Source organism: Centroberyx gerrardi, chromosome 10, assembly GCF_048128805.1.
Source record: "Centroberyx gerrardi isolate f3 chromosome 10, fCenGer3.hap1.cur.20231027, whole genome shotgun sequence".
Lineage (NCBI taxonomy): Eukaryota > Metazoa > Chordata > Actinopteri > Beryciformes > Berycidae > Centroberyx > Centroberyx gerrardi.
Genome location: NC_136006.1, coordinates 15632096 through 15915010, shown reverse-complemented (window position 1 = coordinate 15915010; position 282915 = coordinate 15632096). Strand labels below are relative to the sequence as shown.

General features: G+C 40.8%; 15 protein-coding genes across 32 annotated transcripts; 8 read left to right on the top strand and 7 right to left on the bottom strand.

Annotated features, from left to right (window-relative positions):
- The first annotated feature begins 21776 nt into the window (after positions 1 to 21776).
- Positions 21777 to 30647, top strand: chn1 (chimerin 1). 7 transcript variants are annotated; one of them, XM_071917937.1, is made up of 7 exons: positions 21777 to 21948; positions 23713 to 23799; positions 27120 to 27293; positions 28502 to 28579; positions 29352 to 29489; positions 30127 to 30232; positions 30321 to 30647. In XM_071917937.1, the coding sequence occupies exons 1-7, from the start codon at positions 21840 to 21842 to the stop codon at positions 30490 to 30492; spliced, it is 864 nt and encodes a 287-aa protein (XP_071774038.1). In that variant the 5' UTR covers positions 21777 to 21839; the 3' UTR covers positions 30493 to 30647. The 7 variants fall into 7 exon arrangements, with proteins under 7 accessions (XP_071774038.1, XP_071774036.1, XP_071774042.1 ...); XM_071917935.1 differs by having other exon boundaries at positions 21777 to 22091; positions 23715 to 23799; XM_071917941.1 differs by lacking the exon at positions 29352 to 29489.
- A 3638-nt stretch (positions 30648 to 34285) lies between these two features.
- Positions 34286 to 40869, top strand: LOC139926250 (acetylcholine receptor subunit alpha-like). The gene is made up of 9 exons (XM_071917893.1): positions 34286 to 34328; positions 35381 to 35523; positions 35611 to 35655; positions 36948 to 37057; positions 37482 to 37677; positions 38213 to 38450; positions 39929 to 40152; positions 40406 to 40645; positions 40741 to 40869. Exons 1-9 carry the CDS (start codon positions 34286 to 34288, stop codon positions 40867 to 40869), a joined length of 1368 nt encoding a protein of 455 aa, XP_071773994.1.
- A 1879-nt stretch (positions 40870 to 42748) lies between these two features.
- gpr155a (G protein-coupled receptor 155a) lies at positions 42749 to 51688 on the top strand. Its single transcript, XM_071917915.2, has 16 exons — positions 42749 to 42928; positions 43203 to 43695; positions 43975 to 44374; positions 44783 to 44951; positions 45056 to 45211; positions 45938 to 46021; positions 46165 to 46285; positions 46412 to 46496; positions 47116 to 47206; positions 47340 to 47547; positions 49251 to 49340; positions 49573 to 49703; positions 50148 to 50243; positions 50326 to 50390; positions 50490 to 50627; positions 50922 to 51688. The coding sequence occupies exons 2-16, from the start codon at positions 43269 to 43271 to the stop codon at positions 51115 to 51117; spliced, it is 2457 nt and encodes an 818-aa protein (XP_071774016.1). The 5' UTR covers positions 42749 to 42928; positions 43203 to 43268; the 3' UTR covers positions 51118 to 51688.
- A 401-nt stretch (positions 51689 to 52089) lies between these two features.
- Positions 52090 to 54987, bottom strand: scrn3 (secernin 3). The gene is made up of 8 exons (XM_071917944.2): positions 54882 to 54987; positions 54529 to 54693; positions 54215 to 54396; positions 53636 to 53835; positions 53184 to 53396; positions 52932 to 53094; positions 52654 to 52834; positions 52090 to 52502 (listed from the first exon to the last, which is right to left on the bottom strand). The coding sequence occupies exons 2-8, from the start codon at positions 54682 to 54684 to the stop codon at positions 52341 to 52343; spliced, it is 1257 nt and encodes a 418-aa protein (XP_071774045.1). The 5' UTR covers positions 54685 to 54693; positions 54882 to 54987; the 3' UTR covers positions 52090 to 52340.
- Positions 54988 to 55779: 792 nt separating this feature from the next.
- Positions 55780 to 62172, top strand: cirsr (corepressor of RBPJ and splicing regulator). Its single transcript, XM_071917919.2, has 10 exons — positions 55780 to 55928; positions 56895 to 56989; positions 57653 to 57726; positions 57881 to 57894; positions 58019 to 58071; positions 58180 to 58228; positions 58650 to 58770; positions 59619 to 59725; positions 60094 to 60179; positions 60938 to 62172. Exons 1-10 carry the CDS (start codon positions 55857 to 55859, stop codon positions 61653 to 61655), a joined length of 1389 nt encoding a protein of 462 aa, XP_071774020.2. The 5' UTR covers positions 55780 to 55856; the 3' UTR covers positions 61656 to 62172.
- A 2284-nt stretch (positions 62173 to 64456) lies between these two features.
- On the bottom strand, positions 64457 to 66379 carry sp9 (sp9 transcription factor). The gene is made up of 2 exons (XM_071917916.1): positions 66359 to 66379; positions 64457 to 65755 (listed from the first exon to the last, which is right to left on the bottom strand). Exons 1-2 carry the CDS (start codon positions 66377 to 66379, stop codon positions 64457 to 64459), a joined length of 1320 nt encoding a protein of 439 aa, XP_071774017.1.
- Positions 66380 to 76260: 9881 nt separating this feature from the next.
- LOC139926267 (obg-like ATPase 1) lies at positions 76261 to 108595 on the top strand. The gene is made up of 8 exons (XM_071917917.2): positions 76261 to 76344; positions 86707 to 86882; positions 91035 to 91115; positions 91467 to 91564; positions 101372 to 101512; positions 102103 to 102199; positions 105882 to 106004; positions 108141 to 108595. Exons 1-8 carry the CDS (start codon positions 76338 to 76340, stop codon positions 108240 to 108242), a joined length of 825 nt encoding a protein of 274 aa, XP_071774018.2. The 5' UTR covers positions 76261 to 76337; the 3' UTR covers positions 108243 to 108595.
- Positions 108596 to 113698: 5103 nt separating this feature from the next.
- On the top strand, positions 113699 to 124544 carry sp3a (sp3a transcription factor). Of its 3 annotated transcripts, none has more exons than XM_071917895.2 (7): positions 113699 to 113836; positions 114237 to 114334; positions 114530 to 114616; positions 116941 to 118183; positions 120291 to 120477; positions 120612 to 120808; positions 121937 to 124544. In XM_071917895.2, the coding sequence occupies exons 1-7, from the start codon at positions 113830 to 113832 to the stop codon at positions 122227 to 122229; spliced, it is 2112 nt and encodes a 703-aa protein (XP_071773996.2). In that variant the 5' UTR covers positions 113699 to 113829; the 3' UTR covers positions 122230 to 124544. The 3 variants fall into 3 exon arrangements, with proteins under 3 accessions (XP_071773996.2, XP_071773995.2, XP_071773998.2); XM_071917894.2 differs by having other exon boundaries at positions 114521 to 114616; XM_071917897.2 differs by lacking the exon at positions 114530 to 114616.
- A 31052-nt stretch (positions 124545 to 155596) lies between these two features.
- On the bottom strand, positions 155597 to 158682 carry cdca7a (cell division cycle associated 7a). Its single transcript, XM_071917948.2, has 10 exons — positions 158608 to 158682; positions 157951 to 158088; positions 157734 to 157856; positions 157433 to 157630; positions 157236 to 157313; positions 156933 to 157124; positions 156690 to 156824; positions 156433 to 156582; positions 156195 to 156331; positions 155597 to 156106 (listed from the first exon to the last, which is right to left on the bottom strand). Exons 1-10 carry the CDS (start codon positions 158626 to 158628, stop codon positions 156073 to 156075), a joined length of 1206 nt encoding a protein of 401 aa, XP_071774049.1. The 5' UTR covers positions 158629 to 158682; the 3' UTR covers positions 155597 to 156072.
- Positions 158683 to 159106: 424 nt separating this feature from the next.
- Positions 159107 to 185065, bottom strand: map3k20a (mitogen-activated protein kinase kinase kinase 20a). 3 transcript variants are annotated; one of them, XM_078286098.1, is made up of 20 exons: positions 184966 to 185065; positions 182814 to 183067; positions 181983 to 182070; positions 174773 to 174874; positions 174104 to 174169; positions 173974 to 174002; positions 172724 to 172861; positions 171255 to 171341; positions 170860 to 170934; positions 170651 to 170757; positions 168500 to 168635; positions 164006 to 164050; positions 163858 to 163888; positions 163602 to 163741; positions 163373 to 163435; positions 163194 to 163283; positions 161031 to 161147; positions 160749 to 160823; positions 160411 to 160561; positions 159107 to 160176 (listed from the first exon to the last, which is right to left on the bottom strand). In XM_078286098.1, the coding sequence occupies exons 2-20, from the start codon at positions 182970 to 182972 to the stop codon at positions 159449 to 159451; spliced, it is 2427 nt and encodes an 808-aa protein (XP_078142224.1). In that variant the 5' UTR covers positions 182973 to 183067; positions 184966 to 185065; the 3' UTR covers positions 159107 to 159448. The 3 variants fall into 3 exon arrangements, with proteins under 3 accessions (XP_078142224.1, XP_071774004.1, XP_071774005.1); XM_071917903.2 differs by having other exon boundaries at positions 184893 to 185018; XM_071917904.2 differs by lacking the exons at positions 159107 to 160176; positions 160411 to 160561; positions 160749 to 160823; ... (4 more) ...; positions 163858 to 163888; positions 164006 to 164050 and adding an exon at positions 165340 to 167414 and having other exon boundaries at positions 184893 to 185018.
- Positions 185066 to 186060: 995 nt separating this feature from the next.
- Positions 186061 to 220297, bottom strand: rapgef4a (Rap guanine nucleotide exchange factor 4a). 3 transcript variants are annotated; one of them, XM_071917926.2, is made up of 31 exons: positions 220230 to 220297; positions 216814 to 216956; positions 216575 to 216663; positions 215731 to 215877; positions 204191 to 204263; positions 199869 to 199933; positions 198555 to 198605; positions 198331 to 198437; positions 197633 to 197754; positions 197351 to 197534; positions 197153 to 197237; positions 196589 to 196649; positions 196192 to 196268; positions 195930 to 196076; positions 194857 to 194972; positions 193621 to 193706; positions 193142 to 193220; positions 192854 to 193004; positions 192135 to 192223; positions 191853 to 191883; positions 191668 to 191746; positions 190811 to 190957; positions 189818 to 189915; positions 189046 to 189171; positions 188253 to 188431; positions 187920 to 188010; positions 187778 to 187828; positions 187500 to 187587; positions 187169 to 187233; positions 187004 to 187058; positions 186061 to 186835 (listed from the first exon to the last, which is right to left on the bottom strand). In XM_071917926.2, exons 1-31 carry the CDS (start codon positions 220295 to 220297, stop codon positions 186708 to 186710), a joined length of 3078 nt encoding a protein of 1025 aa, XP_071774027.2. In that variant the 3' UTR covers positions 186061 to 186707. The 3 variants fall into 3 exon arrangements, with proteins under 3 accessions (XP_071774027.2, XP_071774024.2, XP_078142172.1); XM_071917923.2 differs by lacking the exon at positions 198555 to 198605; XM_078286046.1 differs by lacking the exons at positions 215731 to 215877; positions 216575 to 216663; positions 216814 to 216956; positions 220230 to 220297 and adding an exon at positions 214290 to 214343.
- Positions 220298 to 226740: 6443 nt separating this feature from the next.
- ppp1r9ala (protein phosphatase 1 regulatory subunit 9A-like A) lies at positions 226741 to 251060 on the top strand. 3 transcript variants are annotated; one of them, XM_078286002.1, is made up of 19 exons: positions 226741 to 226877; positions 227373 to 229503; positions 238347 to 238479; positions 238910 to 239030; positions 239402 to 239506; positions 239969 to 240104; positions 240803 to 240961; positions 241083 to 241136; positions 241504 to 241733; positions 241910 to 242006; positions 242104 to 242236; positions 242449 to 242600; positions 243758 to 244079; positions 244166 to 244223; positions 244307 to 244378; positions 244978 to 245179; positions 247267 to 247383; positions 248663 to 248851; positions 249729 to 251060. In XM_078286002.1, exons 2-19 carry the CDS (start codon positions 227542 to 227544, stop codon positions 249885 to 249887), a joined length of 4401 nt encoding a protein of 1466 aa, XP_078142128.1. In that variant the 5' UTR covers positions 226741 to 226877; positions 227373 to 227541; the 3' UTR covers positions 249888 to 251060. The 3 variants fall into 3 exon arrangements, with proteins under 3 accessions (XP_078142128.1, XP_071774052.2, XP_071774053.2); XM_071917951.2 differs by having other exon boundaries at positions 243755 to 244079; XM_071917952.2 differs by lacking the exon at positions 247267 to 247383 and having other exon boundaries at positions 243755 to 244079.
- Positions 251061 to 251454: 394 nt separating this feature from the next.
- On the bottom strand, positions 251455 to 259140 carry pdk1 (pyruvate dehydrogenase kinase, isozyme 1). Its single transcript, XM_071917954.2, has 11 exons — positions 258700 to 259140; positions 258215 to 258356; positions 258049 to 258120; positions 257746 to 257930; positions 256386 to 256481; positions 256154 to 256231; positions 255946 to 256022; positions 255655 to 255753; positions 255305 to 255415; positions 253675 to 253788; positions 251455 to 253566 (listed from the first exon to the last, which is right to left on the bottom strand). Exons 1-11 carry the CDS (start codon positions 258806 to 258808, stop codon positions 253426 to 253428), a joined length of 1224 nt encoding a protein of 407 aa, XP_071774055.1. The 5' UTR covers positions 258809 to 259140; the 3' UTR covers positions 251455 to 253425.
- Positions 259141 to 259513: 373 nt separating this feature from the next.
- nup62l (nucleoporin 62 like) lies at positions 259514 to 262036 on the top strand. Of its 3 annotated transcripts, none has more exons than XM_071917931.2 (3): positions 259514 to 259969; positions 260015 to 261403; positions 261503 to 262036. In XM_071917931.2, the coding sequence occupies exons 1-3, from the start codon at positions 259808 to 259810 to the stop codon at positions 261659 to 261661; spliced, it is 1710 nt and encodes a 569-aa protein (XP_071774032.1). In that variant the 5' UTR covers positions 259514 to 259807; the 3' UTR covers positions 261662 to 262036. The 3 variants fall into 3 exon arrangements, with proteins under 3 accessions (XP_071774032.1, XP_071774031.1, XP_071774029.1); XM_071917930.2 differs by having other exon boundaries at positions 260000 to 261403; XM_071917928.2 differs by having other exon boundaries at positions 259514 to 261403.
- A 476-nt stretch (positions 262037 to 262512) lies between these two features.
- Positions 262513 to 279925, bottom strand: itga6a (integrin, alpha 6a). Of its 2 annotated transcripts, XM_071917921.2 has the most exons (26): positions 279677 to 279925; positions 272516 to 272640; positions 272275 to 272354; positions 271575 to 271836; positions 271070 to 271201; positions 270617 to 270830; positions 270191 to 270384; positions 270009 to 270103; positions 269754 to 269881; positions 269582 to 269671; positions 269437 to 269498; positions 269183 to 269352; positions 268485 to 268628; positions 268233 to 268348; positions 267191 to 267353; positions 266974 to 267060; positions 266799 to 266878; positions 266542 to 266619; positions 266336 to 266438; positions 266040 to 266216; positions 265816 to 265914; positions 265599 to 265715; positions 265362 to 265460; positions 265108 to 265233; positions 264053 to 264187; positions 263351 to 263489 (listed from the first exon to the last, which is right to left on the bottom strand). In XM_071917921.2, the coding sequence occupies exons 1-25, from the start codon at positions 279853 to 279855 to the stop codon at positions 264080 to 264082; spliced, it is 3228 nt and encodes a 1075-aa protein (XP_071774022.1). In that variant the 5' UTR covers positions 279856 to 279925; the 3' UTR covers positions 263351 to 263489; positions 264053 to 264079. The 2 variants fall into 2 exon arrangements, with proteins under 2 accessions (XP_071774021.1, XP_071774022.1); XM_071917920.2 differs by lacking the exon at positions 264053 to 264187 and having other exon boundaries at positions 262513 to 263489.
- Between the last annotated feature and the right edge of the window lie 2990 nt (positions 279926 to 282915).

Sequence of the window (282915 nt, the reverse complement as noted above, 5' to 3'; positions counted from 1 at the left end):
TACTGTTATGACCCAAAAATGTCACACTTGTGTGCATTTATGCTGATTGTCTCAGATGTAGTTGTATTCGTAGTTAATTTGTATGTCTTCATTGTTGCCAATGGTTGGCTTTTACAGCCATGTTCTGTCGGTCGTAGCAACTGCTCTTCAATTGACTTGTGGGAGTGAATCGCTGTTTATTGCACCCAAGTGTCGCCCTCTACGGTTTTCAGAACTCCTCACAAACATGTTGGGATACCTATTAGTGTCCCAACAGAGCAGTCCTTTTGTGCAAATTATTCTCCAGTGGTCATCCTATGGTTCCTCATTCAAACTGAATGAGTTAAATGAGAGGAGAGCTGCTTTCAAATTCCCTTTGACAGTAGGTGTACGAAACCCACAAAAGTGAAATCCTCAATTGCTGAGGTTAAATTGTCGATAAGACAATTAGAGACCTGATGAGAGTATAGTAACAGGGTGGAAGCTTCATAATCTCCAACATATGATTTCCATTTTTGTTTTATAGTTTTAGTAACTCTTTGAAAATATGTGGGTCAATCTTAATAAAACATGTTATCAACACAGTTAATTCAACCTTGGATTTTAGTTTGATTATTATCAAGCAAAATATATAAATATATATATATGTATATAACAGTATTTGAAAAGACATTTCTGCAAGAATAAAAAAAAAATTTCCCAAAAAATTAATTTCCATGTTCCAGGACTCTAAACTAATCTGATAATTTTCTAGATATAAGGTCTGAGATGTACTATATACTGTATGTATGTAATTGTATGACAGATTTTTATTGTAACATTTATTGTGATGTATTCTCTGGAACTAGTTTACAGTACACAGTGGGCCTGCTAAATAATAATAAAAAAATAAAAATAAAAAAAACTTTTGAACTCTTCAGAATGTTTCTTAATAATTATTTCGGTAGTGAGAATATACTGCTCCAAACTCTGTCTATAACAAAGTCAGTGCAGTTACAAGTTGGAAAACTGTTTGAGCCATAAGGTAGAAGATAAGCTATTACATCAGGTTGGCATTTTGTGCTTATATTTGCACATCCAGTAATGCTAATGTTCTGTGGTCCCCACGTTTGTAGAAAATAATGTTTTATATGTGATCTCAACTAATTTTGTTGACAATACTCATGACTCACAACTGGACATTTCTCTGATCAAATCACCAGCACCAGCGCTGAATGTCCAGCAGGAGGCGCCACATCCATACCTAAGCCTGAAATGGAAGTGGCCGCTTTATTCCTTGTACTCATGGTAACATTATTCAAAATATTGTTATGGGGAATCACAATGCCATACCACTTCAGGTCTATTTATGAAGAGGAAAACGTTTTTAAATTGAAGATTAATTCTGCAACATCATAGAGTATTTAAATCTTTACTAGCTCAACCTGTGTAATTTCAACCTGAGAGTAAAACAACTGGAAGCCGTGAGTGTGGTGGTATCATAATGTATCGTAGAAAATAATATTCTTTCTGCAGTTCAGATATGTGTTGTTTCTTAACCGTTGCGGAAACTGAATTTTCCCCACAAACTGCACACTGGCGCTCTCTCACAGAGCCTATCTAGGGCAGCCTTGATTAGCTGCTGATCACAGAGGGTAGAATTGTAAATGTTAATATGTAGGTCACACATCACTTGTGAATAAGAACTCTTTCCACCCTTATGCTACTTATTTATAAAGCTGGAACTGAATGCTACAGTATCTCCCTGCATCTTTGAAGTTATAATAAATCAAAGGAAAAAAACAAAACAAAAAGGAGTGAAGCATCACTCTGACTTATTCCACTCTCCTTCACCACCTCCTGCAGACTATTAATTTTGATCGTTTGATTAATTAAACTCCCAGAGGTAATGGCTGTGCATTATTCATTATTCATCCCATAATGATTTTAATCTTAATTTGATGAGGTTTCTGTTAATGTTCACAGAGAAGCAGACATCTATGCCCAGGTTTTATTTGTATAGCTGTCTGGCTAGTGGTGAGTGCTGTGGCAGAAAGAAGAGCCACCCTTGGAGACAGCAGTGTCCTCTGTGGTAAACAAGGAGAGGTTGGGGGGAAAAGCAAGAAATATATAAAGCAAACAGCCACCTTCTTCTCAAAAAGTCGTTATAAAAGGATTTCAAGAGCATATAAGTCCAGGATACTGACAAGGGGGAACTGACATGCATAAGAATATAATATTCTGTGCTAGGGTTACTGTAATCGTTGGAAAGAAAGATTTTTTACAAATCACCACACAACATTAGATCCACACATTCTGTTTCTGAGACGAAAACCATAGCAGTGAACTTGCATCGCTTGCCAATTCCAGCACCAAGCAGCAGAATGCATATTTCAAAAAATGAAGAACTGCACATGGATGTCGAACCATCACATACGGCAAAGCCTAATTGGGAAAGAATGGTAACAGAAATAAAGACGGCCAATATATTAGTGGGGTGTCTTCCTTTCTTTGCCCTCTCCATAAATGAGTGGGATAATAGTGTAGGGCTGATCTGCTGACAGGGAGGCTGCTCCTGCTGTTCCCATAATTCGACAGGTATTACGCCTTGGCCCTTAGCAGTCTGCCTCAGCAGATTGGCACTTAATTAGGCAAGGATTAAGGCCAAACAGCCTCGTTTACGTGAATTGTATCATAAATACAAACTGGCTACCCTCTTGCTGGAGGGGGCATCAGGAGTAAATTTAAAAAATGTCTGGGTTGCTAAAAAAAAAAAGATGCTCCAGGCCTTAAGCTTGAGGTTTTTATACAATGAAGGCTTATTCCCCCTGGAGAGGTGTGCTGTTTTTGAGCACAGGCTTTAACCCCTTAAATCCAGAGAGACAGAGATGAAACAGCTTGATTTACATTTAATTCAGATTATGTAAATATGCCGGTTGTGTCCCAAACCAAACGTACGACACAATACACCCTGCCTGCAGCACCCAGCAATGATAGCTTCTATTGTTATTCAAATTTGAGGGAATAAAGTACTTCTTTCATACGTGGTCCATGCTTTAATGGAACTCCTGATGAGATATACGTTCTGTCCATGTTACACATAGTGATAACCTCTTATTATTTCCAGTTGGCGACCAGCACATACTATCATACGGGTCTGTTTGCTTTTACTCTTGATTGGAGGGTGACTGGGCATGGCATCTGGCTCTGTCACCAGGGATGTGCATCTATTTAATAGCATTAGCTAGGGTGTATCAGCTCAGCCATCGCCAAGCACACCAGTGGAGGCAAATCCCCAGTGGGCATGTGCACGTGCATGGACTGAGCACAACCCTGCCAATCCCTCCCCTGGGCACCGTCTCTCCCCGATGTGCCTGGAGACACCGGGATGTCTCCTCTGTTAGGCTCTGCTAGCATTAGCATGCATGAGGTTCTGTTCACAGCAGTAGGCCTGCTACTGTATGTATGAATTGTAATCTATATTTTGTTTATTCTGTTAATTTGTTTATGTTCCATTGTGTTATTATTTAATCTTTGTTTGCCCACTCTTTATGCTGACGATACATGGCTGTACTTGTTGGTAAATCCTAACAACACCAGTAGCCTTGACGCTCTTAAAGATCGTCAAGCAGACATTTATTGTCGGATGTCTCAAAATGTTCTGCAACTTAACAATGACAAATCTGCTGTTATTTTTGGCCCTTCAAATGCATCTTCTATAATTAAAGAACATTTTGGAAGCCTAGCAACTAACATCAAACCAGCTGCTAGAAATCTGGGTGTCATATTTGATTCTGCTCTGAATTTTGAGCAGCAAATCCTGAACAGTTGTTCAGTCTTGCTTCTATCAATTAAGAAACATCTCTAAACTCACTATCACTATTGACCTGGAGAAAGTCACACATGCCTTCATCTCATCAACATTGATTACTGTAATTCCCTGTTCTTGGCCTCAAGCGGAAAGACGGGCTTTTAACTAGAACTAAGAAGAGATTGTATTAGTCCCACCTCACACTGGCTTCTAGTTAATTTTTAGATTAATATTAAAGTTTTACTAAAATTACTTTCAAAGCAATAAATGGCCTGGCTCCAGCTTATATTTCAGAGCTTTTATTTCCTCATGTGCAGAAGCATAGTCTTAGATCAGCAGATAAAACTCTTTTGACTGTTCCAAAGGCCAGATTAAAGGATAAGGCTGGTGTTTTTTAATATACTGCTTACCGTCAACAAATCCTATGAAAATAACAAAATCAACAATGCGTTTGCTCTACTCCCGTTACTTTCTGACTTCCCACGTACCATTTTTAGCCGTCAACCCAGAAGTCATTGGCTCCAATTGTAAGCTAAAAACCTTGAAATACAGCTCACAAAGACATAGTTTCAATTTTAAAAATCGCTAACTGTTACCACGAAAATCAGGCTGTTGTAGTTATTACCAAATCAAATGGGAACAAATTCTTCATTACGCCGGGGACTATTTCGGTGCTACGGAACTACTTTCCTGAGATCGCAAAGTGTTTACAGCTGGCTTATTAAGTTGTTTGAGGAAAAACTCGGCTGGCCCGGTGCATCGTGATGATGAAATATGCTGCCCAGAGCAATGGCATGGCTCTTTGACGTGTTTTTAATCGTTTTTTTAATACAATGGAGTTCTATGGCTGCTGGGACATGGCTTCATTGGGCACCGGCTACATGGACGAGATTTGCTGGCAAAACAAAATCATTGCTGATTTTGTTATTTTCATAGGATTTGTTGACGGTAAGCAATGCATTAAAAAACACCGGCCTTATCCTTTAAAGACTAAAGGTGATTGAGCCTTTGCAGTCAGGGCACCTAAACTTAAAAATATGTTCATCTAACTCTGTATCCTCTTTTAACTCACCTTTATCGACTTGCATTCAATTAATATCTTGTTTTATGTTATGATTGTTTTATTGTTTTGTTTCCATTCAAATAGGGTGGATGTCATTTGTGCATGCGTTTGTTTTACTGCTTCTTGTAACTTTCCCTATGTATGTCTTATATGTGTGTAGCTGTTCCTGGAAGGGGGATCCCTGTCTGTGAGGCCCTTCCCAAGGTTTCTTCCTTTTTTTTTGTGGTGTCTCATGGGAGCTTTCCTTGTTCTCATTGAGGGTCTAGGTTGGAGGGGGGGGCATCGTTTTTCATATATTGTGTTAAACCGTGGGAGTGTGAAGCCCTTGGAGACTGTAACTGTGATTAAGGGCTATACAAATAAACTTGACTTAAAACCAGTCACTATAGACAGTTGTTCAGGAGTGCTGCCTCCAAATTTAGAATGAAGACCAGAGACAGAAGCTGCTGTCTTCTCTGCTGGCTTTTTACTTTCTTTGTTCATGCTTTGGAAGATAGGTGGATGTTTTAGGGGCCAAACTCTCTTTGATGTTTGTTTCTATTTCATTATGCATGAACAACCAACAGATATTGAATAATCTTCTGATCTCAGCATGAAGACTATTTATTTTTAAATGATTTCAGAATTTGCAGTTAAGGTGCCTGTCTCCTAAGTGAAGTGTTGATTGACCTTGCTTTAACATGCTTACACGGGGGAATCTTCACTAAATGCTGATCAGTGCAAAGCCATATTGATTTTCAGACACTTCAGCAGGGATCTAAGCATTGATTCTATTTAGAGTGGTGTCAATTAGAATCAATATTAAGCAAAAATAATTACCACATTTTTATGCGTTGGGTCTGAAGTTTTTTATTGCATCATTTTATGATCATTTTTATGAAATGCTCTTCATTTCGTATTCCACATATAAAATGAGGCTTTGACTGTGCTCTGCGAGAAGCCATAAAACATCATCAATGTGCTCTTGACATTGACTTGCATTACTGTGTCGACCCTCATGTCTCCCCCCCACCCCCCGAACCTCCACCCCCCCCTTTGTTCCCTGTGCTCTGACCATTGTTACTGATTGCTCCTATATCATTGTAGGCACAGTTGTGTTGATTTATTGGCTCTGCAGCAATCTTGATTCCCCTCATTAGCTTCTTCATTACCCCGTCGATCATTTCATGGTGTGCCATATTGTACATCGAGTTTTATTGAGCCGGCTCTTGGAACATTTTTGAGGCCAGTTACGATCATGATAGATTCCTTATTTTCTCTCATTTGATCTACAGTTTTTATTCACTTTGTTGTCAAAGATAAGCATTTCAAATACCAGTAGTTTTCTATTTTACAGTATAGGCCATTCTGTTATATTTAATGAGAGGGCTGAATGCAAACAATTTTGAATAATCTGAATCTTCTGAATATGAGGCTGTTTTAATAAAGGTTTTACTCTCCCATCCATTTCACCATGAATTGTAAAGCAAATCCCGCTCAATATTCATTCAGCTAATCGTTTACAGTTGGCCGTAGTATGGATGGGGGAAGGGTTTTTACTTCTAATGTGATGCAATGTGCAAAGTAAGCAGCTTTCAAAACATCCGCTAATGACCCAGTGCCTGCTCTCTATTCATTTGTTCACTCATTATCAGTAACAACACACTGTGCTCCAAATTCAAGGTTAAATGCAAGGTCGCACATCCTTTGATAGCATCAGGCCTCTAAAGTGGACAAACAAACTGTTGTCTTCTCTGTTTAGCCTGTTTCAGTGTTTGGATTTATTGTAAATATTTGCACTACCCCACTGACCCCATTTCTGAGTGATGCTTGGCTCCACTGCCTCAAAATTTATGTGGCAATTGAGTGGCTGGTGCTCAGACAGACCGTCATTTGACCTGAAGGTCTCAGGTTCAACTCACTGTCATGCTTGAAGTGTCCAGCTATGTTTAAGTGACCTTGGAGGAATGCATATACACAGGAGAGTTTCATGTCTGTGACTCAAAGAAATGTGCAAACCAATTTATAGTGTCACTCTGTCTGATATAGTGATCTGATGATTTCAATTCCTGAAAATGTGATTATTCCAAAAGGTGTGGCATATCAAATCAATCATAACACTCTGTGCTGTTTTATTTTCCGACTGAAAAAATATTTTGAGAAGTTAATAAATATTTTTTTTCTTTAAATTAATAGCCATAATGAGTCATATGAGTGGGCCACTATGTGACAGTATCTACAATCTCACTTCACACTCTATTATTGTGCTACTGTTTTATAATATTCATCGTGAGCCAAGGGAAATGGGCAAGTTCATTTTGTCACAACAGCTGTATCTTTCAATTTCTACACCACTAACTCAAGTCAGTCACCCTTTAATGGGATTTCCATAAATCTACTAAATGGATTTAAAGACAGCATTGCCCTGATGTGGATTTCAGAAATCCTGATGTGGATTTTGAAAATTTGTTCAAGATGCACACAATTTGACAGAATTTGTTCCATCTCAGTGAGCTCCTGGTCCCACACTCATTTTCTCTAACAATTAAGTAGGGGTTGATCTTGGTGAAGTTAATGGGATTACAGAAAAGGCTGCTAACCCAGGATTTAACTATCAAATGTTTAAGAGCAACACTGAGTTAATGAGGGCTCCTCTCATCACACATGAAGGAGAGCGTGACTTCTATGTTTTATCTGATGACACCAGGGACTGTGAGGTCACTGGTTTTATTGCCTGTATTAAAGTCTGTCTTATGCTTCTCATGCTCATAAACTGTATTATCGAGGTCAAATGGGGATCCATTAAGTCTGTCTGACAGGCCTACATCGAGGACACAGAAACTCCTCAGCTCTGCTGTACCAGTTGTTGACATGGCTGTGAATCCCCAGACTGAGCTGTGCAAGAGGTCGTCATGACCTCAGGAGACGCATTGTTCCATAGCTTGGCTGCACTGCTACATCTGTCCCAATTCTAAAAACAAGTGCAATGACATATAGACCTAATTAATTATCTATTTATTTGAATGTGAACTCAGCTCTCTGGCTCCCTAGTTGATCAACTGCCTTCATGTCTTTCATGGAGAATACAGTAATGTTAGGCTACCTTGCTTAAAAAGTAAATACATCAGGAGATGCTGCTTCTTCAGTCACCTGTTTGGTGACTGTAGCCGTGGCCAGGAGGTGATGTCGTCAGACGTTCATCGGGTTATCCCACCTTGTGATGTCATCAAAACTAATTTGCATGTGAAGAGGATTATAGGAGATTGCAATAACAGCTAAAATGTGAAGATTTAAAGTTGAAGTAATTACATACTGCTCAATAAATGACTGTAACCGCACCATGGTTACGTTTTATAGCACCCATTCAAAACTGTGGTGACTGCACCTGGGAAATAACATGTATGAAATCAGAACAGCCTTTTGCTATCAATTCAAGACTAATATATTCCTAGACATCCAGAATTGCAGAAAGATGCCCCAGTTGTGGTTGTGCCACTACTGGCCTTGTCTTTGTTTTGATTGATTGGATTTTAAGGCATCTGGAGCTATTGATACAAGGACTGAAAGTATGCAACATCTACAAAAGGGTTACATTTGGTTCAGTGCTGTCAATGGTTTGTTTTTCCTTGTATTGTTTGTAAATATTGGAGCAAAATTAACCTGTGTCTTCAGATAGGATGAGTGCTGCAGTGAAGCTCTAGCCTTCATAAATCTGTGCATACTTACTGTATATTCCTATAATTGATACAACCTAATGCCAAAGATGTTTGGATTGGGTCTTTGATAAGGGGATTGGGGATTTTGGTAATCATGCAGCCCAGCATTTAAGTGAACCAGTCCCCACTTGCTTGAAGTGTTTGGGTTGCACAGCCTTGTTAGATTCATGCGCTAATTCTGATCAGTTTACAAATAATATTTTGCAAGCAAACTAAACTTTAAGAAGCCACTCTAACTTCAAGAAGCCACTCTAAAAAATTGTGTGCAATAAATAATACGCTAAAATTACATTTAACCTTTTCAGAGCCTAACAGACAAGTTTAGTATGATGGCAACCTGACTGTTGGATGTGAAGCCCTAGGCTGTTTCCACCTCTGATAACCTGTGAATTGAGAGGGCCTTTTGTTTTAAATGATGCCAAAGAGATGGCATCTCTTCACACCATCATAAAGAAACCTACAGTTTAAACCTTTCAGTGATTCAGATGACGCCATTCAGGGAGTGCATGGACAATTGGTTTCTGGGGAAAACATCCAGAAACCATAGCACTAGCAAAGCAAATCAGTCAGTTTATAGGACACAGCATAAGTCATCTTATTTGTCTCTTATTTCCTCCTCCCTCCCTTCCACGTGTTCTTTATTCTTTCCCTTTTTTTCATTAAAAAGTCACGTGTTGAATTGGATATGTGATTTGTGGCTGTGTGATACAGTATCCAGTCTGGAGGTGTTTCTAAAAAGACATTCATTGTATCTAAAAACACAAGAGAATCCCTGGCACGTAGCCCAAATTTAGACAAGAGATTATAATCATATACTTTAAGGAGAAGATCACCATTATTTGCATACAGAAAAACATTGAATCAGAGGTTTTCCTTTTTAGGTGGCACTTAAATTCCATGATTGGTCAGGTTTCAAGACATGTTCTTGTCCCATCTTGTCCTGAAATAATGACCAGTAGTTTTGAACACTACAATATCTTTTCCCTCACAACAGACAGTGGTGAAGATTACAGTGTTGTGTTGATTGTTGCCACTGATTAGCAGACATGCAGCTGCCTGCTTTCATGCCAGCGAATGAATTAATCAAGACAACAAAGACAAGCTAATCACTGTTTTAACATTCCCCCATTAAATGAAGTGATGGCTAATTACTGTTTGTGCTTTGAGACCATTTTTCAGGCTTTCAGGAATTTTTAAATTGCTTTGATGTCATATATCGTTTGATTGATTTCTCTAAGAGAGAACCACAAACTAATCTTAAAATCCATTTTTTTCTTTTAAGATTGTATGTTTGTGCACAGAGATGTAGGGGGAAATATTTAAAGGATAACACTGGTGTTTTTTAATGCATTTCTTACCGTCTACAATTCCTGTGAAAAGAACAAAATCAACAATGCGTTTGCTCTACTCCCATTACTTTCCGACTTCCACGTTCCCTTTTTAGCCTTCAAACCGGAAGTCATTGGCTCCATTTGTGAGCTAAAAACCTTTAAATACAGCTCACAAAGACATAGTTTTTAATTTTAAAAAATGGCTAACTGTTACCATGGAAAGTCAGGCTATTGTAGTTACGACGGGGACTATTTTCGGTGCTACGGAAATACTTTGCTGAGATGGAAAACGTGTTTACAGTCGGCTTATTAAGTTGAGGAAAAAATCGGCCGGCCCGGTGCATTGCAATGATGAAATATGCTGCCAGAGCATGGCTCTTTGACGTGTTTTTAATCGTTTTTTTAATACAATGGAGTTCTATGGCTACTGGGACATGGCTTTATTGGGCACCGGCTACATGATGAGACTTGTTAGCAAAACAAATTCATTGCTGATTTTGTTATTTTCATAGGATTTGTTGACGGTAAGAAATGCATTAAAAAACACCAGCGTTATCCTTTAAGAGTTTTCTCATACCATCTATTTCATCTATGTATGTATAAATGTGTATGTGTATAATTTATATGGATGGTAGGTCAGACATGGTTATCATTTTTTCACTGATAATATAAACATGCAAATTCTTCCATGAATACTTTTTCTGTTACATTTGGCTTATCAACTCATTATGGGTAAAATGTCACATATGGCAAAGAGTTTTACATGGTTAAACAATAAACATTAGTTTAGTTGCTATTGGAAATGTAAGTATTTTGAATATATATATTTAATAGTTAGTAGTAACTGTTTTTGCTATCATTCTTTTCTTTCTTTGTCAATGAATCGTCTAATAAATAGTCTTCATTTAAACTCCCACTAGTAACCATTCCAATCTCATTCATCATCGGGGACTATGGATTGTCCACAGGGAAAGATGAAGCTCTCAGCATTTGGTACATCTAAGCCATGACCCATATTGATCGGTCCAGACCCATGGTGATATTGTCACTCTTTTATTACATTTATGTCTCTGTGCAAACAAACCTAATGCCTCTCTATAGTGGGTAAAATCTAAAATTGCAATTCTCCACTATTCCCTGGTCAGAGAAGCAATAATGGAGAATTAGGGTGACTTTATCCACACTCATTCCATCCACCTTGCAAGGTGGGCAAAAAACTGTCAGCCAGCCCTTTATGTCTGGCTAGTCAATGAAGCGTACAGTGTGGTCACAGCACTGCCACAGCACTCCTTACCATTACATTACATGGTGCGGCATGGCCTGCACAGTACATGCAGCAGTGGAGAGGGACCGCTTTTTATGCCCAAGAAAGAAAGCAGATACTGTATATTTGGTATTTGGTTAGCATAGCAAGTTTAATCTACTGCATTCATGTATTTCTCATTTGATCCACTAGTAATCCACTCAAAGCTTGACTTCATTACTGGTTGGTTGGTAAATCATCTGAATGCAATCAATGGCAGTCGGTGTCCATTCTGCTCATCAGGAGTGGCTTGGCTGAACAATATCATAAAGAGGAGGCCCAAATCAAAATGAAAAATGGTTTCCTCATGATTGGTTCCAAGTTGGTAGCTTACCATTAGGGCTAAGGTAGCCATTTGTATGTGAGCTCACATAATCCATAAAGGTACAAAATTATGCTCTAGTTTCCTGTTTGGTTGCACATCACATTCACACAAAGAAATGTCATCAATTATGGTCTCTCTCTTCACCTGTGAAGTGGAAGTGCGCTACAGGAAATGAAAGAGGATGGAAAACAGTGATTTCTTAGCTAGTACAGAAGTGCCATTGAAGGATTTAGCCTAAATCAAAGTTGTTTTTGGGGTATTATGTAAAAATGGCAGAGTATTCATTGTTCCACTTGAAAGAGTTATATAATACTGATGTTATACAATGTGTTGGGGGCATTTTCCTGTTTTATTTGGCAGAAAGTTAAATTATAACAGATCTTTATTTGTTTGTGTTTGAGCAGTTACATTTATCCACAGTGAAGTGTTTTAGAATAGCTAGTCCATACGAGTTATGTATTAACACCACTGAATAATGCTTTGAGGCAAATCACAAGATTCCCAGACCAAGTATGAAAGCAAGTTGTTTACTCGTCAATGGACACAAAGGCTAAATGAGCACTGACTCTAAAAGAGACAGGCTACTGCAGGAAAATGCAACCCTCTGAAAATGGACTACCAGCCAGAGGCGAGAGATGCAGCAGATCCCACAATGAGAGAGATTGTCCTTGCTCAACAGCGCAGGAAGAGATTACGTAGAAACTGACAATTACAAATTGCTTTGAAAGATATGCAGAGAAGGGTTGGATCAGGACAATACTTACAGCTGAATTACTTCTACAGCAAACTTTCCTCTCTTCCCCAGTGTGTGTTATGTAGTCTCACAGCGCAGAGAACTCATAAACAAGGTTGGATAATAGTGGTTGGGAGGAGGGAGTTCAACCTCAGCAGTTAAAAACAAAGAGCAACTCTGTTTGAAAAACCAGGCAGATTAAATTCAATAGCCCATTGCTTGTGTAATGTATTATTCAGAATATTCTGTAAAGTGTGGATCCTTTGGGGGTTTCATATGGAGCAAAATAGTCAGAAAGCAAGCATAATCATATCATCCCAATTTATTTTAAATTCTTGCGTTTCTGTTTTTCGATTTGTCCTTCTAGATTTACTGGTATTTTTCTCATTTCTCTTTCTGTCTGAGAAATGCATTTCTGTCTTTGATATGCTAACAAGCAGGCAACATGGGGAGAACATCAGCCATAGACATTGGTTGACCAGATGTCCACCAGCCGCTCTGTTATTTCTAAATCTGAATGATTTGATATTCATGGCCTGCTGATTGGAGCACTGCCTCAAGCCAAATAACCCAAACAGCTGTCTCGGATTGGACAGATATATATACATACATATGCATTCCTAACTGCAGTAAGACCAGACACTATGGCAGCAACAGAAGATCCACTTGTGTGTTATTTATACAGTAATGAATGTCAATCATTTCTGCCGTTGCCGGCTGCCACATTATACTGCAGTAAAAGGCGATGTACATTTTGTCAACAAAAATGGGGGGTTTGTTACCACCATAAGCAATATGTTTTTTAAAGCATGATCTTTGACTTGATTTTTGTAAAAAGTTGAACTTGACTAAACTTAGATCCAATAAACCAACAGGTTATTTCTTAGATGTACAATATAATTGTTCCCTTTTGGAAAATTAAATAAATTCAGTGCACCAATGTGCTGGAATCAAGCTCAGCAACTAAAGGGGTCTTTATGGGAAAATCCACTTGCAGGTTTTGTTGGGATTTGTTTTGAAGTCCTTTAGTTTAATGATTTTCATTACTTTTCCAGTGATTGTAGATCACTAGGCACTGGCAATTGACAACGAGGCAAGTATCACACATAGAGGCTAAAATCTGCAGCTGATTTTGGGTAAGGATCTACTGATTTTTGTTATCTATATCAGACCTATGCTATGTGTAAACATAACACACACTGCTTTCTGCATTTCAGGATTCTCTGTAAAACAATTTTGATCTAAGTTTTTGCCCTAATGAAATAATGAGCTCAGCATTTCTAGTAAATTGCACATATAAATCACTTTTTGAAATACCAATCTAGCTACCATTGAGAAACGTTTTCCATCTGTTTTGAGACATTTGTTCGTTTTTGTTTTATGACAACTGATAAATCCAAATATAACTGGGTCTTAAAGGTGTAGGGGCCACTGATTTTTGTATTATGAGCTTGGAAAATGATATCAGATTTTGAGTGGATCCTGGAAACATGATGTTTTAATACCATAGCTTCCTAAAACAATCATTTCATGTAGGACTGTTGGAGTGATAATTTCCATTAAATTAGTCTAATATGAAATGAGATTTAGGATGCACTTGGATCGGTCAATGTTGGTTTTAGAAGGCACAATGAAAACTTGTTTTGGTTTATTTGTTTGGAATACTGGATTGCTATATAGGCAGAGCTATATAGCTATATCATTTTTAGCCAGTAAAAGTAATTTTGTAAACTATTCCACTTTTTTTCTATGTTGTGGTGTTGAAATCACATTATCCTCTAATTTTCACAACAAAGTGTTAGTTAGTGTTCCCTTTATGGCTAATTATGATATATTGGTATTCTTCACTCCTGCAGCACAGCATACTAGTGTTCTAGTACTACTAGTTTTCTAGTGAAAACTAAACCAGCCGAGTCTGACAGTAATGATGAACTCACAGTTCCTCAGAAAATGAGAAAGGGAATCACAGAATTTGCAATGAGCAGCAAAATAAACCTCAGCATCAGGCTTTTCTAAAAATATCGTAGCATGGCAGAAATTGAAAATAGTCATGAAACGGTTACAGCTACAGCCCGCAACATGAACCAATTCTTAATCTTAACCAGATCAGTTAGACTAGTTGAAGGGGAATACCACACAAATTATGGATTCACATGTTGTTCCTCTAATGCCATCAAACTGTAAAATCTGGATTTGCTCCTTTAACCTCAAATCAGGGGCAGCATGGTGGTTCAGTGGTTGGCACTGTTGTCTCACAGCAAGACGGACCTGGGTTTGACCTCTGGCCCTGTATGTGTGGAGTTTGCATCTATTACCTGTGTTCACGTGGGTTTACTCCCATATTCTAATGACATGCAAGTCAGGTGGATTGTAGATGCTAAAGTGTGAGTGTCTAGCCCAGCAATGGACTGGTGACATTTCCAGTGTGTTTCCCTGCTTTCCACCCAAAGTATGCTGGGATAGACTCCAGTCCCCTACGACCCTGAAGAGGATTAAGCGCCTACAGAAAACGAATGAACAATTAATGGGAGATTGTCTTTATGGGTTAATTGAGTTTTTAGACCATCATGTGTGATATGTCAGATCAGATTTTGGCTAAATTTAGCGGAATGATAGATCTCACCACTGCACTCAAGTGGTTTCAAAATTACACTGATTGGCCCAAAAAGGGTGCTACAATTACACTTCAAAACAAGGTGCATACAGTGTTTATAACAGATCAAGGTTTCTGAGAAACACTGCTTTCTGAAGGCTGTAGTGTAAATAATGTAAACTCAACTGTCCTAGGTCAAAACTATACAAATATACAATACAAATATATGGTATGGCTAAGAATATTTTCAGTAATATTACGGCCGCAGGCTACCACTTTTTTGCCAGTATTCGAGAACCTTGCACCATTACAGCCCTTGCAATATTACAGTTAGGTCTCTTAATGACTTTTATTCCCTCCTCCCCAGCATTATCTGGCATGCTTTACAAACGTGAGGCAAATTTTCTTTTGTTCCAAAGCACTCAAGTGAAACTGTTGCTCAGAATGCAATATCTGTTCAGTGTAGCCTCCTATAATGCACACTGATCAAATTATTCATACATCAGCACCTCTAAAACGTCTATTAACATTGCCTCCTCACGGGACTAGTCAGCGTATTTCAGCAAGTAAGATAACCACCAGTGTATAAAGGACGTACACCAGCTCAGAAACATCAGCTCTGTTCTCATGGGAACCTGGCACTCTAAACAGATGCTGTTACTGTACACCCAGTGAAACATGATAAAATACAATATGGTCAATACTCCACAGGTTTGTATCCTCTTCAGCAAGAGCAGACAGAGAGCATCTTGCACTGATCAGGGCCACTGCTAGAGAGTCAAGGCTCATATTTAATTTCTTTACATTCTTCAATAAATATGGACTATGTTGAAATCTTTTCACAGAGGTCTAGTGACTTCTGTGTTCATCCCACAATGATGCAAGTAAAGTGAAACAAAGGTTCTAAAGTCTGCAATATTTTTATAATATTATCCTGAACATTGGATATTTTTAATGGTCCTAAAATTATAGTTAAAATTGCTTTTGGGACTTCTTTCAGCTTGGGGTCCATTCGTAATTGCACACCCAACTAAGGACAACACTGCTGATCAGGGACGGCATTCAAAGTGTCTAAATGTTCCTTTGTGCTTCAAATGTAATTTGTCTTTCGTTCAAGTCTTATGATGTATGTGTGATGAGAATAAATAAGACCTCTGACCTAATGTCAGCTGTTGATGAGGCCATGGTTGATTGAATCTGGATAGGGAAAAATGTGATCATCTATCAGTTATGAAACCTCTCTGTGCTGGAGGGAGCTTCAGGGACTTCTAGCCTTAGTGTCTCTTGGGATGCGGGGGAGTCTCATAAGGTACAGTTACATAAGAGTCCTTTGAAATAAATGATGGACAGAGCGGCCATCGCCAGCATCAGTGTTATTACAAGAACAGCATGCAATGTTCTGTGCTGAGCTATTCGACACTGTGTGCTCACACAGAGAGCTTTTATGGAACCATAGCACACTTTCATAGGCTTAGTTGCAAATAGCTTAGTTGATATACTAAGAGGCAGAAAACACATAAACCTGTTATGTTGTTTTGCAAAGATATTTCTTGGGGTATTCTTGCCTTTATTTGACAGTAGAGAGAGACAAGGGGGCTGACATGCGAAAACAATCCCAGGCCAGAATCGAACCCATGACGTTGCGGGTACATTTCCTCCAGCTTAATTCTGAAAAAACTGAAACTCTTGTTATTGGCCATGACAGTACAGTATAACATCTGAGCTTCAGCAGTGTATTGGCCCTTTGTCCCCTAATGTGAAATCTAGTTGTAAAATCTTGGGTGTTATTTTTGACTCATTTATGAATTTTGATCAGCATGTTAAGATGTTGACTAGATCTTGTTTCTACCAGCTAAATTGAGGCCTGTTGTCTCTCAGCCGCAACTTGAAATGATTATTCATGCATTTGTTTCATCTCGCCTTGATTATCGTAATGCCCTTTTTTACATGCCTTAACAAGTCTTCTCTTGACTGACTTCAATCAATCCAGAATGCTGCTGCTAGACTTCTTCGGAGGGCTCATATTACAGCCATATTGGCCTCCCTTCACTGGTTACCTATTAAATTAAGGATCGATTTCAAAATCACATACAAGGCGTTACACACTCAGGTTCCAGTCTATATTAGTAAACTTTTGTCCCCACACCTACCTGGTAGGTCTCTATGGTCCTCGGACGAGAGTTTTAAGCAGCGTCTCAAGACCCATTTTTACAGACAAGCCTTTAGTAATGTGTGTTGTTAATTGTTTTGTCATTGTATTTTTTTGTTTTAACTTGTGAAGCACTTTGTGACTCTTGTCTTGAAAGGTGCTATACAAATAAAGTTTTACTTACTTACATGGTATGTGCCTTGGCCAACTGAGCCACCAGATTGCCCTAAAACCTGTTATGTTAACATGTAAAATACTTTGTTGCTGGAAAAGAAAGTGATCCCCAACTATTGATTTACTACAGATTTTGCCTCTCACTGCCACACTGTTAAATACATGGTTAGCTCAAAGATTGACTTAATGTTTCGGGGAAAAACTAAATCATCCCATCCTATCCCATGATTATCACCCTATTGCCACTATGCTTAATGCATAATGAGTCATTCATCATGGTCTAAAACATTGTTATTCAGAGGTTTGTTGGGGGGGAAATGGCCCTTTACAGAACCATACCCAGATAAAGAACCACTCAAGCCTTTTAATGGTTCTTCACAACCATTTGTCAGCTACATAATACTTTGTGGCTCTCTATAGAACGAAGTGATTCCTCAGAAGATGGCATTCTGGTAACCAAATTGTTCTTTAAGACACCATTAATGACAGTATTTGCGCTAGATTTATTTGTTTTGTTGTGGGGCCTGCATTTGTTCCCAATATCAGTATAAAACTGGCTCATATTTAGGCCTTCTTGGACCGTATTGGCCCTACGTTTGTGTGTTTTAGGTAAGCAGTATGTCCATATGATGAATGTAATTGTCTTATTTTTTCTAACAATAGTAACAAATTTCCAACAGCTAAGCAAATATAGAGGATACACATCTTCATGGCACTGGAATGGTTTCATACAGATCCAGTGATTGCTCCTCTAGACCCTCTATCGTGGTCCTGTGTTCATTATGAATGTGAAGCATGGTGGCAGTAGGGTGAATGCTGTGGGCTGCTTTGCTTACCCATCACCAGAGCACTGAGTCAATCATTGAGCCATTGTTATGCTCTATATTGTACCTCTTACATTTTCAGGAGGGGTAGTAGCGTACTATTGTTACTCTAATCTGTTAGGATTTGCTGAATGAGCAAATATTCTTGATTCGAAATGGATAAAAACAGCCAGGGGGGTACAGTTTTTGTCACTGTATTGCATTTATGTTGATTTTTGTTTTTGTTTTTGCAAGAATAAAACCACAAAGTGGAATAAATCCATATACTGGTTTAAGATGCAGCTGAGGCCACACCAATCACACCAAATATTGTGCCTATGCATTATAAACGAGTGTGTCCTGCATTGTGACCTTGCTGTTTGGATAGCAAAGCGTGATAGCAGCGTACCATACATCACTGTCAAAGCACAGATTGTTGCAGCCACATCCAGGTAATCTATTTGTCCTGGTAAAATATGGTGCAATTTTTCCGGCTTTCTTGCAAGGCTAGCAAAAAAGCAGCGCTCTTAGCTGCATTTGTATGCTTATGTGGTATTTCATGGCAATGGTGGCTTAACCATATATGGGCTGTAGGCTTACTGTACCTGTGATTCAAGTTGAGCTCATCCCTCCTTCCTAATCAAATGATGAATGATCAACTATATATTATTTGTTTTATTTCAAACAATTATTTTATTTGATTTATTTTGTGTATACTGAATGACTACCCAATGTAAAACTAAGGCCACTCCAGTCACAGTGTTGTTAAGACCTACCATGCATGACAAGATGCAAACTTCTTGTGGTTATTTCACACATTACAACACTATGTAACTGAATTCAGTGTCGTTGGCAATGGGCAGCATCCTAGTTCTGAGATCAATGTTCTGTATTCTCTGACTTCATTATAACGCCCTAGCTCTCGCTCTTTTCATCGCGCCATGGTTATGTATCCCATCTTATGTAACATTATGTAACATTCTGATCTGTGGTTTTGCTCAAGGATGAGGTTAGTGGATCAGTGCACTTTCAGCTTCATATACGGCTTTTAGTTGTTCTCTCACACTGGCGGAGAAATCACTAGAACTCCATCTCCTTTTTTATTGAGAACGCATCGAAACTCTCAGGAAGTGCCCCCATACATTAACCTGTTAAAACATCTGGCTTGCTGTTTTGACAATAATTAGTGAATGCTATATTTTGGATTATGATTATCACAAATAGTACTTGCTGACCTAAAAAAAAAAAGGGTTTTCTGTTAGAGATTGAGACAGAGATTCTAGCACTCAGAGTTTACAATCAGATCATGAGAGTGCCGCTGTCCACTTAATGGGTCTTTACGTTGATGCTAGGTCAGAAATGCATTAAAAGAACATTTCCTTATGTAACAACCTCTCTACCCCGCAGACAAAGTCAGCATTTCTACAACAGCTTAATGGCTTAACCTCTTTCTGAGGGTGGAGAATGGAACACAACAGAAACATTAAGTATCAAGTGAGAATTGAAAATGTTTTGATGTTTTTTCTGCATCAAGATTAAAGCTAAGCTTGAAAGTGTTATAATTGTTTATTATCTAGATTTAATTCTTATTCAAACCCCAAAAGAGGCAGGTTCCAAACATTCAATTAGCTCAGATGTCCAGGCTGGTCACAGATGGACATTTTAAGACAGAGAAGTAAAAGGTACTATATTAGCAGCCCTGCACACATCCTTTCTCAAGAGTCCCATCTTTGGACATGTTTGAGAAACAAGCAAATCAATCAGTGTCAATTAGAGCTGCGTTCAAAGTAAGCCACATCCTGGGAGTCAGATACTCTTTCTGCACTTAACAGCGGGCAATGCAATTACGCTGTAAAGCCCTCTAAAGTGCTCAGGGTGGAGGGGATGAACTGGTGCATATAAAAGGACCTTACTGCCTTTTATCTACTACTCACAGGTACCCTTCTGAGCAGAGACTTTCACTGAGCATGGGAGAGGAGAGTTGCATTGGAAGCCCCCTGTTTCACGTCTTTCATGTTGAGCTCAAGTCTCTGTCAGTTACAGACACACCACAGTTTGGGATGCCGTTCTACGTACGTACATTGATCTTCAAAGCCATTTTTTGTTCCCCTCTACTGTTCATACTCTCATTTTGCTACCTCTCTGCTGGGGGGGAGGGGGGGGGGAGGGGGTAGTAACTGTCAATAAGACAACAGTCCTCATTGATTTCTGTAGGAGAGTCTACAGTCTGTACAGTCACTCCTCCTCCACTGTTCCACCAACTATCCTCCCTAAAAGATGAGAAGATAGCAGCTGAGTCTGAATTAGGCTCTGAGATGTGGGAGTATAATCACATTTGACTTGCAGTGCGAATTACAGAAGCAGGTTGCGGATCCTTTCTCCCACAGTGCTATCACAATGCTATATTTGATACTTAATTTGCATACTCAACGCTTGCGTCAGTACAGGCCTTAAGGAAAGGAACATTCAAACAAAGACTCTAAGAGCAAAGAATAAAGAGGTTTCCATCTTGCCATCTTCCACATTATGTCTATCTGGTACAGATATATAATGTGTAATTCTTCATCATATAATCTATCATGAAAATGAGTGACTTGAAATGAATTACTTGGTAACGATAAATATTGATTTATAATACAAATTATTTCTTTATCTCTTTGATATTTTATAAAATATAAATTGTATTTCATGATTTATTAAGGATAATGTTTAATAAACACATTGTTTATTGGTAGAATTAGGTCAGCTTTGTACCTCAGAGCATTAGCACTGGCATTGGCACATTTTAATCTGTTTATGCATTTCAAAGCACAGATTTTTATAAGGTGCTTTTAACTGTAGTTAATGAGAACATCTAAGCTGTTTCATCACTGTGTGGTTGGGTCGCTTAAATACAATGTACTCTTGTATGTAGTAGAAAATGCATATAAACAGAACACTATTATTTTTCATGAGTCCAATTTCTGATTTATTTTTTTGTTTTTGTTTTTAGAACTGAAAACTGCAGTTGCACTATCTTTTTTTTTCATTTGTATGAAAGCTAGAGCCACTTTGTTAAAGCATATGTTAATAGCAATGATCTCATCTTTTATGTGTGGTGCTTTTGGGACAGGTCTTTGTAGTTCCTTGCATAACCAGTTTCTGTGGCAACATGATTTTGAAAATAGCCCCTCTCTCCAACGGCCCACTGCTGTCGCGGGTTCTGCAGACAGCAGCCCACTCTTGATGCATGACTCATTCATTGCTCATTAACAACCCACTCTCATTTCGTCCTACCAAGGCTCCCCTGCTTGGATATCTGATTGAGGTGGTTGTGTGGGGGCGGGGTAGTGGCAACTATAAAGCGTGTGTAGCAGTGCTGTGATTGGCCAGTGTGATCCATTTAATCCGCTGTGACTACTACAGAGGCCGCCTCCGTACTCCTCCCCCTCACTCTGCCAGTCCTGGCAGCATCCATACAGTGTGCTGTCTCTGTTCCAGAGAGAATATCAGCTCTGCACAGGGAGGAGAGGATTAGCGCAACCACTCAGCTCATCTGCATACACATTCCCAGGAAACCACATGAGCACCCAGGGCTGTACCTCTTTTGTATCATAAGACTTGACACTCCTATCACAGAGGCACCATTTAATCTACTGTCACTGCTGTGAGAGGATTTAACAGGGGACACAATTTTCTTCTTTTGGTCTCTTTTTGATGGTTTTCGGACTCTTATCATAGTTTTTATTTGCTTTTTGTTGTCTTAGATGTTTTCATTTGATTGGAACAATGCAAGTAATACTGCTTGATCTTGACTTGCTCTGAGCATCAAGGAGTTTTCCTTTCACAGCGGGGACCTACATTTTTGGACTGTTCCACAGGGTTTGTTTCCTCTTCTGGTGTGGTAGACTACAGCACCAGAATGCCATCTAGGGAGTCCTACGAGGTTCACAAGGGAGAGAAGTCCCTGGTGCAAAAGGCCAAGCGGGAGGCCAACCAGGAGGATATTCTGGCGGCAGCACTGGGAATGAGGATGGGGCCACAGAAACCTCCAGCCACTATCTGGCAGCCACTCAAACTATTTGCCTATTCACAGCTCACCTCACTGGTCCGCAGAGCCACACTGAAGGAGAGCGACCGAGCACCCAAGTACGAGAAAGTCCACAACTTCAAGGTGAGACTCGAGTCAACTTAAAAAGATAACATTCTGTCAGCCATAGTCAGCTGTTGCATGTCCAAAATGTTGCCTTAATTTCATCATGCTGTGACCAGAAGACTGCTTTTCCGGTGGTGATGGGAGGGGGGAGTGTTACTGAGTGGGAGAGAGGATGAAAAACAGAGCTGTTTTGGTCTGTCCAGTGAGCTTTTATCAAAAGAAAATCTGTTGGGTGGTCTGTGGACCACTGCTGTTGGTTTGAGCACCAGATGGGGAGATTAGGCCGATGGAAGGGGGGAAAAGTGGAGGAGTGTATCCCCATTTGGCTCTTGTCAGCAGACTTAGCCCCGGTCTCCTATTTTGGTTAGTTAATGGGATGGAGAGCAGGGAGAGAAACATTCCCTTAAAGGCTTTCAAACTGCTGATGCTCACCAGTCTCTTCCTGCTTCCCTGTTCTGCCATATTGCTGAATGTAGCATTTCAACATTTTAAGAGTATGTTACGCATTTAGCTCCTGTGTTTAAAGCTTCCTCAACCAACACAAGGTAAAATTTGTGCGAATTCAGTCAATAGCCGCATCGATGAAATCTGTTTATTTCTCTCTTTCCTGTAAACCCACTCGCATTCAGTCAAAATGGGTGTTGTAACAGCTTCTTCTGCTAATGTTTTTTTCTATTATTATTATTATTATTATTATTGTTATTATTATTATGGAATCTGATGAATTGTGGACTGATCTCATATTCCACATTGGGAGCCATAATGGTTTCTTTTGTATCTAATTCTCATTCCAGCACAATCTCCAGGCTACTCTAAAATAAACAACTCCTAGAATGTGTATTCACCACTAGCATGCAGACATTTTTTCAGAAAATAATATATTCTCAGTCATTGCACAATCGATTGGATATGCGTTACAAGTATAATCCTGAGACAACCATAAAAAGACACCAAAATAAAACAAATGATATCACTCTGGATAATTGGGACCACCAATAATGATGGGTGACTGTCCAAGAACTCATAACATAACATGCTATTTGGTGGACCATCAGTGCATACATTTTTACATAATCACTTGCACTTCACTTGCATACCAAAAATATTGTGTCTAGGCCCCAGCCTTACTCACACCATTTAAAGAGATTGCTTACTGTAGTCACTATTGACATGATGCAGGAAAACAAGGAGAGATGTGGCTCACTCGCGTTCCCAGATGACTAGTGTGGGCCTTCCTGATTGGTTGGGCTGTTGTTACCTGGTGGAGAGTGGGGCTCCCTTTCCTACGTGAGCAAGGCGGCCTCCTTCTGTTTCCATAGTAAATTTCCATGACAACTTGCACCCTCATATGGTTTGGTGTCAAATCCTACTGTACCATTACTGCCTAAGCCTCCCCTGCTCTGAGTTAACGCTGCCCCCGGCCTAATCATTATCAGTTTGAGTGGCTGTTTAAACAGCAATCCTCCTCAACACAGAGGTAATCCCCCTAGTCAGCCTCATTAAAGATGGCAGCATCTAGGAGTCTCCTGGCTGATCTAAAGAAGGTGGGATGTGTCCATGGAGTAAATGTCTTCAACTCCCCTCTGTTTTTTCCTTTCACTTCATCATTATTATCTGTCACTATCTCTCGTCCCACTCTAGGTCCACACCTTTCGGGGACCTCACTGGTGTGAACACTGTGCCAGCTTCATGTGGGGACTGATGGCTCAGGGTGTCAAATGCGCAGGTACATTTTGTTCTCAAACATTAATTAGCTAGATTAAAACAGTCCTGTATGAAACCGTATGAAATCACTGGGTCACTTGACAACATCCTGTTCTTTGTTTACATAGTGATGGAGTTCAAAGGGATCATGTCTGTATATGGGTTATCCGGTTTTTAGTGCAACTAGAGCTGTAATATTGAGAATTAATCTAAAATCCCACCAGTGGTTTGGACACTGGATTAGGGGTTGTATAACTGTGAAATGAGGACTCTGTTTCTGTGAGATTTGCTATGATGTAATAGATACTTTACACTAGCCTTAGTTTTGACCAGATTGTTTTTCATTGGATTAGTGAATAGGAGATCCAGTGAAAACAAGTTTTCACTGGAGTTTACTGCGCTCTCAGTGCGGGTGAACTGATATAATTCAAAATGAGGATTTTTCTCACAAATAATGACTTTTTTTTTAGCTAGTGGTTAGGATATGAATGCTTCCCATCCTGTCATGCTGTCATTATTACCATAGGGTAGGCTATTCTAGAGTAGTATTTCTGTGCTCCCACTTCCGTGATTTTAGGTGGGGGTTGACCTAAACATCAGCTCCATTATAACTGAGTAGGTTGACTACCAAGCCACAGTAGCTATCATACCATGCAATTGACATTTAAACTAAAGTGTGGGGTATGGGGCTCAATTCTTTGTCTCTCTCTGTGTTTGTGTTTAGGTATTTAGCCCACAGCAGTTGCCATATTTTAAAACACTTTCACCTATTTTCCTTAATAAGATCCACTCCTGCAGTTTAACAGTCCTTTGTCTTTATTCCTATTTATTAGCAATTTAAGGAAAATACCATCATGAAAATTCCTTTACCTACTCTTTTATTTGATTGATTTAATAACTACAACTGTATTATTGAACTGAAAATCGGTTCTTTATATTTTTTGCCTCTTCACATGTCAATTACTCTCCATTCCACTTCACTGTAGATGTTGCTAGATTTGGTTTCCCATCCCCAAATAGTCCAATAATGTGGTCCGATGTGTGTATTTGATGTTTTATTGATGAAACAAAGTGTGCCATACATATCTCTGGGAGCTCTGGCTTAAATATTGATGTTTTGGGTTAGAAAGCAGACAACAATCTGAAGAAAGGCACATATGTTTGGAGTCTATCTTTGTAGACTTTTGTTTTGCCATTCCTTCAGACTCAGCCATGGCTACCAGAATCTAGGGCAGTGAAGTCTCATATGATGCTCAAATTTGCATTCCAAAAAAAATGTTCTCCCGCCCCCTTTTCTTTTTGTATGTGTGAACTGTTTTTGGCCGAGTGCCAGAAAGCCAGCCTCTGCCGGTGCTTGTTGTGCCACATTTCCTCATCAGAGTACGCCCCCCAGCCTCATCCCATCATGCCCATGAAGGAAAACAAAGCTGGCATGTCTCTTTAATGAGGAGCAGGGCTCGGAGCGTGGGGAAGGAGCTCTGTTTCCACACACATTAAAATTCAGCAGCTTCAACCAGAGCTGGGTCACACAGCTCAACCTCTATTCAACTTCAATGCTTGGTGGAAAAACAAAACCATCCAAAATAGCAATAGGACCGACGCTTTTTGTTTTTGCCGATGTTCCAAAGAGGGAGAGGTTTGGATTGGTAGACAACGGGCAGTGCATGTCCTAAGCACCGTAGAGGTTAGACGTGGTGATAATGTGCTGATTAGCCACTAGCAACCAGCCACCCTTAAACCATTTCTCATCAGCGTGTCAGAACCTTTTAGCCAAAACCGAGCTGAGCCGATCCTCGGCGCAGCCTCCTTGCCATAGCAACAGAGACCTAGCTGACAGTGCAGGAAAGCAGCATCCTCTGTCTCCAGGCTCCTGGTGTCCCTGGGGCCATGCTCTGCCTCTCCCTCACCCGCCCCACCTGGGACCCAAGGCCATCAGTTTGCACACATGGACAACAGTAGCACAGCAGACTTGTGTCTGATGACAGCCCCTCCTCTATTATACTGCCTGTCTCATATCCTTAAGAGAATCATCTCTTAAGGTAATTACATTTCTGCACCAATGCATATAAATGCAGGCTGCATAAATTTCTCTTGGGACCCATATTAATCAAAATATGGTCTATGGCCCTCCAGAAGCATACAGTCTATGCTTTTGGAAGTTGTAGCTTAGAAATGGTTGAAAATTAAAAAGTAACAATTCTTGCTGGGGATCAAAATGTCATATTTCAAGTTTTTAGAATCAAAAGCATAAAACATTTAGTAAAAAAAAATCCCATTTAGAATTTGGAGAAGGCTCAAAAGAAGTAAGAGCTTGAAGAGCTGCCCCATTTTAGTCTTGGAAACTAGGTCTAGTGTAGCCCGCAGCGCCTGAATTGCTGCCTCCACAGCCATTGTGTGTGAGCCTGGATTTGGAAAAGAATGGAGCATGCAGCAGCGCTGACTGTCCCTCCTCCAGGCCACAGTGTTTTCAGTGTGCCTCTAATTCCCTCTAAGAGCCTCTGTTACAAAGCAGGGCTGGAGTCTTTTTCTGCATCTGCTCTCTGCGGGCTGCTCTGCTCCCTACAAGGTGAAACCTGCCCTGTAACAGCTGTGCCTCAGGCCCCATCCACTTTGACTGAAGACAAAAAGCATTGTGGGATACTTATATTGACATCATGACTAATATGCTATTTGAACACCCAGTGAGGTGCATCCCAAGCCACAAAATATCATATAGTGAAATTAACACATCAATAAGGGAATTTCATCACATAGTTATATAATATTTATCAAATGCTATTTGCCCATCATTTGAATTATCAAGACCTTTATTGCACGGATTGGAAAAAGCTAATCTACACACTAGATGCACACTAGAACCAATCCTAGGTTAATGTCCTGTCTTGTAGCTCGTTCTTGTTTTATTCAGCTATTTTTGATTAATAAATGGCCCTCTAGAGGTGACTGTTTGTGTGTCTGCTCCAGTGCTCAAGGTGACTCCAATACCACGCCTGGCAGAGTGATGTCATCAGCTTTTTGAGAGGAGCTCTCCAGCGGTCCAGTGACTTTCTGAGGGCAAATATTGATCAAGGAGATTTAGACTTTAGCAAGCCAAAACACAAATTAAACCAGCCAACCAAAGGAAAATTCAAACGGCAGTTGAATGTTAATAGCCCTCAGTTCAGAGCTAAAATTATTTACCTACAAGAAATCATTTTGTTGACCTTTCATTATCTCTAGATTATTTTGGTTGACAGATTTCACAGCACATAATAACACTATACCACCTATCCATGACGACTTTTAATTTTATGATATGCTTCTCATCCTGTCTCTGAACTTGCTCTACCTCTCTCTCTCCAGACTGTGGTTTGAATGTCCACAAACAATGCTCCACTATGGTGCCCAGCGACTGCAAGCCAGACCTGAAACACGTCCGTAAAGTCTACAGCTGTGACCTCACAACGCTGGTGAAAGCACACAACACAGCGCGACCCATGGTGGTGGACATGTGCATACGAGAGATTGAGTCAAGAGGTTGGTGTAGGACGGGAGGGGGTGGGGCTACGGGTTTTAATAGCTTATTATACTGGAGGAGTGTTTCCTTCCGTCTAAATGGTCCCATATTATTCAGTATTCATGACTTTGTTTTCTAATATACAATGGCTCAGCATAAGAGCAATGTTCTTCATGGTGCAAATATAAATGCAGTTTAGTTAAAAGGGTATTTATTGAATGAATTTCAGGCAGAACAGCACTGGACTGTGATTGGCCAACAACACCAGCTCCTCTAATTCAAATGAGGCAAATCTGAGTGCAGGCTTTCCAGGTCAAATGCTACAAACACAGCCTGGGTGAACAGATTTTAGTGATTGTTTAGCAAGGAGAGCCAATCAAGAACAAGTCCAGTCGAGATGCGTTGACTGAAGTTAGTCTGAAACTACCTCTAAAAAAGGACAGATTTTTTAAAATGCAATAACTTTAAATTTAACCACTCAAACAAAAATACATTTTGACAATGTCTTAATGAAATATCTTTGATCATGTATATACACACAGGAAAATTTAAATTCTTATAATACAGCCTTTTTAAAAATGCCATTTGAAATGAAGTGTAGGGCCTATTTAGCGTATTTATCATGCTTGTGGTAATAAAGCTGTCCTTTCACTGTCAAAAAGAAAAACTTAATCAGCAATAACAAATACAGTTTTTTTTCATCAAACACCACAGTATGCTAATCTATACACCTACTTTGGTTGAGATAGTGGAAGTCTGATTATATTAATGACTGAGTTATTGGTCTTTTGTGGTAATATGACTGAGAGGACTGATGAGAGTATTGGTAATTGTACATGTGTAATGAGGAATAGATTACTCTGTTTCCTGCTGCCTCAGTTGATTGCAATTCAGTTAAATCATTCAACTATGTAGGAAACTCATCGCTCCCTCATTGTCTGCCCTCTAATATATGTCTGCAACTAAGTTTGATTTATGTCTTTATTATTTTGCCCAGTGATGCAGAAAACTATTTGCATCTGCCCATGTTATTCCCTTGCGTGGTATTGTGGGCATTTTATCCTTAATTTCTTATGCATATTTAAGAGTGTTTAATGGCATTTCCTATATTACCCAAGGCAACATATGGAGGTGAATTTTTCTACATTATTTGGCCACTCATACGTTCATGTGACACCCCTGATGATGTTTGAAATGCCATATTTGTCATGTTTGTTTCTGCCTCAAGGTCTGAAGTCTGAAGGGCTCTACAGAATATCTGGATTCAGCGATTCGGTCGAAGACGTCAAGATGGCATTTGACAGAGGTAGGCCTATGTCTTCTTTTGGCTCTATTGACGACTGTGGCGTCTCGTAGACAGTACGGTTATCGTCTTATAGATTTCCGTCAGCACTCACCATGACGGGCGACTTTACATGCTTACATCGTGATGTTTACGTAAGGCACACAGAACATTTCAGATTAAGCAGAAAGTGACACATTTGCGAGGGATTAGTGTCCATCTGGGAGAGCAGACCCCATCCTGACACGGCACACACACGCAGGCTTTTACATTGTGGACAGGGGTGACCTCAGGGCATCGGGAATCATGGATCTACTCCAGCTACTCTCCCTGCCTCAAACATAGCTAAAACGGCACTGCAGAAAACTCTTCCACTGTGTTGAGATTCAGTGGTAGACTTAGTGAGAATGAGCCTGTCTTGGCCCAGTGCAGTATGAATTTTAACTGCAGGAAAAACCCTGGAGCTATGGGCTAAAGCCGTGTGTGGGAGATCACCCATGACAGAGTGTCATTCCAGCTCACAGCACTGTGATGTTCAGTCCGCCAGCACAAGTAGGCCATAGCCTGCTCTGGATACCATGCATAACTGAGGGAAAGTCAGAATAAAACAGGCCAGGCGAGTGATAGCAGCCACTTTGCAAAATACAGAGCAAGGCTAGATTTTTCCCCCCGAGGTAACACAATCTCTTTATTCCTCAATTCACACTGTGATGTGAAACTGCTGATGTGGACCATTTTTTCTGTGTAAAGCTCAAATTTTTTGTTCTCTCCTTCATTCCATCACGTATCCTCACAGATGGCGAGAAGACAGACATCTCAGTGAATGCCTATGAAGACATCAATATCATCACGGGTGCACTGAAACTGTACCTCAGGGACTTGCCTGTTCCTGTTATCTCATACGATGCTTACCCCATGTTCATCGAGGCTGCAAGTAAGTCCGAAGTAGACAGTCTGACTTTGCTATTAGAATACATTTATTTCCATTTTTTGGAATTTGTTATATCTGAAGATGGCAAGTAGTGACCGTTGGCCAAGCTAAGTGCTCTTTACTTCATCTGATCCCTAAATATGAGTCACATTAGGAAAACTTAACTGCATTTTAGCACTGAGCAGCACCATAGGAAAAAGGCTTTTCTCAAGTACATTTTGATGGTAATTACTGAGGCAGGGGAAAGTGTTTGTTATTCACTTCCCTCACCAAGATTTCAGCTGGAGCAGAAATTTGAATCTGTGACCTTACAGTCACAAGCCTGCTTCTCTAAATTGTAGGCTAATGACTTTCAAAGCTCAGTGCTGGCCTTAAGTCCTGAATAAATATTCAGCTCCAATTCTCCAGCTAATTTGCAAAAAACAACCATACAGTCAAGGAGACAGTCACAGAGTTCATTTGCATTAACATAACTCAAGCATACACTCAGATTTCCTCCAAGAGAATAACGACTTTTACTACATAATGGCGAATAGTTTCATTGATTCCTGATGATTTCTTCTGAGGTCAGAGAGAGTGTTTTGCAGTTTCTCCTGACAAAGCGGCTACTCTAATAGCAATGCTCCTTCCCGTTTCCCAGAGCTCGCAGACCCAGAGAAGAAACTTGAAGCCTTTCGCGAGACTCTAGCACTGCTACCCCAATCACACAGTGAAACTCTGAAGTACCTCATGGCCCACTTAAAAAGGTGAGAGATCCAATCGAAACCAGCAAGACCTAAAACTCATTTGTTTCCAGGATAAGCATAATGTTTCTAACTTCTATATATTTTTCAGGGTGACACTGAATGAGAAAGACAACCTGATGAACGCAGAGAACCTTGCCATTGTTTTTGGGCCGACCCTCATGCGTGCCCCAAACCTGGACGCCATAACAGCACTGAATGACATCCGCTACCAGAGACAAGTAGTGGAGGCGCTCATTAAAAACGAAGATGTGCTCTTCTGAAAACAGATCAGGAGGATGTACAGCATTTTTATAGAACAGCTATCTAATCATTCTTTGGTGTAAAGACTTGAATGACTCTTTGTATTACATTATTTAATACATTTTTTCTATGCCCTATGTATGGACCAGTGCTGAACCTAACATCTTTCCTCCCCTGTACTGGGCGTGGATGATGTACCTTACACTTGTATGTATGTCTCCCCATTTTTGTCGGGGGATTTTCAGAAACTGACAGACCAGCATGCATGGTGCGGGGTCTTTGTTTTCTATCGCTTTGTAGTCGTAACCCAGCATGTGTTAAAGATCGTGGAGCGTTGTGACTTTGCTTTTGTCTGTCCTGTAGTAGTTATAGTCCAGATTCCTAGCTGCCTACTGTGCAGTTATTTCTGTGAAACATTGTATAGCTGGATATGAAATAAGCTGCTGGTTTTTGGGGGTAATTTTTATGATCCTGTATTTTTTTACCTCCTCGACTCTTTTTATGTAACCTACAGTTCTTAGTTAAATGACCTTTTAAGACTTTCCTGTCCGAATCTGAAAAAGAGAACTCAGTTTGTGCTTTGGTCCTTTTGCCTTTTTGGTCCAATTTTGATTGTGTTTAAAAACAGCATTATTTGTGCAGTTAATGTTTTTTACTGTAATGTTTTTGTACATAATTTGTGCATGAACACTTTAATTTATTAAACCTTGCTCTGAGAAATGCACTGCTGTATGAGTCATCTGAACTGCCATAATTAAAATCAACTACATTAAATTTGTGTTCAATTAAGCTTTTGCGTGTCAGTATTTTTTACGGTGAATTTCAGTTGAAGAAAATGGTTAATAGTGGCAAACAGCAGTCATGGACATACATGCTCTGCTGCCTCTGGCCTCGGATTGTGTTTCCCCTACACTTCACTTCCCTCTCTATCTTACTTTCCATTACTTTCAATGAAGAATAAAAAAAATACTCAAGTAAAATGGACTGCCCATTCTCCTTTTTTAAAACAAAAAAAAAGGACATGCATGCCATGTTTGTTTGTTTGCACCTGCAAACAAACATGGATGCATATTGAGAGTGACAGGCCGTGCCTAGATGGCACACGTGATTGTACATAAACCCCTCTAACAACACATCAGTCACACTGATTCACTGTGAGATTAAAACAAAATCCACAATACCTAAGGCACCACCCCTCCGTGCATTAAGGAGATTTTTAATTGCTGGATATATATGCAAACAATGTCACTTGGAATTTATGCATTTTAGGTTTAATTACCCACAAGCAATGTCTTTCCATGCAATTTCCAGGAACTAGGCATGCCCTAGCGCACTTATTAGTGGCTCATTATATGATCAAACTGTTACTCCCTGTTTTGGCTGAGAGAACAAAGGCTGTTTATATATAGGTAGTTTGGATGGTACTGCATATATATAATAACAATATAATATAGAGTAAATATAATAAGGACACCTCTCCTTATTTGATGTAAAATCCTATTATGTAATTTTTCTCAGTTGTGACTGTGGACATATGAGCTTTTAGGTTGGATTATTATTGAAAGCTATAAAATTTGTTTTTGGCACCTCATGTTGTCAAAAGCTTCATGTTCAGCCATTGTTGCTCTCTGCTTTTGTTGCACTTTCCTTTTGGCTTTTGGCCCTGCATTAAAATTCAAAAGCAGTCATCGCTTGACATTTAATCACTTGGTCTTTGTGACCACATCACATTGAATTAATGTAAGCAGAACCTGTCTTTGGTGATTGTGTAGCAAAATTGGAATTTCGTCTAGCCATTTAGCTTTCCCCAACCATAATCAACCATTTCAGATATATAATACCTTCATCTATTAGGCACTGGCTGTGAAAGGAAGTAGACCACACCAAGACGGCTATCTACCGCTCAGTCAGCTGCTGCAATAATGCCATGACAGAAGTCTCCTCATGCACATCAAATAATGTTTGCCGAATGTATTGTGTGGTGGATGTGGCTTTTTCACAGTAATGAGTCTAAATTTGAAAGTGTCTGTGATCCATGAGATAGCTGACCTTTGTCTGTTGATTGGATGGTACTGATTTCCTCTTGCAGAAGGCTGACCTAAATTTCTAAATGTTAAAATGTAATGAAATATTCAGATCACCATGTGAAGTGGAAATGTTGTTCATTCTATAGCTCTGCCTATTGTGTGCCATGGTTTGATGATATTAGTTCTTTTCATATTTCACACAGAAGATGAACCAGTGTGATGGTAAAAATGTGGGAATCTTGTCAACTTTACCATAAATACTACTGTAGGATTTTGTGAAATATTATTTAATTTTAGTATTTTATGGTTTAATCACTGCTTCTGTCCTTACCTTTTACTTACAGGGTAACATTACATTAACTGTGATTTTATCTGTTGTACTACTAAAACCCAACAAAATTCTTAACCACACATCACACTATACAAATGAAGAGACTAAAACTAAAATACAGGAGACTAAAACGAAAAAATAGGATTTTCTCTTCCAAGGAATATTAACAGTACTGCCCAATGATAGATGTTGCTATTTTTGAGATAGCATTTTTGAGAACATTATGTAAAATATATCACACAACAGGCACAATAATCTGTTCCATGAAAACCCTAATCCTCATAATCTTCATAGAAGCATAAAGATCCAGCATCACCATTTTAATCACATATACCACAGAGCTAAAAATACAGGTCATACATAGAATGGAAAGTGTTGTAATCAACATTGGACAGAGCACCAGAAGTGTCCATCTGGGACTGGTTTGACTGAGCAGATTCAATGATGTCCTGTGTTACGTGACAGAGTTGGAGGAAGGCAAAGCGGTGCTTACATGGTGTAAATTCAGAAGGCCTGAGTGACTGGAGAGGGAGGGGTTGGGTGGAGCGGCTTCGGAGGGGGTTGAGACAAATCTCTCTTAATTCAGACATTGCCAAAATGGTCATTTGTCCCTAAGTGAGATGAATGAGGCTAGTGGTTGAGTGACTGGCTGATTGAACGGATTGGGGATGTGAGGAAATTGAGTTGCCTGACCCATCACAGGCTCGACAGGGTAGGGATGGTGCAGAGTAAAGAGGGGGTACAGGGGTGTAACGCCTGGCCTTCTGGAAACACAAGGCTGTTTGAAAATCTTGAAAATCCAGGGTATATCACAGATTATTTGTTTAGGCTGTGCAACTGGACATGAGAAGTGTTGTGACAATAATTTCTAAATAAAATAAAAAAAAGTTTCCTTATTAGCTTTCCGAATTCTCTTCAATCTTAAAAGGGGCACAGCGATAGAACTGCAGAACTAAATAATAAAGATAAATAAATTCTAAATACTCATTCTCAATTGAGCTAAATTAAGTATGCCTTCACATGTTTTCTAGCATTAATTGTTTATCATTGATACAACATCAGTGACAATAATGATCATCTACTCAACAAATGCAACTCCTTTAAAAGCAGCCGGTAGTGCCGTCACTGCAGTCACGTTGTCACTGTCCGTAGTGTGTGTGGCCTATTTCACGATGGGATATTTCAGTGCTAGATTACTCTGGCATGTTGATCTTATAACACATGACAAAGAATGTGGCCCTCTCAAATGACAAGCATTGGCAGTCACTCATACGCTGCCAGATAATAACAATGCTGCTGCCACTGGAGAGCTTGGAAGCTATAAGTCATTTGTCAGTAGTGTAAGAATATTTTAAGTGGGTTGAACGGCTTTAATTCACAAGCGGCCAACAGGCAACGTCTTGAAGTTGGATCTCGATTTTGGATGCCTGGTTTTACGAGATAATATTGGCAAGAATGGATCCTTCATTTTTCATTTTCCATCTTATAATTCTCGCAGGTAAGGAATGATGTAAACTGAAGCGGGTGTGTGTGTGCTGGTTAACTGTATAGAAATAAATGTCCTTTTTACTTAACTAAGTTGTACCATTTCCAGCATATTCATCTTAATTTAGAGTAAACTAACAGTTATTAAACCTTTTTCTCATTAATTATGTACAATGTAACTGCTGTAAGGTCATAGTAAGCTGATCCAATTCAAACAACAAAAATCATAATGAGTAATTTTTCATGTCTAGGAAACTGGCTCTTTGATTGACAAGGGCATGTGTACTGTTTTGTTTTTGTTTTTCAACCTCTGGTTGTCTGTGACCACAGACGTTTGTTGTTGTTTTTTTCTTCATGAAATCACCTGCATAATTATGTATGGGCAATTCCTGAGTATACTGAGTTGAATGTCTCGAGAATCATTCAACCATTCAGAAAACATGTTGCTGTAAAATGACCTTCGTTTCAAGGTCAGGCGGAAAATGAAAGGGGATACAGCTCTGGCTTGTGACAAATATGTAGCGGAAATAGCATAAGCAGAGATGAAACTCTATCTCTAATAATGACCCTTACACATCTCTCACCTCTAGCATCTGACACTGTAGATCCTTTCACTCGAATTGTTACTTTACTGGTTTTCCACAAGTTTTAAATGAAAACAAAGTTGAAGACTATCTGGACATATTAGAGATTTTATGTGTCATTGGAGAAGTCTATTTTCAACTCATTAAATCTACTGCTATCAGGTATCAGATGCTCTTAAAGCAATATTCTACTTTGGCACGACACTGTTATTTTCCAATCCACTCACCTCAGCATGTCCATGAACAGTCAGCAGCCAACATGATCTAATCTTGGCACTGGTGAGGATAAAAAGAAATAGAAAACTCAGTTGCTGCTCTCTTTAATTAATATATTGTATGTGTTAAATTTAGGCCATCATTTTCAGACTATAGATGCTAAACTGAATGCAAATGAGGGACACCACTTCCCAAAGAGACAAAAGTCACATGTACATTCATCGCCACCAATATTGGTAACTCATTTGTGTCCTGTTTGTTTTAGGTGCTGCCTGGGCCTCCACTGATGAAACACGCCTGGTTAAAACCCTCTTCACTGGCTACAACAAGGTTGTCCGTCCTGTCAATCACTTCAAGGACCCAGTGGTGGTTACTGTTGGCCTTCAGCTCATCCAGCTCATCAGTGTGGTGAGGTGTCATGTCACCCTATATCACATCATGTGTATTAAGGTTCACTGTCAACAAGAATCTTAACAAATTTGTCTCAATCCACAGGATGAGGTCAACCAGATTGTCAGCAGCAACGTGCGATTGAAACAGGTTTGCTCTAACAGATTCTATCATTTTTTAATATTGTCATGAAAGAGAGACCCTGGCTACACTGTAGTATTGTAGAAAGCCCTAGCAAACACAGTTGGAATTAGTATTTTATATATTATATTTATATTATCATAGCTGATGGCAATGAGATGCACTCCCTCTGGTGTAGCTTCTCTGGAAGTGTGTTGGGTTGCACTGTGCTGACCTGAGATGCTGCCGCTCCTCTAGGCTGAACTCTATAAGACTCAAATTAAATATGTTCTAAACAGTGTGTTGGTTGATATCAATGATAATCTGGATTTATTTTTTATTAAAAAAAAACAAAACACTACGTTCATAGCCTAAATGAAGCATAAATAAAAGTTTATGACATATGGTGAGATAGACAGACTTCTCACCATGGTTGAAGGAACAAGTTGACTATTTCTGGGGAAAAAAAGATTACCTTCCAAAAAAGTCATGAGAAACCTCCTCTTCTCCTCTCTTTCCATCCATTTCTGGTGTTTTCTGGTCAATATTCCACCAGCAACAGTGTTTTCCAAGTCAGACAGAGACATAACGTTAATGTTTAGCCTTTCAAATTCAGCATATGGTAGTTAGCTAGCTAGCTAGACGTAGCAGACGTAAGCCAGGGTAGCTAGCTAGCTACTGCTCGAAGTAAAAAATTTACATCATTGAAGACAGAAAAAAGTGGAAATTTTGAATACTTTTCTTAAGTAAGTAAGTTACTTGTTGACAATTACTTACTAATTTATTCACGCACGCCAAATGGGAAGTGCCACTCTCCTTTCAGAGTGCAGTGCCGTGCAGAGTTGTCTGTCAAGTCTGTGCGCGTTTGTTCATCACGTTACCGACGTCGACAATAGATGAAACTGGGAAATTTGATACACTTACTGAGATTTATACAGGATGCTGTATTCTCTAGGAAATTTTAGTTTTATTCGATAACGTGTCATGGGACCCCCCAAGTTAAGATTTTTCTTTGTTATCGGGTGTCCCTTGTCTCTTATGGGGGTCCCGGCCCCTCCAGCACCCCCTCAAATCAAACCCTAGTGTCCTGTGCCATCTCCTCAAGAGGCCTACCTAACTGACTCACACGCTTGTACTGGATTCTGTGATCTTGTTCTAGCTGATACTCAAAAGTATCATACAAATTCCATTATTATTTTGTCCATATTTGCTAAATATAAACTATAAATAATTAAAAGTAATTATATCTATTTCAAGTATGTGTTGTGGAACCACTGTCCATTGAGCTGAGTGTCCCTTCTCTTCTCTGTTTGTATTTCCAGCAATGGAAAGATGTGAACTTGCAGTGGAACCCGGAGGATTACGGTGGAATCAAAAAGATCAGAGTTCCATCCACTGACATTTGGCGGCCTGATCTGGTTCTCTACAACAAGTAAGTTATCAGGCTATATTGAATCCATATATCTTTTTCTAAAATCCTTTTTTTATTATGATCCATTTCACCTTACCTAATGCATCCAACCACCAGGCAGACTGAAAAATCCTATCAGTGATGTTTTGGATCACACTTTCCTTTTCTCCTCTGTGCAGAGTGTGAAAGCTCAGATTTCATCAGGCTAAATCTGGCCTCTATATCGCAGGTTCCCCCCCACACCATATGCTGTGTCTGACACACTGCTGTTTTTCCCTGACAACCAGCTCTGCTGCCACAACAACCTGTGCCAGTCTGTGCTCTGGTTGGTTGGACTGTGAGACAGCAGCGATGGCAGGGCCGTGCCCAGCCCCGGGCACTGATGTCCCCCTGTGTTAACATTATCTCCCATGTTGATGCTGCCGGTGTTTATCTGTGCCCACAGTGCTGACGGTGACTTTGCTATCGTTCATGAGACCAAAGTGCTGCTGGAACACACTGGCATGATCACATGGAACCCACCTGCCATCTTCAAGAGCTACTGTGAAATTATCGTGCTGCACTTCCCCTTCGACCTCCAGAACTGCAGTATGAAGCTGGGCACCTGGACTTACGATGGCAACTTGGTCGTCGTCAATCCAGTAATACCAATCAGACATTTTCTTTAACCGAACCCCTCAGGCATTGACTGTTCATACAAATAGACCAAATCCACATTTCTGATTGCATAAATGGCTAGGGATGGGACAATTCAATATATCGCAATAGGCTACAAAAATGTGACAATGCGTATCGTGAGGCAGAAAAATGAATCGCGATATTAGCTACAGTGTATTCTGCTGTAGCCTAGTAATCGCAAATGAGACGGCTAAGCTCTCCATCCACATTATATTATTTGCACTTTGTAATGACATTTTTACATTGTTGTTTACCTTATAGCAAGCCAGTGCCATTGCTAGAAAGATTAGTGGCTGAGAAATAAACATAATTCTGCAGAGTGATTGAACGTTTATTTATTACATCATAACATTGTTGTATCAAATCGTGAACCCCTCATCATGTATCAAATCGTATCGTGAGATAAGCAGATCATCCCATCCCTATCCAAACAAACAGTGCATCCCCTTTTGGCCCGTGTTACACCTCTAACACCTCCGTCATGCTCCTCTTCACCAGGACAGTGACCGCCCTGACCTGAGTAACTTCATGGAGAGTGGAGAGTGGGTGATGAAGGATTACCGCGGCTGGAAGCACTGGGTGTACTACGCCTGCTGCCCGGACACACCCTACCTGGACGTCACCTACCACTTCCTCATGCTGCGCCTGCCCCTCTACTTCATCGTCAATGTTATCATCCCCTGCATGCTCTTCTCCTTCCTGACTGGCCTGGTCTTCTATCTTCCTACAGACTCTGGTATGTCAGCACTTGTTTCACTTTTCAGGGATATGTGAGTAAGTAAGTTATCAATCGGTATCATAGTAAAAAATAATGCAGCATTAGCTTGGGCTAGAGGTGAAGAGGCTGGGTAGAAACTAGAGAGTTGTTGGTTTCAATCCCTGGTATAAATGAGAGGGTGTATGAGGAGTGTGACTAGTATTACATTGATGCCCACAATCACTGCCGAAGTGTCCTTGAGCAAGGCACTGCACCCTCAAACTAGTCCAGGGGTGATGTACTGTGACGCTCTAACCTGAGAAGCACATAGGACACTGTGTACGAGAAGGGATTTACAGAAAGAAAATGATGTTGTGCAAATTGTCCAATGAAATTCCTTTCTATAGTTGCTACATTGATACTTAATTCACCGTTTTCATGTGAATCATCTGTATCAGCCGACACCTCTGTTGGCCAAGGGCTCGTCCTCAATTCTGACTGTCAGTCTGAGGTGTTCCTACATCGGCCGGGACAGAAACTACTGTGCTTCTGTGCACATCTGGCCATGTTCCCAGTGTGTAGGTCTGCCTCATTACCCAGGGTCCCTCTGTGCTGTCATAGTCTGGAAGCAGGCCTTTGCTTTAATGTATAATACATCACTTGATCCCTGTTTCTGATATGGCTGCTGACACGATGCTGTGGAGGAGAGGCTGGTGCCAAAGCATGTTCTCTCCGGATTAATTGGTTTCACCGAACAACAAAAACAACATGCTTTGCGTTCTATTTGTGAGAAACGGTATCAGAACATGTTTCCTTGTTGTATTGTATGGTTTTGGAAAAATGTTACCTCTCATTCCTTTAAAATGGTTTGTTTGGATTAGTGAATAGTGCAATTATTGCTCTAATACTCAATCACATGGACTCAGTTGTGTGTCATCAACACTAGATGTGGACTCCTGATTGCATGGCTTAGAGAGGGCTCAAATATTGGACCAGGCTCACAGAAACAGCTCTCCCTTGTGGCTGCAAGAAGATTGCATATTGAGGGTATCATGAGCTGACAGCTCCAGCCTGGTTCCACAAAGACTTTAGCATACACTCCTAAATAGATGTTTTTAAATACCATGTTTTGTCATTAAAAAATGACAAAACATGGGTTAAAGGTGTATTGATGTGAAGACATGATTTGTTCTCTTTAAACACATCTGTATGTGTTCAATGAAAAACAGCACATCCTGTGTTATTTAAGCACATCTTTTCAGAGTGTGGAGCAAAGGTTTGAGTCTAAATGTTTCTGTGATTGATCATAAATCTTGTTTATAGCAATTGCAAATTATATGACATTCTGGTGATTTTTAGACTATTTAAATGTGTGTAATCAGTATGAACTGATAAAGCCACCGTGATTTAATTGATTCATTTGACATTAACTGATCCTGACCATTAACAATTTCCACACACTTTCTGACCCATACGGTATGGAGACAACAGCAAAGATGTTTTGTTGTGCCCCCCAGGTGAAAAGATGACTCTCAGCATCTCTGTCTTGCTGTCTCTGACTGTGTTCCTGCTGGTCATTGTGGAGCTGATCCCCTCCACCTCCAGCGCTGTACCGCTCATTGGGAAGTACATGCTCTTCACCATGGTCTTCGTCATTGCCTCCATCATCATTACTGTCATTGTCATCAACACCCACCACCGCTCCCCAAGCACTCACACCATGCCTGACTGGGTCCGCAAGGTGGGCAGGCGAGCAGAAAGGAAGAAAATGAAGAGTTTTATCATTGTAATTGTAGAGTTGACTGGCTAGAATTGAGTCAATCTGTCCCAGAGATTGGCAACCCTTTGGAGAACATGGTGTAATCCTTATCAATTCTTTGCACTATATTGCCATCTAGTGGTAGTAGGCTGAATGTTTTTTTTATTCTAATTCCTCAACTTCTGCTGTGTCTACTCTTTTTGACATTGTGCATTTCTGTTCTCATTCATGGCAGATTTTTATTGAAACCATTCCCAACATCATGTTCTTCTCAACAATGAAGCGCCCGAGCAAGGAGAAGCAGGATAAAAGTATCTACGGTGCTGAGTTTGACATCTCAGACATTTCTGGCAACCCCACGCCTGCTGCCATCCCCTACCAGTCACCCATCACCAAGAATCCTGACGTGCGCAGTGCCATTGAGGGCGTCAAGTACATCGCCGAAACCATGAAATCAGATGAGGAATCCAACAATGTAAGGTTTCTCATAACAAAGATGGGAAGTGAGAATGTGGTTCTTCGTTGTGTCATGTCTCTGCGAGTGACATATTGTCCCTCCTCTTTTTGCAGGCTGCTGAGGAGTGGAAGTTTGTGGCCATGGTGCTGGATCACATTCTGCTGTGTGTGTTCATGGCAGTGTGTCTCATTGGCACATTAGGCGTGTTTGCAGGCCGTCTCATTGAGCTAAGCATGCTCTAGAGGTCTGCATAATGCTAGGTTAGGGTTATGGGTTAGGGTCATCTTTTCATGGTGTGACTTCTCAAATCACCAGTTTGTTGCTCAGTATGAAGCATTTTACCTTTGTAGTGTTCGCTGCTGTATGCTTTCCTGCAGCAGTAGAGGTTCCTTTTTTGGTTGATTTTGGATATTTGAAGAAAAGCACTATTTCCTCATGTACTTTTACAGTGTGTTGTGTATCTTCTACTCTGCATATTTTCTGACAGAACAAAATGTTATGTTTTCTAAAAATAATTTTTGTGCTGGTTTGTGCTTGAAAGGTTGAAATATTAAATTGATTGGAAAGACAGTAAACATTTTATAATATGATACAGTTATACTTGACATGTTTATAGAGAACCATTGAATAAAAGTTTGGCTATGCCAGTTTTCAGGGGGAATGACATTAGCACTGCAGTCTTGCTCAATGTATGTTGCTGGATCCCTTATTTTTCTCTTTTTTCTCTTTTACAATGTTGGGAAACTCACCAGTTATGGAGGACATTGTTAAATATTATTTCTAAAGAAGGGCTAACAAATGGCAGTCTTAGTGCAACCCCTAAACAGCCTCTATGAACGGCTGTAGGTGACTATTGCTTATGACAAGCGCAATAATGTGTGAAAAATACCTCTTTAAGCAAATACACACTCCAAAAGGCCACAAATTAAAAACATAAATTTGAATATAGGCATTTGTAATCACATTTCCTGCAATTCTATTCAATATTCTTTGACTATAGTGCTCTTGAACACACACTTTTAACTGAGGCCCTGTACAGGAACACATATCCAGAGTATCTCCAGTTCATCTACCTGGTAGCACCTGTGTCCCTGATGAATCAGGGAAACCAGCAGCAGAGCAAGCTAATGATCATGGGACTCGTAGTTTGACAGGTCCTGAAGAACCCTATAGTGTTCATGGTCGTCATCGGCATCATCGCCCACTTCTTCCTGGACCAGAGGATTCCAGCTGAATTTGTGGACGGCCTGGCCAACGCTTTTGGGGGAGCAGCTCTGTTCTATTTGGGTCTGTCCATGGTGGGCCAGCTGGGGAAATTAACCAGATCCACAGTCGTGACACTGATATTGCTTATTACAGCAAAACTGTGAGTGGAAAAGCCTCCTCCGCGCTTGATATTAATTTAATAAAAGTGGTGATTTTCTTTATTATGTTTTGTGATATGATCTCATGTATCTATAATGAGATGTTCCGTGGGAGTGTAGCAGAAGTCAGCAGATCAGCTTGGCCTTGGGGAGTAGACTGCTACCAACATGCTATTTTGTTTGAAGGTTTGGATGACTCAGACCTTTCTTAGGCCACAAGCATTTTACAAAACGGGTGACATGTCAAGAAGCCTCATGGGTGTCATATAATAATAGTTACTGTAAGTAATTATTTAATTCAAGCCTACGAGCACTAGAGTAGGTTAAAACCAACCAACCAACATTTTGTCTGCAGTGTAGAATCTTCTGTTTTATCTCAGGCTTGGTTCAGTACTTTTGTTGGCATCTAGGAGCTATTTGGTGAGCTATTTCTCTTTTAGTTAAATCTGTGTTTAAAGTGAAACTGATTGGTTTCATGCTGAGTAGTTTAGCTGAAATTAGTTTAGGTGAAACTATTCCACTCCTGGATAGTTAAGTTAAACTAATTGTGTGTTGATGAGGCCTCCTCTACTCTTCTCTCCTCAACGCCACACCGTGCGCCTGCGCATTGGAAGAAAATCAAAGCTCCGCCCTCGCCCCGTTCTCAAAATCTGATTGGTCAGATCAGGGATTATGAAAATTGTTGGGTGAGCATGATTGGAGCAAGGAGGATTGGAGCCGTCTTGTGTAATGAACCGGACACAAAACAAATACAGTAAGCAAGCAAGTGGATATCTTTTTAACCGTGGACTCGCATCACGTGGAAATTTCTTAATGTAACAAGCTTCATGTTTCATTCTCGACGAAAAACTGGGTTATGTTTCACGAGTTTATAGATAGCCTAGCTAGTCCTAATGGAGTTTGACAGGAACATCAGAAGCCACAAGCACAACCAGAGGTGACTGGAATAACCTGTTATTATGTCATTGAAGTTACATGAAAATAATTTACCAAGCTCTAAAACCGCGTAACGTTAATTTCAATCGTGGTAGTGAACTGCATCTATTGCTCATTTGATTTACACGATAATTTAGGCTAACAGCAGCCGTTGTTTTGATTAGTTCTATAAGGGCGTCCAGTATGTTAACTAGCATGCTAAGTAGCTACCTTTGCACCCGCCTTTTTAAACGTTACAAAAACTGACTCACCCTGTGACTCTTGATATCTGGCAGTGACTAGCAGACGACCATGACATTATCAAACCAGGCATGAAGGCAGAGACTTGAAGACTCGGCGCAATGGAGGCAGCTGACAGAAGCAGCAGCTTGCCATATGGGGAAGAAGACCCGGACTCCCCCGCTGGTTCCTCGACCATGTCCATCGACAAGCTCTTCCCAGCTCTCTTGGAGAGTTTTGGGATAATACTGTGTGGATACATCGCAGGGAGGGCAAACATCATCACGTCCACCCAAGCCAAAGGATTAGGGAATTTTGTGTCTAAATTTGCCCTTCCAGCGCTGCTGTTCAAGAACATGGTGCTGCTGGACTTTGGTAATGTCATCTGGCCGTTTCTGTGGAGCATCCTCATCGCCAAAGTGTCTGTGTTTCTCATTGTCTGCGTCCTTACATTAATAGTTGCCAGTCCTGACAGTCGCTTTAGTAAAGCCGGGCTCTTCTCAATATTTGCCACTCAAAGCAATGATTTTGCTTTGGGATATCCTATTGGTGAGTAAAATGTCTGCCACCCAAAAGTATGTCATTCACTACTACAACTGTAATCAAGCTGTGTTTCAGTGTGATTGTCTGTTATCAGTTTGTTTTCCATCATAAACCTCACCCTTAGTAAGCAAAACTGAATATCAATATTGACAAACCAGATTTTCTAGTGTTAGATTTTTATTGCTTCAGCATGTTTTGGCAGCTGATGCAAGTCAGGTATGTCAAGTTGGCTTTGTAGTGTTCTGCTGTCATTCCTGCATCTATTTCTCTCGGTCTTTCCCACAGCTGAGGCCCTGTACAGGAACACATATCCAGAGTATCTCCAATACATCTACCTGGTAGCACCTGTGTCCCTGATGCTTCTGAATCCCATTGGCTTTGCCTTCTGTGAGATCCAGAAGTGGAAAAATCAGGGAGACCAGCAGCAGAGTAAGCTAATGATCGTGGGACTCGTAGTTTTACAGGTCCTGAAGAACCCTATAGTGTTTATGGTCGTCATCGGCATCGTCGCCCACTTCCTCCTGGACCAGAGGATACCAGCCTTCATGGCTGAATTTGTGGACGGCCTGGCCAACTCTTTTGGGGGAGCAGCTCTGTTCTACTTGGGTCTGTCCATGGTGGGCCAGCTGGGGAAATTAACCAGATCCACAGTCGTGACACTGATATTGCTTATTACAGCAAAACTGTGAGTGGAAAAGCCTCTGCTGCACTTGATATTCATTTTATAAAAGCAGTGATTTTCTTTATCATGTTATGTCATGTCAAGTGATCTAATGTATTGATAATGCGATGTTCCATGGGAGTGTAGCAGAAGTCAGCAGATCAGCTTGGCCTTGGGGAGTAGACTGGTACTAACATGTTGTTGGGTTTGGATGACTCAGACCTTTCTTAGACCACAAGCATTTTACAAACTGGGTGACATGTCAAGAAGCCTCATGGGTGTGTCAGATAATAATAGTTACTGTATGTAATTATTTAATTCAAGCCTACTAGCACTGTATTTCACAGAGTAGGTTAACTAACCATTCAAATAATGGCCACAACATCAATCTTGTCATTGGAATTTCACACATTTTCTGCCTTTCCACTTTAGGCTGCTGATGCCCCTGATTTGTAAGGACATGGTGGATCTGTTGGACAACAGCAACACCAGCTCTCTGAACCACTCAAGCCTCTCCAACTATGCCTTTCTATATGGAGTCTTCCCCACTGCACCAAGTGTGGCTATTTATGCTGCCCATTATAACGCAGAGCTAGAAGTTGTGAGTTACCTTCTATCTGACATTCAGATACAGTATGCAGATCACATACCTTTGTTTTTTGGGCAATATACTGTATGTAATTATTGTGCTTTACTTCCCAACAGGTTACCTCTGGGATGGTAATAAGCACGTTTCTCTCAGCTCCGATCATGTATGTTTCTGCCTGGTTACTTACAATCCCTTGGATGGATCGTGACCTTTTGATGAATTCACTGCAAAATGTTAGCTTTAACGTCAGCATCGTGAGCTTAGTTGCCCTGGTGAGTGATAACCATCCACTTCAGTGTGAAATACGGACTATCATTAGCTTCTCTTTCATAACTGGCTTTGTCTGAGCTATTCCTTTTGTTTAATTTGTTTAATACTAGTATGCTGAATGTACAGGGCACAATTTACTAATGATATTGCACAACTCCTGTTCATCTAATATTATTAATGTTGTAGTATTTGGGACAAGTACAGGGGAATTTAACTGTGTAGAGACCACACTGAGACATTTTAAATCAACTGAATTGCATTTGGAAGCAACAATATAGAGATATGGCTAAGTGTCAGAAGCCAAAAAACCAGTAGCAGTGTGACATATTTATAGATGCTATGCTACATCAGATGCGTTCTGATCTTATCAGGAGGATGTGGGTGAACAGATGCCTCAGACTTACTTCTTCTTTCATTCTCACTTTCATCCCATCTTTTAAGGAACCAGATACACATTTAGGGAGAAAAAAAAAAGATCTATGCGGTGATGAAACACATGTTTTCATTTAAGTGTGTTTGTTCTGGGGTTTTTTCCTTCATTGTTCTTAAACATATTGTATGTCATTCTCCTAAATAATTTGATCGCTCTTTGCTTTGAAGGGGTATTACCAACCAACAAAGCATTTTATTTAATATTAGTTGCACATAACAACTGTGCTAAGCTCTGATTCATCGCTCTTTGTGATCATTTGTAATGGAGAAGAGAAACCTCTGTGTTTGTGTGGCAGGTATGGACAATAGCGGTCATGTTTTTAAGTAAGAAATTCAAGAGACTACCTCACATGTTTACCATCAACCTTTTCTTGGCACAGGTGAGCACACTTACACCACAGACTCTTCAAATTCATTACATCATGCATTAATCAATTAAACTGTGAAGTACTAGAACTAATCTAACTGCTATGTCCATTTTCACATTGGCCACCGCCTTTTACTGTCATTTTAATGCCTCCAGTCCCTAACTTGTATTGGAATGATCGTGTGGAACTTCGTGGTGCGAACTGACAGCTTCATCGGGCAGGTTCTGACATTCACACTAGTATATACCTCACTCTACAGCACTTATGTGTGGCCAGGTATGCTTTCTTATGCACATAACCCTCTACACACCAACCTCACATGGAATATATTACATTATCCTTAGCTCTAAGAGGTGAAGTAGAGCAATTGCTAACTTTATAATACATATTTTGTTGTTTTAGGTTTAATCGCACTCTCTCTTGTGCTGATGAGAAGGAATGAGGACCTGAAAGTTTCACGAGGCATCTTAGTGATTGCAGGCTGGGGGTGAGTCAGAAATGAGACTAAGCTGGTTTGCCTGGTCCATGAATGGAGTGTGCCTTGAAGAGAGGATCCACCCTAAAGCAGCATTTCTGTTATTACAGATATTTTGGACAGGTTAGTCTAGATTTCTGAATCTGAACAAGTGTCTCCCAGCGTCAAATCACGAGATCAAAGTATGTCATGGAGCCGCTTCATTATCTGTGAATGAGTGATCAGTTCACTTGTATACTGCGACAATACAGAAGGTGATTTTACACAGATATAGAAACATTTTCTTCATAAGCGCTAGCACTGCAATGAAGTAAACCTTACTTGGATATAAAGCAGTCAAACATTTTAAAAGTCCACACATTTAATTTCCAATTCGTCATCATTGAGCAGCTTCAGATTTTACGTCTTAATGACATTAGAGCCATGGTTCTCTGGTTTATGGCTTTGGAGTTATTCATCTTTGCAAATATTGATTGAGCTGCTGAAGATAATATGAAGAGCATTCATTCTGAGTTTTGTTTTGACTGTTAATTCTAAATATTTCCATATTACATTTATTTTCAGATGCTTTTTCAATGGATAGGTCAGCACTTCTGTTGTAAATGGTCTTACTTATTCTCTTTATCAACAGGGTTCCAGCCTTAGTAACTGCAGTATTGCTCATTTCTGGGGAAAAAATGCCTGACATGATTGACTCAGCTTTCTTTTACGGCAGGCTGCAGGTAACGACATAAGCAGAACTCATTTTTCTGTCCTCTGCTGATATTAATCTGGTGTGTTTTTAGTAGCCGTTAAGGAACTGTTATTGAACAAACTAAATTACCTAAAAATCTATATATGTGTGTTCTTTGTCAGATCATCTGCACCACAGTTGTACTTGCCCTCAGCATACTGCTGGGAGGAGGCTCTCTCGTGTGTCTCAGTAGAGGGAGCTGGGACCAAAATTACCAAGTCCTGGAGAGAGACTCCTCATTTGGCACTGCAGAGGATCTGAGGCCTGAAGGTGAACCAGAAAGCCAGACTCTGTTTGAGCCAGCCACCACATCCAGAAGCATCAACAGAGGTACTTGCTGTTCTCTTATTGAGAACTACTCTAAATTAATCACTCAACATTTGTTTGAAGCTGTCATTTTCATTTTCAGTTTATGCTTTTATTATAGCGCAAACACTCCCTGCAATGTTATGGGCCACTTCATCAGAGGCTAGGATAGACAGATCTTAAATGGCTTGCTTCAAACAAGTCCAAAGTTAGAGATGAAAGGGGAAGTGCATTCAATAAACCAATATCTAGACACCACAAATTATCAACAAGATGTCTACAATAAACTACTACATAGACAAAATGACAGCCATATGTATACTGTATATAAAATTCAAGTTTCAATTACAAGAGTAGAAGTAGGCCTGTACAGTTACAAATACAAAGTACACTGGAGATTCAAAAGTATGAACACCTTGTGATACGTCATTATCTGGAGGAAACATGATAAGTTTAGTTCCTTGTTTACACAAGATAACAAACATGTTGTTCCTGTGGGCTACTAAGTAACAAATAGGTCACCTTGTTTTGACTTGTAATTGTAGCGCCCCTATTATCTGAACAGCAACACACGGACGTAAAAATCATATTTTTCATCATATTTGATTATAGCCTGAGATAGCAGTTCAGAGAATTCCGACATGAAGTTCTTATTTGGTTTGGGAGGGGGATGAATCAGCATACATAAAATGGGTTGCATCCTGTTAAAAGACAAAAAGCGAGATATACGAGAAACCAGGCGGGTTGGTCTCATTTAGTGGGAGAAGTTCACAGTCATCATACGATGACTGTGAACCACGATCAAGTCACTGATAATGTGAGATTCATTACTCAAAGACGTAACCAATATCCAGGGCAGTAGGGTGCCACTCTGGCGGTGCGCAGACTGGTGGCGGTTGGAACTGCAATTTATGTGCAATATGTGCATTATCATATATGTGCATTTGCTCTCTGTCACACTTTTTTTTTGGATAGTCCAATGTAGGGCTGAACAATTAATTGAAATTTTATCGAAATCGCAATATGGCCTACTGCAATTTTCAAATCGCAGGAGGCGCAATATTTGTTAAAGGCGAAATGTGTGTCAAAATACCATTTTAAATTCAATATTGTCGTGCTGCAGAGATGTCCTGGCCTACACATCATATTCTACAGACTTAAGAAAACATCTTTGTTTGGTACAGATCCCCGCAAAAAGCACACCATAACCATTTTAATATGTTTTTCAATGAAAATGAGAATAATGATGTAAAAATTATCATACCCTCTAATATCGCAAATCATATCACAATTGCCATATTAGTCAAAATAATCACAATTAGATATTTTTTCAAAATTGTTCAGCCCTAGTCCAATGTTGATCTTCTTCCTACTTCCTATGACTATAATGTGTCAATAAAAAGTCTACTGAGTTTTAAGTGATACTCATAATTGTGTGAAAAATAGTCTATAGATATTCAGTGTGTAGGCTACGGTTAATGTTCGGGTTGAGATTAATGTTAGACATAGGGTCAGGTTAAGGTCAGGGTTACATAGTCTGTGGAGATGCATCAAATAGGCAAGTGACACTTTGTTGAACATCTACTTTTTGTCACCTGATAGTTGAGTATCAACATTGGACAATCCACATAAAGTGCTACCTTGCTCTGGGTACCTTGCTTGATATTTGCTCAGAATGTAGTAATATATTGTGAGAGTATGACTTTGTGTCACTTTCACTTTATCAGAGTGCCTCATATGTGACTGTGTGCCACCCCAGCCCATGCCTGATATGATTATCAGCACAAATATGAGCAACGGACTAACCATGCCCACAGGTATTGTACTGATAAGCAACTGACTCACATTTTTGTTCAACACACAGTGACAGATATCTTTTGAATGATGCTGTAAACTGTTATATACCTTACATATTTTACAGTTGACCCTAATGAAAGAAATCATAACAGCACAGAATAACCATAACCATGACCTCCAAACTTGTCTCCTTGCTGTTGCAACCCACATAAGCTGCGGTGTATTTAATCTGTGTTGTGCTGCCCCCCGCAGCTCAGTGTGGGAATAGGTGTGAGTCACCAGACTGCATACTGGTGCAAGTGGAGCAGCTCCAGCAGGTTGCAGACAGACAACTGGCCCGTCATGTGCTCTTATGTCTGCTTCTGACTGTCAGCTTGATTGCTGTGAGTAAACCACCAGCATTCATTTCTTCATGTTAAATTAGCCAAAGTCCCTTTATCAATATGTGCAATGTATCGAAACAAATACTGGGGGTAGAGTGTTACTAAGAAACACATCAAAATATTCTGATTACTTTTTGTGTAACTTAAGTCATCATCGGTTTTTCTATTCAAATAATAGAGGAACAGACCAAATAGTAAATGCAAATAATTCTTGATCTTTGGTTTCCTTGAAAGTTACAGTAAATACTAGAATGTTTAGACAATAACCAGAAAGAATTTGAAAGGCAATTCAATATACTTTTCTGTGACTGACACTAAATTAAATGTCCTGATGCCATAAACTCCACTCACCTGGTTCTACAAGTTGGCACTATCAGCAGTATTTGCTAATACTACCCAGGTCAAATATGAAATCCCTGTTTGTTTCTGTTACCATTTCACTAGAATTTGTCCAGCTGCCTGTGGTTGCTCTTTAACCGAGTTCCCGGAAGACTTTACTTAGAGCTGCAGTTCTTCTGTGCTGTGGCCAACTATGGACAGGTAGGTGTTCTCAAAAGTAACAAGACTTGTAGTTATTTTCACTCAGTATTGCTGTGATGACAGTTGCGTTTTCTGTCTCCAGGGATTCCTTTCTTTTGGTCTATTTGGACTGGACAAGCATTTGATTATACTGCCGTTTAAAAAGAGGTAAAGAACATTTTTGTCATGAAACATTGCCACACTCTAAAGCATATTCAAAGCTTTGAGATATATTGTTTTTAAATATATTTTGTGAACGTTGTTTAGGATATACAGCCTGTGGTATGGAAAGGAGCAGGAAGAGCAGCCACAGACCGATTTACCTGAGGATATCAGGATGACTTGCACCCAGTTCACCAAATACCACAAAGACCAGTGTTTTCAGGACATTGTCCAAAAGAGAAGGTGAGAGCTCAGGCTGACTAGTAAACACCAGCCTCTGTATGGTCAGAGGTTGATGAGAAAATGTCTTTCCTGAATTTGTGGCTATGTGCTAGGAAACAGGCCCTGTTACTCTTATCCACATAAAATTCTTAGAAATACTATCCAAATACTATTTCTCAGGTTTGGTGCATGTGTTCGGCTGAGTGTGTCTCTCTTGCCTCTGTTTGTACAATGTCTTCCTCCCTCCCACTTTTCGTGGCCAGCCATGGAGAGAAGTTAACAGGCCCTTGGGTGAATACTTCCTTTGCCTCGCAGGTGTGGGGAGAGGACCACGGTGGACTCGTTCCTGGGCTGTGAACTGGTGGAGTGGATCCAGCAGGTGGGCTTGGCTCAGGACCGCAGCGAGGCGGTGCTCTACGGGACGCGGCTAGAGCAGGGCGGCGTGCTCCAGCACATCAAGCAGGAATATGGTTTCGAGGACAGTCGCTTGTATTACCGCTTCACCGCATAAGGCCCAAGGGTCAAAGATCAAGGTATAACTTAATTTATCCCAAAGTGGGTAATTAGCTTTGCAATACATAAGGCATACTACATAAAGAGAAATGCCTACAGATGTCAGATACATCATCTGAGGTCAGGAAGCAGGAAGCGACCAGCTATAAACAAGACTGACCTTTAAGGCACTTTAGCAGCATGAGGTCGTCATTCTCTCTGGATAACAACCTAGCAGGCAGCACTAATCCTAAGGGGTGACTCAGAGTTTGCTGCTTTTTAAAGGTGTTTTGCATATATTGTTATGCAGTAAAAACATGCACTAAGCACATGTTTTCTTTTATGCTGTGTCATTGTTTTTGTTATTGCTTTTCCTAATGACAAAACAAGCAAATTGCCAGTGTGAAAATTTAAATAAATCATCATTGATAAATGATGATGATATTGTGGTAGCATGGCCTCAAAAACCTCTCGAATGCCTGAAAAATGAGTCAGTCAGAACTCAGGGAATGTAAATGTGTCCGTTGGCCTGAATGTGATCTCAATTATTTTATATTGCCTTTCATTCAAAAATAAAGCATTTCATAACAGTATCTTCCTCAACGGAAGTTTTCTGGACTGAATTTGGAAGGTTTTAGCTAATCTGCTGTAATTAATTTTGCCTCTCAGGTTACTTGGGAATATAACTAGGGAACTAAGAATCATCAAGATTTTTTGTGGCTTTTTGCATTTGTGTTAAAGTACACACACCTTGTTCAATAATGATTGTCTTTCATTGAAATTACTATAACAGAATATCTAATGCACATTTTATGTCAAGGGCTGCATATTTATGATCTTGTTTGTTTTTTAAAATAAATTTTATCACTGAACACTTGTATCATGTAATCATGTGTGTCAGATTTTTGGTGATGTTCTTTCCCATTTATATTGACCAGGATTCTATTCATAAATGAGTAGTCAAACAGTAATTTCAATATTCACTCTATATTATACAACATAGTACCCATTACTACAATTTTACCATCCGAGTAGCTGAGGCTTCTCATTCTTTTTCATACAATTATGATAAACGTTCAGCTGTATTTTGATATCTTGATTTATACAAGCATGTCCCCGTACTTAACTAAAAGGTAAACTACAATCCAGTCAAAATATTTTCACTTTGGGAGACATAAAGGGGCTTATACTGCTACTGTCACACTGACTATTTTGTGCCACAGACAGGTTATAGGCCCCTTCTCAGCTTTTTCCATACACACTCATCTCCTCCTGGACCGAGTCTGAGAACAGATTCTCCAACAACACAGAGTCCTGAACACCATCTGAAAGGAGATTCTCCATCTCAGCCATCTTCTCTTTTTCTAGCAGCCTCATATTTTGCTTAATCTTCTTTCCTCTCTCCTAAAGAAAAAAAAAAAAAGCAATTTTGTAAAAATCTAATTGACAGAGAAAATCCTCAGCAGACAGTGACCACACTAAGCCAAATGATTTGCATCTAATGAGTCTGCTCCTCATCTTCAGGTAATTTGCAGGTATGTGTTAGTTTTTAAACCTTGGTGGTTTCAATGATGGCAGCCACCACTTCATGTTTGACAAACAGTGGGTGTTTACGATCGGGCTTGCTCTGGAAGCGGGGTTTCTTCTTCACAGGGTCGTCAAGACCATAGCTGGGAGAGCAGGTCTGCTTCAGCTGTTTAATGTCATTCACAAAGACGAAAGGTTTGAAAACAGACCTGTCGCACAAAAGAATCATTCAGTAAATCTGTTTAAAGGCAGTCAAATTGAATTGAGAGGATGTATTGCAGGATAATGCAAGATCAAGCGCTGCACCTGTCAGGGTCAGGAGTTGCAGTGAAGTAGTGAACGCCTGGCAGAGCAGGATCCGTGGGTATCACAGACACCATACTGCCTGTTGTCATGAACATTCCCTCCATGTTGATGCCGCTGTCCTTATCCCTCAGGATGTCCATCATTGTCTCAGCAGTGATCGCACCTTCAGTAAATGAAACAGACACATGCATAAGTAGTTGCTGGTTGAAGCCATGTAACCATTTTCGATCGCAGTTTTCTATGTTGACTGACCGTTGCTTTTTTCCAACAAGTTCTTTCCCTCACAGTACCGGCTGCCAGATGCCTCTATTCTGGCTGTGGTCAGGAAGGAGTAGACTTCAGCGAAGTTGAACTGGGCCTTTCCATCCCACCAGCCTTGGCTCTGTGCATATTCCCTCATCCCTGGATGTTCCTTGTCTATCTTGGTTGTTATGCCATACTGATTTGAGATGTTGCGATATCCATCTAGAGCAAGGTTAAAACATGATCAGCTATAAAAATAAAACATACTTCTACAATACATGCTATGCTGTTACAGAAATGAAACCTAAGCAGGGTTGTCTGTTGGTTAGAGAATGTCATATTTAGCCTTAACTGATTTGGCTGGAAAGGGTAAGCAATGACATGCTTTATGACCTTAGTCCCTCATGCTCTATATAATATGGAAAACCAGCGTCCATCCTTAATATTGCATTTCCGATTACCTTCCACTCTCTCTGCTGCCCAGTACTTCCCTGACGTTTCCAGCAGCCATGCCTCCTTTCTGTCTGAGATAAGGAAGCTGTTGTGGTAAGTGAAGCCACACTCATCCTCCATGCAAGATCCTCCCTGGCCATATTTCTCCAGCAGCTCAGTAATAACATCCACTGCTTTCTCAGCCGTATCGGCTCTCTCAAGTGCAAGTCTGTAAATTGTAGAGGCACAGATTCATGTTTTGCCTTGTCCATGAGCATTCCTCACTTTGAATTGTTGAATTACACCACAACCAGGCTGTTGTGTAATTCAACAGCCTGGTTGTAGAAGTAATTTACAACTTTATGTTTTATTTTACTTAACTTTTGTTTAACCAGAAAAGTAAATTCAGAAGATGTTTTATTTAAAAATGACATTTGATTGCCCTTTCTACCTGAAGATGAGAATATAACGTTACTATTGCAATTACAGTTTTATTAAACAATATTAATAGCAACTTAATATCATTTCAAACAACAATGTGATGTATTTTAGCAAAAGTAACAGGCTTGGTATGACAAATTATTTCTGTATCTTTTGTGGGGAGTTACCTGACCAGATCCATGCCAAGCAGAGCCTCCTCCTCATCAGCACTCTCTCTGCCCCATACTGCTTCATTTCCAATACACACTTGGTGCTCATTGGCGCCCATTTCTGCCCCCCACAGCCAAGCTGGTCTGCTCAATACAACGGCGTAAGTGTGGGCAGCCTGCTCAATCTCTATGTATGTACACTTTTCACAAGAGCAAGAAAGACAGAGGGGCAACACTGTTAATGGATATGGAATAGCATGATCAGCAAAGAACAATCACAATCTGGGGAAATTAAGGTAGGAAGGTAATAACAGGCAGTCTAGTTCACCTACCTCGACCTTCTCCCCTGCCTCACAGTCTCTGGCAGGGAAATACACCACCTCCTGGACTTCATCACAAGGCCTATCAGAGTTTTTCCCAAATATGATGCGTTGCCCCTCAGTGGAGGGGGGCAGAGCCACGAAGGTGTCACAGGAAGATGGGTACATTGTGAACAGCTGTATGGACAAATCAAATAGCATTGTTTCATGTCTGATCACATATACAGAGTGTGATTATCTCTCCATAAACAGCAACAGAATTACATTTTAAATATAACTCGCTGATTTTAGTTAAGATTTCACACCATTTCACCACCAGACATCCACTGCAAATAATGCTTATCAATAGAGCAAGTTATACTTACCGATGCTTTCCAGTCTTACCGGGCACTCTTAACTTTCTGTTCTCATTTCTACATGATTTCTTGGAAAGGTCACAGTTCGCACGGTCTGCCTGACTGGCCCGGAAACAGTACTGTCACGACGGAGCTGAAGATAGTTTCGTATTCGTTAGTTAAGGAAAAAGTTGAGGGTACATTAAAGGGAATTTCAAAGCACGACTATCACGCCAATTCGCACAATTTTCATTGTTATTATTATTATTTTTTTTAGATTAACATATTTAATCGTCATTCAAGACTATTCTCGCACTATGTCCCATGTTACTTCTATCTTTTAATAGGCCTAAATTGCTTCCAAATGTTTTCAAGCCAGCTTTGATAACTGATGACAAGAAGCTCATATGATTTGAACCCTAATAGATTCCAGCCTGAGCCACAAGGAGTCTATGACTTTTCTCATATAGGCAATGTAATTTTCGGGATACCTTTGCACTGAAATAATGCTTTTTCTATTAGATTCTGGTTTTCTGTTTTCTATTGTGTAGGAGTATTTTGATATATTTGATCTGTTTGTAATGTATGGCCTATTCATGTCCATTATGGGAATTGTAAGATCAAATTTGGAGTCTCTGATGCAGGTATGGCCATTTAATATACAATCTCACTGACTGATTGATTTACATGCAGAAAACATTTCTCAGCGTAACTGAATAATGTTATTGGTCTATAATTTTTTTTCTGAATAAAGATATATCAATCTATATATGTATAGTGAAATGTGCCATTTGACATATTACTTATGCAAAACAACAGTTTCACCTGAAAAACAACTGTTTCCCCTGATGTTTTTCCTTAAAGCTACAATGCAATAAGGAACCATCTTCATCCTGACGGAGCTTGTTGTTTACGTCGTTGCGGCGGAAGCTAAAGCTAGCGATTCTGTGCCAGCTAACGTTACGCTTTCCATTCAACTAACATTAGTCTATAAGTTGTTCAGTCATGGGGAAGTCATTTGCTAATTTTATGTGTAAGAAAGATTTCCACCCTGCGTCGAAGTCAAATATCAAAAAGGTGAGTGCTACTGGGTAACGCTACAGAACATTAACGTTTGGTTAGCCTGCTAACTAGCTAAGCTAATGTTGTCATTGCATAGCAACTAACGCTAGCTAGCTAGCTTACTAGCTTACCTTGCGTGTTTCATAGTTGATTAACGGGAAGAAAAAAAAGTCAAAGTAAACACTTTGCTTAACGACAAAACCATCTGTTAAACATCTTAATTGCCAAGTTTTAAACGATAGCAATAGTAACTACCTTGGTGATCTGAGCTAACCGTCTAACTTCTAACTTTCTTTACGCTAAGAATTGCATTTTCTGCCTCAATTCATTGATTGAACTTTTCTTAACGTTAACATCGGTCCACCTCTGTAATTAGTTTTGCTGTAATTAGAAATATAATTTACCCGTAAAAATCTAAAATAATTCAATAAGTATGTTGGATTGTTTTGTTTACTAATGTGTTTAGATACAGTAAGTGGGTATGTCAGTAATGGCATGTAGTACTGTACTTTTTATACACGGGTATAAAAAGTACAGTGTGTCTCAGGCAAGTAAGCAGGCCCAAAAAAGCAGTAGTTACAAAGGCATGAGTTGATGGGGAGATTGTATCCTGTAATCCAGTGGTTCTCAACGAGGGGTCCGGGGATCACCAGGGGTCCTTGAGGGGGTTCCAGGGGGTCCCCAGCAAATTGATGAATTGTTAAACTTAAGCATTATTTAATTTAACACAAAGTTAACACAATTAGAGAGGTAGAAGAATGACTATTTTGATCATAGTTTCACTGTTATCTCTCAACCTACACTACAGATAGTCTTGGAATTCTGGACAAAATCATATCTAACAATAAAAATATTCTCAGATTTGGGTCCGAGAGACAAAATCTCATCAAGTTAGGGGTCTGTGGCTCTAATGTGTAAATTAGGGGGTCCTTGATATGAAAAAGGTTCAGAATCACTGCTGTAATCCTCTTTATTTTACAGGTATGGATAGCAGAACAGAAGTTGACTTTCGAGAAGAAGAAGCAGGAGGACCTTATGCAGGCATACCTGAAAGAGCAGGAAACTTACAACAACAGGTTAGATAAATATTGCACAGCTCTGCTGCAGGAACAAACCTTGTTTCTCCAAAAATTCTGCTTCTGAATATCTGCTTCATTTTTAAAGTGATGGTCATAAATTATACATACTGAATAATTTTTGTGGGCACTTGGATAATGAAACTTACTCAGCAAATGGAGGTCTTCATTTAAGTCAAGTCAAATTGTATTTGTATAGCACATTTCATACAAAAGCAACACAATGTTCTTCACAAGGCCAAGAGCAATACATGTATAGTAAAATAAAATAATAACATACACATCATCATACATTCATACATACATACACATGTACACAGAGGACATAGATGTAAAGTGCATATAAATTCAGGTAAAACAGGAGCAGATATTTGCTCTAAAAAAAAACAACATTGGTGTGTTAAGTCAAAAGACCTAGTTAAAAACAGCAGTAAAAAAAATGTTTTAAGTCTACTTTTAAAAGAACTAAGTGTTGGGGCACCTCTGTCACCTGGCACTTAGCGTTAACTTTAGTGATACGGCTGTTTGTATCTGTAGTCCCTCACAATGAAGGAGGTCTATGGCCCTTTTCTGAAGACCTCCTCCTACTTTATTTTGTTTGGCTAAGCTTTTATGTTTCATTTTGTACTGACATTTAACTTATCATTGTTTGTATTACTCTAGATTGTTGATGGGGGATGATCGTGTTAAAAATGGTCTCAATTTCATGTATGAAGCTCCACCTGGAGCATCCAAAGGTAAATCATAACAGTCACTTGAGCTGAACATTTCTGACTGTTGCTAAATTAATATTAGTTCCCGTTTTAAACTTCTGATTGTTTAGAAAATCATGCATAACCTCATATTAATTGTTCATTTTTCCCATTTCATAATTGTCCGTCTGCCCTGAAGAGGAAACAAAAGAGGTAAAGCAGAGTCAATTACGAACCAACACAACTGCATGATAAGTACATGTTCTGAACCAGTTTTAAATTGTTACCAGAAAGGTTTACATATTAGAATTCATAACTAAAATGTGTCTCTTTTCAGGAGGGGGAGTCAGATTACAAATTTGAGTGGCAGAAGGTGGCTCCTCGAGAGAAGTAAATAATTGATTTTTACACACACATTTTCACCATTAAAATCTTGGCAGTATGTAGACCAGTGCTATGTCAGAGTTGGCAATATTTCTTCTCAATTTTCTCATATAGGTATGCAAAGGATGACATGAATATTAGAGACCAGCCATTTGGGATCCAGGTGTGGTGATCTTTCAAGGATTTTTCATTTTGTTAAACCCTAGATAAAGTTACAATATGCGTTTTCCAATTTGATGTTTCAGTGTCATAATCAGTTGCAAATCATTTACCATTTGAATTGGAAAAGTATATGTATTATACATTTGAACCATATATACTCTACATTAGGAATTTTCAGAAATTAAAAAAAGGAGCTTCTCTTATGAATTAAAGTTTTTTGATTAATGAGATAAATTCCCTCGAGCTCCACTTCAGTTTGATGGGAATCATGTTTTTGCTTTGTTTTGAGGTGTTGACATGGCCATCATATTTTATTAAATGATCATATAGAATGCGATTTCATCTCAAACATCAAACATGCCTCTGTGAAATTCAGACTGGTAGAACAGAGATATTAATGTCTATTGTCCTTTAATTCCCAGGTCCGCAACGTGAAATGTATCAAATGTCACAAATGGGGCCATGTGAACACAGACAGAGAGTGTCCTCTCTATGGGCTTTCTGGTATCAACGCCAGCTCTGTGGCCACAGAGGAAGCAGCAGGTAGAGTATATCATAAGTGTCATAAACAATGTCATCAGCGAAGACATTTTCCGCTGCATTTTTTTTCTTGTACATGGTAATTTGAACAAACAATGCATTTTTACTCATAACATTGTGTAATATTTACGATATAAACCATTACCTATTCTATATTGATGCTATTGAATTAAATTGTCAAGTAGGCATTGGTGCAGACATTATAGGCTTTAGTAGAGGGTCATACTAACATTTGCATTATCTACATTAAGTATTTCAAGTATAATCAATACAATAATATTTTCACCTTTTAATATTTGGTTCCAGAGAAATGCAGATTTATTTTAAACATGTGTCAGTGTTAATTTTGCACTGGAAAAACTGTAAAATAATTTTGTCTGGTATAAAAAAAGAGAAAAAGAATATCTCCTAGGCTGTTGGATATTTGTGGCCAGTGGCATAGCCTTTGTCTGTCACAGACGTTGCAGCAGGTACAGCGACTGTATCTCCCCTCTCATGTTTCAGCTGGAGCTCCCAGTCTTGAGCTGATTCTGACTCCTGCAATCAGGGAGTTGAGTAGTAAAGTAACATGTTTACTCTGGGAGAGTCCAGTGCATGGTGTTGATGGCGGAGTGCTGTAATGGTGCCCCTCCTGTGCCGAGAGAAAAAATGCAATTATTGTGTATTCTGATTCTCCTAACTGCTGCTTTGGCAGAGAATGATATTGTATGATTTGCTCAGCCGGAAGTGGAGTGAGTTGATTTGATGTCCCATTCTGTTAACAAAGCCGCCCCTGAAATTCCCACTGTGGAGGTAGTGGTTGGCATGGGCTGACATCAATGGGACTCTGAGGCTGTGATTTGTGCTAACAGGTCCGTCGATGCACCCCTCGGAGTTAATGGCGGAGATGCGAAACAGTGGGTTTGCCCTGAAAAAATGTGTCCTTGGTAGGAATGCTACTGTTTGTGATCCATCGCAGGTAATCGTCTGTCTCACACTCCCATCTTCACACACATGGGCCGATATACCGACACACACACACACACTCCCCTTGAAAGAGAAAGACGAACAATATCCTTGGTATGTCCCTTGCCTAAATATGATTGCTGCAAAGTGGCCATTTATTGGGGTAAAACACTGAGCTATTCCAGTCTAAGCAACTTTAGGTAAGTGATAAGATTTGATGAAACAGGTTTTTATCACTGTTGAAAGGTATTGTGCTGATATAGTGCTATATAGATTTGCTCCCATGCAACAAATTGTATGCATTTGAGGGGTTTAGCGATGTTATACATCTGTCTTTTTAATTTCAATGTTGTCTGTTGATTTGCTGTGATACTTTTATAGGATTATGTGTCCAGTGATGAAGAGGAGGATCCCGAGGTGGAGTTTCTGAAGTCGCTGACGACCAAGCAGAAACAGAAGCTCCTCAGGTAGAAGTGCAACATAATTCACAAAATCTATTATTTAATGTATTAAAGTTTAAAGGACTAGCCCCACATTGAAATTATGGTGGCAATATTACCTCCTTATTGGATTTTTAAAAAAATGTTTATTTCCATGGTTTGAATACTTTTTTCACTCTCAAATTGATAGAGTAATCTTAAGATAAGGACCGACATTAAGTGGTAGCTAAATATGAATTTTAATTGTATTTTGATAATAGTTTTACATTTGCATTATTTGCAAAGGCTGCAACTAAATGGATGTGTGGATTCTGGAATCTGAAAGAGAGAAAGCATATTTTGATAGAAATGTGCATATTGTCACTGTAAGGTAAAACCTTATATCCCCCAACTGTCAACTTGTCTGGAACTAAAGAAAAACAGCCTTGTTTTCAGATTGACCACCATGCATTTTTGAGTTTATCCAGTGTTTTTTGGAAAGGGTTTCATAAGACCAAAGGGTTGTAGAATTTTCTCAACCTATAGAAGACCACATCACCAAAATTAGAGTTATGACATCTTCACACCATAACAGCAATACAAGAAAATTGTATTCAGGCGTGGAAGAACACTGAATAATACATATAAGTCTTCATTAGAATATTACATTACTCTCCATTAATATGGTGCTGTGTTTTCCATTGACATTTAGCTTAAACCTGGGTGTTACACACAGAACACATCAATCAGCTGTCTTTTTGGGGAGTGTAAATTCTATAGGAAATGTTTGTGTTTTTATTTTACAGGAAACTTGATCGCCTGGAAAAGAAGAAGGAGAAGAAGAAGAGCAAAAAACAGAAAAAGAAAAGCAAAAGAAAGCACAAGAAGAAGCATTGCAGTAGTGACAGCTCGAGTGACTCCTCCGATAGCAGCAGCGATAGCGACTCCGACTCGAGCAGCCATGGCAAGTCAAAGAGCCAGAAGAGAAAGAAGAAGAACAAGAAAAAAGAGTCCTGTCGGGATAACAGCACCGGGGGCGAGAGCCGAGTCAAGAGTCAGAAAAAGGGCTCTTCTCACAGGAGCAGGTCGCGGAGCCCTCACACTGCACACAAGCGGCCTAAAGAGGAGGCCGGAGATGACAGACAAACAAGGACAGAGAGGGGAAGGAGCGGGAGTCGAAAGCGCAGCCCGGAGAATAAGATCAAGCTGGAGGGAGGTCAAGAGAGAAAGAGACACAGCAGCAGGGACAGGCAGAGACCCAGCGGCTCCAGGTCCGGTCCCGACAGAAGCCGGAGCCGCGAGAGAGGCAGGGAGGACCGAGGTAAAGACAGGCATCACAGCAGAGGTGGGGAGAGGGACAGAGGGAGCACAGACGGAAGGAAGGACAGAGCTGCAGATGGGAGGAGCAGGAGCAGGGAGAGGAGGAAAGAAAGGGAGTGCAGACAAAGGAGCAGGAGTAGGAGCGCAGGCAGGAGTAGGGAGAGGAGAGAGAGGAGCAGAGACAGAGTAGAGAGGAAGCACTGACTTTCCCTATGACTGATTCATTTTATTTTAGTATTTTTTTTACCCCATGACTTTCTTTTTCCACATCCGTTCTTGGACAAAAATGTGTAATGTTTTGAATGTTCTTTGGGTTGACTTTTAAGGGATATTTTAACTAGGCAATCAAAAAAGAGAGAGCGCCTCATTATTGTGTGCGGGTCTTATTTTCTACCAGTAGAGGGAAGCAGTCTACAGAAAATAACTTGAGACAGACCACCACACACTCATGTTGCCCTGTATGGATATGTATAAATTAATTGATTACTAGTATAAGTAATTTGCACCTAAGGCCCTTTGATGGGTGTAAGCGTTAGTTTTCATGATCAGCTGGCCGCTAGCGAATTTACATTGTTTTTGTTGCTGCAGTATTTATCCCATGTTTTCATTGTTGTACAATTTACAGATCTCGAGATTGTATGACTAGGCGATAATGCCAGACAGTCGTGTATTCCTGGAGAAAGATGACTTTATTTGCTGATTAAATTTTTAACCCTCAGAACTTGCTGCTTTTATTTGCGGTGGATGATCAACATCATGGACCTGATGAAAATAATCACTCGAAATGTGGATGTTTCTTGATTGATTACCGGGAGTGTGCATGCTGATAAATTTTAATTTATTTGAATTTAGCTCATGCATAGGATTCCTTATATGAACAAACCACAGTTTTACCCACAATCATTTTTTTCCACGTGTTAATTTATCAGGCCGCAATCCTCGACTGGGTGTCATGACATGATGGCAGGAGAACCGCGTGAACCTTTAAGGAATGAAACGCGTCCTGCTCCAGGCCTGCGAGCGGCAAACTCCTCTTTGATCTCCGCTTATTGTGGCCTGGAAACAAATATGATTTCTGTCCAAATACCCAGCGAGTGGGCATGGCAGAGAAAAGACACAACAGCAATCACTGACCGCGTCTCCTGCAGCAAACTGCTCATCCCACGATGCATTTCAGGCTTCACTGTCTTGTTGACATATTTTAATTTGATTGGCAAAGCCCGTTAAAAAACTAAATAATAGTCTAATTTTATTCTTTTATTTTAAGCCACCTGAAATGGAATCTAAAATAGCCCTAATTATTTCCCTCGTATTATCACATTCACATTAATTGGCTGCCCTAAAATAAAACTAATGATTTGACACCATTCAGTCTTTGAAATCGAGACTGGAGAAAAAAAAAACGTATCTTATTACAATTTAAATTTTCTCTCAGTATAAACTGTTGTATGTTGATTGCTAAAATTTAACATTTTTATATTTTTCTGTTGCTGTTAGTTTGTATTTTTATATATTGATGAAATTCAAATTGTCATTCTAATTTGATAGTTTTCACTATGTGACAGTTTCCTTGAAGCCGGCTGCACAAAAGGAAATGAAAATAATTTCCCTCTATTGCCTTCTGGTCAATTTAACTTCCTCTTCAAAAAGAGGGTGTCTGGATGAGATGCTTTTCCCTGACGTATTCCCAGGCCCGGACTCACGCTGTAATTATTCCCCGGGTTTTTCTTTGAGAGTCGGACGCTGCACTGGGTAAGCACAAAGAAGTCAGAGAGCATCCTTGAACCCTTTCAATACGGGGCCACTGATATTCAAATAACATGCAGGCACCATTTGACTGCGCTGAGCAAAGAGCATTTCAAATTCAACATTTGCATGTGGCTCTTTGCCCCTTCTTTTTCAAAAGTTTAAAAAACTGTTCCCATAACATCTAGTGGTTTCTGGCAAAGAGAAAGATGCCTTATCCTTATTCTTGGGCCACCGTTTGGTATGCAAATTAAAGCAGTTAATTTGGACAATTAGAATAAATATTCAGGGACCTTTGTCATCAAACCCCCTTGGAAACCCCCAGATAAAGTGAAATTGAACAAAAGATGTCTCGGAGATTAATTAGATATTTGATAAGACACGAATCCCTAATCGCAAATACAAGACACATGGGGCTGTGATGTGCTCCAAGTCATAATTAATACCATTTAACAAGATTTTCATTTGGGCATGAAATGTCTTTTCCGGGGCATTAACCATTGATTTATTCCATAGAGGAAATAGTCAAAGTCAAGGTACGATTACGTGATAGACTTTAAGAAATATACTCTTTCTGAATAACATTCAGTTTTTAGTAAAATAAATTTGTAAGTAAGCTAGAATTTTTTTTATTTGATTTAAGGCCTGAAGAAAAATAATGTGGCAACATAAGATAAAAATCTACATCACACAATTACAGCCTCGGGTTATTTTTTTTAAAGATGTTTTTAATTACGATAAAATGAAAGGCTTATACGTGTGACTTTATACAGGTAAACATTTATATATATATTTTTTAGCAAAGAAATAAAATGGTTAACCAATGTTTAAAAAGCTGTGTACATACATATCCACAAAGTGCGTCGAAAGTAAACTCCCTGATTTTCAGGATACCAAACACGAATAAAACAATCATAACATTTACATGAAAATAACACATAGTTAGCCGTCATATACAAGATGTAACTCACATTGTCCAACCAAGTTCAACAGGTTTCGCGCACCCTTATAGCAAACATCCATTTCATTCTCAAGTTGTCTTAAAAATGTCCATAGGCCTATATCATTCTGTATTTTCTTTAGACGGTTTTGCGAATCAATTAGCCTATTCGTTACGCGTGTGAAGAATAACTTTTTTTTTAAGCTTTGCAATCGCCTCCTGAAATATTTTCTCCCATTATTGTCTTTCAGATTAGACCCGTTTTCATTGCTGTGCAGTTTTGAATCTGGTGTGATGTTGGCTGATCTTACAGGAGCTATTAGGGCTCGTCATGAGGAGATGGATCCTTAACAGTGATTCTGGGGTTTACCCCTTCTAAAATAAGTTCTGGGGACTCGGACCTCGGGGTCTCCAGGTTACTGGTGTCGGTGTCACTGTCGCTTCCCTTTTTGCCTCCTCCACCGGCCGTGTGCGTTTTGATGTGCTTGCTCAAATGGTCACTCCTCATAAAGCGCTTGTTGCACACCGGGCAAGCAAACCTTTTCTCGCCGGTGTGGGTGCGCAGGTGTCTCTGGAGTTCATCGGATCTCGTGAATCTTTTGCCACAGAATAGCCAGTTGCAGACAAAAGGCCGCTCGCCGGTGTGCCATCTCAAATGAGCTTTGAGGTGAGATGTTTTGCCATACACTTTACCGCAACCGGGAATATGGCAACTGTGCAGTCCTTTCCTCCGGAGGCTGGCCCCCGCGGGTCCCAGCCGCTCAGCCTCCTGGCAGTTCGGACAGTCACATGTTGCTCTGCCGGAGTACCTCCTGGATGACCTCGAAGAGCTACTTATTCCTGAACTGGCCCCTGAAATCATGGCGTTGGCGGCGGACGCGTCTGTGTACGTGGGGATGACCGTTTTGAAGCCCTCCTGTGTTAGCAGGTGCTGACTGGTCGACAGCAGATGAGACGCGGACGGGCTGATTCCAGTGGAGCTGAACGCCGAGTGGGTCAGCGTGGAGAAGTCCGGGTTGTAGCCGCTGAGCTGGGAGTGGATGGCTTGGGGCGTCCCGGAGTGCAGGGAGGTCTGGAGGGTGCTGGCTGGGTTCTGGACATCGAGCCAGGAGCCGGGGTTAGTGTGGACGTCCCACCATGAGGACGCCCCGTTGGCAACATCGCCAGAGATGGTTGAGTGGAAACCGGACTTGTACCACGACTCATACGGGTGTGCCATCCCCACCCTCGGGTACAGAGTGTCTGCTGATGTGTGGACTTTGGAGATAAACGCTGACTGTCCAGGCTCTTGAGATGTGACGCTCGCGGAGTTGGAAAACAGACCGCTGTACTCTGTGGAAAACGCAGACGAGGTCGGGGAGGTGGAGGCTAAGCAAAAGGCGCTGTTGCCTGTGCCACTAGTCGATGTTAGTCCTGTCGATGCGCGGCTTGTTGCCACCGTGAACCCGGGGAGACTGGATCCCAAGTTACAACTGGAGGAGGACCTTTTCCACGGATGAAATCCACCTTTGGAGAAAGCGCTCGAATCAGGTAAAGTGGTGAGAGGACTGGTGTTACCAATTTTGTTGCAAGTTGCAGCCAGCATAGCTAGAGGGGTAGTTCCAAAACGTGGCTCTTCCTGAAAAAGACAAAAAGTTTGACTTAAAATCACGCATTATACAACAACAGCTACAGCTGAAAAGTTCTCTGCTCTGGCTAACCGGAGGATTGGCGACTCGACAAACCAGGATTTCAACTAATACATTATTACTCAACTCAAATTATTAGGTTAGAAGTGTAATTTGAAATTAGAAATATGTTGTTTTGGGAGAGAGAGGAGTGACAATTATAATTCTTAACTGCTCGATTGCTTTGTTTGAAGTGTTTGTTTTAACACGCACATAGCAATCAAATATAAAAAATATAAGGAAGAGTAACTAATAAAGACTTTAACAAATGTTATTTACCGACTTGCTGAAAATATTAACTGAATCAAACATCATCGACAATGGATATACAGAATGCTGACTCGAAAGTTTGACCATGTTTAAGATGCCGCCAAGCTTTTCCAACAGTGAAAAGCTTGTTTTTAGGTTTAAACAGCTACAGAAGCAAGTTAAGGAACAATAAACACCAACAGTAAAGCTCAAAAGCACGCACGTCTATAAAAGTAGCTGATACTTTTTCGTGGCAGAGTAACTTTACGCACAACTTTTACGCACGAATACAAAATCACACTCACCCCAAGTATAGACGTAGCCATATCCAGGGTCTGTGCTATGATGAGATTGTTCGCGATTTCAATGCTGTACGTTTCCAATTTGAATCAGATACACAGCGCTTTACTCAGGTCACACGGTTTCTCTCTTGGCTCGCAGCTCCCAACACTACCTAGTTGTAGAGAGCGTGTTCTTTGAAGTACAGCTGGCGAGGACGCGCAGCCAATCTAATAGCTGCATTCATAGCCGGAGATGAAGTCAGCCAATGAGAGGCCCGACCGCAGACAGAAACACCAAAAACCCTCCCGTCAATCATCTGTTGTGCAGCCTCTGCTCTGACTGTCATACAAGATACGATTTGGTATTTTTTTAAATGCATACAGATATTTTTATGTATTCTCACACGAAGGTTCAATGTCTCCTTTCATTGCAGAATTGAGTTCACACACCAGTTCTCCAAGAGGTAAGCGTTTCACTCATTTCAAGACGTGTTTTTGGGACTGTGGTGACACACTCCTGTGTATAGTTCTAGGTTTCTCTTCTGATTTTTAATATTCAGATCATGCGCAACACGTCATTGAGAAATTGTATTTAAGCACAGTGTATCCTCGGTAATGTGACAGACAATATTGTTGCGGTATGACTTTCTCAAAGCTGTGTACCATCGCCTGTTGAAGTGTTTGTTGTTTGTTAGTCATGGCAAAGCTCACGGGGCACGGCTTTTGTAGACAAACGGAAACAATTAATGTTACAAGTTGCCGAAGTACATGTGTCCGTGTAAACTTCAAGGAAAACATTGATGATTTAAGTTTACAAAGTAGCCATAGGCCTAACAGCACTGACATCACATCTTTAACTGCCGGGAGAGAATGTATGCGCTTCATTCACGACGTCCGAATAAAAGGACTCATCACTGAATAAATGAAGACAAATAGATAGGCCTATGGCTCGAAACAGATGAACTATGTTTACTTTCAGCTAAATTTATGCGCGAGCGTGTGTGTGTGCGCGCGTGCGTGTGTTCGCGTTCGCGCGCGACCGTGTCGTACGCGCTCCCTCCCTGCTTACTTGTTGGGGGGGTGAAGGTGAGAGGTTAATTAAAAATGACAGCTTGCTTTATCAGTGCGTGCAGTAGATTTGTTTTAAAAGACAAGAATTTAATAGGCGAAAAAAAGTTTCAGAATCCAGTAAATGCCCGATGCAAGGCCGCCAGTCATCTCCATTAAATTGATTTAATAGGAGGCAGGATGCCTGTCTTGTAGCTGTGAAGTGAAAATTTACGCCAAGCTAATCGCACATTTATGTGAATTGTGGAAAATTAAGAGTATACCGTGTTTCACCCATTTTCCTAAACTTATGAGACTATATTTTCTTAAGATCGCAATACAATAAGCCAACATGCTCCATAGCTTGTTAAAACACTCAGGGATAATGGCATAATGTAAAATTGACCTGCTCTGATGTGAATCATCATCCCTTTAAAAGTTAAAGCAATTTTCCAGAGAAAGGCTTCACCGAAAGATGTGCATTACAGTATTCAAAACGGGCAAATAATGCACCATTATGAAGCATGAATGCTGCCAGTCAACACAGGCGCAATTTGTTCAAATACTCTTTTTGCTTTAAATCCCCACCTTAGGAGGGGTGAATAAAAAACAATTTCATCAAATACTGAGCGCTGCCAAGAAAATTGAATCATTTTTGCAATCATGGCAATTTGGCGGAGTGCTATTACCGGTATTAAATGTCTATTCTACATAAACAAAGTTGATTGTCGCCAAAGAAGTGAAAATAATTTGATCGTTAATGAAAATGAATGCAACATGTAAGGGCATTTTTGACAATATACTTGCACATTTTAAAACGCACAATAGCCGTAGCCTTTAATTGTGTACAATCCATCTTTAAATAAATAAGCATGATTTCACGGGTTTTGCTCTACATTAATAAATGGTAGTCTTATAATATTATAGCCTGCTGCCCGTGTGTTTCAATTTTAATATTCATCTGTAAGTGATTATTTTTATATTGTTCAGTTAATAAGGATCAGTGGGACAGACCGTTTAGATGGAAATCATGACGATTGCAAGCCCTAACAAAGAACCCTTTGAAGGAATCACAGGATCTTTACATTTAAATAAACATGTATCGTTTTTATATGCATTGCCTGTAATTTATTTTGGAATTCAATTTATTAGGAATATTAACTTGGAATTATAAAACAATAGTGATTTCTCTTAGACTGCTTACTTGGGACTAAAGGGATATGATCTTGCCTTGTCATTCAAGTGAGAATTTTGAGTTGAATCTCTAATTCTGGACTCCATTCGTGAGCACTTTTCTGTGGCAATTAGGAGCCTATTACAAGCCATTAGATTGATCAATGTACCTTAAACAATGGGAATGATTTATTTGGTAGAACAAAACGCTCTGCATCTATTGTGATGAGTCTAAGTGATGGTACATCCATCAAGGCGTTAAGCAACAAAAGATAAATGATTAATTCAGACCTATTCATTTAAATTCTTGCTACAAAGGGTCCCCTACTTGCTTCAAATCCAGATGATTAGAGCCTCATTTTCTGCATGTTAAACTAGACAGGGTGCTGGACTGGGGAATGGTTTGTGCTTGTGTCCTGTGTACTTTAATTTGTATTTCTGCTGAGGGAAGTTTATTTGAAGACATTTAACTAATTGTTGTAATTTCCTTCTGCTCATGGGATGTGGCTACACCTGTTCCTCTCAAAGGGGGTTGGAGGAAACTATTAGTGCAAGGTTGTCATACTTTCATTTTATGGAGCTGTAGCGTGTACATTGTTGTGTGAGAAGTAAGCCACATTGTATCATACCAGAGCGGAGGATACTCAGTAAATGGAGAAAAGTGGGCAGAAACATGTTAAGTTCTTGTCAAGATGCTTTATCTGAGGAGACATTTTTGATCCTGTAATGTTCTTGGAGCTCATTTTTGTGCTAAATGTATTGTAATACCTCGTGAAATACAAAGCTTATGTCTTCATTCAATTTTTTTTCTTTTGTTATTTTTTTTCTGGGCATAAAATGGCAACGTCCGCATGTCATCTACTGTTTCCCATGAATTTGCTTTGGTCCTTGCTTCTCAGTAGGGAACCTACCTGCAATAGCTCCAACTTGCAGGTTGATAGATCATTGTTTATTCAATTGTAGGTAAAGATAGACAGACACAAGGGAATTGAAATGACAAACATTCATATGCGGTGTGAAATAAAATCTGCTCTACATGGGGGATTATTACTGTGGGAAATCCACAGGCTACAAAGCAAGGGCACATGGTAAAATTCATATGACCTGTCAGCATAGAGATGCAACTCTTTCACGGATAAGCTGAGCGCAGATGCATTTTAGTTAGACGACTGTCAAGAAAGAAGATTCAAATGTTAATGGTAAGCGGGCAGTTGTTGACAACACAATCAAGACTCTGATAAAGATTAACTACATTTTCAATACCAACTTTCTGTGTAAGATTGTGCTTGCAGCAGCTCATCAACCTGCATCAATACTATCAACACACTTTTGCTAAATTTAGAAGTACAGGTCAGCTTGCCAGCTAACAGTGTCAACTTTCGTTTCCAGAAACTGCACGTTCTATTTTGAGAGAGGGGAGTGAGCCAGTTCAAGTGCAGTCGACTGGATACATTTGAGGACTTAGCTTAGACCCTTTTCTCTCAATGTAGGATTTTTTTTGCACCGTAGTGGTGAGCTGCTTTGGTAGTCAGTATAAAACTAAGTGTGAGAAATGGCTCCAAAGAAGGTGTGTTTTGTGAGGAATACCTCCATTCACAGATGAGCATGTTGTAGGTTACGTAATGGCAAGTGCTCTTACTCACTACAGACATTACCACATTGTCTTTATTAGGGAAAGGAAGGTGATGGACCAAAGCCACCACCGCTGATTGGAAGGTTTGGCACCTCACTGAAAATAGGAATTGTCGGCCTGCCCAATGTAGGGTAAGTAAAAAGGTTTTGATTTACAAAGATAGTGTGTGCTTCTCGCCATGTACTCCATGCACCAACATGTGCTCTATACGCCACTGCACTATATCTGCCTTCCATGATAGCAAATGAGTTAAGGCCAGATTTAGACTGAGTAGAGCAGTAGATTGCATGACCTAAAAATATTCATTTTATATAAACATTGTGAATCTAGACATGCAGGTGACTATACAGACTCCATTTGGGATTTGACAGGAGGAGTTATGCAAGTTTACAGAAAAGCAGCTTTCACACCTTGTGCACATCACACTTTCGCTATATAGGAACCAGCAAAATGACATGCCGCATAAGATACATGATTTAAGATGCACACGGGAGCTAGAAACACACAGATCCTGCTCCTTGAATGTGTTTTCTTTAAGAAATACTGAAGTGTGCCCACAGATAGTGGAGCGGTTAAGTCTCTGGAACCATGTGCACCCCCATTAGCCTAGGATCAGCTACCTGCTTTCCCAAAATAAAGAATACAAATACTAAAGGTGGTTGGACTGCCCACTCTCCATTAAAAAACATTTGCTTCAAACATTACTGCTTTATTTCAGAAGATATAGCATGTAAGGATTGGTGATTGCTTGATCTGTTAGGTAATAAAAGGTCCAGTCTAGAAAGCACATTACCTAGAGTAAAATCTTAAAGCCCTCCAGCTACTCACAGCTCCAGCACCATGTGCTGTGGCTCTCTACTGTAATTTTCACTGTGTGTGTATGGTGTATGAGAGCTGTGAGCTTATGTGAACTGCAATATGAACTCTGGAGAAAGTGGAGGGTAAATCTTTGACTTCAAAAAATTATCAGTTTTGAGTTGAGTTTACTAAAGTTGTTTAAGTTCTGGTTACTTTTATTACACGTGATATGCACATGTGCATGCACATACTTCAAAATGTGTGTGTGTGTGTGTTTGTGCACGCGCACACATGTACATATCTGCTTGTGTGTGTGTGTGTGTGTATGGGCACTCATGACTGGAAATTTAATGTTAGCATGTTATGTAATGTTTGAATGATTGCTCTCATTTATTTTAATAAATGCCACAAAATTGACTATAAACTTTGAGGCCCTTTTTTCTCCAAAACATAGTTTGGTAACAGTCCAGACATAAAGGGGTGTATCCTGTTCAATATTTGGAGTACAAAGATAATATTCATATCACCAGAAAGCTTAAATTCTCCAACAAACTCAAAATGTGTCCAGGGATCAATGTGACTGAAGATGAAAAAGCAGGTCACATATAGACTAAAGGATGCCTGCTAATTCCTATAGTGTTCTGATATTTATGATAGTCTGGATTTATGAATGTGTATATTATTCGTGATATCTCTCAATGAAAGGTGAGCTGATGTCAGACTGCAGACAGTGTCTCAATTGACTCTTAATTAATGCTTAATTGCTTTATTAATACATTTTCTCCTATATGACAGCATTATGCCCTCCAACTCATTTAGTGAAAGGATGACTTGTTTAATTCTGTGGAACATCTTATAGACGTGTGTGTGTGTGTGTGTGTGTGTGTGTGTGTGTGTCACTGTGATTCATTCACAATCTGATTAACACCTAAAAAAAAGATAAAGAAGCAAAAACCTCTCTACAATGCCCAGTGATTGTAGAAAGGAACATAAAATGCATCAAAAGACATATTTCCCACAACCCCTCTTGTACATTCAATAAATCATATTAGGTTGACATTTTGACATATTAGGTTGAATTTTTACTGTGACAGCACATTTTACGCAAACATTTTAGTTTACTTGGAAATGGTGTAGTGTGGTGTGGTGGTGGTGGTGGTGGGGTGTCGCATTTTCATTCAAGTCAAAAGATTCACATCTCCCTCCTATTTTATTTTTTACAGCAACAACAATGGGGTTTCAAGCAGAGGTTGAGATGAGCAAGACATGTTTTTGTGTGCTTTGCAACTGTGACATAACTTTTTGGGCAGACATACAGTATATACTGTGTATATATACAAGAATTCAAAAACAGCAGACTTAGCTAAAGGAACCCTCTCTAAAATCCAGTAAGCTTTTGGTATGTATTGTATGTTTTTTTCAATTACAGGAATACAGGAAGGCCTACAGTAGTGAGAGGTCGTCTACCGTTCAGCTGACAGCTCATCTTTGGCGGCTCCCTAAAAAAGATTCTTTAGTCATTTTCGTAACAAAACTGTTGTTTTCAAGCTGCCTGGAAAAGTTCAAATGGAAAGAGATCAGAAAACTGTGCACGTAATGATCTTCTGAGAGACAGACAAGGCCCATGATGTCTAGACCTTATCCAGGTACTGTATTGTAATCAATGAAATTGAAGTCACAGGTATTGATGGAGTCAAGACAGGAGCAAGACAATTTCACTTACACTTGAGACAGGTTGAGGGCAAAACTCTCCAATACTCTTGTAAAACTTGATTCAGACCGCTTATTTAAACACTTGTGCATTGAGAATGGGAAAAGCTACAGTACATATAAGTTTCCTGGAAAAGTTTGTTGTTGTTCACATGTAGCGTGTGTGTCGGTAGTTTTGCCAGATTTTGGGCTGACGGTATGAAGATCCAATCCTCCAGTGTCCAGTGTTTTCATTTCTTAGCCCACTGCAACCACAGTTTCTTGTTCTTGGTGAAAGAAGTGCAACTGTGTAAGGTTGTGGGCTGCCGTACCACATCTGTGTCAAAATACAACATGTCAACCTCTAGCTTCTTTCATGAATGAGCTACTTTCAAATACTAACTTAGCCTGCTGTTGGCTGGTTGTGATTGACCATTCTTAATACACATGGGAAACCTTAGAGCGTGACTCAGCCGCTTTGCAGCTGTTCATACAGTCAAACCAGCACGTTTGGTATCTACTGCCATTCCCCCATTCAAAGGCATGTAAAGGTTTTGTTTTGTCCATTCATTCATTGATTGGCACATACACACAATCTATGGCTCAATTGTCTCGAGGCTTAAAAGTCTCCTCCAATTCACCTACATGAATTTAATGGGCGAAATCAATAAGGGAACATGATGTTCGCCTAGTTTCATCTGGTCAATCTATTTCATGAAAAGCATTTAAAAAGTTGGTGTTTCTCATGTTTTGTGCACTCGGTGTGTATATCTATAGCAGCTTTTAGAAGCATATGTTAAAAAAAACGAAATAGATCTTCAAATCTTGTGAATCTCCATTAACTTCAGGGCCCCAAAAGGCCTATTTTGAATAAGCTGATGTGGCCATATTATGTTTGATTCTTAAATAATTGTGATGTTTAGAGTATACCATAGAAATATGGTGTGGTGATAGCTAAGAATGACAGAAAATGTAGTGAAGCAAAAATGGGAGAGGAAAAGGAAGAGGGCCTTAACTTTAAATTAAACAGGCAGTCCACCTTAAAACAAAACTCTTCTGTTATTATATTCTACCCAGCTACTGTTTTTTTCAGCTGTTCATGTATACAAAGCGAGTAGATGTGAGTTCTGACTGGGAAACAATTTAACAATGTCTTCATAAAACTGAAATAGCCTGCTATAGCATAAAGGTAACCAAAATGATTAGGATTAAAAAGTAAAGAAAGAATCTCAGGTCTTGAGTTAAGCTACCAGGCTATCAAGCTAGCTAGTTAGCCTGCTAGCTAGCCATAATTTCCCCCAGGCTGTTAAACTAAATATCAATTCTGACAAGGTCACTTCGTGCATGAGAAACGTAGTCGTGTGTGAGATACTGTGATTGTGCATGTTTGCTGAATATGGTCACTAACATATAATGTGTTGGTAAACTGTTTAACAGGTTGCATGTTGGTGAGTATCAGATATGCAAAACACATGTTGAAGAGAAACCCATCCTAAAACACTTAAAAAAACAGCCATTGGTGACCGTGCATTCTGGACCAATTTTGTTTGGTGGTGTATTTTTCTTATTCTTGCGGATAAATGGCCAAACGCAGATGACGGGGTGTCATGTCTAGATATTTCCAGCGCAGCTACAATGGAGTTTAGTAGCCTAGCAGAAAAATGTTCAACTATCTAAAACATCAATGGTGGCTATAGCATATTTTTAAATATGATTTATTTCGGTTTTTTTATGGGTACATGTGTGCCACCCGGTAAGAAAGGCTCACAGCAGTGGAGAAACACTGGTCCAGCACAACCAGGATTGTCACATTCAGCTTGCCATGCAGCTTCTTGCCGCAATCTTGTCTTCCTCAAACTCTTAAAAACACATCCAGAGATTTATTCACCCAGCCCAGCGTACAGTGGTTTGCATAGTATTACCAATTAGTTAGCAACAGATTACTCTCTAATTTGAATTTTACAAGTTATTTACTTAATAATTACATAATAATTATTACTGTCCTTATTTAAGCACTGTGTAGTCCTATGTAGATAATGTCTAAACGTTGTATACCACCTGTTGGTGATTGTAGTGTTAATGCAGATTGTTTTCCTTTCTTCCTGAAGGTGACTCAAGAAAAGCCTTCAAGTATCTTAGAGAAACAATCCTGCTTTATATAAGGAATTAATACATGCACCTTAGCAATCTTGAGCAATTTCACACCTATAGGTCCTGCCAAACAATCATTTCAACGGAGAGCACCGGGTGAGGGGATAAAGATGGAAAGTCCTGGATTATAGTTAACTGCCATGCCATTATTGCACTTAGATTCATTCTGTTGTCTGTAGATCTTGAAGTACCCTTGAGCTGCTTGTGCCATAGAAAAGAAATCTCTCTGTGAGCACAACATGGGGCTGCATTTGGCTGATCCTGTTCAACAGCTAAGATCTATCAGAAATGTAATTTGCCCCTCGATTCCAAGTACAATTGATCTATTATGGGATTATCTGACCTTGTAATTGGGCTTAGTATTTTACAGTCCGTGTATTTTTGGATTCAAGAGCTCAAATTTTCAATATATTCGAATGACCTTTTCCTTCTTGTACAGAAAAAGGAAAAAACAAACCACGTCTTGCATAATTTACTAAGGTTTTTAATTAATCAGCATCATACTCTCCATCCATCGGGACACAGCAGCACTTTCAGATGGATTGACCTCACTGCTGTTTTCATTTTCAGGAAGTCAACCTTTTTCAACGTGCTGACAAAGAGTCAAGCTGCAGCTGAAAATTTCCCCTTCTGCACCATTGACCCAAATGAAAGCAGAGTGCCCATTCCCGATGAACGCTATGATTTCCTCTGCCAATTCCACAAACCTGCCAGGTATGGGGTCTCACCATTCACATATTATTCACACTTCAGATTTGTAGTCTCTGAAGGCCGTGCACCGACTGCACACTATAGGCATGTGAAAGGATTCAACAATGTTGTTGACATGTAGTTGCCACTTCTTCATATGATGTTTGATTGCTGCTCTCCGCCAACATTTTTGGTAAAGAAAAAGCTGTAGCATTGGAACGCTCAATACCTGGTTATCATACATCTTTATGGAAGCAGTTAAAGCAGGTTCAATTCAGATTTTCTCTGCTATGCTGGTAAATCACTAGTGAGATATCCCTCTTGGATTGACAAGTATAAAGAATGGCACAGAACATTTCACTATATGAAATGGACCCATAAGGACTCAGCTCAAACTTTTCAAAGAGCAAGATAAAACACACTAGCACTCAATTCTGTGCCCCTTATATATATATGTATATACTGTATATAGTGTAAGGTTATATGTATATATATAGTGTATGGTTATATATACCCTTACAGCTTATATAAGGTTATATAACCTTACAGTGAAATGTATTAAACATACCTTATATTAAACATATATTCCAGAGAGTTATTGTTTCCCTTTCTGTTGATAAATAAATAGAATCAACATAATACATCTTTGAACTGATAATGTTTGGCTGACCTGTTGTCTCTTCCTACTTCCTGGTTTGCAGCAAAGTCCCAGCATTCCTTAATGTTGTGGACATTGCTGGCCTCGTGAAAGGCGCTCATGCCGGCCAAGGCTTGGGAAATGCCTTCCTGTCCCATATCAGCGCATGTGACGGCATCTTCCACATGACACGTGAGTCACTCCTACAGGTTCGGGATTGCTTTCCCTCATGGGAATATCAAACCGTCAACAAAAAAACTTTTATTTGCAGTTTTATCTAATATTCTGTATTCTACCGAAAGCAATTGCGTCGTCAACAGTCGGTCTTACTCAATAACCCCTGCGCCAGCTTTTTTAAAGCAGAGGCCTTAGTTGTGCTATGGTTTTACTAGCAGGGCTTCTTGTGTGGTGGGGTGCCAAGATCAACATAACAGTCAGGAATAATGAAGGCAGACCAAACCTCACATTCCTAATGGGAGGCTCCCTGTATTGGAATCACAGAAGTAGGGACTGAAAGGGTCTGCGCCTGGTTTGGGCTTCACACAATCAGTGGCATATTCTGAGGTTTGGAAATATAACTAGACTGTTGAGAAGCGACACCACATATTATTGTAATTTGATTCCAAGTGTCACATTTGATTAAGTTTGGGTACAATGGAGGTAAGTAGGTTATTAATAAACATATTCTAAGAAAGGATCTCTCCTTTTCTGGCAGATTTTAAGTTTTTGTTGATAATCAATTTAGAAAAGATAAATTCTGTGTCATGCCCAGTGCATTTATAAGATATCTATAAAACAGATACTGCTTTTTCTGAGTGTTTATCTTGTAGAAAGACTGCCTTTTGTTACTCTGTGAATATACAGATGTGATTAGCTCAGCAAATTATTCCCAGCAAAATACCTCTCACTCAGTAAGGCAGCCTTCAAATTACTTGTAGTTCTCTCTCTGCCTCAAGTTCTTTTGTGCCTCTGACATCGTCTTTGTCTTACACAATTAAAGTGTTACACGCTAGAATAATTTAAATTGCAGCTACTGAAATGGAGGCAGAGGCTCTTTTAAAAATAGCAGAATTTGTTTACTGATTGTGTGCTGTTATTGACTTTCCCATTGTGTGAAAAGAGCTCTGATTAGTGAGTCGTTTGCGGCAGGCAAAGAGCGGCCAAATAGAAAGGGTTAAAATACAGACCATTTTCCCATATTGTTCCCAAGTTGTCTCTGCTAGGGATTGCTTTGGTGGACAGTATAAGTGTATTATTTCTGTTCCAATGCAATTTTCCAATAGCCTTTCAAACAGACTGCTAGTGACACTGCATGGTGACTCTGTGTAGTTTGTGAGGAGGACCACCCACTGTAAGTCAGACCTAGCAATGATTTACAGAGGAGACAAGACATGTCAGGTGAGATACATTGGTTTGTTGGCAGCTTTAAGGAGTGACAATTTTGTCAATCATTTTTTTTTATTTGCTAAAATGAAAGTTTATGTGCCAATGACAGTCACCATCATAGGGAAGTATTTAGTGTCTACACAGTATGGACTTGCCCAGATTTTTATACCAGGACATTTTTGCCTCAAGATATTATGTGCATACTTAAGAACACCCACTTCTTTTTTATATGGACCAAATGTATACGCCAGATCCTCACCCAAAACCAACTCTTTTGTTTTCTGCTCGTACAAAAAAGACAAACATCCACATCCATCGGAAACAAGATGATCGAAAGCTTCTTCTGCGAGTTTACAACTATCTGTTTTGACATTCCATTGTTTTCCCTCTCGAGGAGCCCTTGGAGACCATGTGGTATGTTTCACAAGTTAACCATTAAACATAGCTGGTTTTGTTTTGTAATTATAGAAATGTTTTATCTGGTGTCAGGCAAACTGCAATGTTCAAGGCACTACTTTTATATTGCTTGATTATATGGTTGTGGAGGATCACACTTTTTCGTGTCTGGAGTGGTATGTTTGTGTCTGGGAATTAGCAGAAGGGTTTGAAAACGTACTACAGAGGGATGTCTAATGTTAGAGAGCTCAATGCAGTTGTGTGATTGTTAGTGTTTGGGCCTTTGACAAACTGAGCAGATAAGCGGTTGACCTAATCCTGATGAAATGGAGTGTGGAAGGCTTGTGAAACCTTAGAGATCCCCAAATTTCTGCCCTAAACATGAGTAATTCACAATTGACCTGAAACCTTTTCTTTAAGTAATGCAGAGCTAAACACCCCATGTTGTTTGATTCCCTATATTGGGTTACAGCCCTTTGTTTAGAAGCAGTGAAATCTGAGAAAAAATAAACATTTGCAAACTTGTACGCAGGCATGCAGGTGGAATATGTTCCCACATAGTGTCTAATATTAATATTTCTTTCCTGCAGTGTGTATTGATGCCAGGCAGTGGTCTAACTGGATTTTCCTCTTGATGTCTGGACTTTCATGTCAAGCAGACTTAGTCGCTAAATTCCCCCAGTAGTGTGCATGTTATGAATATTTTTCAACCCCTAATGGCTTTGAAAAGCCTGTGTAAACAGTGGATTTGCTTTCAACAAAACCTTCCAAAAACTATTAAGGCGCATTATGGCATCCTGAAAGCTGATTCTATTGAATGCCTGGTGTTGCCTGATCTCATAAGGGAATGGTTTGCAGGCTAAGCGTTCCCAGTGCTTCTGCAGTGACTGGAACACGGTTGGATCCTCACGGTCTGAGACAAGACACAGACATGTTCTACTTCATCTACTCTTCTGTTCCCCGCTAGCAGCCCTGCCAGCTCACCTGGCCTTATTCCCAGACGTTTGGTTTCCAGCAATTAGATGTATGAATGCTCACAGAGTGTCCCCCATCACCGTAGGAAACCTCTAGTTCATTTCTAGTGAAGACTTATTTACGGTTGCAGGACACTCGGTAAGAATCCAGCCTTAAGATACTGTGGTATAGCACATTTAATCTTAAGGGACTGGCTGTGGCTGTGGTCAGCCAACTGGAAAGTAGCTGTTATTCTTGGCGTACACTCTTCTCTCACTCTGATTTTCATGCCTTCAGCACCTGCATTCCTGGCCATGTGTTAAGTAAGACTCTTCTCACACCTCTTCCAATGCCTGGAGATGGAAATAAGAATATATTCCTATGTTCAGAAATTATGGTAATATAGTCTGTGGTAGCTTTTAAGAAAATATTGTTGCAGTGGAGATGTTACATTGCTATATCCTGTATGTGCATCATTTGTCTTATGTTGAGCATTGAGTGCCATCATGGGACAGCAATAGTAGGTGTTGGTGTTAGCATTCAGTAGCCTACCAAGTATCTGCCTCTAGTGCCTTCTTTCGACTCTAATATAGTATGTATGATTGCTATCTGGTCAGCACTACTACTAATGGCTAACTCCAAGACAAGATTTTCAGTTAAAAATGGCAATTTGAAAGTATTTGCTGAATAAATTGACAGACTGTTGTACAGCTATATCACACATGACATAAATATTACATGAACACCATATGAAAGCTGAATCAGTATTCATGAATGCAAAGTAATTAGTTGTAAAGTAAAGTAGTTGTTATGAAGCTCTTGCTCAGATGTCATGAATACGTTATAACCCAGAATTAATTCATCCATTCATAAAGTGTTAGCCCCCTGTGTAAACGTGTTAAGTGAGAAAGAGAATTTTTTTTAAATCTGAATTTTTGCTTATGGATTTTCTCCTGGCAATGGTTTGTTTGTTTCAAGGCAATATCTGTATAAGAGAACGCCTCACTGTCTTTTAGGAAAAACTCACTGAATGTAAACATGGACGTAACAGACATTTTCAACAGTATTATCTCAAAAGTTTCCCATTTACATTCAGTGGTTTTAAGCTCTGCAGCATCCTGCAGTCTGTCCTTTTTTCTTCTGATTTGCTAATGTTTTTATGTTCTGCTGAGGTGTTTCCATGGGCCTGTTTACCCACTCCTAGCTATTGAATAGTGACGTACAAATCTTCGACAAGTCACTCTTTTTGAACGACTCTTTAAAGTGATTGATTTGAGTGATCAATCAACATTTCAATCAACAACAACGTTAGACAAGAAGCATGTGCCTCTCTAGGACTTGGTCTTATTCATTCACCTCTCAAACATTCAATACCTGAAGAACGCCAGTATGCTGGGTGACTTCCACGTGAATCATCACTATCTAAACAAATGAGGCAGTGAGTAAATAAGTTGGCTATCAAGTTGCTGAATCAGGAAGCACATTGCATTGTATTTGGTCATTGTATCATTCCGCTCATACTTAATCGCTTGCATGGAACAAATCACACTGATCGCTTAGCTAGGGGCATTGAGAACAGGCCGGATTGAATGTTCAGACAAAGACAATTTATGGCCTACCTGCCTTGCCACTGACGCCAATAATGGCTGCTCTCCAGGAATTCGTCCTTGTCGCTCACTAACTCACAAATCCTCAAACTTGTCGAACATTCAAAGTACTTCAACCTGCCCAGTGACTTCCACTTGTGTGACTGTCTAAACAAATCAGGCGATGAGTGAATAAGTTAGCAGTTCAGTTGCTGAATCAATTGGCATGTTGGTGTATTCCTTCAAACTACATACTGAAAATGGAAATTTTATTTTGCTGAAAATCCTTTAGAGATAGATTAGTTACAAGACGCTCATTGTTCGAAAAACAGAGAAACACGTTTGAGTTGAATCTAACAAACGGATGAAGCCTAGTAAATATAGAGCTGTGTCAAAAATTTAAAAAAATAGCTACCAAAAATGGAGAAAATATTTTGACATGTGTAAAGCACACATTTCTCATTCCTTTCACACATTTGTCTCCTTATCACTGTGTGAAACGGGATCTATGCCCAATCAATAACCAAAAACGACAGAAACTAATAGCAGAAGTTAGACTGGGGGCGCATCTCACCAATGATGACAGCACTCATACTCTAAACATTTAGTAGCTAAAACCAATGTCTTCACAAAACATTTTGTCATATGATAACAAAATAACATACATTACAATAACACAACAATATACACAACAATAACAACATACATTACATACCTAAAATTTGGGACTACTCCCACAAATTTTATATTTGCTGTCAAGTGATATTTAGATATATATTGTCCCTGTTGTGAAATTTTGCATGTTTTTACAGGAAATTACAGCACAATATGGATTTTATTGTTGATTTGAATAGTTAAATTACTGTGAAATTCAACATAGTATATTACATTTATTAGTTAGTAGTCATATAATTACCACTTGGCATTTCACTAGATTCAACACTTGTGTTTATTGATGCTGCTTGATTTCTCCAACTCCATTCAGACTTGAAATAAGAGACCTTAAAATAATTTCTGCCCAACTGAACCACTCAGACTTATATTTGAACAAGCAAAGACAGATAAGGAACATATTATTAGGTCAGAAACCTAAGACATGCAGCCAGTATACTGTATTTGTGGGCTTCTACATTTATATTAGCTGTTGTTTTAACCAGTGATGCACTTTTCTTGAGATGCAGCACAAATCCGGATCATTTAGCTTTGCTGGTGGGAGGCTGAATCCTCCCCTTGTATGTTTGTGGGCTGTGTCGAGGTGCTGTCACAGCGTTTAAATGAGCATTTTGATTCAGCCAGAATGAAGAGTTTTTGTCAGCCTCCACTCATCGTGGGTGATTAGAGTAAAATGTCTACCCATCTTGACTGGAGATCGCCACAGCTCCAGATAACATGCCCGGTGATTGAAGGTCGAAATATTTTGAATTCTAATGGGGCTGCAAGATGAATTGCTTGAAATAGACTGTAGAATCTTTCTGCTTCCTCCTCATGCCCCCCTTCCCTGTCCGCTGTGAAAAGAACCATTGGGAATGGCAAGGCCCGATGATCATAGAATTATTGGATGGTGATTCTAAACCCCTCAAAGAGGAGTTGCTATGGAGATCTCGTTCCAAACTGTGAAATGATTCACCTTTGAAAGGCTGGAGGGCCTGAAAGCTGAACACATCATTGTTCAGGTGGCGGTTGGTTAGGAAATTGCTGGTGCCTGTGCAATCAGCAGCACTATAGTAGTTAAGGATCTAAAAAGGTTTGTTCTCTGAATGATGTGGGACAACAGTGGTGTGCATATGACGGTTCCTTTCAATCAAGGCACTCTCATAGTCCCCGGTTTGACAAAATAAATGAAACGACTGAGGTTAAGCTAATGATAACGGAATGAACACCGTTGTTTTCTATCAGAGTTAGAGAAAACTGGAGCCTCCCCAGTACATTCACTTTTCAACTGCATATAGATCAGGCTAGTCTGAATTACTTTCTCCTGCATGATGTTGGCTCCATAGTTTTTCAGTCATTGATATCAAAATATTGCTGAAAGATGCACATTTAATACTCAGTTTGGTATGAGGCATTGCAGTTGACAGTAGATTACACAGGAATTGGAGACACCTTGTGAGGTGCTGATATTCATACCATGGAGCGCTGTCATTTCACTATAATCTATTTTGAAAGATGGGATCATGCAGAAAACATGAGTGTATCCCTGAAGGACACAAACCCATCATTTTCACGTGTCAAACTGCTTTTTAGCAGCCAATGTATTTGCCATAATTGAAATACGGAGAGAAACAAGGCTGAATGTGCTACAAACTCTGTTACGGGAGGCAGCCTACTGCAAATTGCTGTCAAATTCACGTATCCTAAAATGAATGTCAAGAAGATATTTCCTGAATAAACATAAATACTCTTGTCTGCATTGCCAGTGTTTTTATGCCGGGAAGACGTCCATAATGTGCTTTTCCTGACAGACTCATAAAATAGCTTTTACTGCTCTGAATACCAGGAGAATTGCGGTACTAAGTTTGCATGAACATTTTAAAAGCAGCGAGAGGAATGCAAGTCCTTTAGATGTGCTCTTACCCATCTTGCATGTGAAAACATGCACAGGAAGTTAGCAGCCAATGAATACTGTAATTTAACTGAATTATGTTGACCACATATCCTCCCAGGTAGCAACATCTGAGGAAGCAGCTTGATCAGTATTGATCTCGACTTGACTCGGATGACTCCCTTGTCTGTGTGCCTGACAGGAAAGTAATGATATAAGCCAGCTCGAGCCAGCTCATTGTTTTCAAGTGTTAAACTTGTACAAACTGAATATATATAGCCAGTGAAAAAAGTTCTTAGTATGTTTTGTTAAACTCGTATCTGTGTTGCAGTGTAATTATGAGCATTGGGAGGGATTTTGAAAAAAAAATTAAAAAAACATTAACAAGGTCAAAATATATTTCATTTCAAATTAAATAGTTTCTGTCAAAATGTTTTTCATTTATAAGTGGTCGATTCAGTGAGTTATATTTTCAGAGGAGAAGGGGAAACAGAGCCTGCTGGCTGGTGCAGACTGTTGAGACAGAGCTTAGCCTGACCTCTGCTCAGGCCATTGAAAACCACTCAGCCCTTAAAGATTAAGCCTTTTGTTCTGTCAATAAAGGCACACCTGTTAATGGTCTCTTCAAAACATACAGTATTTGAAATGAAGTAGTAAAATTTTAATTGTGAGATAGACTTGACTCCTGAAACTAGGCCTTTCCAGCCTCTTTTCTCTTTTTTTACTGTCTTGCATGTGGCTTTGTGTGGCGCCGCAGCCTCATAAGAGCTGTCTTCACAGAGCCATGCCCAGACCCAGTCGTTAAAGGACTAATTGTGGAGATTTCCCCCTCAGATTTTTCTTCTCTTTTTCTCCTCATGCATTTGTACCCCAGCTCTAAAGCTTGAATAGGGCTGTGGTGAAGTAGATGTGAATGTTAAATTAGGCGAAATTAATTAAAGCAAATTACTTTGGAATATATAGTAGTCAGAGGAGAGTGTCAGTAGATGACTAAATGGCTGGAGATCAGCTGCTCCAGCTCTTGGAAAGGTTCTTTGATGTTTTGATGTATCAGCTTTTTATTAGGGATGTAGAACAAGGGTTATAGACTGTTGATTACTAACTTGCAGTAAAAAATATGCTGCAAAATGACGTGCTTCCTTTGTGTCTCCTTTAGCTTTGTTTTATACATTTTAGAAAAGGGATCTCTAATAAGTTGAACTGACCTCAGCTCTATTACATTCATTGCTAATACTTTTAATAATGTTTTATCTTAATATTAATCTTGGTTTATTTAACCACGTGAACCTGTTATAAACCTCTTCAGTACTAATTAATATGTACTAAATTGCACAGAAGAACTCACAAATAGTTTCCATTTCAAACACAGTGCAAAACTGTACATCATAACCATTTATAATGTATGTATATTCTTGCAGCTAACAGGATGATTTACATTGCATTATATTTTCTGAGTTCATGCAGACACAATAGCAAATTTTCATTCCAATCAGTGTTGAACAGGGAGCTGGTAAATTGGAGCAGCAAAACAATAATTCCACTGATTAGCCCCTTTCTGTGTGGCGTAAGTGAACTGTTTATACTGTGGAGTACCTCTGGAAGAGGAGAGGAACCAAAACAGCCTGATTAGGCAAAGAGTAATTGGATAAGTTCATTTCACCATGAGGACAACTCACAGGATGACAGCTTGCACAAAAGTCTACAGCTTCTGTTGACTTGCATGAGTAATGGGCCAGTAGTGTAAAGTTTGATTTTGGGTGTCTGTCAATTTGTTGCTGATGTTTAGCTCCGATATTTAGATGTGAATTGATGATTGATGCAAGATTATGCAAGTCCTGTAGTTCCATTTCATTCAACTGCATTTACTTTGGAAACGCGGGTGCTTATCCCTTCTTAACCCAGTACAACATCCATGTAGAAGGTTAAATATGATGTTGTGTGCATGTGGGAGATCATTAGTGATTTAAACTGGTTCTTAGTTTCCAATTTAGTATCCCTGACAATTTAGAAATACTGGAAGTGCTTCTCCCAGAGGCAGAACTGTTTCTTATTAGGGAAGTATCTGGCAATGAATACTGTATAGGCAACCAGGATGCTGATCTGATTAGTGGAGCGATGGCTTTGCTGCTCAGACTATACAAAATCCTTCAAAATTCTCCTCAGACATAATGGCAACTCTGTATAGGATGCAGATCTGCAAAGACTTCCATGAATCTCAGGTGTGCTGTTACGCATCATGACAACTGCACACAGCCATGAATCATCAATATTTTTAACATGAATCACCGTTGGAACTTGTTGAGAGACGGTGTGACAGCTCCGTGATAAGTAGCATGGATCGGTGCAGTGACGTTATTTTCTCACAGGGCCTCAACTGTCAACAGTCCTTTCCACAGCGGTGTCAACACTTGAACATGGATTGTTGATAACATTTAGTGGCTCCAACATCCAGATGCCAAACATAGCGTTCATCAACACAGCAATACTTAAAGCCGAGTTGTCATTCACCTGACATCCACTTCCTTTTTGTGAAATGCATGAAGCTTCACACGTCGCTGTTGTGGGCCGTTTGATTCGATTGTTTTAATTCTTTAACGTAAAAATAAAGCATAAAGTATGAGAGGAGTAAGGTGTGCTATATTCCAAATCTAAACTATAAAGTGTTGTTATACAGTGAATTTAGTGTTTTAATCCCCCCTTTGCCAGAATATTGTTAATATCAAACGTGCAAACAAATCTTATGGGTTGTAAATGGGCTGAAGGACATATTGGAATAACATTCTGGAGAGTGGTCCACTGCAATTGCCACTGGTAATGTTAAAGGCTGTCACTCTTATGTGACAGATGCACGCCCCCGCCCCCCCTCCCTAACCCCGAGCCCTGCTGGAGAATCAGAAGGAGGCCAAGAGCCGCTGCTGGCTAAATGGTCTGCTTTAGTGCCTCATTATCTAATCACCAGCACAGCCATTGCAACGAAGCAATTGATTAGGAGAAGATTGTCCTTATTCTCTTATATTTCCATTTTTTTGTTACATCACACTCATAGTGTTTTTATTTCTCGTGTTTGTAACTTTAGTGTTGATGAGCGGCTAATAGTTTTAAGACAGAGTTGGGGAAATATGTGACCAAAACCTCCCCGCTCCAAGGAGATTTACACTCTGGCATGGACAGACAAAGCTGTTTTGTTGCACTGAATAATGGAGTAAAAATGCCTTGAGCCATGCAAAAATTGACAAGGAAGTGCGCTTTTCCATTTAAAGAAATGAATATCCACATTGGTTGGAGGAATTTACTATGACACTGTAAGCTTGTTTCTTGTTTCTTACACTTGCACGTTGAATAGAAAGATAAAATATATTCATGAATATGTTTATTGCATTTGTTATGACTTTCCTGTGACTCCCGCTGTGCTTTTTGGAAGTGGATGTGTTTATTTTTCCAATATTCTCTGTAAAAAGTAATTATTGTTGGCTACCTCTAATCACTGTTCTACATTTGATCTCAAAAAGTCAATGTCATTGATTCTTTTGTGGTGTGTGTGTGTATGTGTGTGTATGTGCGTGCGTGCGTGCATGCACCGTATGTGTATGTGCAAGGGTGTGTTCTTGTTGCTGAAACAATAATACCTAGGACATTGTTGTCTTGATGCTGTGGGTGTTTTTGCTGTGTTTGTGCGTGCTGTTGCTGCAGGTGCCTTTGAGGATGAGGATATCATCCATGTGGAGGGGACAGTGGACCCAGTGAGGGATATGGAGATCATCCACGAGGAGCTGAGGCTGAAGGATGAGGAGATGATCGGACCTATTATTGACAAGCTGGAGAAGACGGCCATTAGAGGCGGTGACAAGAAACTCAAACCTGAATACGTGAGTCAATGTCCCAGCATGCCCGTTGCTCCCCCTCACAGCAAGGCACAAATAATAACCCTCCCACACACATGGCCAAGGAGAAAAAAAGTATGTATTTTTTTTTATCTCCCTCCAATAGGTCTCGCCCCCTCCCCCTGCCCCATTTTTTTCTTTTCTGAGATTGAAAGTGATCAGGGGTCAGAGGTTTTCTGCTGTAGAAATCATTAATAGAGAGTTACTTATTCAGCTGCTAACCCTGGGTCACAGCACTGGGCTAATGAAAGTGTTTCCACACGGCTCTTTTCATCTAAAGTAATACTCAAATCACAGTACAGCTCTTGCTCATGCTTATACACCTACAGCAGCTCGGGAAATTGTGCAAGGCCATACAATAGGTGACACACAAGCCTATATCTCGCTATGAATACAGTAAATGTTTGGAATATTCTTTGACAGAGCGTTCATGGGTTATATTCAGTGAGGCACAGGGCAAAATACATGGCAAGATCAGAAAAAAAATCCACAACCTGTATATCAGATCAAAACATATGTGGATGCAAAACACATTCACATGGTCATATTGTTAAGGTAATGAGGCTGAGCAGGCAATGTTGGTGATGATTTGGTTGTAACTGTGTCCCGTTGCCGTTCCATCACCGGAGCAGGGTGGGATATAGCAGGCAGTGATGATGTGACACGCAATATCAGTGTTCAGGGCAGAGAGAGGGTGACCCCAATGCAGAATGGGCCAGCAAGCGAGGTAATCTGGCCTTTCACTCGGAGCGGCATGCCCAATTTCAGGCCCCGACACACCAAGGCTCTGACCACTCATTACGCTAACGAGAGGGGCCATTTCACCTGCTGCAGAGGCCCTGTGCCTGGCTGGTTCCCTTTGGAGTAACACCCCCCCCCACCCCCCTCCACCCACCCAACACCACCACCCCACCCCGCCCCCCACACACACACCCCAGCAGCCCCACAGACAGGAGCCATTCAGGCCAGGCAGGTGGCCGCTTACGCACATAATTGCTAACAATTTTAGGCAATGAATAAAAATGATCTACATTACTTGTCAAAGGTTGCGCACACGTCGGCAAGTGAAATCTATAGAAGACCTCTTTAGTTGGCGAAGAATGGTGCTTATCAAAGGCTGCACCAAGCTTCAGATGGGAGGGATTGTGTGATTGTCTCACAGGCTGAGTCTGCCGTGTGACATGTGGAGCTGCGCGTACTCCTGAGTACACATGTTTATGTCGACATTTGTATGCAGAATGCGTATGCCACTATAAATTTACAATTTAAAAAAAGATAGGTACTTGTACTTTCTCTTATAGTGCCACAACATACCATGAAATAACAAGGTAAATACCATGTAACTATTTACATGGTAATTACACATCCTGAGATTTAGCACTTACTGAGCAATTTGCAAGAACTTTGAATTAAGTTCTAATTTCCGTAGCTGCACCTCATTTTCCCACAGCTCCCCAGTGTCTGAAATTTCATGAAGAAGAAGTGCTTTTATCCGCTCTGTGGTAAATTTAAAGAATTATTTTAATGGTTTTTGGAGGAGAGGGCAGCCTGTTTGACAAATCAGTTATCATCCAGTTAGCTGATTATTATCACATGATAGTAAATCTAATATGATGCAATATGATGTGCCATTCAGACGTATAGGGCTGGTTTCATGGACACAGCTTACATAAAGCCGTGTTTAGGCCTAAATCTGTAAATACTATATTTAGGCAGCTTTCATAACAGTCAAGGTACAACCAGACAGAGGTGTGGAACGTTTCCTAAAAATCCTGAATTTGACTTGAACGTACATGTTTTTTGTGTTGCTTCAGTGGAAATAGGTTGTGATAAAACCAAACAATCACAGACAGTATTAAAAGACATATTGAAAATGAAAGTCTTAAAAGACAAAACAGCTCAAATGAGTGTGCACCAAAACTGGAAAATTTGGATTTTGAGAGTGCCTTATGAAAATATATACACATATCTGGCTCATTGTAATTGAGAATCCTGGATTAATTTGCATTTGCACTTTTTGCTTCTGTTGGTGCTAAGTGGTTATCACTGCCACAGTCTGTTCTCCTACACTGTCATCAACCAACATAAAACTGAACTCAAGCCTTCTGCCTTCTTGGAGGTTGAGGTTTAGCCCTTCTCAAGTCCTGGAGTGGATCTAATTATTTTCTGGGAAAACAAATTATTCAAGTCCAGACTAGTTTAAATCAAGGATTTTAGTTCATCCAGAGTAAGAGACTTTAAGTCTAGAGCAGGAGTGTCCAAAATGAAATGTGGGTGGTGAAATATGAGCCAAAAAATGCAATTGGACATTCATTATTGAGAAATGGAATTTTTTTTTAGACTTTAGTCAGACATTGGGTTTGTTAATATGCCTTGTAATAAGCTAGCTATCTCAAAATCACTCCTCAAATGTTATATTGCACCAAAAAATTCTTATCACTTTCTTGAACCTTGAAATGTAAATTTTTTTGGGCCTCTGGATGGATGAGACAGTAGACTTTCAAAGTGGTTTATAGCAGACAAATGCAAACAGCGTAGGAAAGTCACCATGCATTGCTATTACTGTGCAAGATATAGAAAAAATAATCCCATAGCAAATAATTGTGGGTGAGAATTCCAATATTGCTCCTATGCATTCCCAGTTCAACATAATGCACTCCCAGAAATACAATTTTGCATATGTGTGGTTTGCAACCTGCTAATAATAGTGTTAAAGCACAAGAAGCCAGGTTGTCTGGATGCAGATCCACATGGATCCTATCCATCCAGAACAAAGCAGGCCAGTGCAAATTAGTCTTACGCTTAATTCATGTACATGCAACCAGCCCAGAGCGTATTACAGTATGCATTGTTATAAAGACTTGAATCCATTTTGCGAGTGCTGTATGTACAAGAACAATGTTTCATTGCTTTTGTCCGTTTGAATCCCCAAATTCCCTTTCCTTACAAAACAATAATAAGAAGCCGGCCCACCAGCAGCGTTTCATGGTGGCAGGCGTATGTGTTTGACCCCTGTGGGACCTACTATATGCCTTTTATTAACACCTGCCTGTTAGAGGAGCGCTGCACGGAGGCTGCGAGCTGATGAGGGAAACCTGGAGCGGGTTCAGCCTGTGTCACTGGCCGTTTGCTGTTTCCATTTCACAGATGATTAATCTCTCTGTGAAGACTTGGGCCGGCGCGGGCGGAGTGTGTGCCGCTCTTCCTGCGCTCTCTCCCGCTGGCTGCACTCTGGCTGCCTGACTAAAAGGCCTTTAGAATTCCTGTGGAGAGAGATGTGCAGAGAGTGAATGCAGCTGGCTGGGGGTCAGTGTGTGGAGCTTTTTCTGCCATTGTGTAATTGAGGCTCTGGCAGGCTTTTTTCCTCAGTTCTTTCAAAAGGGAGTATGATTGTGAAGTGCTGCAAGGGTTTGGGGAGGAAAAAGGAGGTAGGGGGAGTGTTGCAGGGGGTGGGGGAGTTTTTATATGAAGGGGGAGGTTAAGTTGACAGGAACAAAAAGAATGTGTTCCGCTAATTTCTGTGGGGCTGGATCAACAATAATAGGCTCAATTTCTTTATTACAAATTTTATAACTGCCTCCCTCCCATTTTCCCACCCTTTTCCGCTTCCAGATCCTGTCAAGACCCAATCTTGCCTGTGGTCTCAACCCACAAGTACCTCAATAATGAATGTGGCATACATAGCTGGAAATGCTCAATATTTTCTCCAGAAGAAACAGTGAATAATTAGTACTGTACCTCACCAGTGCATATTCAATATGACTACATGCTGCAGAGTGCCTGAGGAAGAACTAATAATTTACACATAACTAACCAACTTGCAATTAGTTCCCTGCTCTTTCCAATTTCATCCTCACCCTATCCTTTTCATCAAACAGTCCCTATGGAATATCAATGTACATAACTGTGACTCCCCAGAAGGCATTTTGTCATGATTTAAAGGAGGGAAGGGGGTCTTGTGCGTTCCATCCCTGTCAAAGCCAGGCCACTCCTGTTTGAATACGAGCACAGCCATTGTTCATTTTGGCATCAGGATGCCATGCATTTAGGAAATAATTACCCCATACCCTGCTGGGTTTATATTCTTTTTCATCTCCTTTAATGGCTTCTTGTTCATTCTCTTTTAATCCCAAACAGGACGTAATGTGCAAAATGAAGAGCTGGGTAGTGGATGAAAAGAAACATGTCCGCTACTATCACGATTGGAACGACAAGGAGGTAAGTCTTTGATGTTACACTCAAATTTATTAACGTGATTTATCTTGGTAATCATTTCATCTGGCCTGAAAGTCCAACTGCTATGTTTTTTGTGCAGAGGGTCTTCTATGCAAATCACAAGTTAATATGCGCGCATGTCTTTTTCTTCTGGTATTTTGACATTACTTTTTCTACAAACTAATGACATCTGTCCGTGCTGATCTTGATCTAGAGGCTTTATAGATGCTCCCCACAGTGCCTAGACCAGACCCTAATTTGATTTGGCTTCACTTATCTCTCCCTGCATGGTCTTCAAAGGCTACTTTGGAAAGTTTGGATTCTTAATACTTGCCTTCTCTTTGTTTGTCACAGATCGAAGTGTTGAACAAATACTTGTTTTTGACATCCAAACCAATGATTTACCTCGTTAACCTCTCTGAGAAGGACTACATCAGGAAAAAGAACAAATGGTAAGTGCTTAGAAGTAGGGTGGGAGCAGACACATTGCACTCTCTATTAATCATCACCAAAGAGCCTGCCTTCTGCTTATGTATTCAGTCACATCGATTTCTACTAACTTTTATAGAACATTTTCTTAATACTTTTTGTGTGTGTGTGTTGCGGTGTGAGAAGTGTGTGTGAGAATTACCCACACTGGTCTACTGACTCTCGTCTCCTGCTGGCAAAAACGGTTATATGTTTGTGAGAGGATCTGCCTGGAGGTGGCACTAAGTATGCTCTAACACAACATCCAGCTCTGCAAACCCCAGCCAGCCCCCAGACTCTGCACTTCATTAAGCACTTACTAGCATATGGTCTCCATTTTCCATCAAAAAATTTCTCATTTCCATACGATATCAAAGAGGGTGAAGGCTTTAAATGACAAAAAATAAACATACATAGATTCAAAGCCAAAAAAGTAATTAATATCATCTGGAGAAGGCCAATAAATCATAAGGATAACACTCTTTAAATATTGTGATGTCTAAAATTGTTTTGCTCCAAATATTTGGTTTTGTCTGAGGAGCCCACTGTCTTCAGATGTTGTTGCTCAATACAGAGAATATTAGTAGCATGCTTTATGAGCTTCACTTTACAGACATGAAATTCCCATAGATCACAGTGGCATTTGGGTCTTTATTTATCTTACACTGAGGAATGGAAATGGGCTTGTATCTACTGTGCCGTTTAATGTACAGGGATGTGTATTTACTTTTCAGGCGCACCCTTATTCATAATCACCAAACTGCTTTAGAAAGACTTTGCATGCACTAATATAAACTTCTCTTCCAGACCTGTGATCTTCTGTTCTGTCAAACATACTTTTTATAGTAATGTTATGATCCGGCCACAGTGAGAGCAGATCTAGAAGATCAGTGTGAGACATCCATTATATCTGAAAGGGATACTTATCCACACTACAGCCGTTTTGTCAATAACAACATCTTGTGGATTGTTATCACACTTTTCCAATTGCCCTCTAGGCTTTTGGTGTCAAACAGTTCTTACAGCATTTGTTTTTCAGTGCTTTACTTGGCAGCATTGTATTAAAAAGGGAAGTTGTTTACCTATGACTGTTTGTTAAAATGTTCTTGACACGAAAGTATGACTGTCAGACAGAGGGAGGAGGAACATTGCAAAAGAACACATAAATCAAGTGATTCATGACATGTGGAACATCAGTCATCGGCAGGAAGAGGGTTTTTCATGTTGCGTGTGTTTTTTTTTACTGTGTGAAATGCAATAAATCTTAGAGTGTTTTAAACAGGCAAACGGTAGTGCTCAGATGTCCTGAGGGCTCCGCACTGAACAATGCCAACATCAAAGTGTTGATGTTTGACAAGTGATGAGTCACTTCCCTTGTCCAGAGAGGAGCTCACACCTGTATGGAGATGATTACAGGTAGATCTGGCTGCCCCTAATTGTACAATAAATGCTGCTCTCAGCCCTAATGGCAGCTAGTCTGCAGCAGAGACGCCAGACTGCCATTTGGCTGTCGCCATGCTCCCGTGTTTTTCCACCAGCACAGTTGAGATGATGATACGGTTAAGGACTATTCAAAGCAAACAGCAAGACAAATTGCAATCTCAGCTTTAATGTGTGGAGGGAAGAAGGAGAATCCTAGAATGAGGCAAATAAGCCAATTTCATCTGTGTCGCTCAGGACACCCACTCAGGCCATTTTGCAGGCTCACCTCACTGCATTTTTTGAAGTACAGTTATATCTTTGCAATGTTTTGTTCATTGCATTTTGTCTTTCAGGCTCAGAGTTGATGCTATTAATTTTGTCGCAATCGCATCCCACCATACATTATTTTTTAGGTTGAAAAACATGCAGGTTCCATACATTTATGCAACCTGAAAGAAAAGTGATAGTAATTATTAAGGACACTCAACTGTGTGTTGTGGAAAGATTATCGCTGAACACCATCATATATTACACTAGCCTTATCAGATGTAGGAGATAGCAGTAGTCTTATCGGACTTATTGAGGTTCCAAAAAAAGATCCATTGTTAGCCCAGATCATCCTGTTTGGAGTACGGGAACCACATACCACGCTGCCCTTGTTTAGACAAGAATACACAGTATTAGCTTTAGCAAGCCATCATTAATGGAGGGATCAGAGGAGGAGCAGGGCCTCCTTTCATCCCCAGGTTCTCTGCTGGAGACAGTACATCATTTACTGTTGAGAGGAGCACATGGCTCCAATCCTATACAGTACAGTGCATGTGTATGTGTATGAGAATGCGTACATGTGCATGTTTGAAGTCTGTTTCAGAGGCGACTCCATGCTCATTTGGATGCTGGCGTAATTGCGGTGTGGAGATCAAAGGCGCGCTGGCCGAGTGATGTTCCAGAGGAGACTTTACCACACGGCCCTCTCCTCTGTGCAGAGGGGGCCGCCTGCTGCTCACCGCTCCCCTCTCCCCTCTAGCCATGCGCTGCCCCCTGCACATCCCCGCTCGTAAAAAATGATTAAGGCCGCATTTGTCATGTGTTTATGACTGAGAGGCATTGCGTGATAGGGAATGGCATCTACAAGAGTCTATCAAGAGGCTTTCTCCTCTTCCCTCGGCGTCAGTAGGCTGCCTGGAAGACTTTTGTCTGTGCCACATAGTTTGTGTGTTAGAGAGGGTCATTACGGCACTGTTGATGATGTGGTGGCTGCAGTCTGCCTAGTGTTAGCGTGTTTTCACTTGTCAAAGGAGGAATGGATGATTTTACAAGCTCGTGGTCTCGCCATCTTTATCAACCTTTAATACTTTTATTAGGTTTGATATCAGATATTTCATCCTGGTCCTCATCAGACAACTAAGAGCAGTCACATTTTGTAAAGGCAAAAGACACAATTGAGAATACTCTTGATTTGCTGTCATGTTTTTTTTTTTTTCTTTTTCTTTTGATAATGTCCATTAAAGTAATTGGTGCCTCTTAAGTAGGTGTGTTGACCTTTAACGAAACCGGTAAGCGTGACCTGTCTGAGTGCCTCTGCCGTGTGGGTTCTCCTAGTGAGTGTAAGAACGGCGGGGTACCGTAGCTCTTTTATTAACTCTGTGTGTGTGTGTGTGTGTGTGTGTCTGTCTGTCTGTCTGTATGTAAGCATGTATATGTAGAGGCGTGTGCATGCATGCCGCTCTGTCTCTACCAACCTACCTAGAATGTTAACTTATTTATTACTTTCTCTCTGTAAAAGTTACTTGCCTCTCAACATGTATTACATTAGGTACTTGTGTCTTGCCTTGTGCTTTAGGCTGGAAAACACAGCAAGATTTCCTGAAACAATTAAGTACCACAGTTGCTCTTCCAGCCAACCTTTTTAATGATCATTTTCTCTGGCACTAAAGCATACAATGTTCATCCACAATTAATCCCCCCAAATTTGTATGGGATGGCGTAATTTGGGAAAATCTCATGCCATGGTTATTCTTGTCCACCTTTTCAGAGAAGTGTGATCTTGAAAAGACTGCCGGTAATAGTTCTGAACAGCAAGGCAGTGCAACTTAGTGGTTCAGGAGAGCGTCCTGTAACTGAAAAGTCACAGGTTCAATCCCAGCAACAGCCGCGTGTCCCGTTGAAGTGTCCTTGAGCAAGACACTGAACCCCTACCTGCTCACTTATGTAATGTAATGTAAATATAATGTAACAACTAGTTTTAAGTTCAAATAAATCTTCCAACCTTGGTTAAAGAATGAGGAAAGGGACAGCAGATTCTGTTTGCTGAGTTTCATACTCTAGTTGGCCTGTAGGAGGAGCTTTGACAATTAGGAGTCGAAGCATGTCAGTTTTGGACCCGCACTCTGAGAGCCTTTGCCCATTTTCCCAAAACTTTTTCAGAACAGAAGATAGCCTGTGTAATTATCCACATGTTGAATAGATTCTTCATTTGCTTAACTACAGTGTTGACTTGTATTTTACTTTGTCCATTTTTGCTTTTGAAGAAGTGCAATAATAAGTCATGCGTTTTCTTTTTGTTCGATCATTTTGATGAACAGTTAGACAGCCATTTCTGAGTATCCCTCGAGATTTGGAGACAGAAGAAAAACTGGGGGGAAAGGCTATTATGATTCACAGAGAACCGTTTCATGAAAGCGGTTGCTGCAGCCCACTTCGGCTACTCCAAACCATAATTCCCATAAACACAACTGAAACTTTATTGAGTGCAAAACCACTGGCTCCATCCAAGTTTTTTAGGAACTACTGTCTAGGGAGTCACAGTTCGCTTTTCAAAGCCATGTGGGAGATATATGATCACTTGCTCCTTTTATTTTGTGTGCAGTCGTCCACTCTCTCCTTGTGTAGTGTGGGATCCTGAAAAACACTTTCCCATGGTAAGAAATGTACCCTGCTGCCCACAGTCAGTCCTAATGGAAGCCTTTAGCTAGCTTTTCAATGAGAGAAAACAACGGGAGAGGCTTTATAGTAAAACTGAACCAGATGGCGCTAATAAAGTCCTGTTGGTTCAGTTAGCCTGGTTATTGACTGTCCCTTAGTCCAGGTAATGAAAGGACACTGTTGACATGTCACACATCACTCTGCTGTGGCGATGTTGGATTTGTAGCGTACTCAACATGGTGATGCTGCCTTTGTTGTGTTCTGGTGGCAAAGAGAGAGTGCTGTTGTTAGCCCTAATAAGCTAGATCCTAACTGGGGAGTGTCACAGATTCTTTTATATCAAAAGCAGCCTCTTGTTTGATCTATTATGACCCTGCAAGAAATCAGTTTGCTTCCCAAAATGCTTTTCATGGTGTAGTACAGATCACAACTTCTTACTCGCTTATCAGGCCCAGCCCAAGGACACTAATGTTGAATGAGTATCCTATAGGGGGCTGTGTCTGGTTTGGCCAATTAGAGAGCCTTGGAAAAAAATCATTTAAATCAAGGTTAATAATTCATACATCTCTGTAGGAACACAATATGCCTGCCTTGCACTGAGGCAGCTTCATACAGGAGCAAAGGAGGCCCTGGGATTTTTTCTCCTGTAAAGTCTCCAGTTTGGCATTGCAGGCATAAAAAGAAATCTCTGCGAGTTTCAAGTCTGGCTAATGATACATTTTGATAGCTTTGGCTTTGTTGAGCTGTGCTGTTTATTATCTTTGTGATAAGGTTGTAACCGAATACACATGTCACAGCAAGCGGCCTGCAGCCTTGCCAGCTCTAATGAGATAAATAAATGAATTTAGTGTTGCCACATACAGCTCCTGAACGCTTATTATCAGGGCGATTGTTGAATTGTTATGAATGGGGAAAAAGGACGCAGGATTGGAAGGGGGCATGATTGGCTGATGTTACATATGTCCTTGATTACCTTCCTTCTGCTTTTATTCTAATAAGTGACATTCTTTGTACTCCCTAGGACAGCTAGACAGTCTGACACACGATGAGAATAAATATTGCATGTGGTAGACATTAAGCTGTCATCCTGGAAAAAAGGAGAGATGGAGAAATCCGTGCGGCATTCTGCTGCACTACACTTTGCCTGCTCTTGTCACAATTGTCACATCTTGATGACTCCCCCACTCTACCCCAACCCCCTTCTTTTCTCTCTCCCAGTCAACTGCAGTGAATGACAGCATGGATACCCCATATAGAGAATTATTTTGGGTGATGTACTATATACTCCTGAGGGTTACTGTTTGAATTTCTGATGTTTGTCTTTTTTTCCCCTCCTCACGAAGAGCCTTAAACAGGGCCACAGCTATGATAATGCATTCTCGACTATCATCATAAGGACGGAACTGAGAGTGAGTGTTTGTTAGGGTTACGTCTGTCGCGTAAATATTTAAAGTCAAGGATTTGTCTTTGAAAATTTAATGGATGTAGTTATCAAAGAAAAGAAAGAAAGTTGTTCAAAAAAGCCTGTTACTAGCACGCCCTTGAGGTTTGTTTGAGACAGGATGTGAGATGATGCTCTTAATTAAAGCTGCTCCCATTGTGCCTGCACTGTGTTCTGTTTCCTCCAGCCCCTGATTGCTTTGAAGAGTGAAAGAAGTTGACAGTATTGGCAATGGTGTGTGTGTGTGTGTGTGTGTTTGTGTGTGTGTCATATCTGCCTCCTTCTCAGAGACTGATGTGTGTAATGCCTCTCCATCCGGCCATGGCCACAGGGAGCAGAGAGCGTCTGCACTCATGTCTCTCAGGAGCTCACCACTGGGAGGATGAAAAGCGTCCCACAGAGCCCCCGACTTCCCAGCCTCAAAAGCCACCATGAGCTCATACCTCTCATTTCTGTCTCCCTTCATAGGGGAAGGGAAGAGGAGGGGGTTAGGATGCTGTGTGCCACAGTGCCTTCTGCAGCCGGGGACTAGCAAAACAGAAGGGACCCTTGGGTTTATTACTTGATGAGTTGGTGCCTAGCATGCAAGCCGGCAGCTGCCAAGAAATGTGAAATGGCTCAATAGCACAAGGCTGATGTAACCAGGTTCAGGTGCTGAGCCAGTCTGTCTGGCTGTCTGTCCAGCCGCGGGTGGGTCAGTGATGAAGTTGCAGAAGAGGGTGAGGCAGGTAGTGGATTACTCCTCAGGTCTGTCAGCATTCAATTGCATCTGAAAGGAGGCACTCAGAGTAGAGGTGATGGCCCACCTTTTACAGGCTTACCTGGCTAAGCGCTGATAATAAAGCCAGCCTGTATGAATGCATGTCAGACACAGGCCCAGGTCATTGTCTCAGGTAGCTGCACCTGTACTTTAGCAGCTCCCATTGTTTTCCCCTCCTGAGTCGTTTAAGCAGATCAAAGCTCTGACAAAGCCCAGGGAAGCCCCAGGCATGCGGAAACACAGGAATTATTCCCCCTTCAGGATTCCCACACAAAAAGACAAATAGACTGGCCCCAGAGGGAGGCCCCCTGTGGGACGTCTCCATTCAGACCCAGCCTGTTGTGAGCTCCTTTTGTTTTTGTTTTTTTGTTTTGTCATTATTTCACTACATATTGTGCTTTTAATCGCACGTATAGTAAGTGCTGCGGGCATCAAATCTAAAGCTTACAACAAATAGCATGTGAAAGCTGTTTTTCTTGTTGTAAAATGACCAGATAAAGGAGCGATTTTCACGGTGCTGGTTTAACATTCAACTTATCTTACAATACCAATTAACCTAAACTGAAAAAATAACTGCATATTGTGATTTAGATTTGTCAAGCTGATGGTGAAAGCACATATAAGAAAAAGCTACTTATACTTGCTTTTGAAATATTTTTTCTCCTTGAATTGAGAGCAGCAGGAAAAGCAGCACAAACATGGCTTGTTCCTCAGTCTTGTTTGAGCCTTTTAAGCTGGTGAATGATTAGCAGAAATAATGTCCCTGTCACCCTTAATCACATTAAAACGTGGTTAACATTTAATTTTTCCCACTTGATATGCAAAAATTTCCACTAGATTTGCAGCAAAGGCCATTGGAATTCCATTATAAAAAGAATAAAAATTTCAGGCATCATTTGTTCAGAGAAGGATATCAAGACCAGAAAGTGCTGAATCTTTCTATTAACGGAGCAGTGAGAGATGACACTCAATGCTGGGACATAATGGGAGACTGACAAGACACACACACACACACACACACACACGCACGCACGCACGCACACACACACACACACACACACACACACACACACACACACAATCTCTCTTGTTGGATTTTTTGTAACTCCTACTTGTAAAACCTTATGCTAGAGAACACCTACACCCACATTTTATTTTTTCTTAGAATTACACAAATCTGTGCATAATAATTCCAAGCAATCTTAAAAGATGTGAATGATCACCAAATGAGAGATATATCCAATTAAACCTCCCTTGAGGAATAAAAAAGCAAGCCTATTTCTTATTTCATAGAATGAGATGGGACAGAAGCTGTACACCAGACTTAACTCAAGCTCTAAACCCCAAGAGGTGTGAAGCCTTGATGTATAGATTCTTATCAACACTTTGGTCTTCACTGAAATACCGAGTAACATGAATCCTTTTTAGGTTATTATTTAGAATTTCATGCATGACTGAGAAACCCTTTTGCTATCTTTTGATAAGAACAAAGGCATGTTGTTGTACATTAACATTTTGCCCAATTTATACATCCACATAAAATTTCCTACAAATAATTGGAAAGGACATAAATACAAATTGCAAAGTGGCATGACTAGACAGTGGTGAAGTTGACAGAATTGGTTTTGGAAGTCATGTTGACGGAGCATCAAAGCTCTTAATTGACAATGCTTTGTTTCTGGAGTTGAGGGAAGGGGGTGTTTCATGTTCCTGTGGCAAGGTGTTTGTCTGCTCCTATGTCACTCAGTGCAAGGACCCAGAGACCCCCATGCTCATTTGCAGCTCACGTTCCCCATCTCGGCTTCACATTATTAAAATCATCCCTCAGCCTTCTACCAAGAGCCTCTTTGTTACTTGGCTGGCTTGGCTCGGCTCTGTCAAGTCTTCACCAATTACAGTCTCAGGTACAATGGTCTATTCACAGGATCACAGCCCTTGACTGGTGTGGGGAGAGTGATTTGTGAATCATTATTCAGCCGCCTGTAGAGAACGCGATACCTGAGGAATGCAAATAACGTGCCACCAAATAGACAGCTGTGCTCCTAAAAGTGACAAACTACAGCTGTTATTATCTCAGATTGGATTTTTTCCCCTCTTGGAGAGCCAGCCATCTCCTATGTTTTCAAGTTTTCAGTTTTGACTAAATGTGATTTTTTTTTTTTGTCCTTTATGAGACATGGTGACCACCTTATTGCGGTGGCTGTCAAAACTCAACTACATACATAGTGCCAACAGAAAGGGAAATATTAGGTTATGGTTCTTAATAGATGTGTGTCTGAGCAGACAGACACACTGGCGTATGAGGCATTTAAAATTTAGCCCGTAGTGTTATTCATGCTTGTTGGGAAACGCATCCAATAAAAGCAAAACTGTGGTTTCCCGGGACAGCCGTTGCCTGTCAGATGTTGTGTATTGATAATCATTTGGTAGGAGCGGTGATACGGTACTGTAGGTGATAAAGCAGTGACATTGTTATTGGAATAGATGTGGTATTGAGGTGTTGCGGCCCCTCCCAGTCTTTGATTTCTTATAGGCTTTAAACAGGAAACTAGGATTACAGATAATGACAGGGACCCTTAGAATCAATCCAGCCTAGGAGCTCTGTCAGGCCCGCCGTGTGAAAATGGATTTGTGTGATGCTGTTCTTTGAGACCTGTACAATCCCAGCCTGAAAGCATGTGGGGCTAATCTCATAATTGCCCTAACCCCCTTATATTGTTCTGACTGAGAGTTACCATTAAATGTGAGGATATCTTTGTCCTGCAATGTCAGGTGCCCTGCTGAATTGGAAGGCAAAAAACCTCTCAAACAGTTAGGGGAACGACAAAGACATTTATAAGTGGGAAAACTACACTTAGTGGGTAGTTTTGCTTCCACTTTCCCCTGGCCTTACGGTAATTGTTTGGTTGGACACTAACTGGTTGAATGAATTCTATTTGTCCATTATAATAAAAAATGGGTTAAAAAAAAAATGGCACATTCCTTTTAAAATCTTTATGAATCTGTATTATATCATAGGAGCACATGCCGGTTCATTATAAATTCTTAGTTGGAAAGTTTCACGGAAAGAAAGTGAAACTCTCTCTGACAGAAATGCTACCTTGGGAGCGCAATCTCCCGCAACGGTACAGTAAACATTCATGCGTTGAGCCGCTCTCATGAATATGCATGCACCAGCAGATAACAAATACTTTACATGTCAGTCAAGCCCTCCAACTAGTTGTGTGGCTGCTGTTTTACCAGGTTGGTGAAAATCAAGGAGTGGGTGGACAGTCATGACCCGGGGGCCTTGGTCATCCCCTTCAGCGGAGGCCTGGAGAGCCAGCTACAGGACATGAGTGAAGAGGAGAGGCAGAAGTACTGCACAGAGCACAAGACGCAGAGGTTAATTAGCATTCAGTCTCCCCACACTTTATTATCAACTGTGTCCTCCATGCACTCCTTTAATTGCATGTGCTGATAGAATAATAAATGGCAGAGTAATTACCATTATAAAGCAAAGGATCCCTCTCTTTACCGAACAACTCAGTCAAAGGGTTTTCCTCTAAATTAAGTTTTTAACTGTCATCTGTCATCTGTAGGTATAATTATAACTTGGGCATTTTGGGTTTATTGTTCTCATGTGAAAACCTCTATGGAGAGAAAGAAATTGTGACAGCAGATTTTTTTTTTTCTCTCTGGGCACAGAACGAGGCGTTGGGTTGAATTCTTAAAAATGCTAAATGAGTCTACAAGCTTTCCAATTAATCAAAGAAACCATTGGAGAGTTGAATGTCCTATGTGAAACGAAGTGACCCATCTTATTCATTTAATGAGTTTGTATTTGAATGAATGGGGCCTTGCCACCGAAGTGAACTTTGACTAGGAATCAGTGCCAATAAAGAATCCTTAACTAGTCCTTGTGTTTGCTTCAGTTTAGGTCTCTCCATTCAAACTGAATTTTCTCTCCCCCTCTCTTTGCGTAATTCCACCAGTGTCCTGACCAAGATCATCAAGACAGGCTACTCAGCCCTGCAGCTTGAGTACTTCTTCACTGCTGGACCAGATGAGGTCCGTGCATGGACCGTTCGGGTAAGAGCCAGCTGCCAGTTGTGCGCACCAATGAGTGTGAGGGTGCGCACCCGACATACACACACACACACACACACACACACACACACAGTGTTCCACGTTCCACCCTGCTGGCACCCTCACTGATATCGCACACTTTCAACTTTGTCATGGTTGTGCTTTAGCTAGTCATTACAGGCCAAGGATAACTTCAATTACTGGTGAGCTGCTGAACAGTGAAAGTGGGGGCTACATTGATTGAGGAGGGCAACAATTGATTTTGCCCATTACGTCCATGAGAATGTTTCCATCCTGTGCAGATCTGCCTGCCCTCCTCCTGCCGCTAGAGATAAGGGGCCGGTGCATTGTGCCTGCCTAATCTGTGTGACGGGGGTTGTCTGTGCCGAAATTGATGTCGCTTTTCATTCGACTGTTTGTGGGCCTTGCTGGGGGCTCCTCCTCCCTGTGTGTCTCAGTTTACTGAGCCCGGCCCGCCAAGAGCTTTGTGCAACGGGATCGCAGGATTTACATCAATACAGATGTTGGCTTGGCATGCTGCTATTGTGTAAAAGTTTTTTTTCCCCCTTTTTTTCTTTTTTGAGCAAATGAAAGGATTGAGTGCAGTTATGATAAGGTATTTGACTTGTCAAGAGCTACATGCACTTCAAGTAGGGAGTTAAAAAATCTGGAAAAGTCATGTGAAAGTTTTTGAAAACTTAAAGCAGATTTGGGTTGTACCATGTAATAATTATTCATATCCATTATTCAGTCCCCCAGGAATTTATGATTTTTCCATCACCTGATTTTTTTTGAACAGTTCTGCAGATATTGCAAGGCATTACAATTTTGATACACCGTCAAACTTTTACAGTATAGAATGCTTTAAGTCCTTTTAAAATAACAGGGACTACAATTTTCACAAATCATTGCAATTTTACCGCAGTAGCGTCTAGTCAAAGCACTTTACAAAGCAGATCATTGCAGTTTTGTGCCTTGAATCACAACTCTCATCAATCTTCACATTCTTATGGCAAATAAACAGAAAACCCTGCAAATTGGATAAGCTGCTACAAGATCTGTTTTTATGATCACAGTAATGACAGAAAACCTCATGGAGGGCGTCACTATCACTGTCACTGTGGATATTTTTACTATTTAAAAGTTTTAATCCTCTCTAAATGTGTCACTACTAATGGACTCACAATTATTCTAAATGAAACATGACAAATTATTTATGTATTGTCTGCAGCAGCAATATATGCTATGATATGTCCTTGACAGGAAACTGAATTACTAACTAAACTAAATTACTCACAGTAAAGTTGGTTGCATGTCTGATTTTTTTTTTTTCTACAAAGATTTTGTTACATTCTTTACGCTGAAATTGCCAAAATGCATGAGATGTCAGCTTCCCTATAGTAATTTAGTATAGAGTGGAATAAATGGCCTTAGGAGTGAGTCTGAGTCTAGTCTCTGACCTTTTGTACAAGACAAAAAACTGTTTACCACCCAGTTGATATTTCACCACCCAACCTAACGTTATACTGAGCCACTTCCTTACTTATTTTCCTATGGAGATCGAGGGAAATCGTTGTTTGAAGTGCTGAAGTGACCCTGGATAACCTCAGGTGTGGTGGTGGGAGGGTATTGGCTGGTACATTAGCTCAGGGTCTGAACTATAGATCCATACATGGATTCCTCACTAAAAGAAAGCATTATTGGAAAAGGTTTATACTATAAATCCCATTGAGATGTGGCAAGCTGCATTTAAGGCCCAGCTACCTGAAAGAAAGATATCAACAGTCTGGCATTATGTTGACAGTCACAAACTTCACATAGTTATTGTGAGTAAGGCATATGTAAACAAAATGCTGCCTAAACATGCAGACTGAATAGCTCATACTGTGTATTTTGTTCTAATATTCACGGTTTGTTCAGAAATTCAGATTTCATGAGAAAGGAAATGAAGGAATATCATATGACTGCCCTGATACTTTTGCCACAGGGGGTATTATAATTTTTTTAACCACTGTAATTAACATGAACATCAAAGCTCTAAGTGAGGAACAGCCACCTTGAAATAGACTCACCTAAATATTGATTATTTTATATTAATATAAAATGTATTGCTGTAGAATCACCCACAGATGACCCGTGCCTACACAAGTTTGTATACAGGAACTTTGGGGGAAATATTTTACGGCCTCTCAGTTTAACAGACTGTACTTAGGCCAGAGGAGGAGGTGAGATCACTATTTGTTTTTACAGGAAACATTACTTTTTATTCAGGTGACATCATCGTGTTCGGGTGCACACTCGTCCCAGCATGAGTGATGTCCTCACTATTTGCAAAGTCCTGGAACACTTCAAAGGCATCCTCAAAAACACGGTTGTCCTCCTTGACATAACTGATTACAGCTAGCCTTGATTGTGTGTGAGGGGCATTTAGTCAGGTAAGCATCAGTGAGTAACTATATTAAGCCAATACATCTTGCATTGTAAAAACTACACTCAGTAATGTCGTGTTCCTAAGTCCTTTAGCATGCTTTATTAGGCAGCCTCGAGGTGACCATTATCTATCAGCCTGCTCTGCATAGCTCTTAACTAGGACAATGTGGATCTCTTGTAATGCGCCATATGAAAAAAATCCCTCCCCTAATCTATTTTTCTCCAGATAGACAAACCTTGATGCTGATTAATGGTAGTTAAACTCACAAGCACTCCGTCAATGAGATTGCATAGGGATGGTAATGTATTGGAGTCATTAAATACGCATCATTCTTTTGGCATGAAATATGTTGACCCCAACCTGATTATATACATAATTAAAACTGCTCAACAGTTCCTGAGCACAGTGCTGCAGAGCAGAGAGAGAGGGAGCAGGTCGACAGGCAGGAGTCATAATGATACAGAGCAGCCACGTCACTTATTTGGGTCATTTGTCATTTCCACCCAGCATTATTTCAATGCATATAAATTGCACATTTTATCAGTCACCAGTTGTGACTTCGGCTGCTAAAGGGGATTCGGTGTACAAAGAATTTATGAAACTTAAAATGTTATTTTGTCCTCTTTGAATTGGCATCTGAAATGATTTTATATTTTTCATGGTCAATCCATGGTGTCTAGGGGCGTATTTAAATGTATGTTTGGAAGATAAAATCACAACTGTCTGTTCCAAGCCAATTTTAAAAAATCTAAAACAGCTTCAGATTCTCCGGCACATAATGCACTCTACAGCACCGAGTGTACTACAATAAAATATTATCAAACGCATGTATTAGAATTACCAAACTTTGGTATTTCAACATAGTAAGGCACGATGCAGTGAGGTCAATACAGTGCTGGCCGTTCACTGCAACACCGGGTCTTGCTGTTATGACCAGAGAGCAGAGCAGCAACCCACAATGAGGCAAGATTGCTTGGACAGAAATCAATACCACCGCGGAATGGGAATCAGAAGGCATTGATAGCAGCGCCGGGTCCTTATCGGTCTCCAGGCTGCCCTGGCAGGGCACAGCCGAGTGGAGAGCTATCCAGAAATCAGGACTGAGGCAAGAATACCCCCGACCGAACACACCCCCTAGTGATGCTCACGCCGCTATCCCCCTATCAAACACCATGTCATTCGCGTGCTGTAATCCATCTTCTCCAAAACAATTCATTTGCCTTATGTGTCCTCTCTTTTCCTTCCTCGTGACAGAAAGGAACTAAGGCTCCGCAGGCTGCGGGGAAGATCCATACGGACTTTGAGAAGGGCTTCATTATGGCGGAAGTAATGAAATTCCAGGATTTTAAAGAGGAAGGCAGTGAGAACGCTGTCAAGGTGAGCAGTCAGGGTGCCAGTGGAGATGAGGGGAAGTCTCCTGTGATCAGTGGAGCTGACAGTCACCACACAGCTCCTACTGCAAACTGCTCTTCACCTTTACTCAGGGGAAGAAATTACTGCACACACTCCAGCACCACTCCTGACAAGCCAACTGATTCTGGCTCTAAACACTGCCATTCTGCTCCAGCTGTGCATATCTTTATCACAATGTGTCTTAACTGGCTCATGGTAGGTCTTGCTCATAGCTCAGCCCAGTCTCTCAGAGGCAGTGCTTCTTCACCTCACCAGGCGTTTATCAGATCTATAGAGTGCGCTGTTAGCTTAGAGCTCTCTGTTGCCAAATCCCCAAGCCACCGTAGGCATGTGACAGTGATATAAAGAGGCAAGTTAAATAAAGTGTGAAATTCCTCAAATAAGGACTGTTTCATGGATGAACGGCACAGAAATGTGACTTGCATATCTTCTTTTTATAACTGCCAGTGTTTGTTTTGACCTTTTTACTGGGCTGTGGGCTTTTACATGCGCACGCCCCTGTCAGATATAATAACAGATTTCATGGTGAATTTGTGAAGACAATAACTGAGCACTAAATACAGTAGGTAATATTGCAAAATGCTTAAAATGTTTTGGTGTTTTTTTTCCCACTACAAGTGGTAATGTTTCAGGTTTGGCATCAATTCAGTTTCAAATCAGCAAATTGTTATTTAGTAATTGAAGGATGGAGAGCTAATAATCAGTTATGTGAATGCACTCTAGGATGCTTTTCATGTCAGAGGTGCTTATTTTTTGTTTTTCAGGTTTTTTTTTGTTTTTTTTGATAATTCAATTTCAGGTTCTGAATGGACAAAACTGAAAATTTCATCCTTAATCAATTGAATTAAATGGGAAGTGACTGTAACCTTGCTATGGGTGTCATCTGTGATCAGCAGTGGCAGAGCCAGAGACGCTGTTGTACAAACATCCTATTATCATCCCCATCACCTCCCTCTGCCCACTTACAGCCTCAGCTAATCCGCTGATGGTGACACACAGGGATCTACAATATGTTACTGAAAGGACCGGTGTGGAATGGACGTATTATGAAAACATTTAAACCATTTTACTATTCAAGCTTTTTTTAAAATATATTTAATATTTAATTCATCGGCAGTGTATTGTCCCCGCCCTTCATAAGCTGCAAGCAGAGTGTGAAATGTGTCGGTCTCTGGGGGTTTTCACCATTGTTATCCGAGGTTGAGATCTGAGTGTCAGGTCCTTACTGCATGCTCTCTTACTAATCCCTTTTTTGGGCCTCATAAGAACATGGAGCGTTTCTGACTGTGGCATTAAGGTCCATGCTATTTAATGCCAGTTGTGGGAATAGGCTGCCTGAATAGGGCCAGTGTATGGGGATATCACATTATTAGTAATCATATCTGCTTAAGCCAAGCTTGCTGCTCCAGATGGCTGCTTTCAAGTGCAAATGAACCAGTTAGACGTGTCTGGTTTAATACATACTCAGGAATCACAAATAGCCATTGATTTTTTTTTTCTGTCTCCCTCTCCAACCAGTGTTTCTGGTGGTATTGAGCTTGGATTAAATGGTCTCCTGAGCCTTTAAAGGGACATTGATTCTTCTAATTAATTGTGTGCTGTGCAGAACCAGAATGCATAAACCTGTCCGTATTAGCACTTCAAGTCAATTATTTTGAGTTTGCCGGGAAGGAGAACAAACACTTATTGTATACAAAAGAAATGTTAGAACTTATTTTGCTTCCTTGGGAAGTGTGATGATGCTGTAATCAAAGAGTTATTAACATTTTGTACTTGTGCATGTAAAACTGAAATGGGCAGAGGAGAGGATTATTCACTCAATGGGAATTTAGACACCCCTCGAACAAAACATGGGTGCAAGTGTGTGTGTGTGTGTGTGTGTGAGAGAGAGAGAGATAGAGAGAGAGAGATAATGTGTGTATCATGTTTGCAATGGGACTCAAGTTGTTTACAGTAGATGATGCATACCCATCCTGCTATTCTTTTTTTTATTATTATTTTATACATTCAATTATATATGGAAATGTGTATATGTCATTTTCCATATACATATTTTGTTTATTAACCTTCAGTAATTTTATGTTATTTGCTATCTTACAGGCTGCAGGGAAATACAGACAACAGGGAAGAAACTACACTGTTGAGGACGGAGACGTCATCTTTTTCAAATTTAACACACCAAACGCACCGAAGAAAAAGTGACTCAAGAATAATCTGCGGGCTAACATAACGAACTGTACTGTTAAGAAATTGATTTTTTTTTTTTTTTTTTGTTTAATTCAGATTGCTGCCTGCCAGGCCACTGAAGCCTCTGATACCCACTGCCACCTTCTCACTGTTTGTTTTCTGTCCTGTAGCATCGAATCCCCCCTCTTTGCCAAAGCACAGGTTCACTAAACCCTGACAGCTTTGCTATTTAAGATCAGGATCGGCCCCCCACTCCAAATTGTAGCAGCATTTGAAGAAGCGTATTACTCTCCAGATACTTCATTAATCTCCATCACTGGTGCCAGCACTGACACAGCTGACAGCGGGGACAATGCCACCTGCTCCTCTCCCCCTTCTACAGATAATGCATGTTTTACAGTAGCCCAGATGTCTACACTCAATAAAACATTTGACAAAACCAGTCCGTGTGTGTTTTGGGATGTCTGTATTGAGTGGGGCGCTGCATGGGGACGGTGATAGCGGTCCTGCCGGCCACTGATTAGAGAATTAAAAGACACAACTGACATTGGCTGTAGCAGAGAGGGGACGCCTATAATTGAATCTGTAGAGTGATGCGTTTTTTAGAAGGGTAAATTTGAGACCGATTGTTTCAGGAAAAAGAAATGGTCAGTCGAAATTATTATTTGCAGTGTGTTTGAATTAGCCTTTCATCTCCAGTTTTGCTTTCATTTATGATTGATGAATATATGCATTGTTCTGTGTCCCTACCTAGCTGCAATCACCAAATGTAGACAGAAATGACATCTTTGTTATGTTTACAGCCTTCTTACTCCCATCCCTGAACAATGGGGGCAAACACCACCTACACAAAAAAAGAAATATTCATTTGAACCATATTTTCAGAAAAGTCTTCATTTCATGATATTCTGTATAGTAAGAAAATAGAAGTTGACACAATCTGCGAGCACAAGCAGAAAACGAGTCCTGTGGTCTGAAGTAGTGTTTTTCTCGCCCCTATACTTTGTGTGTAAGTGTTTGCGAAGCGTTTATGCTGATGGAATTGTATGGCTGTGGCTGCGGTGCTCCAAAGTTAGATTGTATTCTCCATGGGAGTCAGAACACAGAGCTGTAGATCAGCAGTCCTTAGCTGAATATCTTGTATCTATTAATACTGCAGAGAACAAAATGGCCTTTTGACGGGAACAAAAAGATTGAATAAAAATGGTCATTTTACAGGGATAGTATTGCATATACAAGTTTTAGAAAGGATGTGTTTATGGAGCGAAGCCTGTGCTAGCACTACAAAGCATAGTGTTTGTCAAGGAAATAAGGTGGATTATAGTCTTCAAGGTTTGAGATCCAAAGCAAAATGTAGGATAGTGTTTATTGTGGTTTGATGGACAGATGATGACACCTGCATCAAACAACATTAAGCTTCCCTTGCTTAGTAGCTTTAACATTAACCTTTGATTTCAATCACTCACACATATTTCATGCAGTAGGCCCAGGAACACTTCACAGAAAAGCACATGCTTCCAACATTTACAGTTATCATATACTGTATTCCATACAACAACTGGGTGTTTTCGGTTGGCTGTTTTCTAAGTGAAACCATACAAATCCTCTTGAGAGCACAATAGGGGCTTGAGACAAAAGTGTTTTTGCATTCTTCTGGGGGTGGTGGTGGTGTTGGCCAACCTAGAAACCCCACATAGAAGATTATTCATCCGCTGCAGTTTTGAGGCCCAGGGATTGACAAGTTGTTCCCAGTGGTCTGGGTCGGAGTATTTTGTTTTTCATAAAGCGACAATAAATCTTTTCAGGAACAGTAATAAAGCTATTTAGAATCATGCAGATGTTCCATAGGAACAAAACACCACAAAAGCCTGTCTGTTACTCTGTTCTTTAATTGTGACTTTAGTAGGCTGTTTCAGGGTTTGATACCAACAACCTTGCTATCATAGGAGGGACCAGAATCAATCAATTATGTACTCATTTGATGTTGGATCTCTTCATCTGTCCTGATGTTGTGGAACATATTTTCCACAGGCAGATATGAACAAGGCCTAATGTTTAGAACAGTCATGTTATAGAAGTGTTAAAACACATCATCAGGTGAAGTACAGTAGGTGGATTTTAAAAACAGGCTAGCTTCTTCTAAAAAAAAAGAACTGGCTCAGACTCCAGAAATCAGAGAGATTCTCTGTTGGTACAAATGTTCTGTCAGCACCATCAATCAAGCGGTGCCATTCTGCCCCGAGGCAAACCACAGTGGCACCAGACCAAGAAGGGCACAGAATGGAAAGCCTGCCTTAAAAAGTACACACATAAAAGACTACGGCCTGCTATTGTAAATCACATACACACCAAAGAACTTTGAGAATTAAAAAAAGAATTTATGAGTTATGACAAATAAACATATAAATAACTATGGTATTTTTCAGAGCAGTAACTGCGCGCAAGGGATTTGAGTTGGGAAATTCCATGGCTATTATAAATGTATTGTATCATATCATTATGGAGAAATTATCCCTATTTTGGATTACAATAAAACTGTTACCAGTCCGTGTTATAATTATTGCCATTGTGTGAATACTCTGTCCGACACTTGCAGATACCTTAAACTTTAACAGACCTGAAATCAAAGTAGAACAATAATTTGACTGGAATAACAATTGATTTCTGTTTATCGATGAGGGTTTATGCAACAGCTTTCCACTGATTCATGTTGTACAGTCATGATATAACTTGGGTTTTGATTTATTGCTCTCTCCCTCAGGGTGAACAAACACTGCCAGTGCAATGTTGAGTGAAAAGAATGCCATCAATGGCTGAGAGGAGTGTCTCAGAGAGGAGTGTTTAACTCATAACCAGAGGTTGACAAATTTAGTGCCTCATTTGCATCTACTGTTGTTATTATAGTAAAGGTCTGAAACACAAGATTACTTCACATACCTGGTTCACAACAGGTTAGTTTCTTTTACTGCTGCAACATAATACAGCAAAAATATGATCTAAGCATTGAAATATGGACAATAATGTATCCACATGTGTTAAACTTTGACTAAAAAACACTATAAAAGCCCGCCGTGTGACTGGCTTTGACCTCAACCCCTACACTCATGTACGACTGTTGACTCTGAGTGCATCAGAGAAAAACTGTGTGATTGTTCCTGTGTCTGCACTGGTGCTTCTTCAAAGTTGTCAGTAACACACATTTGGTATTCCATCCACACTTCTCCCTGCTGCACCAGTTTCAATTTTCTCTCTGAGGTCCCATTTACAGTGTCCCACAAGGTGCCTCCAGCAGGGCAGTTTCTCTCCATGGGGTCACTCTCTCTTGGACTGGCCTTCATGAAAACAACTGTCAATATGTTAATACACACACACACTCGGCGCCATTGTGGACACTCGCTCCTCTAATCCTTCGTATTTTGTCTTCTTCACCGTGCCACAACAACGCCATGCACCCTTCACCCTGGAGATACCGAGAAGAAGCGTTTGCATTGAATAATAATGCTTTGATTACTATTCCTCATCAGCTCATATTGTGCACCTTTGAAAAAAAATAAACACAAACACATTACATTGTCCACATCATGCTACACTGTGACATCTCCTGCTTCTCCACTAAAATAAAATTAAAAGCTAGAGGGTTGTTAGATATACGTGCACATGCAGTGAAAGTGTCATCTATTTACAGCCATATCTATTGTACTGTATCCTCATAGATGCATTGAAACTCCCACTGGGTAATTGCTCTAGAGACTTCACAGATTCCTCTCACCAGGTGAATACAAGGTCTGTCAATACAATCTCATTTCCTCTGCCTACAGCTGCAGACGGAGACAAACTAACACTCAAAGGTCTGAAGACAAATGCTCCGGCAATTATATGTCTTGTGTAGGCCACCGTGTCCTCCAGGATGTTGGCTTTGGTGTTGCTATTAGGATATTTGACTTTTCCCTTTAACTTGGAGGTCTTTGTTGAAATTGCTGATAAGTTTCCAATGGCTACTGGAGTAAGACAGACATAGCTGCGAGGTTTTTCTAAAGCTGTTTCCATTGGCCTGTGTTTACCTGACACTTGGATTGACAGCAGAGTGATTGGAAATATCCACCATTCACTGCCGTGAGCTCCTGAGTGCAAGGAAAGTGCTTTTGTAGTCTGGCTGTAATGGGCCAAGTTTGAATTGAAGGTTGAGAGAAATAGCCTCACTCCGGTCGCGCACTGTGAGGAACTGACACACCACAAATAATACTCAGAAGTGGGGCCCTGATAGCATCACAGGCACAGAGTGGGCACAATGGCATGCAGGCTCTCATTTCAATGCAGTTTCACAATGCTATAATGCGCACGATCAGATGGGGAGGGAGGGAGAAATCCAGGCAAATACAAACTCAATTTTTGTGTTGATCATTGATTCAAAACGATCGACACAAAAGATATCTTAAGACTGAATTGCTGATCATTTTATTACGTCTTGAGTAAGAAAATGCCACTATTACTTTGCATAAACACGAGAGCACACCTGCCAGGATGGATGGCAGAATTATCAGACTTATCAGTCAAGGCAGAAGTGTCAGAGTTTGGTTGGTGGCAGTGCCATAAGAAAAGCAAATCTGTATTGTAAATAGACTATATGTTTCTATTAAATTAAACTTAATTTACAAAAATCATACAACAAAAACAAAGCTGAAATAACTCATCTGCTTGGAATATACATTTGTTTTTGTGTTTTGGGGTGCCACAGAAGGCAATATCGCAATACCTCCCAATGAACTGAAAGCAATGGAGACCAGATGAGGTACTTTATGACAGCTGTAGACAGGGTAAAATCATCAAGGAAACTCTCCAGCATTGTGGCCGAGTGTTTTTTTGTTTTTTTTACAGACATCTGGAAATTGCTATGTTTGGTGTGGTAGTCGTTTAAATGCTTGGGATGCATAAGGTAATGGGTTCAAGTTCCATGCTTGCTGGGTGCCATGGTGCTGTCAGAGGTGGGCTGGCTTGGCAAAAGACTTATTGTGATAGCTGAGCGTGACATGCTCTCCCATTTAGTGGGGCGGTGAGGATAACAACCATTGTCATGGCCCACTAACTGTCCTACATGAGCGTTACTGCACACAATCTCAGGGACCTTTAAGGCAAGCAGTCTTTTCAGTGAACAGTATGGTTGTGTTATTGTTAACTGACACTTGAAGTCAGATAAGCTTGTCTAAAAAAAATCTAAGGGCATTAAAATATAAAGCTACATTTTGTACAAGCTGACTGCATCCTCATCACCAACACTCTGTAAGGCCAAAACTGAAAAGGTATAAACAGGAAATGAATTCGACAGAAGATGACTGACATCTCGACTGACAAATAATAACACAGGATATAAAACTGTTAACCAATCACCTTTGGGAAGAACGGCGGGATTTCCTGTACGTGACGCAAAAATTCTCAGTCAACATTGGAGGCCCCACCCTTTGTGTTTCCTACCGCCCGTCAATCAAAATAGAAAAAATCTTGACAGTTATCACCTATTCCTGCGCTCCTACAATCAGTATAATTTGCTGATCATGTCTGGTGGTGTGTGACTATCCAGATTCTCCGATTTAGAGCAAGTCACGCAATGACTGGTATGTAATATTCATCTCATTCTCAAACCACGGAAGCTAATAAGCTAGCGCAGGCATCCTTTGGCTAAGTTAGCTCGCTAGCATGCTAGCATTCATGCCTCATCTTAGAGCTAATGATCGCTAGCTTAGTTAGCAGTAGCAGCTAACATTAGCAGCTAACATTACGCTTGTTAGCTTAGCTAAGTAGCTTGTTGCGAATACATCAACTACCAGCTAGCTTAGAGTGGCAAAGTGTCGTTATAGCAGTCTGTTTTCAGTAGGGACGCCAGTGTAATTTGTAGCGATGGTTACGGTCCTAGTACGTTAATATCAAGATGTAATCCTGTAAAATTTTGTGAGTATCGGATTTGTTTAGCTAACGTTAGCCCTGCCTTTCCCCACTGTTGTGCTTTTTATATAGCCCCAGAACAGCCAGTGAAACAAGAGGAAATGGCTGCCTTGGACGTGGACAGCAGTCAAAGCGACTTTCTGCACCAAGACAATGGGAGAGGAGATCAGGTAACTTTTCGTTCTCGAGCTAACGGCTCTAGCTATACATCGTTGCTGCGTTTTTAGTAATTGAGTGGTGCTTAGTGAAGTTCACACGTTTCAAACTTTGCTAGCTAGCGATAAGTCAAACTTCCTATGTGGCCCGGACTAACGGCCACCCACTTTCTTCCTTTTAAACCCGCCCATTGTGGGTAGGACACTCAGCCGTCACCGCTCGACCTGCTAGCAACTACCTGCAGTAAGGTTGGGTCACCATCGTCAGAGTTGGACAGAGGTGCTGCCGCTGATGTGGTAAGTCAGCACCTCTGCTAGATTCGACCGAGTTATAGCAGAATTGAAACCTTCCATCAAAATTCCTTAAACAACCAAACAAATGGTGGCAGAAGCGTAGCTTGTACTTGCTTACATTGCATTATGCCGCGTTCAAGTCATATCTGATTAAGTTGTGAGATGACGTCTCCTTGCTACAACTTTGAAGCATTCATGTGTTTAACTCATTGGAACGCCCACATCCAAAAGAATGTGTATTTATTAATTTACAATTAACCATAAACTAACTGCATCAGACATTACTCACTTTTCTAAAATTGAATTGATTGTGTTACTGTGATTAGTATCTTGTACTGCCGACATCTGTGGATTCTCAGCAGTGTTTGCAGCTTGTGTTAACACACTTCTACAAATCCCATATGTCCTAGTTGGAATTACCACTAGGAGGCTGACATGTTTTTTTTCCCTGTCATCAAGTCGTATTTACAGTAAATCCAACATGACATGAACGCAGCATAAGCTAGGAGACGTTTTATTTATTTAGGCTTCAGTTATGTTTCCTTTATATAGCACTAGCAGGAAACCCATTACTAAATAGTTGCCACATCAGTAGTTCTCAACTGGCAGACTCGTTTAAGGACACAATAAGGAAATGTAGGCCGACATTGTAGTTTGAATACTTCTTTTGTTACATTTGGCCATTAAATCGCTGAGTGCTTACTTGTCAGATTGTTTGTCCTCCACCACATGCATAAGTGTTTTGGTTGTTGGCCGGTTTTTGTCGCTGATTCAGAGTGGGCAGGTCAGGAGCCTGCTGCCAGTAGGGCCCTTTTTAAAACAAGCACAAGCTCCGCCTGGCTGGGATGTCACCACCCGGCTGGGAGCCCTTAAACAAGTGCACCCAACCTTATTTGGTCTGTATCGCCCCCAGCACAGATGTGCACACACTGACGCCAATAACCTTATTTGTCCTTATTTCAGGTTGTCATGTAATTAAATATTGGAGAAGCATAGACGCTTCAAATATTAATTTTCACAAAAATGTAACCATAATAAAATGTATAGTACTTTAGCAATATATCTATACTGTTAACATTTTATAAACCATCTCACAACCCCCAAAATATCCGGATCCTCTAGTGGTCCCTACCCCCAGATTGAAAGGCACTGGAGTACACACAACAGTTTTGATACATTTATTATATTTGGCAGCCCGCCCAGGCAAATTAACAACTGTCCAGTTACATTTTTGTTTTAAATGTATTTCAGGTGCTGCAATGAATTAAGCTAGCATACTTGATGTTTCACGTCAATGTTGTATATAAAAAACAAAGATGCTGTCAGGCACTGAAAGCATGTTGGTGAACTACAACGGCCGTAATTTATTGCTCCTGTGACGCAGCGCATTGGTCAAACAGTTTTGCTGAGTCTGTGCCAACGCGACCTAATTAGATTGGCAAAGTTTGAAACGTAGCCTAATGATGGACCTGATGCTGCATGTTAAGGATGTAACCTATTTATAACCAGCTGTATGTTGTATTTGCTCTACCAAAATAGCGCTAATCAGATAGGAGTAAAATAGTAGTAAGTAGTAGTAAGTTAGTCTAGCCTCATTAGCTTATAGTTAATGGAGTAAAAGACTTGAGTTCCTGAACAAAGATAAGATATTGAGATTGCTAAATAAAATGTCAATAAAAATACAGCCAAAATATAGCCTACTTAGATATATACACACACAACTGAAAAAACATCAACGCCGTCATTATTTGAATAGATTGAAAAGCGGAATAAGGCTCATTTCGCACGCACCCCCTCCAACCCCCCACACCCGACAAATCAGCCAATCAAGCTTACACCAAGTTCAAGTAAAAATAGAGATAAATGCAAGAAGCATAGGGGTGTTTGAGTAAATTGATGAATTTTTAATTGAAGCAACTTTTATTTTCAGTGGTGACGTGATCTCCTGACAACTAGTCGTCTAAAAATGTCATTGTTCCCATACCCAAAACATTATAGTATTACATTGTAGGCTATATTCCTTAAGCATGTATGCATTTTTTTGGAAAGTAGTCACATTAACCAAAAACAAAAAGATATTTTTTTCTTTTTCTTATATTATTGTGTGAACCAGCACCAAACACTTTGATGTTTTTATTTTCCTTCAAAATTGTGGGCTGTGTACTATTTCTAGAATATTGTTTTTCTCTGATATAAAAGGCAGGTTATTACTAGATTTCTGTGAATAATTTCTTCGCATTTTTTATTCTTAATTTTTCTTTGCTAATTCACCAAGAGGAGGTGTGTAGTCATTGCGATTTTCAAATGTCAATCATTGTCTTCCTCAGACATCTATACAACTAACTGGGACTGATAAATGGGAGGTGTTAACCCCCACAACAGCAGTAAAGGATGAATGTGGAATGATACAGATCCAGAGTCAAGGGATATTAACGTCAAACGGACAGTATGTTGTTCCTCTCCAGAACTTTCAAAGTCAACCAATCTTTGTGACGTCGGGAACGGACGCCTCCTCTGCCAATTCAGTGCCTAACATTCAGTACCAAGTGATTCCTCAGATTCAGACAGCTGATGGACACCTGAGCTTTTCCACGTCTGCTGTGGATGGAGCTAGTCTGAGTCACGATGCCACAGGGCAGATTCAGATCTTGCCCGATGGTAGCCAGAGTCTAAGTGTGACATCAACTGCAGACATCCTTAATAACAACCAGAACCTCATATCACAGACTGGTCATGTCCAGCAGATCCAGGGAGTTTCTATTGGCAGCTCCACTTTCAACAACCAGGGTCAGGTTGTCACTAATGTGCCTGTGGGTTTGCCCGGGAACATTACTTTTGTTCCTATTAACAGCGTGGACTTGGACTCCCTTGGCCTGTCTGGTGCTCAGACTATAGCAACAGGAGTCACTGCTGATGGCCAGCTAATTATGGCCAGTCAGCACGTGGATGGCTCGGAGAGTCTGGATAAGACAGGTGATCACCTCTCACACACGCTATCGGTAAATGACTCGCATGCAAACCCAGAGATATATGTGCCAACGTCTTCCTCTCAGCTACCCGATACAGCAAATGCATCAGGTCTGCTGACGCAAGACACTTCATTGTCATCGATGGCTATAGAGCAAGGAGACTCGAGTTCTGGTCTTCAGGAAGGCTTCATCCAGCAGAATCAGGTCCAGAACATCCAGGCATCCTCCGCTCAGCCCATCATCCAGCTGCAGCAGGTGCCTGTCCAGACCAGCAACGGTCAGGTAGTGCAGTCATTGGCAGCAGGCGGGCAGGGCTTGCAGAATGTGCAGCTGATAAACCCAGGGACCTTCATCATCCAAGCCCAGACAGTGACGCCGTCGGGCCAGATCCAGTGGCAGACCTTCCAGGTGCAGGGTGTGCAGAACCTGCAGAACCTCCAGCTGCCCACCACGCCGCCCCAACAGATAACCCTGGCTCCGGTTCAGACCCTGTCGCTGGGCTCCAGTCCAGTCAACATCAGCACAGGGCAGATCCCCAACCTGCAGACGGTGACCATCAACTCAGTGGGCCAGCACGAGGGGGACATGGACAGTCCTGGAGGTACAGCATCTCTCTTCATTATCAAAAGATATGTAGGAGACAGGATGCAAATTGTCAGTTTTTAAGAAGTTACCACCAGTTGCAATTTGTGGGCGCATGTTGCCATTGTTGTAAGCAGCCAACCAATCATCTTGTGTAACTTGAATTATGTCCCTCTTGGCAGATTTACAAGCTTCAGACTGCATATTTATCTATTTATCTTGGTGTTTGCCCATAGCACTAGATTTTTAATACTTCATTTATTACTTCCTTTCAATTCTTGACAATTTAGAGCAGTTCTCAAACACAGATGACATCCAGCATAGGTTTTCAGTCAACCTGTGCAGGGTTTACCATTCACTTTGACCAGTTGCCTTTCTGAACTTCACCTGGCCCACAGGAAAAATAAAATGCATCCCTCCCTTCCTACACACTGGTGCAAACTCCTCATTCTGCAAACAAGCACACACAACATGCTCTCTCCGTGCATTGCCTGTGGTGTTACCAGCAGTTAACTTGAAACGTAGTAGCCTATATCATCAATAAAAATACATCACATAAACTTGAAGAGTTCCACTTATACTTAAAAATAAGCTTTTTGCAACTTTCTTAAATGGTTGTAACTGAAAATACAGGTCTGTTTTAATTAAGTGTTAACATTACCAACATAAACCAGCCTCAAAATACATTTAAAACTCACGTTTAGGTGTCACATGCTGTCATTCAATAATGCTTTGAGTTAATCAATTTGAGAGTGGAAATAAATGCTCCAGTAAATCAAAATATATACGGTGCCAGCAGTGGAGAAATAGTGTTTTAACCAAGGGTGCCATACTGCAGTTGCAAAGTGCAAGGTGTGTTGGTATCAGTGAGCACTCATAATTGAGTACTGGCACTTTGGACAACAAAAAAATGAAATCAGTGCAGCTCTGTCGCAAACCTACCGTGAATACAAAACCATAATTAGATTCAGGATTGAATTGGCATGAAGTGAGCTGAGAAGATGCCCAGAGAGAGGCTGTGTGCACGTGTGTGAGTGTTTGCTGTTGCTGTTCCACTCATAGCTCAGATTGCCTACACAAAGCAAAATTATAAACTGGGTCTGCAGTTATTTGAATCCTACATGCACTTAAAATCTTAAAATCTCTAAAGAAAATAATGTCCATAATGGATACTAAATTTCCTATAGTTTCAGCCTATAACCTGTATGACTATATCTTAAAAACCACATCTGTAAGATCATAAACTTCTCATCATTTACGTTATGAAAAGAATTAGGGCTACACTAGAGATGCACTGATCAGGTTTTATGGAGCCGATTACGATTTGCCGATTTTCTGCTAACGATGGCACATCTTGTAAAAGTGCACAGCAAGCATAAATAATAGCCTAAAATACAAATATAGCACTATGTTTTCCACATTGGTCTTATGGCTGCATGACATAGCTGGCTTATCCATGTGTAAATAAATCATAGGTTTTATCCCAACATGGTAATTACATGTTCATGTGTGCTTGATGACTCACCTGTTGCCATTGGTAGCGCATGAAAAGTTTTTCATCGTGGCGGAATAGGCTCTGCCCTCTGTCCAATATATTAAACTGGTTTTAACCTACAGTATGGTCATAGGCTGTGAAATTCAAAACAAATGCTAAATGACTGACAGAAATGAACTGTCGATGCCAGACGGACTACATGCCTACGCTACTAACACTCTGCTGACTGCCACAAACTGGCTCATAGGAAAGCAGTCAAATGTTATACCATATAAATTATGGCATAACATTTGACTGCTTTCCTGATATGCTGATATTTTTTTCTATCCTTTGTTGCTTAGAATTGTGTTTTTTTTACTACTAGCTATAATGATAAATACCATGTTGCCATCTCTTTGAGGAATTGTCAATATTCTCTTTTTTTTTGTTTTTTTAATCAAGTTATCTATACAGCAATATTGTTGTATGGAGTTTTACTTGTGAAATTCCCTGCCATGCTGTCAGGATTATTGTCACATACAATAATAAAGTACTTTTCACTGTGGGTATTTTGCAGGCTATTTGGCATGCCATTATCTGAGCTTGTATTGATATTGATGTATGAATTGATTCCTCTGCCCTTGCTATCCAGATATCCAGATAAAGGAAGAGCCAGACTCTGAGGACTGGCCGCTAGGCACCGACTCCACCCTGAACACAAGCGATCTGTCCCACCTCCGCGTGCGGCTGGTGGACGAGGACGATCAGCTTGGCCAGGAGAGCAAGAGGTTGCGCAGAGTGGCGTGCACTTGCCCCAACTGTAAAGAGTCGGGCGGGAGGTGAGTTAGCCTGACTGGTGCTCTTCGCTCTGAATGATCGCTCTGTACTGTGTGTGTGTGTCGATGCAGCTTTTCGCCTCTACGCGTGAAATAGACATGCAGAGATCCTAACTGCTCATACCTGTGTCTCTCAGAGGATCCAGCATGGGGAAGAAGAAGCAGCACATCTGCCACATCGCGGGCTGTGGGAAAGTGTACGGAAAGACGTCCCACCTGCGAGCGCACCTGCGCTGGCATTCGGGGGAGCGGCCCTTCGTCTGCAGCTGGATGTTCTGTGGGAAGAGGTTCACGCGCAGTGACGAGCTGCAGAGACACAGGAGAACACACACAGGTGCCCTCTTTGCTCCCTTAGTGTTTGCACATTAGGAAAACGTGGAATTGGCTGTGATGTATAATGGCTTGGCTATGTGAGTAAAATATGTTAATTTTGTGCCCTGCAAAGTGTGAGTCATACAAGAAATAACAGTGTTTGTCCCCTCTTAGTAGCAGAAGCACAATTGGGTTTGCCTATCTCAGGTTTGGATCAAAGTCCGTAATCCAAAAACATAGCCAAAATTCACAGACTTGGTAATTTTCCATTCAGGGGAAAAAAGTTGATCAGTTTGTTCTGCAACCTAATTTGCATCATTATCTGCAGGAACAAAAATGTTTATAACTGCCGCCAGTAGCATGCTGCACCTGCCAACAGTTTTGTATCCCCCATGATTCTCCTTTAATCTTTACACTCTTCTTTTTTTTCCCATTATCTTTCACCATAGTGTGAAATTCACAGGCGATCAGAATATATGTTCCTGTTCATGCAAGGAGCAGTAGCCTATGAAATATCCAATCAAATATAGCAACAAAACATTATGGTATATCTACTTGACGCTTTGTGACTGGGAGCGGGACACGACCATCCAGATGCATTACATAGAGATATTACTGTTTGAATTTATAGAGCTAGGCTGCATCATTGGCTGAGAGTGAGACATCTGTCTGTGCCGGTTACAACAGCATTTCATTGCGCTCTTAACTGCAGGCTCAGATATTCACAATTCACTCTCACTGTTAACTTTGCAAGTGGATATTCATTCATTCACTTTTTCTAATTGGTGATTAATTGTATACAGTATCAATAATCGCATCAATTTATTTGTCATTTTTGTCAATGACGAGCAACAAGTAATTCAGTTATAAAACATTGTCTTACAGGACAATGACATGCAGTGAAAAGCCATTTTTAAAGAATTTGGACTTCACCGGGTAAATCCCAAACAATCCTGCAGTACGCCTTTATTCTTCATGTTGATTGTTCATTTCTTATTAATTTTATTCATGAAACAAACAAATCCTAACTTTACTCCTGATATGTTAAAAAAGATCCCCCAGAAAAATGGCAGGGTGCCCGTTTGACCCTCTCCAAATTTATACAGGATCAAACACTTTTATATTTCCAACTCCGTTTTCTCTCTGGCAGGAGAGAAGAAGTTTGTCTGCCCGGAATGTTCCAAGCGCTTCATGCGGAGCGACCACCTGGCGAAGCACATTAAAACTCATCAGAACAAAAAAGGCGTGAACTCTGGTAGCGCTGTGGTGGCCTCGATGGAGTCTGCGGGGTCCTCAGACAGTATCATCACCACGGCAGGCGGGACCACCCTCATCCTCACCAACATCCAGCAGGGCTCCAGCAACGCCCAGGACATCCTGGCCAACGCAGAGATCCCTCTCCAGCTCGTCACCACCGTAGCGGCCAGCGAAGTCATGGAGTGATTTACACTCCACTTATGAACTTCTACAACCCCTCTCATATACTCCAACCTGCATTTTTATTCCAGTTTTGAAGAAAACAAAATTATATATATATTTTAACACGAAAATAGTCAATCCATGTCCATAGGCAGTCTTTTTACCGAGGAAGGGTGGGGTAGGGTGGGGTGGGGGGCAAAAAGAGGATAAAGGTGGAAAAAGATGTGGTTGCAGTATACACACAAGGAAATGCCTTATTTTGTACAATATTGTGTAGTTGGAAATGTAGGATGCTGTTTCGTTTTGAAGCTACTTATTTGTTAATGATGTGTTTTTAAAGAAAAAAGGAAAAAAAGAATGGTAAGTTGAGGAGTTTGCTCCTGCAGGTGTAATGCCTTTGTTGGTAGTATATTCTGATGATGTCCTTGGTTAGCAAGGTCTGTTCCATATTCCTTTGAGCAACGCAAAATTTCACAACAGAGCTAATTTTATTCAACTGAAGTAATGTTATTGCTTACGTCCAGATGTGTCTTCATGCAAATTTATTCATGTTATTATTCATTTTTTTTATATTATGCATTTATGATTTGTTTTTCATAGTGTCCTCCTTTTCCTGTAGTTTTTGTGCTTGCCTACCAAATTAGCAAGCCCTTCTCCCCCATTTTATTTGCTCACACCTTCTATAATTTTGCAGGTGGAAATGAAAAACAATCATGTAATTAAATTTTTTGTATTATAATTCCTCTTGAACATATACAGTTGATATGATATGCATTATTTGCGTATCAAATATTTTGACTGAACAGCTATTTATAGTAGGCTTTGCATAGAAAATGGATTTGTGATATTAAAGTCCAAATTCTTTAAAATGGCTTTTTCATCATATGTAATTCAAATGTGTTTTTGTAATAACATTTTTTTTTCTTGAGTAATTGAAAACAAAACGTTGCATTGTAATATGAAGAAAAAAAAGCCATCTTTGGGAGATAATTGCCAAATTTGACTACAAACTCAGGGTGACTTGGTCATGCAGTACTGTGTGATAGTGCATACTAGAGTAAATCTCCCCTGTAGCTCCTGGGGCCATTGTGGGGTGTTGTTAAGAAATGTTATTTGATGGACCAAAAGCTGAGGTGAATTAAGCTGTCACCATGTTACCTATGCTTGTTGAATCTGACCATGTCAGGGTTTTTTTTTTTTAAAGGACAACCCCCATCACCTTAATGAAATCGCTTGGTAGGATTCTTCATCAGTATCTCACTCAATCAGCCCTATTAGGCAGTTGAAATAATGTCAATGTATTGCTGAAAGCGGTACTCTTTTAACAGCACTGTTCTCATCACTTTCATTTTGTTGTTAATCCTTTTGTATGAAATGTTTTGTATACTTCTCAAGAAACTGTCATTCACACTCATTGTCAGTAAATGTACAATGTTTCTGTCTTTGTGTTGTTTCTTTTTATCGATCGGATTGTATGTTAGGTTTCCCTGTTCCATGTCATTATATCTTGTTAGATCTTGCTTTATGTTTGTTTTTCCGCCCCTCCAAAATATTGAAATGTTAAATTGAAGAATGATAAAAGTATACACTGAACAGTGAATTTACTGCTGGAATGTTGGATTTTTGTGCCACACAATAGGTTTCTTGGGAGATATTTTCTCACACGGTGTCACATATTGACACAAGGTCCTCTTCAGGAGATTACACGATGCCCTAAGCGGTAGATAGTAAGACACTATTGACATATTCACAGTGTTTATTTCACAGCGTCAGCATATGTAGGAAGCACTGTAGGTTATATTCTCACTCTCAAAAATTCAGTTGATCTAGCTTCTGTATAAATGTATGTCAATATAACGTCAATATAAACCTTTCTGTAACACTTGAATTTCCTTTCATTTTGCTTTATTTAAAATTATTTTTTTGTAATGGTGTATAATGGTTGTACAATGTCCACTTTTTGAGGGCAGCTTGATATTTCGTACTAAAATGACTAAACATGGACAAGTTATCCTGGTCTCTACTTAAAAGTTTTGAAACCCTTAATTGTTTTGTCTCTTTTGAAAGACTTGTCTGGCAGCCCGGTGGTTCAGTTCTCCCCCAGCGGCTCACACTCTGAGTTAGTAGTCCAGTAGATGTCACTACAGCCAAGGGAGCAGGAGCAGAGGTATGTTTGACCCCTTGACCCCTCCCCCCATGGTGTCACTGAGATGAAGGCAGAAGCCATTGAGGCCAACAGGAGGAGTGGACCCTCAATTAACCACCAAGTTAATGTCACACAGAAAGTCATGACCATATTCTGTATTCTCTCACCATGACTTTGAGCATGATGTACAGCACTGCCGGGGATAATGGCTCTTGGGTTTTATGGCCTGGAGTCATTTATTGATGAGTAAATACCAAGGAAGCCATATTAATATTCTGCATTTTCTTGCTTTCTACTGAAACTCAGGCTAAACTGTCCCCATAGTGCCTAAAATGTTTATATTCATAATGATTTACAAAGAAATAAATAGGTAATAATTGCTTTTTGTGGTGATATTACATATTAAACCAATGCATTCCTGATATTGCCAACCCACTCCAGCACACACTATTCTTACTTTATACAAAAAGTACCCCTTTTCAAATTAGCTATTATTGCTGCTGCTATTTTTTTAAATATTAATATTAAATTATTAATATCACACTCAAGACAATTGTATGGAGGAGTTAGAAATGCATTATAGCCTACCTGGTTTTAGCACCTGTGAACATAATTAAAATGACACTGTATGAAAGCCTTTATCTGGTAAATCAGAGTGAAAAGCACATGCTTTTTGAGTCTTAGTCAATTTGCTGAAAGCGAGTCAGAAAATGTGGTCTATAACGTTAAAAGGACTCGTCCATTTTGTCATACCTTTCATTTGCATAATTTAATGAATTCAATTCATTGTAATGCAATACCAAGTGCACCAGGAACATAGAATGACAGTTTGAGTTAATGAAATGTGTTAACGGTATCATCATTTACTTGTATGTTAATTAGTCCAATTAATTTCCCCTGCTCGGTAATCTGAATATTGTAATAATCTTTGCTCCCCTGCAGGAATGAAATCTATGATACACAGACCTCTGGGACAATCTGCTCAGAGAATCACGGTCTTTCCAGTCGTGGTGCATGGCAGTTTTGAAAAATGTTTGACTACCTTGAAAAATTCTTGAGGTTTTTTCAGGTTCAGGAAGGTTTCTCTACCAGGAATTATATGGATTTATGTTCCGTCTGTGAATATTGTTTACTAGAGGTTGTGTACGGCCTGCCTGAAATCATTATGATGCAAAACATGCCCACAGTTGGAAATGCATTGACAAACTGGGTTGATTGTCCAATGTTAGAGCCAGAAGTTTGTCTTGCTTGATAAAGTGCCATTGCTTCAGTAACACGAAGAGGCATGATTCTTCTGGCCATGCCAGATAAAAGCTGCCATCAGTGAGCGATCCTCCCCAGCAGCTCAGCAGGTTAAAGGAGGAATAGAGATCAGGTGGCTGCTGAGCGTGACTCTGTCCCAGCTCCGCACTGTCCTGTCAGTTCAACCTGGCACAAGGATCTGTGCTGTGTGGAAGCCAACTTTGTCAACACATTCTTTTTTCATATTTACATGTATATGAAAACATCACCCAATTGTACAGTGAACAGTGCCTTCAATAGTTTTCAGCCCAGTTAGTGAATATGGTGAGGCAGCTTATGAATTTGGTTCATGAATTATTTCTAGTGGTATAGCGTCCCTTCCAAATAAAATAGACACACAGCACCACTGATGCTGACACTGGTGCAAGACAGGTAAAGCTTCTCGCTGCACAGGTCTGGACTGTACACAGTTGGTTCCTCATTGTTATTGATGGGGTTTGAATATTATGCGGAATGAATTTTATGAAAGAAGAGCGAAACTCTCAATGCAACTAGAAATCTGAACAATCTTCTGTGAAATCTGCACACAGGAGAGTAAAAGGAAAGCCTTTTCTGTTATGGCGATTCAGTATTGTGATTTGTGATGGAAAGGTATAATTTCAAGTAGTGCTTATGCTCAAAGTTGTTTGCGGTTTTGTATTGTACAAAATAGCTTTTGTGTGATAGGTTCTTCTTGTAGCTCAGTTTGAATAGCTATGTAATTGTACATGGCGCTCAACTTCTCATTCCAATTCATGTGCAAAATACATAAATACAATAACTATGCAGAGTGAGAGGGACACACTGTAATAATGTAATAACATTTCCCACTGTATGTGTGATAGAATTCAAAATACCATAGGGATTATGCTTCTTAACCATGGGGAGGTAATATGAACTGTTGGCAGAAATGACTTATTTCATTATTCTGTCCCAAATATACAGAATCCTTCAGCAAGAGGGGTGCTTCATCCCTATCCTTGCCCAATTTTAACTATTTCCCCCAGTTGTTGAAGGATAGGCCTGCAATTTTGCAAAATGACTATTATTTGCCTTTCTCAAGGAATCAACAACTTGAAAGTACAGTGCAAGGAATTGTTGAGGTTTTGCAGCTGCATTCATTTACAATATCTATTCTCTGTCAAAAATCCCGCAGAATTTAAAGCATAAATCCTTCACTTCATTGCTTCTCGGATATAAACCGCAAGTTTCTTTGTAAGTGACAAGAAACTGACAAGCTCCGGGCATCCTGCTTAATGTCTTGTTTAGTCCAGGGTACTAATGCTATTTTTCCTTTTAAACCATTTGGAAATTTGAAACTATCTAAAAGTCTCTTGTTGTGCCTCTACATTCCTGACACATTCTTGCCCTTGATCAACTGCAAAAGGCAGACAATGGAGCAGATCATTTTCCCCAGGCAAGGAAACACAGCATGGATCGACTCAATAACCTGATATTCCCTGTCTACTGAATGTGGCCAATTTAACAGAAGGTCAGTGCCTTTTTTATTCCAGAGACAATTTGGTGACCTCCCTCTGGAGTCCCAGCAGGACCAGAAGAGACAAACAGAATCGGCGAGCTAGAAAGTGCTTGTGTTGACATTGTATTTAGGTCTGGGCTTCTCAAGGTGAACGGATACCTGGTGTGGGACAGGGGGGCTATTATGCAAACCTGATAGCAACGGCCAGCAGTCGCACGCTCTTGGATTTAGGTTTTCAGGTATTTTCTGTCATTATTTGCCATCAGCATTTATTTGAGGTGTCAGGGTGGATGTTTAAATTGAAAGATGCAGACTGTGTAGGAAAGTGTGTGTGTGTGTGTGTGTGCGTGTGTGTGCTGGGGGGGCTAAGTGAACTGCAATCACCTTCATCTTCCTTTTTCATGCAAAGGTGTGCCGTTCACAGGGTCTAATTAGGTGCTTTTTTGTTTCAGGGAAATTACTGGTTTGACTCACTGTTCTCTTTCAGGAGGGTGGAATTCAGATCGTGTCAATCTTTGCCATCTTTGTTTCTTATTAAGTTGTTAAGTGACATTTCACACTCTTACTGTTTTGCATTTATGTATGTTTCTTACAGATACTATGAAAAATGGAATTGATTGTAATTACATATTTCTATCATTTTCCACATTATCTTATTCTTTGTATTCAGTATGTGTCCATTTTCAGTTCACACAATTGTGTGAGATGATGTTAAGATTCATGTTTGAGAAAATATCTAATTGTTTATCCTTCCTCAAACCAGTAATATAGTTTTGCCACTGTACAGCATGGCAGCTAATAACTCTTTGTCTGTATTGTACACCTCAAGGTCAGATGTGAAAATGGCTTCAACTTACTTGGACTCAAGTCCAGGAAAAGCCGTGAGTATGTGCTCAATATTTTTTCTTGGTGACAAGAGCTGGCCTTCAGTGTTATTCAGCCCATTGAAAACGATTTCAGGTATGAAAGGAACCGTTTTGTATCTGAAAATGTACATAAAATGGTGTCAACAACATCCCGGAGGTCAGAGTAGAGTCCCCACGGAGACTGAATCTGGCTGCGTTTGAGGAGGCAAGACTCGACACCCCCCTGAGTGGCAGCTCTGTGATGGCTCTCAGTTTCTCTCGTCATGTCCCTGGCAGCTTTGACACAGGTAATATGCATGCAGGCTGACAGTGCCCGGGATGTGCGGCAGAGACAATGATGTACATATCATTTTCCTCCCTGACTGATTGAAGACTGTAATCTGTGCTGGACTTTCTCTCTGATTACACACGTCTCAGGGAGCAAAACAAGGACTCTGAGCTGCCGCTGGGCACTGGGCTCATCCAGGGCTTTCAGCCTTCAAGAGGACTGAAGTCCGCCTTTAAGGTGAGCTCAATTTTCGTCCCATTTACACTATTGTTACAAGTGTCGGATGGAATGCATCTGGTAGATAGTGGTCAAACAGTGGCTGTCTGAAGATGACACAGGAACGCAGATGTATCTGGCTCCCAAGGTCATCCTATTCTCATCTCCAGTACATCCTCACATGCTCGCTGCTGCCTTAAAGACACTCAGAGAGAGGGAGAAACAATATCATGAATTTTACATTCAGCCGCATTGTGTTCTGGGCTTACAAAATGAAAAATATCTGCTTCAGCTCAATAGGCCAATAGTGAGCCTGCCCACGGCCAAACAGGCTCAGCCACGAAATGCACAGGGGAAAAAAATACCTTGTTAAAATTGAAATTGCAGGTAGATATAATGCTGCTGCTCTGTTCTACATGCAAAGAAACGTGTTCCATTGTTTGCTGCTGGCTCAGTCGAGTCTGGAAAAAAATGAATTTCTTTACAAGTTATTCCTTGTGTGATATGTAATGTTTATAAACAGCACCTACAGCCATTTAACATGCACTTACCTGCCCTTGTAACCTTGTGAGTTACACTGGTCTTTATATAAAACCTAAGAGATTTCTCTGTTGACAGTAGGTCAGTCCTTTGCAGAAGGTACCTAGCACATTAGAAGGTTGGTCTCAGGGGAGAAGTAATGGGTTCTGGGCAATTGACCAACCTGCCATGCTTTACTGCACCTGCACTGAGTTAGAGCTGTCATCATTACCACTTCCTCTAACGTTCCCCACAGCAACCCAGACACTCCCACTTACAGCGATATTTCACTTGGGTAGAACATTTTCACTTTTTATCATGCATCCCTCCATATGGGAGCGAAGGGAGTCTAGCCTAAGATTGGAAGCCGTGAGGTAACCTTTAACAGGCCTTTGGGGCGCACACAAAAAAATAACGGTTCCAAAAGGGTCCCTAGTAAGAGGGTATGATTGAGTTGAACTTTTTCAGTCTGAGGGAAAAAAAGAAAAAAAGGCTTCTTGAGGATGAAAGGTTGTAAAAAGTGTCATTACCCATATTTTTCTGAGAGATTCAGTGTCAAAAAAAAAATAAAAATGAGGTGATCACCTACTCATTTGACTGACATTTATCTTCTATTTTGGTTGAGCGATTCAAAATTAGTGTGTGATTGTGCAGTCTGAAAATAATCATTAGGTAATACTGTAAAAGATGCTGTTTGAATAGTTAATCAAAATGGATAGAAAAGGGAACAAGCTTCTAAGTCTCAGCTAATCAAGACATGGAGTTAGCAAGCACCTATAACTAAATTTTTAGTTTTCATTTTTTTCTTGTTCTGGATAGCAAACAGTCCCTATGAAAACATTTCTACATCAAAATGACTTCAGCTTCAGGGACGCAAGCTGGAATCAAACCTGTGATATTCATCTTAACCACTGAGCCTCCAGGTCTCTGATTGCCTGGCCTTCTAAAATCTGGTTAAATCTACATTTTTGGAAGGATTTTTTTGTGCTAGGTGCCTCAAAATATCATCTTGGCTTCTGATATCATTAGCCTTGTTGTGTGCAAACAAATGGAGAGATTGTCAGATATGTTTTCCTCAAAACAAAAACAAAAAAAACAGATCTTGACCAGATTTAGTATCAATTAAACAATTTAGGAAGGTGAGGATGAAATTTGTCCCTCAGCTACTTTCAGCCAAAATACTGACTGGAACAGTAACCTTGCTGAATTGTTTCAAGAATTCATGCATTATACTTCAATTGGCAAGTTTTCTGTTTTGGTTTTGTTTTGCCCTTATTGTAATGATGTAAGCTGCCTGGCTCTATATAGCTGAGCAGTTGTTCTCTAATAGCATTCAGCCAACCACAGTATCATCATGTCACATTTTTGCAATAGGAGACAAAAATGTTTTACTACATAAAACCGCTTTAAAGGACAAATATGTGAAATGATCAAGGCTTTCGGGCCAACACCAACCAAACCAAACTGAGCCTGTAGCAACTTCACTCTGACTTGCAGATGTTTTTCCCTCAGTTTTCACTTCCTCCTCCCACACATGTCTTATATCAGTGTTTTCTGGATCCAAAACGACCAGCTTCGAAAATAAAGGAGAGGAACTTTACATTGTGCCAGAAAAAGGAATGGAAATTACGGGCAGTGTCAGATAATTGAGCTTGTCGTAAGAGACATGTTAATAACAGACGGAGATGCAGAAGACTTGTCACTCCGTACCCTGGGTGACAGACTCTCTCTGCTGTTGATGAGCTGTTTAGAGGGGAAATTGTTCCACGCAAACACCATCGTTATTACAAGCTGGCAAGCTGCTCGCTTGTGTACCCAATTCTGCTTGAACTGACAGAATCCAATTGACCGGCACATATTCATGCACTTTATTTTCTTTATTCTCACCAACAATGCAGATAATTACTGCACCAAGTAAAACTGAAAATAGAATTTCACAGTGTCCCAGAAAACAATGCCAGAGCTGTCTCAGCAACATGTCTGCTGAAATAGCTGTGACTGGAAGACCTACTGTAAGAACACTTAGTTGGACCAACCAGTAATCCAGTATATTACTTGTCAAGTTGAAACCTACTGAAACCCTATTGACATTTTCTCTTTTTCTCTTTTTTCTCTTCATCTTTTTTTCCACATCTTCTGTGTTACCTGTTTGTAGTGTTTAATGAAGAGAGCCTCATGGTGCAGTAGAGGGAAGGAGGCTCCAGTATGTGTTTTCAGCCAGGGAAGAGAGTAACACTGTGCTCCTTTCTGCATGGAGGCAGAGCCAGGATACACAGCCAAGCACTTCAGGCTTACTCACCTCAGTTGCTGTTGTGTTTATGGGTCTTTATGAGCTCCCCTGTATCCTCCGGTAGGTAAACACACCAATTAAAGAGGAATACTGCTCAATTGAAGACATTATATATGCTATTTCCCGTGGTCTTAGACAGTGCAATCAGTGTGTGTGAACATGAAAAACTCCCCCAAAGGCAGGAATCACAGAATCAACTCTTGAACCTGGGATGTCATCAATAATACAATCTGGGGCTGCTTCATAGGCAATGAATGGGAGGCTGATTTTGTGGACAGAAAATCTTCTTGACTTTTAACTCTTAAATGAGTTTTATTCTACAGCGGTGCAGTCAGTTACACACCCGAAAACGTGCCTTATCCTCGGGAAATGGAAATGTTCTCTCAGAGTCTCCTACTCCTTTTGTAATTAATACACCATTTTCACATCTATTCAGAAGTTGATGTAAACAAGGCCTATTCTCAGAGGAGCTGTTCACTGGCACGATCATTTTCTTCCATTGTTTCTGGCAATGGGACACATGTATATTTCAGTAATACAAAACTATACTTGAGGCACTGAAATCACATTTGAATCCCAAAATTCAGTGATATTCCCTTTAGAATCATTTCCTGATGAAGCTCACAAGCCTATTTGACTTCAAATTGAATTATTTAAAAATCTTTACCAATGCATAAAATTATTTACCAATTTGTGTTTTTTATCCCAAGTCAATGAGTTATTTGTTTATGAATATATGATTAACCATTGGACTTAACATAGTAGCCTTTTTCAAAAGCAGTGACAAAACTACTAAAAGAGGAGCATCAGATAAATAGCTTTTACTTGTTTAGATGTTTTCTGTGTATCATTTATTGTTGTAAAACTACAAAATTCTCATAGATTCTCATAATAGATTACAGCTTAAAAAAAAAAAAAAAAGAGCTAGTTTTAGAAAATGTATGTACATGCGACATTAGCCTCAAGTTTCAGTACAAAATGAGCTTATACATATAAAAAAAAATATGACTGAATATAGATTTTGGTGTGGTTAAAAGGCACATTTACCCTAAATTTAATGGTTATATTCCTGGCATTAATGCCCTTGGGAACCAATGGGATCAGCGGAGTAGCAAATGTGGCGTTGTCTCTGATCCTTGTGCCCTGAGAGAATAGAGCTCCAGGCGGGACAGGGGGGAAGTGTCTCCCAGGGACCCAAGCCACATCTGCTGAGTTCATGTCCCTCCGCCACCTCTAACGCAAAATGCATTAATAAGGATCCTTCACTGAAGTCGTGTCGGTGTGTTCGTGTATTCTTGGAACTTTAACTTTGTTGTGAATCCCGGCGTGAGGAGGGCGAATCACTGTCATACTAATGTAGGGGGGACACTAGTGCCGCTGTCCAACAAGTCGTCCGTTATCTGAGGGAAATGTGTCCGTCCAGAGGTGAGGGCGGCTTTGTGCTCTCAACCAGGCCACCTCTCAGCCTTTGTGCCGGTAACAAGCTCAGCTCAGGCTCCAACGAAGCGAGAAATTGTAAACTCTCCGGAGAGGCCCAGTGGAGAGATAAGGGCTTAGTGTTTGCTGGCAATGTGCATGGGGATGAATCTGATATGGCCGAGTCCCACGCCAGAATGGGAGTGATGATACCTCCCCTTCTATGGAGAGTTATGTTTAATCCCCTTTGCCAGTGTATTCACTTGCAAATACTCCTGTCACCATTAATATGTATTAACATCCTTCACACACTGTTCAATACAGATTTATCAGACTCTATTTTTCCTCTTGTGTGCACCATCATCTCTCTGCTGCTCTCCAACCGCAGCTTTTTTGCAAACAGAATGGGCCTGAATGTGCTGCTGATATTCAAGCAACGCACCTCTGCCTGCAGATGCTGCAGGGTGCAATTTAGACTCCAGTGATAGTCTTCAACGAAAGCAGACAAATTTCACCATAGTTTATTTGTATTGTTTATTTTTTGTATCATTCCTTTGACTTTTTTTAATGAATTTCCCAATAACTTCCCCAAAGTAGCATTCCATGGTCAAATTCAACTTGCTGACTTGAGCAGTGTGACATAATTTAAGCATGAACAGAAAGTGAAGAAACATTTGCCATATGAATCCTACTGTAATTCATGTGTTCTTAATAATATGTTCAAGGTACAATAAGGGTTTCTATATCTAAACGTTTGACTCACCATCTTCGGTTTAGTACAGTTAATTTCTCTTTAAATGTGATATTTTGTCAATACTGATATTTGACTTTTTTGCTAATTTCAAGGTAATTCTGATTAATACTATGACATTAATCTAACAAGATAAAGAATGTTAGATGGGATTTGTATGAGATTTTGTCTGCATTTGGTGGTCTAATCCACACAAAGCCCTGAGAAGCTCATTATGGCGTGGTGAGGCCCTAAGCCTGTACCGTTTGCATTAAAACAGCCAAGAGCTGTCTGTCAGCTTCCTGGCAGAGCCCAAATCAAGCTGTCAATTACTGGACGTGTTTATGGAAATTACATGTTTGTTAACATGCTGGAAAAATGTGCTTTCGGCTCAAGCAGCATGAGTTCGGAGAAACAATTTCGCTCGGAAATCACCTTTCAAATGGATGAAGGTGATCCTCATCAGATCACAGACACGGGAGGCATTTTAACTCTCACTATTCTGATATGCATGACAAAAAGCCCAGGAACTGGACTTTAAGACTCACAGCTAACAAGCAAAGCGGGAGTCCGTGCCCATTTAATGTTACTATGGGTTACAGTGTTTTTATTTCTTTTAAGTTTGTTTAAAAGTCACTACACTCTCAGTTTTAGCTGTTGTCCGCCCCCTTGGCCATTTTCAACACTGTAAAAGCAGAGGTTTGGCATCTAATGCAGAGGGACAGGGAGAGGGAGCAGGGGGCTTGTTTTAGTCGGGACATCAATGACAGCTGTACAAAATAAACATTATATCAAAACACATTTCACCAAATTTCGAAAAGGGAGGAATTATCCACAAGAGGGAGCAACAAGCGCTGACTTTTTTTTTTTTTTTCACAAAAATATCAAATCAATAATTTATGCACAATAATGTTTTAATTTTTACCAGAATTGATGTCTTGCAGTATAACATGGCCAAATTCTGCACATCAGTTTTCATCTGAAGAATGAATGCATAGCCTCACTTAAGTCTATTCATAAGCATGCAGTGTGAGACATGAAGCTCTGCCTGCCACCCACTATAATGTCTTCAGTGAGATGTTTATGTCAATTTCCCCGTTGATTTTCTCTCACATATAAAGGCCTTGATTTCAGCCTCCAAATGATCATGAAATCGAGCCAATCGACATGCATGTCTCAGATGTCTGGTCGAGCTCATCTTAGACAAGGTAATTTTGTCAGAGCAATTACCTTTGTAATGTATTCCAAAGTCAGGGCATTTTCTGCTGCTTAGGTGAGCCGCTGACAGCATGTTTTGATTTTTAAGCAATTGTGCTTTTCACTTGGAGATCACGCTAAGGTCTGTATTTCTCCCTATGTAACAACCCCCCATGATTCCGTTATTTCACATAAACTCCGCGGAAGAGCACACTTAATTACCTCACACAGACCCGCAGCTATATTGAAAACCTATTGCCAGTTGTAGGATTTGACAAAGCTGTAAGTATGGGTGGGTGGGTGTTTATGAAGAAGAAACTCCTACTGTAAGACATACCCATTCCCAGTGGACCCGTATCACCTGTCAGTGATGATGACAATGCCCTGGAGAACGTCACTGTGCAGTGAAACTGTCATCACACAATTACTCTCACCATTACTGGCCCTACATCTCCATGTAATGGCTGTGACACACTTTACAATTCAGATTGTATTCTCAGTCATTGGCACTTAAATGCTGCACTCCGTTTTATGAAAAGATAAAGATCTCTGTAATCTGCCAGAGCTCAACCATCCCTTGAAAGCTTGTCAGGCAGCATTTTGTCGTTCGCTAGAAGTTGTCAAACCCTGTAGCATCCCCCTTTGTTGGGCTGGTGAAAGTGTTTTTTTGTGTGTGTTTTTTTTTTTTTTGAGTGCACTATTGTGTGCTTGTTGATGTGTGCTCGTCTATAGTAACGAGTCAGACTGTGTGGGTCCAGTTATCTGTTTCAGTCATCACAACAAGTGGAGCTGAGGATGGTGTATATTGTGTACAGTACAGTGCAGCTGAGCCTACAGGACAGAATTGAATGAATTTAAGATCTAAATGTGGTACTTGTTGTCTCATGGTAAAGGCTTGCCATGCACCGACTGAGCTGTTCAGTTTGTGTTTAGATTTGAACTTTTACTCCAGCTTGTTGCCACTGAATTTCGATTTCTCACTAGGTCTGGGAACAGTCCTCTGCATCTGTGTGTGCATCGATACCACCAACCACAGAAACCACACTGTCGGCCCGTGTGCGATAGCAGATTGAGTTTAACAAGCCAGATGGGTTGTAATTGTCTGATCAATCCTTTGTTTGTGGGCTTTTATGCCTTTTATTATGGTTTGTTTTCCTTACGTGTAATTTCCTCTGCTGATTTGCCTTCCCTTGGGGAGGGTCTGGGTCCAAAACACTTCTCTGCCTGACCAGCATCACTTCTGTCAGGGCCCAGAGTCGCATCATGTGCCTGCGGAGCTGGGCAGGACCTCCTGTGAAAGTGACTGGAGCAGCAGCATCCTCCATGCCTGTCGGCCATGCTGCTGCAGTTTTAGTGCCCACCTTTGAGAGCAGCTCCAGTTTTGTCTGGCACAGTGCTATATGACTAATATCGCCCTCCTCTTCTCTCTGCAATGCTTAGTAAGGGCTTTGCTTTTTTTTTTTTCCACACTTCTAGAGAATGCAAAATGAATTTAGACATTTCGAAATGTCATTTGCTTCGGCTAAACTGTACCCTTTTAATGTTCCTTTAGTAGCTTTAACTAACTTGCTGGGATTGACCTATGCTTTTTTTTCGTGCGGAGTTCCACTTTACATTAAGATATTCATGTACCTGAATCATAAAGCTGTTGTTCTGATAAAAGAAAATGTGGCAGACGAACTCCTTCAACATGATGAGATTTAAAAAACCAATGCAGAGAGACGCTCCTCCCTATATGAGACACACAGATGTGTCTGTCTTTCAAACTTCCCTAAGACAGGGTTTTACAATCTTGCAGGCATTGTTATTTTCTACCCACCTGTAACAGCAGGCATCCCTTTTCAATCATAACTTAAGTGTTGTTCCCCTTACAGATGTGAAGAGGTTAATTCTTCACTTTTGGAACCCATGGACTGGCTTTGTTACTTCTCCTTTTATCGCAGTAATTGAGACTCTTTAACAGCGCTTTTGTTTCTTTTCTTAGGTATGTAATGTGCTGGATAGATCCTCAACATGCTCAATCACAAAGAGCTAATCTGACGATATTGTTTGACAAGTGTGTCCCTTACAGCTTGGTGCGACTGATATGTAATCTAAGAACAATTATGCCAATTCCTGAGAACACTATGGGGCAGATAAGAACCATTTCCGATTTCCACAGGTTAAAAGTAATGACCACTCCAAGCCCTGAACTTCAGAGTTTGTGAAGATTTTTTCTTTTTTTCTAATTCAAATCCCGATAAATTAAAGTAACTTTTCTTTGGGGGTAGGGAATAGAAAATGCAATATTGGCATTGCCATTCTGCAGAGAATGTTTAATAGTATATGAATTTATTTATGTTCATCTGCTCACCACTTCTTGAGGTTTAAGTTGGCCCTTTTTCCATTTCCCTACTTCCTACCTCCTTAAAAACTGCTGGATCCTGTCTGCGGCTCTCAGACATATGAAATGATTTAGTCATTTTCATATAGGGTGAGGACTTAATTCTAATTCTGCAGCACATCAGGTACCTAATCTTAAAAAATGGCAGGTAAAAGACCCTGAAGGTGCACTGGCATTTCGGAGGTAGTGAAGTAAAAGACCTCAAGGTTGCAGAGGACTGAAACCCATCTGAGCCACGTCTTTTAAGCCCCTGTTGGACTTTTAAATTTTTATCACTCCTGATATTTGTTCTCAATGGCAAATTAACAGCCTTCCTTGTGCCATTCAGTTTCCTTTCTGAAGACAAGGCTTAAATTTTGTCTAACTGCCTGAATTTACTACTATTCTATTTTTCACACGACAGAATCAATACCAGGACTGAAGTAGAGAGGATAAAAATTTATGGTATCTTGCAATTTAATGGTTGAAAAGATGCAATTTGAAAGATCATAAATTGTGAAGGAGCTTATGCTTCATTGCCCTTGATTCAGTGCTTGCTGTTAGAACTTGATTTGCGAGTGTCTGCAAAGTGTGATTAACGAGGCGATCAATGTGCGCTGCAGCACACTATGGCACTCCTAATGCTCTTCATTAGAATAAATAAAATAAATTGACTGCAGCTCTATGAAAACTCTGTAATGGTTAAAAATCAAAGAACGTCATCCCTCAGCCACGATTTAGCTTCTCTCAGCCTGCATCCACCTTGATCACATTATCCTGACAGCCTTGTCCCCGAACCTGCAGGGGCCCCGAGACACGCTCCGAGTGAGGGAAGGAGAGGGAATTGGTGTGTCGGCGGGGGCCACAGGGTATTGCTTAGTTGACTGGTAATCATAAATCGGAGGGCTTTTGTACTGAAAATGTTGGGGGGAATGCAGTTTGTGGAGTATTAATGCATGAAATAGCATTTCAAGCTGATAAACGGTTTGCAGAAGGGTCAGTCTGCGCAGATTGCTCTTCCTAGACTCTTGTTTTTCATGAAGGCATATTGTTTGTAATAACATTTACCAGCAGAATTTATTCCAGTTCATCTCATGTTTTCTTGGGAGGCAGCGTGGTGCTGCTGTGCTGTGTGTTGTGCAGGGAGGTATTGTGTCCTGCAGATGACCAGCTCCACTATACTGTTCAGTTCTCTTGCCTGTCCTCTTTTGATTATTGTCCTTTCAGATTCGCTGACCACAATATGATCTGTTATGCAGTCGCTTAACTTAGGCCTCTCAATTGATTTTTTTTTGCTGCATCTCCCATATGGCTGTTAAAATCAATTAACTATAAGTAATTGGGCAACAAAACACATTTGTAAATGAGTAAGTATTGATATTTTCATCTTTCTCCATTAAAAGCAAAGTATTGACTCAAAGGTTTATGTCATGTTGTCTCTTTGTCTACACTGTTATTGAGAGGAACTATACAGCTGCAGATCCATGACTACAGTTGATGATAATCCAACAGTCATTTGTCTCAGCTAAAATAAATATCACATTCATAACATCATAACACCTGGAAGAGAAAGGAATGCTTTGTACTTTAATGTAAACATATATACAGTATATCTATATACTGTAGTTATATGTTTATATATATAGAAGGTGAATTCAAAAAATCGATCTGTATATATCTATATGGGTAAGGGCTGTTTATTCTGTGTTACACACTGAACTTTTGGCTGATGTGATTCATAGTCTTCCACAGTGAGAAGAGATTCATATTTCGTGGCAGTTTGTGTGAAAGCCCATGCAGGGTGTAGCTACTTATGAGCAGACGTGGCACTGTGAAGGATGATGATAGGGTGGCTGAGCAGGAGAGGGAGACTGCATGGTGACCAGCGTCCCTCTCTGCTCCGTCTTTGAGACACCTTTGTGGTGCTACAGTAGGGTGAGTCACCTCTCCTCCTGCTCAGCCCAACCTTTATTAGCTCTCTGCCCATTAAACCTGACCTGAGCGCTCATTCTGCATGGAAACACTTAATTGCATGCTGCTGTGCTGCTAGTCCTCCATTGGGCAACTAATAAGTGCTGGCTCCTAAGGTGACTACGCATGAACTGTATATGAACTGCAAAACTTTCCTTATCCCTGCACCCCCACCCCCGTTCAGCTCATTATTTTAATCACCTTAGAAATTATGCTCTCTGAATTAAACACATGCATGTGTGATCTGAAAATATTAGGCTTGTGTAACTTTACAAATATGAATTAAAGATGAAACCATTCCTTCTTCACAAATTATTCCATTAAGTAAATGTTAAATGGTTTACAAATAATCAGTAATTACTTAATTTCAATTTAATCTAAAATTGATGAATCTTCATGTGCAGTGCAATCACCCTTTGGGGAAGTTATTAGAAGTGATGTTTTTTAAATAGTCAAATTTGAAGCTGGAAACATTTCCTAAAGCTGAAATACAGTCAGGTGTTTTTGGAGACGAGTCCACATGATAAAAAGGACATAGGCTGTATCATCTAGAGCATGATGGCACTGCCAAGGTTAGTGCTTCAGTTCATGCCAGGTCCTTCCATGCTAAAAACGTATGGACTCATGGTACTGTAAGGCGATTAAAGTGTCCACCCAATAGCATAGGTTCCAACATCTTTCAGTTCAAACAGTTCAAAAGGACCCACTAAAAGATGACTAAGAGGGTCTGATCAAACTGTTCTGAGTTTTCCAACCATGTGTCCAACCTACAGACTCCTTTGAAGATCTTGTTGAAGCCCAGTTGCCACCAGAAAGTTAACAAGAAAAGATAAAGAATAAAGAAAGGCCTACGATAACAAAATATAAAGTTCTATCTAGCTATCTAGTTAGCTATCTATCTATCTCTGGCAATTTTACACAGAAATAAACAATCTAATTTCTAACACTTTGTGGTACAGACATGTTGTCATGGCTGTTAAAGTTTTCCTATATATGATCAAAGGTGTATAATGAAGACATTGTTAAAATTAGATTTTATTTGAGTGGTTACATTTAAAGTTATTGCAAAAATCCATCCTTTTTTACTGGAAGTTTTAGACTAATTCCAGTCAATGCATCACCACTGGACTTTGTCTTGATTGGCCCCCCTCACTAAGAATCGTTCAAATCTGTCCAATCAGGCAAATTTGCAAATTCTGAACTTACCTCTCACCCCCCAAATGCTTCCACTGAGCAGGTTTGCTTAATTTCAATTAGAGGAGCTGGTCTTGTCGGCCAATCAGAGTCCAGTATTGTGACTGTTCTGCCTGTGAGTCTTCATTCAATAAATACCCTTTTAACTAAACTACGTTTATTTACAAAACATCATGAAGAACATTATTCTTATCCTGAGTCATGGTATATTTGAAAACAAAATCATGAAAACTGAATAATAATGGTTCCTTTAAAACAAGAAACCACATGGATTCTTTGTTATTCACAAAGCAACAAAAAATCAGATCTGGTCCACAAAAAATTAGGCTAATCCTAAAATTAAAATCAGATCTTCTGTTCCTGTGAAAATGCAGCCCTGCTTACACGTTTTTATCCTAAGATATGTATATTTACACACCCTAATATATGTAGAATTAGTAACCCAAGCTTTACTTTACCCCTTATCTGCTGTAACATTAATCCTCTGAAACATTTGATGTTCACAAACTGACTGCCTTGATAAAATATGAACAGCACTGACTGTTTTAATTTTCAGGATACAAATGCATGTAACTAAGCCTTGTTAGCAGTGCAGGTTATATTGACTGAGTGGTCAGTCTGTGCGGGGTATTCTGCTCTCTTGGGACTGGTTAAGCTGTCCATGGTGGGACTCGTCTATTTTGTCCCTTGTATGGCTGCAGTTTCCTCAGCATCTGTGGGTCAAACCCCAGACATGGTGGCCACTGATATATTCCATGAGAGAGTACTGGATACCCTAAAGTAATTATTGTAGCATCCTGAATTTTTTGTTTTTTGTTCTCTTGATGATTTCCCTGGGTATCTCTTTTCAAACGGAGGACAATGTGTACAATCATTTCTATATTTTTGTTTTCCGTCATCAGCCAGAATACAGCTAATAAGCCATGCCTACCATAAAGGCTTCTCTGAAAGGTTAACTGTAACTGAGCACAGCCAAATGGCAAGGTCAGCGCAAAAACAAAACAGATCAAGTTTTTTGTTTTGAAATTGTTTTTAGAGTAGGATTCATGTTGCATGGCATGTGTCCATGAATAATAGACAGCACAATTTATTTCCAAAAATTGCTTCAAGATCATGCCAAATTGCTCAAATAAGATAAACAGATGTTGGCTGGACATGGAAGTCATTGTTATGTTTCAGTTCCTCATAATTCAGTGTGTATTTAAATGGTTTACCTTTACCTTCAAAAGGCGTTTGTCAAATAGACAGACTCAACTCAGTGTGAGGTACAGCAAACTGGAAAACTATTTTATCTGTGTCTCTTTATGGCTGCTGAGATTAGGGATTTATCAACTCGCACTATTTTAAAGTGGGTTGACAGTGGTGAAAGCCAGATATGTTAGACTCAACATAGAGCATAAATCTAACAGAAACAGGAAAGAGGTTTTTATTCTGGTCTATGGGTCTATGAGTGGGGTAAGAGGTAAGAGGTGTGCCATTTGCAGAGAGCAGCCAAGTTCTGCCAAACAGCATCTGTGGTTATTCCCATACTTACCAATAAAAACATATTTCGGTTCAGTAATCCTTGAATGACTTCAAGCCGTATTTACAGCCAATTCCAACAGCCAATATATTTGTATATGTGAAAATGGGTGTAATATGTTATGCTGTATCTGGAGGAAATGCTTTTGTTTTCGTTGTTTTCCAAAGAGTTTGCCTCTAATTTAGTAGGTAAATACTATTTTCTTGGTTCCAAATGAGCTATTTTGCTATTACCTTGTGAGTAATATAGTGTAATGTAGTTTTAACACTCAGCTCTACGAGCATGTAGCAGGCCTGTTGTGTTCCGCGTATAGCTTGATATTATACTATACCTGCTACGTTTCAGCTCAAAGCCCTCTTTATATACACAGCATGCTGCTGACTCCCACCATCCTCCTCCACACTGAGGACAGAAGCGGCGCTAGCCATACCTGATTACTTCCTATTGCATAGCAAACTCCAGGGATGGAGGGATGAATATCGATGTGTAATATAATCGCTTTAAAACTTTTAACAACACACTCCTCATCATGCTGAAGTGTAAGGAGCCGGGAGGGGGCACAGGTCAGCAGAGCTGTGAATAGGCCTCATCAGTGAGGGTGAGGGTTCAGATCCTCATATTAGTTATACTGGAGTCACCCTCCCCGACCTAAGGCAAATAAGCCGCTTAACGCAATTATTTGCAATCACCAAATGTGGTATTCATTATAAAATTTTTATTTTTTTTACAGCTACATAATTTCCTATTGTTCGTGTGAAAAAGCCACACAAAAGAGCATTTTAAGTGTTATTGTGAAGAGAAGGGCATCTGTTTAAGATTCTTTTAAAGTCTGATTAAACTTTCAAATTGTGAGCTGAGATTGAGTCTTATTATGCATTGACCCTTGCTGAGAGAGAAAATGGCAGGCTTCTTGAGCACAATTTCTATTGGGCTGATTTGTAAATATAAGCTTTTGAAATGCAGCACAATACTCTGTCATGAATATTTCAAATTGTTACATCTTACACTGCTATTGTAATCCTTTGACTTTGTTTATTAACCTTATCAGTAGATATTGTTGTTGGGGCTACGTCATCTCGAACAGTATCTGCTGCCTGGAACCTATAGATGTGAAAATACAAGAAGGAAACTGTCTATAATAAGCTGATGCCTAGAGAATACCAGCAGAGCAGCAGTGCAGCTAGAGAGAGCAGATGAATGATTATGCTAAACCTCCCCTCCAGTATTTATCTGTACATCTGTGTTTGTGTGATTACGGTTTCAAGAACAGAACCCGCACTCTTTAGCCTCCTATCTGTTTGGGGCTTAATGTGCTATTTGGTAATGCAAACCAAATATCTGACTAATTAGCAATTCCCTCACGTTGCTATACGTTTTTTCGCTCTGCATATTTCTGCCTTCCAGATAGTAATGCAATTAAGCACAACATTTTTTTTTTCTCCACAAAATTGCTTAAGTAGATGTAATTAGGGAGTGGATGTTTTGATGAGGAGAACAGAACTTATGGAATATATCCATAAACCTTCACATTGTAGAATCTTAGCTATAGAAAGCATCCACTTATATCTTTCTGATTTTTATATCTCAGTTGCAGTGTGCCTCATTTAAGTTTAATAGGATAAAGGGTAAAATATTTTGCATAAAGATTTATTTCACAATGGCTACTTCTGCACACAGCTTTGCACACCTCTCTCAAATACTAATGTATATTTAGAAGTTAGTGATTACATGAACGGCATCATCTGCTATTGTGTCACTGAAGTTATTGTGAAAACCCCTCATTTTGCGAGGAAGCGATTCAGAGAGGCAGTTTAACCAATCTCTATTCCCATTAAACTCCATAGTTAATAGTGAGGTGAGAGTTTGAGAACTTGTGGCGGCATGCGCATCTGTGTGAAAACTGGATGCAGCATGATGCGTCACAATCGCCTATGATCAGTTACAATGGAAATAAATAATTCATGCTGGAGGAAATGAGTCTAATTAGCAGGCAGTTTGGGTCCTTTGATAAAGCTGAGGACTAATTCTATGAAGGGCAGGAAGCTCTGTCATCAGTCAGCCCTGAACAGATTAGCATCTATTATGAATGAGGGACGAGCACCCTGGTGAAACCAAGTGTGTCCTAGAGACAAACTTAATAACTCCTGCAATGGGACAAACTTCCCATACCCTCCACCCTTCCCCCTCAACACACATATACTCTCTCTCTCTCTCTCTCTCTCTCTCTCTCTCTCTCTCTCTCTCTCTCTCTCTCTCTCTCTCTCTCTCCCCTACCATCCCTCCACACTCCCGTCCCGCAGGCCTATTGTGTGCAGGTCGAAGCATGCTGCTGCAAAGGAATGACTCGCCCCTCTGTCCATCACCCTGACAGCTGTGGAAATACATTCGACATGCAGCATTTAAGAGCATCCACAGTGTTCAGCGCTGCACTTTAGCACAAAAGGAATCCATAACTCAAATGCTGCCCCTGGGGCAACTCCGCGCCCCGCTCCCCAAGTCCTGGCAACATATTCCCAGGTATTAAAGTTTATTGGGGGGGATATTATTTTATTTCGGTGTTTTCTTTCGTCACAGGATGTAGACTTGTTTCAACAATACTGAAGAATTTAGAGCAATAAAAGAGATGGTCGTCCTGGAGGTGTGATGCAGATGTGAAACTTGTGGAGCTGAGTGATGTCACATTTCTTTTCTCTTATGAGAGCAACACAATGAGGGCCAATTAGAACTGAGTGTGGAGCCGCCGTGACAAGCAAAGGCCCTGGTATCAGGGGGACATGGGTGGGCGGGGTGGGCCTGTCAGGAGTACATTGAGAAAGATAACAATAAATAGCTAATAATGACACTTAATGAGCTTGATTAAGTTGATTTGTTATGGAAAAAAATGCAGCAAATGGTGGATGTAGGCGATGTAATGAGAGATTGATTTTAATAGATAGGAAATTCTGTTGGGGCTTTGCTACACAATGGGACTGGAGGGAAAAATAGTGCAAGGTACAAAGGGATGCTAAATGTATTCTCACCGGACATATTTTAGATAATTAGATAAATTTCACACTGCCATACCTCATTCACCCAGGCGCACGATGAACATGTTATGATTCTCACCATACTTCTTAAGCACGGCGGATTTCATATCGTGTTTTCAGGATATGGCTGGGCTGATTATTTTGAACTCACATTTTTCCTACAGGGAACAAGTGCAATATGTTCATACAGTATATGAATGTCGTTAAATGCTATTATGGGAGCAGTAATGACTGCCAGATAATTATCCCTCCCACTCAGACTTGACGGCTGCTGAATTTCTCTCATTTCATAACATAATTGTCTATGATTGAATCGGGGATTTTACATACTTTTCTGTTCTTATAAGCTCCGTTGGCTTTGCACAGTGATGGTGGAAGTTATCACAGACCCTACAAGTTCCCGAGTGGCCCTGTAAACAAAATGCAATAGTGAACAAAGTTTCCCAGGCTTTGAATACGCCTCTCCCAATTTTCCTTCGAAAGCAACAGAAAGTCAGATGAAGGGAAGTTTAATTAAGTAAGAACCTGTTGAGGAAGATTTCCAATCATGGTCTTCAGAATGAGTGCATTCAGCGTATTCATCTCCAGGCGATATGCTCTCTCTTTATCCAAGTGTGCGCTGGAGTTCTCTAGAGGGACCCCAGTTAATTGAATACATTAAAGGAGAGCGCCGGGGGCTTTATTTATTTTTCTACTTTACTCAGACTTGTTTAAAGGAGACCAACTGCTGATGTTTGGCCCCTTCCAGAGTTTAAATGGTCTCAACACTGGGAGTGGCGTGCAGGAGTAGTGGTTTGAGAAGAGGCTTGATGTAATCCACAGCCTTATTTATTCTTGATGAACCCCTCAGTGAGACTAGCTCATGTATTTGGCAGTCATTCAAATCTGCATCTTCGCCGCAAGGCCCGTGTCCCAATATGTATCTATAGGACTCGAAGTGTTGAAACCCATCAAGGTTTTGTTTTGTTACCTGTCACTTCAGATAATAATTTATCTCCTGCTGCATTCTTTCTCCCTCATATCCTTACTACAGCACTTGCCAACTTCACACAATGCATTTTAACTGTGGCTTCTCCTGCATTTCCCATACATAAACCAACAGTATACATACTAATATATCAGAAAAGATATCAGTTTTATCACAAATGGCACCTAGACTCTGTTGTGTGGTCCGGTAAACAGTGTGAGCAGGACTGCATCTATTTGATTTCTAGTTATAGCTATATGTCATAGAAATGCAGTTTTCTGTTATAAGAGTCAAAACTTATTGTGAAACATAACCAGACGTTGCTGTATGAGAATAAAGAGCCATAACATTCTGCTGTATGATAAACCAGTACTTAAAATAAAATATAGGTCTTGTTCGATTGCGGCTCATTTCCTTCGTCACCCAATTTTCAATTTAATTTTTGTCTGTTTGCGGGCAAAATCTTTTCCTGTTTAGCTGAGAGTCTGTAAAGACTTCGGGAAGTGATCGCTGACGTGTTAAATTCACCAAATACCAATTTACATCTGTAATTACAAATGCAAACTACATTATTCCAGTGGGACCCTTCAGTTTAAGTGCTAGTTGTCTTGTTAGTCACCGCCAGTTCGGAAAGTTATTGCCTGAGAGGAACGAGGAGATATTTCTGCAGACACAGGGGTCGACACTGATTGATTCTGACTTCATATTGATGTCTGAATGCAGGATGTTTAATGCAGTTTCAAAGCACATAGGATCCTATGAGAAGCTGTAGGTACATGACTTTGAATTACATATCTCACATTGAGCAGCAATCCAAATGGGCCTGAGGTAGTGTAGAAATGACAGAGCTGAGTAAAGGATTCAGTGTCGCTGGCATGATCCTTTAACAAGCGGCTTGACTGGTGGACCTTGGGGTATTAATGTCATGTGATGTGTGAAATCCAGACGGTGGCTTTCTCCCCAGAGGGCACCGAGATCAAATCCCTGGACAATATTCATTAGTCAACATGCTCTTCACCGCCATCGTCACATTTATCACTGCGACATGGAAAACTTACTCGCACAAGCATATTATATGCTCATTAATAACCTGGTACAACATTCATTTTAGGGGAAGAAAATTAATTTCCTTGCTATTGCGCACTTGTTCATTTTAGCCAATTGTCAACAGCCGCATTCTTTGTTTTGCTGATCAGGATGTGTTACTGCCCTTCAATCATAGTTGAAAGGGTCATGGAACAAATATTATCCTTGCATTATATTAAATAGGCTGATTATTAAGAAATAGAAAAGCGCTCTAAATCTATCCCCCAAAGTGTATCTACTTTCTCTTACGTTTTTCTTTTCCCATACTAAGCATGTGAACTTGCAGCATAAACTAAGTAAAAAACAAAGAGACTTTTTTTTTCTTTTTTTTTTGAAGATCTTTGCTATTGAAAAAGTCATTTGAACATCAATTGGCCACAATTCTATTTGAATATGTAAAACACTATAATTTGTGGACGGAGATGCCTTTTAATAAAGTGAGATTTAAAATGGACAAGGTGATTAAGAGCGAATGTGCTGGGCATTTATATAGCAGGACTGCAGATAATGAATAAAGATTCATGCTTTAGACCCAAATTTTAATTTTTGCACAAAATGTGCCTGATGTAGGCAGCTTTTAATCACCTTACTGACAGGAGTAACTGCTTTCATTTAACCTTGACTGAAGATCATGAATTCTAACGCATTTAATTGGATACATCATTTAACAGAATGAACAGAGCAAATTTTCACCAATTTAAAGGCTCAGATTGACAGACAGTGGCAGTAAGACCCACCACAATTAAAGCTGATCTGTATTCACTGCCCCTGTCACCCATCACCATTAGTGATGTGACTGTTTGATCATCTCTGCAGAGAAACTTTGCTGAACTTCACCTTGTTTTGAAAGGGCTAGATGCTGAATGAAAGACGAAGGGTGAGGAGGGGAAGCGGGTCTTAAGGATGGGGACACACACAAGCCCCTTGAGTACCAATGCTCCCTCTTACCAACCTCTGGCTTAACAGCAGCCTCCATCCTGACAGGGACGTGACAGCACAAAAGAAAACACTGCAAGTCTCACACCATTATGTTTATTATCTCCATCAGTGGCTTAATTGAAATGTTTCAAAATCAGGAAAATAACAATGCCATCTTTTTGAGACATTGGAAGTAATGACTTTGTCTCGTCGCTCTCTGCAGACAATTGCCCCAGTGATGTGAAAAACTGTGTCAAGTGGTACACAGTGAAATGTGCAGCAGACACTTAATTGTTTTCTTGCCTTTGACTCCAGAGAGAACAAATTCAATCTGTGTGCCAGACATTTCCTCTGTGACTAAGCCTAACCAGCCAAAGCATGTTTGGTTAAGCAACCAGCTCCAGGGTTAAATTTAAAATTTTGCAATTACAGTTTTTTTTTTTTTATCAACAAAAATGCAATGTGTTATTTAAATGAACATAGCTCTGGGATGTTTCCGTTAACCAGATCCAATATAGTGGTTCTCAAAGTGGGGTCTGGGGACCCCAGTGGGTCCTTAAGAGCGCCCTAGGGGTTCCCCAGAAAAATGAATTATAGTTTAATTTCGCTGTAGTTTCATTTACAATTTCACACAATGAGAATCCATTGTCTATTTAGGGGTCATCAACAAGATGTCTATATATTTATTCAGGGGGTTTTAATTAAATGACTGTATGTTTGGGGCTCCCCAATAAAAAAAAGTTTGAGAATCAATGCTGTAATGTAATCAAAATATATTAAGTGATATAGGATCTGGAATTTTAATCTAAATGACAGTTATTCTAATGTGGGCTAAACCTTCATACAATGGTATTTACACATCCATCCAGAGATGTGTAATGAAATGCGTCTTCATTTCATTTCAAGAGGCAACAGAAACAAGGAATTAGCTGAATGTAGAATCTGTGCAATATCATAGGTAACAAGTTAAAAGCATGTCTTAAACCAAATGCTTTATTCTCAAATCTATCCCCATGGGGAAAATCTACTCCAAGATGTTGCAACTGGGATGACACACATCGGCTTATGCCAGCTGGAGTTGATCAACACTGACATTTTGGAACAGAAGAAAGGCATGTTAAAGGAAATGCAGATTAGGGAGACCAAATCAAATCCACTCAAGTGTTGTTCATTCTGCCCCACCACAATAATACAAACCATGTGTGCTGCTTTTAAGTGGTGAAAATAATTTTAAGATTATAGAGTGGTCTCTGGTGCTAATTGTCTAAGAGCTGTTTTTCTTTTGCTCCCATTAATTCTTCCTTTAAGAGGCTACACCAAATGTTTTAACTGGATTTTATCAACTGTTAGCTTTGGAGATATTGTTTGATGGTGACTGTAATGAAGGAAACATTATTTCAGCATGTGTGGTAAAACAGATCACATAATGTTCCGCGGGACAGCTGTCGTAAACCAGATTTGAAATGTTTAGAAGCTCACTCTGCCTCCGAGGGAAAGCACTCAGCACTTGCTCACTGATGTGTTTTATTCTCATGCTCAATCAGAGAGAAGTTTGACAACAGATTTGCAGGATGAACAACTTCACAGAGCTTGCATACAAGATTCAGTACTGATGCAGCTCACTAGGTCTAAGGGCCGCGTTTGAAGAGCTGCAAAAACTGATCTGACATTCATCATTCAGCATTTAAATATAGGTCATTTCATCCTCACAATTGTGTTATTTTGAGAGCAAATATGTAAGGCTTGCTAACAGCTTCAATTATATCGCTTTAGTAATTTTACTCTCATTCAAGTAATTATTTTGTAAAAGCAGGTGCCATGTTGGAGATCTCATTTCGGACTGAAACTCTCCAGTTGCAGTTCACTCCCACAGGTTGGTTTCCCCTTTTACAGCCACTCTCCTTCTGTGTGGGCACTTCTGTGAAAACACCAAACACACACACACACACACACACACACACACACACACATCTAGTCTCAGTCAAACTTTTCTCAACACTTCTGGATCCAGTGTGTTGATATCACTGAGACATCACTGCATAGCCGTAATTGCTGAATAAGTCAATCACAAAAAAAAAAAAAGACAAAAAGCATCTGAGAGCTGCCGCGGCAACCGGCGCCGTCTCTCCCTCGGTACCCTCTCTTTACCTCACAACACCCTCCCTCCGCTCGCCTGTAAACCAGCAGAGGCCGTCACTCGTCTTGAGTTAATGGTGACGCAGGGCAGAGCAGCATGCATAGGTGCTTTCATGACTGATTGATATTGTTGGGTTTAAGACTATAATATTAAACAAATGATCCATTCTAAAGGGGAAGGAGCCGGGGGAATTTTTTGAAATCCCTTTTGCTGTGGAAAAAAAAACGACAGACTGCTGCAGCACCTATTGATTTGTAAATGGGAGGATTCTCAGGTAACCAAGCTTGGGCAGGAGAGAGAAACTGGATGCAAACAGGCAGCTATCTACAAATGATGGCTTTGAATGTGGATATAGGGACAAGGGTTTGTAATATGACTGACTCTTACCAGTTGTTCATGTTTTTGAAAACAATGACAGTGGCATTCACATTTGCTCTAAAATGCCCTGTTCACAGTTCAAACATTTTATATTATTTTCTTATCAGCAGAATAACCATGAAACACTCTGTATATGAATTCATTTTATACATAACTTCAGTTCCCAGACAAGAGCTAGCATTTTTTTTCATTCTGTTGTTTTCATGCTTTTGTTGTCTGTGGCTGCATAATGACTCTTTCACAACTGAAATTGAGACAGCATTACATGTTTATTGCTTGTGATGTTTGCATGTGTTCCCTTTGACTGGAATAAATACTTTTATTCTTTACAGATACGTTTTTCAAATGTGAAGCCATATGATCCAAAGGAGTGGTGGCCCTATAGCCCATGAATATGGATTGGTCTGAGGTTACATATATTGCATGTGTTACTGATTTGTTTTGACAGTGTTACTCGGTGTATCCACTCCACTGAAAGTTGTACGGCTGTCCGTTAGCCCGTAGTCTGGATTCATGGCCAGCAATGAATTGTGTGTTGAAGGGTCTGAAGGAGAGAGTTAATGAAGTAAAAATTAATGAAGCACGTGAGCACCACCATCTCAAGGCTGTAAGCTCTTCCATGCCCCATTTATAATGTATGATCTCAATAAAATCAATCCAATGTACCAGTTCTCACTTAGGGTAAGATTAGATTTACAGATTACAGCCCTGCGTTCCCCTGGTCATAATTACCCCCCCTCCCCTTCCTGGAGCCAAAGTGTGCTGCTGGACTCCTTAGACATTTAATGTGAAGTTTCACAACACCGTGCGCAGGCAGCGTCATCGCCCGGTCTACCTGAATATTCAGCTGATACTGCAGGTACAAGGCCCTCACCACACTGGTTAGCAAAGGCCAACGTCTTCTTTAAACTAAGCAAAGACACAAGGCTGTGCACTAAAATGTATTGATTACATACTTTACATTATCAGACAATATGAGACTTCTCTCTTTTCCAGAGCAGCAAATTTGTGTTGACAGTGTCATATTTACTGATAAATGTATGTGTTATCATGATATGCCTCTGATAGCCTTTTAACTTTTTTCCCCCAGTCCTGAAGACTTGTTGAAAGTTGAAGCAAATTGAGGTGTAGCAAGTTGCCTGTATTAGAGCTCCCCCTTCAGGAGTTATGGAGAACTATGCATTAGGAAACATGGTAAGTGAAGCTCGACACATCGTGAGAAATGCTCCTGTCTTAGCAGAAGCAGCAATATGCTTCTTTCTGAGTTTATCTCTCCATCTTTCCATTTCCACAGTGCATTGCACAGGTAAATATTTTGGTGACAGATGTGTAGAGAAGACTTGGTAGCCTGTGACGTGCAAAGAAACTCTTTTACTATTCTGTACAACTTAATTATACAAATGCAATAAGTGCAAAAAAAGTGCAGAGAAACTCCTGCAAACTATCTCTTTTATTTGCAGTGAAAAAAAGATTTTATTGAAAAAAATACATACAATAGTTCAGTCTTCAGGAATGTCACAATACCATAATGTTCTATGTATTTACTGTATACTGAATACTGAACACTTATATATACAGTATATATATATATATATATATATAGTAAGTTTACGTGGGCAGGAGATAGTGTGCAGGAACTTATTTGCACATTTTGCATTTGCCTCATGAAGTTGTACCACGTTGTCAACAGTTTTGCTTATAGTGTTTTCTATCATATACAACACAGCTGACTAGTTTACTTTGTCAATAGTCTCTTATTGCAATCTTCCTGGAATTGTAGTTGTTTTTGAAGTCGTAAACTATGTTACTTTCAAGTATTATAAAGCATAAAAATCTGCAGTTACAGTTTCATAGAGGCCTATTTATGAAATGCATGAAACCCAAGTACATAAAAAGTAGATTTTGTTTTAGATAAACCCACGCAGGCTTTAGAAGTATACATGAAAAACAGAATTGTCAAGTTCAGCTGCCTGATGTGCCTACCCCTCCACCTCCATGAACAATTCTCTATTTATAATGTCATCTTATCACGCTCCCCTTGAAGGCAGCAGCAAGTGCACTTATGCCTTCCTTTGTTAGGGTGAGTTGGCAATTTCCTCAGAGATGGAGCAACTGCAGGCAGCCCTTTTCTTTGATAATGTCCCTGACACCTGGACCAAACTGCTGTTTCCAGGAACAGGAGGAAAGAAACATGTCATAAGCCTCCTGCCACCCCGAGTCACTCACTGTGCATTTAACAGCACTCTCTTCACTACACTTTCCAGGACACAGGGGTCAGAGGAAGAGGGAGATTCTTGTCTGGAAACTTGTCTGGCCAAGACATCGTCAAAAAAAGCGAGAGCGGGCCTCTCAATGTGTGAGTCCTCTATTCTGTCTAATGCTTTGTCTCTTGTTTTATCATCAAAAACATTAAAGTACTTACTATCACTGTGATCCCTTTCAATTATTTAATTGTATGTATTAACAATTATACCTTTGTAGATCATTTTCATTTCGAAACCCTGTAGATTTTTACATGGAGTAACATATAAAGCTGGTTATTAAGCAGCAAGTCTGAAAGGGTATTTATCGCAGAGGCCTGACAGATTGGTTCTAAATTATAATTAATCAGTTGATTTTGACCCACAGATTGTGATTGTGCCCTGTGAGTTTCATTTATTCAGCTTTTCTTCTGGCTCCACCACAATCACTGCAGACCTGCAGGACACTCAAGCAAATTAACAGTCTTCTCGCTACCCTGCAGCCATAATGAAAATATCAGTCAATCAAAACCCATAGAATTATGATGTGAAATCCGACTACATATCTCTAAACCTGCATATAAATAGAAACTGCAGAGTAATTGCTCAAACTATCCCAGCATTACGGCCTATATCAGTGTAACAATATTTACAAGCCTTGCTGCCTTGGGCTCAGCTCCCCCAGAAGCAATATTTTAAGTCTATTTTAAGTGTTGGCCATTGACTTACAATAGAACAAAGATAACCTCAGCATTAAGATGCTTCTTGGGGGGGAAATCCAGCCCTAATTCGTGGAGCTGGGAGAGCAGGGCATGCTGGGACGGGGGGCCCATCTGCGACCTGTCTGCAGGTCCGGTGATGTATGGCTGTGGGCTGGACAGGCAGGCAGAGGGCTGTGTGTTTCTGCTCAGTGTGCCATGGCACTCAGGGCACTTCAACCCCCAGTCCCTCCTTACAGGTACCCCACAGCCCGCCACCGTGCGCTACTCATTTACTGCTACACTGGTTTTCATAATTAGCGCCGCAAGGCCTCATTAAATCTGCTCTAATGAATAAATATTGTATTTCATAGCCTGATTACCAGATCAGCTCAATGCTTGAGCGTCGTAAACAATTATTTCCCTAAATATTCATCACCCCAAAGTGGATGATCATTGGTATTTAATACAGTACCAGTATTTTCAAGTGCATCTTTATTATACTAATAATAGTTTTTGAAATGTTGCTTTTGGAGGGAGAAAAGGGGGAAAAATCCTTGTAAAAATGGAATTTATATTTATACAGATGTAGCCTTGGAAAATAGGATGATGAGGAGCTAAACACAATGTAACATATATACATCTCTATTGAGAAGAGCTTGGAAAAACTGAGTCATACCCACTCTTAGAAGACCAATCAGTTGTTGGGGTCTTAGTCAACTGACCTTTTTTTTTTTTTTATGCTGGGTGAAATATTCCCTGGGAATTTATAAGGATGTTGGGCATCAACAACCATCCTTATGTTTATATTATTGATGCATACTAGATCTCAAATCATTAGGTATGATAAGGGGAAAATAATGACAGAAAGCAATTTTATGGATTTGTAAATTGAGAGAACTATTTGATTAGTTGACAATCTTATTAGTAATTGACAATTCAATCAGTTGACTACATGTTCTTGGTCAGGGACAAGCCTTAATCCAAATACTAAAGCAATAATTCACTTTAGTGCAACATTTTCCCTCTTCAGCATGCATATTCCATGGAAATTCAGGAGAAATCAACGTAAATCATTAACAATCCTGGAGATTTTCAGTCACCACCGGTATTCAGGATTTTTTCTCCATCTTTCAGTATCAATAATCACAAACAAGCACTGTACTAGGTACAGACTGGTCAAACAAAATCGATAACAAGGTTCTGCAGGAATAAATGCTTTAATGAAAGATCTTCAGCAGACCCAATGAGCGCAGAATAAGCATTAACATAATGGATATGCCTCACAACAGTTCAGTATTACTCTTCCAGGTAGTACTACAGCGCAGACTAACAAAAACAAACCGTACGCTCAGATAACCTACACCTGTCATGACTTTTGAAAGAGAAACTCAGTAGAAAAAAAAAAAACCCATCACAGTTAGAAATAAAATCAAGTGTAATTTTGAAAAGGTGTCAAGTAATCAGAGCATATACTGGAAATGGTGCAGGTCAAATGAAGTACATTTGGAAGGCTATGGACGACCCAAGGTTAACTCCAAGTCATTTCCTGTGGATTATCACACTTTTGAACAGAAAACGCTGGCCATAACTCTATCGCCACTTCAGTGGAACCTTAAACCATTCCTACTTACACTGCAAGGCATCGCCAGAAAATGAGAGAAAAAGACTGGAAGCAGAGCGAGAATGTGCTTTAACAGGATAAAATGATTTACAGGTATGAGATTCCCATTAGAGTGTGCTAATTGTTTCCACACCATTAGTGACAGTTATCTAATGAAGGATATTTAACTAGGCACTGTAGTATATCACACAGTTCCTCTTGGTTTAGTAGTGGAAGGCAATGGACCCCAGTCTCTCTGCCCTTTCCACCTGCACCACCACAGTGGGAACAGCAGATTATCCAACAGTCGCACAAGAACCGTTTTTACAGAAAAGACAGCAGGTTTTGATCATGTCAGCAACATAACATTTGATCGTTTCCATTCTTCAGAACCATGAAAGTAAAGGTTAAAACAACTTGTAAAAACACAAGCATAATCAAATTTGCAGTTTAAAAAAGAGATGGTTCCCTTGGAGGCCAATTTATAATCATTTGGGCTGCATAAACTTCATACATTTAAAACAATGTAATATATAACAACTGATCTTATGTGTTCAGATCTCATAACAATTGAAAAAAAGCTTGTAATAGGGCAGCAAGTATGACTTAGGAATTTAAAACAAAAGAGCGTTTGTTTACATGTACAGCAATATTTAAGTCTTTTCTAAGATTTTTATTTTTTGGCATTTTCATGCCATTTTATTTGACAGGGTGATAGTTAGAGAGAGACAGGAAGGTATGAGAGAGAGAGAGAGAGAGAGAGAGAGGGGAGGACATGCAGCAAAGGACCGCAGGTCGGATTCAAACCCGGGTCGCTGCGGGAAGGACTGAGCCTTACGGTACGCGCTCTACTCAGTGAGCCACCGGGGCGCCCCAGCAATATTTAAGTCTTGAGATAATGCAAAATGTTGCTTTGACCAAAGGTCACTGGGGGCCATGATATTAGCTGCATCACTGAGGGTCGTTTGGACATGCGAGCACCTTATCAGTTTGCTCAACCATTGGAGTTTTCACAAGTTGTGACATTTCCCTAAAATAGCTCGGGTTGTTTCCTTTTCTCCTCCAGCTTTGTTTATAAAGAACCAGAACCAGATCTTTATGGAGAGGCTCAGCGCCAATAAATTGCAGGAAATGCGAGCTATGGGCAGGAGGGAAGTGATTGAATGCGTGTGTGCCTCCTCCAGATGTCAATCAATGCTCAAAGTACGTACAATCGCATGAACGGGAACATTAACAGAGCATTGTGTTATTATTCTCATAAAACTAAGGCAATAATTACACTGTGTGCATGTAAATACGGTCACAGAGAGCATGTCAGTCAGGTCCAGAATCAACAGGGGCTCCATCTTCCAGAATTTACTGGCTGCTCTCCTCCAGCTCCTTCTTCAAACTGCAGAGCAGAGAAACCCAATGTTAAAAAACGGACACTTCACACTAAAAAAGGACAAATCTCAAAGCTTACACTGCTTCAGAATTACCTCTTCAGGTAGGCGTGCACATTATCATAGCCGTGGTATTTAGCCAGGTAGACCAGCACTCCCGTGGCACAGCGGCCCTCTCGGGCTCGACAGAAGCTGCAGTTGCAGATCCCTCTGCATGGCGGGCACAGCCACTCCTGCAAGGGACAAGATCAAAGATCAAAAGATAAAAATCAGACTCACCCGAAGACGCCAACGGTCAAATTATGATTCCATTCCATAACGTCTCAGTACTCACCGGATCCAGCAGAGCATCCCGGACCTCCTCTCCGTAGCGGTTACGGAGACACGGGCCACAGAACTGACCCCTCACCCCCTGGCACTCAGGATTACGACAGTTGGTTTTGGTGTCGGTCGTTTTCTGACGGCACTGGTGGCACGTGGATCCCTGTCAGAAAGAAAAGGTGTCGCCTTAAACCAAAGAGCAATGCAATCAAAACTTGGCTTCTAAAGACTCATAAATCTTTGCTTTATGAATGTGTATGCGGGACCTACAGTGGAGCTGTTGTAGACCTTCTCCCTCACGTTGTTGCAGATGCGGTCCAGCTCTGCCTCTGTGATCTCCTCCACAGGACGCACTACATGAGGTATGGCCATGGCGCCGTTATAGGAGCGGCGACGGGGCTGTGCCTGGAATATAGGCAGTTAATTAGCATTTGATTAATGCCTGGATATTAAGTGAATGCAGTGCAACATACAAGACAGAGGTGTAGACGGACCGCTCCTGGTTTAACCTACCGGCTCATCCACCTCCTCATAGTAGCGGCTCTTGCGCACCAGGCTGAACTTGTCCTCAGGATCCTCCTCTGGAGTGGGGCTGGGGGGCCCGTCCACCAGGGTGCGGGACCGTGTGTGGGGTCGAGAGGTGCGTGCCGGGTTCCTCCTGCGGGCTCCTGGGGTTCCCATGGACTGCCGGGGTGCGCGGCGAGGCTGAAGAGGTTCAAAACACACTCATCAAAATAGAGCACCACTAAAATCTGTCCTATGTTCAAGTGTGGTACTACACAACAAGTAGAAAGAGTCATCTTCAGGTTTCATTACCGTAGTGGATGCTGACATTGCCATCCGTCTTGGGAAGAGGCCAGGTACTTTGTTCAGCTCTGACATCAGCTTTGCTAGCTAAAAGAAACACACAAGAACAAATTCAGGCAATTGTGACCAAAACTCAGTTCATAGTCCCAGATGGTATCAATATAAAATTGTCAAATTAATGTCAAAACGAATGCATGGAGTTGTACCATTGCTTTGTTCTCCTTGATATTCAGCGCCCTCTTGCTCATGAAGTTGTCCTCCTCAGAGTCGCACTCTGCCACTTTGGGCTGAGTGAGGGGTTCGGATGCAGGCCTCTTCTTGCCGGTCTTCCTGGTGGGGAACGTCATGGCGACCTTAAAAGCTTGGGATCGGCGGCCACGTCTGGGAGGTTCAGAGTCCACTTTCTGAAACAAGACATTTTACTGTTAGAAGAAACTTGCGTGGTGCTTGATGAAGTTCTGAAATATGTTGCAACTAACCAGCACAATTTTTCCCCCAGAAACTCACCATAGCACTCATCTGGCTGTTGATCATATTGTCCTCAAACCCACTGCATGTATCCTCCTCTGAAGTGGCCTCAAATACCTTTGGTTTCCCTCCCATCCTCTTTGCTTGTCTCAAGCTGCTCCTCTAGAATACAGACAGATATAACCATTAGTTATGCACACAAGTCACCGCCATTCAACAGGACTATAATCACGATGAGTCGGTATTGCGTTGTTACCGTATTTGCAAAGCCTCCATCAGAACCGAAGCTGTCGCAGCTATCATCAGAGGAAGAGGAGGTCTCCATGGGAACCAGCGGGACACTGCGGAAGCTCCTCAAACTCATCCTGGTGGATGGAGCCTGGGCTGCCAGCGTCTAGGGAGAGGACAGGTAAGTTTAGAACGGTCAAATAATACTATAGTGCCAAAGTTAGCCTGAAATGGTTTACGGGACACACCCATATTAAACCCACCCAGAGACACTCAACTTATAAGTTACTAGTGTTGGCACAACATTTCATTATCAGGTCTGCATTGCTGCAACAAAAAAATATGCCTTTTAATTTAGGTTGGACTTTGGACTTTTTGGACATTTCCGCCATCCCTACTTCGGGGTCTTTAACCCGAAGTAGGGATGGCGGAAATGCATTTTATAAACTTGCTTAGTTTGAGGCAAAGTTTTGAAAGCTAAACAATCTCAACTGCTTGTAAATGTATTTGACTCTGTACATTTAGAATTAATTAGATAAAACTTGAATCACTGCAGCAGCAGAGACTAGGATATAACTATGAATACAATGTGAATATATATTGGATAATGGAATATAATAGACTAAATTAACAAGATATAATTGCCTAATCAAACGAATGAGGTTTATTTTGCTGTTTTTCTTACCTTGGAGCGGGTGGATCGCATTTTTCTTGCTACACACCGAAACAAAAACAACGTTCAAGCAACTCTGCAGAAAACTGAACAATGCAACTCCTACAGCCTGCCGACCAGAGGACTAGTTGTTCATTTCCCGCGCCACGACAAAGTCCTGGCAGCTGCATAAAAACTTTCCCGCAAGGTGAACAGAGAAATAAATCCTCAGCAAAAACGGCAGGCTACATTCATAACTGAAAATCGTTATAAATATTTTTTAAATGTTCGGTATATGTTTTGACTGATAAAACATTACAGCATGATGTGTTGCTGAGGTATTTTACGGAATTAAAACGCAGTGTCTTTCATGAACTGTGCCGTGGCGCGAATTTTTTACTAGGTAATTTGCATACAAGGCGGGTAAAATCTGGAGCCCTAGTATGTAGGTTGGAGACTGTATGAAAAATCAAATACTGTTATTAATTTTCATAATTCCCAAGAAAACAACTCTTTCCTCATTTAGATTACTTTTAATAAATACCTGTCGAGCATAGTCAAATTTACACGAACTTGACAGCAGCCAGGTTTCTCACGTTTTTAAATAAAACCATTTGTTATTGTATGTAGTAAAATAAATATTTACAGCATAGGCACATTTGGTACAAAGATTCATTAGGCACACATTTTCTTACAGGAAGAAACATTTCTTTTCTTTTTTTTCAAAGTTAAGTGGTAACTAGACAATTCACTTATTTCCTAAAGCAGGCCTCATGTACACAAATAGAGGCTTATTTGTAAAAACTTTTCATTGCATGACATGTCAGCATACAAGAAGCTGTCAGTTCATGTGCATTGTGTAGCCCGTGAGTTATTAGCTTCGTCCACTGCCACCACCACGCCCACCCCTGCCCCCTCTTCTCTGTCGACCTCTGACTTGTTTATTGTCCTGACGTGGTAATCTTTTCTGACGCTCCACTTTGATCCACCCCCCATCGCTGGCTTTAGCCTCCTCTTTTTCTGCGCTGGGGTTTTCTGTCACCGACGATATTCCTGGTATCAGCTTGGGTGGGCGGTTCTGTGAGGTGACACTGTAACTGTTAGACCGTGGCCTCCCTGTCTGCTGTGAGGTTTTGCTGGTTCTATTCTGAGTAAAGCTAGTTCTGGTATGGGTCCACCCATGTCTACTGCCCTCCCCACCTCTCACAGGTAACGTGCTGCCAAAGTAGTTGTGTCTGCGGTAGTCGTACACGGCCCCGGCGCTGAGCGGCCGCTCTCGCTCTCTGTCTGAGGCGCTCTCAGATGTGGTGCTGGAGGGGCTGCTGCCCTTTGACCCCAGGTGGAGCGGGGAGAGCTTGGCTGAGAGGCTGGCGGTCGGCGAGGAGTTGCGTGAGTCAGGCCAGGGAGAGAGGCGGCTGCGGCTGGGAGAGCGGCGCACAGCTGCAGCGTAGGAAGAAGCCTGGTCTCCGTATGCAGACAGGAACTGAGGCAGAGTGCAGGCGTCAGAGCTGCCGAAGGGGGCCGCGGTGACAGCCGGCTGCTGTGATAACTGGCTTATCGTCTGCCTCAGCCTCACGCTGTACATCCACCTGGGATCTACATCTGAAACAGAGGACATGCAGGGATAATAGGGCTGCTCCATCTTGCAGCTTTGATCAAGATTTTTATGTTAGTTTGATGCCTGCTCTGCATATTAAGCACCTCATGTGTCTGAATATATAAGTTCAGAGAGAATTCTATTCTATAACAACAACTGAGATTTTTTCAGCATTGGAAAATGTAGCTTTGCCTCTGTTCAGGTCATACAAGACTACAGGACAGATATAAGATAATTACCAGAGTTAGACCTGCTCCTGGGGTTCCAGTCGGTGTTGGGTGGTGCTGTTTCAATGACCAGCTCCACAGTCTTGACCTCATCTTGTCCTCCAGTAGGACTCCAGCTCACTGGGCAGCTGTACCTGGTGGACCTCGGTGACCTGACATTACTCTGTGGTGTCAAGTCAAAGGGAAAAGATTTAGGGATATTCAGCATTGAAAAGACTAATACATGTTGCACTCTGTTCTGTGAAGGCCTTTGGTGCAATAGCAGATTTATGCTTTAATCACACAAAGGATGCTGTGTAGATTTGCATTGTTTTGTTAGGTTGTTTCCTGTAGTTGCTGAAATTACTAACCTCGTAATTGACTATGTAGTCCACACTCTGGTTCTCCTGTAGTCCAAGAATCCACTTGTCCATCACAAAAGGTGGCTGAAATCCAATAGCATTGATTCACAAACTAATTTGACTATGGCAACCACAATACAACAATTGTATAGGTAGAACATAATCATCATCAATAATAAGAAACATTTAGGATTTAAACATTTTAACATTCATTAAAATGGAAGGAAAGAGTATCTATAAAATAAACGGATGTCCTTTCTAACTTGGTCAGAAATGTGTTTGTGATTGCACCTTAGTCATCCTCAGGATATCCACATTGTGCCGGTTGGCATTAAAGGTGACATCTTTGATGTACGTTACCGCAACTTCATCCCCATCAAGTTCCATGTACATTTTCCATTTGCAGTCCTTGAAAAGGGAGGCAATGGTGAGAAATTGCAGGTCTTCTGGTACACTCAGCACCAACCCCTGATAACTGCATTGTATGAAAAAGTTCAAAATTACACTATTCTGTGTGGAGAACTTGGTTACTCTTGTATATAAACCAACAGCACAACCTAGAGGTAGTTTAATGGCAATGGCAAATTATCAGCCACATAGGCTCATACTGTAGGTGCAAATGGAAATTATAACATTACAAAAATATGATGAAATGAAATTACAAGGTGACGAAAAGGCTAATTTATACCAAATGTAATTCCAATCATCTGTATACAACATTCAGGCATGGTAAATGGATTGCTAAAGCAGCCCATTTAGAAAACTGTTATCTTGTTGGAGATTGATTTTCCTCCTTACTATACTGATGTATTCTACATCGCAGAGAGAACTGCGGTGTTTGTAAAATTATGATAACACAGGGAACAAAACAAATGGCAACAATAGCAATTAATTCTCCTCCAGACATTCTGAATTCCTTGCTCTCTGTCAAACATTTGCATGTATTTTTTTGGGCCCAGGATTAGTTTCCTGGAACATGGGGATATGCCGATTTTAGGTGACAACACCATTTAAGCAATGCTAATGTTATTTCAATTTGGGCGAAAAACCTGTTTTTTCATGAGTTGCTGCATGTGACACACATCAAATCCTCACTAGGAGGCACGAATCTGAACAATTCCCTACCCCACTTCTCCTGCATATTGAATGCTGACGAAGCAGTAATGATTGTGCCAATCCCCAAAACCCTGCCATGAAGCCACAGGTCACTGCTTAACCACACAGGGTTCACGGCACAGGCCAATCTATTGTGCAGGGATCACAGAGGAAGACATCAGAGGAGTGGCACTAACACACTCGTATGAGGAGCCTCAGTCCTCTCCTGCATCGTCCCCAGGGGCTGGAAGCGGCTCAAAGGGGGAGCGTCAGCGAGCCTCTGGCTCAGAAACACACCAGTGGCCCTGCGCTGGCCTGGTGTCGGCCCTGGCCAGTCGCACCGGGGCTCCCAGGTCCACGCTAGTCTAATCACTCCAGCAGAAACAATGTCTGGTAATGATGCCTAGGACCCGAGTGCGTCTAATGACAACTCATACATAATTCAGCACCTTTCACTTGGCTGCGCGGTGATATCCTCATTAGTAGGGGACCCTCAGTGGCTGTCAGATGGTGGCCGCACAATCGCAGGCCCTCATTTTGTCTTTGAGAAGTGCAGCTGCTTCCATGACATCGCCAGCAAAGAGGGGCGAAGAAAAAAACGCAGTGCGGGTTTGTTTTATTTAGTGCAAAAAACCTTCCAGTTTGTAAAAACAAGGCTGACACGGAACCTGACACCAGGCAGGGGAAAATAATTAGCTCTCATTTTCTCAGCCTCCTGTTTCCTTCTCCCTGCTGTGTTTTCTACCCACTAAACCACCACATGTCAGAAGAAATGGGAGGCAATTAGCAGGCTCGTTTCAGCCCTGCCGAACACACTGAAAGAGGACTATTTATGATGGGACAATGAACAGCTGAAAGATTAAATAACATTTGCCTTTTAAAAAGAAAATGACTTCTGGCTAAATGGGCTATTTTTGATTAAATTCAAACAGCAAGTAGAGAGCCACCCTTTCTCCACAGTTTGAGACCCTAACAAAGGGCTGTGAGCAAGCCGAGGTGGATGTGGTACATGGCTGAAGATGAAATGTTTATTCATTTGATTTTTATAAAGTGCATGTCTGGCGATGGCAACAATGCTCAGTAAAACAGTGGTCGACTGTGTGATGGAGGTCATCATGGGAATCCTCAGAAGCAACAACTCGGAGTATAATTCAGTCATGACAAAAACATGATTCTGTACAACCGTTTAAAAATATCAATAATGACCTTACTGTTGAAAAAAAGACATATTTTATAACCCATTTGATCGAAATAGATATAACATTTCTTTGTGAATACCCTTTGTTTAAGTCAGCTAAATCAAATGTTCACTGCTGCAGATCATTTTGGTGGAATCGGTGTGTGTCGATACAAACTTACAGACTTTCCTGTTCCTGCTTTCCAGTGGTACCCAAACACCAGCTCCAGATTCACTATTTTACTCCCCTCCACCTCCTCTTCCAGCTCATCCTGGGAAGAAAAGGTGTTCAGGCACCAGTATATTGAAAATCAGGAACAATTCTTGGTGAACATAAAGGAGAAACTGTATAACACTGTACCTTGAGCAGCGGTGGGAAGTGGACGAGCCCCAGGTAATCCTCAGCCAGCTTCTCAATTTCACCCTGCCAAAGAGAAAATATCACATTCACTGTGATTCCAAACATGTATTAGCATGGATCTCATCCTATAAATATATAGTCATAGATTCTGGCTGTGTATCAATGACACAGCTTGTATGGATTAACAGTTTTGTTCATACTCTATGGCTATGGGTTAACTGTGCCTTGCCTTAAGGTGCATGATGTGACCTTTGGACTTGACCCCCATGTCCCGCATGTCGTGTTCCGTGAGCAACAGCAGCCTCTTGCCTGTGATGTGGTTTTCTTTAAATAGGTCAGCATACAGCTGCATGCCACATGCACCCTCGCCTGAGGTAGATGAGAAAAACACCCAACTTTTAATAATCAGACAGTACACAAAGGAATTTGGAATTTGATTTGAAATGATCTTACCATGTCCTGCTACAGAAAGAGAGCAAACCAACCTGCTCCGAATATTTGATGCATCCAGAAATACTGCAGGTACAAAGATGGGAATATATTAGTTTTCATCGGTAATGGTGCTGTGTGATATGAGAATCCTAATATTGAGGCATAATACATTAATTACAAGGTGAATGTATTGATACTGACCACATGCTCCTCCGTCCAGGTATAGATGTCGAGGGTGGGCAACAGCTGCATAGAAACAAAAGATAAACAGAAGTAGCACCAGGGAAGATTGATATAATATGAATTGATACAGACAGTAGAAAATGTGTGTGTATGTGTGTGTCCAAAGTGTTACTTTCTGACAGCATGACAGCAGATTTTTGAACACAGACGATCTTTAAGTAAAAACCACAAGATTTAAATAAATGCTGTTAAAATGGAAAATCGCCATGTTTTCCATGTCTGTGGAGCAATTACTTTTCCGGTTATTGTGTTGTGCGATTAAGATGACTTGCCTCTAATGGTCTACATCTGAACTGAAATGTCCATCTGACTGATCTAGCGTGATCTATTTGAATGATAAATCATTTATTGCTCATTAAATGTAATCAGGCAGAAACTTGCCAGCCAAAATAAAGATTTCATCATTATGATCATGAGTCTGGTTTGTAATGACAGAAATTCTGCAATGGAAAATTGGGAGGAAAAATGACTAAATGAATGAGTAATCCCCATTCACTGTCTTCTTCCCACAACATCTGACAACGGCTCAGATTATGAACTGAATGCCAGCCTCAATAGATTGCATTTCAGAGTCATTGCCACACACTTCTGTGCAACCAGCCGCCTTATAAACTCCCTCACCCCTGCAGCATTTTCCGCCTACTCCAGTGCTATGGTTCGGAAGTAAACAGATTCAAAAACACTCCCCCACTGCCAAAGTCCCATTACAGATGGGGCCTAATTAGAGTGACATAACATCACATTTCAAGCAGCCATACTGTATTTCACAAATGACTTGCCTTCCTTCTTTTATTAAAATCCAAGGCGTACTGTTGACAAAGGGTACCAGCTCTTAAATGGGACAGGGTGTTGAGGGAAGAGAGGGGGGGAGTTTGGGTTTGTCAGCTGAAATTGCAAAGCACTTGGAATTTGTAAAGGATGATGGGGAGTTGGGTTCACTTCACACAATCCTGCCCCCATGTGGACTGAGTGCATGATAGGTAACCGGGGCTTGCATGTTGAGAGTCACATGGTGGCATGGAGCTAATATCACACTAAGCAGCTCGACAAAATCCCAAGTGAATCAATATGTTTGTCATAAAATCATGGTAAGCTGATGTCATCCACTTTCTGTCTTCAATATCCTCACAAAGGGTGTAGTGTTGTGCTACTGCATGCCATAGTATTGTGATTTTTACCTGCATGATATTGAGGTAGTACCATATAATTCACATTAAACATGATATTTCAACACAATTGGATCAGTTTTGAAAAGATTTATGGTTAAAAAAAATCGGAGAAAGATAGGTAAGCAGAGTGCTGAATGAAAACGGTTTATTGAAAAACAAAACAGTGAAGAATGCAGGAAAATGAGTCACATCAAGAAGCTGCTGGTCTCCATAGGGATTGGGTGGAAGCTTGAGGAGATGATTGGCATGTCTGGGGATTAAATATTTCAAGACACCTAAAGTGGTTGAATTTCACACAGGGAAGCGTAAATATTGTTTAAAGTCTGTGTTAATTGGTGCAATCTGACTAGGGGCTTGACGGCACAACAGTACAGATAATGTATGAATAGGAATATTAGCTCATGGCAGGACGCTAACAAGCAACAACACATGAACACAGCGGATTACATCCTCATGAGGCTGATTGAAGACCTAACATATCAACTGAAGAGGACAATTTAATGGGCTATGCTCAAGAAAGTGTCTCCCTTCCCCAGATGCAGCCTAATACCTAACCTGAACACTAAAGATGTGCAAACTGCAAGATTGATAACTCAGCTCTTATTAGGGTGGTTTATGCTTCAAGATTTTTGCTGCTGTAAAGCGCACATCTTGAAGCTAATATTCAAACAGTTAGACCATGTGGTGTGATATGTAAAATGTGTCTAAATGAGAAAATAATTCTGTAAAACGCTATATTGTGAATAATTTGGTGAAGCTTAAGTACGCTTGTGTATGAGTCATTACAGTGAACAAATCAAAAAGTGGCTTGTGATTGAGGCCATTGGTGCAAATACATTAAAGGAATAGTTCACCCAAAAATGAAAATTTTGTCATTATCTACTCTACCCTCATGTCAGTTGAAACACCGGTGAAGTTTGTATGTCAGTATAACACACAGTGAGTTAGCTAGCGCAGCTTCATTTCAGCCTTCTCCAAAACAACTAGAGTGAATGGAGGCCATTTGTTTAAAGCTCCAAAAATGGAAAAAAATGACCATGAAATTACTCCAAACAGCATAACCCAAGTGTTCTGAAGCCAAATGATGGCACTGTGGGTCCAAAAGTCCAACAGTTACCTATTTTTGGGTGAACTATTCCTTTAATTATGTCAACCTCACAGTTACAAACCCTACATATTCAACTGTCAGTACCTTTTATTTAAAACTGTGGGCCTTGGCATGGAGCCTGTCTAAAATGGTAAAGAGAGGGAGAGGATGAGAAGACTGAAGCTGACAGCGCTTATAGGAAAGTTCCTCTTACTCCTGCTGATTTGAACCTGGGTCAGTCAGAAGATAAAACATGTACTTTCTCATCCTGGTGAGAGACTCCATTTCAACAACTGCGCTCCACCACATCCCGAACAAATTGGCCAATCTTAATGTCAGCAAAATGTCACTTCATCATAAAAGCTTTGCCTTCTCTATGCAACTGGCTCACATGGCTCTTTCTTCACAGCATGGCACTATACATCCAGTACATTAGGCATAAATGACATCCATAAGGTCCATGTAGGTGGAAGGCTTCAAATACATTCTATAACAGCGACTGCATTTCTGTGCTACATTGAGCATTTGCTTCATCATGAATGCACATCATGAATAAAAACAATGAATAGAATAATAGTAATAGCATGCTAAGACAAAAACTTTGAGGGAGAAACTGATGGTTAAAATGACAAAATAATCAAAATGACTTGACGAGCAATTAATTTACAAAGTGTGCTTCCATGACACCAATGATGCAAGATTTGATGCATTATGTGAGATATCTTTCAAGACCACAGTGCTTGACAGACGCAACAGAACCGGCTGTGGCAAGATTAAACTTTGGGGAGGTTCAATCGCTGTCGTCGGACCAAGTGAAGCGTCCCATCCCCAGAGCCATGTTGATTTTGTGTCCTTCCCTGACACAGCTGGACTTGGAAGAGTTCTGCTTGGCCTGCATGTTGACCTGCATGCCGGAGTGCAGGACCGGCCGCCCAACGTCCAAGGAAAACATGTCGTCAAAGCCCTTCATCATGGCTTGCAGACTCAGACCCTCCACCTCCCCGTTACTGGAGGTTGTGATCTGACACGACATCTGCGAACTGTTTGACTCCTCCATCTTAGACTCATAGAACGACTTAGAACTTATCTTTTTTGCCACAGGTAAGAAGAGCTGAGAGGTGGAGATAGGTGGAGAGAGAGAGGGGGGACAGAGAGGAAAAAAAGAGAGAGGGGCAGAGGATGGAAAAGAAAAGGAAGTATGGAAATTAGTTTCAAAAGCACATAAACCGAGTGGAATAAAGAAAAGTGAATAATTTTTCACCCAACACAAGACGTGATTTTGAAAAGAGGAGGGTAAAAGGGACAATTCTTCACACTGAAGAAAGAGAAAACACTGGAAAACAGAACAGTGGAGTAACAGTAGCAGGAAAAGAGAGGAAAAGTAAAAATGATTTCAATATTCCTGATTCATAGCTTTTGCTGACAATTGCAAAGAACTATAGAATTTATATGCTGCTGAGTGACAGCTTTCAATTTATGCAAAACTGATAGCATGTGTATACTGCACACTCCCAAGGCATACAGTAATGCACAGCTTCCAAATAATGACTGCATGCGATTCAACAGAAACACAACTGAACGCAAGGAAAAACAGCATATAATCTGCAGTGTTGTATGTGATGCAATGTAACGTGAATGCAATGCAAGTAAAGGTTTCTTGTGCATGCCAAAGAACATTGTGGAGAAACAAAGAAAAGAGCAATGCCACAAACAACAGGTCAGAGAGTAGTGGAGGTTCACAGTCCAACACGAACGGCATTAGAAACGCTGCATTCGCTATCTGCATCATGATGGATGACGACCATATACCATGCTTACTTGTTTACTTACTAGGCAATCATGCACTACACAGTGAACGGATACAGCACTACCAACAACATCTACTAAACCCATAAGCCTATCGCTGATGTCCTCAACGCTTTCTCTTCCTTTCCATTCCACTCTTTTTATTTCCATCCCATTGCCTTCCCATTTCCACTCCGTCCCAGAAAGAGATCAATCTGAAAAGCAAGGGGATTTCGTCCTTCCCCTGGTGGCGGTGTGGGAAACCATTGCAAAATCGTGGCGCAATCAAGACATCACTAGTGAATAATGGTGGTAAAGTGAGGTGTTGCTCTGTGACCACTCGACAGTGTGCGGCGCTCGCCCTATGGGTGAAGGTGGACCAAGGTGAAGAGGGGACAATGGGGAACTCACCGGGGTGTTGGACTGCTCGATGAGTTTGCGCTCCCACATCTTCAGACGGCGCTCCCTCTCCTTCAGCTCCTGCTCTTTTGTACTCAGGTCTCTCTCCAGCTTCTTAAGCCTCTCGAGTGTTTCTTCAATCTCACACCTACAAAACACATTGCAATACATCGGTCAGGATAATGTCAACGTTGCACCAAATATCTCCACAGTACTGGAGCAAACTGGAATAAATGTGGTAATAAATATTGACAAAATCTCTCTTGGAGGCTGATTTGCTCTACACAATGGACCAAAGCTATTAGGATTATTAGGATTAGTTATTAGGAAATATGCAAAAAAAACTTTTCTGCAAATCAGAATCATAATCAGGTTTCTTTTCGCCAGGTACATTTTCACATACTAGGAATTTGACTTGGTGAAGTTGGTGCAGTACAATATACAAGCATTTAGACAGACAAACAAGCAGCAATCAAGCTTTACAAATAGAATTTAAATATCAAATATCAGATACAAAGCAGAGAGAAAGAAGAGATTCCTGAAAAATATATACAGTATATACACAATATCCCAGGGATGCACAGGGGTCAGAAAAAGGATTAAGCTTTGGTTGTGCTGGACAGTTTGAATGCAAACAATGCATTATTTTGCCCTAATGCTGGGGAGGTTTGCTTTGCCCAGCAGGTGGGGCTGTGCAGTGTACCATGGAAACACATGCCAAGTTTCAGGCCAACAAAATTGAGTTCTCACACTAACTATTCATAAACACATGTAGCCCAGGCAGGAAGGTCCGCCCTTACTCCTCCCAATCCTCCAGCTCCTCCACCCCTACGCTTCCCACCTCAAAGAATTTCCTCTCTTGCTCCCTCATAATTTATCCTCTTGCTCGCCACTTTCCTGACAAACTCTCCTGGCATTTCTCATCTCCCCCTACCCTGCATTGTTTTCATATCTCAGGCATCTTCTTCTTTTTTTCTTCTTTCCCTGCACCCACAACCAAAATGTAGAAGCTAACTCTCCTTTCCTGTGCAACTCATCCAGACAGTTGCAAGAGAAACAAGGAAACGACGGCTCTATTCTCGACCTTCTGGCCTGAGTACACACTGGCCTGATACAGAGTGCAATAGGAGCCCATTTGACATTCAACGTAGAGAATCAGGATCACTAATTAGACTAAATTTAAATTGACTTCCCATCCAAATAATACATGACATTAATACGTGTATTCACGTATCAGTTAATAACGTATTCAGCTTACTATCAGAGGAAAATAAAACCACTGCACTGGATGGATTTCAACAGTCAGGTTTAATACAAATGCATCCAAGTTCACGGTCAGCTGAACTTGGATGTTGCACTAGTTGCTTCTAACTATTGAACTCTCTGAGCTAGTGCCAGGCATTTCCACTGTGCCTGTACATAGAGGGTATATTTACTGCTGGGTGATACAGGCAGCACGTCTGCTACCTGCACAGAGCAATAACAAGCATAACAAACCCCTCTGCCCTGGGGTTAGCATAACATCTGTCTGAGTCCTAGTAAAGCAAACCCACGCTCTAGTCCCGCACAACCCGCTTCCAACTAACTAACACTATAAGATCAGCCATGAAAAAAAATAGATCTGTCTTTCTGTGTCACACATGCTCCGATTCTGTTTCCTAGCATTGAGATTCACTCCACCTGCTCCACCTGCAGATGCCTGCCTGGACATGTTGCCACCGTCAGGACTTCTGAGGAGAAGCCTCAGAGCACAGACAAGCCCCAGAGAGAGGGAAGGAGAGAGAGAATAAAGTAACAGCTGAGACTCAGGCTGTGCTGAACATCACCAAACCTCCAGCTGCTCATACAGGCCAATTAAACACTTCTACTTGAAAAAGATGGTGATTATTTTTAGGGCCTTATGGGTAAAGAGAGGAAGTATATCCAGATGGATGATTCTTTGGAGTTTTTCATGCCTTTATGTAGCTATCAGTGTAATTATTAAAGATCTATATGCACGCTCTCAAGTCCTTTTTAGTATTTCACGGCCCCCATCAGCTACATTTCCACATCTTTCTTTGAAATAGTTACACATTTCCTTAGGCTCCAGCAGTATATCCGTGGAGAAAAAAAGGAGCGTTATAAATACATTGACTGGGCCTGGAGAATGGGTGATCACATTACCTCCATTCAGCCTTGTTGTTTAGGAAGGAGTTGCACTGTTGAGGAAGTTGGCTGTCGTTTGACATGGACTCCAGAGTAGAGAGGATCTGCTTGAACATTGGCCTTTCCTAAATCGTCAGAGAAACAGGTCACCATTTGCCTTGTATCAGATGAAAACACACGTTGTTCATGCCAGTTAGGAGGCTCTTGAAACTCTGTGACGTTCTCACCTTGGGCTCCGTGACCCAGCACTTCCTCATGAGCTCGGCAAAGCTGGCAGGACAGCTGCTAGGAACGGTTAACCTCTGAAACACAGAATTAAGGCAGCATGACGGCCTTGAGGTTAGAGAGGTCGTCCCCCTACTGAAGGAAAAACCTAACCCCTACAGAACCTGAATAAAGCATATCAAGGTAGAAGAAAATACACAGCCACATGCACATTTAGTAACGACTTATAACAGTTCACAATACACTGAATGATGATACAAAATCTTGACTCAGTGTGCAGGAAGGCTTATTATTTATGTCATGTATGGACAGTAACAATTCCCCAGTTATGAGGGTAAATACTGTGGACATTCTTTGTAAGAGGCTGTGTGAAACAGGAAGGGGGATTGTACAATACCTCATTTTTCTCCACCACTAGCCAGGCCACTTGTAAGCCTTCCAGGCCTTTGAAGGGTATCTCACGTGTAAGCATCTCCCACAGAACCTAACACAAAAGACAAGGGCTGCGGTCAGACAGACCAAACATAACAAAACTACCGACTCTCCTCTGCTCAGGACCAGCCACTGAACAAAAGCAAATCAACCTAGAGAGCTAAAAAAAAAACTAAAACAACCTAAAAACTTGCTATTTTGTGTATTTTTGTTGTTTAGGTGTATCAGGCTTTCATAGAAAAAAATATTATAAATAAGGAACCCCATTGAGCAAAATAGCAATTTTTTATATGTGTATATATACAAATTAACATAAATACAATTATACTTTGCTGTCACTCTTGGATACCAACTGCAGCATACAAATGAGTCATTTAGTTAGTGATTTCAGACAGCTAACAGCCATTAAAAGACTGACATCATTTCTGAAGTACAACAGCAGTATTCCCTAGGTAATTTAGGTTCATTTTTTTCAGTTGGCATTCAGCAGTGTCAGCAAAACAAACCTGCATCGACATCTCAAAATAGTGAGATCATAAAAATGTAGATGAACCAACAATTTTCAAACACCCTATTTTGACAGGGCTGGGTTGGATGAGTAGCTTCTAAACGTGCACCCCATTTCTGCATTTCTCCTGCTCGCTGCATCTCACCACGTGTTTCTATTCTACTGTGGAACTGAACTCGGAAACATGTTTGAATGGTAAATTCCAATACTGAATTCTGAAAAACATCATTTTGCAGGATACCTGAAATTAAGAGCAATCATGGGTGTAAATGATGATGATGATGATGCATTTCAAATTACAGTCAATGAAGTGGAATGCATCGTCTGTTTGGCTTGCAACATACCCTATAGATCTTAAAGCATCATAATCCAAAGGATTCAGATTATATTAATGAGTTGGAGTTTTACATAGTGATCTACACAATCAATTATATTAGTGATTACAATTTTAAAGTAAACAGTAATCGGTAATGGATTACATTTTGAAACGAGCCTTTCCAACTTTGTAGACAGCCAAGAATGAAAAATGAAGGAAGAATGAAAGAATGAGAAAGATACAGTAACTTCCTAAGAGGTTGTACTTCTGCAAAGGTCAAAAACACTGCTATAGTCCACTTTAGCAAAGGAAGAAATGCAGAAATGAAAATGTCATTCTTGAAAGTCTGTCCTTTCAAGTGCGAGTGGGACCAGGTGATTGACAGTTTATTTTCTCAGCCATGCTGTGTGCAAGAGTAGCATTAGAGCAATTTCTCCAAAGATAATGTAGTGAACAGATTCTTTGCATTCATTTTTAGCCAGGCTGACTTTTAAGACTCCAATGAAATGTATTCTAATAAGTCAAATACTTTCTCTCAAGAAAGCTCTTTACAAATGGGTTCCTGCTTCGGTCGACTCAAAACGGTGTCGCCGCTGTCCTGTTCACTCACCACGCCGTAGGAGTAGGTGTCGCAGGTCTCAGACACAGGCAGGCTCTGGATCACCTCCGGAGCCATCCAGGGGAACGTGCCCACCAACGACATGTGTGTTGTGTGGGACAGGAACCTGGACGCCCCGAAATCACAGATCTGCAGTGAGAAACACAGAGTTGAGGCTAATCTAATGAATAAAAAGTTTATTTTGGTACCCATAGCATCCCATGATTCGTGATATGAGCCACAGAAGAAAGTTTAATCTGAAACAAAGTAATCAAACAACAATACTGTATATGGCATGATTAGAAATGATTTTTTTTTTCCTTTTTAGCTCATTCTAACTATTTTTATATCCAAATCTCATTACTTTTACTTCCTGGAAAATGGAAAATCATTAGTGGTGACTTCATCATGTACCAGGAGGTGGAAATAAAAAATCCAGCCAACAAAACCATCACAGATTTTGAACAATCTCACCCCTCTTCCCTTCCCATCCCGCCCCAATATCCAACAGCAACAGTTTCAACAGGAAATACATCACATTAAGGAAGCAAGATGCTCTGAAATGTGGTTTCATTGTGACTTTAAAGAATAAGTATTTGAAATGCACTAATCAAACCAGCAATATAGTTGGGAGTTTTTCCCCACCAAAAAACAACAATGACTGTAACAATATGTCACATGTGTGCTGGTGATGGTGATGATGTGTGTATACAGGAAATATCTCATATATGGACATGTTTATCATTTATCAATCACATCATTTAGGCCTGACTCATTTCCTATTCTAGGGAGTTTTGCTTAATATATTGCCTTTCTTCTTTTGCAAGTAAGAGCTATAATGTCGGCTATTTTTGTTGTTAGTTTTGTAAACAAAGTAAAGCCAAATTTTACTTCTGCCTCGCTGTTTATCAACAAACTGTTGACCACCAGCATCATCTGCTGCTGCCATGCTTTTCTATTATCTTGTTTTTCTTATCTTTTCTCTCAGCCACATCCAAAGCACCCAGACACACCCGCAATGCTGTCGGTATTTTCTTCTGTGTGCTAAGTTAGCCACTGCCCTCTTGTGTCCATATACTGTAGGTAAATAATATATTTCATGCTCATATTCCACAAAACCTGAGCTGGCATATTGTACAACACTGCGTACTTGGGATCATACTCTACAGAATATGACTTCGTATTGCAAATCAAGGTATATATTTTCATCAAAACCAAAGTGGACAGCACACTAATATTATGGTCAAGTACATTCAACCTACCTTGAGAACTTTGTCTGCCGTTAAAACAACTGCAAAGGAACAAAGTGTTTTGAAAGTCAGTAAAAATATCTATTCACTTCAAACAATATATAGCTTCTCTTTTAAATCCAAATAAACTGCGATCTGTTACCATTCCTGGACTTCAGGTCTCTGTGGATAACCTTCACGGGGGCCTCTGAATGTAAATAGTGCATTCCTAATGGGGAAATAAAGAAAAGTTCTTCAGTGGGAAACCACACTGATGTAAACAATCCTATGTGCTTCTCATCTCTCTCTCCTGCATGTCTCCGTCCCTCCGTCCCTCCATCCCTCCACCCCGATGCTCATTACCTATGTAAACTATGGGCTCTGATTAATCACATGGAGAAGTAATGCGTCTTGGAACCACACATGTTCATGTTCACAAGTGGGACCCCATCCTTTCTGAAATATGTCTAGAATAACAATGAGCTGAGAGAGACCTTGAGCTGCAGCTTCAGTGGAAATGCATTCTATGAGGAACTTGCTAATGAGCGAAAAAAAAAAAAAAAAAAAAAAATCAGTGACTGCTTTACTTTAGTCAAATCGCCATGCAAAAGTACACCTACTCTGCCCAAGCCAGCCTGCACACTGTAAACCACACAAGTACTGGATATCGATGCCAACAGCCATAATAATTGCTACAAATGGGGGTTAAAAATAGCAGCAAAAAGAGAAATTGTATATTTCAAAACACTGTTATTGACTTACACACTTGATATCTGCTGCTCACTAATATAAACAAGCAGATAAATAAATCTTATAAATAAATAAACTTTACCTTTAGCGATCTCCATGGCCCACGTCATGATCTGCCCCATGTCCATTTCCTCACTCTCAGCACTGGACAGGTAATCATACAAGGATCCCCCACTTGCATACTCTATGAAAAGAAAACAACAACAAAAAAACAGAACATAATTACATGAGTGTTTTAGTGCTAAGCATCTGATACCAAATTGTAGTTTAATCAAACAAATTCTGATAAAAGACGATAAGAATGACAAATCATGAGGGCAAAATGTACTGCGGTGACAAAACTGTACTCCTGAGGTGCCACATTATACATATGAGCACAGTATGTGAGAGCATTATGTGAAAACAATTGAAAACTGAATTTCTGCCAGAAGCCTCATGGAGGCAAGCTGACAGTGTCTTGTTTACAGATTGCTCCTGTCACTGGCCTGTCACCGAGGATGAGCTCATTTATCACAGCGCTCGGAGGAAACGCTCGCACAACTTAACACCCCGAGCCACGCTGTTCTTCCAGGACGCGACAGGACGGGCATGTTACAGCCATCAACGTCACTCAAACCCTGATGCTTCAGACACACAACGGCAGCTCTTTCTCTAGCCATTTTCCCCCCAAAAAAATTTCATTACAGCTGTTCTGCGTTTTCAAAAGTGTTATACACTTGAGTACATTTGCCACTTTCTGTGGATCTGGACATCCATGTAGCCTCTAGCAAATCTCTAAATAAAATCCCTATTATGAAACTATCCAAGACACAGAGATACAGCTTACTCCTGGAAAATCCCTTTTGTGAATGAACACTATTCAGAGCAGGTAAATCAATATTTTTGCTATCTGTAGACCAAGACAGAGACACAGCTATCTTGTGACTGTAAAAAGTGCCTGAATAAGGATAAAAGGGTAAAAGGAGCACTATCTGATATCAGCTGGACCAGAAGGAAACTGGTGTTTGTGCAACATAATAATCCAATCATGTCAATACAGACTAATGTAAACATGCATAGGCACCAAGATAGGACATGGTTACGGTCTAATTAACAAACACTGTTATAAAAACACCAAGGATCATTAATATTATGGCTTCTTTTCTACTTGTGTGGTAGCAAAAGCTGGCTGTATAACTACAGACCTACAAACTTACAGTATGTATGTTTGTAAGTATAAAACACAGCTACTATTAGGGCAAATATAAAAAGAAGTTCACCTTAATTCAGCTTTATTGTTATGAAATTCTCAAATACCTGTGAGGAAGTAAGAACCGGTCTGCCTCTGTACTTTGTACTTTAACACGACCATCAGCATTCCACAGATTTGATTCCCATGCTTCTGTTGTAAACTTTACTTCCATTTCAGTCTCATCCACCTCCTCAGAGTAAATAATACTAAGGCCATGAAACACTACTTACATAACCAACTAATTTTTGGTTGTTGCTGTGCACCCTGTTATGCATTCTGTTATATTGTCACCTGTTGTTATTTTTTAAAAATTTTTTCATAGGTAGGTTTATTTATAACCCAAACCTACAAACATACATTGCCTTTTAAGGACTTAATAATTGATCCTTTTGAAGTTGATATGATCAATAATGAATCTCCCTGGAACGTACTATCCAACAGTGATCCTAACATTAACTGCCTCTATGCTATGAACCGAAGTGTAACTGATAAATGCAAGTATTTCCTTGATGACGAATTTAAAAAAGTCTGTGACCAAATTCACAATCACAGTTTATCATTTTTGCACATAAATGCTCGTAGCCTCTCTAAAAATTTTGACCATCTTGCTCTTACTATTTCTAACCTTAACTTTCCTTTTTCTGTTATTGGTATTTCAGAATCATGGTTACGTAAAGATAATTCAGACTATTACACTCTAGATAACTTTAATAATGTTCATAGATGCAGAGAAGGTAAAGTAGGAGGCGGTGTATCTTTATATGTGAACAATAACTTGGAATATAAAGAAAGAACTGATATTGAACAATGCTTTGAGCGGTGTGGAGAAGCAGTATTTATTGAGACAACGAACCATACGATTATAGGCTGTATCTATAAGCCTCCAAATTCCAAGATATCTGATTTTATTAGCCACTTAACCAATGCTCTTTCTATAGTATCTCATGAAAACAAGAAATGCTTTCTTATGGGTGACTTTAATATCAATCTTATGAATGCAACCACTGATGAACAAACTCAGTCATTCCTAGACAGTCTATCTACTTTCTGCTTCAAACCTGTGATTTGTAAACCTACAAGAATAACTGCAAAGTCTGCAACATTAATAGACAATATATTTACCAATGTACTTGATAAAGAACTATTCTCTGGAATTCTATGCTCCGACATCTCTGACCATTTCCCACTTTTTTTGATTACTTCTGTACGAGCAAACATTCCTTTCTTAACCAGGGAGCTACATATATATAGACTTATTAATCAACAAACAATTTCAAAATTTAAAGCACAACTCCAACATGCATGTTGGGAAGCTGTATTAAAGAATGATGATCCTCAGCAGGCTTATACCTTATTTATGAGGGAACTCACAAAATATTACAATTATTCTTTCCCTGAAAAGACTAAAAATCTGAAAAGAGAATCTCGTGGTAGGCCATGGGCAAGTCAAGGAATTATCAAATCTCTTAAGCATAAAAACAAACTATATAAAAAATACATCTTTAGTCCTACACCTCTTAATTATGAAAAGTATAGACGGTATAGAAATAAACTAAACCATGTTATGCTGATGAAGTGGTTAAATGTAACAATAACATGAAAGCCCTGTGGTCAACATTAAATCAAATTCTAAACAAAAGGAAAACATCTAAATCATTACCCACAGAATGTAAAGTTGATGATAAGCTTATATCAGACCCCACAACAATCGCTTGTAAGTTTAATTAATTCTTTACTGAAATTGGGCCAACTCTTGCCAGTCAAATTCCAAAAGTTGCTGAGAATCCTATTCAGTACATGGAATCAAGTAACTCCAAAACTTTTACTCTTACTCCAGTTAGTGAACAAGAGATACATAACATAATCTTATCCTTCAAAAATACCTCGCCTGGTCATGACAAATTCGATACCAGACTGGTTAAAGAAGCTGTAAACTGGATTGTAAAACCACTTTGCCATATTTTTAACTTGTCTTTTTCCAAGGGTATTGTTGGAATACCTAAGTTGCTAAAATTGTACCCATATATAAAGCAGATGACCCCTCAATATTTATCAATTATCGCCCAATATCAATATTACCTGTCATGTCAAAAACTATTGGAGAAACTTACTTATAATAGATTGAGCAACTTCCTTAATAAACAAAATATTCTATATGAACAGCAGTATGGCTTTCGCAAGTCACGTTCAACTTACATGGCAATTACCTACTTAATTGAGGAACTCTATAAAGCACAGGATAGGAAAGAATACTCAATTGCAATATTCCTTGACTTGTCCAAGGCATTTGATACCATTGACCATGAGATACTTTTATTAAAAATGAAATCGATTGGTGTCTCAGATATCTCATTATTATGGTTTGCCAGTTATTTGAAGAAGAGGAAGCAATATGTTGCATTAAAGGGAACTGACTCCCCCCAACTTGATATTAAAGGGAACTGACTCCCCCCAACTTGATATTAAAGGGAACTGACTCCCCCCAACTTGATATTAAATGCGGAGTAAATGCCTCTTCTATTTCTGATTTATGTCAATGATTTATATAAAGTTTCCGATGTTTTGTCAACAATTTTAGTTGCAGACGACACAAGTGTTTTCTTTTCTCATAGCAATCTTCAGTATCTAGTTACAACAGTAAACAAGGAACTACATACGTTTTCAGTAGGGTTCAAAACTAATAAATTGTCATTGAATGTAAAAAAACAACAACTTTTTAATATTTAATTGTAGAAAAAATAAAATGAGTGTCAAAGATGTAGAGGTGATGATTGACAATAATATCATTTCATTAACCTCATCTTCTAGATTTTTAGGCATATTAATTGATGACAAACTGCTGGAAACCCCATATTAAAGAAATTTCATCCTTGCCAAAAATTCTGGTATCTTAAGTAAAGTTTGTTATTGTTTGGACGTTATTGTTTGGACAAAAAAACTACTCAGATGTTGTACTACTCTATGTACAACATCTGAGTACATAGAGTACATAGAGTACTCAGATGTTGGACAAAAAAACTACTCAGATGTTGTACTACTGTTAATGATAATGATAATGAGCACTCATCCTACCAAGCTGAATCGTATCTATCTCCTTCAAAATCGTTGCGTTCGAATCATTTCACGTGCAACTTACTTAGCTCACTCGCAACCTCTCTTTAAGAAATTATCTATACTCAGCATCTTTCAAGTAAACTTCCTCCTCACGGCACAGTTTGTCTTCAAAGCAATTTATCACCAGCTTCCCTCTATGTTCAATAGCTTCTTCAGGAGAAGTGAGGAAAATCATAGTTACAATACAAGATGTAAGAGACAACTTTTGTTGCCTCTTACTCGAACATCCATGTCTCAGTTTAGTCTTCATTTTAGAGGAGCCAAAGTTTTCAATCAACTCCCCCCTCATTTCTTTGATCTCACACCCAATCTGTTTAAAAAAGCTGTCAAACAGTATTTATTTCACAATCATCTCTTTTTTGGTATAATTAATTACTTCATGTTAACTAATCTTTTCCTTTTTTTGTTGTTGTTGTTGTTGTTGTTTTCTCTCTTTATTCCTTTACTCTGCTTTTCCTTTTCTTTTCGGTTTCTTTTAATATTCTTTTACTTATTTTCTACTTTTCCCCCTATTTATTTAACAGTATTACTTTACCTATTGATTTATTTATATTGTTTTGTTCTTTCTAAACTTTTTTGGGGTTTCATTACACTATATTGTAATTATGTATGATTGTTATTAAGGGAGACACTCCATAAGCCCCTCGGGGTTTCTTTGGTCTTCCTTGCACATGCTCTTTATGATGTTGGTATACATTATGGATATTTTGTTTGAATTACTCTTTTGTGCTAAAAAAACCCCAAAAAAAACAACGAATAGCCTTAAATGTAATAGGTAATGGTGCCACTGTCCATAAACGTAAGTTGTCTGACCAACCTCTCCATTCATTCAGTTTATGAGCCTGCTGAGCGAGAGCAATTATTGTCAAAGCCATGTTGGTCAACAGAGACAAATAGGTTCTCTTTGTAGATATTGTTTGTTAGAAAGATTGAACTGCAGGGCCCTGATATATCAGCAGACAGAGGAAATTTATAACTCAGCTGATGAATGTGGACATGGCATGGTCAGAATGGCCATAAACATTTTTCCTTTATCTGGTGTTAATTAGATTCTGCTTTGATAAATAGAGACACCAGCTCCTTGACAACCAACCCCTTTCTCTTTCACAGCCGCAAACACGAGCTGCTGGGGTGATATGTGGCGTCTGAGAACTTAAGAGAAAGATACTAACATGGCTTATGTAACTAAAAACATCATGACAAATGCAGTTGTTCCTGTGAAGGTAAATAAAGCAAGGCAGCCGCTTAAAATACGTTCTGCCTCTGTACTTTGTACTTGTACTTACGTTCCCATTTTGGCAGAGATTTCAACAAACTTATTGGGTCATTTCCGAGTCCACAATCTCACAGCGTTACTGATTCACCTTTCACCCACCCAATAGCCCACATGCAGTATATAAATAGATAAGCCACGTTTTACAGCAGGATGTAAGACAGTATGGAGAGTCACTTTGCATTCCGTGGTGTTGAGACTGGTGAGAAAAAAAGTGTCTTGGACATTGAAGCTGCAGCAGCAAGGACATAAAAAACAGCACATGAAAACCACAACAAAGAAGAAATGGGAGCTGTGAACTTCCTTGTATGTGTGCATACTTGGCCAATAAATACTCTGATTCTGAAGAGCAGCACAGTATAGAAACAGCACACACCCTTCATCACGGGATAAAAACACATGATAGTCTATTAGATAACGCACAAACACAGTGTGGGATTGAAAAAAAAACCCTGCATCATACAGTCAGTAAATAAATAGAGAGGAAAGCAAGATACTGTGTTGCTGTAGGGGATGGGGGGCGAGGAGAGGATCAGTTCTATTGAATGGGGAACAAAAATAACCTGCACTGCGGGACACTGCATTGTCAACCTGATGAGAGGAGTTGGTGTTCGGTTGTTCAGGATGTGAGTGGGGTCTGCTACCGTTTTCACTGCCTGTTAGTTCAAATGCTTCCTGAAGAGAGAGAGCGAGGGCTCTGGTGATCTTTGTGGAAGTACGGACAAGACGCAACATGTGTGAGTTGTGAGAAGTCACTAGGTTTCCAAGCAGGAAGTGCAGCCTTTGATGTATCCAAGGACATGCACCGTCCAACACAACTTCCTATCTATGTGCACCCCAAGGTATTTGTATGACACTACTGCGGGCTGGTGGTGGTCTGTTGGTGTTCAATTGAAAATCACCTCCTGTGTTTTGCTTAGATTCAGCAGGAGAAAACAGTCGTCACATCACTGGGCAAAACTGTCAATAACACAGAACGACTATGTAGTTAATTATCACAAACCTCTGATTTGGGGCATCATCTGTAGAGTAGACTATGCCAATATAAAAATTTGCCACATCAGTCATGTCAAAATGAGGCCAAACTGGGAAATGAAGCAAATCAGAAGAACAGTCGGAGTGACCAAAGAAGGAGTGTACAGCGAATAAAGAGAGAATGTGGGTAATGGTCTGAGATCCCAGTGTGTGGGGAGCAGAGATCAAGACTCTTACTGTAAGGAACACAATGCCGGAGCAGCCGTCCTACCCAGGAGAGAGATTTTAAAATAAAACCCTCCACTGGATGGCCTGTACACTCCTGCTGTGTGGGAGTTAGTGCAGAGGCATCGAGGGCCGCGCCCCTTTACCAAAAGGCCAATGTTACATGAGCTTTACAGGTTGCTGTATTCTTCCCAGCTACTAACCTAGACAAAAAAATAGGGGCACACAACTATCAATGTGTGCACTTCCTGAACCCTCTAGCATTCACTAATGCTTCAATAGAAACCTCAGCACCATTCAGTGTTGAACAAACTGTGCAACTGCTACAAACAGATTGCCGCCGCTAAGTTTTCCATAACGGTGTAATCCACATGAAAACTGGCGTCAAGCAACAGGTAGCTCTTTTGACTACTGTTTATTACTGAGAGATGAATGTGGCTGTCAGTATTAAGGCTGTGTGGATAATAAACTTACCAGTGACAATGCCATAGTTGGGCGCCTCAACGATCGCCCCGTAAAACTGAATGATGTTGCGATGGCTGAGGACGCTCAGGATTTCCGCCTGTGAATTGAACACACAAGGAAACAGCATTACTGGGACGCAACTTTTGTTATAATAATGGAGGTCAGCAAATGTGGTCCTTAATAAATGACTGCACAGCATTACTTTTAGCATGTAAAGAAAAACATAAGTGAAAAGTATATATATAGTTATGGAAATATATGTTAATAATAATACATAGGCCCAAAACGTCTATTGTCCAATCATTCCTAGAATGAACAGAGACCTAACAAAACTGATTCATTTAATTGTAACCAAACACTATAATTAAAAGAACAATTGGTTCCGTGTGAAAGGATTACATTGATTTTTTTTCACTGGAGGACCATCTCTCCCAACACTTGACTGAAGTTGAATGGATATCTGTTATCTTTTGGAATTTCATAAAAGAAATTATGACTAATTTTCTGAGCATCCTATCATAGGCCAACAAATGTAATAGAATTCCCCTGAAAAGATTTCAAAGATGATTCTTTTTGTCTAGACAATGAGGTTGTCATTTGAAAGTAATTTCAAGAACCGTCTATGCTTTAATTGGGCCAAATACATTCTCTCATTTGGCAATAATCTTTCTTTTAAAGCATAACATGCACAATTCTACGCACTAAGAGTGGGAGAGTATAATGACTATGACTGATGGGTACAGAAGTCACCACAACCCACTAAATGGGGGAGCAATTAAAATGATTACTATACTGACAATTAAAAAGTATATGAAAAGCCTGGGCAATTATGACTCCTACCTCATTTTCAATCTTGAGCAGTTTTTTCACCGCCACCTCTTTGTCCTGGGAGATCCACCTGGCTCGGTACACACTTCCGAAGCTGCCACCGCCGCAGTTCTCATAGAAGAGGATGTCATCGAACTTGATTTGCACGAAGGAGGCGCTGAGAGACGACATCTCATAATGACACTCAGCACCAACTCAACTTTCTGGAGGACCACCGGGGGAAAGGAAGGAAGGAAGTCCACGGCAAGATTCACCAAAGAAAAACCCTGGGAACAGTGCTCAGAGTCAGTCTGGTTCACTAAAGGAGGTTCCTAGAAATCCTTAATGTAAAAAAACAAACTTGCCCCTGTGGCACAATACACTGAATGAACAGCTTCACTCCACAACGCACCATTTGAGAGTGTGATTGAGAGGCTGGATGGGGCTCTAACTCGACCCTACAGAGGCCCGCGTGCCATTGGCTACGTCTGCATGGAGTGGCGGTGTGAAATCCCTGGTTTTAGCCGTGTGACTTACAGGCCGTTCCCATTCTCTACCCCAGAACTCATACTCAGGCATAGTCCTCATCAGTACCAGTAAGCAATGAGCTCAGGATCCAGAGTCTGCTTGTATAAGGACTATGGCATGCCCGGTATGCTGTGATCATGCAGCCAAAGTCACAGACTATTCTAGCACAGTCTGCTGTGTTGAGTACAAGTAAGGCCACAGGGAGAGAGGAGCACGACTGTCATAGCTGTAAAAATATAATTGCCGATGATAAACTGTGTCTGAATGTACAACTGTTTCAATTGAAAAACCCTGAGAGACCCTCATGTTCTCTATTGAGCCATAAGAGTCGGTCCTCCTGCCCATGTAAATGCTAACATACAGTTGTTTTTTTTGTGTGTAAGGCAGGGTTAGGAACTCAATGCTTCCAAACTGGCACCCACACTAAATTATTAGCATTTTCTTTTGTTTGTGCATAACAGCATAAAAGCATCTTGTAAAGAAATAATCCCATCATTACAGGAAATTGTAGCTCTGTTATTGTTCATAGGTTTCCCATTTACAGCTGAGCAATTATGGCTTTTAAAAGGCTGTTACCTGGGTCTTGATCGGGATTGCTATCCATCCCAGCGGGAAATGCCTCCATTGTCACAGAGGGGAGCCATTGCTTTCTGCTGATTTACTTGTATTCATGCTATACTTAGCTTCACACCAATCTACTCAGTACACCAGCCCACAGACACATTGTGTGGCCACTCAAGAAGCCTGGGTTACTGGGATATGGGAGCACTCCTGCACTCCTTCCTGACAGTTCTCACTAAATAGCAAGCACTGCTGTGGGCATTGGAATAATAATGGCCTGATAGCCATATGTCATACTCCAGATAGTAAGTGTAACCAAAATTAAATGAAAAAACAAAACAAAAAAACAAACAAAAAAACATAAAAACACATTTCAGTACAGCCTATCACACAAAATGCTTTACCCAGTTACTGCTACTTCCTAGATGAGAGTAAGGTGAATTTGCCGTCACAAGCTGAACTGCGGTCAGTTTTGTACATTTCTCAAGTCGAGGAAAGGGGAAACACGTTGGTTCACAGTCAGCGCTGAACTATTTCAGCACAGAGGCATCTAGATATTGATATTATAATCTTGGATATTAATCAACAGCTCATTCAGTGGTTAGATATTGATTATGCCTCTGTGTGCAGGCTTAGATCTTTAGGGTAATTTTCATACATGGCTTTAAACTTGATGCATTGAAACGTTTAGCGAGACTTATACAACCCTTGAGAAAGTAGGCGGCACATAATGTCACGTAAAGATAAAAACAAGAGCAGGATCGAAGACACAGTGGGAAATAAAGTAATAGAATATGCCTGCTGCAATTACGCATTGACAGAGAGCTCATGAAAAATAAACTGCATCAGCTGTATTACAGTAAATAGCGCAGGGACAGGGCAAAATAAGCATTTGGTAATTGCATAGGATATTTAAGCTATAAGGCCAAGTGTCATATGCATATAGCTGCAACTGACAGTAGTCTAGCAACACGTAAATATCTAACTTTGAATCTCAACTACTGACATTCGTAGCATACATACCGACGTGTGGTGTCAAGTTTGTATCCTACAAAGCAGGGCAGTGCAGCTTACAACAGGCGAAAGATAAACTTACTGTAATAAAATCAGGGCTCTCACTTTCCGGGAACTCGCATGTGACGTTTATGATTTCTCTACTACACCGTGGTGGTTTTACAAGTTGCCCAACTTCTTCCAGCCTCGTAAATCTGCCCGGCAGGACGGGGCTGGCCTCCTGACGCACGATCCCGTTGACAACAGCGCCCCTCACTGGACAGAAGTGGTACAACAGCCTGTTTTGGGTGACACATGCCCTGGGACGGTGGTGCTCAAAGTGGGGTTCGGGGACCACCAGGGGGTCCTTGGGTTGGGTTTCAGAGGGTCCCCAGCGAAATGAGGAAGAGTTTAATCTCACTAGAAATGATTGCAATTAGAGAATGTATAAGAATGACTAGTGTAATCTTAGGTTAGGTCATTCTTATCTCCGCGTAGACAGTTCCACAGTTCAATACTAAATCAACAACATGCACTACCAGTCAAAAGTTTGGACACACCTGATTTAATGTAGCCTATTATGTTTTTCATTATCTTAAAGCCATTTTGATCTAAAGACTTATGCTTCAATGCTTGTAATTTGTTTTTTAGACAATTATATATAGGCCTAGTGAAGTTGATGCCTATGTATGAATTTCTTTCCAAAGGGTGGCTACTTTAAAGAATCTAAACTTGGGATCCTACACATGAAAATGTTTGAGAAGCCCTGCCCCACCACAAGTTGACATGCACTAAATCAGTGGTTCCCAAACATGGATTGGTTTAATTTCACCATCATTTAATGCAGTAGAAGTTAGAACCAGGACATAATGTGTGATAATGACCTCTGATCAGAGGTGTCTCTCTCTCCACTGTTGCCTCCCCATCTACAGTATTTCCTAAATCCTCTCAGATCGGGGTCCCAGGGACAAAGCCTGAGTCTGTTATCTAAAGCGTTATCAATCTGGAGTGTCCTTGACATGAAGACGCCCTGCACTAAATCATAGCCATCATATTAATTGCAGGCTCCAATATAACTCAAGCGACAAACCCTTTTATTGTATGAGAAATCAAAGATAAACTGCAAACTGCAAGGATTATTACACTATTCTATAAATGGCCTAATAAAAACAGTAAATGATGAGAACATAGTGCGCAAATACATCTAAGAATTTTTAATATTTACAGCAGGCACGGGTAAAAAGTTTTCAAACAACATTTACTGTATCTCATACACTTTCAAAGAGGAATGTGCTCACATGAATATCCAGCCCAACATCATAATCCTTTGCATGCTGATGTCAAAATAAATATTTGTATACATTTTACAACACATAGTAAAGCCACAAACTCAAATATTTATAAATATAATTTGATACAAAAGATATGAAACAACTGAATATCAGGAATATCTAGAATTTGCATTTTTAAAGAGTCAGCATCACATAGTGTTTACATCTGAAATGTTACACAATAATCTGATGAATGAGATCCCCGAAGATCATTAGGTTCTTGGATTGTCCCTCTTGATAAGTGACTTTGAGATGATGGTGATATCTGCAGTGCAGTGATATGAGAGGTACGTCACCAGCCAACAATTACTGTTGCATGTTGCTAAAATATCAAAAATTACAGTAATAAAAGGCTTAAGAACTCAGGCTATGGCATCTGAAACAATATCTCTTTATTTTATACATAATTAGGTCCTCCATATAACTGCTTGTATTTGAGTAAATTCATACCAAGCAAGCTCATGTGTAGCGGTTAAGCAGCAGCAGCATGTAACAGCTCTGTCCCTGAGTTGTTTCAAGACCTGCGAGGCTCAAGTCCATGAGAAAGCTGGGTTAGTGTCCTTTGGTTGTCAATCACATTGAGCTGACGCACGTAGCTCCGCACCTCTGGGTGGTTCTTGCTGGCCTGAGATGAATCCGGACCTGAGTGGGTGGAGAAAAGAGAACCGTTTTAGAAAAGTGTCGTGAATTAAATTTGAATCCCTGTAAATCAACAGCGGACACCGAAGTCTGGATATAATATATTTGTTATGAATCCATTTAACATTTCATGCCTTTTCACAGTTATAAAATAATCATTTGAATACTTACTGAATGGCTGGCTCCTACAGTATCTCACTATCTTCACTGTATTAGCAATCATCCGCTGAAAGACAAAGAGCTATAATCAGCAACAGATAACAACAATTAACTGAACGGCTAGCAAATTGGTTTACATGGATTGTTAGTCAATAATCTGCTCATTCAGAGCCTTACCATTTTCTCAAAATTGACCAAATTGTCAATGAATGTTTTGTTGCCCTCATGAGTGAATGTCATGTCTGGAAAAATAAAGGAAGTACAGTGTAAATAGCAGGTTAGAGCAAAATGAAGAACACAACTAGCATGCAGGATTTTTTGTTTAGATGGTAAAAGCTGTTAATTACAGCAGAAGAAATTTACATAAAGAATAGTGCTGCCACATGCTCAGTGTCTCTGATGTACAGGTAATAAATGATGGTATAATCAAACCAAAAACATTACGACTACTCTAACTGCAAAATGACAGACTGGCTACATCAGAGAAAGGTCATGTCGACGCTCTGACCTTTGATCAACAGCGGCATGAAGGGAATGATGGGCGGCTCCAGCTTGGCAACTGTCAGACGGTACGCCCGGTGGTTCCTGGACGGGTCCTGTGGAAACAGTCACACTGTTCTGAGACCTACCATCACCGCGTGAAATGGATCCATCACAGGCCCGGCCAAGGCCAAGGCCTGCTAAATCCATAATGACAAACTGACGCTGCGAGAACGTTGATTTTCAATTCAGCGTTTGGCTGGACAGAAACCAACACTCAAATATGGAGATGAAAACAAAACTTACCATCAAGTTTTCAAATTCCCCGTAAAACTTCTTGAATTTGCTGGGAAGTTTCTGTCAACACAGATGATATGGGTGGATAACAGACAGTTCTATATAAATCTGTATAATTTGAAGCAGGTGCAGATCGCAGACAGATACCCACCTCCCAGGTCTGACTCAGTCTGCTCACTGCTGGGTTGCTCATTCCCATAATGATGGCAAAGAAGGCGTTCAGATTCCTGTAGTCCTTACAGCTTTGAAAGAAAACATGAAAAGGTTAAGTATTATCAGAGTGAGATATTACAGTGTTATCCATGGAGCTCAGCAAAATAGTCCTGAATTCAAACTCAGATAAAGCTTATTCTCACATTCTGATCAATGCCTTTTAAAATACATGAACAACAAGTAAACAAAACTGCAGACTGTGACCAGATAGAAGTACGTTGTGTGAGACAGAGAGCAGCCTGGACACTGAAACAAGGTGTAGGCTACTCACTGGGCAGCAATCTTGATGAACTTCTTGAGCAGCTGCACCCGCTTGCTGAGCGGAGAACACAGACACACCTCTGTGATCACCCACAACTGGATTTCATTGAACCTCCTCAGGAACAGATCCAGGTTCACAGTGGTCTTCTTGAAGTTCTGCCTCCCAAATGTGTGGTAGATCAGTTCATGCTGTTGGAAGCCAAATGAAAAACAGCAAGAAGACGCAAATTGATATTCTAACTATGCCAGTGAAATTTCTAATGAAATATGTAAAATATTTTATTTGTACTACACCATTACCTAACATCTGTCTTTTATTCAAAGTCCATCTGACCAATCTTAAAGTCACACTGAAATGAAAAATGACTTTTTTTTGCCTTTTTAACTCATTCTGACTATCATATCATACAGCTGTTTGACAATTTATGCCCAAAAATGACCAAAAAATATTTTTTTTCTGTATTTTTACATTAAAATCTCATTACTTTTACTTCCTGGAAAAGAGAAAATCTTCAGTGGTGACTTCATTGTGTACCAGCAGGTGTAAATAAAAGTTCCAACCAATAAAACTTCATAATTTTTTTAACAATCCCGCCCCTCCCATCAAATATAACTACCTTTCTTTCCCTAACTGATATTCCATTGGTTTACACTTTTGAATGATCCCTCCCAAATATCCTGTCTCAACAGGAAATACATCATATTAAAGAGGCAAGATGCTCAAACTGTAGTTTCACTGACTTTAAAGGAAACATCATATGATTAATCTATTCTGCTGATGGCACCCGGCCTCTCTGTCATACCTCATGCACACAGTGGAAGAGCTCCCAGTCATAGACAGTCATATGATATGCCACGTCCTTAGAGCTCATCAGCTCAAAGCTGGCCACCGACCCTGCAGAGGGGCCTTCCTGCTCAGGTAAAGGTGTCTAGAATACAGAAAACACACCAATCAGTGTTCAACAACCTTATTATTTACATGTGACCTTAACTGTTGGGATCAATTATTGTTTTACAACGAAAAATAAAACAGGGATCAACAGTAAAATGAATCTTCCAATTGCCAGAAATATTTTGTTTCTACCATTTCCCCTACCAACTCCAGCATACATCTCTTGCTTCTCTGTGACATAAACAAGAGCCGAACATCAAAACAAAGCAAATTACAAACAGAAGCAAAAAATACTACAGTATGCACAAGACTGCAGCAAAAAAGACTAGAAAGACAGTGAAAGTGCTGCAAAGAAGGGAAAATATATTTGACTTAAAAAACATCACTTGCACAGTTTATCTATATTCAAAGCCTTGGCAAATTTCTGCAAAATACAGAACAATACTGGCACAATAACACCTCCATATTCATAGAGTTGCTCAAAAGAAAAGCTGGTTGGTTGCAAAATATCACAAATGTCGATTATATAAAAGAAATGTGTGAAGAGCAACAGAGTTTAACACGTAACAGATGCCAGAAGAGTGCGGCTTGGGGCAGGCCTTCAGTGAATCTGTCTGAACGCTCGTTTGTACACCGTGAGAATGTGTTGGGTAATGTGTCTTTTCTGAGAGGCATTAACGCACCAGTGAATCCAGTTGATCCCTGGAGCAGGCAAACAGACGGCCATTTATGCCGAGTGTGGAGAACACTGAAACATCATTAGGCTTGAAGATGACTTTCTCTGGAGAACAAAAACACACGAGGATGAATAAAATGATTAAATTTGTAACCATCATTTCTAAGAAGAAATGGAAAACCTCCCACACAACCAATTCAACAAATTCAACTTGATGCTAGATCAATCAATACAACAACTCAAAAAACAAGGGATTTAACACACAATAATATGAATGGCAATATCAGAACAATTTGCTGCCTTTTTGCAATAACTATAACTATCATTTCTAAAAATACAAGTGGTTGTGAAGTTCAGTTTCAGCTTCACAATATAAACTGGGTGCACAGCATACAACTCTTTTCAGTAATTTGAAACAGATGATGCTATTTGTAGTATTATACTGTCTTCCCTAAATGGACCCTTCTCTGCTAAGTAAGTAATAAACATGGAAAGCTGGGGCCTTGATTTTACCTTGCCAAGCTTCAGATGATTGATTAAAGATATATAAGCAGTATGATCACCGACTCCAAACAGCGGAGTAGTTTCAGCTCAGTATCTATTTACTTGCCACTGGTGAGGGGAAAGTGCAGGTCAAGCACGGGCCGGTAAGAGCTGCATTAGTGCCGTTTGGCAGAGGCAGTGGAACATCCTTACAACAAGTACCAGCCAGTGGCAGAAACAGCTCCATGTAGAATGTTATGAGATGGAGCCAAAGAGAAATACTGAGCTGAGGTTTTCCCAAGCTGCTTCTCAGCAGTCTACGGCTCATTCCTTAGCACCTAGCGGCCAGTCAGAGTGAGCCAACCCACAGCCAAAAGCCACTCGTTTCCCACTAAATCAAGCACTGATTAATTCGTATGATACCCTGCACAGGCCTCCCTAAATAGAAGGATCCCTGCAGATCGACAGCGTGGCGTCTCCCATCGTTTGATTAGCATGTGGCTGCCGCCGTTCTCACCTCCGGCCGAACTGAGGCTGACCAGCAGGAGGTCCTCCGCTGACCCCAGCTTGTCGGCCACGGCGCTGATGACCTCCCTGACTGAGGCAGCCACCGGGACCCGGATCGTGGTGTAGGTGTGGTCGCAGCAGTAGACTTTGAACAGAACTGGAGACGGGGATCAGAGCAAATGAAGGACCATCAGCAAGGAGGAATGATGGGAGTGATAAGAGCAGAACTGACCGAGAGAGAGTTTAGAACAAATTACTGAAAAGAAAAAGACACCCATATGCCAGATTAATGCTCCTTGTGTCCAGCAGTGTCCAGCAACAAGAACTGGTGTTAATCAGGCTTATGCTTACACAAGCGTACATGTATTTGTGTAGACTACTAAGATACAGGACATCTAATTGACTAATTTCCTCTTGCACACAAAGTAAATCCACATCGATAAGGAAAACCGATCTGCAAACAGAATTATCATTCTATTATTGCAGGGTAATCAACAGAGCCGATGGAAATAACTTCAAAATCATATAAATCACCAATGTGTCAGACACCACATGAGAAGTATACATATTAAGCCAGTAGATCATCTGGAGACTCGAGAGAGACAATCAATAAGGGTCATCACCGAAAAGGTCTTATGTCAAATTCCTCATTGAGTCTAGGAGTCTAGGAGTATAGTTTCAAAATGTTTCTCTTTGCAAGAGTTTTTTTTTCTCCACCCCTCTGTGATAAATCCAGTCTCTTATTACCAGTGTAACACATAGCACTGACATTGTGACCTGCTGTTTTGAAGCAAACAGCGACAAAGCGACAAGGTTTTTTCCATCACAAGATTCTCTCACCTCCATAGAGACATGCCTTTTACTTACTTTCATCATTACTCTTGATAGGCTGACGCTTCTGGAGCTTCTCATCTCCCATACTGAACTGTCGCAGTAGGACTTTGTGCTGTAACAGATCAGAACAGGTTCAGTCAATACAACAGCACTGCTTCAAAATACATCAAAAACTGAGCGAGAAATTGTATTTGAAAGGACAAGAGTTAATCACATACCTTTTTCTGTAAGGATCTGGCATCTTCAGTGCTGAAATGTAGGAAAAAAAGGATTATTAAGCAATTGCTGGCAAAATAAAGGCAGGTTTGAGCATCTACTAATAAAAAACTGAAAGGCCAACGATTACAAGGGCAATGCCCCCTAATAGGATATGCCTCTGACCACATACAGGTAAATAATGTCACCTATTGCTATAAATACAGATTCGCGGGCAGTCTCCAGGTCGGGGCCCAGTGAGTCATTATTGTCTTTTTATCCACCTTGAACAAACTTGTACTTACTTGCACTTCACAGTTCTCTCCAGCTCTGGAAGTTGATCCTTGAGGGGCAGAATCACCTTTGCATCGTTAGATACTGCCATGAGAAACTCCTGCAAAACACAGAACAACACAGAACAGGCAGAAAAGGATTTTCATCATTTACTTGTGTTTCCTTTACATTCATGTAGCTGGGGTATATCCATATAAGAGCCACTTTTACACTGTAGCACCTACTAGAACTGATTCTGGCTCTCAAAACCAAAATAACCCCTACTCCCACATCTACAAAAAAGGAAACTGCGGCAAACTCAATATGGATTTGTCTTTGCTTTTTAGTTTCAAGAGATAAATCGATTTTGACCCTGTGAATCCTGCTGGTTTCATGTTGGTCTAGTGGACTTTGAAGAGATTAAACTTGTTTTTACTTTTGATTGCTCTTCCTTTGTGTGATTTTGACTTATTCTGACTTTGTACATTATTGTATGTTGATGGTCCGCAACTTTTAGCCTTGTCTTGATGCTGCTTTCGTGGGATTTCTCCCTTGAAAAAGAGATTCTTAAACTCAGTGGGATGTACCTGGTTACTTGTTAAAGGATAGATAAAAAAAAATAATAATAATAATAATTCTCCAGGAAACACTGATTGTTGTACTGTATTGCTACTGTCACTGTACTGTACTTACAGTGTAACAGTGGTTATGACAGTACTCTTATATCTCCATGTGAGCTAGTGAGGCTGACCTCTAGGAAGACGACCGAGGCGTCCTCCTCCTGTAGGTGATCCCCGTGCACAGCGGCCCACTGCAGCACCAGGCGGATCACCCTGCGTTTGTTGTTAAGAGTGTAGTCCAGCTTCTCCTGCTCAGAGCCCTGCGAGGCCTGGGCATGGTAGGTGCACAGCGGTTAAAGATCACAACCACGGCAGTACAGCATCGTATAACAGCAGTGAGAACTCAGGCCATTTTCAGAGATGTAGGGAAAGAAAATTCAAGCACATTAGGAAACGTAGTGAGAATGCTGAAAGGATATTGGGCCATTAACACTGGACACAGTTGACTGTTAGGGATGAAGACACAGTGCATGAGCGCAAAGTCGTCCAGAGCTGGATCTGTGAGAGAGAGAGAGGCAGGAAGTCAAGCCAGACACCTGTGATGTAAGAGCAGATGAAAGAGAGGCCAGACCTGCAGGCCGAACGTGGCCCATCAGGCCTCGATCCACGCGGCCCCGTCTCTGTCACCTCTGCTGGCAAATGAAAACCATAAGAGTCCGCACAACCGGGAGTAATTAAATCAGCTCTGTGATGTGAGACTAATTATAGATGAGAACAAACAGGTCAGTGCAGAGCAGCAGACGGAGGACACAATCTGAGAGACAATCTGAGAGAGTGGAGGAGATAATACACACACTGCGTAGAAGGAACCTCCTTAAGGAAATCTTTAATGACCAAGATATTGATAGATTATGGTACTAGTCTGATGTATTGGATGCTGTACGCGGTTCGCAGGTACCTGACTCTGTGAATTGAGAGTCCAGTCGCATCATTTCGAGGAAGTGCTCCAGGATCTTCTCTGGCGTCCCCGACATCACAGTGTATCTGGAGTGACACGGAATAAAGCACACCCTTCACTAATCAAGAAACACTGGCTCTTAGTGCTTAATGACATGGCCATGGCACTTGACTGATTTGTGTTACTTGAATATGTGTCTGTGATTGCTTCATTTGATAACATTCCTATTTACAATCACAGAGTTCTTGGCCGGCTGAAGATTAAGGGGAGCCTGGGCAAGTGCCGCGGGAGAAGCCAAAAAAGGCAGGGGCAGCCGCTCTGTGAAGGAGAATCAACACAACCCAGCCGCGGTTGTTTTCATTACTTGCTAACAGCATCACGAGAGGGAGCTGGAAGCAATGTTGTGTCTTCGCCACTCAGGGGGGGAGGACACAAGCTTGACACTCTTGCCACTCTTTATGTGTGAGGAGCGGAGTTGATTAGAGGGCGACCCTGGCCAAGTAATTGTGACTTGCCAGGCCTGCCTTTCCCCTAGGAGCCGGGCCATCATTACCATTAATGTGTCTCTCTATATTACAGCGACCATGGTTCAGTGACAGATGCCTCCATTAAGATAACACTCTTCGGCTGCTTTCGCTCGCAGGCTTATGCTGTGCTTGTGCTGCCTGCGCGGTCAGGGAGCGACCGCTTTCATCCGCCAGTCACAGTGGCTGATAGGTTCCAAAATTCACCAGACACTTTCACTATTTTAACATCCAAATATGTTTTTTAGACTATATTAGACATATAAATGGTGGCTGGTTACCTGCCTAAGTGGCCGGTAGAGTAGATAAACTTACACAGTTCAAATTTATCAGCATGTAGTTGGTGGCTGGGGGTAATTTCCCACAATGCTGTTTGCTGGCCAACCTGCTCTGTGCAGATTGCATTAAGGAGACGCTCCCAGCAAGTTAACTGAGTCCTGTCACTGACTCTTTAGTTTACAGAGAATATATCGCTAAGCCATCCATTACTTTTGCTTTATACAGTGTAGGGAACTTAAAGCACACTCAGCCCTATTTAACGGGTTTAAATGCAAACATCAGCCAGTTGTGCTGTAAATGTATAGATCAGATACAACACACACACACACACACACACACACACACTGTCTTTCAACCTCTGTCCTCTACAAATCAAGCTCTGTTAAACACTGGTGTTTGAGCGGGTGAGAGCCTGTGAAGTGGGTACATTTACTTGTAATGGGAGGATGTGGCTCCGTGGATGGAGGTTCGACTGCCAGTGAGACTCTTCTCTAAGACCAGCACATCCTGATCGTGCTCCTTCAGACGCACTGTGTTGGCCTCCACATCCTTGACACACACACACACACACATACACACACACAGTAAATACACATAAACATGCATTTTAATTCCATGACACACGACCAAGAAACTGTTCAAGGTGATGAAGATAATTGATCAGATCAAGACACTTGAGCACTAGGAAACAGTCATAATCACTTATATAAGGAAGAATATACTGGATGATTGTCTGCAGTTTCAGTATGTAATTCTATCTGGTGTATCTGTATTAGTAAGTGAGTATGAGCTTGCCTTTCCGCTACCGGCCGAGAGTAGCGTGTGGTAAACTGAACGCAATGTTTACACCACCACACATTCATCCCAAAATTGCAGTGAGGATCTACTCTCTGCACTCTGAATCAAAACTGGCCGTGGGTTTTCCACATGCGGAGGCGGTGGCATGACATCCGGGCCCTGGTCGCTAAGCAGAGTGGATTAGTCGGCTTGTCCGGCGCACAGGCAGAGTCTGGAGGTCAGCACTCTGACAGCCTGAGCCAGCAGGAGGGGTCAACAAACTGCCTCATTCCTCTACAGTATGCACAGATCCGCATCACATACAAAGACCGCTTGCCCGTCTGCCTTCTGTCCCTCGCCACACAGATAACTAGCACCCACTTCCCAATCAAGACCCTGCTGTTGTATTCCAGCCAAAGCAGGAAATGAATGATGAAGACACAGCTCACAGCTGGCAGACTTCCCAGACAACAAGTTTATATCCACAGCCACTGACACACAAATCTGCCTTTTATATCTAGCTTGAAGTTACACAAGTCATTTTGTACATCATTAGGGGGATGAGTGAGATAATGGCTGCTGGGGCTGGCATGCTGCTTCAAAGAGCACATGCAGTAATTTTAACATTTACAGCTGCAATACTGATATTTGACCAACAGAGGGCGATAGTGCCATTTACTGACATTTACTGATTTTCTCTCCATCGGAAGATGTTGAACAGACACTCACCCTCAAGATCCTGTTGAAGTCCTCCTTGTCTACTCTCAGGAAATGACAGTTATCCTCTCGCAGGACAATGGAGGCGGCACGGGGGGCATCGTTGACAAGAGCAAGCTTCCCAAAGTCATCTCCTTCATGCAGCGTGCAGACAACACCCTGCGCAGCACATTGTACTGACTAGTTACTGACCAACTGGCAACTAACTTCAGCGTGATATTATGAACTCCAACGTCTTCACGTATAACCTGATCTCACTTGGAGAAATACTTACTTTTCCATAGATGACAACATTGACCGAGCCCTTTAGAATAATGTACCATGAAGTGCCTTCCTCCCCTTGACTGAACACTGGGAGAGAAAAGACATCGTTAAAAACAGATCTGCACCTCACCTCTAATCAACCTTCTCCTTCAAAACACCTTCAAAAAAATCGAAAGTCCCCCAAGTCAATGATAGGACACATAAACTGATTTCAGAAACACAAAGAAAAGCTTTGGTAGTCTAATAGAGCCTAATCTGGGATTTGTTGGATTAATTTTGCCTCTGTGTAATGCATTTATAAAACAATCATCAGTGTAGCTTGACGGTGTGAAAAGGTTATCCAGGACACCGGGATTTTGTGGCAAAGTCAGTGTCACATTACTTACTTATTTTGTCAAATTACTTACACACTGTTCCTGCCTTTGCATGGGACTCAAAGATCAGCACTCCTGCCAGTTCCCTCTTTACCTGTGAAAACAGGGGACACAGATTTGTTTTACTTACTGCTGCAGCAGGGAGCATCCCAAAAGAGGAGAACCATACCTCTGCACAAAGTGTTTCTAGCCTGCTACTTGTAATCTCAAAACCCTGCTCATGTAAAATTGTGTTTTACAAGATATCATTTTAATTGAAGCAGCAGCCAATCTGACATGAGTGATTTTTGGCTGAACTTTAATTAAAATGAATGATTTTACTTGCAGAATGAGTATGCAAATATTTATAAATGTGACGATCAGTAGTCTTTTAGATGCATACACTAAGGTGTGTGTGCTGCTGGCAATTTGCATGCTTGCATCTTTTCCTTCTTGTTTACAACTCTAAACAGGCTGTGCTCTTGAGCGTGACATAAAATCTGAAGAGCTGAGCATTATTTATATTGACACAGGAGACAGAGCCAGTTGCAATTTCTGCAGTGTCAATAGGATTCCTATGACCACACTTAATGCATAAGGCAGAGAATCTATACTCACAGTGGTAGATAGGTGAGATAAGGCCTTTATATGGAGCAACTCTTCATAAATGATCTCCAAATCATCTGCTGTTCTTTCTGACGGACTGGAAAACAGGAAATATGGAGAAAAAAAACAATCTTAACAGCATCCCACTAATCAACTTTAAACCTTGAATGGCAGACATTGCTCCTCCAGATTATTGCTTTAGGGCCCTACTGTTTTCTCAGAATCATTCTCATGTGGGCGTCGGGCCCAATCTGCGAGAGAAGGAGAAGGGTATCCTGCAGTTCGTCTTGGCTCTCCTTCCTCTCCTCCTCACTGGGGAAGGGAGCGCCCTCCTGTTCATCATCCAGGAAGCGGTAGAAAAGATACTTGTCCTGGAAGCTGAGCTCCTGGTCCACTGCGTCGCAAAAACAACACAGACAACATGGCTTAAATCCAATGATTCTGCTTTGCGTTGCAGCGTGCGCAGACACAAACACGGTCCAGAAATCTCACCATGGTTGAGAACACCTTCCTCCAGCAGCACCTGCCACATGCCTACAGCTTGGATGCGAGAGTGGACGCATGAGCTCTGCTGAATTTGCCAGTCAACCAACTCTGTCCCCACGCAACACTGCCTGTGAAACACAAAGCAGAGACATTTCAGAGCCAAAACACATCTGCTGGACTATAATATACTCATTTCAGGGTTGCGGAATACATAACCGAATACTTGTGACAGTGTTACATACTTTAAATACAAAAAAAATTTAACTGTATTCTGTTATGTTCTCTAAAAAAACAATGTATTCTGATTAGATACTTGGGAAAAATTTGACGATTACTTCTGGAAATACTGAAAGCAAGAAACTCAAACACATTTAAAGTCCATTTAAACAGTGGCAGGTGTTCAATGTGTTTCTAAAATGTGGCACAGGACAAAATCTGTGTTTGTAGGCAACTGTTTCTCATCTATATCGGTCCCTTTACACCTCAAATAAGGCAAAACAATCTGAAAATGAAAGTTATCACTGAGTTTGAGTTTGTTACTGATTACAATTTTGATGACAAAGCTACAGTATATTGGAATACAACCTACTCAAACCCACATATGATGAACTACTGACAAAGAAGCCCTTCAGCACCTACATATAAAAAGGCAAAGGTGATGAAATCCTCCAGAAATCCAGCAGAGACCAGAGGCCCAAACCAACCTGTATGTCTTCAGATGGTACTTCCGGTCTCTGATCATGTGCGGCGCTCTGGAGAGGATGGCGTGACGGAGAACCTTCCCCGCCTGCAGGATCTTCTCCGACGGCACCTTGGGCAGAGTAGAATTTGAAGTTGAATCTCACAATAGAGCCATGCTGAGTATCTGCTATGTTAACAGGTACATCGGGCAAGCATTGGCCCCGACTGATGTGATCGTGTTTACTACCTGGGAAATGGATTTAGGGTGGGGTTTGGCTGCACTTTCAAAGAGTGACTTCTGCAAAATAAAACGAAACAGAAAATGACTGGAATTGGCAAATAAAAAATCCATCGTGGACGACAACAAAAATTGAAGCTGTACAACTGATGACATAGAACTCAACATTAGAGGAATGGATGAAATGAAAGGTCAAAATTAAGCACAACGCTACAATAATTGGCAATAAAAAGACATCAGGGCAAAACACAACATATCTGACAAGTCATGCTACATAACCAGTGGGTTTCCTCTCATTGAGGGTCACATTAATGTCTTCCTCACAGCTATGACTCACACTTGACATTATGTGCTTTTTTTGCTGTCCATTTTAATTGAACTTATGGCTTCCTTTATTGCTTCTGACTTAAAAATAATGGTGTGTTACCAGAGTCTTGACTGATGCCTTCAACTGTTCAAAGGACAATGTGTGTGCATGTGTCTGTGTGTGCGTGTGTGTGTGTGTGTGTGTGTGTGTGTGTGTGTGTGTGTGTGTGTGTGTGAGTGTGTGTGTGTGTGTGAGTGAAGCATGAGGGGGCTGTGACATTTAAAATGCATTCTATATGCCTCAGAGAGCATTGTAACTCACAGATGTGACATAAACATGCATTTATGTGAAGCCTTTAAATTCTCATCATTTATTTATTAGGCGACGAGCCCATTCAGTATATCCACAGAGGCCGGGCTCGTGTAGTTAATATTTATACAGCGCTAAAGTAGAATTAGAGTTGTGTTTCCTCATTACATAACGGGGAAAAACAATTTAGGCATTTCTATTTTTACATGACAAATCAAATGTTGAATTTCTAAACAGGGTAAATGTTTACCAACAGCGTGATGAGGCCGACAGGACAAATGGAGGAGGGTCATGCTTGCGCTATGAATTCCACCTCTTCTGCTGATATTTATAGAGCGCATATGTTTTGGCTAACCTCTGTCTAAAACCCTCTGGAGGAACAAAGCACACGCCGAGCACAAGCCACAATAAATCTGCCGGAGTGCCATGTTATCAGTCCAGTGGCAAGGAAACGGCCACAGGAGCAAGGTGGGACAGGAACTGTTACGGATGGAGACAGGACCTCCACCTCCACCTTGTTTATATTTAGACAGACTTTAAACAAACTCCACATTCCAGACTTACTTCCATCCTCTGTTGGAGAGGTGAGTAACAGTAAAGGATGCTGTTACATCAGGCAAAATGCAAGCAATGACCAAATGAGTTATAGCCTAGTTTTAACAAGACGCAGTAACACTAAATGATATAAAATGAGTCCTTAAAACTACCTTATTCTGATGTTTGGAGACTGAAACGAATGAGTTGTTTCTTATGTTCTCTTTGTCCGGCATTCCTGGATGGGAAAAGCAGAAAATAGATCTGAACAGTCTTGATAGACCTGTACACAATGTTGTCTTTAAACTGAGGGAAACTAATTCAATTAAATAAATAAAAAAAATTGTAAATTGAATCTTGGAACTGTTCCATAAACAATGAACCCGAGACTACATTTGTGGGCTTCAAATACTTAGTTTTGCTTTCTTAATGCTTTTTTCTTAATACTTAGTTTTTATTAAAAACAATTTCCACATAAAACAGATAAGGAACAAAGTTGCCAGTCAACATCTTGGTTTAAATCATCAAAATGATTTACAGTCATTTACACTTGAGTTTCACAGTCCAGGTACAAAAGATGGGTAAATAGATTACGATGCAGCCAGATTAATATCAGGAGTTAGGTGATTTGGCCTTTGAAATATAAGTGTAAAATTTTGTCCCTTTTGGAAGAAAAAAAGAATAATTAAGTAATGCGATGCACAGAACAACAAATATCTATTAAAAAACTCAGTGGGATCATTAAATTAAATATGGAGTGAAACTCTAGCTGTAAAATAGATGCAAAAAACAAGAGCACTGAAAGAGCGCAATATGGACTTGTAAGGCAAAAAAAAAATAATAGTGGCTAATTAAACACAAAAAACATGCCAGAAATGTCAACTAAAGAAATCTCCTTAACCACAAGTCAGCCAAAATAAAAGCCACCACTGAAATGTCCTGCCCTAGCTATGAGCCTACATAGTGTTGACTTAAGTTTGGGAGTAATAAAAAAACATGTTTTTTCCAGCAAAACTCACACCATGAATTGGAACATGCTGACATAGTTTTCTGGATCATATGTGTCTTCAAGGACCTGAAAGCTTTGTAAATTTTCCATTTCCATTTTTATGCAAAATGAGGTGATCCCTCTGTAGCTTGGATCATTTACCTCTGATTTAAATGCTGGGTCATGTGCACCCAATTTTCTTTCTCTGTGTTCTTCTATTTGGTCTACTTTTGAAAAATGAGATATATTTCTTTGTAGCGAACCAGAAACCGTACCCATATCCCTGTAAAATCATTCTGGATACTTGTCACCAATTTTTATATTAATTGTCAATGAGGCATCTTCAGGATTTGTCATTTGACGACATTATGGAGAATCTTGGCTGATCTGTCCCAACAGATTGAATTGTGTGTTAATTTGGTTGATGATGAATTTTTCTTTTATGAAGCATCCTATCAGACTCTATTAACACATGGAGTTACAGGCATTACTGTACAGAGGCAGCAAAATGCTGTGAAAAATGGAAAATAAGTGTTCAGTGTTCTTATTCTATGTGACAGTCCCACAGAGGATTTATTGGAAGGGTGTGGTTATTCCTCAGCGTCAGGAGCGAAGCTTGTACTGTACCCTCCAGGACAAACAGCATAATCAGTCAAGCCTGCTCAGTCACAATTGTATCTGCAGGGAAAAACCCAGCTATTCTTAGACTTGCCTTTCAGACTGCTGATACCACAAAAACAAAGACAGAATCCACAAAATACAGTGAAAGTGGAACAAGAGCTACATCAGACTGAAATGTAAAATTCATGCAAGTGGCTGGACATCTAGGAATAAAAATCAAGCAACTGCATGTTTAGGTTTTTTCACAGTTCTGTGTGAAATTCCTGATTATTCTGAACAAAATGATAAACGATCATTTTTCCTAAGATGTTTCTATTGTTACCTTTATGTTGCATAATGTGTGACCCTTAGGACCACCTGACCATTGGGCTAACAATATCCAATAGGCAAAACCTTGACTGAAAAATTGCAAAAAAAAAACCAACCTTATATTAAACAGAATTCTTCTAAATTTACACTGGCCACAATCCTCATCGTGTATTCAGAAAGAACTATTTGTCAACACCACATAAAAATGGAGTGGGGTTCCTACCAGGAAGCAAGGGGAAGGGAAGGAGCATTTTAATGGGCAGTAGATATCATATAGATGTCATTTTTGTTGTTAGAATATGTGAAAAGTTATGACCGCTTCAGTAGGAAGAGAGACAAAACGTAAATTTGAACATTAAAGGGGCGTCTCTTTATGGTGTCTGTCTTCACCCTCTGTTTCTATCTCTGTGCCATGGGACTGTACAGAATCTGTATTTATTATTGTTCTGAGCAGTCAACATAGCCGCCCGTCTTTTTATTTGTGATGCTGTCATGTTGGTCCATGTGACATCACACCACTCATTCAAGTGTCATCTCAATTTGTTCACAACAATACGAATGTAGCACATGCATGCAGAGGTCTGGATTGGATTTAAGGAACGATAATCCAAAATATTATCATCTGGGGATAAAAAGATGGATGCAAGCATTTTCATTTTTAAGGTGAATGAGTATGATTGAGTTGAGAGTTGAGTGTTTCATTGCTATAACTTATGATGAACAAGTGTGCCAGTGCTTTCTAGGTGGAGGGATGGGGTATGGAGGTATGCATGACTAGAGTGAGTGAAACTACGTTGAGTTCAAAATCTTCACCTGTTAACACCAAAGTGCACAGTGTTGTTGGAATTAAGAGAATTGCTGGACAAAATATTTAATTCATGCGTTGACTCAGCCACTACAGTTAGAAAATCACCAAGCTACTTCCAGTTGGTTGATGCTTGTGTGACTTCTACCGTACTGCCTGGTGTACAAGTGCACTCTGTATTTCCCTTATGCAGGGCTCTTGGGGCTCTGAGCGGCCTAAAGAGCGCATGCTGTAATTCCCCTAAGCACTTGCAAACCCACAAACACACAGAGCCCGACCAAGCACCTAACTATGTTAAATGCCAACACAGCAACATCAGCCTTTCAACATCAGCCCAGAAGTCAAACTAATATAATCTTTATTTTGAGTGAGTTTGAGCTTATGAATTCTGAGTAAAAGCCCTCTTTGTTTTGGACAAAACGATAGAGGAAAATCTCCTTTACAAAACAATATATCCATCATTCATGAAAAAAATTCAAGTAAAAATCAAAGTCAAGTAAAATCTTGACTTTGATTAATGGTATGAAAGCAAAACGAGTCACTGAAGTGATCAGCTATCCTGAGACCTTTAGTAGCAAAACAGTGATGGGAGGCGGTCTTCTCTCTGATTCTCTGATGAATGCTTGATTTCACAAAGCCAGTGTGACGGCATCAAAAATGGAAGCACGGCTGTGACATTTGTTCAGATTGAGAAAATTGTGTCACATGGACATGTATGCTGACATCTTGACTATACTTACGTTATTTACATATGTAAATTGATCCTCTGAAAAGAAGTAGATGCAAGCCTGCTGATTTTAAATGTGTTTTAATCAATACTGGTAGTTGACTTGCGACAATAAATGCCTACATAGCAGCATAAGCCCATTGCCAGTAGCCAATAGACTCTTTTGATTTTCTTGTTGAAATGCACTGCTGTTCATCATTTTTATGGTGAATGACTTTGAGTAAAGTTAAGCGCTCTGTTTGAGCAAAGCTAAGTCAATATTGAGTTAAGTTGCAATGGTAAAAGCATAAATAGAAATATCAGCCTTTTTCACAATGCCAGTGGCTAAAGAAGCATAGCCAGGGTTGGGTGGTAAAAAAAAATACTTGCGTTACGTATTCTAAATAAAAAAAAACTATTCTGTTACATTACCTAAAAAATACTGTATTCTGATTACAGATACTTGTGAAAAAATAGAGGATTACTTCTGGGAATACTTTTAAAGTGAAAGCGAGAAACTCAGAAGGCCATTTAAACAGTGTCAGGTGTTGAACGTCTTTAAAAAATGTCACACCAAAGAAAATTTGTTTTTCTGCATACCTGAAATAAATTTCCTGAACTTTGTAATTTTTCACTTTTTCTTATCTGTACCTTTAAACCACATATATGGCAAAGTAACCTGAAAGTAACTGAAAGTAATCACAATACATTACTGAGTTTGAGTAATCCCTTGGATTACATTACTGATTGCAATTGTAATAAATGTAATGGAATACATTTTGAAAGTAACCTACTCAACCCTGTGCATAGCCAACTCTTACTGTGACAGTTGGGTCATGATGAAGTCGCATGTGCACTGCAATACTCTAACGTCAAATATTCTATTTAAAATCCCATTAGAATCAACTGCACTAGAGTTGAAAGAACGCTTTCAAAATCTGCCTTAGTCTATCCTGTGAAGAAGGTTAATACAATTACTTTGAGCCCAAAATGATGCAAATCAACACTGTGATTGTTGAGTCTGAAACACTCAGATGTAAAATTATAGCACTGCAGGGCTACTTACTGTCACTGCTGGTACCACTTTCCATCACACCATAAGGTGGGGCGAGCAATCCAGCCATGCACTGACGATATTTCTGTAAAAAAGGAAGAAAATGCAGGAACATATAAAACATAGGAGATAACACAATCATCTCAGATATCAACAAAATGTCAGTTTCACTGAACATGTGAAAATGCAACACACCTGAATTATCATAAATATCACAGTGATCACCTTACATTACTGATGTATGTGTCAATCATTACAAAACAGGAGCTTAAAGATGGCAGCAGCATTAGAACTAGTTAAAGTCAACTTTGTCCTCGCAGCTCCTTTCTTTCAGCCCATGAATAAACAAGGCCATGGCAGGGTATTTAAATCCACAGCTGACACTCACAGCTGGTAGTTTGGATAAATACCGAGATTTCGGCCAACTGCCTCGCTCCAATCTTGCTTCATTCATCTCACAGCTCTAAAGGGAAGGATCAGAATCAAATCCACACATCCCACTGGCTTATTTGAGGAGCGGCAGAAAGCATTTGGCTCATCCTTTATCAGGTTGTCATCTGTACTCAGCTGTAACAAGCTCCTGATATAAATCTGTGCACGAATCAGCGAAATATAGTATACTCCTCATGACTTCACTTGGCTCAAGCGGTCTTTGTTTACTTTACGTGCGACATTTGACTCCTCATTGTACCAGAATATTTGTACCAAGGAGCAGCTCACTATATAAAGCCAGCTAAATCTGTTGTCTTAAAAGATCAAAAGGGATTACCGCAGATTATACTGGGAATCGAAACTCTTGTCTTCAGCACCTTATTCTAACATGCTAATGTACAAAGGTTTAATGAGTAATAGTCACAATTAAAAGGATCAGTAAAGAGAAGAAGAGAAAATCAGTAAAGAGGTTATTTTTATGATTTAACACTGTGAAAACTGGCCAAAAGTACATTTAATACATCTTTAATTATCTAAATATAAAACATCTTTGGGGAACATTTTTCACTATATTCATTCATAATAACAAATAACAATCTCTGCTTCTTCTTTTAACAATTTCTAGTTCTCAATTTCTAGTCCTAATTTTTTGTTAGCTCATTTGTTTTTTCTTTTGCCCTGTTAAACACTTCTTAGATTAGGTATTTTGAATGGCCCTTCTCAGCACGTTTGTCTGAAAGCACTTACGAGCTGCAGGACAGCCACAGAGGAAACAGAGCATGACAATAGAGCTGTAAGTGGCTTATACATCACTGTGCCTCGCAGCATTACAGCTGTTATGTAATGAACATTATACTGCACGCATGTGCTCATGTAAATGTCATATCTTTGTTCATGACACTGGTGCATAAAGGGGTCAAATCAGCCTACATCAACGAGCCACACAGATGACAGTAGGATAGGTCTTATGCACTACATGACAAGAGCAATGGCATCAAGGAAAAGGCACTCAGAGAGCGTAAACCTCCAGCAACACTGAACAATTTTATCACTTATATTTTAAGCTAAATTGCTTTCTTAATCCTGAAAACATGACTTTAAGATTAAGAATCAAGTCTCTATGTCTCTATGTTAGTTTCATAGTTGTGGCTAAAAAACATTAATCATCGAATGGTGGAAATCCCAGATACGGATCACCACCAAAGTCTATTAGATTGTTTCTTGAGCCAAGTCCTATCTGTCCACCAAATTTAATGGAAATCCATTAACACGTTTTTGAGATATCCTGTTGACAGACAGACAGACAAACTAAAAATGTAACCTCCTTGGCAGAGGTAATAAAGCTCAATCCTGCATCTCTAAGTAAACACACCAAGACTTCACTTCATCAGATAAAGCCAACCCCACTGCACATCACTCCAATACAAATTGATAAAAAAACAAATTTCATTATACATTTAGCGAAGTAAATTAAGTTAATCAATGGTGCAAAATTCACTTGTGGTAAAAGACAAGAAAAACCTGGTTAGATGCCAGTCAGTCGAGGTTCTGGGTCAATAAAAAGCTGATTGAGGACCATTAGTGACATGCCAGTTCACTCCACCTTTCTATCTTCTGGTCAGAAGAGACCCAATGAAAGCTACAACTCCGGAGTAATTTGTTACTAGATGGCAGCGTACTCTCAAAGGTCAAGTTTTAAATTCAATTCAATTCCCTCTGAAGTCAGTTAATCACCTTAACATCCCCTTAGAGGCGCACAGCTTTTCCCTCAATTAAGGAGCCATTTAAAAATGTCTCAGTGACCTCAGTTTTCAAAAGCATCTCCCCTAATCAACTCCAAAACACAAACTGACTTGGCACTGTCTTTGAGATACTAAACAACATAGATTAATGAAAACATCACACTTACATTACAGAAATACTTTCACCAGTGTTTGAATGAGACTATGAGGACGGGATTTTACAAACATTCAAACAACAGCATGTTTTTCTAGTTAATTATTCAGTGTCAATAAACTCAAGGAAGTGCAACAGAAATGAAGGCTTCAGAGTCACTTCGACCTATCTCACTTTGTTGACAATTAAAGGATTTAGGATTGGGATGAGCACTTAAACTGGACAGCACATGAGCAAATGAGATGAACCGTCTGAACCAATAAAGCCATGATCCCCGGGGGGCTGAGAGCAGGGCGGGGATGTTGTTTTAGAGGAGGATTAGGACTATTGTCAGGTGTGTAAAAGCACTCAGTTTTTATTTTGTTAGTAATGACGTCCCTCCCCCTTGTGACACGCAGCACACTCGCTTCTATAAGCTGTTACAGGAGATCAATCCTGATAAATGTAATAATGCAAACATTTTCTATTTTATCTGTGACACAGCAAAATGGAAAATTGATTCATCAAATGACAGTACATCTCAGTCTGACACTAATGCTGTGTGAGTTGTGGTTTTGACTGGGAAAAACACTCTTTGCAATATGCGGTTGGGATTCCTCCTCTAGTTTCTTGTTGCTCTCTCCACTTCATTGCATTAGGAGTTGAATTTCACACTCGATGTAACCCAATAAAGTAATGATGACAGTCACTTCAAAACAGTTACATTTATCAGTCTGATTATACTCACACATTTGCCTCTATCATTTTACATCTCAGACGATTTAGAGCATCATTTCACTTCATGCATCACCTAGAGAGATTAAAACTGAGGAAATACTGGAGTAATGTACAAATCTGAGAGTAAATAAAAAAAAAAAGGCATTTCTGATATTCCAATTGTTTTATCCACTTGAAGAATTACAGACCTTGTTCATGCAAAATTTAGACCATTTTCCTTAGTCATTTTCCTTTGAAACACAAATTCAAATGTAAGTCAAAAAATGGAAAACAACAAAGGGAAGAGGCATGCAGGCACTTTAGGATCACTCATCACTACAGATCAGCATTACTCACAAATAGTGGGTCAGAAGCCACAAGGCAAAATCAGGCTCCATTGCCACTCACAGTCAGCTCCTCACACAAGGTTCACCGCTGTGATAAGCAGCAGTGTGAGTGCTTCTGACTGCACGCAGTGAGTGAAGCATGGATAGACCTTTAGGTGTATTCCACCAGGTCAACTAATCCTCGTCAAAGTCATGGTTCGGCAGCCAGATATGAGCCAAAACAATGGTTCAATCAGATGGCTTACTGTGTCTGATTTCACTCAGTAAAACAAATCACGCAGAGCACCATGTAATCTTTCTCGAGTGATTCCATCATATTAGGAGATCATGATCTGATGCGTGGCTTCAAGCGGATTCATTTGAGTAGGTGAGAGGTGTTAACAACACACTCAGAATGAGAATTATGTTCTTTGAAGTGATATATATGATGAGACAGTTACCGGAGATGTGGGAAAACGCCTAAACCTCATATCCCATCCAGATGCTCGGAATAAAAACTAACTTCCACCTCATCTTAGTAGTAGCAGCATCTGCAATTTTTACACTTAAAATCTTTTTACACTAAATCATGACTTTGAACCTGAGTGCAATTTAATTGAACTGTATCTCAGTAAGATGAAGGTTATCTACTACCAGGTCAACAACAACAAAACACATATGAAAAAGGAAGAGATATTCTATACAATGGAAGAGATATTCTATGAAATTGAAGTTGCTCACACAGTTGAAATATATAATATTCAAAGAAATTGAATAATCAGGAGTTGCAGGACAACATAATCACAGGAGAAAGAGTTATATTTGCAGGGTATTTGAGTATAGAGAGACATCCGAATATACTAAGAGCACTGTATGACTCGTCACCAGACAACATCTCTTACCCCTCCATAAAAAAAAGGATTTATAAATGTCTGCAATGACAGATGTGCCATTCTGTATTCCTCCAGGGAAGCTTGGCCAACTAAATGTTTTGCTTAATTCACTCTGACATACTGACTGCACTGTTCGCACACTACAGTAGCAGAGCTCTCCAACACCACTAAAACTGTCCTCTAATCATGACTAATGGGTAATTTCCATTGTTTCCCCTGTGCACATTGTGTATAAACTATTGTGTAAAGCTTGTCTGCATGCATTGGAAAAAATGCTGAATATACATACCTCTATCTGATGCACATGGCTGCTATGCTTTGAAAATCCTAGCCTTATCTGTGTCACTACAAAGGATCAAGGAAGATACAACCAAGTCATGTCAGTGCATCCTCAGTTCAAGCTCCTCTTTAGTCTTTCATGCTTGAGCACGTCTTGCACTCTGAGCATCACTGTGCATGAATGCACACTTGTATGTTGAATAATTCACCCCGGATTACATAACATGCATAGTACAAACTCTCTGTTCTCAAGGCATTCTCAAATTATTCTGGACCCTTTTCAAACAGGCACACTTCCAGCCATTTGGGAAAACAACTGGGGGAAGACCCTCCCAAGAGTCTCGACTCACCTCTGTATTTTTAGATTTTCCTCCAAACAGCGATAGTTGGAATGTAAATTCTACATTTTCATTTTTATACTTAGAATGTAAATTAAATATTTACATTTTTTCATTTGGAATGCAAATTCACAATTTTCAGATTGTGCTGCTACATGTTAGTGATCAGCAAAAACAAGATTCTGTGCAAATCTCAATCTTCAATTTGTTCCAATTCCAGTAACTTATACAGTATTTCCCATGAAACAAATGAGCATTGCATTGTTAAGAAGTTTGTCAAAGTAAAGATTACCTAAGGATGCTACCAGCGTTCCATGTATGTACTTAGCCTATGACTGCTGTTAGTGACTGGAAGGTCCTCCACACCCTCTTAATCCAGGTGTTAACAAACTCTCTAAGCAAGTGAGTCCAATTCTAAGAGTCCCAGTGTGACAAACTAGTCATGGGTCATATCCAGCATGGTCCAGCAGCTCCGGTGCCCCAGCCTCCATGCTGCTGTGTGAGAGCAGTGTGAGCAGACTGCGTTAGCCTCAGAGCCCAGCAGAGAGCAGCCGGCAGTGGACTTCCTTTGAGCAGCAGTTGCTAGGTGATTACTCTACTCCAATCTCTCTCTCTCTCTCTCTCTCTCTCTCTCTCTCTCTCTCTCTCTCTTTCTCTCTATCAGCAGTCCCAGCTACACCACACACACTGCACAGAGTAGCAGCTAACTTCCAGCATGGTCGACTTCTCAAAGTAAGTGCCAAAAGAGGAGTGTGTGTGTGTCAATTAGATTGGATATGGAGAGCAATAATCATAACATAAATATCAAAATAAATTATAAAAGCTTCTGCACAGTCTCATTAACTTACAAATATGTTTGTAATTCTATTTTCTATTGTAAATACGTAAACAAAATGTAGCATTAAAATGCTAACTGGAGTTCTTGAAACCAAGTCTTCACTGAGCCCTTATCCTTTGCTCATTTATTCCCAACCCTAAAATGTACAGACAGCACATCCAGTATCCCTGTCCCTATCACTGAGCCTCTTCCTCTCCAAGGACAGAGGGCAGATGGTGTCTTATCTTTGACCTTGTTACTGATCAAAGCCACACAAGACAGCTGCATTTTAACTCACTGAGCCTTTATAACCAACAAACTAACCACATGCTCTGAAGAGCTTCTGCCGGGTTGTGTAAGACATATCTGAGAGTTGGCTTCTAAAGTAATAATCTGTGCATTTTCATGAAAATTAAATAGCCATTTGCTACTCTATTTTGCTGATTGATATAATGCAGTAGTGATTCAAGCAATACCCAGTTCATGAAAGCTTTTCCATTTGCTGTTCTAAACACACGGTGTCTGGTAGGTCTTTCCTGGGAAAAATCCTCTGGTGCACAGGAGGTGATGCTGATAGGCCTATCAGTTATGAATTTTACTTTATTTGTATGAACAGCTTGGCCAAGGCTTCAGGCAGTATTGGCAAAATTAAACTTGGCAGCATCAAAACATAACCTAACATATGGCATTTGGTGGACGCCTTTATCTAAAACACCTTGTATGGTGAGTGCAAACATTTTACCAAATTAAGAATAGGCTGAAAAATGACATTTGAGAAAGCTACGTATGAGAATAGCCATCTTTCCATTGATTTTGAGAAGGGAAAACACTAGAAGGGGAATAGAGCGGGGATCGGGAAACAGAGAGATGAACTAGGGACGGAGCAGGTGTGGATGTGTGTCACTGAATCACCATGTCAAATTCAACTCCCTGACACTAACCAGAACAGCTTAGTTGCTAGAATGCAGGAAAAATCATATGACAGAAAACCACGTCCTGTTTTGGGTTTAGCCATGGTTTCCTGATCCCTCATGTTTAAATGGGCTTTACACATGACCACATGGTTTTAACACGCACAAATTTTGGACATGGCTTAAAGATAAAACATGTTTTGTGCAAGTCAATGGTGGGACTGTGGTAAATATTGTCAAATGCACAGAGAGCATCTTGTTTTCCTCCTTGTGAGGTCCATAACAAATTATCAATGAAGGAGGCTTTGGTTTTAAAATACAGAGAATTGAAATGCTTCACTCATGGACTGTACATCTGCATCAGCCTACTTCAAACAACAACAACAGTGTATGCCTATTGTGTACCCTTTCAGCACACAGACAAAACATTTGTAAAACACACACACACACACACACACCTAAGTGCAAAATAATGACATGGGACCAAGAAAGCTAAGAGAAATCTAGTTTGTGCCAGTTGAATGATTTCACTTCAGCATGGTTCCTGTCTACTTGACACATTATTCTGCACTCTAAAAAGCGTGTTGGTGTGTCTGTGTGAGAGAGTGCATGACTGACTGTGAGTTTACAGATGATGTAATATATCCCTTTAATCCTGTATCTTTCTATCTCATTGATCTAATTCCATCTAAATCAATCTAACTTAACTAATCTAAACACGGAAATAAATCCCCTGAAAACAGTTACGAAAAATCAGTCACTTAAGGGATTTAAGAAGGGATAAAGAACCAAACATAAGATAATCTGCACGGCGGAGTTGCAATTTTCTCGAGTCCTGTTTTATTTTACAGGTTTGAGTGCACATTCCAAGCTTTTGATGATGTAATAACTCTGTGAGTGGAGATAAGGGAATAAACAGTCTTGATACAATCTCCCTGCTCTTTCCGTGTGTATATCCGCTGTACACTGGGAGCGACTCTGGCTTGGGATGTGGCTTGCTACTTGGATGTTGACCCCACTGAGGCTCGCTGTTCCAATCCCCCCCCCCCCCCCCCCCCCCCTCCTCCGCCCAACCCTCGGACCCCAGAGGGCACACTGTGTCTCTGCCACATCCTGTTCATCAGCTTTCTCTACTGGCTGCCCACCAGGCTGCCTCCGCGGACTGATGACAGTGACGAGCCGTTCCCCCTGCCCACTCTCAGCTCACCACCCAGCAGATATGCCTCAAGCACAAACAGATAGCAGCACGTAAAACCACACGCAACCATGAGCATCCATTACGCAGTGTTACTCAAAGCATGCACGGTACATATGCCTATAGGAGCTCCTGTGACGTGTAATGTATGACATCCAGTCCGAAGATAACAAAGCTAATCTGTCCACACCGCATGTGTAGGCCTAGGTCACTGTAAGAGAGCTGCCATGTGATTCTAAAAACACAAATCACAGTTGTGTTGTTTCAATCACAGTGGCCGTCGGAAGCAGGAAACAAAGTGAAGAGAGAATTGATGATCAGGCCATCTATGCATCGGCCGGTGTGCCTGTGTGTGCTGAGCATGGCTCATGCCTGCTCTGTTAAACAAACAAGCATTTCCCACTAACAGAAGCCAACGTTTGTCATGCTTGAAAGCCATGATAAGTGGTGGTTGTAGCGGTCAGTGGCGTGAGAAAAAGAAATATTAAAATTGCATGCGTGAGCTGCAAGCATGGACCAGTGATATTTCAGTGATTCTGCCATGCAAAGTTATGTGGAGATGGTTCTGTGTCATACACATGCAATAAATGTTCAAACTAATGGGGAAAGAGTAGGACTTTGGTAAACATGCATTAACTCTTTGAACGGCACAAAAACACACACACACACTCACATATACACATCCTCAAATTCACTGAACACATCCCTTAATGATTTTAGGCTAAAGAGAAAAGACCGGAGGAAATATGTATACTGAATAATTAACATGGTGGCTATGAATAAAAAAATAATACCCATTGGTTCATTCAAGCGGTGTTGTGTTCACTCTGGCACCATTTTGTAGGAGTGCTTGGCCCCAGGCGTTCTGCAGGGACACAGATCTGTGTGGGAGGAGGAGGAGGTGTGTGTGTGTGTGTGTGTGTGTGTGTGTGAGTGTGTGTGTGTGTGTGTGTGTGTGTGTGTGTGTGTGTGTGTTCCAGGGCCTCCTGCACCCTGAAGCGGGGCAGGAGGCTCCTTTCTCTCGGCAGACTCTGGTTCTCAACATCACTTCTATGCCATCTCTCTCCCATATCAGCTGGCATCAGTCAGTGCAAGGATCTATTCCTCAATAAACAGTTAGCCCTGTTTGTCAGGGATGTAAGCGATATGAATACTGACCTTAGCTTAAAGTGTGTAACGCACCACCGAATGCACTTCAGCTTTAATACCCCCTGTGTGAAGCAGCTGAACTTAGGAATCAGGAACACACCCAGGGCAGTAGGAGGCAGTTTGGAGCCACTGGGAGCAGACTAGATTTGCAATGCAACACAGTGCAGCGTGATGTATTGTATTATATTCCAATACCAAGTACATCAGAACTGGCACAAAAAGTCTGAAGCTTGAAGTCACCCGTAACAGGATACTACAACAACAACAATCTTTCTGCATTGCGGCAACAGTGACAGAAATAAATGGGCACCACTGACAGGCAGAATAATTCTGTGAAAATGTTGTAGGTACAACATATTGAGTTCCAGTGTGAAATGTTGGGAGCCCGGTCCAATGCTTATCTGTCAACAAGCTGATTCTGTGAATTTTGACCTGATAGCCCTTCGGTCACAGCTTGTGTGACACAGCTAACACAGCACATCTAACAACAAAGGCATGATTGATGCTAATACTATAAATGGTTGTCGTGGCCGTTGGCTGAAGTACAGCTGGAAATGCTGTGTGAAATAAACCCCAATGACAGCAAATAAAGTGAACATTTCATTGTAGAATCTGTATATCAACCTGAACTGTATGAGTGATGAAGCTCAAGGGAAGAGGTCAAAAAGAAACTTGAGAGATGGGGAAACATATTGTGGTATCACCAATAATGGAAGAAGGGCACTCCAACAAGCCTAATGAGTCTAATGTGGTTCATTAACCAAGAGTGCTGGGAACGATGACACAGGACCAAAAAATATTTTCCCCAATGCTGTTGTTAGAAACTTTGAACTGAATTCAAGCATTTAGTTTGCAATAAAAATACTAGATTGAACCAACATACAAAAAAAATGCTCCTGAATCAGTAAAAATCTGTGGTATTTTGTTCCTTCATACCTGGGCTGTAGAAACACAACTGCAAACATGCCAAATATTTTCAAAAGAAACCACCTGATAATAATTGCTAAGCAGTCTGTGCTAAAACAAGCAGCTTAATTCGCAGCCACTTCACAGTGCATCATTACTAGGTCTTCTCTTTGATCCCTGTTCAAAAACAACTGGGGTCGGAAAGATCTAAAGGACAAGATGGAAAAAGCTGGGAGCCAGAAACAGAAGCCATAAAGATCAGCTGGGACGAACCTTTACCGAAGAGGTCACCGAGGTAAAAATGTGTAGTATTTCCACGTGGTCCAGACAGGGTAAAGTATCCAGTCACATTGTGGGCCAGTGTGGTGACACAGACACACCACCCCTTGGCTTTTAACAGCCCCTGTGCCCTCCGGTCCCAGAGGAAATGGGCTCTCTTACTCAGGAAACTAACCCAGTGCAGAGGGAGAGCTGACAGAGGAGAGGGGCCTCTGAACAGCGTGACACCTACCAGCCAACATGCAGTCTTCCTGCCTGGGGAGGCGAAGGGCTGAGTGGTGCAGCGGGAAGAGACATTATGGCTGGGAGGAGGATGGGACCGTCTCTCCTGCTGCTGACCCCCCCGCCTCCTTACTTTGTAAACAACACTGCTTCGCTTTAGCATCTTGTCACATGCAATTTCTGCTCTGCAGTCATCTCTTAAACCTATTTACAATATATTAAATTTGTTCGCACAGATGCAACAAGATATGCTGGGATTCTGTAGTTATATCATGTGATGCTATGAGGATAGTGGGTCTCAATATTATAATGGGTGAGTTCACTAAATCAGTGCATGGCATCAAGAGATCAGTAAACACGCACAGGGACAGAGTCTGTTTCTGTATGGCACTGTACTTCCATCTAGTGGTCAAAAGCTATACAGAAAAAAATCCCTGAGCCCCATTGAAACCAATATTAGGGTGAACACTTACACAGAAACTTGGGTTACAGTATGACAAGTAGACACCTCCCATGACAACTGTAGGAGGCTCAACAATTAATCATCTACCAGTTTCAGCACTGATCCGACCTCCGCTTACCAACATTACACTTCATCACATTATATGCCACCTACATTTTGGCTTACACTCAGCCCAGTTCGTCACAGTTTTCACATTCGCCATATCATGTTCAGTAAGAACAGGCTAGAGAGCTGGCTGTTCCTCTGGCTCGAACCAGCCCCCTCAATAGGTCAGAAACTATATTTGTGCCAACAATTAGAGGTTCAATGGACCGCTGTCCCTGCCGGCTTGAAGCAACCCACTCAGCTGTTCAGGATCTGCATTGTGTCTGCAATCAATCAACCTAACTATGTAAAAATGAGTCATATTTTTACCAGGATCTGTGGACATGCAACATTTACTAAGATTCCTGTTTCAGATAGAGAATATTATTCCATGCAACCTGCTTTTCTTTTTATTATTAAGAAATTTCAATGCTATATTTCAGTGGCTCCACTGAAAATGCCTCTCAGTACTAAAGAAACTAAGCAAAACAGACACAAAAAAATTAGCAAAAGACAAACATGACATGTTTATTGAGTGACCTTTTAAAATGTCCTGATGCAGGTGCTTACCTAGAGCTAATCTCTGAGCTGTGTCACGACTTGCTGTGTGGCCAGAGAATTCCTGTTGATACAAGTAGAGACAGTAGAGTAGATACTGGTACTCACCTCCCACAGAGACCGAAACTCCCTCTGTTCAATGCGTAGGAGCTCACTGAATTCCCGCGTGACAATGGTGGCATGCCGGGGGGTGTTATCGAGGATCGACTCCCCAAACGCCGTCCCGATCCCCAGTGTGCATATAGTGACAGCATCCTGGAGGAGACACAGACAGGGCGCTCTACATGGGATGGCTCATTCATATCATAAGCAAATGGTGAAATAGCAAGGTGGACAAGGATGCTATGCTATGCTAATGAAATGTGCTTATTCTCCTAAAAAAAAAGGCTTTTGGTGAGAGGCTCTTGAAGCGCTGCGCTCTGCACTGATCAGATCACTCTCAAAGGTGGGAGGCAATCTAGCTCCTCGGAGCACTTGTGTTAGATAGATGGATACACTCCAATCTCCAGAAGAATCACTCCAATCAGCACCCAGGCAGGCTGACTAAGGCACACAGGGCTGTGGTAATGAAATATTTTCAATGTTGTTCCCCCAGTGTTACAAGAAAAATGCTCTTTACAGCCCACACTTTAAACGAACTTGAGGTCAGCTGAGAATTCTCATTTGCATATGTGCTGAATTTCATTTCATTTGGGAAGAATTTGGGAAGAAATCATTAAAGTTTATGAAGCAAGATAATATCTGACAGTTTAGTAAATTCAGTAAATTAGTGCACCAAAATATCAGTTATTAAAAAATGTGAGCACACCTGAGAGATCTATCAACAAATCAATGTGATATGCTAATAGACTAGTAAGGAGAGACATTTCCATCTGCAAATTCAATTTGCTTTATTATCTTTCAGTTACTTCTGGCATATCATATCATGCTGGGGAAATTACATCAGTCTTACCTGATAATTTGCTGTCTCTGAAACTTTAACATCCAGTGAACCAGAAAGGACAGCGTACCAGCTGGTGCCGATGTCTCCTTGGCGATACACTGAAGAAGCAGTTGGAAAAACAAAACAAAAAAAGTGAGTTCAACACCTTTTGAGGGGAAAAAAAACAATTTCTTATCACTTCTTTATTCACTCTGATGAACTGCTTTGTCTCCAGATACATGACAGTGAGAGCTTGTGGTTTGACTTACAGGTGATGCCTTTCTCCAAGCATTCATAGAATCCGCAGAGGCAGATCTGCTGCAGCAAACTGGGGTGGAACCTCTCAAAGGCCTTCACATTTTTCAGACGTGCCAGGATTATGTCAACATCCTCCCCAGAGCGCTCTGCTGGTCTGGAAAACAGACAATGTACAGGTAGCTGACAAAATAAATGTACATGAAACATCTAAATAGGGTGCTGGGCCGCCATCGACCAGGACAGCCTCGCTGCACCTTGGCCTGGATTCTAAAAACATCTGGAGCTCGACAGGAGGGACGTGACACCAATCCGTCCCCGAGAAATGCTGTCCTATGGTCTTGTGTTAAAACTCTGTGTGAAAAATATTCTCCCAGGTGTCGCTCCACAATCTCCTTTAGTCTTCATTTGGGTTGAGTGACTGAAACAGTTTTGGTTCATGCTCAACATGCTATTCAGTGACTATTTGTTTCCTCCTACAGATGGGGACACTGTCATCCTGGAATACGCATGAGGATAGAAATGCTTCAAGTTTAGTATGAAGGTGATCACTCAGACTCTGTATTTACTGTTGTTTATTACCTTGACCTCTAATAGTTGGATTGACCTAAAGCATGGCAGAAAATTGGACCTTCACTCTGCTTTCACTGTGTTTTATGTATTTAATCCTGTGTTTTCTGTATGCAGTTGTCCCACATTTAAATCCAGAGTGTCTGTATGTGGGTGTTGGATGTAGCTTACATCACCTTTGAATCTATCTATCCATCCTTTAAAAATGAAACCAAACAGTTGCACAGTATCAATAATTCAAAAACCACTGAAAAACAAACACTTGTTACGCCATAGCAACAATTCCTGGGCTTAAAGCTGCTTTGAATAATATTTAGTGGATATTAAATACTTGATACAGTATTAACTGTGCTGTCATATTATAGTAAATGTGTTTCCACTGAGCCACAGATTGCAAGTGAATAACTCTTCAACAAATATTCCCCAGCTCCGTTAACTCCCAGTACTCATTACTGTATCTCTCCTACAAACTTCCTCAATGAATTGTAAAATCATGCCTGCAGCCACGTCTGTGAGAGCCTCTGGTTACTTACTGTGTATGTTTTTCTCATAGCTTTTTTTTTTTTTTTTTTGAAGCAGAGGGAGAAGTCTACCCTCCAGTATTTCACTGTGCACTGTGTACTTTATCACACACAGTGCACAGGGAGGACAACTAGGCACAAGAGAGAAATGTGTGAGCAAGGGCCCACAGTTTGAAATCCATTGGAAAACCAACCAAGCCGACAACCTTTCAAAGTGCCGCTTCTGAGTCTGAGTCAGAACAAGTCTTCTTGCATTTGGAGATAAAGCAACTTGTACACTACAAACAATCATCCTGACAACCTGACAACTGCCTCTAATTTGCAATCTACCGACAAAGTGTAAGTGAGACTGTGAAGTTAGTGAGACTAAGATGATGAAAACTCTGAACCAATTAAATTATAAGTGACATCTATGCTATTTGTATTCACTCAATCAACTATCTTTTGTATTTCACATTGTAAAAAAAAAAGCCAAATAAAGTACAGTATGAAATATTGCCAACTATTAGCTCAGAAACACGATAGTCACCCGAGTTGCATTTAAGTGTCAAATTAACAACAGAATGGTTGAGGTGAATCATGCTGTTTGCCAGCAAATGGTTAGTCATACAAAAACCATTTGATTTGAGCTACACAGGTGGCTTCTGTAACTAACAAAAGGACGTTACTGTGTAAACACATCTGCCACACTGCGTCACATGGCTGTTTATAGCTGATGGACTTTGGACCTTTCTTCAGGATGCGCCCCTCTTTCTCTCTCTCCTCCTCTCATCCATCTAAGAGGCCAACTTGCATTTTTACTTCAAAATCAGAAAGTGAATAAAATTATGAGTCATGCGAAATGATGATGCAGTTTTTTCTTGTCGTTATGCCAGTTTTTTTAAGGTGCTTGATGGTTTGATACCTTGTTTGATACCTCTTGTAGTTACGTATCAGTCCATGTTCCACACTAATAATTTAGAGCAGAATTTAGTCTACAGCTAAATTCTAATTCAGACAGACTGCATAGCATTGTTTATTAAGCATTATAATGACATACTAGCAATAACTACTGTTTTTAATATAATCTTGATTTGTCCAGTAAACTTCTGGCACATTGGAATATACTGTAGATACCATGCACAAAAAGTGCTGTGGATATTTACCAGTTCTGCTGATATGAATGAAAATACCTTAAAATGACCTGTACCTTATCCCTATAGTCACTCTATCATTTAAAATCCAAAGAGATACAGAAAAAAAAATAAACACCTGTAACTGTCCAAATACTTCTGGAGCACACTGTATTTTATAACACATTGTACATTTAAGTTTAGATGAGAGACAAACAACAGGAGTTATGTAGCTCTTACTCTGCTTGTTGCAGATATGTAATGCCAGGAGGCAATTTATATTTTGTTGTTATGGCCAAATGGAAAATGCATGAATAGAGCCTGTCCGCCCCTGCCTCCTCTGCCCTACAAGTAATATTTCACTTTGCACCACCATGCCTCCTGGGCCTGAGCTGGAACAATCTGCTGCCACAACCTGGATAAGCTGACACTTCTTTCTCTCTCCTGTTCCTCGATTTGACAGCTTTTCATTAAAATTTAACGTGTGATTTCTTATATAAGATTTTAGTCATTCTACAATATCCTTCATCCTTATATTGTGCATGTAACTGTTGCATGCAAAGCAGACTATTGACTTGAATGATTTCAGTGAAGAACCTTGAAGTGAGCCTGGAAGATTACATTGTAATATTAAAATCTAGCATGCTGACACAGCTGGCAGATAAATGTTGGAGAAAAATGCACTTTTGGTGACAAACAGGCCTAGAAGTTACTGATAAACTTTTCATTAAAGCATGAAACGCCTGTCTATGAGGAGAAGTAGCCTTTGTTAGCTTACTTACAAGATTATTGTCCTTGGCTTGTTCCAATATTTTACTGACCATCAATTTGCCTTAAGCTACTGTTGTGTAAATAATCAGCATAACGGTTTGAACCCTGTAGACTCAGCCAACAGCAGGGTGCTGCCGGTCAAACATACAGCCTGAAGGCAAGCTTAATGAAACCATATGCTAGTATGGGTGTAAGGCTAAAATAGACATGGCGCTTCCAAGACTGTCCTAAATTTCAGACCTGATGCATAAAGTCCTGATTGCGTTGGGACATTAAAACAACTGGTGGCGATATGCTGTAGTCTACTTAGTATTTTGATGCAGCCTGAAAAAACACAATGCACCGAAACGCACGCTGCTTCAGGTGGAAAATCGCATTATTCTGATATTCGTCGCTGGTGTGTTAAGCCTACAGTGAGTTCGTGTTGGCAGTGACGCGATATAAATTTAGGATTACCTCTTATCAAGACAAATGATCCACTCGGCAGACTCAGACGAATGCGAAGAAGTGTGCGCTGCGACCATGTTGGGAGAAATCCCCGAGCCGAGCCGAGCCGAGCCGCGGTCCTGATGCTGCGGGAGGCTGGACGAGCAGCAGCTGGTGTCTCTGCTCCTCCACTCCTTATCCACTGCTCATTAAGGTGACCTCTCTCACATGCGTGGCCCTGCCCAGGAGCATCGGGGACTCTCCCCCATGAAATACAGCAGCAGGTTCACTCAAACAAACTGCACTTGGGGATGTGAAAACATGTTATCTAATAGACAACTACAGGTTGTTTTGAGAGGATACGTGACTGATGATGATCACAGTATTGATGCGCATGGATGTGGCAACACGTTGTGTTGTCATGATGTGGCCACCAGAGATGTGGCGGGGGGTAAACGATATAAATTCAGAAGAAGAATACATAATGCAAAGTAGTATCAAACTGTTGATATAATGTTACACAGTCTTTTAAGGGGGGCATAAATTAATGCTTCTCTGGAAATATAAAACAATTTGTTTATATTGATGGTTATTTATGATGCTCACTGACTGGAGGTCATGGTTTGCCTGCCTTTTTATGGTTGGTGGCGATGAGTTGTGCTGACTTATGTGATGTTAGCACATTTGTTTCTCTTTGGGGCATGACATAAAATAGCAGTATTTACAGGCAGTTTTCCCCTAGTGTTACTATTATTGATGACAAGAGGTTAACACCAATGACTGGATGAATTATGGAGCTTAAATATAGGGTATGAATGGAACCATTCACTGCTCTAAGGAAATTTGTTTACAACAAGAAGAGCTCAAAGTTAAAACCATTAAGGACACATGGCATCAAGCAGAATAACAGTAATGACAGTGACATATAAAACATAATTTGTATGAAAAGATACCAGAAACAATCTTTAAAGTGTGTAATGTATACATATATACATATATACACATACACATACACATACACATACAGTATGTACACTTAAAGAAATGATGAATTGTTATAATGTGTTCTTCCAACCTTAGCTGTATATAGTCTGAGCTTTGTTGCAGCAACCTTGTAATCCTTGCAGAATCATTGCAGACAAAAGGACCTATCATTTTGTCACTGACGCATTTTCTTTTTTTAATGAAATGTTGGAACTTCATACAAGCTGCTGAGTGCAATAATAAGGTGAACTGGGGATTCACATGGGTGATCAGATAGCAACTGACTCCCAAAGCGAAGCAACACATAATATTATTATCCCAATCTAAATCAAGGTACGACTTCTGCATATTCAGCAAATGCTAATGTTCAAACTGACTACTACACACGGTTTCGACATAAAACTGAGGCCGTATCTCAAGGCTGAGATGCAGATGGTGTGTGACTGTGTACATTGCCCATGGAGCAAATGGCAGCTGCAGGAGGAGGACGTGCCACACACAGCATGATTAAAGTGGCCAGTCAGCACATAGGGCGTTCTCTACTGCAGGATATTAGCATGCTGTCTGGAAAGGGCGACAGGCAGGCATAGGTGTGACCTTATGTGTATAGATTCACATTACATGATTGCTCATCAGGAACAGGCAGGGGATCAAGCAAACGACACACACAGTATTAGTCCATATTCTTAGTTGAACGGCTGATTGTATAAAAAGTTGACCCTGAAACCCAGCTGCAAAACTTTGCCTGTGTTCTATAGTAGGAACATGTCCATTATAGCCCAGAGAAAATGATGTTTTGTAATAAAAGGGCACATATAGTAAAGGGGCTTTTGTTCTCTTTCAGTTACCTTGGCAACAAACTGCTACAGAGATAGAAGTAATGAAGAGTGGTGCTTTCATTAGGTAGTGCAGCTCCACAACGCCTCCTGTGTTAACAAAATTGTGAAAGCAACTGTTTATATGCCAATGACTTTTTTCTTTTTGGTCATTTCAAGACTGGAGAACTAATTTGTTTTTGAGTTCCAGGGCAAAACTAAACTTACCCAAATTGTGCCTTAGCTATATATAAAAAGAAAAAATCCAGCCTAATTTATATCATGTAAGTCTACATAATTTCTTGTCCAGAATAAGATGTCGATTGGAAAGTAAATCAAAGTAAGATTAAGCAGTTTTTTGAAGGCTTGACTGCTTGAATAAATGAAGCAAGTTATGGATATAATGGGAGTCAATAATGGATCTGAGGCAGATGTATTCAAACCACATAGAAGTCTGTGTAGCCTGAAAAGTATAAGTGCAATCGACATTATAAAAATTAAAAATGTTTTGTCTTATTTGCTAAAATTATGAAGCATGACACACACATGAAAGTTTGCATGGTATCCATACATTAGATGGTTTAAGTAAGATTTATTTTCCATTGAATCTACAAGTTGTCATTGTTCTTGATCTCTTTACATTTTTTGAGGACCAATATTTACTGTACATTTATCTGTCAGAAGATGGCAGCAGTTCCTCTGTAAAAGGCTAGTGGATGGGAGTCATGCAAATTACAGTCAATGCTGATTCAACTCCCATCCAAACTGGAAAATTTAAAAATGACATGTATAAAAGCATCTTAAACACACTCAGTGCATACTTCTAAACTCATAAATTGTAGGATGTTGACTTGCCTTGGTGTGTGTCCTGCACTGTGTATTAATGGTAACAACAGCGTCAGTCTGGTATTGAAATGCGAAGGGTTTTCTTTGGCATGAGCAGAATTCGCACATGCCACCATATGGTCGCTCCCTCTTGCTGAGATCGAGATGGTAAGGATGCAAGGACTTATGAGCTCAGGCTGGGGCATGCACAACACACAACACACATTCCACTAACACCGCATACCACCGGCTCACAGCAGCAACAGACCAACCCATAACAAAGCATGTAACCGTCAATGTGCACTACAGTACCTTGCTACTACTACTACTTTATTATTATTTTGTATTAGCTATCAATTCTCCACTGATTGCGACTTAATTCTCTCAGAGGTAACCATGAATACCAGAATTTTCTTTGAAATATCAGATGAAAACATAGTTGACAAGATAATTGAGATTTTTATCCATTGCATCTAGGCCAACAATCCTGCATCCTGAAGAGGCTAGTCTTGGAATTCATAACTAACAAGCATCTGACCCAAAGTACCAGTATTTAAACATCACGGACATTCGAGCAAGAAGGAAAAACACAGATGTAATCGACTATTTCGTGCTATTAGTTCTGCCTGGCTGGATTGGGTTTTAGACATTCTCTAACAGGTTCCATTGGCTGTGCTGGCCAGATATCTTCCCCTGCTCCTGTTTCCATTTGATTTAAGCATACTTGTCTTGTTCATTAGACGATGTTTGAAGGGTTGCCATGGAGACCATTGGTTTGACTACGGCGTGCCATGTTGCCCCTGGGAGAAAGCCCTCTGACTGTGTATATATGGCTTTCGAGACCCACAGTTGCTAGGAGATAATCCAGCAAGCCTGAAATGGTAAACACACACACATGCAGCCATGTGCCCATGTGCACACACAGCATAATTTCAGATGCTGGCGAGCGTTTGGGAAGATGTTTGTTGCTGCTGGTATGTAGAACTCCTCTGAACCAACCCACGCAATTATGAAAAGGTTCAGGGTCAAACTCCTATCCAACTGAATAGATTTGTTTCTTCTTGTCAAACGAAAAAATTTAAGATGGTGTAATATTTGTCTAATTGGAGACATCAGTCCTATTTAAAAAGAGTGAAGTACTGTTTCCAAAGAGTCAAAGGAAATACATTTTTAACAGTTTAGTGTCTCCATAACTGACATCAACAAGATTTTTCACTCCTGTCTGAGCCTACATCCTGGTGGCGGCCAAATGTCAGTGGATTTACATAAACAAATGAACACAAAACACCATAAAAAAAGTCAATGTACAGTATGTGAGTGGTTTGAGACACTATATAAAAGCCCACACATCAGATAACCACGTCTCTGATGGAATGTTAGAGGAGATAACTCCCAAGGAAATGCCTGAGGATCGGAACATCTCCAGAAAAGTCTCCCTGAATGTTGTAAAACATTGTTTTACAGCCTTGATAAGCTTGACTCAACTAGTCTAAAATATATCACCATTTTCCACAGTTTACTTTGAAGACACTACGTCTAAGACTGGAGGATAAAACGTACTGCTCTCTGAAAGAAAAGCAAAAACTTGTTTGGTGTTGATAAGTATTCAATATTTAATGTTTTGTACAATTAAATATGTAGATGGGATTACACTTTAGGCAACTGAAAAAATAGTAATGCTCACAACAAACTGATGGCCTGCTAAATAGATCACCATCTGTTCAAGCCTCTTGCTGCCAAGTCTGCTTCATATTTTATCAATAATTGCTACCCTCTTCTCATTTTGTTACATAACTCTCCTCTTATTTAGTTGCATACATGGTTACTAAAGACTGTATATTCAAAAGTTAGGTGGAAATAACGATTCTATCAAATACAAGACACTCTACACTCTTAAAATGAATGAAATAAAAACGTGAAATGAATATCAAACAGTGCCATGAAGGCTTTTAGAAACATGACCTGATAAATATATTGAAATGTTGTTAACAATTGGATTCAAACGCAAATATAGAAGCTTGTGAAATTCAGTAGATATCTGTAAAACTGTAGATCAAAGCATATTTTGATTTGATTTGGCCTCTGTTTTCCAAGCTCAGTTTGATTGGATGATATTTTTGAAATCTAGGTTCTCAGCCACCAAGGAAATGTGACTAAACTCTCATTAAGTATGTCTTTGTGGCTGATCTGGAGGAAATCAGCAAATCTATATGTTTTGAATCAAACAAGAGGTCATACAGGCTACAGTAGTAGATGTCAATTTTGCAAAATGGTTATAAACTGCCTTATTTTTGCTCCCTGAGGAGGGGACCTGTTTCCAAATGTGCATGGTAAGTACATTTCTATTTGGGTACTCTGAAAATAAAGTACAGAATGTGTTGAGAGCATATATTTTTCTAAAGCTATATATCCATGAACCCATTGAGGAATAACACTTGTATTGCCAACGTTCTGTGAAAACACTTTAATAGATCATTTCAGCATAATGACAGTTTACTGTGTTTAGCAGTATCTTTGGTGATAATGTTCTGTTTCAATCTGTGCTAAGCATTTTTACTATGCCTTTCTTCTTTATTACATTTATCATTATTTTCTTCTTTATTACTCACATTCAGGGTGGCATGGTGGCTCAGTGGTTAGTACTGTCGTCTCACAGCAAGAAGAACCTAGGTTCAATCCCCAGCTCTTTCTGGATGGAGTTTGCATGTTCTCATGGGTTTCCTCCCATGTTCAAAAGACATGCAAGTCAGGTGGATTGGAGACTCTTAATTTCCCATAGGTATGAATATGAATGTCTTTCTATGTGTGTTAGCCCTGTCGTGGACTGGCAATTTGTCCAGGGTGTTTCCTTGCCTTCTGGCCAATGCATGCCGGGATAAGCTGTAGCCTCCCACGACCCTGAAAGGGATTAAGCAGGTAGGAGTGAATAAAAGAAACTCCAGGTACTGCGAGTTTCTTTGAAACTCCAGGTACTGCGTCTAAAATTAACATGCTATGTTTACTGCAGCTATATAGAGGCTACATCTTCAGTGCTAGTGACCTACTTTTATTGAGGGTAGATTTTGTCTTCATGGTAATAGATCTACCTGACTAACGTTATGGGTTTTGTAAATCTAGGAGGCATAAAGGGATTCTGATTCAGGTTCACTGGCCGGTCACATGGCACAATAAACTGTGCTATGACTTCAGAAGTGAGACTAGTCCCACATCAGCACTTAGGAGTATCGCCAGTGATTAGTAAAGAGACTTTAGTTTGCTGTTGGTTGCATTTTACCGGCACCTATAGTGCTATTAGGAATTCTGGGCCGCTTGGCAAGATGTGAAACAGGGAACATAAGACCATAGGACATTAGGAACAGCCCTGTACCAGTGAATTAAGACTTTGTGGGGTGCGCTGAAGTTTGAGGCCTCTGAATTATCACCATCTCCCCCCTCAGTCACTACATCCAGGTGCCAAGTCTACTTATGATAGGATAGCAGGGTTACATCATTTGAAAGTAAAATGTTATTTCATCAGTTATAATGTCTTAATGCTAAGATAGTGTAATAGCAATCACTTACTGAGTAGCCTACATTGCATAGACTAGTGGAAAGGGGGTAGCTAGGGCCCCTTTCTGAAACCTGTTAAGTCTTGGCTGCAAAGCTCATTGGAAATGAGCCACCAGTCATACCCGCGTGCACTAATATGTTGTTTTTTCTAGGTGTGGATTTTTGCCAGTGGAGAGGTCTAGGTGAGCTCTGATATACAGTAATGCTCTTTCCCACGCCATTCTCAGTGTCTCTCACGTGCGTGCGCCATGCTCGGGAAAGCGGTGGAGAGAGGAGGGGGGGTTTTACAGTCCTGGAATGTGTGCGCGCTCTCGATTTTGTCTGATCTAGTGGCGCGCCAGACTCGTGTGCGCGCAGTACGCGACAGGTCTGGAGTACAAGGAGGCAGGAAAACGCTGGAGTGGGGAATGATGGCGGTGAAGAAGAAGAAGGGACAAGTTTGATAGTGGAAATTGGGACATTGTAGGCGATCTTTCGGCGCCTAACACGATGAAACAAGTAGGAGGTGAGAGCCTACAAAGTTGCTTACTTTTGTGTGCTGTGTGCGTAGGACCAATGTTTACAATTTCAGCGGTTCGTTACTTGAAATTGCTACAATGAATTGTTCAAGCGCAGACACTAGGACTGTATTGAACTGTTGGCCCAGCAAGTTTAACTTTGTTTCGCTGTTGTATCTTTGATCTACTAACACACTAACAGTGTTTGGCTGGTTAAAGTAAAGACTTCCTTAATTAAATGGTTAGTTACTTTCACGATTTACTGTTTAGGTTTTAGCCGCCAGGGAACCAAGATTGAAATGCTTGTGTAGCCTAACTAGCCTTCTTAGTTAGTAACCTGCTTTATATTCGAGCTTTAGCCTACTTTTAACGCTATTTTGATGTGCATGTAGAAATATCATTATTTAGGCATTAACTGAGCTAAAACTAATGGTATATGAACGTATGGATCAGAAAACAGTGCTATCTGTATTGATAGATTCTACTCGCTTTTCTCTCTTTAGATGTGTAGTTGAGACAATGCTGCGAAGAGGCTCCGCCGGACCCATGGCACCGTTTGTTTAGCGGTGGGGGGCATAATAGTTCACCAACAAATAAGGAAAGATCCCCCAGGTTAATTTATCACTTAAACCGGCTTTTTCGATTTGGGCTGCAGACTAAATCTGGGAAAAAATGATTAAAGCGGAAAGCAAAGGAGGAGAGAGGACCCTGAGGAGCGCCTCCCCTCATAGAAATGCATACAAGTCAGACTTCCACGCCATTAAGTGCTCCTTTGATGGGACAAAATCCGAGGGCGCCGCGAAGTCATATGCAAATGGCTCCAGTGACACCCGGGAGGACTCAAGGGGGAGGCCTTTTGGGAATCGAGTGAACAAGATAAAGAACATATTCCTACAGATGGATGGCCAGCAACAAGAGTGTCAAGATGTGAAAGTGACTTTAAAACCTGAAGCGTCCCAGCTGTCCCCGCCGAAGCCACAATTTCCAGCCAGCACACACAAAGTTAATTTAAACAGTGCTGCAAGCCCAGAATCACATACTTTAGATAAAACTCCCAAGGGAGAAGATGCTGAGATTGACAAAGCAGCTTTGGCAGAGAAGTTTTCTGTGACCAGAAAACTCTTTGAAAGGGGCATCAAAGAGCAGCCTGGAGCTGAAAAGCAGTCTTCAAACAGAGTAGTGAGTCGTGTGTCCCTTGGTAGTGTTTCTGATGAGGGGAAAAACACAAGGAGAGTGTCAGGATCCTCTGAGACCAACGTCAAATCAGAGCAAACTCCTGTATCACCAGTTAAATGTCGACCAGATGAGAAGACCGATGTTGAGGAGAAAAGGCATGTGTCCAGGGTGTCACTGAATGCTGGGCCCATCTCCAGGAGGTTGGAGAACTTCATGGGAGAGAATGACTCCGAAGACGCCAACAGAGCCAGTGCAAAAGGGGGAACGCAGGCCTCTGTTAAAGTATACAGTCCCAATGAACACTCACTGCCTACCTCTCCAACAAGGGACAGCTTCCACAAACCCACATCTCCTGAGGCCTCTAACAGCCCGTCTTCACCCACAACTGACGCCGCTAACAAATCTACATCCCCAACCGCCTGTGTCATTAACAAACAATCGTCCCCTGTGGCCACTACCACTCTCAAACCAACTTTCCCAGTTACTAACGCAGCATGCAAATCCGTTTCTCCAACAACGGACGCCACTCACAAACCCCTCTCACCAGAGCAGACCCCCCCGGTCAGCCATGGCTACAAGCGCTCCTCCTCATCTGGTGAAGGCTTTGGTAGGCCATCTGTTGGTGGGGATGAAGGCAAGCCCTGTAGTCCGCCCCCGAGGGATGTGAAGCAGTCTCTTCCATTAGCCAGTAGCGTTCAAAGCACCAACCGGGCCAAATATTCTGAAAGGGCCAAGAGTGATGGCCATGTGGCACACAGTCCACCCAAGGATAAGCCACCCAGCCAGGCCTCGTCACTGGACTCCAGGGGGGTGGGCGTGGTCCGGGCAGAGCTGGTCGTGGTCCAAAATGAGTCATCCGAGAGTGAGGAGAACGATGATGAGAATGTTGAAGATAGTGTGTTCGAAGAGCTGAAGGCACAAAGCCCCAAAGACCTACCAACAGACCTAAAAAGAAACTTGCCACCAGAAAAACAGAATGGCAACCCTGCTCAGCATGTCATTGCGAGCGATGTGGCAAAAGAGACGCAAATTGTATTGGAGAAAGCGGGTGCAAGTAGAGTCTCGGAGGACAAAGAGCAGTTTGGGCTGAAAGAGGAGAGAATGGATGAGACCTTTGTGGTGAGTCAAGGTGGTGAAGATGATCATGAGGAAGATGAGGAGGTAGCTGAGGAGGAGAGTGAGCAGGAGGAGCAGGCGGACCAGAGCATCCGGGATAGGGCCTCTCCAGTCGTGTACGGTATTGAGAATGCAGCGTTTGTGGATGACAGGGATGTAGACCAGGTCCTCAGGGAAGAAGAAGAAGAGGAGGAGGAGGAGGAGGATGAAGAAGGAGAGGATCAGCAGGAAGAGGAGCAAATGAGTAGGGAGTATGAGGACTATGACGAAGCCCCTGGGTTGTCAGATGAGGAGGAGCCCCCCCCACAGAGGAAAATAATGTTCTCCACAGAACCCATTCTGGTATGTATTTTGTGTTTATGTTGTTTACATCTGAGCCTTTGTTGATTTCCTCAAAGCCTAAAAACATATTGCATCATAAACCACTGTCTGACTGATTCAGCAACTGCGTCTGTCCTAGGTGTTTCCTCGCAGACACAAATTAGTAAAACTTCAAAATGAATGCTTTTGTCGGGGCATGTTGTCATCACAGCCACTGCACTGTATCATCAGACAAGCTATGTCACAGTTTAGAAAACCAAAACTATGGGCTATTTAAACTCATCGCCTTGGGAAGCTGGTAGTTTGAGGACCATATCTCCAGCACATTAACCCTGCCATAGATCAGGGGAAGGGGGAGAAGTTTGGGGATGTAAGTTAGGAATGCTGTATGTGGTATTTTTGGAAATATTGTTGACATTGCATAAGAGCTGTGGCTCTGACCCACAGCTGAATGAGGGCAGCCGTGGGGTAGACTGGAGCGGCATGTGGGACTTCAGACTGTACTTTACTGTAAAGGAAACATGGCCACCCCAGTGTGCAGCTGTAGTGGGTGGGTAGTTTTACTCCTTTAGAGTTCCTCTTTATTTGTGAATCATCCATGTATTTGTATATATCGGGACTTTTCACCTCTGGCAAACATGGGTATGAGGAGTTTAGGTATTCATCCATATGACCTCATACATAAACCATGGCCAAGTTATCTTATTACGGCTGGGGAATGCTTGATTTTTTTACTGTCCCTTAATTTACGAGAAGGATGGAAATCTTTTATGAAAAGCAAAAAGGCACATTCCTTTTTCTTTTTCTCAGAATTCCCTCATGTAAGTAAAAAAAAAAGTGTATTATCAGGAAAATCTAATACCTCTTCATTGCTGTCCTGCAATCTGTCTTCTTGTATTCCATAACTCATTTTTCCTTCTGGGTGATCTGTCTTTTGGTGTTGCCACACATCATGCATTGTAAACATCACCATTGGGTGTTTTGGGGGTGTGGTGGGAGGGGAGGATGATGAGTGATATCCTCCACTATCACCATATCTAATCAACAATTTCACTAGAACAGGGAAAAACAAATCACTTCAGTGCATTCCACACAGCTTGTGAAGGGGTCAGTGTTTGTCCAGGCCCTAAAATGTGCTGTTATCTCAGGGTGTGGATCCCTTCCCACCCCCAGTCAGCCTGGCAGGGGGTCCTGGGAGAGGGGACCACAAGCTGACCTGGAGGGGGACACAAACAACAGTGTGCCTCCTCTGCCTCTCAGAGATAAACCCAGCTTTACAGTTCACAACAATATGCTAGACTGGGTCTCCTCTCTGTGACAGTTCACATATTGATCATAACAACAATGAGAGGGGGGCTGGATATACAAGCGAGAAATGGCTGACACGAGGTTGCAGTTGTTGTTTTTTTAGAGACTGATGAATATAATTCTAGGTAAGAGAGAATGCCAATGAATTTCAGTTTTTAAATATGGTAAAATATGAGGTTAAATCATTGTACAACTCCGCAGGGAATTAAAGTGGCAAAGGGTTTCTGTGATAGTTCCTGATCCCCAAAGGAGAAATTTGTCTTTTTGCTTGCCATCCTTTGATGGTGGCAGGGATTCAGTGTCTTGCTCAGGGGCACCTGGGCAGAACAGATGTTTTCTGTCATCAGGGATTGAACCTGGGGCTTTTGGTTGAAGGACAGTTTCCCTAATCGCTGCTTCACCCTGCTGCCAGGTTGCGGTGACAGCCTCCAGGATGATTCTCTGAGGAAAGTGGAGGATAAAATGCAAAAACTGTCACTCAGTGGGACAAGTGTAAGGTGAAAATAAATAGCCAACCAAAACATGTCATGGTATTCATTTAAGATGCATGCAATGAAAAGACTAGAAAGAACGCAGAGAGATATGTCAAAACCATGACATTTCATGAACTGGGATTCAAACCCATGCAGTGAAGACTACGTGGCATGCGTGTTAGCAGACTAAGTCACTCAGATGCCCCTCAACCAACATTTCTACCTGAGGCCTGTCTAACAAAAGGCTCCCACCAGCGCTGCACCATTCTCCACAGTCTGCTGGTCTGAGCTGGCACTGTGAGCGAGTATGCCGGAGTCCTAGCGGACCGGGAGAGAGGAAGTGCTTTGTGCTTCTGCCTCACAACAGGATTAGGTCCCTTAGTAACCTGAGTCTTGACAGAGGAGGTGTCCTGTGTGGAAGAAAGGTCCTCTTTGTGAATGACCGTCCATTCTCAACATGTTATCACCCTTATCATGGTTGAAAAGACCAACTCGAATGAAGAGGCCGTTATAAGGCTGTCAAGACTAGTGCAGACTGATTTGTTAATTCCATCCTAAGTCAGGGTCTTGTGTCAAGCCAATATTGGATGTTTATGGTTGGTACTGAATACATTTAATTTAGTGTTCTTGAGTGTAATTTAAGTTCTTGACTATTAGTTACATTGCGATGAAAATACTTAAAACTTACATTGTTAGTAATTATTAGACAGAACATTGCAATTATTTTATACATTCCATAATAGGTTTCTGATCTTTTGTAACGAGGTTCTTTAGCCTATACATTAATGCAGAGTAGCACTTTAGTAGGGCACTGAAATGCTGCATTCTCATTGCTGCTGTGTCAGTACAGAAGTCTGCTACACCCTCTGGCTATAGGAATAGTATAAATATTGCACCAATGTTGAAAATGATATCTTCCTTTGGTCTTTACAGTAAAGCGGCTGCTCTAGCTGCAGATGAAAACCTGGTCAGCAAGGTTAGAGTTGTTTGCACAGGCGTGCCCTAATCCAAAGGAAAAGTGGCGTGACGCTCAAAATATGTCTAAACTGTAAACCACAGGTCTTGTGTGTCCAGCAATTTGCGTCTTGCTGGAATTCGCGTTCACCTTGAGCCCTATAGTATGGCTACAAGCCAAGAATTACTGAGTGATAAACACTCCCTGCTGCAGGTGTGTTATTATTCTGTTTGTGCAGTCATTTTCAGGGTGTTGGGCAGTAAGTTGGCCATCTAGAGAGGTTGTCTCAGCTATTGTGTGTCGCTTGGCACAGGAGGACGTTTGGAATGGGAGATGAGAACCAGTTAATCATCACAGAAAAGAAAATGGCAGGAACCAGGATCTGCACCTGCTGCTTTGCCCCACCCCCACCAAGCTGTCACAGGAAACGCAACCGACAGTTCTCGGTCAAGCAAACACAGACATTGTCCCTTCTTGAACACACAGGGTGTGGTGAAGAATTCGAGAGTTCATTGTAACTGGAAGAATTCAGCATTTCTTCAACTTTGTTTGCACTGCCGATAATTACACTGTCCATATTGTTCACTTAACTGTACAAGCATGCACCTCTTTTTGTCAGTTTAGCTTGCCATATCCCTGTGGTAAACCTGTTGTTTTGTCTCTGTACCTGTGTCAGGTAAAGTACAGTTGGTAATCATTAATGCTGGGTCAGATACAGGAGTTAGAATGGTGACTGACAGTGTTACTACAGAAGCCCTGAAACTACCAGAGGTTTTGCCATTATTCATGTATTTTGGAAAACTCTGTTTCCAGCAGGGCAGTATCTCCTGCTCCTCCCGCTATATTTCCTGTGAATCATGAAAAGTGAAAAGGGCGTTCTCCAGTCTGCCATGGGGCCAGCCTGGACTTTGTCCGGTGGATTTAAACAGGAAAAATGCTTAGGTGACTTTGTTTTTATGGCTACCTGATTTCAACCAATACAAATAGAATTAGCCTGTATTTTCTGTGTGGAAATATTTATTTGTTACATTGTGCCCTACTTGGACTCTGGCCTCTGTACCCAACCCTCCCCATAGTGTTATGCTTTCCATTTCCTATCTGTGTTGGGTCTTCTGGTGGCCAGAGGAATGTGTCTGACAAGACTCCACCCTCATCCAGCCAGCAGAGAGGCCCCAGCAGGATCTGGGTTCCCTCCAGACACCTGGGCTAGTGGGCGACGGTCTGGAGAGATGGGGCGGAATACTAATGCAGTCAACTCAATGCTGGTCATTAAACAGCTTGGCATGGGTTGTGTCTTGGGCTGATTGTGATTGCCTTAAACTGTTTCATTATGTGATTACAAATAAGCACATCAGCGGGTGCCTCGTGTTTTCGGTGAAAGTCAACACTAATTGTGTGATGTGTTGAAAAGTTTTCAGCTGCCCTCGCAGGACAATAGAAGTAGCTCTTGTGGGCCATTTGCAAACAAACCTGCTCAACCTGTCTATGTCTGCACCATTTTGGATATCTGATTCCGTGATGGAATTCTGCTCTTCTGAGACTCCGCCTCTTCCTACTGTAGCTCACACATTACGATTTGAAGTTTAAGGATGAATATAAACATTGTTGTTTGAGTTACAGTCAATCAATGCAAACCTCACAAAATGGTAATAATTCTAAGAGCATGCTTGCAGGAAGAACCAGACATAATCTCTACTCTTACTGGTCTGTTTATTCATGGCCAGAAAACTTGGCTCTATGCTTTCTTTCCTAATTACTCTGTGATCTGCGCCAGGCCGCCACCCCTGCCCCAGCTCGCTCTCACAGCGCGTTTTGATTTGTTGTCTTTTGTAGGGCTGCTTACATTACGAACTCCCCAATCCAGTGGTCAGCCCTCGCTTTGCACTGGCAAGGGGTGTCTCTGGTTTGCTGTCCTCCCAGCTGCTGACTCATTTCCCACACTGGTATTTTTTGTGGTAAAGGGAATGAGGAAAGGGGGGGGGAAGGGTTTCAATTTGGGTGTGGGTTAGAGCATGTGTATATCTGTGCGTGTGAGAGCACGACAGAGGACAGACCTCTGTAGTTGCTGAAGGTAGACGAGAAGTAATTGTCAACCTCGACATGCTGTTGGGAGCCGCAGTTTTCACAAGCCGTGGAGAAAATGAAAATATGAAGCAGATGGCACAACAGTCTACCAACCCACATCACAACCTCTGCCACTGCAGTAAAAATTTAGTGGAAGAAATTTGTATGAAAAGAATGGGTTAATTGCCTTGTTCTTCATCTACTTGAAGAGAAATTGGCCTTTTCTTGGTTTTTTGGTCTCACTTCCTGGTAGCAGTCAGTTTGCCTGATTGACAGTTGTGTGTTTAGGTTTTAGCCAATGGCGTAACTCACCTGGTGAACTGGGCATGCACTGGGCGATAAAGGAAAATGGGTGTTTGGTCTGGTAACTGGAGACGGTGATAACAACAGTGGGCTGTGTGTGTGGGTTTTTTTTGCGAGGGCGAGGCTAATAAAGAGACTGATTTCTGTCTTTCTTGCGAGGAAGACAGTGCTTGAGTGATTAGGTTTCAGCAAAGAACAGAACATTGTTCGAAAAAGCCCGGGGAGTCCATGGCAACAGGAAAGTCAGACATGGGAGTTGGGGGGGGGGGGGGGGGAGAAGCCAAGCTGAACTGCTGCTGCACAACTATGAGTTCAGCAGAGGCCCAGGATGAATTAGTGTCCCTGAGAATCAATTTTCAGCAGCCTGTCTATTCACTAAGGTAATGCAAGCAGGGCAAATATGCTTTGACTGGCTTGTCTGCCATCTAAAAAACGTTTTAATCTTAAGTGCTTTGTGCAACAGCCTTTACTTTGTGTCTTCTAGCTAACACCTCTGTCCAAGGAAAAAAGAAAAGCAGAATATATGGTGAGGGGCAAAGGGTCTTAGGTGTCTAGTATTGAACTAGGAGTAGATTATAAACCTATGGCAATAAGCTAGTTCTAGTGTCAAAGCAAGGAGGAGGATTCACTTGGGTTACTGGAGGGGAGAGGCCCCTGAATAGCATTCCTGCCTTTACCACAGCGGTGCAGTAGTGCATAATCCCCCAGTTTCTAATCTCTTTCATTTGGTTTGGGAATCTGCATGGGAGAGGAACCCACAAGTCTACCAAATCAATACTTGGACATACTTGCACATATTGTGTTTCCAAGATAACACAACATGATTTCTCTTGCATAAACGTGTGGATTCATGGAAAAACATCAGCAGGATATTTTGAAACGGAAATAATTGTAGTATTTCACTTTGACAAATTGAACAGACTCCCATGCAGAACAGAAAGCCTAGTGATTTTTAGTTATCCCGGAAACTCATATCTGCGCTTTTTTGGACCATGTCCAAAATCTACAGTGAGGAGACAGAAAGACAGAGGGAGAAGGAGGTTAGCTTGTGGCTGATTCCTCAAGTCTTGACACGCTGCAGGATCTAGACCTCAGACTCTGTTGCCCGGAGTGGAAATGTTTACTCAATTACATCATACCTCCTTACTGCAAGCTCCTCGATGAATCCCCTAATCCTATAGCCTTACTCGCTTTTTTTTATTCGGTAAATGGTAACCTCTGCCTGCTGCTAGGATGTTTTTAATCCTTTAGGCAATACGTTGCCACTCTCAAAACCTGGGGAGCACTTGGGGAGTACAACTTCAACCTTTGCCATAGGGGCAGGAATTAGTCTCTTGTCAGATATCCAAGGTTGGGCATTGCTGAATACAACACCACATGAAAGCTTTTTGGTAGTCTGTGGAATTGAGTAAGCCAGTTGCTGTTTGTCTTGGTGTTTGGTATGACTACTAGATTAGCAAGCATTACTGTAACATGGGGCCCCACATTGTAGAGCTTGTTATTTGCTTGTAATAACATGCTGACCATCGATGCCCCTAGTATTCCCTTAGTGGAACCATGGTGTATGTTGGTGGGAGAAGACCAGGGGAATAGCCTGTGAACCAACTATAAAAGTTGAGATTTTATTGAAATTAAATGCAGCTTGGTGAATCACTTCAGCGTGCAGGCTTGTGATGCACAAGACGGCATCTGAGAGGCTGTAAAGGCAGATTTGAAAAGTTGTAATCACTGAGTTGTACTTGCACTCGAAAAATATATTGAAGAAAAAAGATAAAGTTGAGCAAATATTATATTACAAGTTTGCAGCTTGTATTCCGTTCATTCAAATATTGGCTTGCACATTTGTAAATCTTTTTTGTGAATTAAAATTTAGGACACAGGTGTGTGAATATTTTCTGAGTGTAAATTCCAACATGCAAGTTCCCAGGTGTTTTGCTACACACAGTACACATTTTACGACGTGTCAGTGCAAGCCTTTGATATATCTATTCAAAGTAGGTATGGAATCTGTTTTCAGTGTTAACTTGACTACTATGTGCCAAGAAAATACATTTTAATTAAATAAAACTTGGGAAAAAATGGAACCATAGCCTAAAAATGTGTTAGCAAATCATGTTTGATTGGAATGGGCTAAAAATACTGAGGGCATTGGGTCAGTTGAAGAATGCTGGAATGCATATATGGAGTAACAACTTGTCCATGTCTGGAAACACTTATCACTTATTATTTCACTGATCACACTTGAGCCTTCTTCTCAAAACTAGGATAAAAATGTCTTTGGGTTGACATTGCTAGGCTTAAAACACAATCATTTTTGTATCATTCCTAAAAGAGGATCCAAGTGACTTCACTCACTCTCTGCCACTGGAAGATCCATTAAGGATCTGAAAGCTGAGGTCTGTTGGGATTGTGTCGAGTCCGATGGCCTGTACCTGTCACTCAGATCTCCAGATCAGTGATCCAGCAGACTGTAGGAAATCTACTGAGGTCTGTCAAAAATCTACTAGGAGTTCCCAGCAAGCCTGTTTGGCCTTGAGGAGAATACACAAGACCTTGTAGTGCCGCTAAACTTGGCTTAATATGGAATGAATTGTATGCACTTACTACATCATGATATCTGAGTCATAACAGATGAGCTCCTTTTGTGCTGAATATTATAGCACTTACCTTAGCTTGACCCTGGAAGTGTTTTTCAGATTGGATTATGGAGGCAAGCTATGTCTGCTTGGTAATATCAGTGGTATGCAAGGTAAATAACACATAGCGATGTTGTATTTAATCACTTAAGGTGATTAAGTGATTAAAGGTCAGTGTAGGGCACCAGGTAATGCCAGTTGACTGAAGGTTAGGGAGTCAGTTTTTTTCCTCTGTATTGCTGTTCATTTTATCTCATCTTTGCTGTGATGATGAACACTTGTCGCCTCTGAACATTGATCTTTGCTACATCCACTGTTTTGCTCTTCCCAGCTGTGCCCTACTTTCCGTGCTGCTCGTGCTCTGCCGTAGTGCGTGTGTGCTCTGTATAATTCCAACCAGGAAACAGCCTCTGGGACCCATCCAGTGCTTTGCTAGGCCTGCCTGCAGAGTTCACAGCTTCTTCAAACTATAATGAAAGTCCTCAACAATGTGTCTTTAGCATGCTTCCATCTTCTTGCCTCGGTGCTTCTGTTTGCTGTAAACTTTGGTGACACTTGCTTTACCTCTGTTCATAAAAACGTGGCAAATGGCTCTTTCATTAAAGATGCAAAAGATTGTGAACAAGAATTAATGATGCAGTCCATAGCTCTTTGTATTTGTATTTAGTATTTACCTAAAAAGGGCCAGATACAATTAAGCCATCTTAAGATTTTGCAGCTTCATACTGACTCCAGACACTTGTTGTGGAGATGAGAACAATAGCCACAGTTTAATGAATAAAGAAGTGAACTTGTGACTGGAAGGTCAATGGTCCAAGTGTGCTTGAGCAATGCACTCAACCCCCAATTCAGTACTGAGTAGGTCTGAGGTATGAGTGTAATTCTCCCTTCCTATGCAATTTCTCCCACAGGCCATTATTGAAAATCAGAATGTGTCCTTAGACAACTTGCCCAGATAAATAAGGGTTAAAATGGTTCAAAAGAGGAAAAACAAACTTTTTGTCTGCGTTGATCCTGATCCTGATCCTGATACCCTTATCATAAAACTGTTTGATAATAAACTGCTTGTAAAGGACACAGGAAGTGCTGAGTTGAAGCTGTGCATTTGATATTTCCACAACACAGGTCTTCAGTACCTACTCCAACGAGGACTACGATCGGCGCAACGATGAGGTGGACCCAGTGGCAGCGTCGGCGGAGTACGAGCTGGAGAAGAGAGTGGAGAAGATGGATGTGTTCCCCGTGGAGATCGAGAAGGGTGAGTTCAGCAAAACTGAGGCTAAATTCCAATAAGTCATATGTTAAACTGTGAAGGGCACTTCACGCAGAGGAAGAGACATTTTCACCAAGCAGCACATACTGGGCATCCCTAACCTCATCTTGTGAATTTTAAGGGATAATGGTCATGACTTTGGTTTAGATTTATATCAGCAAAAATTATACCCATTAATGCTATTAAATGATATACAGTCCACTTCTGTACCAGCAGTGTTTTTGTCAGGACAGAAAGCAGTCGAACTGAGTCATTTTTTCACTCACTACTCATGCAATTACTGCTTTTTGGCTTTGAAGGCCAGAGGGTCTAGGGCATAAGGATGACACCAAATGTTTGGAATTTACCCTGATTGTATGCGGTTCTGTCCCAACCTCTTCTAAAATGATCTATATGATCATTCGTCTGCATCCAGGAGACAACGGACTGGGCATCAGTATCATAGGAATGGGAGTTGGGGCGGACCAGGGCCTGGAGAAGCTGGGCATCTTTGTGAAAACCATAACGGAGCGAGGAGCAGCTGAGAGAGATGGACGGTGAGTTACAGTGCCACATTTACCATTTTAATTGTCAGAGTTATTATGTGTTGTACATAACCGAAAACATGGCATGCACTCCCTGTTGCATTACACCACAACACTTTTTAACGTCAAACACTAGGGATGCCTCATCTCCCCAGGGCCCAGAGACACAATTTCCAAACAACCAGCTATATTTATAACCTTCTGAGGCAGCTAAAGAAAATAGTCTGGCTATTTCCGTTTCCCAGGGAATAGATATCTGTTGGGCTGCCAGCTGGATGCCTGTGTGCATTGAGACTACAGTATTTTTTTCCCCCTTTAATCTGTATTACAGAGGAAATGTCTTCTAAAGCTCTCCTTCTAATTACTGGTCTCTGTCCCTCCAGGATCCAGGTGAATGACCAGATAGTGGAGGTGGATGGTATCAGTCTGGTGGGAGTCACTCAACTGTTTGCTGCTACAGTCCTGAAGAACACCAAAGGCACAGTCAGGTCAGCTCAAAGTCCATTTCCCTCAGCCCCTTAAAATAACCTGATTGAAAAGATCTTGGCGGTGACAAGAAAGAACCGCTGTTATCTCATGGTGATTAGATGGAACTGGAAGAAAGGTGAGGCTAAAGACTAAAGTTTGATTGCATATTGAGAGAGATCCAGATGCCCTGAATGAGAAAGATTTGTTTTTTATTATTTAACGGAAAGAGAAGGCAACCCACACGAACATGGAATATGTGAATGATTTACCATAGGCAAATGACACACACATCAGAATGACAGGCCTAATCTGAATCCCAAATTTTGGATCTTGCTCTAGAGTGAGTCAGGCATGAGAGAAGTTATAGTGTGGCATTTCAAGGCTACAAGCAAAGTAACTTTACAGTTGGTGGATGGGGGTCGGGGGGTAGTGGCTGGTTCCATTATATGCCACACACTAACTCATTGCATTCTCACAAACAGCTTCCTGATTGGTCGGGAGAGGCCAGGGACGCAGAGCGAGGTCGCCCGCCTCATAAGCGAGACACTAGAGCAGGAGAAGAACCAGCAGCAGCAGCAGCAACACCTGGAGGATCCCTACGAACACTCCACAGAGGAGGTGAGTCAGCTGGTCAGTCCCTGCCCATCACCAGCTCCTCTGGCATGCCCAGTCCAATCCCACTCTGCTCAACCAGGAAATGAGCAGCTGGCTGTGAGTAAGCCATGTGTCACTACTCTGCTGTGTTTGGAAGGTGTGGATTTGACCGCCGCCTGTCTGCTTGGATTGTGAAATGTTTGCTTTCCGAAGCGCAAGCAGCCACAGGCCTCTGTTTTTACTGCGGAGAGTCTGGGCACAGAAGGTAGGTAGGGCTTTCTGGAACAGACAGGGATAAACAAATGAAATTTCTTCTATCACCATTCATTTTCAACGGAATAGTTGGCAGGGGGAAGTGGACAAGGTTTTCATGGCTTTGTGGTTATGCAAAGCGTGTGTATGGATGTGTGTCGCTGTGTGTGTCTGTGTCCGTGTGTGTGTGCGTAGGTGAGGGGGTGGGGGAGATTGTTATCCACTGAGCATGTAGCTTGTTTTAATGTGTTTGACGTTGCAGTACATGCTGATGTGCCGCTGAGATGTGTCCTCTCACTGTAGCCTCCCACTGGTGTTTGCAAATGATGAATTGATTGTAATCTCCCCTCCAGACTATGGTGGATTGTACCACTGGGTGTGCTGTTGACACATGCTGGGCATGTTGCGGGTGTGTGGCTAAGTGACTGTTTCTAATAATGTGCGATGCCATGTGTGATGTCATGTTTCAGGAGGAGCACTATGAGGAGGAGGAGGGATTGGAGGAGGGGATTCTGGGCTCCAGTTTCTCAGCAGGGAGGAACGTAGAGGTGTTTGAGCTGCCTGATTCAGAGGCCTTATTCATGCCAACCAACATGGACACCTCTCAGATGGCCTTCAAGTTCAAAGAGGTATCACCAACACTGTGACTATCTAAATCAAAGTATCCACATTCTTTGTAGACATTGTAGCTAAAGATTGCCTACATAATGGGTATAACCATCTACTTTGTTTTTCTTTTTCCTCCCATAGCTTCAGCTCAAACATAGCATTGCAGCAGCTGAAATAAATCAACTGAAGGAAAAGGTATGATCTGCAATGGCCACTGTATTTAAAGACAAACAGTTGGGGAACTATTTAATGCAAATATGTTCTGGTTGTCAGTTGGTGGGTTGTATGCTTAATAAAGTCTATAGAAAGACGAATAGACTTTAATAGATTGTGAAATGTTAATGTGCTTTAGTTGTTGTTTAAAAGAATGGGGTTGCACTCAAAAGCAAGGGTATGTTTAAGCAGTATATTTATTGTAAGATGGACAAAACGTGCGACCCTATTCTTTTAAATGACCATTTGATACAATGTATAATGCACCGATTGGTCTGAGTGCAGTGATCCAGCTTCAAACCAAATGCACTTTAGTCAACCCAAGTAACATGTCACCATCTCACTATAGCTAAGGGCATCTGAGGAGGACAAATCATTGTGGGATGCCAGGGAGACTGCATTGGAGCTGAAGATCGAGGACAACAATGAGAAGATCCTGAAGCTGGAGAATTACTGGCTGGAGGCCCAGGCTTTATGTAAGGGCGTCAACGAACAATTAGCTGAGACTCAGACCCAGTATGAGACTCTGGACAAGAAGTACAACAAGGCCAAGAAACTACTCAAGGACTACCAGCAGAAGTGAGTTTGTCTCGAGTTTCACTACACTTGAGTGCTTGAAATTGTGACTGCACTGGAAAGAGCGGCTCCATTCATTGTTGGAAGGATTAACTGTCTCATCCAATGGTTCAGTGATGTCATATTAAGTAGATTGTGTTTACTGATCTGAAGCCATGTTTCCCCCGCTTCCTCTCCAGAGAGATAGACTTTGTGAAGAAAGAGGAGGAGCTGAAGAAAGTTCTAGATGAAAAGGACAAGTGGTACAAGGAGCAGCTGGACAGCTTACAGGACAGGGTAAGACTCCAGTTTGAAGACAAAATACTCGAACAACACAGCAGACTTGTGTTAGAGACACTGAAATGAGCCTGAGTTTTGTCGTTTTTGTCCACAGATAGCTGTCCTGGAGTCCAGAGGGCCTTCAGGTGACCGTGTGGAGAGTGAGTTTGGTCAGGACTCGACAGCAGAGGAGAGATTGAGCAGCCAAGGCCCAGTCACCAACACACAATCTGTTGACTCACTACTAGGTACCTGACAGAGTAATGGAAATTTTGTTCTGAATAGTATCGTTCTCATACACACAGCGGAAGTACACACGTCACACTTTCATTGCTTGTTCAATAAAACATTCACAAGAATGAATCATAACCTGTAGTGAACCCTAGTAAATCATTATGACTGTGATACAGTGTCTTATTATGACTTATTTGGTGTATATTTGTTTTTTGCACTCTTATAGACCAAGACTGGAGTGAGTTGGTCCCAGAGACTGAGCGTTTGGACACCAGTGCACATAGAGCGAAAGGCCTGCTAGCTCAGAAGGCCAAGCGCCAGCCTCCTTCTCGGAGCAAGCTGAAAGAGAGCCTTACGGTGGCCTCATGTCACTCTCAGGTCAGTCAAGAACAGCTGATATACTACATCTCCTATTTTGCTCCAAACCAAAGAGACATGCTGTATGAGCATATCATTTAATTAAACAGTAAACAACTTGAGACCATGCTTTGCAGGGATTTCAGAATGGCTAAGAACTGTTGTTAGGCACGACATGAAACTCCATTAGGGCATGTTCACGCTACTCACGCTCTACTCTACACACGCTTTTTTTCAAACTGCCTTCTCCATGTCAAAGCTAATTGGGAGAAAAACGCGCTGTGCCTGGCGTCTGTAGAGCACTTTCTGAAATTGAAAAATGTTAAACTTTTAAAGGAGCGCATGTGACGTGGATTGCGTTTTTTGTGAGCTGATCAATCACAGCGAAGATGAGATGGGATTTTATACTACAGTATTTAGGTAGCTGACTATTTGACTGCAGCCCCCTCGTCTGGCTCCTCTGCTTCCTTTGCCAAAACCAGTACCAGCAGTCTTCTCTCTTCCATATTCAAAACAAAATATGTACTAACTCATACCAGTGCTGCATGCAACATACATGCATGTATTTATTGTTCATTTATGCAACCTACACTTATTTTACAATGTAAATAAAGCACCACGTGTATTTTCCAGCTGAAGAGAGCGTTTGACATTATGGAAACAAAGTGTGCATCGCATGACCCACTTTTTCATATTATTAGCACAAAATGCAGTTGAGGCAGCACTTTTCTACAAAAACAGAATAATGTTAACAGGCCCATAGCTATTTTAAAATCACTGTATTCAAGCACGGCCTTGAGTGGCCTATTGCTTGTATAAAACGGTAATACACCCTTGTAATAAAGGACAAATGTTCGAGAAATCAACAGTAGTTAAATAATATATAATGATAATGGTTAAATGTTACGCTTCCACCAAGTAGTATATTTCTTGAAAAGCAGCCAAACAATGTGATTGCTAAGCGACACATAAGTAACAGGATTAGTGGTGATTTTCAATTTTAGTTAGTTTATTAGTATTTGAATTAACAGTGATGCGGTCATAGGTGTGTGTCATGTACAGTGTGTGCAAACCGGATTCAGCCAATCAGAACTGAGGACCGGAGCTTTCTGTTATATAGAACAGCGTTTATCTGCTTGTCCACTTCCATGTAAATAACTAGCATGTCCCTCCAGGAGACTGAGGAAGAGGAGGATCAGGAGGAGCAGGAGACTCCCAGGAGGAGGAGGTCAATCCAGGAGAGCCTGTCTCTGCCGGTGCCCGTCTGCTATCCTGGGAACGGACAGAGAGATGATCCAGCCGAGACAAGAGATGGATCCAGGAGTAAGGTGGAGCTCTCCAGCAGCCCCTCCTTGTCGCCATCCCAGAGAGACAGTGTTGAAAGCGGAGGAACCCCCTCTCTGTCGCCCCCTAAAGAAACCTCCTCACCACACTCCCCCTCAGGATTCCTGCGCAACGTCAAGAAAAGGGAGTCCAAAGGCAAGGGCAAAGAGCTCAAAGGTTTGTAAGATCCAAACTTCCCGGCTGCAATAGCATGGTGTTCTCTGACATTGTTATTGAGCCTGATTATTATTGTTCCATTCCAGAGGATTTCAATGAGGCCTCGTCGGCAGGAAAACCAAAAAGACGGTTTCCTGACTTTGGGTAAGTCCCCATGTCAATCATTAGTTTCCAAGTTACCACCATTTTAGTACTATTTAATCCAATGTTACTGATAACCAACACAGGGGCCTCCGGAAGTCAGGTGGCAAAGGGAAGAAACATGACAAGGAGGCGATGAGAGCATCTTTGGACAGCAGGTATTGCTTTTTCTTTTCATAAACGACAGTATGAAGTGCCAAATAACCCTTCCAAAAATCTGTCGCTTTTTTGTGGGCCACTTTCCATGTTTTCCAACATAACATTTGGTGGAGGCTTTTATCCAGCTCTCTGCTCAGTCAAAGAGGTAGCTGGCGGCCACATCTTTTTCATATTTTTTTGTTGACGCACCGTTCCATCTGTGGGCGGAATATTCTCTTATCTGGTTTATTCTTGGCAACAAGGATACTGAATCATGGGGTATCGAAGGCTTAACTCCAAAAAAAACACCTTAACTGGAGTATAGCAAATAATCAGGTCCTGTACAATAGCCAGGTCCTGTACAGCTGTGCATGCAAATGTTATTTGCCTTTACCATACTATGGATCAGCCTGTGTCTGTTGTTCTCTACTGTCTTTGTATAATGTTGTCTGCTCATGCCAATTACCGCCGACATGTCTACATCTGGGTCTTGTTATTTGAATTAGTAGGTTGTTCTTGACTATTGTCTTGTTTGTTATGCAAGAGATCTTGTATTAAGCAGTCACATATGTAACCTTGAGTGTCTGCATGTGTATCCTCCTCTTTCCCCAATGCCCAGGGGGTCGGCAGAGCTACTGGAAGAGTCTGGAGGGAACCTGTCTCCCTCAGAGTCCATGACCTCCATCCCTACTTGTATGCCCTTCTCTTGGTTTGGGGACAGAGATAAAGACAGGGACAAGGAGCCGTCCTCCTCCAGCAGCAGTCTGCCATATGCTGCCACTGAGACCAGCAGTGAGCAAAGCCAGGATCGCAAAAATAAGGTGTGTGTAAACTTGTTTGAAAATAAATACTGGACATACACAGACTACATGTATTTAACACTACATTATGTACATACACATTTTAAATACACTAAATGTATTTAACACTACATGGAATGTAGTATGACCGATGACATCACATGAAAAATGAACACTCAGAAATTCTCTGGTCTCACATCAAATTAATTTGTGCAAAACTGTCTACAATTTGTTGATAGGTGTGAGATTATATCCATAATAAATGAGCTTTGTTTTTTTAGTGAAATGAATCTTTATTGAAAAATTGTCTCCCTTGAGATACAGAAAAAAAAAAATCACCATTTTACAAATCTTGGTTGATAATAGTTGTAAGTGATCATAGCACTATTCAAATTAGTCAGTGCCTTGGTATTTGTCCTTTTTAGCTTCACATTGTATACATTTTGGAGGCAAAGAAGTTGAAATGAAAGACACTTTGTGTTTTGTGGTCTTTAAAGTAATCTGCCAATCAATGAAAGGCAACAAACCAATCAATGAAAAGCAACTTCTCAATCTACCACATACATGGGAATCAATGCAAGAGAAATTTAAGAAAACATTTGTGCATAACACTGATTGTACGTGCTAGAAAACAGAATCCCAGGCTAGTGAACCGATGATTTAATCATTTGTAGTGACAGCTTGGCTGTTCTCTGTCTCTAAATTGACCCGTCATCCTGCTCTCCTCTCTTGATGAGTTGGCCAGCTGCGAGACAGTCATTGTCTACACTCCATTATCACAGCATATTTTTGTCTTCATGAAAACAGTAAAACCAGTAGACACAAAGCAGGAGGCTAATTTCCTGTTTCCAGACATGTGCTTTCAGTGACCAATTCTCCAAATAAGCTACACCAAACAATGACTGGAATAACTGCATCCATATGTTAGTCATCAGAGAGAGCAAGTGGGGAAGGATTCAGTGGCTTTTCAGTGACTTGGCAAATAGTGACGCATCAAATAGCCTACATCTAGTTAAGCGCCTGGCTAGCTGTCACACAGGCTGTGGTTGGGTTGGGGTTCCCACGGTGCTTTTAAATGAGTTCAAGACATTTCTGAACCAATAAGGAGCGACTACGAAGAAGAACGGTCTTGGTTGTATTACTGTATGTATGTCATGGCAGTTTCAACTTTGTGCCAGCCTGCTGCTCAGGGGACAAACCTCTTACTAAACAGTCCTTCCTTTAAACAGACAAATCTCTCCTGGTCCTCTTTATTCAGTCGCTCATTAGATTTGGTACAGTATCATTTTTTTTTTACCCTTTATCGTAGAGGAGATGGTAGATCACTACTAACAAATGTAGTTTTGTGATTTGTAGTTTCACATCTAGATGCTAGTATCAACAAAACGTACTCCAGTTGCAGTGGGTATGTGGTAGTGTTACAGAAATTTCATATTATCTCATTTTCTGATTAAACCACATTGGGAAAACCCGATGGCTTGGTTTAGAGGAAACAGATTAAGCCTACAGTAGTCCTGGACTGGATGATACTCTCCTCGTTCCAGGATTAAGCCTAATCTGTGTCTGGAAAACCAGCCGTAGTTTAACTTTAAAACTGCATCACATGTAAATGCTTTGTCTTATTACAACTTGGATCTATCACCACATATTTCATCTAATAAAATCAATTTAACAGCATTTTAAAACATTACCTCATACCTAATATTGCGTTTTGTGTTTGTGCTCTTCCATTAGAAATACTTGTTGTAGTTTAGAAGTTGTGGATGTAGTTTTGTTGGTGGATGGGTGTTGGTGTTTGTGTGAAGTTGCTTGAATATCATGTTAGATTTACAGACGTATGAGACACATGATCTTCTCTCATCCCCTCTGATGTTAATAACAACAGCGACTGACGTAGCGTAACACTTAGATCACTGTTATGGATTTCGAGCATTGTGATAGCAGTTTTGACGATTAATCATAACAGTTTTAGTCCAGAAGCACTACTCTCACCCTGTATTTACCCCCCACCCAGCCCTGTAGCATTGTTTTTGTTTCCCACCCTAGTAAAGAACTGTTTGGTCATGTGTTAATCTAGTTAATGAGTTCCTTGTTTCCACTTGTTCCAGAGTTTGTCAGTCATAGATGATTCTAACCCTGCCAGTCCCAGTTCAGACATCTCTGGGTTAGTTGCTGAACCCAATCTGTCTGGGCGCTCACACACTTTAATCTTCTCTTCCAACGAGGTGAGTGCTCTCTTTGTCGCACGGCCACAAAAGCTGTGTGGGATGCCTTGATGCGGCTGAAAGGGGACGTTCTCAAGCATGCTCTTTGAGCCTCCCCCTTTCATAGCTGCGATTAAATCATGAATGGAGAGAGCAAGGAATGGAGTTGCATGTGTGTCGAAGCTATCTTGTGTTGTGTTACAACAAGTCTTGTGGCTTAGCTCTTTTTAAGTCAGCTGTGACGTTAATAGTTTGAACTTCTCTATTAAGGCCTCTATTAGAATTGTCAACTGGTGCATAATGTTGTTTACAAGCTTTGGCAGACCACAGAACAACTTTGACTGCTCTGCTGCCTCTGCATCTGTGTTTCAGCATCATACATTTTCTGTTTTAATTAATGTTCATTGTGTCTGTTTTTTTGCTGACATTATAGTTGAAGAATTTTTAAGGGTTATAAACTCAGCAAAACCTATAAAGACATGCATTTACATGCAATTTGGAATGTCATGGGTATTTTGCTGTCACTGACATGCTCCCTGTGCATGTCGATTTTCTCAGTCCTGCTTACTTGGTGAATTAGTGCACTGCACACAGTTGTTTTCAGCCATAGAACATGCAATGCATGTTTTCTTTGCGCCATGCCCAGAGGTTTTGCTGTACACATAGCTGGCTTTGCTGTTTTGATGTAGGTGGCTGCCCAACTTGAACTGCTACTCAGCAAGCCAGCATAGAAACGTTTCTTGATGTAGTTTCAGAAAGTATTCACCCAGCTAGACCCAATATACATTTTCTTGTTTTATGAAATCTTTTCAAAATCCCATTTATTTTGTGAATAATCTATTCAAAGCATTCCATTCTCAAGTGGAAGAATGTGAGAAATGACTATATTAAACCATTTTTCACTTACTGTCAACATTGGTTTAGATAATTACATTGATAAGAGCACAGATCCAGACGGCCAAAAATGTACAGCTCCTAGCAGTATATGGATGGTGTGCATTGTTGGCACCAATCATATATTTTTGGGAGTTAGTCTTTAGGATATAATGTTTTTTCCATGCATAGTGCATGAGTAATAATCTTTTCCCTTAAGAAATCAAATATAACAACACATGACATTAAACAATTCCTTTTGACAATTACCTGTACTGAATCAAACAAGGTGATCTTTTTCATTTGCATTTTGAAATTATTTTTCTGCACAACAGAATGCACAAAAAGTTAAGGGGGTGAATACTTTCTAAAGCAACAGTATGTTTTTTGTTAATGCCTTTTTTCCTGTTATGTGTATGCTCTGTAGACCTTGGATGATGAACCAGTACCCACAGGAAAGGAGTATCAATGGCAGAACCGGCCTGTCTCTGAATGGACCAATCAGCAAGTCTGCCATTGGTTGATGGGCATGAATATGGACCAATACACACCTGAGTTTACGGCCAAGGGAGTGGATGGCCAGCAGCTCATGCACCTGGACAGTGACAAGTTGAAGGTGAAAAAGCATAATGATGCAGTTGTGAATGATTGGATGAGAAACCATAATGCACGTTTCCATTTTTTTAATCTCATACAAAAGAAGCCTTTCTCTTTGCTAAAGAAGTCTTCATCAAGTCAGGGTTTGTCAGTCTTTGACTGCCACCTTATGGTTAGAAGTAATTACCTCCACCAAGGAGGTTATGTTTTCGTTTGTTTGTCTGTTAGCAGGATTACGGAAAAACTACTGGCCCGATTTTCATGAAACTTCGTGGAAGGGTGTAGCATTAGCCAAGGAAGAACCCATTAAATTTTTGGATATTTAGCAATAATAGCACAAACCTTGGCAGAGGTCTGCGCTCTCCGAGTGCCCTTCTAGTTTTTTTTATTTTGCTAATTTGAATTTTAGCTGGAGATAAATCTGATTCTTCAGCCATGTTTTGCATCTCTGCAACAGTAGTGGGGAATGCATATTAAAGACAGGAATGACATTAAATATTGAATTGGTAGGATGACAAGAGTGTTGACCCCTTGCAGATTTGTAGAATTTGGTCATCTAAGTCTTAGGGTAGAAAGACATCATAAGGCTTTGAAGATTTCTAATTAAGCACAGAGTTATACAGAAATCAGGGTACAACTAAAGTTACATATTTTCACCCCGATTTTCTATTTTTCTTCATTAGAGTCAGATGAGACCAAATTAACACAGTTTAGCTATCACACTAAATCCCTGCATAAATCCGGAGGGTTTGGGCGAAAAAGTTAATCGTTCTCACACACACTGACCTCATGACGGTGGCTGGCGCAGCAACATTGGTTCTTAATTAGTTTGAGACATATGCAAGAAATATTGTAGTGTTTATTTTAACGCTAAATCTGTGCACATTGTCCCTCAGGCTCTTGGTGTGTCCAGTCAGAGTGACCGTTCAACTATCAAGAAAAAGCTGAAGGACATGCGCAAGGCCCAGGAGAAGCTGGAGAAGCAGAGAGAGAAGAGGGAGAAAGAGGCTCGACGCAGCGGGAGGCTGCCGGTCAGCACAGACTCTGTCTGCTGAGGTAGCAGCCGCACAGTCTGAACTCATGCAGCTCGTCACGTTCACCACCATGCAGGACACTGTTTCACATACTGTGTTAGTGCCATCCAGTTCACTTCAAACAAGTGTCACATGTTGTAAAGGCCTCTAATAACCACAGACCATGACTGTGCACCTGTGCTGATTGAAGTGCCAGTCATGATTTATCTCCATACTGTAGCTTCCAGTTCATTTCTCACTCCTGTTTTCTCGCAGTTAAAAATACGTTTTCCTCGAATCAAACCATTTAAATTGAGAGAGATAAGGGGAACATAAAAAAAAAAAGACACGTGTTGGGTATGTGACCAAAATCGTAACCTAACATTTTTTTTTACCACTATAAAGCTTAGAAGCTATAAAACAAAAAGTCTGTTTTCAGATATAATGTAGTTGTCGCAAGTAATGCACACATTTACCTATGGAAGTCAAATGTATACAGTACTGCTTTTTAAACATTTTATATTTTTGCTAGTATAACTTGCCTGTAGCCATGTACAAATCTTTTGCAGGAACAGTTATTGTACAGTTCAGATAAAAGCACTATATTGTCTTTTAAGCTTCAAAGGGCGACAAGGTTTTAAGTGTATAAATACGTTTTATACATGTGCCTATTAACTGCATAACTTTTTTTTTTTTTTTAACTGAAATATTGAGGTTCATTTTATACTATATACTTTTTTCTACTAAGTAGAATAGCAAGGATGAGATCATTTTTGCTGAATGAAAAGCAACGAATCAAGTAGGGACAAGGTGAATGCTGCTTGTGCTGTCCCTAACTGTGCCTGGGTGGGTGATGCGCCACTGTCACTGAAATGGTACCATGATGTTCCATGTAAATACACGCAGCATGTAGGTCCGCCCCGCCTCACTGGTCCATAGACAGTAGGATGTGCCTATTACAAGGACTGTTCTGAGTAGGGAACATAGTTTCATGTGACTATGAATGTGAGGGTGCACAGTGAGTGTTCACAGACAAACCGAAGTGCTTCCTTTTTTTCTTGTTGCAATTCAAGCATGATTCAATGTTCTGTATATTTCATGGAATATAACATGTTGGACTGCAAGACAATGATGTTTTCCACATCCTCTGAAACGGAGAAACAGATTTCTTGGTACATACTGTAAAGCAGCATCAATAAACTAATTTTCACTTTATGTGGTGTGGATGTGTTGTGTGTGTGTGTGTGTCCTAGGAACTAGGCTCTTACTCCATTCTGAGGTATTTGGGCAGTGACACACTTGGCTTTGCACTCTTTTCCTTTTGATTCTAGTACATGAGTAATCTAGTGAGCATTGGTTATAGAAGGCTACAGTAAGCCAGCATTCATTTTGTGTGTATTGCATCCCGTTTACCATCAGAAGAACACTGGAAATCTTGGAGTAACAGCAATTTTGATTTAATGCTGTGAAGCTCTTGGAAAATGATCTATGTCAGGACTCAACATTATGGTCATTGTTTCAAATACGATGCAAAGCCAAAAAGTGTCTGTCCTTTTAGAGTTCACTGTATTGATGTTGCATATTTTTGCAGCAGCTACAATGCAGAAATTTATTACAATTAGCATGAGGTATTTTTGACAAGAACTTTTTGAATTTCCTTTCACTTGAATTCTCCCGCTCCACCCACCTTTGCTTCACTTGCGTAGCCCTAAATATTACAGTTTGCCAGATTTAAGAACATGTCTGTTTTAAATCTTTATTTGATCTAAAAATTCAACTTTGATCCATTCAACAATACTGTTTATAGAGTTGATATAGAAAATAGTTATAGCTTGCAATGGTTGACATGAGTTCTAGTTTTATAACCGCACACAGAAAACCCAAACATGGAAGCATGCTGCAACATCTTGAAAATAAAATCGTCAGGTTTTCACGTAATACAATGTTTTCATTCTTTTAAGAGATTTTTCTTATGAGAAAAAGATAAGGAGGCTCAAGTTGGTTTCTGATTCGCAGCTTCAAGTAAAGGGAGAATTTAAGGGGAAAACTAAATTTGTTGCTAACCCAGTAAAGCATGTCAATGCACACATTTTTCACTTCAGCTATTTAGAATTCCAGTGATTTATTCTGTTAAATTATGTGAGGCCTAAATATCAATAACTATGACCTAGTCAGTATAATCTCATGATAATGTTTTCAGTCTGAAAATCTATAATTTGGGCCATTGATGCAACCAATTTATAACTACAAGCCCATGTTTAAAAAAAAAAAAGTTTCTATCCTGGCCCAAAGGGATTCTGGCCTAGACATAGTGGTCCAGATGTTGGACCCTCACTTGCAAAGTTATGACATATAGAGGGGTAAATCAGTTTGGGCTACAAACCAGATATCCTGTTAAGGGAAACTCAAGCACTGCTAGACAGCATGTGTTCCAGCCTTGCCCGTTAAGGTTTTCTTCTCAAATCAGGAGCCAAAAATGGTGCTGCGTGTACATTTACAGAAGCTTTACAGGGGTTACATGTTTTGGGGGCCATGTAAACTACAACTCTTTGGGGTCAAAAGGGACGTTTACTAACCCTGGAGATGTTGACAAGTTTGACATATCCAGGGTTAAATTATTTTGGGCCATCAATATGACAGATTGGCATCAGTGGCCCAAATAATTGTAGAATTCTGGAAGGAAGAAACTGATACAGTTATGGCAACTATTGATATAAAAGACAATTCAAGATGTTAAAACGCAGTATTCTATATAGATGAAGTGAAAATGTGTATTTTGGCATGTTTGCAGGGTTAGAAAAGGCGTTAGACTTTCCCTTAACTCACAAATAAGAAGCTGCAAATTAGAAACAAACTTCAACCTTGTGGTCTTTTTCTCATAATAAGAAAAGATCTCTTAATTATTAGAAATATCTCATCATTATTACGAGAAAACCTGGCAAAAATGTAGTTTTTTTCCCCCCAGGATGAATGCAATATGCAGGTTCTTTTTCAAATTCCCAGCACCTGCCTTTCTTGTCTCATACAATAGAATCTGGACAACAGAATCCATATTCTGTCGAGTTCAAACATCCCATGAAATACAACCGAGGAATTGAACACTGAGCTGCAGCAATTCTGTAACAAGTTCCCCTTTTCTTACAAAGCATCCAACCTCAGACAGAGTAGAGGAGATGGGCAGAGTACAACATAAAACACTCTACACACACACAGTTCTATTTTCAGCAAGATAAAAGCAGCTAAGCAATCATGCATATCAAACAAAAAACAGCAGAGCATAAAAAACATTTCAGTCATTAGAAAGACCAGTTCATCCCTTAAAGCTGCTGCATTCTAAAAAAAATTCAACATAAAGCGTATCTATTGTTCTGATGAAATATATGGCACTATACTTTTGTTCTGTAACTTATTGTTTTAACGTTCTGTACAAAGGAGAAGAAATCTAAACTGACCATTTTTGTAACGTAACACCGCTTGCTTTACCCCGCCGCATCATCATTCATCCACAACAGCACACCAACCCAATCCTGTAAAACAACTACCATGATGCATCTCCCTACTGGACCCCAGCCGTGTGGCTCTAGAAACTGCGGAACGTCGTCATGTCCTTGGGCTCTTTGCTCGGCACGCACCAGTCGTCCGCCTCGTGGATTGTCTTGTAGTGTTTCCATACCGACTTGTTGTACACCGGCAGACGCTCGATGGACTCCGTGGACAAGGCCTGCACATGATCGAGAGAAGAAGATTTGAAAAGGAAGTTATTACAGGCTGCGTCCATTCACTTTTTCTCTGCAGACTCCCACACGCTGTTGATGTGATGCCGACTTACCCGAATGTAGATCACTGCATCGGTTCCGTGGCCCTCCAGGGAGTACAGCTTCAGGTCGCCTTGGAAGTACCTGGCATACAGCCGTGAGATGGGCAGGCCGTACCCGTAACCGGCCTAGGCAAAAAGTATAAAGCCAACCCTGTCACAAGCTCCATAATTCAAAAATTAAGCAATTATATCACATGGAAGACAGCAGTCTTATGACAAATTGGTAAGTACCATACAGTACAACCAGAAGCATGAAAGCTGGGACAGCGAGGTTCCAGTCTGGCATTGGACAAAACTGGTCATTTTTTGCCGTAGACTATTTTTTTTGTTATCTAAGATCAGAAAATGAACATGAGACAGAAGTACAGACAGTCAGCCTTTATTTATTTTTTCTTCCTTTCTGTGAAACCACGTTTTATATTATACTCCAAGGTCAGCTGGTCTTCTATTTCCATGCGGCAGCTCAGGCACCAGTATGTTTTTATCTATAAAGCCATTTTAGGAAAACTCCCTTTCTATCTGTCTAGCTTGCTATATGTCTCCTAAATGTGGCATGTATAACTTGTGATCTCAGGACAAACAGCAGCACTTAACGATTGTTCTTAAAGCTCGCACTGAATCAGGTAAAAAGGCTTTTATGTTCTCTGCACCCTCTACTGGGGGACAGCCTGCAGAGGGCGCTAAAGCTTCACTTTTGGTGAATTTCAGGCTATTGTAGAGTCCATGGAAACGGAATCTATTGAAAATTGCAAATGTTTTAATAGCTAGTTTTATTATTATTATTGGTTTTTTTTTCCTTGCTATTTGTGATGACTTTGGTGTTTGTGTCTATGTACATGTGCATTGTTTATGCTCTTAAAACTATGAGTGTTTGTAACTGTGTATGTGGAGCAGGGTGTTGCTGGAAAAGAACATCCACTCAGCCAACCAAGTTATAACCAAGTTATATTAATGTCAGCTGCTAAGGTCAGTCCCCCAATTTTGTAATTGGGGGACTGGTGAGTTTAAGCATTGGGACAGCTTAACTGAAATTTTTGGCGTATCAACATTTAGGGGGAATATACCTTAGCTTTCATTGGTACAGTGTGGAATACAGCACTGACTATGACTGCCTAGTTCAACAGCCCAAAAACCTTCACTCTCTTACTTACCACCGTTAAATATAAGTTATATATAGGTCAACTGAGCACAATAATTAACAACCAAGCACACAAATCCCCACAGAACTCTCCGGGACAATGAACTGTTGACGCGGCGCTTTACAACACTCAGTCAGTACCTCAATAGATTCAACTATTACTAAAATCCCACATAAATGCACACTGTTATGTATACGGCATGGCAGAGAATGTCAAAAGAAGTGATGGGTCACAAACATGCAGCAATTATTGCATGAAGGGTTTTGTGGTCGAATATATTAGAACCATAATCCACTTAAAGTTAAGACACCGCACCGCTTATAATCCTCCATAATTAGGGGGACGTGGTGAGATAATGGTGAAATAAATCAGAATTAAAAGCTTATAGTCTGTACTTCTGCCCCATTTTAATACTTTGATGCAAAATACAAATCAGATGAGTGGGAAAACTGAGCTCACTGTCCAAATGCTCACACTTGTGAGTGTCGTTCAGGAGGACTCACCAGAGGAGCGGCGCGGGACGCCTCCATGCTGGGTCGGGGCGCTGTGGAGTAGGTGTAGGTAAACAGTCTGTCAATCTTACGCAGCGGCACGCCTCCTCCGCGATCGCTCACCTGAGGAAGAGCACAACATGTCTGAGCAAACACCGTCCTCAACCAACAACTCCATTTTCAAAATATGCATGTGGCACAATTTGTGTTTCGCGGAGCCGTACGTGTCACAGAACTTTTCAGTCCCTTGCTTTAACATTTTAAACTTTATTTTCCCACTGGAGAAGAGTTTACTCCAGTAAACTTTTGTAAAAAGAGAACCAGAACTCAACAAGGTAGTCATGAATGCAACAGAGCTTTACCTTGACTGTCAGGTCTTCAGTTCCTAGTGCAACCTGTGCGTGGATCGGAGGATAGTCTATGGAATCGCCATATAACTCCATGGTGGCCCTCATGGCGTTCTGCAACAATGAAAGCAAAATTAAAAAGATATTTCCCACTCCTTTCACATAAATTAAAAGGCACTACATGCAACTGTAAAGGTGCTGCAGCAAAACTGCTCTGTCAACAATTTTATGAAAATATGTATCGTGCACAATATTGAACGTTTGCTGAGCTTTGGGAGAGGAGCTCCAAAAAAAAACAAGTTTTACCTTGAAGAGTTCAAACACCATGTGATACAAATGTGATGGAACGTAGACCATAGTGATGGGCTTTCCCTTTTCTTTGACTGTTGGAGCAAAACATGATCAAAGATGGGACTAAATTATATTAGGTCAGATACAGGTGAAATCACATCAGTGTGTGCGTGTGTGTGTGTGTGTGTGTGTGTGTGTGTGTGTGTGTATCAAAACAAATTACCATTGAATTCCTCCAGTACCAGCTCTGGAGAGTTCATGTAATACCGATCACAAAGGTTTCTTGCATTTTCATAGGCGTCTACAAGGGACAGATGTGTTTTTAAGAAAGGCATAGAGACAGCTGACAGTTACCTGAATAGCAACATATTTTAACATCGTGTCACAGCATGTAACTCATAAAATCATGACGACTACTGGGTTCAATTAAACAAACATTAAACGAGCGTTCTCACCCCTGACCACCTCACTGACACGGCAGTTGGGATCAATACTGCCAATCTGTTTAGGATGAGCTGGGTTCACCTTCACTTTCCCACCAAAGAGCAATGCTGGAATGAAAGAAACAGGGATGTGATCAAGAACACAGAAAAACGTTGTGTGTCCACCGACCCCAAAAAACCTAAAATCCTTAGAAAAAGGAAAGAAAAACACATCCCTGGAGAAGTGCACATGCACTACAGTACAAAGTATTAATTATTTAAAGGGAAAATCCACCCTAAAACAGACTTAATATTGGAAAAACTAAAACTGAAATGAAACTATCTTGTCTACTTGTAAAACTAAAAAATATAAACGAAATAAAATAAAAATATATGTTATATGTTACATGTTTTCAGTTTTTGTCTTTTTATTTATGTGTACGGTGAAAAGAATGGACACTGGGCAGGGTTTTTGCTATTTTTGCTGAAGGCTAATCTCACCACTAGATGGCACTATCCTGCTGACCAACCTGTTGGACCCCCCAAACACCCATCTGGTCCCATTTGGGATTATTACACAAATTGCTCTGCTTTTAATTTGTGCAGCATAAAACCAAGTAGTCCCAATTTAAAGTTAGTTGAGGATGTACTGAGAAATGTTTGTAAATAATTTTTATAAAAAATTTATGATTATTATTATGACACACCCTAAACATCCCTAAAACAGAATGTAGAGAGGATGCAGTGCGCACACAGGGCTCTGGATGATATGTTCTTTCAAAAAATAGATTCACAAACAAAAGAATATTTACATTACAATGTTTATAGCGCCATGTAAGCCTACGCAGGCTGAACATCCCTTGTCCTTGATACATGACACTTGAATAAACAGCTCAGTCGTTCACAGGCGTAGACAGGGTGCAAGTCAAATCAGGCTCATTTGAAAACCTTATCTACCGGTCGGACATAAAAGCTGGAGCTAGAGCAAGCTGGAGCAATGCCTTTGAAAATGACTTTGGGTGTGTGGACTCATTCAATGTTTGAATCCAAATGATTGTTCATTCACTGTGGCAACAACAGTTGTGCGCCTATATTGCTGTAAAAATCAAGCTATGTACTGTGGTTGTGCCCAGAAAATAGGCCTCCCATTCACTGTCAATGGAGCAGCTGGGAGATTTCTCTCTTCATGACATCAAGAGTCAAAAATGACAAAAAAAAGACAAAAATCTATACTGAAATGTTATAGCATCATAGCAATATGAGCATTCTGCTGCTCAGGGGATTTTCCAATCAACTACATGTGTGGCATTTTGTAAGATTAATGATTAATGAATAATATTTTAATAAAGTAAAAAATAATGTGAGTATTTCTATATGCAGCACATCTACTCACTGTGCTGGTTCAGCAGCATTCTGATGGATATCCTGCTCATGTAGAAACGATCCAGGAAATACTGAACGTTTTGGCTGACGATCGGGTCTGTCCCATAGGCCTCTTTGTACTCCACGACTCCCTGGGCCATGGTGGGAATGACGTCGTTGTGACGGTTTCTGATTTTTATTACCGCATCTGTGAAACTACATCAAGACATATCAGAAAGATTACAGCTAGGCATGAAAAAATACAACAATTAGGTGAGCTGTTCCACTGAAATAAAGTGAAAAAAGAAAATGATGTATGTTTTAATCAACTTACTCATATGTCACTTTCTCATCATCTGCGTTTTTTTCTTTGAACTCCAGAATCTCCTGAAGACTTTGCACATACCTACATGGAAAGAAGCTTTAATATCCACACAACGGCTCTGGCCATACATGAAGTGGGAGACGACTGAGGAAAAGGGAGGATTAAACCTGCGTACCAACTCTGGACCAGCCGAACAGATGGAGTCCTGAGCAGGTTATCCGGCAGCAGATTGATCTCTTTCATGATGTTTGCCAGCCTCACGGGCAACTCCTGCCTCAGGAAGGCAAAGGATGTTCTCTCGCATGCATTTTCTGAGCCTGGAGGGTGTAAATCTTGTGTAAGTATCACAACACAAGTATTAAATCTTAACATTCTTAATTTGAGAAATATTAAGCACAGGAGCCACAGGTTGTTTAGAGATGTCACACAAAAAACTGGTGATCATTCAAGCTGCTGAGGAGTTGATGGCTGACCTGTGCATACAGTATTTCAAGTGTGTGTTTGTGTAGGAGTGTATGAGAGCGTGTGTGTGTGTGTGTGTGTGTGTGTGAGAGAGAGAGAGGGAGGGAGAGAGAGAGAGAGAGAGAGAGAGAGAGAGAGAGAGAGAGAGAGAGAGAGAGAGAGAGAGAGAGAGAGAGAGAGAGAGAGAAAATCCCTTACCAAAATCCAAGAACTGCTTCATTGAAAGAGGGGAGGGTGAAAATTTAGAGTAATGGTCAATGTCCTTCCCTATGGAGACACTGCTCCTCAAAACCCTTAAGATCCTCATGTTGTCTGGTCCTGTGTTGGCTCGCTGCTGGCTGACGGAGTTACTCAGTGTGTGTCACAGAGAATGATTAACATTGATCATCCGCAATACAATCCTGCATACGTAGCTACATACAGTATGTTGACATTAGCCAGTTCGCTAACATGGGCAGCTCTGCAATGCACTCTTTACTTTAGCGTTCTGTTATCAAGTAGTTTCGTGAAAATAATGCACCCATAGTCACTGCTGTCGCGAAATATACCAAAACATGCGATATTGCGATTGCTTAAGCTCAGTCCATAGCTGTAGATAATGTCAACAGGGCCAGGTGGCTCTGCGATATCAGTTTTAGGAGCTAGTCCAGAGAGGAACATAGCGTAACGAAAGATGAAAGTCGCAACTACTTCCGTCTTTGCTCAAATGTCCAGACTCAACTGCTTCAAAGATTCCTACAGTATCTTTTTTGACAATTTGTTTAGCCATAATGCAGTCTTTAGGTTTCCGTACTGTTCGCTTCCCGCGCAACTGTGAGCAATCAAATAAAAATGTTAATCGATTTTTGTGTTGTACCTTACGTCGTTTTCACGTATATGTGCGCATGTGCGAGATCATTGATCTAACGTTTTCAACCACTCGAACAGAGGATTTTCCTCCTCATAAATATAATATCTTTGACTAACTGGGGTCCATGGTCCTAAACTGCGTCATTTCCTTTAGTCAGCTACAGAAATGCCTGCTTGAAGTACTAGCTTGTTAGCGGGCCACGTTGTTCTGATGGATGTGTTATGAGTTTTGATCGCCAATCTTGGTCAAGGTAACGTTAGCAAACTGTTGATTGTGTCTATTTAACGTTAACGTTTGTAAAGTTGTCTTAGGACACAAACTTGTTGCCCGGTAATTTCGGTGGAACCGGCTCGTGTTTGTGACCCGCCAAAAGCTAAGGAAAGAGCTCGGAAGTGGACATTTCGTTGCTGTTGCTCCATATATTTATCATTTTGTTACCCTTCCCTGGAAGAGAGAATGAGTGGCGGATTCAACTTTGGCCAGGCCTCTAACACGGGGTTCACATTTGGAGCCCCTAAACCCGCGGCAGCAGCCCCCGCCACTGGTTTTGGAATGGCAACCTCTGCACCTGCAGCCGCAGGCGGAGGCTTCTCCTTCGGGACCCCCAACCCTGCTCAGGCTATGACCGCTCAGGCCATGACCGCTCAGGCCATGACCACCCAGGCCATGACCACCCAGGCCAGCACCAACCCCGCCGGGGGGTTTAGCTTTGGCACCCCGGCCAAGAGCACGGCAGCCCCCGGAGGTTTCTCTTTCGGGACTCCCACCTCCAGCTTTAATCTGGGAGCAGCTCCTCAGCCGACAGTACCAGCGGGTCTCACTTTAGGCTCCACTGCGGCGCCTGCCCCCGGGTCCGGGTTCACACTTGGTGGCAGTCTCTCCACACAGACCACCGCAGCTGTCCAGCCTGCAGGAGGGGGGTTCAGCTTTGGGACTGTCCCCCAAGCTCAGCCTCAAATTCAAGCTCAAATCCAACCTACAGTAGCAGCAACAACAGCACCACCACCAGCAGCAGCAGTACCACCAACCGGTTCCCTCTCGTTAGGAGGGTTTAGCTTTGGTGCAGCCAAGGTCCAGGTGACCACTGCTGCAGCCTCCACTGCCGCCCCAGGGGGAGGCTTCTCCTTCGGCAGCCCTGCTCCCTCCACACTCTCCCTGGCCCCCCAGCCCACGGCAGCATCAACCGCTGCACCAACAGCAGTCCAGGGTGGAGGATTTGCTTTTGGGATCAAACCCTCATCGACCCCAGCTCCTCCCACAATGGGCCCATCTACCCAGGCGGCCCCGGCTGTAGTGCCTTCACTGTTTGCTGCTCCTATCACAACAGCAGCCGCTCCCACTGCAACCGTCACTGGCTTTGCTTTGGGTGCCACTCCAGCTTCACTAGCGACTGTCGCCCCTGCGACGACTACAGCAGCTGCTGGAGGCCTGAGCTTCATGCTCAAACCCCTCGGGGCACCTGCCACCACCTCTGTCCCTGCCTCTGCTGCTGCTGCCACCATCGCAGCTGCCACGACAGGCGCTGTTACAGGCTTTTCACTGGGTCTCAAACCTGTATCCACCGCAAGCACCGCAGCAACCGCATCAGTCAGCGCAACTATAACAACCACCGCCCCTCCAGTAATGTCCTACGCCCAGCTAGAGGGTCTCATCAACAAGTGGAGTCTTGAGCTGGAGGACCAAGAGAGGCACTTCTTACAGCAGGCCACTCAGGTGAACGCCTGGGACCGCATGCTGGTGGAGAACGGGGAGAAGATCACATCGCTGCACAAGGAGATGGAGAAGGTGAAGCTGGACCAGAGGAGGCTGAACCAGGAGCTGGACTTCATCCTGTCCCAGCAGAAGGAGCTGGAGGACTTGCTCTCCCCGCTCGAGGAGTCTGTGAAGGAGCAGAGCGGAACCATCTACATGCAGAACGCAGATGAGGAACGCGAGAGAACGTACAAGCTTGCCGAGAATGTGGACGCACAGCTGAAGAGGATGTCGCAGGACCTGAAGGAGATCATCGAGCACCTGAACACATCCAGTGGCCCAGCAGACACCAGTGACCCGGTAGGAATAAACTATTTATTATTAAAGCTGCTGTTATGACTCATTTTTGGTACTTTGACATGTTAAATTAACCCTTTTGTCTTCTTTCCCCCCCCTTAGCTTCAGCAGATCTGCAAAATTCTCAACGCCCACATGGATTCACTTCAGTGGATCGACCAGAATTCGGTTCTTCTGCAGAGGCGAGTGGAGGATGTGTCCAAACTGTGTGACACCCAACGCAAGGAGCAGGAGAAAACCTTTCGCTTAACATTTGACTGATGTGCAGTTAGTATGTTGACATGTGAAATTGATATGATGCTAATTTTTTAAGAAATATTTTTCCAGTAGTCGTAGACAGGGATGTCTCTTTCCAGGTGTTCACATTTTTTTTTGGCTGTACATCCAGTTCATTCATCATAATTGCTGTTAATCCTGTTTTTCCCATCACTTTATGCTTTTTTTCTGTTGTTTGGATCACATGAAGATGTATATTTTCAATGCAACTGCATATAAAGCATTGATTTCTTCTGGTGAAAAATGAAAATCTACTCTGTTCCCATGTAAACATTGCGCTTATATTAAATATTCTGATAAAATAAATATGTGTGAATCAAGGCTAAATTTTATGGGTTAGCTAATAAAGACAAGAACTAAGATTTGTGTTATGAAGTATTGTAATTTATTTCTCTGACAATATATCAGTCACAGAGGTAGAAGCTTCAGTGTACAAAACCAATCAATGTCCGTGCAAAATTTCTCCTGTACAGGAAGATGTAAAAAAAAAAAAAACGTTTTTTATAATATTGTACTTTCTGTTATTGTGTATAGAAGGCAATGCAGATAGAAACTGACATGTCTTTAAAAAAAAAAAGATGTTAATGGAAATGAAATTCACCAGTAGAGCTTAATAATTTTTTTTTTCAGCATTTTTATTTCCTCCCTCAACATCTCAACACATTCATTTCCAATCACATTTATCAGAAGTTATTCATACATTTCAGTTGCTTTTCACCATCTTCCCTTTGGATTTATTAGTTGGAAAGACAATCATATGAGTCATTCTTACTTCAGTAAACTACATACAGTGGATGCTACCTGAATGCCGTAACAGTGTCAAGAGGTGAAGAATGCATGTTTCCATGAAAAACTAGACTGCCTCTCAATTTGTTTTAAATTCTGTAGGCCGAATCCCATCTACACCTTTTATTATTGTGAAGTGACGATGTACCCAAGTGTCATCATTCCACAAACAACTGAAACAGCCCGTCTTTTGTGTCCATTAATGCTGACCTCTACATATTTTTGTTCGGAAATACTGAAACAAAAGCCTCAAACACCAACATCAAAAATATATTGCTTTACATTCATATTACACTCATTCATCTTAATTGTTGCAAACATCAACAAGGGGTCTGGTGGATCTCCCCTGCTTAGACTTGTGAAAAAAGACAATTGTTTTGAACGCTGTGCCATGCATCTATGTAAATAAGTTGAACACTTTTATAATGTGAAAGGAATCTGAGTCTGAGGCTGTTAGACCCTGTAGCTACTTTTTAGTGAGACTGTGCAACTCCAGAAAAACAGCAGTAAACTTTGCCCTTTATTGTTCTGCTCCAAAGCAGCCTGAAGACAGAAAAAACTCTTTGGCTAAATGAAATTGGCTTTAACAAAAAAATAAATATACAGTGTGCTTAAGATTTTAAATATGTACAAAACTTACAACATTTTGTCATCTATACATTACAAAAATTCAAAGACATGATTTTGATCCAACTAATTCAAAGTAAGCACGAGGATTATCTACAAATAAAAAAAAAATCACTGAGCATCATGTTCACTAAATGAACATAAAATAAAAAGTTCAGTGGGTTTGTGGCTTGGCAACATTTAATAAAAAAACAGGTGATCCCTGTCTGCAGAATCATTTGAACAATGAAAGGTTTCATGAGTAGCTCTCGTTCTCACTCCAAGACGTCAGCCACTGCTTTTTCTCAAAAGGATCAAACTTGACTTTTCCATCTTTGTACGGAGGAGATTCCTTTCTTATTCGCACTGCGTGGTATCGAGGAACGCTGTCGTCGTACTTGGAGCGTCTGAAGAATCCACACTGGGAAGGGAGATAAACAGCATAAACTGTGTGTTATTAACATGGATGAACAACTGCAATATGCATGTACACTGTATATGATATAATAGAAGAAGTGTTGCAGGTATGTTAACGCATGCTTTGCAGGGGAGAAGTACAGTGTTTAAAATGATATTTCAAACAGCCAAGCAGGGAAGGCGATGTCAGCAAAAAGCACCTGCAGAGCAGAAAGTACAATACACTTTTTGAACAAAGGGGTTTGAAGAAGAAGAAGAAAATGTTAAGCCTGTTGTGGAAGAAATATCAATTTCTTGACAAAATTCAGAGACACATACTGTACACATACCAGAAACTCTATGATTTTCTCTCCAACATGGAATGGTTTATCTATTAAATAATCTTTTTCACTTACATTTATGCTTAAAATTTCCTAGATACCTGTTTCATTAGCTTGGTACAATATGTGTCTGGTTGAATTTTGTACGTTAAGTCTGCTGATTTGACAGTAAAGCATTTCCTTAAGAGAAAAGTGAGTTCATTAGTGTCTGTCGTTACCACGCTCCATGCCGACAGTTTATTTTTACCCCGGTTCTGAGAGCATAAATGTGGCTTTACGCCTCAGCAGAGAGTTTCTCTTTGTCAGAGGGCTGAACATGGATTTCTGCCTTGTGATACGCAGCATCGTATTGGTCTTTTGGAGCTCTCTTGAAGAAACCACACTGAGGGGGAGCAAGGGTGATGAGTCATTAAGGGTGACAAACTAAATTAATAAAGAATCTGCGGCCAATACGACCTCCTCCCACAAATATCAGAGAAATGCATTTTGTTGCTACCAACATGGTGAAGCTGTCAATATCCATCACAGTGAGAATTCTTTTTATCCAGTAGAAACACATAAACACACCATCTGTTCACTTCATCTTTTATATATTTTTTTTGTTGTATTATATAGGCTATATATTGTATATCATTTAAAGTCACAAGGAAACTGCATTCTGATGGTGTCTTGTTTTGTAATTTGGTGTATTTCCAACTGAAACAGGACATAACATGGGGAGGGGCAGCTCAAAAGTTCAAAAATCCTTTGCACACAATCTTGAGTCATCACAAATTCCAGCCACTGGGACGTAACAATGGCGTCTTTCCAGGGTGAACACCAAAAACTGCACCCATGTACCATGTTGCCACTTGTGTCACTTTGAGAGTTGTTAAGTTTCAAGTTTCATATTATGGGGGTGGGGGGATTCAAAAATCCGTGATAGTATCATTGGTTGGAATTTTATGAACACCTACTGGTACATCATGAAGTAACCACTAAAGATACACTGTTTTCCAGGAAGAAGAACATTTGGATTTCAATATAAAAGAGAGAAAATAAAAAAATTGTAACTAAATTAAATAGGTGTGTTATGATATAGATAATTAGTACAACAAGGTGACAAAAAAATGTTCATTTCATTGTGACTTTAATACCTTTTTCACATCATTCAGTATCTTTTACTCTGTGTTCACAAACCAACACCTCTATTTTTTTTTGCAATGACCCAATTTCCCTTCTGGAATCAATAAAGTTCATCTTACATGATCTTATCTAATGTGACCAGGCAGTAACATGATGATGTAATGGCTGTGACCTCACCTTCCAGAGTAGAAACACTAACAACGCCAACATCAAGATCCCAGCAAGAACAGCCACCAGTATGATCCACCAGGGAACGCCGCCGTACTGCGCCACTGTCTTCTCTGGGAACACGGTCACTCTCACCTGCAGGGAGCATGGAAAACAGTGGAGGGGGGGAATGGTAATGAGGTGATTCAGGATGAAAATTAAGTCTTAACATCTTTATATTCATATTGGTATTTCACACATATGGCTGGATTGATGCCACTTACCTGAGTCTCAGCATTTCTCAGGATCATGTTTTTAGCAGGAGTATCAAGCCTGAGCGAGGCTTTCACAATTATATCAAGGTAGCTAAGAGAGGCATAATTCTGTTTCAAAACAAAAAAAAGTCAGTCAGTTAAGACAATCACATACAAATCATGAGGTTTAATTCCAGGGCATGATTAAAAACTGATGTGAAACATGGACATGCCCCTGTAGCGGAGTCTTAAAGTACAGCATGTTACCTCAAGGAAGGTTGAGTTCCACAGACGAGACCTCAGTGCAATGACTGCTGTACTGTCCAAACCCTGCAGGGGGCACTTGATCACCACACATCTGGCATCATACCCGTTCCCACACATCTAGAAGGAAAAACAGTCTATTAGACACCCTGGCTGCCAGTAAAAAAAAAAAGTCAAAATCTCTGTTATAGAGTGTGGATGCGTCCACAGCAAAACTCACCAAAACTTTGCGCTTTCTTTGGTCCAATAGTAAAGAGATTTTGCCACCAGATGTTTTTCTTTCCCCGGTTTCACGCTTTGTCCTGGACACAGAAGACTCCTGAAAGAGCATTGCTACTCATTAATTCAAATTGGAATTGATCAGAGGAAGTTTGCTTATAATCGCTGAGTTCTCACCTCTGAATTTACTACAAGAACACAAACATGGAGGGACAAAAACACTACCTGGATGTGTTTGAGAGAGTTGATCTCGGCCTCAGGAGAGCAGGGGATTTCCTCCAGACCGGTGGTGGAGATCTTCACCAGGTACAGGAGCCACTTCCCATCCACGTTCTCTTTGGGCCACTGGATGTTCAGCGAGGCCGTGCCGAAGGACTTCAAAGGCTTCCCCAAGTTGTTTATCTGGGGGAAAAAATCAATATGGTCAGTCCTGGGTATAGCATACAGTAAGGAGTCTCAAATTAGATACCAGTAATGACACAATGATAATATATAAAAGTAAGTCTGATGATTAAACTCACTCTGAATTCATAGTTAATCAAACTGCCAATCTCATCTTCCGTCTTTATGGCACTCTCTCCTTTCACAGCACCTCCGAAATAAACCTGGGAAGGTCTTGCTACCCTGATGCAAAACAAACAAAAATCTTCAGGTACTGTATATTATCAATTAACAGTTGAAACTATCAAACAATAGTTAAACACACCGCTAACCCTCTAGTACTTACCCAGTGACTGACAGTGACAGTTCAATCACCACTTTAGCCTTTACTTTCACAGTGGCCATTTTTTCTTGCACACTGGTTCTAAAAGAAAAAAAAAAACCAATATGTTGAGTTATATTCATAGTAATTTACCTGTCAAATATAGGAAATGATTTACTGTTGAGCATGGTTAATGAATTATTACACGCTGCAGTCCCATTCCCTGTCATTTGCAGAACACAGTCCAGACCTGGACATGAGGCTGAAGCAGCTGTACTTACGTCTGGAGCTGTAGGTCGACTTCAATCTCTGTGGTGTCGAGAGATATTCCCACAGTGCTCAAGATGATGTAAAATGTAGCCTTGTGAGAAAGAAAGAAACATTTCTCAAATTTAAATAACCGCAGCAAAGTACCAATGAGCAAATAAAAAACTAATGCTGAAGACAAGTCCGTACCTCTGAGTCTCTCTTAAACGGATTCCCCAGCTCACAGTCTGCTTGAGAGCCGTTCTGATTGGCAATACAGATGATTTGTTTTTCCCTCTGGAAGAAAACACATTGTAATATTATGGCACCTGAATGGTTTTTAAATTGCGAATCTGACTGTAATTAGCGGCATCTGTACCACTGCATCATTTACATGTTTTTTGTTGTTGTTGTTGTTGTTTTTTACCGTTGTTTTATGCGAGCGGAATCCAGAATAGGAGAGTGTGTCTGGAAACGTCCCGACCAGCTTTGCCTCGTGGGCGTCGTCTCCGTTCCGGTTCCTCACCGTCACCTGCAGCGCCAAGTCCTTCTTCTGGTCGTTCAGAGAGAACACAGGCAGGCCGTTCTCACTGCAGACACGCAAAGATGAATCAGAGGTACACATTACCTTATAGCCATTACATAGACAAGTTGGAAAAAAAAAACATCACTCCCCATCTCCCACCCAAGTAATGGAAAGATTCTATAGATTTTATAACTACTAATGTAACTGGGAATTGGAGGTTTGCTAAATGAGGTGGTTTGCCATACGCAGGTCCAAAGGTGCAGCAGTGCACTCACAAATAGTGCGATTAGTTGATTAAGTCATTAGTCGATCAACAGAAAATTAATCGATTGTCATTTTGATAACAGAGTAATTGTTTTAGTCATTTATCAAGTAAAAATACCAAACATTTGCTGGTTACAGCTTCACAAATGCAAAGATTTTCTTGCTGTTCTCCGCTTCTTATCATTATAAAATGCTTTGGGGTTTTTTGGCAGCTGCTCAGACTGAAGACATCACTTTGGGCTCTGGTAAGTTGTGATGGGCATTTGTCATTATTTTTGACATTTTATAGACTAAATGATTAACCGATTACTCTGAAAAAAATTATCAATAGATTAATCGATAATGACAATAATCGTTAATCACAAATGAGGACAAAACATGTATCACAGTGGGCGACCCCCACAGTCATCTACGTAAACACCCACTTCCCAGCACCCAGAGTGACATCACAGCTGGATGCACAGTGTAACACTGGCAGGGAGTCACTGGGGGAACTGGAGAGGAGCAGTAACCACCCAATAATACATCACACCTTCCTCCACATATGAAAATGTGAAAACTGAAAATGTCTCAGCCAACTGATATCTTGCTTTAAGGATTAATTTTACCCGATCTTAAGACTTTGAGAAATTATATTTGAACTTATGTTGTTTAGAAAAATATAAATGTTTGTACTCACATGGGCAAAGGGGGGAACACATCCTGGTTGTTTTCTTTGTAGCAGAATTTGTAATGCATCTGCAGGTTACTCTGGCAAATATTATCACTTCCACATCCCTCTTTTAAGAAGTTGACCTACAATAACAACAAACAGTAACAACATCACATACATAATTTCATACATCATCCACTGTTAACAGTACTTAATTCTCTCTATTAAATGAGCTGCTTTGTTTAGTAATAGGCTAATTGCTGCAGCCTGAATGTTTACCTCAGTGACAACTTTGCTGGCTTGAGAGGAGTCCAGTATGGGAATAAGCTGAGGCAGAGCGTTCTGTCTCTTCTGTCGCTTGGTACCTACAATTCCCACTGACACCTCGATGGGAACGCCACGCAGTTTGTCCTTAATGTTTTCCTGGGCAAAGCAGAAACATCCATGGTAGTGTAGAGCATAATACTTATTTTAAAGGAGGATAGGAATGAAACATTTCCTCTGTTTATATACATATATGATCAAAATGTAAAAAATCCATCCTTTCTTTTCCCCTCACTAAATAGTTGCTAAAACCAGGCAGGTTTGCAGCATTTGAACTGGAAAACATCATGAAGAACACAATTCTTATCTTGAACCATAGTGTACTTGAGAATAAAATCATGAAAAGTGAATAATATGGGACATTTAAGGTAAGTGACAAAGGGGTTGTCAAGATCTTCTCAAGAAGTTCCACTGATGCATTTTGACTAATTAGTGTGGCAATCTGAACTAAATGTCTTTTGAGAGTGAGAGAAAATATAAGAGGAAATGTCATTCACAAGTTTCTTTCACAGAATACATTTGGGTTTTTCTAGAACTACAACTTTCTCTCTCTCTGGCTCTGAACATAGCTTACTGTGAGCTCAAACTGCTCCTGACTGTTGCTCGCTGAGTGGAAGATATCCTGCCAATGTTCTTTAGTTGTCAGAAATTACCTTAAGTTTGACTTTTGTCTTGATGCATGCTCTCTTGTTCTGTCCGCGGAGGTCCAGGGTGCCAGTAGACTCGTAGTCTTTGTCGGTTCGGGACTTGTTGAGGAACATCACTCTGGAGAGCAGCCCTTGTTTCCTTCGATCCCCCTCCACCTCAAAAGAATAGCTGATAGCTGTGGGGAAAAGGCACGTAAGAAAGGAGAACTGCACAGTCCTGGATCTGGAAAAAAATATTGTGTTGTTACCATTTCACTTACTTAGTTTGGGGCTGTAGGATGCTGGGTTTGCTTTATAGGTGAAGCATGCCTCAACAGTGAAGCTACGGATAAGGAATGGATTATTAATCAATTATAACACAGGGAGTTTTGAATATGAGGCCCCATGAAATATTATAATACCTACCAAATGCTGTTACCGCAGGTTTTCTTTGTAAGGTCAATTTCCCTTGGAGTTATTTTGACATCCTTCTTGATGCTAATGACCGGCCGTGCTCTGAAAGACAGGTTGTTAAATAAAGTTGTGATAGAAGTCAGTGGGGTTTGAATTGCAGTGTAATGGGTAAGGAGATAATTACCTGTAAATGAGAGCTGTATCTGAGAGAGAGCCTATAGCCAGATCTGGGTAATAGTTACTATCCAAGTCCATGTTCCCTGCCAGAGAATATCCAAACAATCTGATGTTGTTTTGTCTTCCTGAAAGGATCTGTAATGAAGGGAAAAACAAATGTTATTTGACTACAATTTCACACTAACACTATTTTTGTGACACTATTAACTCTGTTATCTGAAAAGTTTGCCATAACGCTTGACCAAAGCTCCACAAAACCAACCTGTGCAGGCTTGGTGTTGATTCCTTGGGCAGAGCCATGATAAATGTAGACTTTTCCCGCCCCAGCGTCGTCATAGGGAGCGCCGACGGCAATGTCTAATAAGAGAGAAACCAGTTAAAGTAATGGAAACGAATAGAGAAAGGGTCCAGTAAACAAGCTAAAAAAAAGGACACCTAAATTACCTTCATAAGAGTCCTGATTGGTGTCCCCGATGTTTTCCACTGCCAGTCCAAACATTGAGTCTTTGGTTCCATTGAGGCGGATGGGAGTGATCTTGTTCCACTTCCCTGCCTGGTTGATATAGACATAAACGGCCCCTCCCACATCTCCGTCCTTCATGAAGAACTGAGGGGCTCCTACAACTATATCTTGCCATCTAGATCACAGAAGGAAAGGAAATCGTTTAATATCAGTATCATGTAGAATGTAAACCAATAGGTGAAGAAAATCCACAGTAAGGTAAACACTTAAAATTATATATCAGAACCACAAAAAATGACAATATGACAAAGAAACCAGTCTGTTAAAAGTCTCAAAGCCATCCATAATATAATGCCAAATCAGCTGTATGCTAAAGCAGAATAAAGACAGTGAGAAATGTTACCCACCCATCACCGTTCAGGTCAACTACTGCCACATCGTATCCGAAGGAGGAAGCCAGTCCCGGACCCTCCAGGATGAATTCTGGGGAGAGTCTGGTGGAGGCTTCGCTCTCTTTCTTTAACAGGACCACGGCTCCGCTATGATTGGATCTGGGTGCTCCGGCCACAATTGTCAGGCCTCGGCTCTTGGTGATGCTGTGTCCCGAATCAAGGGAAAATCCTACAGTGTGAGAGATGTTTTAGGACAGAGCGTCTTACACTGAGAACGCAGAACAGGCTCCTCTTTTAAACCGTAAAAATGAACAAAAAGAGAGACATCCACAAAATGTGAAATTGTGATGAAATGTCATGTTTAGCAAATAATTCAACCCTGACAAACTGCTGACAAACAGGATACGTCAATACACACAACATAGCTCACACAGTCAGAGTCTACCTGCTCTGTGAATAAACACCCACCTAGGTAGCTGTTGGCAGGCACAGGCACAAGGTCAGGGTCCAACAGGTTCTCATCTCCAACTTCATAAGGGCCATCGTCATAAAATCCCATTTCCAGCAAAGTGTTGTTCTTTTGCTCCGCTCGTACAATACCTGGAGAGGTGGTGAAGGGTGCAGTAGATGGTACAAGGCAAGAAATGAGAAATATTAACTGTGGGGGAAAAATCGCACAAGAAAACAGACAAAGAACCAATGACAAAGAACAAACGAGTACTAATATGAAAAAATTTGGGTTAACAGAGTGAGAAACTTGCAATAAAATCTATTTAAACAAATGATTCCCCCATTAAATAAAAACAGTGTATAACATGATGACTGTGACTGATGAAGTATGTCATGTCACAGCTTCACTGGCTTCTAGATGACAGTGTAATTCAAAAAACAGTAAGTACAGTAAAGTAGTCTATCACAGATTCACTGTAACATTAACTGGTAGTTATGCTAGTTAGGGTCATTAAGGTCTGACCTCTCCAGTTGTAAGCTCCTGGTGCTCCAAACACCAGATAATGGTAGTCCTTGGTAAAGGTGGCAGCCAGACCCTGCTGGCAGGACCCGAACCTCTCGTGGCCTCTGGCTCTGCCCTCACAGAACTTCCAGTTGCCCCCGTCCTCATCAGAGGAGGTGTCGATGGTCAGGTCCTGACTCAGAACGTAGCAGCGCCCTGTGATGTCCCGGGACTCCTGAGCCGTGTTCACGAACAAGCGCCTCTGGTAGCGATGAGCGCAGGTCTGACATGACGAAACAGAACCGTGTTAAAATCCATGTCCTTCATGATACGTGATAAGACCAGGACCAGGACAAAAGGCCAGTGATGGTTCAAACACATGAGTTGACTGCATGTGACTGTATATGCATTCTAATGTTTTTCTACTGTTTTTTTCTACTCTGTGAATCTTTACATTGAATCTGGTGGTTCCTTGAATATTGTAGACATATGGATGTGAATTGCCTTTCTTGGTGATGAATGGCCTTTCTAGACATTCTATTTCTAGGCTCATTCTGATTGCCCCGTGATGTCATCGATTTGGAACACCTGTTTTGTAGCTTATCTGTCACTGAGATGATGTGATATTTTATCCTGAAGAAGGCAACCTGTGCCGAAACATCAATCCATAATGTAAAATAAAACTATTGCATCCCCCTCGTCTCTTGACTGCAGGACTTACCACAATCTTTCCCCCTGGTCCCTGGCTCTGAACCGTCACCCCCATCCATTGGTTTTCCTTGTTCTCAATACGTACGTCCTCTTTGAAAATTTTACAACAAAGACAGGGATTAACAGCACATTAACATGAAATCAATTTCAAATTGATAACCTAATAAAGAACATTAAGGATGGCCCAGTCTACAATGAAGTCTCAATACAATATTTGGAAGGATGTAGATAAGGTAAGACCAATTTCTCACCTTCATTATCGAATTCAATGCGCTCACAGTCATTGGATTGGGTGATTTCACATTTATAAAGGCCTCCAGTAATGTTGGCTCTCTGGTTGGCTAAAGCTCTGGCTCTGGGGGCACCAATCAACAGCCTAAAGAAAAAACAAAACAATGTGGTCAAGGTATTATTCAGATACTTAAAGGAAAAATCCACCTTCAGGTACTCTGACACTGTTAGACATCATCAATCTGTGATGTTCAATTCATTCCAGGAGTTATTTTGTGATGGTTTGTGATGTGTTGGAATTTACTTTTTTGGTGTACCCACTTTCCCTCAATCTGCCTCATCTACTTCTTCTTCTTCACTTAGTGTCTTTCTACATTTCCCAGAATGCCTTTCAACAACCCCTAGAGAACATGTCTGAACTTGTTGTGGGTGTAGGTGAAGAGATCAATAGTGATAGTGATCGCAATAGCATAGCAACAGCAAGAGAGAGAGTTTTTCCAGAAGAGAAAAAGCGAGAGTCACGCTGTTTACTCAACATGCAACTTGTCTTGTGGCTGCATTGCATTATGGTCCACTGAGGCTGCTGTCAGTGGGGAAACTGCTATCTCGTCTTCTTCTATGACTGTTGAACTTTGGTACAAAACGGCGAGTCTAGATTGGCCTCGCTCTTTGACACAGGAATTGACACAAAAACCTGACGTTTACCCTTGATGTTTTAAATTCAATTCAATTCAATTTTATTTGTAAATGGTTGAAAATTTTTGTCCTGTCAAACTCCATTGTAGCTGCGGTGGAAATATCTCGACTCAACGTCACATTGTGTACGTTTGGCCTGTTATCCGCAGGAATAAAGAAAATACACAGCCAAACAACAAAATAGACCCAGAAATACAAGTTACATCGCCAATTATAGCTGTTTTTCAAGTGTTAAAAGTGTTTTAGGGAGGATTTTTCATTTAATGCTGGCTTCTTATGTTCTTGCAACTGTCTTTTCACAAATACTGTGTGACACAAGCAGATGGCGGACATATTTATTTATGCAATAGTGCATCTGTTGTATTAAATAATGAATACAATCACAGCTGTGACATTGCAATTGTAATTACTGTATTGTAATTTGTTGTCAAAATGTAGCAAACCTACTGCACCAAATACCAAATATATATCATGGATTATATATTATGAATACAAAAGACATAAAGCTGTTTCTCTACATGCAAGAATGCCTTTGATTTCCATAAGCACTTCAGAAGAGGGCAAGCCAATGAGGGGTCAGCCTTGATGAAAGACTGTTTTATTGTGCTTTGAGTGGTGCTCAATAAGGCACTCAAAGGGCTATTTTGTGATAAGAAACAACATAGAAAACTCCACTGTGGGACAGTAGACTACTGTCCTAACACTCTGCACAGGGCAGAGGAGCACTGGAGCAGACAATCTAATTTGGAGCATGTTCAGTAATGTAATTGTTCTGTACAGCGTTCGCTCACTAACCACAGCTTCTCCCTCACACCCACTTTCTCACAGAGCCTTAACAAGCGTGAAGGGAGAAATGTGTTTCAGGCTTGATTAATAGCCAACAACACTTCAGAGTTCAGAGTTGCGACTGTCTAAGTGCAACTGTAGTGAAAAACACAAGAGTGTAGGACTCGGATGTACTTGGTGGTTGAGAAAATGAGAAAGAATTTCAGTTCAGTTGGCCTAGCAGTGTGAAAGAGGTGATGGACGGCTCACTGCAGACAACCACAGTGAAAGAGAGAAAGAGAGAGAGGGAGAGAGAGAGAGAGAGAGAGGGAGGGGGAGAGAGAGAGAGAGAGAGAGAGAGAGAGTACCAAAACATGTCTGGGTCACATTTTCCAGCCTGGACAGTTACAGCCATACTAGTCATACTAAGAAACACTGAGAAAACACCACCAAATTTCCTTCAACAGTGTAAAGGTCCCTTATTCTTGGTGACAATGTGGCAGTGTGTATGTATGTTGCATCACCATATAGAAGTGTTTCAAGATGTTTGGAAAAAAAAGGACTTTTGACAAGGACATAAGGACGCTACTCTATTAATATATAGAGCAGTGTGAGAACTGACCAGCCCACACATTCGCCTGTGTAGGAATTTTCTCAGAGGATTGGGAGGAAATCCTCTCCACCCTATTCCTCTGCTCCACATGGTTCTGCAGCCCATCTGTAGCCCATCTATTGATCTCTAGGACAGCACTGTGGCTCTTCATTTGCTAAACAAGGACTCTCCTGAGGAGGTCTGCTGTGAGACTGAAGCCACAAACTCTAAGCCCTCCCCTCGATCAACAGCCAGTGAAATGTAAATACACACAAGAGTCAATACAAAGTTACAGTAACTTCAGTTTCACACTGCAGCTGCTGAACTGACTCAGCCTAACATGCTTTAGAAGGTGATGCCAACAGCCCGCTGAAGACTTACTACATATTTATTTTCGGTGTCTATTGAGACATTAGAGGGGCTGAGAGGACTACAGAGTAGCGGAGACTGGGGAGAGAATATTTTGGGAGGATTTGATCCTGGGCCAACACAGGTACATAGTGTCAGAGACAGGGGTTTGGGGTTTTATCCAGCACAGTTTCTGGCCACATGTTTGAGTATTTTGCATCACACTCACACCTAAACATCAAGGGAAGCAAGATCCATGAGGCCACATGCAGGAAAACACCACATACGTGCAGAGCTTGTAACACACAAACACGTGTAACTTAACAGCAGGGCTTCTCAGTACAGCGATAGTTGTAGAATTTAGCAAGTAACTGAAATGTAACATTGACATTTACATGCAATACTCCAGCCTTTTGCATCCAGAGTCTAGTGGACACATGAACAAGCTTTTCAATTTGGAAGAAGGCTGAATTGCAGGATTTCATCTTTCATGTTTTCTTTTTCTGCTGAAATGATTCAAGAGTGAGATTGAAAGGCTAACCTACATGAAATTGACTAAATAAAGGCCAGAACATGTTAGCCTGGAGATGTTTTGCAACACAGCCAGAAACATAATACTCAAAGAAACATCAAACTGCATTGACCACAGTGTAACTATATATGTGACTTCAAGTAAAGGAAGCTGCAGGCTATATTCTTTACCAGGACAGTCACCTGTTAAAAGTAAGTAAACAGGAAAACAACTGCTGCTGCAGAGGCAGTGCAAAACCAAGGGTGGAAGTAACTAACAACAATATTGCTGTAATTAAGTAGCTTTTTGTGCTATTCTACTTTTCTGAGTATTTTATGAAATCAGTAATTTTACTTTTACTTAAGTATGTTTTGACTGAAGTATTGTACTTTGCTACATTTTAAATCACATCCATTACAGAGTACAAACTTTGTAGGCGCTTGTGTTTTCCATGAGCATTGCATTAAAAACTGGCCAGTCGTAAATTGGCCAAACATGGAGCCATTTGCAGTGAACAGTCAGTCAGTCGAGAAGAGAAGAGAAATCTGGTTTTAATTTATTTTGAAAAGTTTGTTTTCCAATCACAACAATCTAGTTTGAACTCTGTTATCTGCCTTTTAGAACTGCATGGAAAAGATCACAGCTTACAGTGTTCTCTTTGGTAAAAAGTAATTTTTAATCTGAGTACATTTTAAATTAGCTACTCTTTAGTTTTCCTTAAGTAGATCTTTACACCAGTGCTTTCATCTCTACTTACGTGGAACTCCAAAGTAACAGCGCTTCTACTTGAGTAGGATGTTTTGGTAGTTTTTTCACCCCTGTGTAAAACCATGGCACATCATGCAGCATGTCTTTCATTGCAGTGTAAATGGGAATGGAGAGTAACCAGTGTGGGTGCACACAGTGACCTGCCTGGTCTTTGTTAACAGATGTGCTCCAGCGCTCCCACAGCTGTGCACTCAAAGCCACCAGAACCACTGCAGCTGTTCTAACTGTTTCAGTTTACACACACACTTTGTGTGGTGCTGACCTTTGATTGGCTGGTTAAACATCACTGATGGAATTAGGCATGAATTTTCAAAGCCCAGATCAACTTCACCTAAAAGTTCAAGTAAAAAAAACCTTAAAATAGCCACATACAGTAGCTTAAATGTAGTAATTAACCTATTCCTGAAAATGTCAAACTAGCAAAACCATGATGTTTAGTTTGCCTGGAATGTCTTGACTGGTGAAAAACTGCTGCATTCGATCTATCAGGTTACAAATGCACAGATGGCCTGGCATGTCCAGTCAAATGGCCTTTTCTCTGGTTTCATTGGGAGGATGTTATAACCACATCATTAACCCAACAGATTATTCATGGAAGAGGTATCCAGTTCACTGTTTCCAAGAGGCCACATTATGTTCAGTCCTATGGTCAGACATGGATTTCCCAAACGTCGAAACGAAGGAAGACACCATAAAAGGCCCATAAAACAAAGTGTCATAATTAATCCAAGTTGTGCTTTCAATGAAGCCATTATAGAAAAAAGGATACAGTTACAGTTTGTTTGTAAGCATCACAAACAACAGAACACTTTCATCACCACAGATTTCCTTTTCAACTGCGCAAAGACAGGAGCAGTAAAGCGTGGAAGACTTGGGGTTTGGGCGCTGAGACATCACAGGCACTGATTTACACAATCAGAAGGTTATTTAATCAGAAAGGAGCAAACGGTGGGTGGGGTTTGACTGAAGAGGAAAATAGTTATATTTAGTCACACTAGATATGACTATTGCTTCACTGAGCAATAGTCATACTCAATAGTTTATCAGTTGTATCACTTAGAAAAGATGCTTAAATAGAAGTGGCTACCACTCAGTAAAAACACTTTCATGCATACAAATTGTTTTGCAGACTTGTGGTTTCCTGAGCTCCATAATTAGATACCTGGTGAGCGTGCCTTATAGTTTCAAGTTAGGCAGGCTGTTCATTACCTACTTGTGTGCAGCTTTCACTTGGTCGGCTGATTATCTCAGGGTCACATGAGGATTTAGAACTGAGATCATGGCCAAGCAGGGGGGAGCTGCTGTTGTTCCATACTTTCCTGAATTAAAGTGCAATCTAGAGCGTTTCAATACTGACACTCAGTCCCAATTTGTTTTCAACAAAGATATGAGAGGTAAACAATGTGGATAATCACAACCTAAGCTTTTCAAAACTTGAAACTTTAGTAAATGTAACCCAAAATAACAAACATGAATGAAACATGCAATGAAAGATTAAGTTGTTTTTTTCTATTCTATTCACATCCTGAATGAAGCAAACTTTGCTTAGACTAGAAGTTAGCTAAATTTTCTTGTAAATGTGAGACCAATTTGTGCAGTATCTGTGCCAGAGTTGGGGCAGCTTTCTCATAAATCAGCTTGTCTGCCAAACTAGGCGAATCTTCACTTTCCTCTGACTTTTATTGGCTGAAGGCCAGCTATCAGACCACTGTCAAATTCCAAGATTCTGTTTGCCCCACAAATATTACTCAGTTTCACTACGTTTTACTCTTTTTAGACTTGTGACCTGTTACTGCTTGTATTTAGCATGCAGGATTCTCTCAAAACAAAGATATGAACAAAAGAAGCCTTGTAAAAACTATAATTCAAAGACTGCTGCCAACATTTCACGACTTACTGCACGGTACATTCACTACACCGTGAGCTGCCTCTGCATGGGGGTCTAACAGTGGCCAAAACACCATCCAGATTAAATTCCACACGCAAGGCTAATCTGTGGGATCTATGGAGTCCTGGTCTAAATGTTATCAGCCTCTCTGTTTCTCAACGTGCTGCTGCAGTGTCCTGTGGCTGCCAACCAGTGTCTGATAGCTTGTCGAGCCTCACCCCGCTCACAGGCTTTGACACGCAGCTCCCACCCCCCGCTGGAACCAACTGGAACCCCCTCCACACTGGAGAGGCATGGATGGTCCCAGACTGGCTCACTGCACTGACAACAGCTTTTCTGCCCCTCAGGCCTGGCCAAAGGAAATGATTCACTTTATGCATGGATAACCCCTATCCTATTCATCATCAGGCATTCTTCAAATGCCACATTGGAGATTTTTTTTTTTTTTAATTTAACTGTGAAAGCCTGCCGTTTACTTTTATTGTGGCACAAGCTGAAGACTCTACTCTAGCCTGGTTCATTCGTATGTATGTGAATGTTTGCCAGTGTGTGACAGCGGAGTGGCAGGAAGACATCAGTAAACTTGCCTTTAATACTCAGTTAAGTCTTTGCAGATCTCATACTCATCCCCTTCTCAATATTGTTTAAAAATCAAACTTAACTACATGTAATATTGCAGGGTGAGAACAGTTCTGCTAAGTAATTTGTTATAAGAGCTTTAGAGCTCTATGGCACCCTACTAAACTCATTAACATGACATTAGAGTATACTACAGGGTATTAAAAGGCAAAAGATGATTAAAACACTTAAACTGAGAGGGTAGCCGAGTTAAATCAGCTTTTAGAACAATGTTGTACCTACCAGCTGTGAATACAGGGGAAAAAGTTAAAATGCTATCCCCTCAGCGCCCCTTACTCTGACAAAACGGCCGACCTTATACATTTGCATGACAATTATAACCATTGTTTATTCACTTGTTGTCCTTTGACTGCTTCCCATTTCATATTCAGAGGGATCTCCAGCCTGTGTGATCCGCTCACAGGGAGGCAGAGTCTCCTCACCCTCTATTGAAGAATTAAATAATAGGCTAACATGCATCATTTCTGAACTGACACAGCGCTTTGCCTAAGTTTGTTGCCACATGGTATTTCATATAGATGGATTCAGTGTCTGGCATCACGGCCAAATCGATTTATCACTTTGGCCACAGCAGAACATAAGGCTCAGGGTGAAATGAACTGGTATCCTGTCCAAATTAATAGGCTGTGTCCTGTGCAACATAGCCTAAAATAAGCGAATACTAAGTGTAAATTTTAACAGAATAAGTTCAATTAAGGTTAAATCACAGATTATACATTCTGTTATAGGTTCTATCAGTTAGTACAGCTTTAAAGCAAAAGGTTTTACAGCTCATGTAAGAGACGTTCAATGTTAAACGGTTCAACTTCACGCCAAACAGGAGGCAGGCGGTAAAATGTGGTGAACCTGTCCCGTCAGGTGCTTTCTTGTAACGGAGATGCACGGTCACGCCTAAGAAAGCTACAGTTACAGGCGAATGAAAACAAAGAGGAAAAACAACAAAGTAAAGTCGGACAACTAAAAGTATCACTCACATTCTTTTATCTGGGTTGAGCTGCCGGTGCATGGCGAGGGAGAATCCGAACAGACTCCCCGGCTCTCCGTCTTTCCTGAGAACATTATTGGTGTCAAGGTTGAAGGCAAATATAGAGGTTGACTCCAGAAAGTAGAAAAGTGCAACATAAACAGCCGGGCATCCTCTTTGCAGCAGCATCGCCGTATGGACCAAATGCAGCCTGTCCTTGCAGTCCAAAGTTGTGCCGGTGACCCTGCTGCTCCTCTCCCTCTCTGCTCGGTGCTGCTCGCTACTGAAGGCTGCCGCTGTTTTCCCCGGTGGTCTCCGGTCCTGCAGCACAGCGCCCCCTCCGGTGCGCCTGGGAATTACACCACTAATGGCTTTAATGTGAAGATACTGCACAGGTGCCATCCCACTTCAGTTTAAGGTTTGTATTGTATCTGTGTATTGTATTTACTGTATCAATTCTGTGATAAATTAGAAAGATACTATGTGAACATCTCAGCAAAACTATAAGTCCCTATCGGACTTCAATTACAAAGATCACAAGCCTCTTCATATAGCTACATTTCATATGCATTCCAGCAATTTTTTAATTCAGAAGCCATTTTTGTCATTTTCCCTATTAAAGAAATATTTGGAAAGTCTAAAGCGTTGTACAAATTCTATAGCCAAAATGTTAGGTGATTATTTCTGTATTTATGTTTAATGTCTGAGTTACAGTAAATCCTCCAGAAGCTTATATCCTGTTGTACATGTAGGCTATATTTATTCATATTTTACTGCTGATTAAAAAATAAAAGTGTTTGATCTGTAACACATTTACTATCAGTATGCTAATGCATTATTTGGTAATTCACTCAAACACCAAATAGGGAGACAGAATAACCAGTGAAGAACCTCAGTGAAGATTTCTCAGCTATTTCAGTTGCTTGGAGGCAGATACTCAGCATGTCAAGTAGCTCAGCTGAACAAATAAACCTCCCAAATTCAGGCAGACAGACAAGCAGCTAATATATTGAATACCTTTGAAAGGTTTGTAGTCAATTTTAAGATTTAGTGAAAACCCCTGAGGTGTTGTGTGACTGAAAAGAAAATCTGTGAGAATTAATTATTGTTTTGAAGTTATAGTTGGTTATCATGGATTTTCTGGGCAAGGGCAATATATCATGGTTTTGGGATTGATCATCCATCCAAGAAAAAATGGAATAAAATATTAATGCACACTCTCATTAATAACACCTGCTGAACGAAACCATGTTCATGAATTAGTGAATGAACTAGAAGTAATGACTCTTGAAAAAAGAGTTAGGGTTAGCATTCATCCCACCTTAACTTTTCTTACGATGTCGAGGAGAAGGTTTACAGGAATTAGCATCCTTGTTGAATAGGGAGACCTTCAGTCACCTTGGCACAACCTTTTGGTGATGTTCAAGAGAACATTTTACTAAAATTATATGACTCTTTAGGCTTATAACATCCTTTCAGAAGCAACGGAATGAACTAAACTGAATGAACTTTCTCTTCATTCCTGAAAAGCTGACATTTTGGATGTACAGTATGTGGATATGTGCCAGCAGCAGGTCTGTTCTGTTCCAAAACCTGCAAAAAAAACACAAAACACTTTCATTATATCGCTTTCTCACTTCTCCCAGTGTGTCTGGTGGTGTGAAGTTTGAACCGACCTGGACCATACTCACACAGCAGAACACAAGACAATGTGAGCATTGTTGGAGTTAGAAAGCTGTGTGTGTGCATGTGTGCATGTGTGCATGCGTGTGTGTGTGTGTGTGTGTGTGTGTGTGTGTGTGTGTGTGTTGGCGAGGGGGTGTGGGGTGGTTGGTGGTGTCTTAGCACATTCCTAATTGCAACAAATGACTTGGGAGGTTCTAGTGTAAGAGATGTGAATGGTATGTCTGTTGCTGTGGGTTTGGTAACAGATGCATCAGAGCTAAAATATTTCAGTTACATAGATCACAAGCCGCTTCACTAATGTAACCCAGTTCCCTCCCTTCACATGTAACAGTAAAGTAAGATCTACTTCATGTGCTGATCCCCATCCTGCTAAGTTAAATGGTAAATCCAGTGTCCTGACTAGTTGGTGAACACTTGACCAGACAGATAGGAATGTAAACGGTTCTTAAACAGGCTTCTCAACATAATGAGCGGACTGCAGCATTGTCTTAGTAAAAAGGCTGAGGCTCAGGAATCAGATTTACACTGATAAAGATATTTCTGCTCATTTACACAACGATGTTTCACTATCTTGGTCTCAGATGACAGGCCTTCCACTTCCTTATTTTGGTTGTAATTCTGTTATATATCAATGATGTGTGATTTTCACAAATTTCTGACCCTGCTGTTCCCTGTCTTAACATCAAACATTTCTCTTTAAATAAAAGAAAAAGTATTTCATTAGCAACTGTACAATTAACTGTAAATGTTGATTGCAGCATGATTTAAAACATAAAATGAATCTTCCATCGATTGCTTATTGATAATACATAGTAACGTATGTGTAGTCTCTGTAAGACGAGCCTGTCCACACAGGATACTGAGTTGTGATCCCCCAAATAAAACCAAATAAAAAAAAGTGCAATAAAAGCTGCCAATGGCAGTGAAATGGAGATATACAATACATTAGTGCATGTTTACAAAATTCTAAATCCTGATAGGTGATATGATGATATATTGAGAAAATGTTCAGATTAGAGTGATATTGATTGCTAAGAAACATGCCGAGTTTCTTCTTTTTTGAAATATCATGTGATTCATTGGGTTAGGTTTAGTAAATCTATCAGATGCATTATTCACTGCTTGGTCTGTGTGGGTGTGTCCTTCTGTTCATAACCCAACTGGAAAATATATTCTACTCCAGTTTGCCTTGTATGGTCTCGTCTGTGCGTCTCCCATCTGGATCTGTGACCTGGAAGGTGTGTACCCTCCATTACCTGGGTTCACCAGACCACACAAACAGCACTTTTATGTCCACTGTGGCCCTGGGTGGCTGTGTAATATGAGCTGTCAGAGGAGGTGAACCTGCCCGCCATTGTATTGTCTCAGGTCAGCGGGAAAGGAGAAACCGGAGAGATGGTGCGTGTTGGACGGGGGGTTGGGGGGGTTGGGGGGTGCTGGTGGACCCCCACAGGTGACGAGGCCTTTCTGCACAGATTAGCTGCACTTCTGTAGGAACAAAACTGAGCTCTGATTTAATAAAGGTCTCTACGGCTCATATGCCAAATCAGTGGTGACGATTCA

Bases quoted from the DNA above. Each gene is read 5' to 3' on its own strand.
- LOC139926267 (XM_071917917.2), top strand. The intron at 91,565-101,371 runs GTAAGTGCTTAG...CTGTTTTACCAG, and splicing joins ATCAGGAAAAAGAACAAATG to GTTGGTGAAAATCAAGGAGT. The intron at 102,200-105,881 runs GTAAGAGCCAGC...TCCTCGTGACAG, and splicing joins TCCGTGCATGGACCGTTCGG to AAAGGAACTAAGGCTCCGCA.
- map3k20a (XM_078286098.1), bottom strand. From the start codon at position 182,972: ATGTCGTCTCTCAGCGCCTCCTTCGTGCAAATCAAGTTCGATGACATC. The intron at 163,889-164,005 runs GTCAGTATCAAT...TTGTACCTGCAG, and splicing joins CCTGGACGGAGGAGCATGTG to TATTTCTGGATGCATCAAAT. The intron at 160,177-160,410 runs GTAATTATCTTA...CCTCTGTTTCAG, and splicing joins CAGGAGCAGGTCTAACTCTG to ATGTAGATCCCAGGTGGATG.
- ppp1r9ala (XM_071917951.2), top strand. From the start codon at position 227,542: ATGATTAAAGCGGAAAGCAAAGGAGGAGAGAGGACCCTGAGGAGCGCC. The intron at 241,137-241,503 runs GTATGATCTGCA...ATCTCACTATAG, and splicing joins TAAATCAACTGAAGGAAAAG to CTAAGGGCATCTGAGGAGGA. The intron at 242,237-242,448 runs GTACCTGACAGA...GCACTCTTATAG, and splicing joins ATCTGTTGACTCACTACTAG to ACCAAGACTGGAGTGAGTTG.
- gpr155a (XM_071917915.2), top strand. From the start codon at position 43,269: ATGGAGGCAGCTGACAGAAGCAGCAGCTTGCCATATGGGGAAGAAGAC. The intron at 44,952-45,055 runs GTGAGTTACCTT...ACTTCCCAACAG, and splicing joins ATAACGCAGAGCTAGAAGTT to GTTACCTCTGGGATGGTAAT. The intron at 50,628-50,921 runs GTGAGAGCTCAG...TTTGCCTCGCAG, and splicing joins GACATTGTCCAAAAGAGAAG to GTGTGGGGAGAGGACCACGG.
- rapgef4a (XM_071917926.2), bottom strand. From the start codon at position 220,297: ATGGTCGCAGCGCACACTTCTTCGCATTCGTCTGAGTCTGCCGAGTGG. The intron at 193,221-193,620 runs GTACCTGCGAAC...TCTCTCTCACAG, and splicing joins CTCTCAATTCACAGAGTCAG to ATCCAGCTCTGGACGACTTT. The intron at 186,836-187,003 runs GTAAGTATTCAA...CCACCCACTCAG, and splicing joins CTGTAGGAGCCAGCCATTCA to GTCCGGATTCATCTCAGGCC.
- nup62l (XM_071917928.2), top strand. From the start codon at position 259,808: ATGAGTGGCGGATTCAACTTTGGCCAGGCCTCTAACACGGGGTTCACA. The intron at 261,404-261,502 runs GTAGGAATAAAC...CCCCCCCCTTAG, and splicing joins CAGCAGACACCAGTGACCCG to CTTCAGCAGATCTGCAAAAT.
- chn1 (XM_071917935.1), top strand. From the start codon at position 21,840: ATGCCATCTAGGGAGTCCTACGAGGTTCACAAGGGAGAGAAGTCCCTG. The intron at 27,294-28,501 runs GTTGGTGTAGGA...TTCTGCCTCAAG, and splicing joins ACGAGAGATTGAGTCAAGAG to GTCTGAAGTCTGAAGGGCTC. The intron at 29,490-30,126 runs GTAAGTCCGAAG...CCCGTTTCCCAG, and splicing joins CATGTTCATCGAGGCTGCAA to AGCTCGCAGACCCAGAGAAG.
- sp9 (XM_071917916.1), bottom strand. From the start codon at position 66,379: ATGGCTACGTCTATACTTGGG. The intron at 65,756-66,358 runs GTGAGTGTGATT...TGTCTTTTTCAG, and splicing joins TGGCTACGTCTATACTTGGG to GAAGAGCCACGTTTTGGAAC.
- sp3a (XM_071917894.2), top strand. The intron at 118,184-120,290 runs GTACAGCATCTC...CTTGCTATCCAG, and splicing joins GGACATGGACAGTCCTGGAG to ATATCCAGATAAAGGAAGAG. The intron at 120,809-121,936 runs GTGCCCTCTTTG...TCTCTCTGGCAG, and splicing joins ACACAGGAGAACACACACAG to GAGAGAAGAAGTTTGTCTGC.
- scrn3 (XM_071917944.2), bottom strand. From the start codon at position 54,684: ATGTACCCATCTTCCTGTGACACCTTCGTGGCTCTGCCCCCCTCCACT. The intron at 54,397-54,528 runs GTAGGTGAACTA...TCTTGTGAAAAG, and splicing joins AGGCAGGGGAGAAGGTCGAG to TGTACATACATAGAGATTGA. The intron at 53,836-54,214 runs GTAACTCCCCAC...TACAATTTACAG, and splicing joins CTTGGCATGGATCTGGTCAG to ACTTGCACTTGAGAGAGCCG.
- cdca7a (XM_071917948.2), bottom strand. From the start codon at position 158,628: ATGCGATCCACCCGCTCCAAG. The intron at 158,089-158,607 runs GTAAGAAAAACA...TCCTCTCCCTAG, and splicing joins TGCGATCCACCCGCTCCAAG to ACGCTGGCAGCCCAGGCTCC. The intron at 157,857-157,950 runs GTAACAACGCAA...TCTGTATTCTAG, and splicing joins ATGGAGGCTTTGCAAATACG to AGGAGCAGCTTGAGACAAGC.
- pdk1 (XM_071917954.2), bottom strand. From the start codon at position 258,808: ATGAGGATCTTAAGGGTTTTGAGGAGCAGTGTCTCCATAGGGAAGGAC. The intron at 256,023-256,153 runs GTAATTTGTTTT...TTGCTCCAACAG, and splicing joins GGTACTGGAGGAATTCAATG to TCAAAGAAAAGGGAAAGCCC. The intron at 253,789-255,304 runs GTGAGTCCTCCT...CTTTTTGCCTAG, and splicing joins CGTCCCGCGCCGCTCCTCTG to GCCGGTTACGGGTACGGCCT.
- LOC139926250 (XM_071917893.1), top strand. From the start codon at position 34,286: ATGGATCCTTCATTTTTCATTTTCCATCTTATAATTCTCGCAG. The intron at 38,451-39,928 runs GTATGTCAGCAC...TGTGCCCCCCAG, and splicing joins CTATCTTCCTACAGACTCTG to GTGAAAAGATGACTCTCAGC. The intron at 40,153-40,405 runs GTGGGCAGGCGA...CATTCATGGCAG, and splicing joins TGCCTGACTGGGTCCGCAAG to ATTTTTATTGAAACCATTCC.
- cirsr (XM_071917919.2), top strand. From the start codon at position 55,857: ATGGGGAAGTCATTTGCTAATTTTATGTGTAAGAAAGATTTCCACCCT. The intron at 55,929-56,894 runs GTGAGTGCTACT...TTTATTTTACAG, and splicing joins CGAAGTCAAATATCAAAAAG to GTATGGATAGCAGAACAGAA. The intron at 58,072-58,179 runs GTAAATAATTGA...TTTCTCATATAG, and splicing joins AAGGTGGCTCCTCGAGAGAA to GTATGCAAAGGATGACATGA.
- itga6a (XM_071917920.2), bottom strand. From the start codon at position 279,855: ATGCTGCTGCAAAGAGGATGCCCGGCTGTTTATGTTGCACTTTTCTAC. The intron at 269,353-269,436 runs GTAAGTGAAATG...TTTTCCCCACAG, and splicing joins ATCCTACAGCCCCAAACTAA to CTATCAGCTATTCTTTTGAG. The intron at 266,879-266,973 runs GTACGGACTTGT...CTTTCTCACAAG, and splicing joins CGTTTAAGAGAGACTCAGAG to GCTACATTTTACATCATCTT.